The sequence below is a fragment of the Trichosurus vulpecula genome, chromosome 4 (assembly GCF_011100635.1).
Source record: "Trichosurus vulpecula isolate mTriVul1 chromosome 4, mTriVul1.pri, whole genome shotgun sequence".
NCBI classification, from domain to species: Eukaryota; Metazoa; Chordata; class Mammalia; order Diprotodontia; family Phalangeridae; genus Trichosurus; species Trichosurus vulpecula.
The window spans coordinates 268,386,322-268,674,679 of record NC_050576.1 but is presented as its reverse complement, the minus strand read 5'-3'; the positions used below and the strand labels follow the sequence as shown (position 1 = coordinate 268,674,679).

At 39.4% G+C, this 288,358-nt stretch overlaps 2 protein-coding genes and 1 pseudogene across 8 annotated transcripts; 2 read left to right on the top strand and 1 right to left on the bottom strand.

The window, feature by feature from the left end:
* The first annotated feature begins 20,313 nt into the window (after positions 1–20,313).
* LOC118848841 lies at positions 20,314–22,982 on the top strand (annotated as a pseudogene).
* Positions 22,983–35,661: 12,679 nt separating this feature from the next.
* Positions 35,662–65,903, top strand: ATP1B3 (ATPase Na+/K+ transporting subunit beta 3). Its single transcript, XM_036757872.1, has 7 exons — positions 35,662–36,182; positions 54,565–54,693; positions 56,281–56,388; positions 58,974–59,161; positions 60,429–60,479; positions 63,819–63,905; positions 64,651–65,903. Exons 1-7 carry the CDS (start codon positions 36,074–36,076, stop codon positions 64,813–64,815), a joined length of 837 nt encoding a protein of 278 aa, XP_036613767.1. The 5' UTR covers positions 35,662–36,073; the 3' UTR covers positions 64,816–65,903.
* Positions 65,904–101,127: 35,224 nt separating this feature from the next.
* TFDP2 (transcription factor Dp-2) lies at positions 101,128–273,915 on the bottom strand. Of its 7 annotated transcripts, none has more exons than XM_036754485.1 (13): positions 273,708–273,915; positions 237,759–237,852; positions 226,712–226,778; positions 161,163–161,266; positions 145,235–145,356; positions 142,512–142,559; positions 128,302–128,464; positions 119,840–119,983; positions 114,805–114,873; positions 111,100–111,251; positions 108,031–108,197; positions 101,587–101,692; positions 101,128–101,335 (listed from the first exon to the last, which is right to left on the bottom strand). In XM_036754485.1, exons 2-13 carry the CDS (start codon positions 237,771–237,773, stop codon positions 101,152–101,154), a joined length of 1,341 nt encoding a protein of 446 aa, XP_036610380.1. In that variant the 5' UTR covers positions 237,774–237,852; positions 273,708–273,915; the 3' UTR covers positions 101,128–101,151. The 7 variants fall into 7 exon arrangements, with proteins under 7 accessions (XP_036610380.1, XP_036610379.1, XP_036610381.1 ...); XM_036754484.1 differs by having other exon boundaries at positions 119,840–119,986; positions 273,708–273,876; XM_036754486.1 differs by lacking the exon at positions 142,512–142,559 and having other exon boundaries at positions 119,840–119,986; positions 273,708–273,876.
* Between the last annotated feature and the right edge of the window lie 14,443 nt (positions 273,916–288,358).

Below are 288,358 nucleotides of genomic sequence, written 5' to 3'. Positions count from 1 at the left end.
GTTTTTGAACAAATGGTCCCCCTCATCTGCAGTGCCACAGGCACCGCCTCTTACCCTGATCCTTTTAGTAATCAACACTGTCTCCTTGAAATTACTCTGAATTACTTTGTATTGATTTATTTATGGACGTGGTATATCCTCCCCACCCCCAACTACCACCACCCTAATAGGATGTAAGTTCATTGAGAGCCAGACCAGTTTTTCTTTACTCTGTATTATCAGGACCTTGAATTCATGTAGAATTTGATGGTTCAATGTTCCTTGAATTGCATTGCTTTTGTCATGGGAGACCTCGTTGACAAGGCAAGAATGAAGATTTCACTCGTGGGGAAACTAAGCAAAAGAGGCATAAACACCATTACTGGAAAATGAGGTAAGAGCACCCACCACCAGTAACAAGCCTAACTCAATGCTGAGCCAGGGAGCTCTTGACACTCCCTGTGCCCAAGCCCCAGGGCTAATCTAGGTCCCTGAGTCCAGGACGGAGCTGAGCCTTTAAGAAGTGGTTAAGTGAGAGTTAGGGGATATAGAGGCAGAGAAACAAGGAGCCCCTTACAAAGAACAAATTGACTCCCCCTTAACTCTGATAGACTAACCACAATAAGCCCCACTGACCCGATCAACATTATCACTCAAAACAGCTTCCATTTTGTATGCTGGCCTGCCTCTCCAAGTGTCTCAAGTCCCATTTGGATGGCTATCAGCTAGTTACTACTCCCCCATGACACATTCTTCAAAGGACAGAAAGTGCACTTCAAATACAGGTTAGGTTCAACCGATGTTTCCTTTGGTTCTTGTCTGTCTTTTCCCCAACACTTTATCTCAGTGATCCAAGGAGTCTTCTGGAGACTAGAAATGACTACCAAACATGGAAACTGAAATAGGAGATGCCTTCTCTGGTACTGGGCTTCAGGAGAGACCCCCTCCTACCTACTGGCTGGTGCAGCTGTTGCAGGCATGCCCCATGAAATATGGCCTGAGGAATTAAGCCAGGATGCCAAAATGGGATACAAAACATTGACTGGCTTCCCTCCATGTCAAAGGACATTTCACTTAAAAATAAGAGATCCCATTTCAATGGCACGCCATATTGCCAGATTTTATTCAGCCCTCCCTTAACTCCTATTCTGTATTCTGTATACCTCAAGGCTAAAGGGACCAGATTTCCTAAGGTGTGGTGTTTTATTTAAATAAAGACCACATAAATTTCTTTAACTTTTGTATAAAGTCCTGAAAAATTGTGGCCTGGTGGCATTCATTCGCTCAATTTGTTCATTAAATAAATATTTGCTCAAACCTACTATAAACAGAACTTTGAGAAGTGCAAAGGAAAAAAAACATGATCTCTGTTTTCATTAGAGCTTATAATCTATGGCAATGATTTTCCCTTTCTTCATTTTCATTTAATACTCATTCATTCATTCAATAAAAACTTATATTCATGTTTTTCTTTGTAATTTCTATTGATACCCATTGTTTTTACATCCCTTTCATTTCTAAATATATCCCTCTCCCTTCTACCACCCTCCCCTCAGTCCCCTTACAACAAAGAATAAAAAAGAAAGAAAAATGGAGCAGTTTAGAAAAAGTAACCAGCCTATAAACCGAGTCTGACAGCTTACGATGTTCTGCACCAATGGCTACCCACTTCTGCAAAGAAGGGAGTGCATTTTATCATCTCTTTTCCCCAGATAGGCTTATCAACAAAACATTATTAAACATTTTACCAACTTGACTTCCTTCTTGATTTCTCTCTACCTCAAAGGATTGTTGTGAGGGAGATATCTTGTAAATCTTAAAGTAATACAGAAATGTGAATTTTTTTTTAATTTATTTAGTATTTTATTTTTTCCTCCGTTACATGTAAAAACAATTTTTAACATTCGTTCTTAAAACTTTGAGTTCCAAATTCTCTCCCTTCTTCCCTCCCCAAACCCCCCACCCCCATTAGGAAGGCAAACAATTCAATATAGGTTATACATGTATAGTCATACAGAACATACTTCCACATTAGTCATGTTATGTTTGAAGATATAGACCCCCCAAAAAACCCCTCAAGAAAAAATAAAGTAAAAGAAATATACTTCAATCTGTATTCAGACACCTTCAGTTCTTTCTCTGGGGATGGATAGCATTTTTCAGAGTTGTCTTGAATCCTTGTATCACTGAGAAGAGCTAAGTCATTCCCAGCTGATCATCTTACAATATTGCTATTACTTTGGACACAGGGTATTTCACTTTGCATCAGCCCGAGCAAGTCTCTCCAGGCTTTTCCGAGAGCAGAAATGTGAATTAATATTATTATTATTAATAATATTATTATTTCTGACTCCACCCTCACTTTAGCTGTACAGCAAGGAAACATTAATGATGCCCCAAGTTAATACCTTAAGAGGAAGAGAGAGCATCCTGTAACTGTAAATTAGCTGAACTTCAGAGCATTTCTTTCTCCCTAGTAAGGGGAAACACATGAGATGAAAACCCAAGGATTTATTAAACTAAATAATTAATGTTGTTTTTAACATTGGGCCAAAGTCTTATCACGAGGGCCGTTCCATTCAGAATATGGTAATACTCGGCAACTTCAATCAAGCCTCTCAGATTGCATTGTAAGCAATGCTATCACACACACACACACAATACGGGCAAAAGCCTCTTGGTAGTTCTTTTCTCCTAAGTAAATTTTCTCAGTCAGGATATGTTCTTTCCAATGAAGCAGCCTAAGAATTCTGGGTCAAGGCCTTGAGGGTCTTCTCTTACTATTTGTTAGTCTGTCTACATAACCATCAGACCCATGAGCCAGCCTCTCTCCCCATCGAGTTCCAGACCCACAGCTCCCACTGCCTGTTAGACGTCTCTCTTATGGTACCCGCCACCACCCCCAATTCTACATCTAGAACAGAATTATTCATCTCTACTCCCAAATGACCCTCCCATTCTGCTAATGGTGCTACCACCCTCCCCAACTAGTACCAGACTCTGAATCCTGCCTCTGACCCTAGCTGTGTGACCACGGGCTTCACCTCTCTGAGGCTCAGTGTCCTCGTTTGCCAAATGAAGATGGTCATACCTGTAGCACTTACCTCACAGCCTTGTTGTGAGGTTCAAGTAGGATAATGCCCATGAAGTGCTTTGTAAACCTCAAAGGTCTATTTAAATACCGACTATTTTTATGGAGCTTCAAACAGGCTGAAGACCTCAGAATCCACTTTAACTCCTTCCTCTTCCTCATCCTCCTTGTCCAATCATTTGCAGAGTCCTGTGGATTCTACCTTCACAGAGGCTGTAACATCTGTCCCCTCCTCTCAACCGTCACCCAAACCATCCATGTTCGGTTCTTCATAGTTTCTCACTTAGACTATTGTAACAGCCTTCTAACTCATCTTCCTGCTTCCGGTCTCTCACCAGTCCATCCTTCTTACTACTGAGCAATCTTCCTCAAGCACTGTTCTTCTGGTGTCATCACTCCTTTACTTGAAAAATCCTGAATGACTTCCTATTGCCTATTGACAATGACTATGATCTTGGCATTCAAAGCCCTTCACTCCTAGTTACCTCTCCTTCCTTATTTCATACTACTCTTTTTCACTGTTAGTATATGATCTGGGCAAACTGACCCATTTCATACCCTTGGTTCTTGGGTTGCCATTTCCCATTTCTGTGACTTTGCTCAGACCACCATGTCTGAAATGGACACCACTCCACATACACCCAATCTCCAATTTATTGAAGTCTCTTCCCTTCTTCACTGGGCCAACTCAGGGGCCATCACTCCCCCATTGAGGGGGGGTGCCTATCGCCAAGACAAAAATGATCCTCAAACTTCTCATAATATTTTGCCCAGACCCCTCCCTTGCATGTATCTCCAAATGCCTCCAGGCTTCCGGACCTAACCTTAAATGCCTCTGCCTCCAACTCTAACCCTAACCCTAATCTTCCCTTTTCCTATATCACAACCATTTATGTATTTTATCTTCCCCCTGAACCTCAGACCATATGATGGTATTTGTTTTCGTCTCCTCCCCCATTAAAAAGCAATTTTAATAGCAACAACAATAATAAAATTAATATGCATTTATATAGTGCTTTAAGGTTCTCAAAGTCCTTTATAAATATCTCCATTTTATAGATGAGGAAACTGAGGCTCAGAATGAGGTTAAGTGACTTAACCAGGTCAAATAGTAAGCATCTGAGGAAGGATCTGAATTCAGGTAGTCAGGTGGCACAGCGGATAGAGTGCTGGGCCTGGAGTCAGGAGGACCTGAGTTCAAATGCTGCCTCAGACAGGATCACTAACCGTGTGACCCTAGGCATATAGTTAACCTCTCTGTGTCTTTCCTCAACTGAAATATGAGAATATGAGAAGAAGAATAACTGTACCTACTTCTCAAAGTTGTCAGAGAATTAAACAACCACTTATTATTGTTGGGGCTGTTCCTGCTTCATTCTCGCTAAGAGGACCAATGACATCGTGAAGATGATGTCTCAACTTGCTTGTGAAGTGGATTTAAGTGAGGCAGAGCTGGGCAAAGCCACCAGCCTCACTGTCTCCTCCAGGGTGCACTACCGTCCTTAAAATGGAGGTTCTGGGAGGAAGTGGCTAATCAGAGGAAGACCCCACAGGGGTGGAGGGTACTTCCAGCGAAGAGGTCACTGGGGCATGCTGGACAAAGTCCAGAGGATCAGGAGAGACTTAACTTCAAAGAGTGAAACACCTGGGACAGAGGGAGTAATGGATCATTCCCGGTATTTGTTGGAGAGCTCTCTGGAGGCTCCCCCAGGGATTTGCTTCTCCACAGACACCTTGCTCAGGTAGCAAGTTCCCAGGCAGCTTCTCTCCCGAGCCCAACCTCCTTATCTCACTTATGATGGTGCCAAGATCAAGGGAGGCTAAATTCTGAGAGGTAGAATTTAAATCTAATTTTCTGGGCTCCAGATTCCTCTCTGAACTTCCATTTTCAGAAAAGGCCCAGACCAGCCAAGATCACTCCTTCATTTCTCTCAAGGTTCTGCTCCTGACCTTCTAGGCTCTCTTATTCCCCCATGCCCAGCAGCTTCTCATCCTGGAAAATCCCACTAACCCTGTGGCACCTTCCTCTGCTGGGTCAATTCTTCCAAGCATCTACATTCTAAGGAAGGGCCCAGACCAACCTTCTCCGGGCTTCATTCCTGACTCTGGACTTTTTTCTGCAGGCCCTATGTAGGTACCATCCCCTCTTCTCCTACTGCTTTTCAACTTCCTTTTTTTTTTTGGTTGAGGCAATCGGGGTTAAGTGACTTATCCAAGGTCATACAGCTAGTAAGTGTCAAGTGTCTGAGGTCCTCCTGACTCCAGGGTACTCTATCTGCTGTGGCATCCAGCTGCCTCCTTTGGCTTTCTTTTGTGAGTTGTCTTATCTTGTTAGAATATAAGCTCCTTGAGGGCAGAGACTGTGTTTCTACTTGTACTTGTATCCCTAGCACTTAGCTCAGGACTTGGCACATACTCGGTGCTTAATAAATGCTTGTTGACTTGACTCCAAGTCCCAATACTCTGTCCACTACACTATGTCCTGACTCATCATTTTTAAACCAAAGGTGCTTCAAGAAAGATTTTCAACAGAAAGTTCCAAGCATAGTAAAGCAGACTATAATTTAGTTGGACAGGACATTGGAAGTTATCCAATCCAACCCCCTCATTTTACAGATCAGGAAAATGAGAATAGAATTGACCTGCTCAGAGTAATAGAAGCTAGCTTGGAACAGAGGATCAGGGCCTTGCCACCTCTGACAAAGGCCATATTACACAGATCCATTGTCACCATCTCTGTGCCCAAGACCTCAGAAAGCTCAGAGAATAGTCCAGCACATAAGACTCCTTAGGTGGGGCCACCCAAGACAGAAGCACCCAGAGTTACGCAGGTAAAGCTACCCAAGAACAGGACCCCCAAAGCCACCAGCTCCTGCAAGAAGTCTTCACTTGGCCACTGTCTCTACTTCCCACCATAGCAAATAACTCAGCAGCATCAGGAGAAAGAGCCAGCCTAATACACATCAACCCAGAGAGTATACTTCTCCCTGTTTTTAGCTCCAGAGCAAGAGAGAACTGCTGCCTTATTCTCGCTGCCATCTTCCCTAACGTGATAACATAGAACTAGACCTAGCTACACTTTCTCACCCTTCTCTGCTATCTGACAATTTAAACATCGAGCAAAATCTGTAATTTTGCCAGCGTGGGTACTTCCTCCATTAATTTAGTAGATGACCTTCATCTGCTGCTATGACTGTGTAATGCAAAGACTGGCCAATAGTGGCGCAATCCTTAAAGGATGCTCTGATCCACCCTCCCCAGTGGATCCTACAGAGTATTCACAAATATTGTCTGCCTCCTTCCAATCTATTTTTTCTTTTTCTTGTTTTTTGGAGGGGGGAAGGCAGGACAATTGGGATTAAGTGACTTGCCCAAGGTCACACAGCTAGTAAGCATCAAGTGTCTGAGGTCAGATTTGAACTCAGGTTCTCCTGACTCCAGGGCTGGTGCTCTACTCACTGAGGCCCTCCTTCCAATCTAATATATAGAACTGAAGATAGCCAAGGCTATGCTGTATGTTGGTGAAGGAACCAATGACTTTAGGAGGTGCTGAACTAGAACTGAGCTCACATACAAAAGGAACGACACTTACATAAGGAGAACTTCATGAGGATTCTAAAAAAGGAGAAAAGAAATCCCAGGATCAGGAGTCTTGTCATATCATTGAGTCCCCAAATATTCTCTACAGTACCTGACTAATTTTGTACTTTAAATCTGCGCCTACTGTCCCCAGGGAGCCTGAGTGTTCAAGGAGAGAGTGTACCTAAGTTTTTTTTCTCTTCCCCCACCCCATTTAATAGTATTTTATTTTTTCTAATTACGTGTAAAGATACTTTTCAGTATTCACTTTTATAAGATTTTGAATTCTAAATTTTTTTCTCCCTCCCTCCCTTTCCTTCCACCTCCCCAAGACAGCAAACAATCTGATATAGGCTATGCATGGCGTGTACCTAAGTTTAAGGAGATTGTTTTATATTAACCAATAGAATTCAAATGATTCTTATTGATCACAGAAAGGATATTGTTGGGGGCTCAGGGGCATCAGTGTTAGAAGCCACAACTCCTAAGGGTTGCCTGTAACCCTGCGGTGAGCAGTAATTCTCTACTCTCTAGGGACACAACTTGCCAATATGAGTGGGAGATACAGAAGTGGAAGAGTGGATGTGTCGTAGTTTTTAAAAACCTCATCCTCTTATAGTCAGCCTGGTAATGAGACTCAAAACTTTTTTAATAATAATACATCATGGTGTTTATTAAAATCACATGTTTATGTACAATCCTAGGCATTCAACAGAAGGTTCTAGAATTGTGTGACAGAGTTTGACAGAAGGTACTAGAACTGGATCAGGTTGAGCTACATCGTATTTCTGTTACATTAAAAAATGCATATCTTTACTCCTATTTGGTAGATAATCCCTTAATTCTGTCAAAACTTTTAAAAACTAAAGTATTGGTTTTAAAAATTCAGTGATTTAGTGGATAGCAGGAAGAAGGGGGAAGGGGATCCCTTTCTCCCTTATTAGAAAAAAAAATAGCCTGAAAGATAGAAGGAATGATTCACTAAAAATTTTGGAATCCCCTTAGAGATCAACATTCAAACACTTCCTGTCACCAATGCTCTCCGAGTGGAATGGGCAAAGGAAGAGTCTGGAACAGGGCTTCCCCAATTCTCAGTAGAGTTATCCTGAACTTCCCTTCCTGATCTCAATTGCCCTAAATTTCTCTGCAATATCCTTTTTCTTTTACTATCTAATTTATCCCATTCTCCTCCTCTCTGACTTCACTGTATCAATGAACCAATTGACCAATCAATAAGCATTTATTAAGTACACACTACGTGCTAGGCACCAGGGTTAGAAAGAAAAATCTGTGGCCACTCCATATGCCCTACTGTATTACTGATCTTAATAGATCACACCTCTAGGGGAAGTAAGGGAAGAAGCAGAAATATTACATGCAGAAACTCTATGCTTCTTTTGAGACATTTGTTCCAGTATTTTCCGTAAACCAGTTGGCTCCTGGAGACAATGCTAGCCTTAGGTAACCTTTATTATTATTTTTTCAATTAACAAGCATCTGTCTTCTCTCCACTCTCCCATCATAAAAAAAGAAAAGAAAAAAGAGAGAAAGAAAATCCACATAACAAATATACAGTCAAGCAACACAAAGCCCCGCATTGGCAAATATCCAAAAATGTATGCCTTGTTCTACATCTTGAGTCTGCCACCTCTCCTGCTTCATCATCAGTCCTCTGAAATTTTGATTTGTCACTACATTGATCATAGTTATTGAGCCTTTCAAAGTGGTTTATCTTTAAAATGTCATTGTTATAGTATAAATTGTTGTCCTGGTTCTGCTCGCTTCACTCTACGACAGTTTATAAAGCTCTTCCCAGGACTCTCTGAAACCATTCCTTTCATTGTTTCTTATGCCATAATAGTATTCCATTACATTAATGTAACGTGTTCAGTCATTCCCCAATTGATGGAACACAAAGAATTAGTATAAATTTTTTCCTATATGTAGGTCTTTTTCCTTGGGCAACCTTATAAATCAAATAATAAAGCAACCTTTTTTTCCTCTTTTTCTCTCTTTACTTTTTCCTTCCTTCTCTCCTACTTGATCTCCTTCTCCCTCTTTTCCTTTTTCCTCTATCTAATTCTGGACCTTCCAGGGGCACCCAAGGGCATTCAATTCAACGCGAGTCAATGAATTTTTTAGTATGATGTGTCAGGCATTATTTTAGGCACCTGTGTTACAAAACCAAAATATGAACAATTCCCTGCCTTCCAGGAACTTATATTCTACATTTCCTCTTAGCCCTACTGCAGATGCTTGGGGCCAGGGAAGTGATTGAACCTGAAGCTCTTTGACTTGTGGCACTGACACAAGTTTGCCGGCCATCCTTAAATAGTCTATCCCAACTTTATCATTGTTAGGTGAAGATGGCTTTGCTCGTGTTGACAGGTTTTCCGTGACTGGTCGCAGGAAGGTGTTGATGGTTTCCTGCCTTGTTTTGTTTCTTCATATATCAACTTGACTTTATTTTTTCAATCTCTTGCCGCCCTGTTGTTTCCCTTCTAAAAATGTATTTGGGAATGAAAGGAGGGGGGCACAAAAGAGTGATAGTTGTTTGTCTCCTTTTTCACAGAGCAAGGCTTTTTTAAAAGACTTAACAGGCCATTCACAGATTCCTTCCCAGTCTAGGTATGGACCTAGCCAGCAACTGAGCTCATTTATTGAGCACCTACCAAATGCAAGACCTTGCTGTAGAGCGTAGACCAGGGATGGGGAACCTGTAGCCTCGAGGCCATGTGTGGCCCTCTAGGTCCTCAAGTGTGGCCCCACAGAGTTTGGATTCAGACAAAGGGGCTGCACTTGAGGACCTAGAGGGCCACATGTGGCCTTGAGGCTGCAAGTTCCCCACCCCTGGTATAGATGATATGGGGAGGATACAAAAAGATATAAGAAACAATCCCTACCCTTGAGAAGCTTACATTTCAGAGATAAGCTATCTACACAAATAACTACAATCCTTTACTGTATGTGAGATAAATGCCATGAGAAAATGCCAGCCAATGTCTCAGGAAGATTCAAAGAAGACAGAGATCACATCTGACTGGTGGGGTGAGCAAAGGAACCTTCAAGGAGGAGGGGGTGTTTGAGCCTGAAGATGATTAGATTTTCAATAAGGTTTTATTAAATGCCTACTACGTGCTAGGTACTGTGCAGGAATACAATGACAAGAAGGAAATATTGCTTGCCTTCAAGAGGCTTAGGGGGGGAAGGGGAGAGACAAAGTCTGCTTACAAAGTCGTATACAAAATACATAGATATAAAGTGAAATACATAGATACAAGGTGATTTGGGTAGGAGGAGGAGAGCGGGAAAGGCATAATGTAAAAGGTGACATGAGGAGCTGAACTTAGAAAAAAACAGGGATTTCTAAGAGGTGGAGGTGAGGAAGAAGGGCATTCCAGGCATAAGAAACAGCCACTGGAAAGCACAGCTGAGGAAGAGCAGCAAAGCATAGACTCATGGAACGGTAGATCCCTGAAGGGACTCCTTCATTTACAGATAAAGAAACTGAGCTCCAGAGAGAAAATATGCTTCTGCAAAGTCATAGAACTAGTTACTGACAATCAGGGTGGTGAGATACAGTGGAAAGAGCATTGAATTGGGAAGGAGGGGACCTGGGTTCAATTTCTGGCTTTGTATGTTATTTAATTTCTCCGGGGCACTGTTTCCTCCCTCCTAGACAGATTTAGGAGAAAGACACCTTGGAGGTCATCAAGTTGAACCACCTCATTTTGCAAATGAGGAAACTGAGGTGCAGGGGTGAACTGACCTTGCCCAAAGTCATACAGGTAAGGGTCCTTTGACTACCAAATCTAGCACTCTTCCCACTGCACCGTGTGGCCACCCTCTCTAATCAGTTGCTAAGTGCTATAGGTTTTACCTTTATCACCTCTCTCTCACATGCCCTTTTCTCTTCCATGACATGCCACCATGCCTATATGATTGCAATAGCTTGCTTCTTGAGGGTCATGTCTCCCTCCCCTTTATTGTCCCTCCTCTACTCAGCTATCAAAGTGACCTTCCTAAAGCACAGACCTGGCTCCCTATTAGCTCCAGGATCAAATAGGAAATCCTATTTGACATTCAAAGCTCTTCATCACTTGGCCCCTTCCTACCTTTCTGGGGTTCTCACACCTTATGTCCCCAACTTCTTCAATCCAGGGACCCTCACTTCCTTGCTGTCCCTAGTACAAGACATTTCATTTCCCAACTCTGAAATTTTTCACTGTCTGCCTTTCATACTTGTCATTTTCTCCTATTTCATCTCTGTCTCCTGACTTCCCTGACCTCCTCAAAGTTGCCACGAAACTCCCCTCTGCTACAAGCCGTTCCCATCCCCCTAATTCTAGTGCCTTCCCTCATCGATTATCTCCCATTTATCCCACATATAATTTGTTTATAATTGTTCACCTGTTGTCTCCCTCATTCAATTGTAAGCTTCCCGAGGGCAGGAACTGTCTTTTGCCTTTCTTTTAACCCCCAGCCCACAGGGCTGGGCACTTAAATAACTGCTTATTGACTGACTAAGGTCCCTTCTGGCTCTCAATCCAGCCTGTGATGACTCCCTGATAATGCCCTGTTACCCCATGCTGATAATTGAGGAATAGCAGTTACTCATTTACTCATTGCATCCATTTAATAAGGCAGAGTTTGTGGAGTAGGAGAAGATAAGGGAGGACAGGGAGATTGGAGGTAGACTACAAAGGTCCTTGAATCAATGTATGAGGGACAATAGAGGTCTGGAACAGGGGGCTCTTGTTTTGGAGAAAAAGATGATGAGCTTGGCTTTGGAGAAGGAAGGTAAGGGGATAATAAGCACATCAAAGCACCTACTATGAGCCGGGCACTAGGCTAAGCATTTTTTACAAATATCAGCTCACTTGATCATCACAACAATCCTGCAAGGTAGGTACTATCATTATCCCCATTGTACAATCAAAGAAACTGAGGCAAACAGAAGTTAGGTGACTTGCCCAATATCACAGAGCTAATAAGTATCTGAAGCCAGATTTGAGCCTCCTGGCTCCAGGCACGGTGCCTCTATCCACTGTACCACCACCTGCCTCGATCTCTTCAATTCAAGGTGCCACCAGAATGCCTGTTGGATATGCAAAACTGAAACTCAGGAGGGTGGCTGGGATTTAATATAACTATATGCAAATACAGACATGTATGTATACATGTGTAACATGCAGCCATGTGTATACACTGTAACATGTATGTATGCATGTGTAAGCATGTGAAGCATCCTCACAGGTGTGATCTTTGGGGACACTGGAGCGGATGCTATCACTGCAGAAGAAGTGCAAAGAAAGGAAAGGGTTAACTGTAGAACCTTAGGAATGTCCATATTTAAAGGAAAGAAAGAGGAAGAAGAAAGATCAAAATAGGCTGGGAAGAAGTCAGAGAAATAAAAAAGTAAGCCAGAAGCAAGATGTGCCGAGTCTCCTTAATTTTCCCTCCCCAACATCTCTGACGCCTGTTCTGTTCTCTCTACTCACAAAGCCACTTGCCTAACTCAAGCCTACATGTTGGATATTATCCTCCCCATTGGTCTCCCTGGTTCAAATATTTCCCAGCTGTAATTCATCCTTCATGCAGCTGTCAAAGTCCCTCCCTTACTCAAAAAGCTCCAGCGTGTCTCCCACCATCTTAAGGATCAAGTACAAACTGCCTTGTTTGGCACTCGAAGCCTTTAGTCTGGATTCATTATACCTTGCCATGCTCGTTACAGATCTTTCTCCTCTGCACTCTATGCTCCAGCTAAGATGTTTCTTGCAATCAGCGTTCTTGTCCAGGTGATTTTGCATAGACTCTTTTCTAAGCCTGGAATTCTCTCCCTCCTCACCTCTGCCACTTAGAATTTGTAGACACTAGGAAGATACTACTACGACTCAGCTCAAGCTCCACTGCCTTTCACAACACCTTTCCTGCTCCCCACTGCCAGTTCTTCCATCAAAATTATTTCATATTTACTACATATATATGTACATATGTACACATATACACATAGTATTCATATATAATACTCTCTCTACACACATACACACAAAGGAGGGAACAAATATAAGCAAACAAGATTATCTATACTTGCAAGAAGCTTGCGTTCTAATGGGAGAAGACAACAGTTATAGGGGACTGGGAAAAGAAGGGGAATGGAAGAAAGGACAAATCAGAAGGCCTAGTAGAAGTAGTCCCTGGAGAATAAGTCCAGGCCTGAGTGAGGTGAAGCATAGCTGGGGCTTTTCCTAAAATGGTGGCCTGGGGGAAGAAGTCACCAATGAGGAGAGTGGGCACGAAAGCAGAAGAGTCTCTCTCTCTCTCTCTCTCTCTCTCTCTCTCTCTCTCTCTCTCTCTCTCTCTCCCCCTTTCTCTCCCTCCCCCCATATCTGCATGTATATATGTATATGTATGTATATGTAAATATATATGTACACACATATAGACACGACTAGAGAAAAACTATACATACATACATATTTACATATATACATACACACATATAATTGGATACAACTCTTCATGACCCCATTTGGAGTTTTCTTGGCAAAGATACTGGAGTGGTTGGCCATTTCCTTTTCCAGCTCATTTGTGAGAAAACTGAGGCAAACAGGGTTAAGTGACTTGCCCAGGTTCACACAGCTAGTATATCTGAGGCCATATTTGGACTCAAGAAGATGAGTCTTCCTGACTCCAGACTGGGCGCTCTCTCTCTCTCTCTCTCTCTCTCTCTGTCTCTCTCCCTCTCTCTGTTTCAGTCTCTGTCTGTCTATCTGTCTCTGTCTCTCAATATAGTTTCAGTAGTAAGAAGCAAGGCTCTGCTTCAAATGAAAGAAATAGCCCATTTTCCCTACCCAACAGCAACACCTCTTCTTCTTAGGATATAATCTAAGTCAACTCTTCCACATAGTTGGTGACTGCATAAAACACAAAATCATCATCTTAGGAAATGAACACAATTTTGTTCTGCTCTAAGGGAAGCATCTACTAAATGAATTTTTTTTTGTAATAAAATTTACCTTAAAGCTCAGAGTAAATTCACAAAATCATCAAGCTGGTTGGATTGAGGTTGTTTATTCTGTCCCTCAGCCTTTAAGACTTAATGTGCCATCTCACAGTGATCTGGAGGGTCACATGATAAAATGACCTGTGAAAACCCTTTGAAAAGTACAAAGCATTATGCAAATGTAAAATATCTGATTATTAATTATTAATGCTAGCAGCCTGATCCTTTGTATTAACTATTCTTTGGGAGTAAAAAATTCATCTTTGAGAACAGAATGATTCTTCTAAGGGTCTAAGAGGAATGTGCCCTGAAAACTCACCTAACCTAGATCAGACGCAGACAAAAACTGTTGCCTCCTTGATCTTCGGCAGAGATTCTGGACCTTTCTTTAGAGCTCATTTCAGTGTTTCACAACCTGCTTAAGAGAATTCTTGATTTTTACGCTGGAAATGTCTCATGCTTCAGTTTAAGCTGGTTTTCTCACTTGGTCCTCAAGCAATGGTATGGCATACAAGGCCAGAAGTCAAAATACTTGGGTTCTAGTCCAGCTCGGCCCCTTAACCATATAACTTCAAGTAGGTTGCTTAAATTCTCTGACCCTCGGTGCTCATCTGTGAAATGGGGATGATGATAAAAGTTCATAGTTTATATAGATTTATATTTATATAGTTTATAAAAATATTTATAGTTTGCAGAGTACTTTACATAAATTATCTCACTGAAGCTTCACACTCACCTGGGAGGTGGGGGCTATGTTTATTATCACCATTTCAAGTATCTCAGGGTCATGGCTCTAGAGCTGGAAGGAACTGCCACAGCCATCTAGTGCCCAGGGCCACATAGCTAGTGTCTGAGGTAAGATCTGAACTCGTCTTCCTGGCTCCGAATCCAGCACTCTATAGACTGTGCCACCCAGGTGTTCCTTGGTTTGCCTCGGTTTCCTTATCTGTAATATAAGGTTAATAATAGCACCTACTTCCTAGGTTTTCTGTGAAGATGAGTGCAATAACATATATACCATATTTTGCAAACCTTAAAGTGCTACATAAACGCTAGCTAGCATTTTATTTGGCTTGATTCTGTGGAGAGCCTATAAATAATAAATACCCCTTAGGAGTAAAGTACTCATTCTTGGAAATTAAATAACTTTTAAAGTAACTAAGATATATGATAGTGCCTTTAAAAAAAAAGAAGTATTTAGTGTCTTTCAGGGTCCTGAGATTTCTTTCTCTCTCACTCGCTTGCTCTTATTTTTAAAATAAATAATTTATTTGTTTTTAACTTTTTTTTTTAATTTTGAGTACCAAATTCTCTCCTTCCCTCCCATCCCTCCCTCCCTCACTGAAAAGGCTTGAGAACGTAATATGATATCAGTTACATATCTCTTAAATGCTAAGCCCAATGGTCTCTCCTTGGATCTCACCCTATTTCACTTTCCCAACTAGTGGATAAATTTCTCCTCCTCGGGCTACTCTGACACTGCTTTGCCTTGGTCTCCCACTCATCTTGCTGCTCATTCTCAGTCTGTTTTTTCTGGAAGCCTGCCCATAAATTATGGGTGTCCCCTGAGGCTTGATGCTGGTCTTTCTTCTCACTATATTCTCTAGCTTAATAGCATCAGCTCCCATGGGTAGAACTCTCATTTCTATGCAGACAATACCCAAATTTATTTATCCAGCACTAATCTTTATTGTGAACCACAGTCTAGCATTGGCATCTCAAACTCAACATATTTTAAACAGAATTCATTAGAACTTCTCCCAAACTCATCACTCCTCCCAGCCTCCCTATTTCTGTTGAAGGACTCCAGGTATGAAATCTTGGTGTCGTCTTTCACAGTGCTATCTCCCTTACCATCATAGTCAATCAGAGCCAAATCTCTGTTTTTCCTTCCACAATGTCACTTAAACTTGTTCCTGTCTCTCTAATTGCACAGCCAGTTCCCTAGTTCCAGACCTCGACATGTCCCCTCTAGACTACTATGATAGGTCCTAACTGTTCTCTTCACTGCTGGTCTCTTCCCTCTCCAATCCATCCACCACACACTTTTCAAAAGAATACTCATAAGATCCATCTCTGACCGTATCACTTTCCTACTCAAAAATTTTGCCTCTAGAATAAAATACAAACTCTCCACAATCTGGCTCCAGTTTGTCCTTCCATATTTCATACTCCTCCTTTCACACATTCTACTTTCTATTCAAACTGGCCTTCCAGCTAGTGCTTCCCTCATCTCAACCCTGCTGTCTCCCATCTCTGCCCAAAGTTTTGTCCAGATTGTCCTTCATGCCTGGAATGCACACCCTCCACACCTCCACCAATTGGAATCCTCAGCTGAGCTCAGTGGTCATTTCCTGGTGCAGTGTTTCCAGATGATATGTTCTCTTCTTCCCCAAAGGATTTGGTATTGACCTATCTTGTATCTCTGTATACAGGGTATCCCAAGAGTCTTAGTGCACTTTTAAGCTTTAATAACTTCAGAAGTATAACTATTATAAACTTACTCCAAAAATAGCATTTCAAAGGTTAATTATTTGACCTTTTAAATGTTGATGTTTCTTATTAAAATGCTCTAGTTGATTTTTGAATTTTATAAGAACTTTTGTCCACTGCTGCTCATTGGCTGAAAGGATTGCATTTGCAATCCTAGTCTTAAAATCATCCAAAGAAGGTGCCTATCTGACACTTTTGATGTGACCCCCCCCAAAAAATCTAATGGAGATAGATCTGAGGTGATCAAGCAAGATGACCTCCTCTACCAGTCCACTGGTCTGAGAAGTCCACTACCATCCGGAGACTGTCACAGAGGCAATCTGTAATGACAGAGTGCCCCATCTTGTTAAAATTGAAATTAAAAATTTATTGTTCAAAATTCACAAAATCAGTGTAAAAGAAATTTAAATAAACTTGCAAATGATGATTTTGCAAGTTTGTAGCATTTATATTTCTTGAGTTATTAAAACAAAACCAAACTAAGATTTTTGAGATACCTTGTACATTAAATTCCCCTTCCACATCCCTAAACCTCCCCACCAAGAGTATAGGGACAGTTTAAAGTTTTCCTTGCCCATAGGAGACCCTTTTAATGTTAGCCAAATCAAATTGAATGTTTCCTAATAAGTATTATTAGTTCCCTCTTGTAGATGGGAAACAAGTTATAAAAAATTAGATATTTTCCAAAGCATAGGAAGAAAACTTCTAGAGAAATCATTAACTCCCCAAACTACATTTGCTCACATTTGCTCAAGTTCAATCTAATTCAGCAAATGTTCATTAAACATCTCCTATATGCAACACACCATTTGAGACTTGCAGAGATTGATTTGATTTGATCTAGCCTTCTGAGGCTGGAGGACATACAAAAATTCAACAAAGCACAGTTTATACCCTCAAGAAAGGGAGATTTGATATGTTCAAAAATAATTTTAATGCATATTAGAACATAAATTCAAAGGAACTATCCAAACAAAGTGTTGTAAGTAAGGGGTGCTTATGTACAAAGAGCTCTTAAAATAGAGTATATAGGATTTTACAGATAGGGAGACTGAGGCCAGGATAGCTGAGGACCCAGTAACAGCAAAAGAATTAGAGCCCAGGAATATGAATATAAAACACCACACCTCTGGACATGTTTTTCCATTCTCTTAGGAAACCAAACTGCTGTGTTTCCCAATGTGACATTTAAGTTGCTCTTACTCATTCTGCTGTTAGCTTTATACTTCCTGATAGAAGGGAAGTCATAATATCACTTTGATATTTATCCTCCCTCCACCAAATAAAACTAAAGCTTGAAAAGAAAAGAGTATGGGGAAAATCTTTAGGTGGATCGAGGTTCCCGCCCCCCCCCCCACCAATTACAACACAGCCTGAGCCAATGACTCCCTGAGCATCATCTGGGGAGTTAGATTGAAACCCATGAGTCTCATGTCCTCTGAATAAAATGAAGCTATTCCTGGCTGCAAATCTGTTGGATGTCTCTGTTCAAATACTGATGAGAAATCACAAGCTTGGGTCTAGCTTGCATCCAGCCTTGGGATGTGTGAGCTAAGAGGCATAGTTCTTTTAGTAATGATCATTAACTTTGAGCAACAGCATGCTTTTTAAATTTCCAAGACACCCCACCCTCAGATACTCCCCCAGAGGAGAATCATTGTAATCCTAAATTTTCTAGCATCAACCACTGATGCTTTTGACGGTGGGTAGTTGAGTAAGGTGTTCATCAAAATACTTATGTCCTGTCCTGCCATTCCGAAATAGAGGCAGTGGGGATCATTAGGCCCTCATGATGAATATTTCTCAGCCAAGAAGTGTCGGGCTGCTGGCAGAATACTTCATTCCCCTGAAACAGACTGGATCTGAAAACCAAACTCTCCTAACTTGGCAAGGGTTTTTGAGGTTTATCGTGAGAGTGACTCAGATATCACTCTCCAGTCCAAACAAATTTTAAACCCTGATGGAAGAATGATATACTTAACAGGGGTAGGGAACCTGCAGCCTTGAGGCCACACGTGGCCCTCTAGGTCCTCAAGTGTGGCCCTTTGACTGAATCCAAATTTCACCATCCAGACATTTTTTCTGTGAAGTTTGGATTCAGTCAAAAGGCCTCACTTGAGGACCTAGAGGGCCACATGTGGCCTCGAGGCTGCAGGTTCCCCACCCCTGAGGAGACACCATCTCTTCTTTTATCCTCTAGGAGAACTTGGTTCTCCTATATTCTTACTGCTTAAGAAAAATGTAAGACTCTGGAAAGTTCAAAGAGACTATTTATTTTTTATGAACTCTCTATGTCACACTATTGTGGTATTGAGTTAGAGGTAAATTAACCAGTTACTTTTTAACTTGACATATCATTCTAGAGCAAACAAGGCAACACTGAAAATCAACACAGGCTAGCTGGTGCCTGGATAAGCCCATACAATTGAAGTGAGATACTTTTGTGTTTTCCATGTTCACTCTGCATTCAAGATTGATCGATTTGGATAAAACATTGGGTTTCCTTGGGACATTCATATTTCTGGGAAAGTTAGGTAGAAAACTAGAAGCTTTTCTAAATCTCTCCCTGTAAGAAGCCCACAGTTGTGGATTTAGTTTCATTGACAATTTTACTGTCAAACCTTGCAGAAGTGAGGTATAGCATCTATGGCTGCTTTTATCTAAATAGATAACAGGGATTTAAATGTCTCTGGGAAGAAAAAAAGTGTTTACAGACTGGAGGCCATGGGATCAGAGTCTGATTCTTCAACAACCAGAACTAGCAAGGGCCAATTAGAATAGGCCTCTACTTTCCCAACTACATGTTTTTAGTTGTTTTTTATAATTCTCTTAAAATGAGTCAAATGCCATCCTGGATCTTGTCATCATTTTCCTCAACAATGTAAACAGATCCCAGATACTAAAGCATTGACCTTAGGCTCAGATACTTAGAGTTAGAAGGGACCTTAGAGGCCAGCTGCTCCAAACTACCCATTTTACAGATGAGTGAAATGACCTGCCCATCGTCACATAGCTAGAAATATAGGAGACAAGACAAGAACCTCGGTTTTCCAGAATTACACTGACACAGGACAAGAACCTCGGTTTTCCAGAATTAAAGTCCAGTCCTCCAACACTGACACAGGACAAGAACCTTGGTTTTTCAGAATTAAAGTCCAGTCCTCTAACACTGATACAGGACAAGAACCTCAGTTTTCTAGAATTAAAGTCTAGTCCTCTAACACGGACACAGGACAAGAACCTCAATTTTCCAGAATTAAAGTCCAGTTCTCTAACACTGATACAGGACAAGAACCTCAGTTTTCTAGAATTAATGTCCAGTCCTCTAACACTGACACTAAGATGCCTTTTAGCAAAAGCACACAGAGATATTGGGACTCAAGCCCTTGGCCACACATATACAAAGCTCTTATTGCTTTCTTCTAGTTTTACGTGATTGCACATATATAAACCATATCAAATTGCTTTCTGTCTTAGGGAGGGGAGACAGAGAAAATTTGGAATTCAAAAAAATTTTAATGAATATTAAATTTAACGTAGTGACATTTATTAATGTTTAATAATTAATAAATATTCAGTATTTATTCTATATATGTATAACATATAAGGTCACACAGATATATATATATTATATATATAAATATATAATATTAGTACATAATTTAATTTAATACTAAACTTAAATGAATACAAGGATTTGAAAAAACTAAAACATTATTTTTAAAAAATGCTTTATTCTAACAACTTTTGACAAACTCCTTTTGTGGGCACTATTTCCATAGATGTAAATCAACCACCCCTATGTGAGTTATTTTGTTAAATAGCTTTCCAGGGCCCCGACAGGCTGTGATTTGCCCATAGTCAGGTGGCTAGAATGTGTCAGAGGAAGAAATCAAACTCCCAAAATGGAACTCTATTATATCATGCTATATATCTTATTACCTTTGAAAACACTAAACTTAAGTGCTGTTTGTCCAAATTGAGCATCTTAGTTTTTAAGGCCATGAGTTTTATGGCTAGCTCCTTTCTTGGATTTTGTCTTCTGCAATTCAATCACTAAGCATTTATTAAGCACCTACTGTGTGCCAGGCACATAGGTGCTGGGGAGGTATTTTTTTTAAAGTAAGAAACAGTCAGATGGTGGTCCATCTGATCAACTGACTTGCCCTGGCCCTGCTCTGGAATGAATTCAAGTACTTCCAGAAAATGACCACTACTCCTTCAGTAGAAGGTAAACAGATTGAAGAAATTAGAATAGGCAAAGAAGAAACTAAATTGTCACTTTTTGCAGATGATATGATGATTTACTTAGAGAATCCTAGAGATTCAAGTAAAAAACTACTTGAAATAATAAACAACTTTAGCAAAGTTGCAGGATATAAAATAAACCCACATAAATCCTCGGCATTCCTATATATTATTAACAAAGACCAACATCAAGAGATAGAAAGAGAAATTCCATTTAAAGTTACCGTAGACACTATAAAATATTTGGGAGTCTATCTGCCAAGAGAAACCCAGGAACTATATGAACACAATTACGAAACACTTCTCACACAAATAAAGTCAAATCTAAATAAATGGAATAACATCAGTTGATCGTGGTTAGGCCAAGCTACTATAATAAAAATGACAATTTTACCTAAATTAATTTACTTATTCAGTGCCATACCAATCAAACTACCAAAAATTATTTTACAGAGCTGGATAAAATAATAACAAAATTCATCTGGAAGAACAAAAAGTCCAGAATATCAAAGGAATTATTGAAAAGAAATGCTAGGGAAGGTGGCCTAGCCATACCACCTATCAAACTCTACTACAAAGCAGCAGTGATCAAAACTACCTGGTACTAGCTAAGAAATAGAGTCGTGGATCAGTAGAATAGGTTAGGTACACAAGATGCATAATTCAATGACTATAGCAATCTACTCTTTGATAAACCCAAAGAATCCAGCTTCTGGGCTACGAATTCACTATTCCACAAAAACTGCTGGCAAAATTGGAAAATGGTACGGCAAAAATTGGACATAGACCAATATCTTACACCATATACCAAAATAAAGTCAAAATGGGTTCATGATTTAGGAATAAAGGCTGATACTATAAGCAATTTGGGAGAGCAAGGAATAGTTTACCTATCAGATTTATGGAAAAGCAAAGAATTCATGACCCAACAAGAGATAGAGAGCATTACAAAATGCAAAATGGATTTTGATTATGTTAAACTGAAAAGTTTTTGTATAAACAAAGCCAATGAAACAAAGACTAGGAGGGAAGCAGAAAATTGGGAGAAAATCTTTACAACCAATGTCTCTGATAAAGGCCTCATCTCTAAAATATACAGGGAACTGAGCCAAATTTATAGGAATAGAAGCCATTCCCCAATTGAGAAATGGTCAAAGGATATGAACAGGCAGTTTTCAGAGGGAGAAATTAAAGATACCTATAGCCATATGAAAAAATGTTCTAAATCACTATTGATTAGAGAAATGCCAATCAAAACAACTCTTAGGTACCACATCTCTCCTATCAGATTGGCTAACATGACAAAACAGGAAAATGATAAATGCTGGAGAGGATGTGGGAAAATTAGAACATTAATACATTGTTGGTGGAGTTGTGAACAGATCCAGCCATTTTGGAGAGCAATTTGCAACTATGCCCAAAGGGCTACAAAAATGTGCATACCCTTTGACCAAGCAATACCACTTCTAGGTCTATATCCCAAAGAGATCACACAAGTGGAAAAGGGACCTGTATATACAAAAATATTTTTAGCAGCTCTTTTCGTGGTGGCAAAGAATTGGAAATCAAGGGGATGCCCATCAATTGGGGAATGACGAAACAAGTTGTGGTATATGAATGTAATGGACTACTCTTGTGCTATAAGAAATGGGGAAGAAACAGACTTCATAATAACCTGGAAAGACCTACATGATATGATGCTGCGTGAGAGGAGCAGAACTAGGAGAACATCGTACACAACCACAGACATATTCATTCTGTGACGACTAACTTTGATAGACTTGGCTCTCCTCAGCAATACAAGGCTCAAACACAGCTCCAAGGGATTCGTGATGGAAAAAGCTAGCCACATCCGGAGAAAGAGCTGTGGAGTCTGAATTCAGACTGAGGCAGACTACTTGCTCTCTCTTTTTTTCTCTTCTTTTTTGGTTTTGTTTCTTCTCTCTCATTATTCATTCCATTGGTCATAATTCTTCTTTGCAACTTGACTATTGTATAAATAAGTTTAATGTGAAGGTTTATGTAGAATCTATATAGGACTGCATGCTGTTTTGGAGGGGAAGTAGGAGGGGAGGGAAGGGAAGAAAATTTGAAACTCAAAAACATGTAAAACTAAGTGTTGTAAACTAAAAATAAAAAAATCTAATTATAATAATAATATAAAAAGAAGGTAAACAGAATCTCTTGATAATGGAAAAGAAGACCTAGTTCTCCATTCCTGAGAAGAAATTGACAGGATTGATTTAGTTCTCAGTGGAGAACTGAAGGAAACTCTTCCTGGAGCTCATTACCTTGTCAAAAGTTTGGATAATGCATTAGACCTTCTCAAACTTCCAGAACTAGCAAATAAGGTGGACATAATTTGGATAGTTGGAGGCAGCTCTGTTTTTAAGGAAGTAAGGAAGAAACCTGGTCATCAGTGACTGTGACAAGAATTTTGTAAGGATTTGAGAGTGACACAACTTTTTTCCAGAAATGGATCTAAAGAAATATAAACTTCTTCCTGAATATCCAGGTGTTCTTACTGAGGTCCAGGAAGAAAAAGGCATTCAGTATAAATTTGAAGTATATGAAAAACATGGTTAATACGAAAGGTTTGAAGGCTGTTGTTTCCAACTAATTTTTCCACTGAAAATTATTTTTGTATGATGTTAGTATAAAAACTATTATTAGAAATATTGTGTTTATTTTTACTTAATGTACCAATAAACATTTATTAAGTGCCTACTTTGTGCCAGGCACTGTGCTAAGCTCCGGGGATACAAAAAGAGGCAAAAGACAGTCTCTGCCCTCAGAGAGCTCATAGTCCAATAAGAGAGACCAGATGCAAGAAAATATGTACAAGCAAACTATAGACTGGATAAATAGGAAATAATTAACAGAGGGAAGGTACTAGAATTAAGGACTTGGAGAAGGCTTCCTGTAGAAGGTGGGCTTTTAGTTGGGACTTAAAGGAAACCAGGGAAGTCAGAAAGGATCGAGGAGGAGAGAGAGCATTTCATGCATGGGGGACAGCCAGAAAGAATGCCCAGAACCAAGAGATGGGGTGTCTTGCTTGTGGAACAGCCAGGAAGCCAGTGTCGCTGGATGGAAGAATATGTGTGTTGAGGACCAAGGTATAAGACTGGAAAGGTAGGAGGGAGTTAAGTTATGAAAGCTTTGAATGCCAAACAAAAGATTTTGAATTTGGTCCCGGAGATAATAGGGAGCCACTAAGTTAACTGAGTAAGGAGCAGTGGGGTGGGTGCAGTATGATATGGTCAGGGAAAATTAGTGACTGAGTGGAGGATAAATTGGAGTGGGGACAGACTTGAAGCAGGCAGACCCACCAGTAGGTGACTGCAATAATCCAGGAAAATTACACAGTTATAAAAATGTACATGAAAATAACAACCAAGCAAGTGAAACAATACTGGGAAATTATAATGACCAAGCTTAGCCCCAAAGAAGAGTGATAGAAAGGCACCTCCCCCCACTTTGCATGAGTGGGAGACTGCTGCTGAGGAATACTGCTGATAACACCAGATTTTTTCAACATGTTGGTTAGTTTCGCTGTACTGCTTTTTCACTCTCTTATTTTTTGTTAAAAGAGATGCTCTCTGGGAGGAAGAAAAGTGAAGTGTAGGTAAGATAAAAAACAAAAATTAACAGTAAAAAAAATTTTGTTTTTAACAAAACCAAACCAAAAAATACTATTTCTCTATAAGAAATGACAAATATAGAAATGCCCGTGATACATTTTCAAATCCATTAGTTGAAGTGTGGAAGGCATCACGATGCAGTGGAAAGGGGAGGGAGCCTGTGTGTAGAGGCAGAGGACCTCGGTTCACATCCCACCCCTGCACCTTGTTACCTGTGTGACCTTAGGTAGGTCATTTATTCTTTCTAGGCCTGTTTCCTCATCATAAAATTAAGGAGTTGGATGAGGTGGCCTCTAAGGTTTCTTCCTGCTCTCAATCTATGACCTTATGATTATCTTTTTTATTTTTTAAATTTAATTTAAAAAATTTAAATTTAAAAATATGCTGTTAGATGGTTAAATTGGAACTTGTTAGTTTTTCATTCAAATGTAAAAATGAGGTATCGCTTTGCAAATCAGTACTACAGGGTGTTCACTTATAGGGGAAAAAATATGTAAAAGCAAACCAGTACTCTAGTCGGTGCATTTATGGTGTGACTGATGTGGCTCCTCTCTCCAGCAGCACAGATCACAACCTGCCAACACTTTCTCATATGGCGCTGTTCTTGTCTGCAGTCTTCCAAAGACCTATCTCAATCTACCCAATGTCCTCCTTATGTTCCTTTGGATTCTATGGACAACAACTCTTTTAAGGTTTCCCCTGGGAGGTAGGTGGGATCAGTATCTCCATTTTGCAGGTGAAGAAACTGAGGTAGATGACTTGCCCAGGTTACAAAGCTAGTGATTATCTGAAGCAAGATTTGAACTCAGATCTTCCTGTTTCCAAATCCACCTAGCTGCCTCTTTCTTGCTAGATAACTTGTTCTACTCCCTTTTTCTATCATTAATTTCCTGGATGGTGTCCTTTATGCGACTTCTTGCATACATGTCATGATTGGTAATGGGCTGTACTTAGAACCACCATGTTTCTCTCAATTCTTTTTCCATTTGGTTTCCTGTATAGGTGGACAGAATAAACCTTTGAGTGGTGATAGCTCCCTGTTTTTATACTTTGACTGGTGTTTATCATTAGCCAATCATCGAACATGGTTGTTTCTGTTGTTACATCTCTAAGGAACCTTGAATGATCTTGATATTTGGATGGGAGACACTTCGTTGTAGAAGAGCCTATAAAATGGTCTTTTGTTCTTAAAAAAAAGTACAAAACAATCCTATGAACTTCTGAATATCTCAACTACTATTCTTCCTGCATTTCAGCTACTTCCCTGGTAGTTATACACAGAGAGTTTTCTCCTTCCCCTTTTCAGTTTAATATGTGCAAGGATATTTATAGCGGCTCTTTTTGTGGTAGCCAAGAATTGGAAATCAAAGGGATGCCCATCAATTGGGGAATGGCTGAACAAGCTGTGGTATATGAAGGTAATGGAATACTATTGTGCCATAAGAAATGGGGATGATACGGACTTCGTAACAACCTGGAAAAACCTACACGACATAATGCTGAGTGAGCGGAGCAGAGCCAGGAGAACATTGTACACAGCCACAGATATATGGACTCCGTGAGGACCAACCTTGACATACTTCACTCTTCTCAGCAACGTAAGGTGCAAGGACAACTCCAGGGGACTCACGATGGAGAATGCTATCTTCATCCAGAGAAAGAACTGTGAAGTTTGAATACAGATTGAGGCGCACTACATGCTCGCCTTTTTTGCTTCTCTTTTGTTTTTGTTTTTGGGTTTTTTTTTTGGTTCTGTTTCTTCTTTATCATGATTCATTCCATTGGTCATAATTCTTCTCCACAACTTGACTAGTGTATAAATTAATTCAATGTGAAGTTATACATGGTAGTTAAATGAGATTCCATGCCGTCTTGGGGAGGGAGGGGAGAAAATCTGGAACTCAAAATTATGTAGAACCGTGTGTGGTAAACTAAAAATAAATAAAAAAAGTGTTATGCTAAAAAAAAAAAATTAGCTTTGCAAGACACTAGATAAGCATATTCTTACCAGCCTTTGTAAAGTGCCCTCCATTCTCAACCAGGAGCCTGTCATTCCTATATTTTAGGCCACGGTCCGGAGATCCACATCCAGTTCTCAGACACAGCCTCCATAGACAAACAATCAACAGGCTTTTATTAAGCACCTACTGTTTGGTAAACACTATCCTAGGGGCCTGACTTACAACCATAAAAGTTGAGTAGTCTCCCATCTTCATGGAGTTTACATTCTAACAAGGGAGATGGTGTGCACATATATTGGTATATACAAACCACAGAGAAAATAGAAACTAGGAAATTTAGTAGGAATGGGAGGCATTAGCATCTGGAGGGACCTGGAAAGACCTCATTCAGAAAGTGGAACTGGAGTTGATACTCAAAGAAAACCAGGAATTCTGAGACGTAGGGGTGAGGACAGAGTGTATTCCAGGCATGGGGGTCAGGTTGGGGCTAGGGAAAGTGGGGTGAAGGGAAACAGCTAACACAAGGGCCCAGCAAGAGTCAGTTTGGCTGGACCATAGAGTGTGTGGAGAGAAGCAAAGTATAAAAAGGCCGTAAAGATTGGAAGGGACCAGGCCCTAAACAAAGGCATTTATTTTTGATCTTAGAGGCAAGAGGAAGTCACCGGAGTCTATTGAGTAGGGCACATGACATGGTCAGACCTGAGCTTCAGGGAAGTTGATTTGGCAGGTGTGTAGAGGGTAGATTGGAGAAGGGAGAGGGAGGCTCAATTAGGAGGCTATTATTTTAGTCCAAGAAAGAGGCGATGAGGGCCTGAACTAGGGTGGTGACTGTGAATAGAGAGTAGGGGACAAATGCAAGCATGGAGAGGTGGAAACGGCAGGCTTTGGCAACTTAATGAATGAATAAGAGTAAGGATTCTAGGATGAGCCTGAGGTTCTGATGCTGGTGATTGGGATGAACACAGGTACCCTCTACAAAGATAGGAATGTTTGGAAGAGAGGATGGCTTGGGGGAAAAATGTAATAAGCTCTGTTTTGGAGTTTAAGGGGTCGCCAGGACATCTAGTTTGACGCATCCAATAGGCAAATTGTGATGCAGGACTCAGGAAAGGGAATGGAAGGAAATCTATGTATGCAAGTCACCTCCATAGACATGATGGGAGCTGATGAGGTCACCATGAGTGAAGAGGGAGGAGGGGGCCAGTTAGAGGGGGTGATATGCATAACATACCAGCAAAGGAGACCAAAAAGGAACAGTCAGATGGGTAGGAGGATGGCCAAGGGGAAGGAGTATCAGAGGCAATAAGCATTTATTAAGCACTTAATGTTTGCCAGGCATTGTGGTAAGCACTGGGGGTACAAACACAAGCAAAAAGAAAGATCATTTCTGCCCTTGAGAAGTTTACATTCTAACAGGAGAAAACGACACACAAAAGTGAGCTGAATGTTGGAGAGCAGGTGGAAAGAACCTTCTTGGGGGGAGGGGAGTATATGGTAGCCAAAGTACAGAAAGTCAGAAACAGAGCTGGGAGGGAAATAAAGGTTGGCCAGCCTGAAACCCCACCCCTCAAATGGAGACCCCGGGAGGAACTCAACAGGAGAAGAGTGTTGTCGGCATAGTGGAGGGATATTTCAGGTTCGTGAGTCTGCAGAGGAAGATGGATGCTGCTGCTGCTGCTGCTGATGATGATCCTTCCTTATCAAAGAGGACCATGACATCAGGGAGGTGATGCCACGATGTGCAAGTGAATTGGATTTAAGTGAAAGTGGGCTGTGGATGAAAGAAAACTCAGAAAAGGAGGGAGTATCAAGGAGAAAAGAGCTTTATCCGTGCTAAATCCTTCATAGAAGTCAAGAACAATTAGGATTGAGAAAAGCCATTAGATGTGGTAGTTGGGTGATACATTAAAATCTTTGAACAGAACAGTTTTGGTTGAACAATGAGGTCAGAAGCCAGATTAGTGATGGTTTTGAAGAAAATGAGAAGAGAGGAAGTAGAGATTGGCTTTGAAAATTTAATTTGGCTTAGAAAAAGAGAATAGATGTAGGATGATAACCTGTGGAGATGGTAGCATGTAGCAAGGTGTTTTTATTTTTTCAGAATGGCGTTGTCAGGGACATGTTTGTAGGCAACAGGAAAGGAATTGGTAGAAAGTAGGAGTTTGAAGATGAAAGGAAGCTTTTCTTTTCTGTATCCCTTGCTTTTAAATGATTAAAAACATCCCTTATGCACCTTTGATCTCCAGTTGCTTGCCTAAGACTTCAAGATCTTCCTTAATCCTCTCTAAGTTCCTTCATTCCTGCCAATATAAATCACCAGAAGTGGAGAATAGCCATCCATTTTGATAAATTTTGGGAGATTCTCTGATATACCTTGGATTCATGCCCCAGGAAAGACAAGAGAATCTAACAGTTGCCTCAGTTCCCCTGGGTAGGGAGTTACCAATGGCCACTACCCATCTCCTCTTTCTCTGCCAGACATTTACTAAGTAAGACATCTCTCATTTTACAGCATTTGTGGATTTATCATGCTTTGGGAGGCAAACAGCTAGTTCTTTATCAGAACATCCAGATCCCTGCTTTTCAGGAAGAGCCCCAGATTTGTGTTTTTGCTTTATTTTTATTTTTGCTTTTTAAGGAAAACTTCAGTGTCCTTGAGACCCTTCGGTAGAATAGTCCACACTTACAGAAGTCCTTCACCGTGGCAGAAATACAAACACTGTATACTCAATGGAAGTCACTTAAAAATTCCCTCTGAAATTAATTCAACAATTCTATTCAACTAATATTTCTTAAATGCCTGTTACAGCCTGGACACTGTGTTAGGTTCTGAGAATACAAAGACAAACACTGAAAAAGTCCTTGCCCTGGAAAAACTTACCATCTACCCTGGGGAACAAGTACACAGACAAATAAATGCAAAGTAATTTCAGGAGAGGGAAGGAACTAGCTGCTAGTGAGATCAAGTAAGTCCAGAGATTGGGCTGAACTTGAAGGAAGCTAAAGCAGCTAAGAGGAGGAGGAAAGGAGGTAGCGCAGTCCAGGCATGCAGGATATGCAAAAGCATGGAGAAAATTGATGGAATGTGTATGAAGAACACCAAGTATACTAGCCTGGCTAAAATGGGGAGTGTGTAAAAAGAAGTGTTGTACAGTAAGCCTGGAAAGGTTAAGTTGGAGCCATATCATGAAGGGCAAACCCACGACGTTGGGTTTTTTTTTTTTATTTTCTATTCCAGAGGCAATAAGGAGCCACTGGAGTTTCTGGGGCAGGGGAGTTACTCAGTAAGATCTGTGCTTAAGGAATATCCATTTTGCAGCTGAATGGAGGTTGCACTGTACATGGAAGAGACTTAAGGTGGTGAGGTTGATTAGGAGGATATCGAAATAGGCCAGGTGAGAGGTGATGTGGATTTGAATTCGGATGGTAGCATTTTGAAAAAAGGGAGGGAAATGGAATGGATTCATGGAGATGTTCTGGAGATAGAATTGACAAGATTTGGCAACTGGTTGGGTATAGAGGGTGAGAGTGAAGAGTGGAGGATGACTCTGAGGTTGGGAAGTTGTTACTGCTGTTCGTCCTTTTTCAAAGATGACATTACAGGGTGGTGTCCTGACATCTGTGTGAACTGGATTTAAGTGAGGCAGAGTCGTGCAGTCATCAGCCTTACTCTGTCTTCCAGAGTCATTGAAGTTCAGCAGCAGGACAAAAGTCAAGATGACCGGTGACAGCCTGGGACATAGCAGATGACCGCTGGCATCTTTGATGTCTGACCAAGCTCTGAGCGCTCCACAGCACCTACTTCAGCTGCCTTCGGAGCCACTGAACAAGTTGTTCTCATCCAGCCATTCTGCTGGGGATGGGGGGAGACATCTTACCTGCTTGGGTTAGATACCCCCAATTCACCCAGCCTGTGGGTTACCCTCAACCTGGTTTAGCCCCATCAGCCCAGATGATTATACTAGGGTGTGGCTGCTGGGCATCTCACAGCTTCTTGGAGCCTGTTGAAGCCCTTGATAGAAACAGGAAGGAAGAAGAATAGCATATTATATAGCCCTTAAGGCATGCAAAGGCTTCATGTACATAATTTATTGTTTGAGTTTATGCTTGAGATCATCAGCTTAGGCTTTTACACAGTTTATGGTGCTCATAAGTGCTTTCTTATCGCTTTCTTAACAACTTTATACACTTTTATCACTACTTTCTAGCTTTATACCATTTTTATCACCTCTAAATGTGACAGCCACACCTACCTTCCTAACCTCTTCTTTTGTGTTACCAATTTGTTTTACTTTTCTTACTTACCCAGACTTGTATAACACACTTAACGAGCGGCCACCCTGGCTTTTACTTCAAGACCTCCAGTGACCAGAAGCCAATGACTTCCAGAGTCAGAGAATGACACTGGCTTCTGGATTCTAAATCAGAGCTGATCTTTCAAATGGAGCAAGGTGAAGAGTGACAGACAGACGACTTCCAGGGAGGGGTCTTATAATTCATTTTTTTCTGGCATACCAATTGTCTATTCCATTCTCAAATGCATCCATCGCATGGTCACAGTTGTATCAGCAGATAGAGTCTTCCTCTTCATCTGTATCCTGCTGGTTGTATTTTTGACTCTAGCTCCACATCTCAACCAGCTAGTCCTATTGGGCCACCTTTCCCATTTCTCCCAACCTGGGACAGTCAGTTAAAATGCATTAATAAAGCACCTACTACGTGCCAGACACTGTTGCAAGTTCCAGGAGAAAGGCAAAAAACAATCCCTGCTCTGAAGGAGCTCACAGTTTAATGGGAGTGGGGGTGGGGTCGCAAGGAAAGGAATATAACAGCTGGCATTTATATGGCACTTTAGATGCAAAGCACTTTACAAATATTATCACAAAAATCCTGTAAGTGCTGTTTTTATCCCCATTTTACAGATGAGGAAACAGATGAACGTAAATTAAGTGACTTGCGCAGTGTCACACAGCAAAAAAGTATCTGTGGCTGGATTTGAAGTTAGGTCTTCCTGATTCGAGACTCAATGTTCTATCCACTGTGCTACCTGGCTGCCCTTCTAGACTAGATGGCACCCTTCAGACTGGACCTCCAAAAAGCATGCCCCCAACCCAAGATGGGAAGAGCAAGTTTAGTGAAATGAAATAGGGAAGCTTCTGACTTCTCATCTTCTTCCATACTCCTTAATACGTGTGTTTCTTTTATATTCTTACTTTTATTCTTGAACTAGAATGTCAGCTCCATAAGGGCAGATGCTGTGTCACACAAATCTTTGCGTCTTCCCTAATACCAGGAGCTGTGTTCTGCATGTGTTAAGTACATAATAAGATTATGTCTCCCTGATAGAATATAATACTCTTGAGGGCAGGGACTGTTTCATTTTTGAATGTCCAAATGTCCCGTCTCCAGTATAATGCTTGGTACATTGTAGGGACTTAGTGAGTGTTGAGCTGAATGGGAATTGATAGATGTTTGTCTAGCTGTTGACTACACTTCTTGATACCTAACGACATTTGGAAAGAAGATGACACAGAAGTAATGGGGTCATACTCTCATACTGGCAAATCCCCACCCAATTGTAGACGATGTTGTTAAATGTGCTGTCTGTGTTCAACAGCTGTTTCCGAACAACTCCAAGCTATGGAAGGCAGGACTCTTCCCAAAGGGCTCAGTAATTGACCTAGCAAAGAGCTACCATGTTCAGAATATTCAAAGCTAAAAATAAGTGGGCATTTTTGGTGTTATAATATGTATAAGACTAACTCCTCCTTTAGTCTTTGAGAATCCAAACACTTTTCTGTGAATAAATGATTCCAAAAGCAATAGAAAAAAATTGAAGCTATTACAGCTTAAAATTTCATTAAGACTTTTGGAATGCCATTACATACACACATGTGTATGTACGCACATATACATACATATGTGTGTATATAAATATATACTATCCTTTTCATCTTTATGTGTCAGGAACTTGCCTTTAGAGCAAAGCATGAATCACTATGGCTTATATACTAGATTTTAAGCTTCTTGAGGGCAGTAACCATGCCCATTTATCTTTGAATCCCCACTACTACCAGCCTATTAAAGAATAGATGGCATTCATATTTCTTTTTTTGCTTCATTCAGCTTTGTCAGAATAACTCAGAACACTATTTTCTCTTTTTTTTTGGAGGGGGGGAAGGCAGGACAATTGGGGTTAAGTGACTTGCCCAAGGTCACACCGCTAGTAACTGTGTCAAGTGTCTGAGGCTGGCACTACTGTCTTTTACTAGAAGACACTTTGGCATGCCTCATTCGGGTGGCTAAGTAGCCTGCTCTCTGAAGAGAATTTTGAGTATAGTAATGAGCCATTAGGGAGTAGCAGCTTTGATTAAATACAATTTTATTACCTTATTAGACTTGGGTAAGCCAGTGTCCCCAAAGGCATTGTACATATATTTTCTCCTCTAGCCAAGGTTAGATGTCTAAGGGCTTCCTACAAGCTGAAAAAAAACCTGTTCCTGGATACCAGGCTATAAAGCTAGATAATACATAGTATACTATGGAATACTTTTGGAAACTATGGTTTTTTTAAAATGATTTTAACTTAAAAATCTGTAAGTTATTTGTATAACACCCGGGCACATGTCTGAAAAATCATAAAATGATTAGCTTTCTTGTTTCAGTCCTTTGTTTTTATTAGTTGCTGATTACATTTAGCACAGGATCTCAAAAGGACTTGGTTGATGGTATTTTCTCATCTCCCCCTGTGCTTTTGGCACTTGTTAAATATAGCAAAAATTTAATTGATCAATCAGTCAGCAAATGTGCAGGCACTGGGGATACAAAGGAGGTAAAAAAAATAGTCCTTGACTTCAAGTAACTTCCATTCTAATGGAGGAGCCAGCATACACACACACACACACACACACACACACACACACACACACACACGGACACACAGAGTATACTAGACTGTGAATTCCTTGAGGCCAAGGATTGGGGCTCATTTTTCCCTGCCTATTCCTTAATGCCTAACATAGCACATTGCACATTGTAGGTATATAGTAGTAGCATTTCTATATATGGCACCTACTATATGCCAGGTATTGTGCTAAGTGCTTTACAAATATTATCTCATTAGAACCTCACAACAGCCCTGGGAGGTAGGTGCTTTTTTTTTTTTTAACAGTTGAGTAACTGGAAACACAGAAAGGGGTGACCTGCCCAAATTCACACAGATAGTAAGTCCGGGATCAGATTTGAACTTATGTCTTCTTGACTAAGCCCTATGTCCACTGCACCACCCAGTTCTCTGTTTCTAGAATGGCTAAATGCAAGCTCCCCGTCTTCTCTTTTTTATTTAGAGTGAAATGTCAGTTACCAACCCAACTCAGCTCCTTAGGTATTCTCCCATGGGCAGTTAGATTTTTAAAAAAATAAAATCATGATGATAAACTTTTTGGATTGTGACCATCTTTTTCAGTATTGTTTTGCTTTTATTTAAACTCTAATAACACTGTTTTGTAAGCATTGCTAATAAGACTGCATCAGAGTTTGTGTTTGCCCAGGGCTAAGTTATGTCTAATTCTGACTGCAAGCCAAGATTTACAAAATGTTTTTGCAAGTCTCCTGGTGTTCTGGCTGTGTTGGTTTATGACACTGAAAATTGGCACCAAACCACCCCTCCCAAAAAAACCCCTCCAAACTCATGAGAAAATCAGTTATAATGACCACCATCATCAACTATTTACTTACTCCCTTTCTTGTGTGCAAAAAGTTCATGTAGTCACTCATCTTTCTCTAGTTCAAATTCAGGAAAGTTAATATGAAATGTCTTTGCTTGTGTTGTTAAGCTTAGGGCAAAGGGAAGAAGCTGGCATCGCTCCACAGTATCCCTCTCCATTCATTTTGCTCCAGCAGCTACAGGCTAAAGTCTTAACTTTTCAAGGTGGATTGTAATTTGACAGTGGCCACACAAAAGCGGTTTCCTGGTTTTGAATAACTTAAAATATTCCAGGGTTCGGGGAACTCTACCCCATCTCAGCTCACAGAGTATGCGTGTGTGTGAACTTTTCTGAATATTGTACTTTTTTTTTTAACATTAGAACGTTATACAGACGATTCTCCACTTCTCCCTTCAAAGTAAGTTTTCTCCAAATTTGTAACTCAACAGGCTTCTGGTTATAAAAACATTGCTGTTCTTCAGCCCCACCTTGCGGCAGGAAGGCAATCCAATGTAGTCCAATCACCTGCAACCTCTACCGAGCCCAGGAAGCACAAAAAAAAGTTCTTATAAAGTCGAAAATTGTGTGACATAATTTAAGTAATAATGCTCTATCTGGAGGGTTTGTTTTCTGTCAGATAAGATCTGGAGGGCCTGAGAAACAAGGCAGGATATTTTAGCTGTCAGGAAGTAGACGACAACAATACAACACGAATTTCATTTTATTGAAATAGATTCAACTTGTTCCATTCTGGGTCTTTCCTCACTAACTTTAAAACAATCATTTTACAGAGTGAATATTGTTGGAGCATCCTTTCAAGCCCTCACCCTAACTGCATTTGAGGTAAATTCTATCACAGCTACTTTATGAGAAATATAGGAACCCAGATTTAGAGTTCCAAGGGATCTTAGCAGCCTTGTAGTCCTCACTTTGCAGATGAGGAAAAAGCCTCATTGGATCACAGATTTAGAACTAGAAGGATCGATGGAGGCCAGCTAGTCCAACTCCATTTTACAGACGAGCAAGCTGGGAAATGCCTTGCCCGAAGAAAGGCAGGTGGGATAGTGCCAAGCATAGGGTAGTACATGCCCAACAGATTCCTGATGAATTGGACCGACAAAAGCCTAAAAAGGAATTTCCATTGAGAAAAGCTTGGAGAGTATACAGAACGTGGAAGTAACCGTGTTAAGGCCAGAGGGGGGGCACCTTTGCTTTCCTTGCCTACATGAAGCAGTTAGGGCAGATTTGGAGTCAATTTCCTTGGCATCCATTGGAGTCGATTCTTTGGCAGCCAAAGCAGTCAGTTTCCTTTACATCCTTCCGAGTCAATTTCCTCGGCATCTATGGGAGTCAATATACTTGATATCCGTGAGAGTCAATTGCCTTGGTTTCCAAAGGAGTCAATTTCCTTGATGTCCCAAAGATGTTAATTTCCTCGGCAAAAGGAGAGTTTGGATGGGCTGAAGGGCTATGTCTGCAACGACGGGGTTTTCCAGGGAGGAAGAATCAGTTCCAGCACTCTCCCACCCTCATTGGATAGAAGCCGCATCGTTTAGTCCTACTGCACAGAGAAACCTGAAAGATGCATGCTTGCAAACAGTCCCCAGGGCAGGCAACACTGACCTCCTGTTTACGATTAAAAGCCTAGTATTTCAGAAGCCTCCTCTGGGACTAGGCTGGAACCGTTCCCCTATACCGGACGGTTTATCTGGGTTCCCCGGAGCAGCTGGCAGACCTCGCGGTGGGAAAGGAGGGGGGGGGGGACGAAGGGAAGAGGGGGAGAGGCAGAGGGGCGGGGGAGGAGGGTTGTCCTGGGCGTGCGCGCGGGCTGAGGCACCCAGCCCCCGTAGTCGGGGCGAGCGCCAGCCCGCCTCCGGCAACGATGCGTCTCGAGGGCGGTAGGCGGCGGCGGCGGCGGTGGCGGCGCTCGCGCCCCAGCCTCCGCCTCCGATTGGCTGGCGCGGGCGCCGACGTCAGAGCCCGGCTGGCCGAGCGGTGGCCCCAGCTCGGGCTCCGGCTCAGTCGGCTCGAGTGCGCGTAGCAGCGAGGAAGTGCTGCGGCCTCAGTCCTCCCTCCCTCCCTCCCTCTCACTCTCTCCGGCTGTGTGAGCTCCCTCCCTGTCCCTCCCTCCCCGTCTCCCTCGCGGGCTCCTGCTGCGCCCGCCGCTGCTCGATCGTCCTCGCCGGCTCCCCCCACTCCTTCCTTTTCGTCCTCGTCCTCCTTCCTCCTCCCCCCGCCCCTTCCTCCTCCTCAGCTCCGACTCTCCCCCTTCCCCTCTCCCCCGCGACCGCACTACCCCGCACTCACACCCACCCGCACTCACAGCCACGCTCTGACACGGACCTCTCCCTTCGCCACGCGCGCCCATCATGACCAAGGACGAGAAGAAACCTTTCGAGCAGACTCTGGGCGAGTGGAAACGCTTCATCTACAACCCGGGAAACGGCGAGATCTTGGGGCGGACGGCGGAGAGCTGGGGTGAGTGCGACCGGGGGCCGAGCGGCGGTTTGGGCCGGGGGCGCGGCGTGGAGCCCCGGGCCCTCGGGGCGTCTGTGCCCGGCCAGGGCTGAGTGTGCGCCCGGCGCTCGCTCTCTTCTCTCCTTTCCTTCCTTTCTTGGTCCCGCCCGTCCCCCGCCGGACCCCCGCGCCGGGGCAGCTCCGGGACCCGCTACGTTCCCGGCTAAAAATAGCCGCTGACAGCGGGGAGGGCGCTGGGAGGAGGAGCCGACCCGGCCGCGGCTCCCATTCATTTGGCCGCGCTGGCGTGGAGGGGGTTCGGCGCGGGGCCGGGCCGGGCCGGGCAGACGGCCCATGTGCCGCTGTCCGTCTGCCGGGAGGGCCAGGCTTCCTAGGCCCGGGAAGTACCCTCCTCCCCGCGCCGCCCCCGCCGCGCCTGCCTTGCGCGACTGCGGCCGGGGCTCGCTCCCCTCTGTGGGCGAGGGGCCGCACGTGTTTCCGCGGGTCCCGGTGCCCTCCGTGGCCGGGAAGCCGGTGCCGGCCCGGCGTTCCAGCGGCTCCGCCCGAGGCGGGTCCCCCGGCGTCCGGGAGGGGCTCCGGTCGAGGCTCGAAGCCCCTCTCCCGGGCCGCGGCCGAGCCCCTGTTCGTGCCCGGGCAGCCGAGGAGGGCAGGGGGCTCGGGCCGAGCGGCCGCCTTTGTGCCAGCCTCTGCACAGAGGGCCCGGGCGCCGATGCCAAGCGCACTGGGAGCGATTCGAGGAAATCAGACCCTGCCCCACTGGGTGGGGGAGAGGAAATTTCCACTGCCGTCCGTGTCTTGTGACTTCTTCATCGGCACCCCGAGCCAGCGAGAAGTGTGTGTGTTTTAAGTGTGTGGGTAGAATGAATGCCGTGGTGAAACGACCACAGAAGCACATTGTATCCAAAGCAGGCTGGCTTTGCGGAGCTACAGGAAAACGTGCCTCCCCCTTAGGACCGCTGCTTGGTTCTCCGGAACTTTGTTTTAAGGAAAAATTCAGGATTCCTGGCGATTAAAAATCTTCCTTGGTCTTAGATTTAGGCTACCTTTTTAGCCTCTAATCAGATGAAATTCCAGTTTTCTGTTTAAACAAGGCTTCCCCCCACTGAGTCTCTGTAGAGTACTGATAGCGTTTTAACAGATTTAAACATTCAACAGCCTTTGTAGACGTGAGAGTTTATAGCTGAGTAAGAAGCAGTATCGTTGTGGTGGTTTGTTCTCAAAGAGGACCGTGACATCCAGAAGGTGATGCCATGACGTGCAAGTGAATTGGATTTAGTGAGGCAGGGCTGTGCACAGCCACCAGCCTCACTCTATCCTCCGGAGCCATCTCGGTCCAGTGGCCAGATACAAATCATAAGGGCTGGACATGGCCCCAAGAAGCAGCGAGTGCTTTCCTTGAGTACTAAAGATGGAAAGGGAGATGACCAGCCCAGACCTAAATAAGGATCCTCTCCACTGAAGGCCATTCCTAGCCTTTGCTGGAAAACCTCTTTTGAAGATGCAGAGATGGAAAGTCAGTTTCCTCCGAGGTGCGAAGGGATCTTACAGATCCGCTGTCCCACCCACCCGTGTTTTTATCAATGATGAAACAAGGCAAGATGACTTGGCCCAGCCAGTGACTGTCAGAGTCGGGATGCAAACCTAGACCCCCAACATCCACAGCCAGGGCTTTATCTCATTTTAGGTGTTTTGTACTTGCAAAGCTAACTTCCTAGAGTGTGGAACATTTGCCTGAAGTTTAAGAAAGGTTTGGAGATAGTAAATTAGTGTTGAGTCAGAAAAACCCTGTTTCAAGCCCCACCTTTCAAGGTTCTCTGTTAACCCTGCCCCCTCAAGCATTCAGCCTTGTATGAAGTAGGTCTTCAGAGAGAGAGAGAGAGACAGTGTATGTAGTGGAAGGAACATTAGATTTGAAGTCAAAAGACCTGGGTTCAAAGTCTCCGTTTATTAGCTGTGTGGTCACGGCCAAGTCACTCAGTCTCCGGGCCTCAGCTGCATTATAGAATGCTGTAGTTCCTGCCTGGAAATGGGCCCTTCTGAAAATAAAGGACTTATATTTGAACTGAAAAAGAACATTCATCAACTCCCTCATGGGCTCATCCGTGTATTAGATAGAAAAACTGAGCCCCAGAGAGGTTGTGGATTCCTAAAGCCATCTAGCCACTGGAGCCAGGCTCTCTGTGTCAGAGCACAGTCACCTGCCTCCCAGCTACTGCTGGGGAGCATAACTCTGAACCTCTTCATGTATATCGAGCATCAGTTCTTTATTATTCATTTTTGTTTTGACATCTCCAATATTGTATTGAGGTCCTGGCAGAGGAAACAGAAGCACAGTCAGGATAGAACATTGCCGCCATCTTGTCAGTTATCATCCTGGTCACCCCCAGCTTGTGGGCCTAACTTTTCTCAGGTATCCTTTAAAAAGCCCTGCCTTGGTTATTCATTGTGCTTTTTGGATTTCCTAAGCTCATTTGTCACTCAAGTTCTCCTGCTGATACTCTTCCAGTGACGTGCTTTTGTATTCACCTTCTGTTGCCTGTTCCATTGTCTGTACATATCTTTTAAAAATTAAAGTGTGCCAATGAGTTCTCTGTACGTCAGTGTCGGACTCTTCACACCGCTCCCCACTTTCCTCCTTTTCAAAATCGCTTCCCTCTGTATTCAGAATTTCATCCAATAGTGTTTCTGATCCCTTCCAGACTGACTTCCCTTGTAGAATTAAAATGCTGCATTCAGGGGGTTCTTAGGATCCTTCCTACCCTTCCTCCAAACTCATCCAGAGAAAGCTGCTCTTCCCCAAATCTGGACTTCATGTTCTTCCGAACTTTGGGCTCTTCTCTCCAGGGTTTTCATCATTTCTACCCCAGTAGTCAGTTCCTGGTAGTAAGAATCACAACTAGGATAGAATTTCCCTTTTCTGGTTCTACTTCTTGAAGGATGAAATTGTTAAGACAAGTTAAGAAGTTGATAGCTATTTTTTGATTTTGGCAGAGAAAAAGAGCTCACTACTCTGATCATGCGTCTATGCCAGGCTTGTGATGCTTCACAGATGTTTTGTTTATTTTCTCTCTCTGTCCAAGTGGTCTGTAGTGTATAGTCAGTTAGAGTCTAATTCTCCATTAGACTCTAAGTTCCTTGAGGGCAGGGACTATTTTTGCTTTTTCTTAATATCCCCAAGTGCTTAGCACACAGTAAGCACTTAATAAATACCATCCTGTTTTCCCTCCCTTAATGAGGGATTGCCCAAGTGCTCCCCACTGCTCCTAGCAGGACAAAGCCTGGTTTCTGGATTTCTTCACAGATGAACACGTACAAAGCTACCCAATCACTCCCACAGAAATCCTATTTTTTAAAAACTAGAAGATCACTTATTTTAGGTTTAATTTAATACCTTTCTCTTGGTACACTTTTGCAGCTACAGAGTATTTCATTTGGGGAAGCTTGCTAGCATCCATAAGATCTTTTTGTCATTTGTAGAAGCTGAGGCCCAACTGCCCAATTGGGGCAGTGTGGGATAAGAGGAGGAGCTGGGGCCTGTGTTTCAGAAAACCTGGATTCTTGTTGGGCTTTGCTGTTGATTAGCGCCATGGCCATGGGCAAGTCACAACCTTCCTTGGACTCGTTATGGATTCCCTTCCACAAGGTTGGACCTGGTGATCTCTTCCATTCACAGCTGTCCATGTCCTTGCAGACAGAGAACTAACCCACCCTGGAAACGGGAAGATGGCTGCTGTGAGGAGCACCTCTCCAGTTTTGTGGAATAGATGAGCCATAGTGGATGAAGGATTTGGGTCTTGGTTATTATAGAGTCGTCTGTCCCCTGTGTCCCATCTTACTTCTTTTGTCTAAGGTCGACTTATCCAGAGTCATATTCCAGTCGTGGTTCTCATTCCATTAAGTTTCAATATTGTATATCTATAAAGTCACATTTGCCTCTTTGCATTTGGACCTCTACGTGCTTATTGATTTATCAAACATGGATGTTTGAGGCCATGGGGTTTTACTACAGGATCCTTTCTTGCGTTTCTGCCTCCTATGAACTTCAGGCTGCCTTTCCTACAGTATAGCTACTCCTTTGGGATGGAGTTTGAGAGAGAAATTGAGATATAAATGTAGATGCCGTTTTCTCCCACCCTCCTTTGATTAGATTTGCAGCACCCTAGGTTAAGTGCATACTTATCAGCCTTTGTTAGGGCATCCTCAGCCGAGTCATTCTCTTATTCTTCCATTGTATTTCAGAAGTCCAAATCTCATTCTCAGATAGTCTCTTTCACCATATACTCACTTCTCCACTCAGAATTTCTCTTTGTCCCTTACCTCCAGTAGGCAGCAGTGATAGAAGCGCCACGTGGGCCCTGGTGAAGGACTTCAGTATGTTGCCCAAGACTTTATAATCTTTCCCAGTCTCTTCTAGGTTCCAGTGTTGTCATTTGTACACGGGAGTCACCGAAGCCAGTCTCAAGCAACAAATTGATAAGCATTTAGTAAGTGTCTGCTCTGTGCTGGTGACACAAAGACAGGCCACAGTCTAATGAGGGAGACAACTTGCAGACCACTCTGTGTAAGCAGGATCTACATGGGGATATACATGGAGAGAACCACAGAGGGAAGGCCTTCGCGCTTAGGGGAACTGGAAAAGACTCCTTTTTGGGAGAAGGTGGGATTTTAGCTGGGACTTGAAAGAAGCCAGCAGGCAGAGATGAGAAAGGAGGGAATTTCAGTCATGGGGGTCAAGCTGGTGGAAAGGGACAACATCAGGAGGTGGGGTATCTTGTGGGAGTAGTTCAGCGTCTCTGGGTTGTGTAGCATAAGGAATGGATCCAGGTGAAAGAACACTACAGACATGCACAGTGGATGTAGGAGGCAGGTTATGAAGAGTTTGGAATGCCAAATAGCATTTTATCTTTGATCCTGGAGGTGAGGGGGAGCCACTGGACTTTCTTGAAGGGGAGGGTGACATGGTTTGGTAAGAAATTTGACAGCTGAGTATAGGATGGGTTGTAAGGGGCAGAGACTTGACTCATGTGGCCATTATCCAAGCGTGAAGTGATAATGACCTGCACCGGGGTAGTGGTAAAAGCAGGGGGCCTAGATGAAAGATGTTGCAAAGGTGGCACCTCCAGGACTTGACAACAGATTGACTATGGCAGGTGAGAAGGAATAACACGTTGAGGATGGCACCTAAGTTGTGATCCTGGGTGACTGAGAGTAGGCTGATGTTATTAACAGGAAGAGGAGAGCTTGAAGGGGAAAGATGTTCAAGAGGCAATTGAGACGGAGCCTGGAGGTTAGAAATGGCTAAGTAGATTTGAGAATCATCATCATTGAGATGGTAATTGAATCCAGGGGAATTGATGAGACCACCGAGGGAAATAGTTTAGAGGGGGAAGAAGAAGAAGGCCCTAGACAGAGCCTTGGGCAACACCTAAAGTTGGGGTTGGGGGATGGTCTGGATAAAGATGTGCCACGGGGAAGGATCTGTCAGGCAGGAGAACCTGGAGAGAGTAGCAGAGGCTGCACAGAGATCAACAAGGTTGAGAATTGAGAAAAGGCCATTAGATTTGGCAACTAAGAGATGGTTGTAACTTTGCAGAGAGCTGTTTCAGTTGAATAATGAAGCCAGACTTCAGTGATTTTAGAATGAGAGGAAAGGGGGTGAAGACCCTGATTGTAGACCACCTTCTCAAGGCACTTAGCCAGGAAAGGGAGGAGAGATTCTAGGGAGATGACTGGCATGGTAGGGGTCCTCAAGGGAGGGGGGGGTTAGGACGAAAGAGACCTGGGTGTATGTTTGTAGGCACTAAGAAAGTACCCCATTTTGTGCTATTTGGGGATGCAAAGATAGCTCTCCCGGAGCTTATGCCAGCGGTAGGTTGTAGGCCTCCTTTCTGACAAGACTTAGGAGTTCTCTGTTACATCTCGGCTCCAAGCCCGCCCTGGGAAGATTACAGCCCTCTCCCTGTAGCCTGAGCATAGTCGCTGACCGCCACTACTCATCTCTTCTCTGAAATGAGGAATCACCTTCCTGGGTGGTTTCTTACCTGGTTACATTTAGGGATTTCAGCATTGGGAGGACAAGCAGCAGCTGCACTTTACTCATAACATCCAGCTAAGCATATTCTTACACTCCCTCCCTCTCACAGCTCTTCAGGAAGAGCTTCCAGTTAATCTTTGAGCTCCAAGTATATTGTGGCCCTCCACCCCTCACGCTGCCCCCCATCCCACTCTAAAAACTGGCCCCAAGGATCACTTTCTGACATTTCGGACACTTTTTGTTTATTTTTTTTTCTCCCAATATTGAAGTGTTTTTAGGGACACATCATTATACCTGACCATCTGTAGAGTGGACGGTTTCTTGAGCTCATTTGCTTATTCCAGGGGATGAGCTTTGGACAGGACAGTCACTTGGTTTCATTGACCGAGACAGACTGCCAAACACAAGCACAATGCCCTGCTTACCTACTCTTTGAAATCCTCAACCTAGTCTTTCGCTAGGATCCCTTTAAACTCAGGTTACCTTCTAATTTTACAGCCACACCCAACTTCCTTTCCCTGATCTCAACAAAAGCTCAACGATTCCACCCAGCCTCTCTTCTGTTCTCTCTCACTAACCTCTAATTTTTAAAAAAACTTTTAGTTTTGCTAATTTATATCACTTATCACACTTTGCCTTCTTCTCAAGACCAACCTTTCTTCTCAGTCCTTGTTCTTCCAAACTCAGCCTCTGGCTTTCCTTACAAATCCAAAACTCCAAATTACTTTCTGTAACAACAATGTTGCTAGCAGCTGCTGTGGAGGGGAAAGAGCCAACAAGACCAGCACACAGGAGGGCTGCCAGAACAGATTTGTTCATCTCCTGTTCTAAGGAAAGCAACTTTGAGGGGTTAAAAGTCTTACTTGAATTAAACATACATGTATCATTCACTTAGTTCAGGGGGAAAAAGACAGCACCCTGAACTTCAGAGCAAATACAGATAGAAATTGCAAACATACATTATATAAGCACAGCAAATAACACAAACCAGTCTATCCATAGCAATACCTAGTTACCAGGGAAGCACCAACATCTAGGTTTTGTCAAGGTGGTGGGGGGGGCTCCTAACAACGGCTGCCCAGAATCTCGTCTAGTCAAATCACATGACACTTTTCCTTTGAGTGAGAGCCTCAAACAAAATGCTAACCTCTGAGTTTATATACCTTTCTTAGGGTCAAAGGACGTCACAACTATGAGACTCAAAACCGTGTGACACTTCTTCAGGCATCACAGCCATGCAACTCAAACCTATGTGAACTAGGCTTTCCTTTGACGCAAGCAGGTCATCAAAGACTCCTGATTTAATCAAAGAAACAAAGGCCAGACTCATCAAAGGCACTTGATTACCTAAGTGCTCCAAAAGAGAAAACAGTAAAAAAGTCTCACCTTAATTACAATACACTTTCACAATTTCTTTTTCCATTCAGGCCTTCCTTGTGCTGAATAAAGAAACCCAACATCATTGAGCCTGTTTACTTATCTTTTGCTAACTAAGACTTTGGGGGTATGGTCTTCATTTTTTCTAAAAGAGTGCTGATTTTCCCTTTAATTTGAGGTGCTAGTCATCTCTGGCTTATCCCCAAGCACATTTAATTCAGCAAACTTAGTGACAACCTACTGTGTGCAAGACACTGTGTTAGGTACCCTAAATGACAGGCTGAGGAGTTTGAAAAGCAAGAGAGACTCACTGCAGTTTTGAAGTGGGATGATATGTTAAGAATTGAGTTCTCGGAAGATTAATTTAGCAGTAGTACAGAAGCTCCATGCCTGGGATTGTTTTGGCCCTTGGAATAGTCCAGGACAGAGTCTGAATTTAGGGGTGGTAGAGGAAGAGTAATGATGGGAATGGTCAGAGAGATATTGCAGAGATAAAATTGACTATCACCCCATTCATAACTGGGAGAAACATGGTGGTCCTGCCAGAGAGAAATTAGGAAGGGGGAGTGGGTTTGGTTTCAGACATGCTAAAGTTTGAAATCTCCATCCTTAGCAAAGTTCATCTTGCATTTCGAAATTGTATGAGATTGGAACAGAGAGAGACAACAGAGGGGGAACCTGGTTTGGAGACATTTTGCTTGAAATAGGGTCGTGAAACATTTCAGGACAAATTGGATTTGATGTCTGAAAAATTAATTGGTGAGAGGTCAGAAGACTTCAATTTCTTCATCTTTAAAATGGGGATAATAATTGTACCTGCCTCCTAGGGTTGCAAGGATAAAACGAGGTGACGGTTGTAAAGCATTTAGCAGACAGCGAAGAAGGCACTATCTAGATGCTAGCTATTACTGTTACTAGCCTAGTTGATTAGAAGAATAGTGGTGCTGTTCATAGAAGTAAGGAAGCTTGGAGGAGAAAAGGATTTGGGGAGAAGGAGAATGAGTTTGTTTTTGGATGTACTGAGCTTGAGGTGCTGATAGGGCAGTCAGGCGGAGATATCCAGGAGCCAGTTGGGAAGGTTGGTTGGTAACGAAGGGACAGAAATTCAGAGCTGGGAGTTCTCTGTATAAAAGTGGTCATTCAAAGCCATGGAAGAGGGTATAGAGAGCCATGTGAGGGACAGCCCCAATTTAAGGGGAGGGGGGAGAAACCAGGCAAGAAGGTATTGCTGGGTCTTGGAAATTAGGACATCATCAAGAAGACAGCAGGAGGGAGTCAGTAATATCATGCTAGAGAAATCAAGGAAGAGAAACACAACCACTGGATTTGGCCATCAGGAGGCTGGCTGTTGGTGAGGAATTTCTGTTGGACTAGAAGGAGTTGAATCAATGATTGATAGAGGTGGCCCTCACCAAGGCCAGCACTTCTATGTGTACCCTAGATCCCATCCTCTCCTGTCCTCCCAAGCTGTTTGCCCCAACTTTTATTCCTTCCTCCCTCAGTCATCCCTCTCTCCAGATCTGCTGGTTTCTTCCCCACTACCTGCACACACATCCACATCTCTCCCCATTCCCCTACATCCCTGCCAGCTGTTATCCTAGACCTTTCTTCCACTTTTCAGCCCCAGCCTTGAAAAGTGGCCTCCACTTGTGTTGTATTTTCATGACACTGTCATTATAGTTTCCCTACCTACCTGCCTTATCGCTCCTCAGTTTCCTTCAGTAATTAATCATCTGTCACTGCCACTAACTTTGTGTGAAGTCCACGTCTCTGTCCTCGGCTCCCTTGGGTTCATCGATCTCCACCGATGACTTCTCATATACACACACAGTTCCAGTGTCTCCTGAGCTGCCAGCCCCTCGTGATGAACTACCCTTGGCACTCCTGAATCAGATGTCCCACATGCCTCTTGCCGTATCCTAAACTAGAACTCACCGTTTCCCCCAGACCCATCCTCTTGCACACACTTGCCTTTTTCTGTTTAAGTTCCCATCCTCTGTCCATTCACCCAGCTTGGCAACCTTGCCGTCCCGTTCCCTCCCCAGCATGCTCAGGCTCCTCACCTCCCAGACGGACACCACCTCCCTGTTTGCAGCTTCCCCTTGCTCCATCCTTCATGCAGCTGCCAAAGCGCTGATCTGAACATGTCCTCCCTCTCTACCCCTTCATTCTGTAAGGTCCAGTGGCTCCTCCTTCCTTCTGGAATCAGAGAAACTCCTCTGGCTGGGATTTAGAGCCCTTCCCAGCCCGGCCTCTTCCACCTTTCTTACATACAGCCACCCTGGCCTGTACTTACTCTTCTGCGTCCGTACCTCCCTCCTTGCATCCTGGACTTCAAGATTCCAGGGCCACCTTCCAACTTCCCAAGGAAGCTCCCTTGTGTTCATTTTATACACATCATGGCTTTACTCATGTAAACACACACTCATACTCATATACAAACACAGACATTATCTTTGCCCTTGGAAAGTGAACTCTCTGAGGGTAGGAGTTAGATCCCTTTTATCTTTGTAACACAGGGTCTTTGTGTCATTCACATGGTAGGCTTATGTTTGATGACTGATAAGGAAGTAGAGGTACCGAGTTCCAGAAATTTGTCTTATCATCAGGCTGTTAGTTACAGTGGATAGTTACAGTGTTACAGTGGATAGAGTGCTGGGCTTGGAGTCAGGAAGACCTGAGTTCAAATCTGGCCTCAGACACTAGCTGTGTGACCCTGGGCAAGTCACTTAAACTGTGTATGCCTCAGTTTCCTCTACTGTAAAGTGGAGTTAATAATAGCATTTACTTGTGAGGATAAAATGAAATAATACTTACAAAGCACAGTGCCTGGCACACAGTAAGAGCTTAATAATGAATGTCTGTCTCCCCCACCCCCACTAATGATTTGACTTTCAAAAAGGACTTCAGTAGTAAGTGCGCGTGTGAAAGGGATAATTCTCGTCTACTGATGGACGAAGCTAAAGTGTAAAATGTGTATGTTGTAATTCTGTGTGTTTTGCCAATGACGATTTTACGGGGAGATCTTTACAATCACTTTTAAATGTCTCAGTTGAAACGATGACACTTTTTGGGGTGTGTTTTACAGTAAGTGATGTCAGACTCAAGAATGGGGCCCACTAAGTGGTATGTGTGTATTTATATTTAAATTCATTGATTTTAATATTAAAACTATCAAAATTATTAGAAACATTAAATATTTTCTATTATTAAAATAATATCTTTTTATAAATAAACATAAGATTCCTTGCAGGCTGCATGTGGATTTAGTTTTGAAGTAATATTAACTATGTTTTATTGTGTTTTTATTTATTTTTAAAATACTTTTCAATAACATTTTAATCTGGTTCAGCTTCACTTGGGACTGTTGGGAATCATGTGTAACACTTCTGTTTTACAGTATATTCATATTAATAATTGAGTCATAATGACAGAGTTTTTTGTATCTTTAGCTGTCAGGTTTTAATGTGGTTCCAGCACACAAGAAATCCAAACTCTTACTTTAAGGATGTTTGCCACCTGCTCAGTCTGTTGCTAAAAGTGGGGCTTCACCTTGCCCCCCCCCCCCAACCATTCCATTCTCTGTTGGGTCGGGTAAAAGTAGAAAGCAGATGCAGCAAAATGAGAGAGGAGTGGGGCTCCATTCCCAGGATCTCCCAAGGAATTGCCAGGCTGGCCTCACCAATAGGTAGTCATCACTTAATGGCTGGTAGTGCTAGCATTCTTTGGTCCATAGCAGTATCTCCAGTGCTTGCTCAGGGGACGCATGCCAGTGTTGGAAAGCTGAACTCACTACAGTTGTATGCTAAAACACCCCCATAACACAATCTACTTCTAAACCATATTGGCGACAAGTAGCATTTATTGGACGGTGTATGAAATAGAATCACACAGTTTGGAGGCTGGGCTTAGGGTCTAGTCCAGCTCCTAAGAATCCTAATTCTTATCTGCTAGACCTGGAAGGGATCTTAGCATCATCTTGTTTCACCCCTTTTGTGTAGGAGAGTATAGCAGAGCCCAGAATGGGTGGGATTCGCAGCTGGTTGGGGGAGATGTAACACGTCATCTCTTGACTTTTGTGGACCTGTGTTCTTTTGGCTCTCCGACAGTTGGCTGCGGTCACCTGGGTCAGTCACTGTCCACTTGTGCTTCAGACTTCCCTTTTCTTTTAATGCAGCTCTCTTGGGGTGTCTTTTCCTCTGAATCCACTGCTCTCATTCTGTGAGGTGATGACTCTGTCAGTGCTCTGCTTGGAGCATCCCACTCCACCTGCCCTGGCTGCAGGGCAGAAAGCAAGTCGGCTTCATTTCCCAGTATCACGTGGTTGTGAGGGGGCTTTCATGCTATCCTTTGCCCTGGGAAATGTAGCCTGCCGTAGAAACTTTGCAGGACGTGGGCACTGTTGGGAAAATAACAAGTCAGTGGTGGGTGTGGGCATGTCCATCATATCAGTAACGCCCCGTTGTTAGGGAACAGTTCATGTGTCATTTGAAGTTTAGTGTGTTCGTTGGTAACCTACTGGCAATGTGTTGGCGACAGAGGTCTTCAAGATCCTCTCATCAAACTTCCTAGGAGGCAGATAGATAAGAGTCTGGTGGAGAGAGCGCCGGGTCTGTTGGCTTAATTAATTAATGCTTGGGTTACTCTACAGCTAGCTCACAGCCTTGTGAGAAGAAAGTGCCTTGTAATATGGTAATGAGCGGAAGGGCCAGGAAGCACACTCCTTTACAGTGTCTGAAAAGACAGTCTTTTCCACATTTTAAATACAGACCTGGCCCACTGCAACGTTTATACTCCTGAGCACCTTGATTCTCAGCTTCATTGTCTTTTAATCAAACCTTTTGGATAGGAATGTGATGGGAACTTTAAAAAATACTAGCACATTTTTATATATGTTAAATGATTAAGAAATACACAAAATAACTCCAGTAAATAATGGCGGCAGCCCAGTCTCAGGCCCAGTTCCTACAGGGCCCAGGCTGGCAACATGGCGGCTTAAGGGGGAGAGGGCAACCTTACTGGTCTATAGCTCTGAGACCCTGGGACTGAGGGGGAGGAGGATCATGGGTCCAGACCAGCCCTCCTTTGCCCACAGCTTCTACTGCACCCCAGTAGATATACAATATCTACTGGTTCAAATCCTGCCTTGAACTTGGGCAGGTACAGTTAACCGGTCTGGGTTTTAGTTTCTTGATCTGTAAAAGGGATTGAGTTCCATGGTCTCTGAAGTCTTTTGTAGCTTTAAATATAAAAACCCATGATTCATTACTCCTTTTGTAACAGTCTGGATTATTTTAATTAAAATGCTAATATAGAGGCAGTGATTATTTGAAGTCATGGATTGACTAAATCCTTGCATTAGAATATCTTTATAAACTCCAGGGTGTAGAGGAAGTTTGAGATTTAAATAATTAGGCTCGGATGGATCAGATATTGAAAGGGCAGGGGAAATGAAGGGGGGCACTGCAGACTAAGCCCAGGAAGGGAAAGTGGAGCCATCTTGGGAAGGAAGTTTATATTGAAGTGATGAGGAATCACTGGATGTTCATGAGCCGGGAGAGTGACATGTGCGCTAAGAAAGGGTGTGAATGAGCATCGTGCGCTTGTGATTAAAGAGCAGTGTTGTGGAAGTAGAAGCAGCCAAACGTGGTGGATGGTTGGATGTGTGGGATGAGGGAGAGCTAGGACTCCTGAACAACCCTGAGGCATCAGTGGGGTCTCCTGGGTAGAAATGGGGAAGGGTTTGGGGAGAAAAATAACTGGGTCTGTTTTGGAATTCTTGAACTTATAAATTTAGAACCCAAGAAACAAGAAATAATAGAAGCATTTCTGGAAATAAAGTCATTGTACATGGAGCTAGAGATTTCTTAGGTAATAGATTTGCTACATAACTTTGTCCTTTCTGTTCTGATTATTTCATCTTCTGTCCTCTGCTTTTACAAAAATGTTTTGTTTGCCCTCAAAGGAGTGTCTTCTAGATGGATAACCAACCCACCTCCTCCAACTAAAAAAGAAAAAAATCCTTATTAAAAAATCTGTCTAGTTAAGTCAGACCAGTTCCTGCATTGGCAGTTTCAATATATGTGTCATCTTCTGCTCCTCAGGTCCTCACCTCTTTCCCCCAGGGTCCTCTGGAGTTGTGTGATTCATCATTGCCCTCATCAGTTTTAAGATTTCTTCCTTATGACGTTGGCATCACACTGTCCTGGTTCTGCTCACTTCACTTTGGACTCAGTGAATTTTAGATGCTTAAAGACATCTGTTGGGACACGTGTGGTCAGAAGATGAACATGAAAGAATGGAACTCAGGAGAGCTGGGAAGTTCCATCTGATAGTTATCATCTACATAGAGATCATTGATGAACCCTCGGGAACCCGCAAAGAATGGGAGAAGAGGACCTTGGACAAGACCTTAGAACCTTAGGATGTGCTGAGCTACAGAGCTCGACGTGGATGATCTAGAAAAGGAGAGGCAGGTGAGCAGTGCCAAGTGTGCTGAGAAGTCACGAGAAAAGGCCATAGGATCTGGTCAGTGTAGAGAGAGCACTTTGAGCCCAGTGAAGTTAGAAAGCTGGAATGTGAGAGGAAGGAGAGAAAGTAGAGGCAGAGTTTGACTTCCAAGAATGTGCTATGGCCTGGAAAGTGAAGAGACAGGATGATGGGATTCTGTAAAAGGTGATGATCAGGACCTGGTTGTGATTTTAAGCCCTAGGAAATGAACCAGTGGATAAGGAGATATGAATGGGAGAAAGGGATAAGGCTTTGCAAAGTGCCTACTATGTTCCTGCTATGCTAAGCACTTTGTAAATAGTATGTCAGACTTGAAAGGTAAGTGCTAGTGTCATCCCTATTTTACAGTTGAAGGAACTGAGGCAAACCTGCCCAGGGTCCCACAGCTAGTAACTTTCTGAGACTGGGTTTGACTCCAGACCAGCGCTCTGCTCTATTTCACCACCTGGCTGCCCCTAGATCCTGATGTAGGCTGATAGGAGAGAGCGGCATCAAAGAAGCAAGGGCAGGGCTTGGCTCGATCAGAAGGCTCACCCTTTCATCTGAGACTGGACGGAGGACGATGGCCAGGTTTGGAGATGGAGAGAAGGAAAGAAAGAGGAGCTCACTCACCCATCTCTACTTTCCCAGTCCCCTGCTGAGTAAGAGGAAGGGTGCTGTGCAAGGCTTAAAGAAGACCTTAGCTGTTGGGGGAGGGAAACAGACTTGATTAGAGAGTAGTAAAGAGGGTCCGGCTGATATCGGAGGACAGAAATCTGCCATAGAAGCAACCCGGGGCTGGAGTTTGGCGAGGCATGATGGCTTCTGTAGTGAGCGCTCGGTGGTTACCTCAAAAGCCCAGATTGGGGAAGGAAGAAAAGAGTCAGTGTGAGTTGTTGGGGTGGAAGTGGTCGCCAGGAGAACAGAGTTCGTGTTCATGTGTGTCCAGACCTCTTGGTTTGATTCTAGGACAAATTTGCAGATGTTTTAAGAGTAAGACAGTATTTGACATGCAGTAGTGAACATGTCTGGTTTTCATTTTCTTTTTCATCAAAACATTTGAGTATAATTAAAATTTACAAAATGTTGATCAATTGCTTATTAATATTCTAAACTCTCCCTCCTCCGAATGGCCCCCAGCAATGAAGACAGCCTTGGCTTTCCTCTGGGCCCCCTGGCCTTCTCTTCCTGTACTGTTCTCTCTGACTCCTGTGAGTCCAGCTGTCATCTTTATGCACATGCCTCATCCATTTCTTGAATGAGAGAGTCTTGTATCGTGATTGCCTTGTGGACATCCCCATCTGGACATCTGTGGAGATCCCAAGCCCAACGTGATCAAAACAGAACTCCTCTTTTCACCCACATCCTCCCTGCTTCTGAATTTACCATCTCTGGTCTCCTCATTCTTTTCCCTTCTCCAGCCTAGTCTCCACATAGCTGCCAGACTGATTCTTAAGGCCATAGATCTGACTCTGACCCTGTCCCGTCGGGCACCAGTGACCTTTAGGGTTTTCAGGCCCTTTGTGATCTCACTCTGTCTTTTCTTGCCAGCCTCTCTGTTCTCCACACACACGTCCTCTTCCCCTCCACACTCTTTCCCCACGCTTGGAATGCATCCCCTCCTTGCGTCCACCTCAGAATCCTCAGCTTTTAGGAGGCCTGTCCTGCTCTCCTATTTACTAATGGCCCCTCTCTTGGAATTGCTTTGTATCTACCATACACACAAATGGGATTGACTTTTCTATGAATATGTACTCAAATGCAGGCTCCTTGAGGGCCTGCCAAGCACAGTTAGTCTGTGTGTAATAGTCATTTAGTAAATGCTTACTGAATATGTGAATGAAGAAAACATTGGAGCAAAATACAGTCATTAAGAGGACTTCAGCTAGCAGTATTTTAACATAGCTAGTAATTTATTTACCTTCTTAAAATTGGAAACCTCTTGAGTACTGTTAATGATGGTCTGCTTTTGTCTTCTTCAGACCCTCCAGGTTATCTGTATTCCTTAAAGGTGCTCTGAGATATGTTTAGTATGCTGAATCCAAAGTGGATTGCCACATATTACAAATCACTTTTCACTGCCCTCAGGAGCGCTCTCGCCACATCAGCCTGAAGCCCCTAAATTGTTTCTGTGCAATTATGGAAAATTACCTACTGGTAAAAGTAGCAATTACAATTTAGTTGCTAGCTGTAATTATTAATTTTTAAACCAATAGGTTTTTTAAAAATGATTTACTGCTGTGGGGGATGGGAGAGTCATTATTCTTCCCTAGTGGAAGGCATAGAAATATTCTTTGATCAAGCTGTTGCTATTTTTTGATGGGTAGTTTTTCATGTTGGTGAGGAGTAAAAATAATTCGAATTGTAATTTTTTTTTTTTGGTCTTGTCAAGGGGACAAAACCTCTATTTGGAGAAAAGATATTCAGATTTGAGTCAAGGCTAGTTGACACATTTTATACTTGTATTATGAAAGCACATTGGACCGTTCACTAATACTACCTTAAAACATTTCAAATCTACGTGGATATTTTAAGAGCTTTTTAATATTTTCTTTATTTTCTTATATTTTCTCTAAGCTTGATTTGAAACAGAAAAAATTTTATCAATAAAGAAGTATTTGTTTTCTTTCCCTCCCTTCTTCCTTTCCCCCGTTGGAAAAAGAAGAAAAACACAGTGGCCATCTCCACCAGCGGGTGTCGCACATTTCATCTTGGTCCCTTATCTCTGCCAGGAGGGTGGGGATGGCAGCTTGCTTCATCACCAGTCCTCTGGAATTGTAGTTAGTTACTGCATTGATCCAAATTCTTGAGTCTTTCAAAGTTGTTTGTGTCTTTACGGCGTTGTTTTCTTTATTCTTTTCCTTGTTCTGCTCCTTTCACTCTGCATCAGTTCATACAGGTCCTTCTGGGTTTCTCAGAAACTGTTCCTTTCATAAATCTTTTGGCACAAGAATGTTCTGCAGTGCCTTTACAAAAAGAGTTGCTTAAATATAAATATATGAAAGTAATACCTAGAACAAATCTAAAATAACATAAAATATGTTTTTTTGATTGCACATGGGCAATTTTCTATTTTCTGATCTCTTTGGTATAAAGGTATGGTAGTGGTAGCTGGTTTAAAGGGTATCTGCACAGTTTAGTAACTTTGGGGGCATAATTCTACATCACTTTCCACAAGAGCTTGGAACAGTTCACAGCTCTACTAACAGTGTGATCTAATATTAGTGTGCTCTAAAAACAAAGAAAATAGAAAATGAATGTGGAAGGTGCGGGTCAGGGGATGGATTTATCTGTGGAGTTTAGATTCTAAATCCCAAGCTGTAATACTCATCTTGGAAGTTTACATCACTTCCTAGGAAATGGTATAATAAGACTTTTTATCAGAATTCAGGTGAGTTTTCCTGTCAAGTCTTAATTTTGTGCAAATTCGTAGACTTCAAAGTGCCATTTTTGTTGTCTTGCTTGATCACATGGATTGTGACCTCTCTGTCTCTGTCTGTCTCCCTCCCTCTGTCCCTCTCCCTCCCCCCTTCCTTTCCCCCCCTTCTTTCTCCCTCTCCCTCCTTCCCCCCTCCCTCTTTCCCCCCTCCCTCTCTCTCCCTCCTTCTCCTCTCTCCTCTCTCTCTCTGTCTCTCTCTCTCTCCCTCAGCCTTCTTTGAGTTTGGTTTTTCTTTTTTCTGTAACAGGGTCCTGATGTATGGTAGGGAAGTGATGCTGTCTGAAGGTGACCCTGCTGCCTTTCTTCTGTGCTATCCTCTCCCCTTATTTTAATTTTCTGGTAAAAACTTTACTCTGAATCAAGAAGACATTGCTTTAACCATTCCATCCTTTTTTGAAACAGAGTGCCTCAGGCATGCAAATACAAATGGTTAACTAGCCCAGCTTCAACCCTTCCGCTAGACTGATGATTAGGAGCTGGGACTGTGTCTGTACTGGGGGGAAAAAGGTTAATTCAAGTGATTCGGGATTTTATTTAAATAAAACACCAACCTGGTGGTTGGTTTTTAACTAAAAGTATTTAATAATTTATTCTATACCACCCACATCACAACAATGGCCATTTTTTGCCTTTAGAGCGTTGATTCTGTGGTTATTTGAGCCAAATTGCTTCAGGAGCCGGAAATGAATTCTTGACCTGGTATAGACCCACTCCCATGTTAAAAGAGATAAACAGACCAAGGATGTGGAAAGCTATGTCTCTTCTTGCATTGAAGGCAAGGAAGCTTTCCACCCATTCCAGGCCTTGGTCTTGCCTGCTGTGGTGAGTCCTGCCCTGACCTCATGGCCATTGTTCTCCAAGACTGGCTATCCCAGAAAATGGAAGAGCCGAGGAAGCAGAGGCCTTTGAGAAGCAGGACTGGGTGGGAATCTCTGCTGGCCGAAGATTGGCTGTTTTGCATGGCTGAGCTTGAATCCATGGCCTGGTCTCGTCTGCTAGGTCTGTGCCGCGGGGGGAGACTCACGGCTGTTTTGTCTTTTCAGGTTTGATCTTACTCTTCTACCTGGCCTTTTACGGCTTCCTTGCTGCACTCTTCACATTTACAATGTGGGTTATGCTTCAGACACTGAATGATGAAACTCCAAAATACCGGGACCAGATTTCTAGTCCAGGTAATTGTGGTGTCATTAGTAGGTTATTCGTATCCAGCTTTTCACTCAAAATTGGTATATTGTTATATGGCCATTAAAGTTTAAAAGGGCCTCTTTATAAGAATGTAGTTTTACAGTAGACAAAAAAAAGGTTTGTATCTTGGTACCAAGTAATTACTATCTGTGAACGAGGGTTTTGTGTGCGTATGGTGGGGAGGGCAGGGTGGAATGGGGAACTGGGAACTGACTCTGTTAGGCTTAGTTAGCATTGTGGATAGTGTGCTGGGCCTGGGGTCAAGAAGACCTGGGTTCGAATGTGACCTCAGACATTAGCTGTGTGACCTTGGACAAGTCACTGTTAACATCTGTCTGTTTTCAGTTTCCTCAACTGCAAAACAGGGTGATAGCCAACCTCCCAGAGTTGTGAGGGGGGAATATGAGATATTTATAAGCATCTGGCTCAGAGTAAGCTCTTAATGCTTGTTTCCTTCCTTTTTTCCTATTAAGCCACAGTGTTTACAGGCCAGTCTTTTTTCAACCTTTGAAGGAACTCCAAAGAAAAAATTAGTATGGCTTGGTATTGATTTCCAGGGTATTATGACAAAACACGTCCTGATTCCTCTACAAAATCAATTAGAAAATAATATTGACAGATCTGATTAAGTTGAAATGGCGGGGGGGGGGGGGGGGGGGGGGGAGATGGAGGTGGGAAGACATTCCTTTTTTTTTTATCTGAACTTTTTGGTGCCAACTCCCAGCTCCCCCCACTGTGGCTCAGTTAGTGATTAATTCTTTTGTAATGATCATCTCAGAGTTACCTGCCTGGGGTATTGAAGTGCTCTGGTTTGCACATGGTCCCACAAAGCTATCCTCCCTCACTGATGGCATGGTTGCCTCCTAGACTGAGCCAGGAGGTTCAGAAATTAACTCTGAACGTACAGGAAGGGGAAGCACTGAACACGTGTCATCTGAAAATGATCTGGGCACCATTATTGCCATCAGAAGTCAGACTGCCAGAGCAGCCAGTAGACTGGGCAGACGTAAGTCCTGGGCTGTGCTCCGGCTGTCTGGGCTTTCAGAGCTACAACCTGCTGACCTTGAAATCGGTGATCAAACTTTACTTCCAGATTCAGTTTATGGGAAATTATATTATTCGAGCAACTTTTGATTACCAGCTTTTAAAAATTACCAGAATTTTTCTTTACAATTTGAAGATTGTTTAAACAGGAAAAAGCCAAACCTTTCTACATGTTACCGAGATTGTAGTTTCATTGAGATTAATGTTTCAGCCTCACACCAGTCTACTGAGGTGTATTCTGTCATAGGTTAGTGAGGAATTTGTGGTATCCTTGTGGAGAACTAGTTGGTAAAAATCTCAGTATGGAGAGTACAGTGTGAACTTGTATCGATAAGTACCATGCTGATATTTGTATCAACAGTTTCAAGTGTCTTTTATGTGGAAAATCAAGGGATTCTAGTTAGTTGTAAGTTGATGAGGGTGGTAGGAGTCAGGGTGGGGGTGGCATATGTATAGGGCCTTTGAATTTTTCCAAATCGCTAATTAAAATTCTGAGGTGAAATTTGATTTTTAATCTTTTGACTTTGCAGGGCTTGCAATTGTCCCCAAACCACATGGTGCACTGGAGTTTTCTATCAATACCTCTAAACCGTCAACCTTTGAAAACCATATTGTCAGCATCACAAAATTTTTAAAAGGTGAGATTGTTTTCTTATAAAGTTCTTTTTTTTAAGTGTTTCAAATTTGATTTCTAACAGAGAGGAAAATGTGTATGGTACACTCCTATTTTACTTTAAGGAAATAGAGCAAGTAGCAAATGGTGCTTTACTAGTTATTCTGACTCCCCAGTGTACTGTAGGCAGGATACAGAATATGTACAGAGGCATAATTTTCATGAATAGTTCATTGGATTTTTCTGTGTTTTAGAGTAAATTATATTAATTGTTCTTGGCAGTTCTCTTTGGAAGAACATAGATGAGCTGGTCAATATGGTGAACACATATTAATTACAGTAGGGATTCTGATTACTTAAGAGTGCCATATAGGAACAAATAAAGTTTGGCTGGCTGACTTTGAAAAGAAGATTGCAAAGATTTTCTTTTGGGCTGTGGGACTATTTCTTGAAATTAAATACTTTTTTTTTCTGCTAATTAAGACCACTGTAGAGTATCAAGCCCAATTTTCTTAGTGCTTTCATCACGAACTTTACATAGTTCGAATCAGTATCTATGTGCTATCTTCTAGACCTATGTTTTTCAACTATTGTTTGCCTCATTCATAACTCTTTGCTTGTTATCCTGTCTTTGAATAAAAGATGGGTGGTGGGGATGGGAGTGATTATGTTTACAAAGCATTTTCAGTTGTCCTTCATTGCTACCTTGTGAAGAATGCTGTGACTTGCCCAAAGGTACCTGAAGAAGTGCGGATCTAGAATTGAGATCTTGATGGAATCAACCATTCAATCAATGAGCATTTATTAAGCACCTTCTGTGTTCTGGGGACAGTGCTAAGTATTGTAGATAAAAGCAAAATGAAGCAATCCCCATTCTCTAGGGGTGTACATTCTAAAGAGAGAAACAGAACCGTGTGTGTGTGTGTGTGTGTGTGTGTGTGTGTGTGTGTGTGTGTGCGTGTGTGTGTGCGCGCGCGCGCGCGTGCATATATGTATACGTACTTATAGAGAATAAATACAACATAGTTAATAGGGAATTCGGGAGGGGAAGGGTACTTGCTATTGCTAGATAAGCCTCATGTACGTGGTTCTTAATATAGAATTATGATCGTGGTAATTTGATGTTTAATGCCTTGAATTTTTTTTTAGATCATGAGTTCTTAACCTGGAGTGCCTGAGAAAACCACCAAAGTTATTGGTGGATTTCAGGAGGTCTGAACGTTTATGGCAAAAATTGCATGTTTATTTCAGTATAATTGGTTTCATTTATAATCTTGCGCATTTCATTTTATGCATTTAAAAACATTCTAAGAAGGGGTCTGTAGGCATCCGCAGACTATCAAAGGAGTGGGGGGTATGATACCAAAAAAAGATTGAAGAAGCCCGTCTTTTAGGTAGGGATAAGAACTAGTGATTAGAATAGCTTCCTTTCTTTAAAGATGGTGACTTGTAAAAATGACTTAATTTTCACCATCTATTTAAATATTTTATTTATTTTACCCTGATGGGGGAATAACTTTTCCTCGTATTACTCATCTTAAATATTCGTCTTCTTGTTTTTACCAATTTTATTTCTGTCTTCCTGTTTTTAAAATCGCATAGATTTTTTGGTGGGTTTGGGCTGAAAAGCAATTCATGTTAATGTCACTCATGTATCCACACAAAATAAATGTCCAACATAAATGTAATATACACCTAGGATGAAAAATTATCTTATTCATGTGTTAAATAAAGCTTTTTCATCTGGTGTCAGATTTCTGTTTTCTCCATGCCCATTAATATTTTTTGGAATTTGCTAAAACTCTTTTCAGAAGGTTTTATGGATGAAACCCCCTAGAAGTTAGGAGTTTTCATGGAAGCCAGACCTGAAATAAAGCAGTGCTTTTAATGAAACAACATGAGGAGGCCTCTTTGCTCTTCCAGACTTTGTTCACTAAAACCTAAATTTTTGGAGATTCAACAGTTGTTAGAGGAAAAATCAGTATTTCTCAGATGTTTCTGTGTGGGAAGAATGCTAAGTATTGGGCTGTCTGAAAGATACAAAGATGCACAGACTAACGTGCTATCTTCCCTCTGGATTTATCATGTTTGTTGGGCTGCCATTACGAACTTGGTAAATGTCTTGCTGCTCCTTCTCTTACCCAACAGAGGCCACTGGTAGCATTTCTGTGAAGAGCAGTCTAGAAAGGTTAAACTTAAGAAATGGATGTCTTAATTAATGAATTACTAATTCAGAGATTACCTGAGAAGAAAGTGAATCTGTGCGTAAATATACAGATTATAGTTGGCATGAACCTCATTTTCACTATTATGTGGCTGGGTGGAGAAATCTAGAGCTGATTCCAATGCCACCATTGATGATAAAGTCAGTTAACATGTCATGTCGTCACTGCACACCAATTTTAAAACGACTCCTTATTTGATCCCTGGAAGGAACAGTTTTTAAAAAAAGGTAAGATTAGTAGCAGCATGATAGAAGAATGAATTAGCATTGAGATTTGTCTTTTGAAATCTCTTCACTAAAATCATACATATAAAAATCTGTTTATCTTTGGACAGTTCAAGATCCATGTGCAAATAATAAAGGGTTATTTCTTTTTATCCCATAAGCATATGAAAGCGAAAGACAAGAATTTCACATACACTGTCGTAACGGAACGATTTTTGAACAGGATGACGTGTCTCCTAAAAAGGCTTGTAGATTTTCTCTTGAGGTCCTTGAAGACTGCTCTGGATTGAAAGATAACTCTTATGGCTACCCTGAAGGAAATCCTTGTATTTTTGTGAAAATGAATAGAGTGAGTACATGCTGGGACTTGGGGCTTCGGGCTTCAACAGTGAATAGGATTCTGTCCAGAAGTGAGTGAAATTCTGTTTGAGTTAGCTGATTTAGGGGTGGGAATGGGTGATTCTTAAATGAAATGATATACAGATAGAGGAAAACAGATGTTTTGCAAGTTAGTAATGTGGATTTCTATTAACATAGTTACTAGGTTATTTTGATTAAAATATTCTATAAACTAAACTCAGGTACGTTACTTTAATATTTTCATGAATTTTGCTTTATACTGGTCAAATTCATGTCAAATGATAAATTTCTTTGTTTAAATGACAACGTGAACATATTCGCATTTTTTGTACTATTTAATAACAAGATCCATGTATGATTCCGAGTGCGCCCCGGGCAGCGACTCATTGTGATCAGCGGGAGAAACATGGCTAACATTAAGGCTGTAGCCGCTGTGGCTGCCACAGGGTCACGTGATGTTTATTAGTGTTCTGTACAGTGACACTGTCGTGTTTGGTTTTATTGCTAACTACAGTAAATTGGGCATAACCCTCAAAAGCAGCAGTTTTGTTCGCTTGAAAACAGCGGCAACTCCGGAGCATAGCTACTGTATTGAGTCTCCTCTTTGAGGGCCATTGGAAATTGCTTGATATGAGCTAACCTTTTTTCAAAATGTTCAATTAGTGATTTGACGAATAAGTCATTTGGGAAATACTGGCAGGAGCACTTTGCTAATTTGATAATTGTTTACCAGGATTACCCAAGTGGCAAAGCTCCTTACCACTTGTGATTGACATAAACTGAATGTGCATAAAGAGCATGTTTGAGGGTTGCCATAGACAACAGTTGTGTCAAATTCAAGTAGAAACATCCTTGCCCCTTTATTAAAATGACCTTTCTCTGTTGTATTTTTATTTGTTTTGTTAAACATTTCCCTTTTGCATTTTAATCCGGTTCAGGCTGCACTCAGGAGTGTTGCGGGTTCCTGAGTTACCTGAATTTATTGGTGAAACAGATGTACCTAATTGGCAGACACTTAAGCTTTTCTAGGGGGTGGGAAAACAGCAAGCGGGAATGAAGAAAGAGGCCTGGACAAGAGTAAAAATTGTTTACAAATGATATCAAAATATGGTACGGTAGATCCCCCTCTTATCATGACTTACTGTCAGCTTGTCCCACAGCACCAGCATATAAAAGAGGTCCATTTTATTGGGGGAAAAGAGGTGAAATCGTTTTTATGTATGATATGAAAAATAATTATGCTTTCTTAACCGTAGATAATTGGATTAAGGCCTGAAGGACATCCCAGGATAGCATGTGAAGTTAAGGTTAGTATTGTATTGAAAACAAATGTTTAAATTTTTATAGAAATAGATCTCAAATCTGAAAAATGTCTGTCTTTTTGGTTTGCTGCTTAGAGAATAGTATGCCCCTAAGTCCCTTAGTGATGAGAAAGGCCCAGTGGACCAGTGGGAAGATCCTGGAATATGGAGCAAACCTCTGGCCAGACACTGGCTTAGCTCCTGGCCTGTGGGACCAGGTGGCTTCATGCCTCAGCCTCAGAACCTCATCTGTAAAATGAGGGATTCAGAGGTCCTTTTGAGCTCAAGCTACATGAGCCTGGGATTTCAGAGTTTTCTTTTTAAGGCTCATGCAGACATTGCCTTTAGTTGATTGTGTGCATCGCACTGGCTTACATAGTTGTTTTCCTTCCCTCGCAGACTTTTAGTTTTAGTAAAATTAATTATATAATTTTAATATCATAACCTGTTTTGTTTTGTTTTTTCTTCATGCTGCAAATCCAACTTAAACAAATATACAAATAATGGTAAGAGTTTCTTAGAGAAACTGGTTTAGTTGCAAAATTTTACCAAATCAGATTATCGACAAATGTTACCATCAGAAGGGCTGAGTGTCGGTTGACCTCTTAGTTCAGTTTTATTTATCTTGCTTTTGAACTTGCTTCTAGAAGGGTTTTGCATTTTGTTGTAACCCATAAGTGTCTAAAGTGGAAGATTTGAAAAAAAGAAGAAAAAAGCCAATTCCTGGTTTCTGAGTTGAACTCTCTTATACTTGTGTACAATGGACCATTACTTTTCCTCCGTATGCCTGTCAGCTCAGCAGGAAACTTGGATTAAAACACAAAGACCTCCCTGAAAACCAAGTACTCTTATCTGATCTGAAGGTATTATTGGTAACTAAATTATTTTTGAGCTCAAGACACATTGTGGCGACATTATTTGTCATTTGATAGATTCCATACATGTAGATTGTTAGGGGTTCCCCCCCAAGATACTCCTTTATTTTGAAGAATTACTTGTTCTTACATTAAATTCCATAGAAAATACAGAACTTTTGTTGAGTTATTTTATTTTGTTTTTACTAGCATAAATTGCATAAAGGAAGAACCAAATTAGTCCATAAGACTTAATTGTCTGGCCCTTTTACTTAAAGACATTTATAATTTTTAACGATAATTACTATTTCCTCAGTTTTCCTCAATTACTCAATTTGCTGAATCATTTTTGAGCATTTAGTGAATTTCCGAAAAATGATTTTCACTTTAAACCTTATATTTGATATTTAGGGTGTAGCTTGTATGTTCCTTAGCGGATGTTTTCTCATTTGCTTTTATTATAAGAACTTTGCAAAGACAAGAAGATTGCTGATAGGCTTGTGTTTGTTTTAAAAATAGTAATAGCCACAGCGTTTGTAGTTTGTAAATTTAATTTCAGAAAGTGCATGTCTCTGTTTTTTAAGCGTCTGTTTAACTTACTGACAGTTAATGATACACAGCTAAAAGAGACCTCCCTCTGTTCTTTGCTCTTCCTGCTCTGGGCAGTTTGCTGGGTTACTATTGGAGGAGGGAGCCAGACCAGATGTAGCCTCAAAGGCCCCTTTGGGCTAGAGCTCCATGTGCTTGGGATCTCAAAGAGTTTTCTTTTCCAGGTTCTTACAGATACTGCCTTTAGTTGATGTGTATATTATACACAGTTGTCTTCCTTCACAGACTTTGAGCTTTACTAAAACTCATTACATAGTTTTAATAGCATAACCTGTTTGCTATTTTTCTTCAGACTGCAAATCCAACTTAAGACAAATAAGTATCTAAAGGGTGGGAGGAGATTCTGCAACTTGCCCTCATTTCAAATCTAAATTCCTTTTCAATTTAAGCCCATTTCCTTTTGTATTTTGTTTTGTGGTGTTTTTTTTTTCCCCACTAATGGAGAAAGAGAATGCCTTTCCTGTATCTGGACAGTGCTATATAAAGTCTTAAGTGTCTGGTCCCATACATCCTTGAAAATTAACATTAGAAAAGTCTCTAGTGAATTGAATGTGGCTCAGGTCAATGCCTTTTCCCCCTCTAAGAAAGAGCTGGGTAAAAGTAGCAGAAATTGTACTGTGAGTTGTGGGATAGTGTAGAAAATTTATCAAGATTATCATGTTGAAAGGAAACCAGCCTGCAACAGCATTGGTATGTTTGAACCCTGGTTATATTGCAGAACAAAATACTGGTATTGTAAAACTTAAATCTGATTAATGGTAAAAATGTTTGAGGAAAATTGATTTGTTGAGAAAGGGGGCTCAGATGTAGCTGGTTTATGCAACAAAAAGTCATAGTCAGTGGCTTCCAACACTTCCATTGACTAGGTAAAGCTTTTGTCAGTATAGATCCTTGGTCTTGGTCATTAAAATTCTTTCATACGGGGTTTTCTAACTGATTATTTAGAGGTAGAGATGAAAGATTAATGTTGCTTTTCCCACTCCAATCGTCACCACACGTATGGTGCAGCCATCAAAAAGTTGGAATGCCAGTGGGTAAGGTTATTTTTTTTAAAGCAAGTCCGTAAGTGTCATTCTGTGGTGTGTGCTTTGATTAATCCAGGCATTTGGATTGGTGAGTAGTAGATCTGTCGGTGTTTATAAAACAATCATTGCATTCTAGATTCGTTCTCCATTTGGATAGTCACGAATATGGCGGCTCTTACATGTGGGATGTGGAGCATCTCCAGCTCACTCCCCTCATCCCGTACATAATCATTCTATACAAGTCACTCTATCCACAGTCATTAGGAGTAGGCCACATTAGAGAGAACAAAACAGATAATGGACGTGAGCAATAGGGAAGACACGACTGTTAGATTCTGAATGTTTATCTGATGCAGGATCCGTGGACTTGGTGTGGGTATGTGTGTGTGTGTCCATGTCTGTATCCATGTCCGTCCCTACCCATATAATAAGCATTCAACTCTTGTTTATCTCATCAAAGATGCAGTGTTTAACTTATTGTAGATATGCTTTAAGATAGCTAAGATTTTACTTAGAGCAAATTCCATTGTTCCAAGTTCTTTCTCTTGGTTTCATCTGTACATGTCAGCGATTCCCAAGCGGACCCCCAGCAGACCTGCTGCTTTCCGGTGCCATTGTGGCACTAGCAAATTATGAATACAGTCAGAATAGTTAATCTGTCCTGCAGCAACCACAGTTGTGATTTGTATGATGACCATTGTAAACCTTGACTTCATAATAGTAGGAAAAGTGGCAAGTCTTCTTTTCGTCAGCATTGACATTTCCCCGCATACCGTGAATAATTGAAATTTCTTTCATAGCATATACTTATAATTTCACTTGTTGAAAGTATTTTTTTTGTGTGTTTTAAATTTTAGGATGGAAAAGATATAAAGCTATTAACTTTCCCCAAAAATGGAAATCTTGACTTAATGTATTATCCATATTACGGGAAAAAGTTGCATGTAAGTATGCTTGGGTTTTTAGCTCTCATGGCCTTTATAACATGTTGAATACAGCTCTTCCTCAAAATTTATTAAAGTGGATTTTTGTAATGTAAGTTTTGTTCCGCCCTCTACTTTTATTATAAAACTCCAGCTATGGCTTCATGTTCCCATGAGGAAAGGTTAATGTTAGGCTCGAGGCCCAAGGGTAGATGTTTTATGATAGAACTTTCGGACCACTTTTCATTTTGGGAATCTCCTCTCTGTGGTTGCCCCCGTATACATCCTGCCCTTTGATAGAGCACCGCCATTTCCTTTTATCTCTGGGGTCCCAGACTCTCAGAATTCCTGCATCTTGGCTCTTGTTCTTTTCTCCAGGGGTCTACGATAAGTATAAAAGAGCCAGGGTAGAGCATCATAACTGACCAACAGGTTCTTCTCTGTAATGGCGTGTTTGTGGTCCCTGACGGGCTTTCCACAAGTACAGATGATGGGGGGAAGCATGTTCCTAGAATGAGGAAGGAAGGGGCTTTAAAGCTAGCTCTGTCACATAGTACTTCCGTGTCTGTCCTTGGTCAGGTCTCTTGGGGCCTCACTTCACTCCTGTCAAATGAGAGCGTTGAATCAACAGCCACTAAGGTCTCTTACAAATGATTGGCAGGCTCTAGCATGAACCTTTGGTTCTCCGTTCCATTTGCTTTCCTATCCTGTTGTCTTGTGTCCTTCTCCACTTGCCGATTGTAACCATATTGCCTTTATCTGCTAGGTGAACTATCTACAGCCGTTAGTTGCTGTCAAGGTCATGTTTCAGGACGTCAGCCAAGAAGTGTCAGTGGAATGCAAGATTGATGGGTCCCCCAATCTGAGAAACCAGGATGAACGTGACAAGTTCTTGGGACGAGTCGCCTTCAAAATCTCGATGACTCATTAGAATGAGTAGAACATCTCCACAAAGTAAACATGTTGTCTGTCTTCATGTTGTATCGGCTGGACCTGCCATTCTAGAATTTGAAACCACCTTGGAGCAATTTAGGGTGGTACATGACGTCTGGGGTAGCATAATGATGTGCTTCCAAATCGTAATGTTTAATGTTCTCAAAGTAACTGCCTTTTGCCTTTGCCTGCCCCATTGGACCAGTGTGCAGACATAGACGTGTCATATTAGGGACCTGTAAATAGCTGATTCAAAACGTGTAATAATGGTGGTCTTGTCCTGTTCTAATGTGGTTTTATCTCCCAAGTGTCTATAAAGCTTAATGTGCTGTGCTATGTAAATATTTTATTGATTTAACACTGGTTTAACTGTCATTATCTCAATGCCAACACACCTTTAGGGATCAAATGATAAAAAAAGGTACCTGACCAACCTAAAGTGATTTATAACTGCAAGAGTTGTGGTGTGTGGAGACACCTTAAGTTCTGTGTGTGAGGAGGAAGAGAAATAAAAGTGGATTTTAAAAGTGTCGGTGTGGAGTTTTTGCAGTTCTTTTAAAAGGCTGGATTGGTTTGGATCCTGAGCACGAGGGAAGGTTTTTGAGTTTTAAAAATGAGAGAAATACCGGCATGATAGAATTGAGCTTTACCGTTTGTAAGGTATAGAGCATAGAAGAGTTTTTCAAATTGCATCAACATGAGTGGTCCCTTTCGAATCAGCTTGGTTTAGGTGAGTTAATAAGTCAGTTTTTGAAATCCACTACTTTTAAAAATGTTAAATTATGAATTTACCTATTAACAATGACAACCAGATCAGCGTACAGAATGAGAAATGAAATGCTTAAAAGCACTTAAAGAGAACTTAAGAGACAACAAGTAAGTCAGCCAGTGAGCATTTAAGTGCCTGCAATGTGCAAGGCACTGTGCTAAGTGCTAGGGAAAGGCGAAAGACAGTCTGCCCCCAGGGACCTGCTCACGGTCTAATGAGCGAGTTCTGCCACCTTTGTTTCATTTTTTCCCTTCCTTTCATTAATATTTGTATTGGTCTTCCCAAATTACTTTGTATGCTTCCTGTTTCTCTTTTAAAATCTCCTTATGAACTCACCAGATATATCATTTCCTATTAATAAAAGGAGATAAGATAACTAGGCTCTCCCTTCACAGTGTTTTCTTTAAATTGTAGCTTCCTAAATTAAAATTAAGGAATAAAAGATGACCCACTGTCTGAAATCCCACTATCCCGATGAGTCGGTTATCCTTGGACATGAAGTTTTGCTTTCCTTTCTGCTACCCCTCAGCCCCAAAAGACGTTTTTAATGGCTGCCCACTCCAAGTCAAAGGTATGAATGACCCTTTGGCTAGGATCGCAGGGGTGTGTGTACATGGTGGTGTCGAGCAAGATAAACCCAAAATGCTTATTGATGGTGCTTTTTCTGAAAGGGCAGCAAACTCCAAAGCATTGGTCCATAAAGGGGAGCCCCAGACCCTTGCAGCCCCTCCGCTCACACGTGGTTGGTTCTTCTGATCCTATTAGTTCACTAGGACATTGGGGGAGAAAAGTGGAAATACACATTCCCAGCTTATGGTGCGCCCAGAACTAGGCCATATTCTACTGCCTTTGGAGGTAGGGCACACCAGGGCCCCAGCTGATGATCACTTGTTGGTGCTTGTGTTCACTTGGGGTCGGATGGGCAGTGAGGTTTTAAAGGTTTTTTTTCAGTAGTCTGTTCTGAACACCAAAAATTCCTCCAAAAAGGAACAGGAAAGGTACTCTAGGTTTTGGTACTCTTCTGTGTGTTTGAGACCATGCTAGATATTTGAATTAATATAATGTAAAAATGGCCCAAGAGCTTTTAAAAAACCATATACTGCGATGTCACTGGGATATCAAAAGATACTGTAGAGAGTAATTCACTTTTCAGTGAGTCCAGTTGGGCCCTGTCGGGGTCAAAGAGAAACAGATTGGACAGCCCATATTCGCCTGGTCAAGGGGTTGTATGAGATAGCCAGCCATTCTTTCTTCCTTTTTTAAATTTTCAGTTCCAAATGGGCTTTCTCCAGCCCCTCCCCTCATCAAGAAAACAAGCAATACAATACCCATTGTATGTGAGAAGTCAGGCAAAACAGTTCCACATTAGCCATGTTGCAAAAAAAGAAGAGCCAGAAAAAGAAAGTGGGAAAAAATAGGCTTCAATCTGCATCCAGAGTTTATCAGTTTCCTCTGTGGAGGTAGATAGCATTTTTTTATCCTGGAATTGTCTTGATAAGAGTAGCTAAGTCTTTCATCATTGATCAGTATTACTGTTACTGTGTACAGTGTTCTCCTGGTTCTGCTCACTTCACTGCATCAGTTCATGTAAGACTTCCCAAGTTTTTCTGAAACCATCCCCCTTATTTCCTTTAACACAATAGTATTCCATCACAATCATAGACCACAACTTATTCAGCCATTCCCCAGTTGATGGGCATCCCCTCAATATCCAATTCTTTGCTTTCTTTGGGGTATAGACCTGGTAGTGGTATTCCTGGATCAAGGCTATGCATGGTTTTATGGCCATTGGGGCATAGTTCCAAATTGCTAGCCAGGATCAGTTCACAACACCACAACATTGCATCAGTGTCTCCGTTTTCCCATTATGTTAGCCAATCTAATAGGTGTGAGGTGGTACTTCAGAGTTTTTGTAAATTTACATTTCCCTATTAGTGATTTAGAGCATTTTTTCATACAACCATTTATAGCTTTGATTTTTTCTTCTGAAAACTTTTCATCTCTTCTGACTGTTTCTTGGGGAATGACAGCCAGGCTTTCCTAAAACATTCCACAGTGGACTACATCTTTACCACCATACAGCTCACTGTAAGATACAGAGAATACAAGATCCCACTGGGTTTATAGTTTGCCGACTTTACAAAAGCTTAAAAGCTTTCTTCCCACAAGGCATTGGCCATGCACATCACAATTATACAAGATCCCTTGAGAGATTAGCAATAGAGAGAACCTTATTCTGTGACCTTACAATGAATAGCAAGCAAGACCCTCAACAAAGTTGTCTGTCACCATCGAGGAGGGTATTGGGACTCATCAATTGGGAGACCCTCCAGATGCTCCTTTTTCAGGCTAAATGCCAATTGAGTCACAAGGCCCAGAACCTCTCAGGTATGGTGATCCATAATAATTCAAGTTAGACCTAACTCAGGAAAAACCAAGTTGGTGAAGAGTGCCTGTCGTCTGTTGTAAGGTGGGTGATCTATAGAGCTCATGTACCTGGGACAGACACTGCAACTAAAAACATGAGCTGCACCCACCATTGAGCAGGCTGGATTGCTTTTGGGAATCGGCAGGCTCCTCTTCCCTGAGATAGATGTAATACTTCTACCTGACGGTGGGGGTGTGTTGTGCCATGTAGTGCTCCTGAGGACCTTGGAGAGGAGCATGTGAGGGACTTGGGCAGTTTGTAACACATTACCAGCCAGGAATTAGACTGGAGAAGCAATGTAAAGGAGGTCAGCAAAAGATGGGCCAGTAACCTGAAAATGAGAGAACTATGTACCCTGTCCCTATCCTCGTGATGTCCAGGAACAACCAATGGCGGTCTCCAGAACGTGGGGCGAATACCTGACATTTGGCCCCATGGCAAACATAGGGGAGGTTGGGCAGACCAGCAAGCATTTATTAACTTCTATGTTCCAGGCATTTCTGAGTGCTAAAGATAAGAATACAAGCCAAAAGACATCACAGCACCTGCCCTTAATGAGCTTACATTCTAATGGAGGAAGACCACACACACAAGAGAGAGCTGGAAGGTGGGAGCTACATGTGCAGAGGAAGGGGGAATGAGCCCACAGGGAGCCAGGAGGAAAATGAAATGTTTCTTCCCTTGGCTCCTTCCCAAAGTGGAAGGCCCGTGGGAGAAGGGGTCCACAGCTGAAACATGGTGGAAAAGTCAGCATAAGCAGAGCCAGGAGGGGAAAGTTTCACAGTTTGGTTTTACCATCTGCTTTGTTGAGGAAAACACCCACATCACAGCTCCATTTAAGTATGTGACCCAGATTTTAAAAAGACAACATAAAACAAAATCCCAGCATACTTTGGCCTCTAAAGAGCTTAGGTCTTTGCTCTCCAATTTTTTTTTCCAGTTTTGATTATTTATTTAAATCTTATTTAATATTTTATTTTTTCCCAATTACATATAAAAACAATTTAAACATTTTTTTTCAAATTTTGAGCTCCAAATTCTCTCCCTCTCCTCCCCCTTCACTGAGAAGGCAAGCAGTGTGACATAGATTATACATGTGTAGTCATGCAAAATACATTTCCATGTAAGTCATTTTGTGAAAGAAAACACACAATAAAAACCAAGAAAAATAAAGAAAAAGTATCTTTGATCTGCATTCAGGCTCTACCAGTTCTTTTTCTGGAGATGGACAGCACCTTTTATCGTTAAGTCCTTCAGAATTGTCTTGGATCATTGTATTGCTCAGAATAGCAAAAGCTAAGTTATTCAAAGTAGATCATCACACAATATTGCTGTGTACAGTGTTCTGGTTCTGCTCATTTCACTTTGCATCATGTAAGCTCATGTAAGTCTTTCCAGGTTTTTCTGAGAGCATCCTACTCATCACTTTTTTAAAAATTCTGCTCATTTCTTAAAACGCAATAGTATTCCATCACAATCATATACAACTTGTTCAGTCATTCCCCAAGTGATGGATATCCCCTCAGTTCCCAGTTCTTTGCCACCACTAAAAGAGCTTCCATAAATATTTTTGTACGCAAAGGTCCTTTTTCTTTTTGTTTTTATCTCTTTGGGATACAGACCTAGTATTGGTATTGCTTGGTCAAAAGATATGCCTTTGGGCATAGTTCCAGATTGCTCTCCAGAATGGTTAAATCAGTATACAACTTCACCAATAGTACATTAGTGTTTTAATTTTCCCACATCCCCTGCAACATTTGTCATTTGCCTTTTTTTTTCTGTCATATTAGCCGATCTTACAGGTGTGAGGTAGTAGCTCAGAGTTGTTTTAATTTGCATTTCTCTCATCAATAGTGATTTGGAACATTTTTTTTTCATATGACTATAGATAGCTTTGATTACTTGGTTTGAAAACTGCTTGTTCATATCCTTTGGCCATTTGTCAATTGAGGAATGGCTCTTATTTCTATAAATCTGACTATTTTCTATGTTTGAGAAATGTAGTCTATCTTTTTTTCCACAGTAATGATTATCAACTATGCATTTCCCTCCATCCTATTTCCCCGGTTTATCCTGCTCTCTCTCTCCTTTTAACTCTGTCCATTCTCAAAAGTGTTTTGCTTCTGACTTTTACCTCCCCCAAACTGCTCTCCCTTCTATCAGCTGCCCCCACTTTCTCTTATCCCTTTCCCTTCCTACTTTCCCATCTGGTAAGAAAGATTTCTACACCCAACTGAGTGTGTATGTTATTCCCTCTTTGAACCAATTCTGGTGAGAGTAAGGTTCATGTGCTCCCATCCCCACTTCCCCTATTTGACCCTCCACTGTAAAAATTTCTTTCAAGCCTCTTTTATGTCAGATAATTTATCCCATTCTACCTCTCCCTTTCCCTTCTCCCAGTATATTCTTTCTCATCCATTAATTTTATTTTTCAGATAATCATACCATCACATTTAACTCACACCTCTGCTTTTTATGTATACTCCTAGCTACCCTAATAAATTTTTAGGAGTTATAAATATCATTTTCCCATGTAGGAATACAAACAGTTTTATCTTACTGAATCCCTTATGATTTCTCCTTCCTGTTTACCTTTTTATGCTTCTTTTGAGTCTTGTATTTGAAAGTCAAATTTTCTATCCAGCTCTGGTCTTTTCATCAAGAATGCTTGAAAGCCTTCTATTTCATTGGATACCCATTTTTTTCCCCGAAGGATTACACTCAGTTTTTCTGGGTAGGTGATTCTTGGTGGTAATCCTAGCTTTTTTGCCCTCCAGGTTATCATATTCCAAATCCTCTGATCCTGTAAGGTAAAAGCTGCTAAATCTTCTGTTATCCTGACTGTGGCTCTCCAATGTTTGTATTTTTTCTTTTTGGCTGCTTGCAGTATTTTCTCCTTGATCGGGGGGAGGGGGGTCTGGAATTTGGCTATAATGTTACTGGGAGTTTTCATTTTGGGATCTCTTTCAGGAGGTAATTAGTGGATTCTTTCAATTCCTATTTAACCCTCTGGTTCTAGAATATCAAGGCTGTTTTCCTTGATAATTTCTTGAAAGATGATGTTTAGACTTTTTTTGATCATGATTTCCAGGTAGTCCAATAATTCGTAAATTATCTCCCCTGAATTTATTTTCCAGGGCAGTTGTTTTTCCAATGAGATGGTTCACATTCTCTCCAATTTTTTTCATTCTTTTGATTTTATTTGTTTCTTGATGAGTCAAAAAGTTATTAGCTTTCACTTGCCCAATTCTAACTTTTAAGGAGTTATTTTCTTCAGTGAACCTTTGTAGCTCCTTTTCCATTTGGCCAACTCTACTTTCTAAGGAGTTCTTTTCTTCAATGAATTTTTGTATATCTTTTTTCCATTTGGCCTATTCTGTTTTTTTTTTAATTTTTAAGGTGTTATTTTCCTCAGCATTTTTATGCCTCTTTTACCACGCTGTTGACTCTTTTATTTATGACTTTCTTGTGTCAGTCGCATTTCTCTTCCCAATTTTTCCTCTACCTCTCTTACTTGATTTTTAAAATGCTTTTTGAGCTCTGCCATGGTCATTTCATATCTTTGAGGCTTTGGACGCAGGAATTTTGGCTTTGTTTTCTTCTGTGTGTGTGTTTTTATCTTCCTTATCACCATAGTAACTTTCTGTGGTTGGAATTTTTTTTTTCTGTTGTTTATTCATTTTCTAGCCTATTTCTTGACTCTTAATTCTTTGTTAAAGTGGAGCTCTGCTTCCAGGCTGGTGGGGGCACTGTCTCAAGCTTCAGGGTTTTTTGTGCAGCTGTTTTCAGAGGTAATTCTGGGGACCTGTACATTTTTGGCTCTTCCAAGGTAGTGTGATCTAGGGAGAGGTGTGTTTACTACTCTTCTGTACTATGCACTGGTTTGTGAGTGACCACAAGCACCCTTTTCAATCCTGGAACTGTGACCAGGGTGCCTGCTCCCCTGAGGCTGCAAAGCTCTGCTGGGCTAGTCAGTGCTCTTTCTTACACTGGGACTAAGACCCAGAATGAAACCCACCTCCCTCCGAGTAAAAGCAATGTAACAGGATCCTGCTGCTGGTGCCAACAAAGGGACCCCTGTAAATCTCCTTCTGACTCATTGATCCCCGTACTGTCAGTGGGCTGGGAGGTCTGGAGACCGCCACTGCCATCTCTGATTTAGTCATCCCGATGCCTGTTCCGGATTTGCTGGGGCAAGGCCTACACTGGACTGTGCTGCTCTCACACCCTGTTACAACAGACCTTCTCTGCCCACCTCCTAAGTTGTCTCAGGCTGGAAAATTGTTTCACTCCATCTTTTTGTAGGTTCTGCTGCTCTAGAATTTGTTTAGAGTCATTACTTAAAGACATTTGGAGGGGCTTGGGGGAGAGCTCAAGCGAGTCCCTGCCTTTACTTCGCTCTGTTTTCCATGGAATCCACTCTGAAGGATTCTACAAGCAGAAATCTCTCCTACAGTGAAAAAAAAAGAAATAACCACCAAACTCTAGGGGTCTCCCCACTTTTCCCACCTGTGTTTCTTTTCGGCCTCTTTCCAGTGATTTCCATTATGTTCTGGGGAGAGGGCCTGAAGAGTGTCTTTTAAAGAGTAGAAAAATAAACAAGCACAAGCTGTTGTATGTCTGTGTCTAAAACATGGTTAAGGAGGGATGAGGTGAGGGTGTGGCTAGAAACTAAGCTTGCCCCAGGTGAGCAATTAAACACAATACAGTTCTGTTACAATATTCCTGCCTCATTTGACCTCTTCTCATAATGTTACATTGTAAAAGATTTATGGGTTTATCTAAGTGACGGGAAAGCTTAGTCATCTCTAAATAATTTTACCTGTGATCATTACTTCAGTTTACAGTGTCCATTAGGTCCCTGGAAGCTTCAAAATGCCTAATTTGTTGTTTACTTCACCATTAAATGAATGGGGGAGACACTCAGGTGGCTGGTTTACCTGTGTTTCAGTAATAACTCATCTTGGTGCCTGGGAAAAGGTGAACAGATGTAACCTGGGCCATGCTTTTCCACCCTGTCCCTATTTTTATATGGGATATTCCTCCAGTCTTCCCAAGCCCCACCATTGTGTGCTCCTGCCTTCTTTCCAAACCCTGCTCAGAACTTACCTGGAGCTCTTCCAGGTAAACTAGCCCCACCTAAAGGACTCCTCCTTTGCTACTCACCCTACTATTGAATCGTCTTCTACGTGAGTGTAACAGGTCTCCTTTTACTCTCGGTTTAGCAAAATACCTAGGGTAGTTTTAAAGGGAATTCAGGGGAATGTTGTCTGATAGCTGTGTTGATTTCCCACCCCCACCTCCCATTTACCCTCAGTTTCCTTAACTTTGACTTTCTCAGACTTTGTAATACTTGACATGACCATAAAACCAAAGCTGACCTCAGAGGCCATCTCATCCAACCAGCCCATTTTACAGATGTGGAAATGAATGCACCCAAGGCAGAAGTGATCTGAAGGAGGCCACAAAGCTAGTTAGGAGTAGGAAAGGTGGAGACTTGAATCCATTCAGGTGTCCTGATCCGAACCCAATCTCTTCTCCGCTCAACCTACTACCTTCCCAAGCTCTCTATCCTAGCAAATCAACACTGCATTTTCTAATCAGTCCTGTTTTCTGCCACTTAGAATCTCTTGGACAAGCCATTAACCTGGTTAAGCCCAGGTTTCCTCATCTGTAAAATGTGAGAGGTTTAATTGCTTGAGTGGAGTTGGACCACACTTCATCTCACACCCTAGTACTCAGTATCTTTTCTGCGTGGGCAGAGAGGAAGCTTATTCTTAATTTTCTGATTTTTGCCCTGGATAATGTAATCGCTGCAGTCAGCAACAACACAAGACACTGTTGGGGGGGGGGGGCGGGGAGGGAAGGAAGAGGAAAATGAGGCGGTCGAGGAGGGTCCAAATAGCCTGTTGTCGATGCTCATGTCAAATCATGGTTTTTCTCCTAGCGCAGCAGGTAAATACTTTGCCACCTGCTTTGAACCATTTGTGAGCCCCTCCCTCCAGCCCCCCAGCAGCACCCTTTTGGAGGGGGGCAGGGATAGAGAAAGGGCAAAAACCGTGTTTGGACAGGAGAGGGAATGAGTCTTCTCCCTAATCTTTCCCTTCTCCTCATTCTGTGGTATGAGGCATCAGGGAGGGGAGTCTGCGTATATTTAATAGGTCTAGTTTTTGCCTTCTATCCAGGAATGTCTGTTCTTCATGGAAGGCTAACTTTGCCTGTCCTATCTGCAAGGGGAGCATGATCCAATTGAATCCTGCCCATGCCATCCATCTTATTATTATGGCATGTAAACGAGGCTGCCAGTCCCTGAATTGGCGCACTCCTCTGGAACAAGCGTTCCTTGGGGCCAAAAGAAGGTCGGTGGTAGTCATAAATCTGTTTTACTAGACTGTTGTCTTCAGGATCCAAAAGAGTTGATTTACACCAATACAATTTCCCAAATAACACCAGATCCACCAGGCCAGCACACACTATATGCCCCACTATTTTGGAATGAGATATTTGTCTAGGTAGTTTTCTCTGCTTCTCTGCCCTACCAGTAACTGCCCGATGGATGAAAGTCCTTGGAACTCACATGCACTGGGGCTGTCGACTTGTGTGTGAATAGAGACTGACAGACAGGTGGGCAAGAAGGTTGAAGGGAACCTTAAGAGCTTTCTGTCCTCCCTAAGGGAGATTATAAATGTACTTCTTAGATCTCACTCTGTTCATTAGAACCTTTAACCAGATATCTTTAAGGAAATCATCATGTTGGAACACCCATTGCTCCATTCTCAGCTTAGTAAACATGCTGGAGGAAATGGTTCCTGTCCTCAAGAATCTTGCATTCTCCTTCTCAGGGATACAAAACATTTACAGATAAATAAATACAAATTAGGAGGGAAAAGATCCCCAGGGGAGAGGAGAGAGGGGAGAGCACCAACAATGGAGGTGGAGGAATCAGACAGGATTTCACCAAGGGGATAGTACCCGAGATTAGTTTTGGTTTTTTTTTGTTTTTGGAGGGGGGAAGGCAGGGCAATTGGGGTTAAGTGACTTGCCCAAGGTCACACAACTAGTAAGTGTGTCAAATGTCTGAGATCACATTTGAACTCGGGTCTTCCTGACTCCAGGGCCAGTGCTGTACTCACTGTGCCACCTAGCTTCGCCCCCTCCACTTTAGTTTTAAAGAGAACAATCAGTAAGGAGTGCATTCTAGGCTTAGGACCAACCTGTTCAAAATGCATCAAGATGGAAGTTGGAATGTTAACCTGAAGGGACACTAATAGGTCATTTTGTCTGGAACTTGGAGGGTGTGAAGTGAGGAGTATTAGGAAAAAAGCAGGAAAGGAAAGGTAGAGTGAAGCCATATGAAGAAGGCTTAGATGCCACAGAAGGAAGCAATGTGGAGGGGAAAGGTCTTTGAACAGGAGGGCCACATCAGCTATACTTTGTGAAGAATGGACTGAGGAGGGGAGAGGCTAGAGGCAAGGAGTCTTCAGGCAGAAGGAGCAGAAATTGGAATTCCTGGGTTCATTTGTCACTGTCCAAGCCATCCCATGAGTTAGGGCTGGGCCTCTTGCCGCAGTGAAGTTGCCCAGGTTTCCCCCAAGGGGTGCTGGGAGGACCGATGAGGCAATACACGTGAAAGGATTTGGAACTCCTGGGCAGAAAGGGGCAACCGACCAAGTTCTATTGATTTCTGCCACTCCATTCAGGCTCCTGAGACCCCAGAAGGTAAAAAACCTGCCCACGCTCACCAGACTCTCTGAGCAAGTCTTCTCTTGTCAAGATGCTGCCCACATTCAGGCACAGAAAATCCATTTGCTGCAAGTTAGAACCGGTGTGGTAATTGGGAGGGAGCAGTGAGTGACAGGCTGGTAAAGGATTGGGAGAGGGTGAATCCAACATATTGTTATTTAAAGTCAGAACATGAAGGTCTGTTACCAAAGACCAAAGGAGATGATATATATGAAGAGCTTTACAAATGCTGCTATCTCTATTGAGAGGCTCTCTGCCCGGGGAACCAGTCTTTGAGTCCAGAAGATCCTAGTTCAAGTATTGCCTCTGGCTGGGTCCTGGCTGGGTGACCTTCACCCAGTCACTTTACCTCTCAATGCCCCAGGGAACTGGCTGAGATTTGGAGGCGTTGAAGATTTGCATGTAGAGGAGGGGGCTTCTACTCTGGGAATTCCTTACTCAGGTGAAATCACAGGTGCACACCCCTTCAAAAATTATTAGACGTTAAGGGCATGGCAGCCTTGTTTTCATTGCTTAGCTTTCCTTCTGGACTAGAAGAAACCGGTCACTAATGAGAGTGGCTGATTCCCACCCCCTACTGATAGAAATAGGGACTGGCCCTGTGGAGTCATCGATAGAGGGAACTCCCCTCTGCCAGTGATCCAGTGTAGTCTTAGTTGCCAAGAGAAGGTAAGTGACTTGCCCAGGGTCACACGGCCTCGTCAGAAACAAGATGAGATCCCAGGTTTTTACAGATTTTACAGATAAGGAAACTGAAACACAGAACACACAGCTGGTAAGTGTCAGGCGCAAGATTTTCAAGGGCTTCCTTAATCCAAATTCAATGCTCTAACCACTGTACCACCTGACCGACTTTTTGTTGTTCAGTCGTTTCATCTGTGTCTGACTCTCCGTGACCCCGTTTGGAGTTTTCTTGGCAGAGACACTGGAGTGGTTTCCCATTTCCTTCTCCAGCTCATTTTACAAATGAAGAGACTGAGGCAAACTGGGTTAGGTGACTTGCCCAGGGTAACACAGCTAAGTCAGTGTCTGAGGCCAGATTTGAACTTAGGAAGATGAGTCTTCCTGACTCCAGGCCCTGCACTCTGTGCACTATGGTGCCACCTAGCGGACCACCTAGCTGCCTAGTATCTAATAAATGATTAACAAATCATTAGTCAAGGTTCCTTTTTCATCTTCTATGTCAACTTTAACATTGGTTCAGATCAAAGTCTTCTGCTTTCAAGTGGAAATGGAGTTGACTTCCAGTCAGGAGATCTTTTTGTTTGTTAAGGAAATCTATGGTGATTTTTAATATAGCAATTTGAGTCAAACGGTTGAGAAAGAAATCGGATTACAAGACACTAAAGAGACAGAATGATGAGGAACCAGAGATATTTAGCATATAAAGATGTTTTAAGAAGTTTGGCAATAAGTGGAAAATATATGCGGCATGATAATAGGACGGGTGTGAATTTGCATAACATAATAGAGGGGAGACTGATTTTTTGTTGTTTTTATCCTTCGTTCTCAAAGAGGACCTTGACGTGAGGAAGGAGATGCCATGACATGCAAGTGAATTGGATTTAAGTGAGGGAGGGCTGGGCAAAGTCACCAACCTCACTGTCTCCTCTGGCGCCATCTGGGTCCAGTGGCGAGATACAGATCAGGATGACTAGAGATGGCCCCCTGGTTTTTTAAACGTTGGACACTGGAGCACTTCACAGGCAGACTGGCGAACTTTGAGGAGCTAGGATTGAGGATGATTGCAAATTCATGAGAAATAGGACTGCTATAATAAGGTATTAGAATTAGCGCATGGAGAGGATCAAGGACACAGGGCAGGGATCATACCTACGTATATACATACATACATATATCTGGGATCAGAGATTTAGAATGGGAAGGATTCCTTCACTGTTTTCTGTTTCAACTCTCTCATTTTACAGATAAAGGAACTGAAGCCCAGGGAGCTAACGTGAATTCCCCAAAGGTCCTATAGGGAATGAGTAGCAGAGCTTAGTACTCAAACTTGGGTCACCTAATTTATATCTTTGATGTCAGCTTTAACAATTGGGTTGAATCCAAATCTGCTTTCATATAAAAATGGAATTGACTTCTGGTCAGGAGATCCATTTGTTTGTTAAGGGAGTGTATGATTTTTCTTAATACAGCAATAATTATAGCCTTAGTAAATTCATCTATACAGCTTTCATAAAGCATATGCTACCACTGGGAAGAGTACCATTTGAGTGATGATTCTGGGAATTTTAGAGAAGAAAAACATTACTGAACCATTTTTCTCAGCAAAATGCATATTACCTACTGTAAGAATGAAATTTAAGGAGGTATATGGGATATTAAGGAGGTAAAGGTGAAATTAGCCACTCCAGGAAATTTACAATTAAATTAATTTTCAGTAAGTGTGTGCTTGGACCAAAATCCTATGTTCCTTAAATTTGTAAGGCATTCATTACCCACAGCTGTTCTTCAATATGAATCCTATAATGCATATCCTCAAAAAAGACCTTCATAATTCACTACATTCATAGTTATTTCCTGAAAGAATCTATCGATGTTGAATAAGTGATTTATTATCTAGGAAAGCTACCATCAGTTTTCTGTCCAGTGAGAATTAGCCAATGTTTTATAAAAGGTTCTCCTTTTCCAGGGAAGGCATGACAACATTTACCATCTTTATATGGTTTTATTCCAGAATGAATTTTTATTGTTCACTGAGTCCTGTCTCCATCAGAAGGCCTTCTCACATTCATTACTTTACTTCTTCATTTTATTTAATAGTATTTTTCCCCAACTATATATAAAGACAATTTTCAACATTCAGTTTTTGAAAGATTTTAAGTTCCAAATTTTTCTCCCTCCCTCTCCTCCCCCCTCCCCAAGATGGCAGGCAATCTGGTATAGGTTACACAATTCATTACTTTTTTAAGGTTTCTCTCCAGTACAAATTCCCTGATTTTGAATAAGAGCAGAGCTCCACTTGGCAGCCTCCTCATATTAATTACATTCTAAAGTTTCTATTCTAGATGAATTTGCTGATGTTCAGTAAATCTTATTTTCTAGCTAGGCCTTCCCACATTCATTACATGTATGGCATTTCCTTCCAGCATGAACTCTCTGATGTTCAACACGGTACATTCTCAGGCAGAATGTCTGCCAACATTCATTATATTTATAAGGTTTCTCTTTAGTATGAATGATGTTTAACAAACTATGTTTTCTGGCAGAAGGTCTTCTCATGTTCATTATATTCAAAGAATTTCTCTCTGGTATGACTTCTCCATTGTTGAGTACAGTTTATCTTCCAGAGGAAGGCCTTCCCATATTCACTATGTTCATTGGGTTTTTTTCCTAGATAAGTTTTCTGATGTTCAACAAAGTGTATTTTCTGGACAAAGACCACAGTCATTACCTTCAATAGAGTTTTTCTCCTGTTCATATTATGTGATTTTTTAAAAAAAAATCTCAATCATAATTGAAGAATTCCAAATACGTGGTATGTTTAGAAGCCATTTTTGAACGTATTCCACCATGCTGACTGATCCTCTGTTGTAGGAAAACAAGTGGTTGTACACAGAAATCTCCATCATATTTGTCACTAGCAAGCCTTCTAATTTCACTGGGAGGTCTTCTTTTGATGATTTTTACCAGCTTTGAATTGTTCTGCTGCTTTTCGAACTTGGCACCACATTCCCAGGATTCTCCAGACTTAGAAACAGAAAGGCCACCCCACTCCCCGCATTCTTTTTTGAAGTAATTCTGACACAGAAGGACCTAGCTCGGCAGCTGACTGCTTTGTTTCAGCTCAAGTATCCCAAATGAGGTAGGTGCTTCTTAGGGCATCTATTCCTTCAATCCAAGAGGATTAATTCCCTTTGCTCCGACTGGCTTGGCAACTACAGTTCCTGACCCAGGCAGACCAGATTCCTCTGGTTCTCTAGCAGCATCTCCCTGTCCAGCTCTTTCTGAGAAGATGTAGGCACCCCTACTCCTGCTGGGTGAATTCCACACTCACATTCTTGAATGTCACAGTTTTCTGGACATTCCTGGTGGACCTGCATTCAGGGTCCTTTCCCTCCTCCTCAGTTCTCCTACCTGAGAGGGGAGATCAGATGACCACTAGGAAACATGGTTTTGAAAACAGTCTCTGAGAGTGATTGGCTGTGTGACCTTGGACCATGAATAACCTTTCCCCAGAGGCTCCTAGAGCTTCCTGCCCTCAGTTTCATTATCTATACTGTGGAGATAATAATAGTTGCTCTATCTTAAAGGATTAGGAGAGGCTCAGAGGAGAAATTGTATACACAGAGCTTTCTAAACCTTAGAGAGATGTGTAAATATCAACTGTTATTTTCTTACTCCTGACGTCATTGTAAGGAAAGCCTTTTGTGAGTCTAAAAGTGGACACCGGTAGTTAGCACTATGACTATTATGGTTGTTACTCTTGTGTCAGAGTCTCAAGGTTATCCCAACAATCTGAGAACCTGTCACCCATGTGTGTGTCACCACCAGGTCCCCTTGTAAGCACATGATTCACAAGGCTCAACAAGTGAGAGGGTTTATTTATAAGGCAAACAACAAAGTCCCTTGAGAACAGGGACTGTCTTTTCTTCTTTGTAGCTCCAGTACAGCATCTATCACTGTACCTTGTATGCATAGCTGCTTTGATAAATCCATGAATAACATTTCCCCAGAGGCTCATAGCGCTTCCTGTCTGGGGTAGGGCACCCAGCAGGTGCTGCTTCCTCTGGGCTCCTCCTTCACTGTTCTGCATGACTTTGAGGGTTCAGAACATCTTCCTTGTGGCATCCTTCCCCACTCTCCCAGCACATGGCACTTGCTGTCCTTTCCCACAAACTCCTTCAGCCCTACCTTCTGTTATATGCATCTCCCACTCAATCCCTTGCATAACATGTACCCTTCCTCAAGCTTGTGGCTGGATTTCCTATTAAAAGTCAGCAGAAAGGGTGAATCCCCTCAGCCCCCATGAAGTCCATCCTCCCAGGAGCTCCAATCAATGGGTTCCTGTTTGCAGAGGGGCCTGCCAAGTGGACTCTCTCCTCCAGGAGATACCCAGGGACATGCCCTATTTTTTAGAAGGAGAGACCACCACAAATCCCAAAGACTCATCGCCCAACAAACTTAGCAGACTGATCAGGCAGCTCGCTTGATCATCTCTTTATGCCCTCCCCTCAGTTAAATATTTTTGTTACCTGCAAATCGAGCCAGGATGCCTTCAGGTACATTGTTCCAGATCCCCAATTCTGGATAGTGCACTGGGAACCGGGGAAGGATAGTTTTCCTAATTGCCTTCTTCAGTACCTCGTTCTGTCCCTCTTCACCTACTATTCGGATAGTCCACATGGTGTCTGTGAAGCACGGTGCTTTCTCTCTCTTATTTTTTTAAAGGCAATCAGGGTCAAAAGACTTGCCCAGGGTCACACAGCTAGTGAGTGTCTGAGGTCAGATTTGAACTCTGACTCCTAGACTGGTGCTTTATCCACTGTGCTATCTAGCTGCCCCAGGGCACAGTTCTCAAACTCCCAAATTAACAATTCTATGTAAAGGTTCATACCTCCCATAGCTGGTCAACTATCTGAAATAATTGTACAAAGTCCCTCTAGGCTCATGCTGGCTTTGGAACTTGTAAAGGTCTGTTCCAACCCCTACCCCCAAAAAAAATTAGGAAAAGGGAAGGGAGAACAACTAAAATAGTAACAGAATTTTGGAGTGGTGCGTGGCAGAGGCACCCATGTGCTTGCCTATGGGTCTAGGACAGTGGGAGTTCCTGGACCCCAGCATTCTGGAGGGTTGTCTCTCTTTCAGCCCGAAGTGCATTTTACTTCTGGGGAATCCAAGATCTCAGAATGCTACCAAAAGCTGCAATGTCTGTCTGGGTCTCTTTGGGGTTAAAGAGAGAGAGAGAGGCTCACCAGAATTTCTGGCTGTTTCCTGTCTAACTGTTCCAGTTCTGTACTAGGAGTCAAGTTAGCCAAAGTGTGAATTAGAGAATACTGTCAAAGAAGTACTGTCCTGCTGCTTTCAACTGCACACAGTAACTCGCCAGGACCTGTTGAAACAAGAGGTGAAGCTTGTTTATAATGAGCTATTGTCTAATAAACGAAGGATGTTTGTCTGCTTGAAAACTTTGTTCACTGAGGTAGGTAAAACAGCATCCCCACATCCTGTCCTCCGACGCTAATCTGCTTAACAAAGTTCTTTTCCAGAGATGATGCCAAGAGGAAGGGCCGAATTGGCCCAGATTGGGGTTGAAAGAAATTGGAACAAAAAAAGTTTCATTGTTTTCCTATACCTAATTGTATGCAGATATAATTTAGGGAAATAGAAGTGAGGTGGCCCAGAGAATACAGTAGGGAGTACAGGGCCTGGAGTCAGAAAGACTCATCTTCTTAAGTTCAAATGTGGCCTTAGACACTGAGCTGTGTGACCCTGGACAAGTCACTTAACCTTGTTTGCCTCAGTTTCCTCATCCGTAAAATGATCTGGAGAAGGACATGGCAAACCACTCCAGGATCTTTGCCAAGAAAACCCCAAATGGGGCCACAAAGAATGAGACACAACTGAACAACAATTTAGAGGAATGTTCAGAGTTACCTCCTGCTTCTAAATCAGGTGGGTAAAACTAAAGTTCTTTGTTGGAAGAAAGATGGAGGGCAAAGAACACTTGAATTTTGGTCAAATGACCTCAAATTCCTGAAGCAGAATGTAGACTCTGGCTTTGCATCCCTGTGGCCAGCACATTTGCAGCTTAATGACTATTTGTTGGTGAATTGACTAGAGCATAGTCCCCTCTCTAGTACTTACTACCTGTGTGATCTCGAGCATGTCATGAGTCCTACTTGGTCCAATGAAGGGATCAGATGAGGGGTGGGGAACCTTCGGCCTCAAGACCACACGTGACCTTCTAGGTCCTCAGGTGCGGCCTTTTGACTGAGTCCAAGTTTGATAGAGCAAATACTTTTATGAAAGGGATTTGTTCTGTGGGGTTTGGATTCAGTCAAAGGACTGCACTTGAGGACCTAGAAAGCCACGTGTGACCTGGAAGCCACAGGTTCCTCACTCTTGGATTAGATATGTAGTTCTCAAGCTTCCCCCACCCCATTAGCATTACTCTCTGCCAGAGGAATGGAGACACACTAAGGGACAGTTGGGAAACTCAGGCGCTCCAACACCTGACCTCCCTGGCTTCCTGTAAGTCCCACCTTCAAGCCTTCCCCTGACTCAACTCCAGCGCCTTTCCTCTGTTAATTATTTCCTATTTCTCCTGCATGTGGCAGGCTTTGTTTGCATATAGCTTTGCTATTCATTCGCATATTGTCTCCTCCGTTAAACTAAGCTCCTTGGGGGCAGCTTTTGCCATTGCTTAGCACAGAGCCCGCACACCGTAGGTGCCTAATAAATGTTAGGCACACCGTAGGTGCCTAATAAATGTTTGTTGATTGACTGCAAATATAAACTCATAACGGTTCACAGACATACCTTAACAGAAACTTTGTGTCTCAGGTCATCCTTTGAAGATCTTTGGACTACGAGGTATTTTGCTTTCTTTTGGCTCTAAATTCTATAATCCTCATGCTGGTTAACTGGTAACATCATGCTTAACCAAGTAAGTGTTTGGAAATAATTATTATTAGGTTTACTATGCCCCACAAGTCAATGACATGTCTCAGAGGCCCCACCCCCAGAAGAGAAAACCAAAGCCCATACAAAGAGGCATTTCTCCTTGCTCGAACCCTTCTGTCTCATACAGCTTCCAGGTTGTTCTAGTCTCTTCATCACCATGTTCTATAGTCTCCCATATATTTCATTTATACAGGGTGTTCCTAAAGTCTCGACACATAGGCAAAAATGCATATTTTCAAGAAATGAAATGAATGAAATTTTCAACAACATTTTATTTAATTGGAATATTAGCAAATAACATCTTCAGTATGACTTCCACCATTTGTGATGCAAAGGTTGATGCGCTTTGCAAGATTCACGTGAGCTCAATGCAGTAACTCCACATTGTCGTCAGTTTTAGCATATTCACTCTTTATGCATTCAATCAAGTGTGTTTTTGCATCTGTGATTTTCATTGACTACACCTCCTCCTTTAGCATACCCCAGAAAAAGAAGTCAGGGGGGCTAAGGTCTGTTAATATTCCAAATATTTCAAAATATGCATTTTTGCCTATGTGTCCAGACTTTAGGGACACCCTGTATAGGGAACAATCAGGTAAGTTGCCCGATCAACTTGAAGAGCTTAGTGAGGTCCTTAGTGAGGTCAGGTGAGTCTGGCTTAGGACCTGGATGGCATGTCCCTAAGGAGGCTATGAATGTCTGCATTGTCCCTTGCAGCCACTGATGGCAGGCACACACATGGACTGGGAGGGGGGTTTCTGGATACCAAGTTTCAAGATCCTTCTGGAGAGAGCAAAGGTGGACATCTTCTCCTCAACAGGTTCTTGACCTCTTGGGGAGAAAAGGGTCGTGCATATTCCCTGCAGTTGGAGGATCAGAAAAGGACTGAGCCATGACACAGGAGAGCCAAAGAACTAGCTTTTGCTCTCTACTATTCTGTGTGTTATTTGAACAGTGCAGGTACAATAGGAAAGGAGTTGCCATTACAGAAAATTCTATAGAGGCTGTACAACTGTATGCATCCCTCTGAAGAAAGTGGGATGCAACGGAGTGTAAAAGGTGGCCACCTCTCTAGCAATCCCAAATTAATTTACCTTCTGAAGAGTCCAAACCACAGGGTATCATTATGAGGCTGGAGGACTGTAGACTGAGAAAGAAGCTGGGACTCACAAGACAGGAACGAGAATTACAGACATCTTCTAGAAACTACAAGTCTTTTATTTGTTCTCTCTCTGTCTCTGGCAGGGCAGAATTGAGATGAAGGTTGCCTAGACCTTATTTGAACTGATACGTGAGTGCTTGTATAGGAGCTGAGGACCCTTTTTACCTGAATACATGGAAACCTAAATGAATTTTTATTTGAGCTGTATTCTAAGGTTTCCCAGGGGGGTGCTACTTTGGGTGGGAACAAAATGAGCACCCAAAGTATAATTTTTGACTAAATCTAGCCAATGCCCCACATCATCAGACCCATTTCACCAAATTCTCCTGGAGATGGCATTTCCTCGGGCTCAGTGCAGCCAGAGGTATGGGTGCTGGGCATGCTCCTGAGTCATACAGTCAACTTTGCAACAAGCCATGACGAACTTTCTCAGGCCTGAAGGAGGGAGCATTTTGGCTGGAGCCATGGGACCGCTCTAGGCTACAGGGAGAGACTTCAGAAACAATCCAGAATATAGGGTGGGGACCACAGAGGGTGTGTTGGGGGAGGGGGAACAGCCCTTTTTTCCTCTGACATGCTCTGTTTTTCTTGCCAAACATGTCCTAACCATCTGGAGCTTTGCACGGACAGATTTGCAGGCCCATCCCAAATTGGGAGTTAAAAGCCATACCTGTCATAGTCAACACATGTCAGGGATGAATTTGTTTTAGAACATCTAGGGCCAACACTGTAATCAGTTAACAAGCATTTGCTGACTGCCTGAGAAGAGCACAGAACTTTTCATTCAAAGAATGTATTTTAGATAGACGTAGACCCTACGTGTATGGAACTTACGAGTCTGAAAGGGAGATATGACCCATTACACCCATATAATGGGGGACTGGCCAATGGAGGCCCAGTTCATCAGACACGCACAATATACTCTAGCTGGTCTTTTTGGAGGCTTGATGAGCCTCCGTTTAAAAATACGTAAGAGGTAACCTGTCCCTGAGTCAGAGCTTGTGCAGGTATTTTAATGACTGTTTTCCTGTTGACTTACTGCAGAGACAAAAAGTCTTTTAACCAGTTTCTGAGCCAGAACTGAGTGTGCTATTCCAACAAAAAAGTGGGAATAAATGACAGCTTTTGAGCAAGCTACCAGGTGGGGGAGCTGTTTCCTCACCTGGCCACCATGTGGCTATGAATTCATGGTGAGGCTGGTTTTTTGTATCTCTTATGGTTATACCTTCCTGATTTTAGAATGATTATCACAGATAAAACAGGTGAGATTATGATCTTCTGGGAAAATGTTAGAAGAACCACCAGAAATCCAGGCATTGGAGTCTATAGCAGACTCTGCTGTTAGCTGCAGCTATCAGCCAAACCCAGTGAGGAGGAACCTGCTTGATCCAGCCCAGCAGTCATGATTCACCTGCAAACAAGAAAGCTATGGTACATCCCAAAGGAAGCTTGGTGGTGCTGGTCAGGGACTATGGTGGTCCATTTTACATTTGAGCCTCCTCTCCCAGGACTAAGAAGCTGTGGAGAGGGCCAAACCCTCGTTTGCCCTGTTTTATGTGAACATTTTGCCAATTCTGTCCTTGCTATGTGTTCTCGGTAAATATCCCTGTTAAATGGTTGTTAATGGATGTTAAGAAGAGATAAGATAGTCAAAATGATATTGAGGTAATCAGATGATAATGGGGAAATATTAACTAGTGACTAATATTGAATGGAATCCACTAGATGGGGGCTCAAGAGCAGTATTATTAGAAAAGATACTTGTGACCCCTCAGGGTTAACCCAAAAAAACGTTAATGGGGAGAAGTAGTGGCTTCTCTCTGATGATTCTACCTGCTAGTCCAAGTGTGGATTGGGAGACTAAGCCCAGAGCCTATGTTACCAACAGGCTGTGTATGATACACAGCATTATATAAATAGATAAGAGGCAAAATCCTGTGAGGTCCAAGGGGCAAGGACATTAACCTCAGAGGTTAAGGAAATCTCCTAGGAGGAGGTGGCATTGAAATTGGGTTTTAACGAAAGGGTAGAAATTTAGCAGGTGAAGAGGGAGAAAGAGGGAATGCATTACAAGATTGGGGAACAGCCATGAAGGTAGGAGAACGTAGGGCATATTCTGGGAGGGGGTGGAAAATGAGATGAGGCTGGAAAAGTAGGCTGAAACCCAGGCACAGAGAACCTTGAACCTCTGGAAAAAGTCTGAAATGAATTAATATCACTATTCAGTCAACAAGCATTTAATAAGTGCCTAGTGTGTGCCAGGCACTACACTAAGCACTGAGGTATAAAGGCAAAAAACAGTCCCTGCTCTCACAGTCTAATGGGGGAGACAACATGCAAAGAAGTATGTACAAATCAGATACATACAGCATAAATTGGGGGTAGCTTCAGAGGGAGGGCACTAAGAATAAGAAGGACTGGAAAAGGTTTCTTGTAGGCATAAAGGAAGCCAGGAAAGCCAGGAGGCAGATGAGGAGGAAGGGAGTTCCAGGCATGGGGCACAGTGAAAACAGAAACTAGAGATGGATTTGTTTTGGAGAGAAACAAGGCCAGTATCACTGGACCATAGGGCGAGTAAGGGCAAGGGGAGGGAATAGGTCTAAGGAAGAGAAAGGTTATGAAGGCCTTTAAAATAAAAAAGAAGGCTTTATATTTGATCCTAGATATAACAAGGACTTTATTAAGTAGAGGAATGATACGGTGAGGCACAGCTGTACTTAAGAAGATTGCTTTGGCAACTTAGTGGAGGCTGGGAGGCCGATGACCAAGAGCCAATTATTGTATAGAGGAATGACTGGCCAGATCTACATCTAAGGAAGACGGAAGAAGCAAAAAGGATGGACATGAGAAGGAAGATGAGTTAGGAAGCTCTTACAGAAAGAATTAAGGGGTATAAAACAACCCCAAAAGGCTCATGAAGGAAAATGCCATCCACATCCAGAGGAAAATATGGAGTCTGAATGCGGAGCAAAGCAGACTATTTGCACTCTTTTTTTGTTTTGTTTTTTCTTTCTCATGGTCCCTCCCATTTGTTCTAATTCTTCTATACAACATGACTAACGTGAAAATATGTTTAATAAGAATGCACATGTAGAGCCTGTATCAGATTGCACACTGTCTTGGGGAGGGGGGAGGTGGAGAAAATTTAAAACTTACAGAAGTGAATGTTGAAAACTAAAAATAAATAAATTTTTTTAAAAAAGAGCAAAGGGTTAGTTACATAGTAATGACATCATGAAGAAAAATAACTGAGTGATTTAAGAATTCTAATCAATGGAACGATTAACTATGATTCCAGAGGATCAATGGTAAAGCATTCTACCTGCCTTACAGAAAAGGGGTGATCCAAAATACAGAAAAAGACACACACACACAATGTGGAAATATGCTTTACTTGATAATACATGTTTGTTATAAGGGTTTTGTTTTCTTTTTCAATGGAGGAAGAAGAGGAGTAAGGATAGGATGCCCCCTCCCCCCAAAAAAAGAAAAGTAAGGATAAAAGGGTCATGGAAGCATTAAAAAAATGCACAGAAGAGAACTGAAGGAAGTTCAGAAGGAAACACAGACAAGCAGGACAGCTTTGAAAGTAACATGCTGAAATTATTATATACTTTCAGAGGAAAGCAAGTTAGACCTAATAGACTTGTTTCATGTATAATCTTTTTTTTCTGTTTTACTATGCATATCAAAATGCTCATTTTATTTGGTGTTTTAAGTTCAGAATAAAAACCATACACTTTTTTAAAATATGAAAGAAATATGTTTTGAAGTCAAAGCCTTTTCCTAAACTTGGGTAAAACGACTTGGGCTTTGCTGCTGGGCATCGATGACAATTTGTAGTCTTTCAGTCTGGTAGAAATGACCAAGCTTAGCACCTCCCTAGCAAGAATAATTAGTTAAAACAGCTTTCAGATGGCAGGCTAGGGTGAGCGACTCCCCAGGTACCATTTGTTGTACCTGCTTTCCTAGTGACATTGACATTTATCCTGTTCAAGAGGGTGGGGATAATCTTTCAGTTGAATCAGAACATCATTCCTCTAGAGATAAGTATTTCAAACATATTATCTTGGGAAGAAGTCCAGAAGTTCCAGAATAAATGAAAGGCCACAGAGTGTCTGCATGTATGAGCACAACATCATCTCTAAATGGATTTAGGCTTTGGGAAATTACTGACCTTGGATTTGGCCCAAAGAAAAGAGAGCAGAACCCAAGAGTTCTAGGGCAACATAGGTCAAAGTGCTTTAGGAGAGGACAAAGGAGGTGGATGAAGTAACTGCCTAGGCACATCCCACAATGGGAACTGCTCTGGTAACTCGTACAGAACCCGCTGGATACCAGGTAGCAGATGCTGATGACTAATGCTACATTGTACTCAATGAGATTATTTTTATGAGACCGGATCACCCTAATCTTGTGATTGAGAATAACAGACACTTCATTATCCAAGAATTAGTCCTTTGATAAAGGAAGTGTATTTCAACAAGCATAAGAAAGATCTCTCACAAAGAACAAAGAAATTGAGAAGACCTTATTTCTTTCTTGAAGAAACAAGACTAAGGGAATCAACCTCATTCAGAAGGAAGATTGTACAGGCAGGTGGTGGGGATGCAGTGAATGAAACGACAGTACAAATGGATGACAAAGCAGAAATTCAAACTGGAAAGCCAAAGAAGGTGGAAGCCAGAGCAGCTTAAAAAGGCGAGTAAGAGGAATTGACCCTGAAAGGAGGGTACAATTAGAGTTGTATGGGACAGAATTTTTAAATAATAGGAGAGACATCTTTAAGAGAAACAAAGTAAATTTATTCTACAAACCCTGCAAGATTCGGGCATACCTCCATAATGGAGGAGGCAAGGTAAAACAGAACCTGCCTTAATTTATAGTCTTAATGAAAAAGATTCCCACCCACCTCTATCCCTTCTCACCATTGGCTGGGGGGTGGGCTTACAGTCTAGGCTTGAAAACTACACAGAGGACCAAGATTGATCCGGTTCCTTCAGGTTTTTCCCTATCAGAACTCAACTGCCAGGGTGGCGGCTGAAAGTCTAGGAGGAGAAATGGGATGGGGGAAGGAGAGACCCTTCCCAGAGCAGATAACAAATAGCTCACAGGAAGTTCATTATCTTCTAACATCTGAGAGAGAGAGGGGGAAGGGCATGCCTTCCCAAAATTACAAGGCCAAATCCCAAAACCTCTCCATTAGACATACCCTGTGAAGTCTTCACAATTATCCACCCCATACAGAGTGAAGGTCAGACACATGGCCAAGGGTGGGAAAGCAAGCCTCCACAAAGCTTCTGGCTGGGCCAGAGGCATGTACAGGAACGGCACCTTTTTAAATAAAAGCCCAGAATATGGAGAATTTTTTGTGGTTGATTTGAAGATGATATGAGGCTGGATAATCTAGAGTTTATGCTTGCTTTACCTCAAAGTGTCTTTCCATCAGAATGGCTATATTTCTGGCTTAAAGCCCTGAAGCTGGAATCTTCAAGCCAGCATTTGGAGAGGCAAGCTCCTTCCTCTCAGACTTTTATCTAGCCAGAAAATTAACCATTCTTCTGATGGAAAGTCGAAAAGAGTAGATTGTTCTCATTAGCTGCCATTCCCCATGAAACACAATTAGAAGGGCATGGAAGATAGAGGGTTGAATCTTATGAAGGAAGTCTTGGGTTCCAAACCAGCCCACGGGCACGTAGTAGTTATGTAACTCTGGTCAAGTCACTTAACTTTTCTGAGACTCAGTTAACTTGTAAAATTGGGGTAAAAATACCTCTAATACTTGTCAGAGCTGACACAAGGCTCATCTCAAGAAGGTAATATTTACAAAGTTCTTTGCAAACACTTCTCTAAAAAATGTCAACTACTATCTTCATTGTTGTTTTCCAGCTGGTGTGAAGCACAGAAATTTCCTGTTTTATTGGCTAATACCTTTTAAATGCGTAAAAATACACAAGGTGAAAAGCACATGAGAAACACCTACATGAGGAAATAGATGGAACCATTTCCTTTCTGCAGCTAGAGTAGAATTCTGGGTTAGTTACTAAACAGCAGATGGCCATTATAGTTTGAAAGCAGGATGACTGTTATGTTAAAAGCACTTGGATTTATTTACTGAAGAGAATGTGAGAGGTGGGGGGACTATCATGGTAGAACCTGGTATACCTTTTCAGATCTGGTCACTACCAGTTATTTTTGTTCCAGCAGGGGTCCAATTGTTACTGTGTTGCAAAAATAAAAGGAGGCTATGGATCTATTTTAAAGAGGAGTGTGTGGAATGTACTTCTTGATGGACACTATTAGGATTAAGCATAACTGCTAAAGAGAAAGACATAAAACTTCGATGTTTCAAAAACAGTGTATTTCACCAAGTAAAAAGAAGGTTGAAACAACATCCCAGAATGGACATTTTCACTTGGAATTAAGAGACCTTAGAGATGATCATAACCTTTTTTGTGGCATGGTATATGATACCACTGGAAATCTGGTGAAGCTTACAGATCCTGACAGAATATTCTTAAATGCATAAAATACATGGGATTACAAAGGAATCCAATTATCCTGAAATGTAGTTACTGGAATAGGTTACCAGAGGGTGGGGAACCTGTGGCCTGGAGGCCACACATGGTCTTCTAGGTCCTTGGGTGCAGCCTTTTGAGTGAGTCCAAGTTTTACAGAACAAATCCTTTTATTGAGGTTGTTCCGTGAGGTCTGGATTCAATCAAAGGGCTGCATTTGAGGACCTAGAGGGAAGGCCACATGTGGCCTTGAGGCCTCAGGTACCCCACCTCTGGGTTTGTTACACAAGACACAGTAGTCAATGACTAGTAATCTACTGTTTGAAAAACCCAGAATGTCCAGCTTCTGGGATAAGAACTCACTACTGACAAAAACTGCTAGGAAAACTGGAAAGCAGTATGGAAGAAACTAGGCATAGACCAATCAACGCCTTACACTGTATACCAAGAAAAGATAAAAATGGGTACATGATTTAGACATAAAGAATGAGAAGATAAGCAAATTAGAAGAGCAAAGAAGAGTTTACCTGTCAGCGCTATGGAAAAGGGAAGAATTTATGACCAAACAAGATATAGAGAACATTATGAAATGCAAAATGGATAATTTTGATTACATTAAGTTTTTGCACAAAGCCAATGCAACCAAGATTAGAAGGAAAGCAGAAAGCTGGGAAAATTTTTACTGCCAGTATTTCTGATAAAGGCCTCATTTCTAAAACGTATTGAAAACTGAGTCAAATGTATAAAAATACAAGTCATTCCCCAATTGATAAACGGTCAAAGGACATGAACAGGCAGTTCTCAGATGAAGAAATTAAAGCTGTCTATAGTTGTATGAAAAAATGCTCTAAATCACTATTGATTAGACTCACAGGGGTGGCAAACCTGCAGCCACGAGGCCACATGTGGCCTTCTAGGACTTTGGGTGCAGCCTTTTGATTGAGTCCAAGTTTTACAGAACAAATCATTTTATTAAGATTTGTTCTGTGAAGTTTGGATTCAGTCAAAGGACTGTGCTTCAGGACCTACAGGACCACATGTGGCCTCAAGGCTGCAGGTTCCCCACCCCTGGATTAGAGAAATGCAAATTAAAACAACTCCGAGGTACCACCTCATACCTATCTGATTGGCTAATATGACCAAAAAAAAAAAAAGGAAATGACAAATATTGGAGATGTGGGAAAATTGGAACACTGGGGCATTGTTGGAGTTGTGAACTGATCCAGTCATTCCAGAGAGCAAAACTATGCCCAAAGGGCAATAAAACTGTGCCTATCTGGGGCAGCTAGGTGGTGCAGTGAGTAGAGCACCGGCCCTGGAATCAGGAGGACCTGAGGTCAAATCCGGCCTCAGACATTTGACACATGTACTAGCTGTGTGACCTTGGGCAAGTCACTTAACCCCAATTGCACTGCCCCCCCCCCCCAAAAAAAACTGCGCATATCCTTTAATTCAGCAATACCATGTCTAGGTCTGTATCGCAAAGAGATCATAAAGAGGAAAAAGGACCCACATGTACAAAATTACTAATAGCAGCTCTTCTTGTGGTGGCAAAGAATTGGAAATTGAGGGCACGTCCATCGATTGGTGAATGGCTGAACAAGTTGTGGTATGTGAATGTAATGTTCTATAAGAAATGACTAGCAGGCAGATTTCAGAAAAACCTGGACAGACTTACATGAACTGATACTGAGTGAAGTGAGCAGAACCAGAACATTGTACAGAACATTGTAACAGCAATAGACTTAGCTCTTCTCGGCAATACAATGACCTAAGTCAGTTCCACAAGACCCATGATGGAAAATGCCATCCACGTCTAGGACTATGGAGTCTGAATGCAGATGGAAGCATACCATTTTCTTTTTTTTTTTTCTTGTGGTTTTTCCCTTTTGTTCTGATTCTTCTTTCACAACACGACTAATGTGGAAATATGTTTAACGTGATTGTACATGTATAGCCTACATCAAACTGCATGCTGTCTTGAGAAGGGGTGAGGGGAAGCAGAAAACAATTTAGAACTCAAAATCTTACAAAAGTGAATGTTGAAAACTGTATGTAATTGGAAAAAATAAAATGCTATTAAATGGGGAAAATGCGGTTATCAGAAAATGTATATAGCTACATATGCATACACATATATGCATATATATGTGTGTGTATATTTATGTTTGGTTTTTTTTTTTAAGTTTACACACCTCAGGTGTTATAAGCTCCTGCCCTTTACAGGTGAAAGGGAAAACCATTTCTTAGATAGAAGGGTTTTATTCTGAAAAAGACCTGCGATGCCCATAATCTTGCTTCCATCAGTTCTGTTTTGGTGGAAGAGAAAATTAGGAGTCTCCCCTACTAAGAAATGAGAATAAGCCATTATCACATCCAGTATTATTTTTAAGAAGATATCTTGAAACATATTCCTTACATCTCCTCTCAAATAATAATACAAAACCAAGTTGCTTAAAATCATTTATTTTCCTACAGTACATTTTTTTTTTCTTCAGGTCACAGAACAATCTGATGTAGCCCTTTCTCCATGGGAAGCACAACTTTCCATCACTGTAGAAACCATATCCCATTTTTGCACCAGTCAACAGACATTCATCAGCACCAACTCTGTGCAAGGCGCGGTCCTGTAGGACATGTCTGCTCTCCCCTTGCAGCGCTTTCAGAAAACATGGGGTTAGTTGCATGTACAGAAATAGCCTCTTCTATAAAATTTTCCATAAAAAAATAACGGGTATTTATTTACAAAGTCTGCAATACTACAAAGTAATATTTCATATTAGTTCAGATACCCTAATTGACACCCCATTAGGAAAGTAAAATTTGTTTATATTTTTACTCATGTTTAAAATGGTTTAAAGCAGATAGCGGCACCACCACGTACAATTTCTAATGGACCTGTCCTCTGTGATGGTAAATCTTAACATTACATGATTAGAAATTAAATGTCAAACAACAAGAAGTCCTCAGATACTATTGGTTTCTTAACAGCATTTTGGAAGGTGGGGACGGGGAACAAGAACGAACTGTTTTGTTGCAGCTAAAAACAAAATGCATGAAGGAATGCATAGCATTTCAAGTTTGCTGGAAGCCACTCCGACTTTCTCTGTGGCTGGCTAGAATAGTCAATGATTTTATTTTTTAGGGCCTGCAGAAGGGTTATACCTGTCAAGTACTAATTGGAAAACCTGAACTGGGAAGTCTCAAGACAGTATTTTGGCAGGCAACGATCCTGACCCTAAACAGCAGTTATGAGCAACAAAAACACCACTGAAACCTTGACCTCATTTGTGATGGAGTATAATGGAGCCATCTGCCACTGACGTCTGACATGTCCTGGTTGTCCTGGCACGATCCTTTTAGGGGGCTATGCATCCAGGACAATCTCAACAGGTAAATGCTACTGGCAAGTGGTGCATTTTTAAATTGACGTGTAGTCTGGGCAGAAAGGTGCTTTGCCACGGCAGTAAAAGGTAGCTATGCTGTTGCTAAGATGGTGGCAACAGAAACAAACTAACAGAAAACTCCCAAATTGTGCTGTGTAGAAAGAATGTGCAAGGTCTCTTAAACTCCCTGAAGACAAGGATCTGTTGAATTGCCCTTCCATGTAAAGAACAATTATGGGTGAGATCTCTGGAGGAACCCAGGTGCGAGGAATGCCTCCTTTCTAACCAGAAGTGCACAAAGGGCTGTCGGTGTCTGTGTGATGGGAGCACAGGAACATGTGGCATCTGCCAGCAAACTCCTAAGGGCCCTCAGGGTAACACAACAGAGCACCATCATGGTCCACAGGTGGTTCAGCAGACTTGTTAGTTCTTTCTAACTCCCACTGTATTTTGGCCGCTTTTCATCTCTTTATCAGCTCTCCAACCAGGGGGTGAAAAGTCTGTTAATCAGAAATGCACTAGTGGTATGAATTCTACAGGCCTCTTGGTATGAACTTGCATAAGAAATTATACTATGAATACATACAACAAATATCAAATAGTATTTCCCAGCAGTGGCAAATAGTTTTCTGACAAAGCACTCTTCATTTTTTGAAGGCCAAGGTGGGACAATGGTTGTTATTTGGGGGTCTGGCAGGGAAATATTAAGGAGAATCGGAAGACCTGGGTTTTAAGTCCTAGACTGGTCACTTACTAGCTGTGTGACTCTAGGCCAGTTCCTCTGAGTCTCAATTTTAGAGATAATATAGCTGTTCTGCCTACTTCACAAGGCTTGTGTGAGCAATATCATGATTAGAAATTGCAGAGGTCTGCAAGCAGAAGGCACCGTGCTATCTCATTCTCCCACCCCACCTCTTTCTTCTCAAACATGTGAGCAAAGGCATATATTAAGAAGGCTAAGTTGTGACTTTTGGAAAACTAATGTCGCTGTTTAGTTTCAATTAAAACTAAGCAGAAGGGCTTCCCACTTTGTGCCATCATTTTGGGGTTGGGTCTAAGCTTCCTGAGTTTCCCTGGAATTTTTATTGTATGTGTTGTTACTGTCATAACCCTGGCCACAAAAAAACCCCAAAAAACCAAACGGAGTTTCTTAAGGGCAAGGACCATGAGTTATTCATGGTTGTATCCTTAGAGCGGCTTATACTCAGTAGGTACAAGGTAAGCAAATGATAACTTATTTCTTTTCAGTACTTGCACTACAGGCTTTAGATAAAAGCTAATTAACCACATGGAGTTTTGATGGGATACCTCAGTACATTCAAAGAGTCCAATGTGGAACACTGCTTTAGATAACTTGTCTTTATGGTTTCCCCCCTTTCTGACAAAGCAAGTTCACATGCAAGTTAAAGTAGGTTGTCTTTGTGTCAAAGTACTACAACTGGACGACTGAAGGATGATACACTTCATGTAGAGAAACTCTTCATTTTTATGTCAACTCTCTATAGATCCATCAGGGAGAAAATAGATGATTACTGAGAAGTTTACTGAGTAAGACTTTTAAACATATTGAAGCATTTCTTGGTTTGTAGATGTTGCAGCTACCAGTCTGTTTTAAACAACCTTAGCTTTCCAGATACCTTGTTTTAAAATGGTTATGATAGAGCCTGAGAAATTATACACATATATACATACTATATTTCTACATATGTATATATGTGCCTGGTACGCATCATAATTTTAGAGTTCGAAGGGCCCTTTAGGTAGCAGATTTTATGGAACTATTTGGGGTTTGGGCCTTCAAAAGGATATAATTTCATGTTAATATGCGTTTACTATTATAAATTATTTCTAAGGTCTTTTCAAGATCATTTACTTGTTCACATGTGGGATTAGTGCTAGGGATAGACTAAATTATACTAGTCCACAATGCCAAAGTTTCTTTTTGGTGAGAACCACCTGAATAGGAAAGGTATAGATGTTAGTTTTCTTATATAAGAGAAGTGCTCATGAAGAGGTGGTCATAGACAGAATTCTGGTAACCCAAACTGCAGTTTAAGTTCAAAACAGACTTTGTAGGGAACTCTCTCCAAATTTATTTGGCACTTAATAGCTCTGAATTTCAGTTCACCCAGAGACTGCCTTTGGAGACAGTTCTGACCTCTAGACTTCTTTTTGAATGTGTAACATTCATCCTACTTAAACTCTCTCACACTTTTTGGAGTGTTAATGAAAAAAGAAAGTTTCAAGTCTAGCTATAGATGCTTCCTTAGAAGCAGATGCCACACCCATGCTAGCCACTACAGCTCTGGCCAGAATACTTCCCAGGATTGTGACTTGACAGCTCCAAGCCCCCAGGTCAAGTAATCAGATAATTCACCACTAGGGTCTTTGGCATCACCTCCACGGTTACATTGCCTGGGCAGTCACTGCTCTTGTCCGGGGTTATTTCCTACTTTGCTAAATGAGGGAATTGGACTGGAGAGTCTCTAAGGTCTTTTCCAGCTGATGTTTATTCATTAAGGAGTGGGATTAATGCCCAGATTATACTGGATTACGTCTACACTGGCAAAGTTGTTCCTTCATAAGAAAAACTTAAATGAGTCGTCTGTGAACACCGAGCTTATGACAAGCTATAGGAACAGACAGTGCACAACAGCATTTCCCCAGTGCCAACTGAGGTAGAGTCACTTGGTTTATTTCCTAGTAGGGTAAGCAAACCTCTTGTGACCAAAAAGTAAAAGGAAGCAGTGAACATGGGCATTAATTACTTACAGAATCGCCTAGGGAAAACATGCCTTCAAGAGCAGGGAAGAGGGAGGCCCATTTCTAACAGCACAGAGTGGGGCAAGGGCCTACGCTCAAGCTTTGTCTCTGCTACTGCCATGACCGCTTCTCTGAGCCAGCTTCTTCATGTAGCAAACAAAGCAACTGGGTAAGACCTTTAAGGCCCCTTCTGGCTCTATCTTATGACCTCAGAACAGTGTGCTAGAATTACCATTCCTAACTCCCACATGGCCTACCCAACCATGAAGACAAGGCCATTCACTCTGACGATTTCCGAAGCTGCTTGTGGTCACCAGGACACAAAAGGACTTTAAAGGGAGAGAGAGGGGAAAACAAGTAGAGGTAAATCTGGCCTCAGTGGCTGTGAGGGCCTATTTCAGGTCAATTTTTTTTTTTTGGAGGGCAGGGGTGGGGGGAGGTGGTGGTGAAAATTTGTGTTTTCTTTAGCAGTTCTATTTTGTGCAAATAGGTCTGCAGTTTTTTAAAGTCTCCTTCACAACAATTCAGGTAAGTGCACTGCAGGACCAGGAACTCTCTTGTCAGATCGAGAGCAGAGTACTCACAGAGGAAAAAGCCCTCGGTTGTGCTGTGCCTGAGAGGGCCACCTCAATGATCAATACGTAAAGTGACAAACTACAGGGAAGAGCACCTTTGGAGCCAAGGTACCTGGATACTGGGCATCTTCTGAAAGTGGCCTAGAGCTTCCCTTCACACAAAGAAGCCTAAATAGGAAGATGATCTCGCTTCCATATTGCTCTTCTTCCCCTAATCAGCTATGCTTAAGGGAGTTGGGAAAGAACAGTATTCTAACAAATAGCTCAACCTAGCCTCTTCCCAGACTGGCAACATGATTTAATAGAGAGACCCACATTCCAGTTCCAGCTGTGTGATCTTAGGGAAGCTCCTCCATCTCTGCCTCAGTTTTCTCATCAAGAAACACGAGAAGTTTGGTCGTGGCCTCTAAGGTCCCTTCCAATTCAAAAAGTCAAGAAAGTCTATGAATTTTTTGGGAGCCAGAGTTTGCTAGATCTCAAAGCTACCAGTTTCACATGGTGTTAAAAGGTGGGTGAAAGAATTATTGCTTCCATAAACACATGGATATTTGATATTTGACCTAGTTCCTTACTTTTCAAAGCCCTGATAATTGTGTAACAGGAATAGATGGTGGGGAGCTTTTAAGCACTGTTGAGGCAAACTGTGAACACGAGCTGCTTTTAAGCCCCTTCGGTGACAACTAAAGCAACCTTGTTCAAGCCGGGCCCGCTCTGCTCTGTATGCAGAGATGGAATGGATGAGGCAGCAGGTTCAATGGAGGTAATAGGAAACAAGAAAAAAGTCTGAAAATGGATGATCGTTAAAAGTCCTGTTTAGGTTCTGACAGTACCACTCTTCCCTCTTTTCTTCAGCGGTGCAGTGGGGTTGGGGTCTGTTTTCATGCAGTCTCAATATCTAGACACTGCTGTTTGAAGTAAGTGAAAGAGCTTATTCCATAACTCATAGTCAAACAGCTGTTTTCTCTCCCTGGGTTCCACTCCCCTATTCCCCCACTCCAAATTTCTTAGTCACAGAAACACGTAGTGCAGACACATCACATATTTGGTGTGGGGCTTGATGAAGCCTGTTAGCTTTATGGCCACTTCCTGTTATGCCTGACTGGTAAGTGTCTTCCCAAATCCATGCTAAGTTGAATTCTCTACTCAAGACACTAGAACTAACACATCATCATGTTACATCTTCTGACCCCTAAACTACCTAAAGCTTACAGTAATTACATGATCTTGACAGAGTATTCTCTCAAGTGGACCTCAGCTGATATCCTCTGTCCTTGTTTGTGGGGTTTCTGAGCCTTGATAAAGACTCGAGGCCATCTTAGGTATGCACTGCACTACAAAACATCCTTTCTTTTTCCAGACCCCTTATAACTTAAAAAAGGATTATCATCAAATATCCAATTCATCGCTAATGAGGTCAGCAATTGAGCTGGGCTACTGGAGTAAGTTATAAGGCCCCAGTCAAGGAAACACTCTGAAGCATTCATTCCTCTGCCTCCCACAAAATTAACATTTAAAAATTATTTCTCCCTTCATTGTTTGGCTTCTTCAAAATCGAGGTGCTATTGAATTTATAGCCTTCAAATCAATCTTCATGTTAGCACTTTATATTTTATTTGGAATAGTATAGGGTCTACTTCATTTTTAATATTTTGGATAGCCACATGGCATAAGGCAGTGTAGAGGCCTTGGTATTTCTCCAACTTAAAATGGTATCACATTGTGTCTATTAAATATCAGAATAAGAATTTTGTGGGTCATTTGATATGAGTTCTCCAAACTGCCAAAATACCAGTAAATTTGCTTTTCTAATGAACACACATTTTAAAATGGATATAGAAGTTACCACTCGGAGATTTTAAAGGGTTTACATTTTACTGTTTCCTGGACTTCAGATCTGACTTGAATGAGAGTAGAAAGTGGGCAGGGCAAAGGGGCTCTTCGGGACAAGGGTGGGATTTTGCCTTGATTCTGAGTCTCCTCCCTTTTCCCTATTCCCAGCTTTAATACCACAATGAGGAATCATTTACACTTGTGATTTAAGGATTCCCTCCCCATGCACTCTTCCTTTTAAACAGAAACAGAATTCAATAACGTAGTATTCCTAACAGCATCTTTGGCTATGAAACACTGTACCTACTATCGGTCCAATAGTTTGGAAGCACTTAACATATGATGACGTTTCCATGAAACCAAAATATGGGCCAGTTCATGAGAGATGCAACTTACTCATTAAAAGGATCAATGTGATTAAGAGGTCAATGGGATTAATGAAATTACTAAGTAATAAAAGTGCAGGAGGGCTTACCAATGAGTATCTTTAAGATATTTTCTTTTATGACAAAATTGAAGTCACCTGCTTCAGTTTCACAAACTGTACACATGTTGACATGACAATACTATCAAATGAAGTATAAGCAAGCACTTCACCATTTTGAGTTGATTGTTTTTCTATTGTTCTTGTTTTAAATTAAAAAAAAAAACTGGCTGAATTGCACTGGCTAATGGTTGGATTAAAGCTATTTCTACACTTTCCTTCCCTGTCAAATACCAATGTTGTAGGCACTGGCAAAAGGCAGTGCTGGCAAATATATACATGGAAATGCTATTAGAGATTCTTCTGCCTTCCATAAATAGCCCTAATAAATTCTTTTGTTTGCATTGGTTCTCTTAATTCCCATTTTTGAACATGACAAATTATATCTGAAGTGTCACTGACATAAAAGTATTGAGCTGGTCTTCCTACCTCCTTGACAAATGTCTAAAGTGGCTGGTAGGTGACACACATCATTAAACAGGCTTTCTGCTACTTCAAGAAATGTCAGCACTACCTTAAGACTTTGATTCTAGAGTCAAGTGAACAAACATTCTAGGTACCTCACCATGTGAAGCATAACTGTAAAGGTTCATCTTGGCATTTCACAACAGCACAGCCAAGAGAGAGGAGCACGAGAAGTATTTTTAGCTAAGGAATCTTCCTTGTCACATTCTCAGTTCTGAGCAGGATGATACGGGTGTGGGAGAAGACAACGGTCCCACATGTCAGAAGGTAGCTGGACCTCATTCACTCTGCCAGGTCTTCAGGGATTTCTTTACCTCAGTCATAGAAGAAAATACACTTTGTTTGCGCTGTGTCCTAGTGCTTTGTATGGCCAGAGTCTTCATTCATACTATGTTAACTTTCATCTTAATCATCTTAACTTTGATGTCTTTAGTTGTGTTTCATTTATTGTCACTGAATACACAGTGCAAACAAAGGCAAGAGCTGAAGCAATCACATCGAGAATAAGAGCTCACACTAAAAACACACACGAGCAGCATTTTGTAAAATGTAGCTTTTCTACTGTCTTTATTCTGGGGATGAGGGATCCTCATCATCTTCATCTTCATCCTCATCGTTGAAAGAGCAGGGGGTCTCGCCTCGGGACTCTGAATAGTGGGAGGTGGCGCTGCTGGACTGCTGACTGCTGGGGGCAAGGAAATGCCCAGTTGCTAAGGCCACTTCAGCATCCAAACAAAACCCTTGGTTTATACTATTAAATAATTAAAAAAATACACATCCATTAATTTCCAGGTAGAATATTTAAGTTTTGATAAATATACAAAAGAATAAATGTGAATTCGGATCAAGCAAGACCACAGACAGATCTAATAGTGAGATTCTCAATATACACTCTTCTAAAGTTATCATATAGACCTGTTGTGCTCTCTCCACAGAAGATTCAGCTCTTTCTGTTCTGTGCATATACCTTAGAGTTTATACATGAATATTCTGCAAGCTTACCTTGACTGTGATAAAGTGGTACCACTGGTCATATCTAAATTTGGAACTGGTTGGGTTGAATTCAGAAGTAGCCCCTGATTCAACCATGAAGGTCCTGTAGACATATCTAAAAAAAAACCACAAAGACAGGAAGTACGTATGGTGCAAATTTCATGGCTGATACTGTTACAGTCCTAAGAATGGTTGGAAAAGGAAGTGGATAAAGCTGATCTTAACTGCAGCTAAGAGGTTCCCTTAAATCTACCTGTCATTTCTCTGAGAAAGGCCCTCTAATTTTCTTTAGCACTTTTAAAAAATCTATAGGAGATGATTACTGGGGAAAAAAGAAAATATCTCCCATTCACTTATTCCTTTCACAGTAGAAGGAAAAAAATGCAACACTTGAGATAGGGTAGGAAAAAATACAAATTAAAACTCTAAATGTGAGGAAGCTGAGAAAGACTTCAAAAAGTTTCCTTGTAGCCAAACTTCCAGCAGAATTGCCTCGTTGCTTCCAAATCAGTCTGGGCTGCTGCCCTTGAAGTTATTACAAGTCCTACTGAATAACTGTTAGCCAATTCTATGACCACTGATGCGTTAGTAAGAAATACCTTATTCTCAGAGAACGCAAGTTTGATAACCAATAAAATATAATCAAGTTTCCATATTTGGTCCATTCCTATTTTTTTTCTCCCCGCAAAGACCTGAAAGAACTATGGTATCAATAGGCAAAGTCAGGAGTTGGTGAAGAGAAAAAAGTAAATGACAGTTATAAAACTTAAAGTAATAGAAGACAACCAAAATACTCTGAAGTTAAAAAAAAATTGGAGAGGCAGTGTGAGACAGTGGGGAGAAAGCCAGCCTTAGAGCAAATAAGACTAGAGTTCCAACTTCCCCTTTGTATTGGCAATCAAAATGGGTTTGAGTGACATGTTTGTGACATCAGAGGCTTTTAGACCACGTGGGTTTAAGTTGCATTTTCGTTACAATTTTAGGTCATGTGGGTGAGTCCCATGTGTGACTCACCTTTGACCCTGAAAGATATAAAACCAGAGTTTGGCTTTCTTTTTTCAGAGCTCTGAGCTGCAGCAGGAGCGATGCATGACTCTGAGACAGCCGCTGTCGAGCTCCCCGGCTGAACTCAGATGTCGGTAACTACAAATTGTATTTGGTCTGTTTGTAATTTGTTCTCTGAAGTTCAGGGTGCTGGCTTTTTCCCCTTAACTAAGTAAATGATATTTGTATGCTGGATTAAAGTAAGATTGTCACCCCTTAACGTTGCTTTCCTTAGTAAAGCAGATCAAAAAGACCTGGGCTTGCAACATTCTGTGAGCTGGTGGTTGTTGCTTTTACACCCCCACAGCAGCTGCTAGCCAGATTGTTGAAACACCCTTATAAAATGTAATGGGCACAAGACCACTCAGTGCCCTGGGCAACTCTAAGACAGTCAGTTGTAAAACAGCTATCATCACACTGGCAAGCATTCCTTGTACCAATGAAATCAGAGTTTCAGACTAAAAAGAAAAAGAAGTTAACTAAAATGATAGGAGACAGGGAACTACAGGGCTGAAAATTAATTTCTTTCTCATTCCTCCACAATATTATACATCTTCTAAAATATTTATTCAACAAAGTTTTGAAGCATTAAGTTCCTTCTATGTGCTAGGAATTGGGTACACAAAGACAAACATCAAATGGTCCCTGCCCTCAAAATACTTACAATCTACTGAAGGAATACAACAATAAATAAAAGGTAATTTGAGAGGAAGAAAGTACTTCTGATCAAATTCAAACGCCATTAAAATACTCATAATTATAAAGATGTAATCTTTTTCTGACAATAAATCATGCTATGTTAAAGTCACAAGCTAGAGGCAGCCCTGGAGTCAGGAGGACCTGAGTTCAAATGTGGCCTTGGACACTTGACACATGCACTAGCTGTGTGACTTTGGGCAAGTCACTTAACCCCAACTGCCCTGCCAAAAAAAAACCCAAAACAAACAATAAAGTCACAAGGGACCTTAGAGATAACCTAGTCCTGCTCTACCCCCCACTCCCATTTTGACAAGATAGAAATTGAGGCCCAAAGGGGCTGAGTACCTTATCCGAGTAGATACAACTAGTCAGTGTTAAAGGACTGTGGTCAGGGAATACAAAGAAATTCTGTGCAAGTGTGTTTTTATATAATGGACAAATACAAATATGAGGGGGAAAACAACCCTCACTTGAGCATTCCACAAAAATGTCAAAAAAAAAAAAAAGAGGGAAACAGGGACAAAGTCACTATTTGGGACCTAGTTTCAGATAACCTGAAGTCACTTTTCTACAGCAACTCAAGTACTCATGCTACTCCAATTAAGGGAGTGGCTAATTACACACAAGAAATTTAACTGGCCAAAGGTATAAATTCACAAATTCGTGTAACATTAAATTTTACTTAATACATGCAAAGAAATTTCCTCAATAAATTTTGGTATAATAACCCTCGACATTCATCTGGAAAACTCTCTTACTTGTGACATTAAATGTCCTCTGTATTTGGCAATGAAAAAGCTGAAAATACCAGTTTTATTTTCTTACTGAATATGAGCATTCCTGAAACAGCTGATTGCTTTGTCGAACAGGAATTGTTATCAAGTGGTTTTGTTCTCAGATATTTGGTTGTTGTGTTTGTCATGGACTACAGTTTTCTTCTGTACTAAATGTTGATGATCGATGTAATTTAGTAAATCTGCAAAGTCAAGCTTTGGGTATGAAAGGTTAAACTTTTCAAATTAAAGCAGAACTCTAATTTAGTACAAAGACAGATGCACACAAGGTAGCCTCTAGAATTTTTAAGCTATCCTCAAATCAGTAGGAATACTGCACTAAAGTGAATAATCCCTGATCATTCTAAGTCACTGTGAAGGTCATTTGGGCTCAGCAGATACTAGTAATGTTATTAACAAGTGTTTTTCTTTCCTACAGGTTACTGCTTTTAAAAAGTGGGAGATTTTTTAAGTGGGCAATTTGCTAGGGACCTGAAGGTTATTTTGCTTTCAGAAGCATCTTGCCATAATGGCATTTATAGTAATAGCATCTGCTTAAGGAATAGCTTGAATTTAAGGGGTAAACAGCTTTTTCTGGATCTGGTCTGGATTTAAAAAATAAACCATCAAGTCCAAATCAGTCTTTCTAGTTTGGAAAGTGAAAAGACACAAAGAGCACTTAAAGGGAGGCTGACCACCTGGACAGTTGGCCACAATATAACTTGTGCCTAAACATCTTACCAGAATACCAGAGAAGAGGCTGAAGGTACCTTTATCAATCTTGCTTACGAAAAGCAGTGTAGCAAAATATGAAAAATACTGGATGTGAAATCAAAAGCGGTGTTTTCAAACCCAACACATTCTGCATCCTTGGGAAATGCAACTTTTTAAAAAGTCACTACATCTCCAATCCAACCCTCATCTATATAATGACACCAATCTCATGGTTGCAAACAAAGAGTTTTGAAAACCATAAAGCACTACAGAAATGCAGATTATCAATGAGAAACTTTAACTACTGGTACTTGCTTTTCTTGCTGTGCCCTTCTAAAACAGGAATCCATCAACATGTACATGGGGGAGGGAGCCATTACACCAAAGCAGCTGGAGCTCACTGCTTCAAAAGTCTCATTTCTGATTGTACAATCACCTGGTCCTAGAGTGCCCCTCGGCAGTCCCTTCTAGAGACTTCTGGGTTTTTTGGAAGGGAGAAGGCAGGGCAATTGGGGTTAAGTGACTTGCCCAAGGTCACACAGCTAGTAAGCGTGTCAAGTGTCCGAGGCCACATTTGACCTTGGGTCCTCCTGACTCCAGGGCCAGTGCTCTACTCACTGTGCCACCTAGCTACACCTAGAGACTGCTCTTGACTACAGGAAGGGAAGTGAGGAAGATACGATTAAGATAAAATAAATAAGAGCTTTATAGTATATGATATCACTGGTAAAAGTGATAGCATTTTCTCCTTGCAGAAATGTTTCCCCTTCACCCGATTCAGAAAAGGGCATTCTCTGGTATAAGCTAAAAGACAGTTAAATACAAGGTTCTTTGGCATTGTCTGTCCCAGTGTCATCTCAATTATTACACAATGACAACTATTCCTGTGTATATAATTAGGATGCAAACATTTTGTACTGCTCCTGTTTGACCAAGTGGGTGTTTCTTCCATGTGGACAGGTAAACAAGATGACTACACTGATTTTAACCTCATTTTCTCATAAAATAAATCAAGGCAGCTGCATAAGACTTAGGTCTCAGAATAGCTGACTTTTGGTATGTTAAATAAAAACGAGTCTGAACAGGGCAGACAAACTGAAGCCAGGACTCCCAAGCCAATGCTGAGACTGATGGTAACTTTCAGTCAAAAGGCAAACTAGAAGCAGCCAGGTGGGATGACAGATAGTCCAAGGCTTGAAGTCAGGAAGAGGCGTGTTTGAATCCTGCCTCCAACACTTCCTGGGGAAGTCACCCAGCCTCACTGGGCCTCAGTCTCTCCCTCTGTACAATGAAGGGGTTGGATTCAATAGCTTTGGGGGCTGGAGGCCCCTTGCAGCTCCAAGTCTATGATCTTATGAGACTATGTAGATGTATGGCTAAATCTTCACTTCGCCTTTGTTTTGAAATATTAGCAATGCAATGAGTATATCATAAAGCTGAATGGCTTGTGCCAGCATTCAGTGTTGCGATGTTCCATGACAAATCTGTTCCTTTGCTCAGTGCTTTTAAAAATAAAAAGGAAGCATCTTTGTATAAGTAAACTGCAGAAGAATTATTCATGTCCCTTTACAACTGAAAAAGCACAAATAAAAAAATACTGGAACTAAAAAGACTACATCCCAGCCCCAGGCAGTAGGTGAGGTCAGGAACAAGTCCAAACAACAGGGCATGCCTGCCTGGATCTCCTTGAGGCCTATGACTGAGAACAAACTAGAGTGAATTTCTGGTGGTGTACTGAGAAAAGCCCTCTGTTCAGCCCACTGCTAAAGTGCCAGTGTGGCTGGGATGCCAGCTCAGGTTGTGGTTAGGAGGTGGAACAGCCCAACAATCCCATGGAGAGCTGAGAGGGAAGAGAATTTAGGCAAAAGGACTAAAAGCAAGCTAACTGAAGAGCTTCTGATGCTTGCCTGATACAGTTCCTCATATTTTAAAATAAAAACTAAACAAGTCTCACAGCACCAAGAGACATGCTTTTTCCTGATTAAAAATGCTATTAAAATAAAACCTTTATTTACATTTGCCACATCTCAGAAGACCAGAATGCCCTTCAGTGGCCAGGCCTGCTGTGACAAACCACTTTCACCATCCGGGCCTCAGTGGCCTCACATACAAAACATCTAGATGATCTGTAATATGTGTGTGATCATAAGGGCCGGGCCTAACACTCGGAGTCATGATATCAACAAAAGAAAGGGATCCCAAAACTTTAGTTCCTATCACATTGTGCAGCAAACCTTTAAGAGTGAGCAGAGGGAGTTCAGTTATGAACTATAGGACATTTAACATGTAAAGTGCTAAAATCTTAATGCTTTTATGTATAAACTGACACAGAGTCAGGCTACAAGGTGCTAGCACCACTCCTGATAATGAAGGGATTAATAAAATCACTGGTAATCAGCACACTGTAGGTCAAGGGGCACTGGCAGACTATGAAGGGGCAGCGAATCAGGAAGAGGAGCATTTGAATCCGGTCTCAGACCCGTCAGCTCTGCGACCCTGAGTAAGTCAGCCTTTGAGGACCGAATGAGAAAATATATGCAAACTGCTATGAAAACCTTAAAGTGTTAGTTATTATTATATTAAAAGCTTGTTCTCTTAAATAGATTACATCATCATTCTATAACACTACTTTCACCAGCACTCAGTTTATCAAACTGTTTACTACAGAAAGCCCAAGCCAAATTTGGACTCAGGCTGACGAATTATTACACATTCTGTCAAATCCTAAATTAAGGAGATTGTGAGAAAATAATTTCAGGAATAACTACTACTTTTTTGCTCCTAAAGCCATTCGCTTACTTCAAAGAAATTTGTTGGTTAGGAAAATTTTTACATGCTAAAACATCGTTCCTTTGACTCCTGTACCCCAAAATCTAAGTCTTTGTCAACTTATCATAAGCTTTAAAAGTGTGGACAACAAAGTGAATTGTATTTATCTTATTTCTATTTATCTTTTCCAATTTTATAAACTTTGATGCTAGCCTCCCTCAGGCATTCACCTATTCAGACTCAAGATTTTAAAAATTTGTCCTCAGGCAGAAATCCTACCACTTCTTTGTTCACAGAACCTTTTTTCTATTGTCTGTGTATCATTTATTAGGGAGTTCTTGTTATCTTTCATAAGCTGCTTAAATGACACCTGGAAATAACAGGACATTGAAAAGGCATAGGAAAGTTACTGAATTTTAGTCTTCTCAAGGAAAATTATTCTAAAAGATCTTACCGGTGATATAACCTTCTAAAGCCTTTGGCACCAATGATTTTGCAATTCTCAGGTCCTCGAGTGAACATTTGCCTGTTTCCAGGCCAAAAGACATTCCCATTCGCTTCAACACCTCTATATCATCATGGATCTCAAAAGTGTTGTCAAAATTAAAAAGATACTCAAACCTGCATCAGAGAAAAAGTTTACTTTAGATTTTTGTAGGTATGGGATCTGTTTTCATTGTGTATATTATACAAGGTATACCGCAGTGTAAATACAAAGTTTAAGAAGGGATAGAAACAATTTTGTTGAAATTCACAGTGGTAAGAGCCACTCAGCTGTGTTCATGAAAACCAGCATCTCTGCAGAATTCAAATGATCCAGTTTCCTAATTAAAACACCCTTCCTGTGAGTGAACATAGGAAAGCATAAACCTTTAGTCCTCATTAAGCTGGTTCAAACATATGGCAGAAATTTTGCTCTGGCAAGGACCTTTACTTATTCTAAACCCAATACGTATATTCCTTTGTAAAAGCTACACTATACTGCACAAAAAATAAAAATAGTGAGGACAGTGGCAATTATTTTCCCTTTCCCCTTTTCAATTTAATCCATTGTGAGCTGGTCTATTAAATGATGAAAACACATTTTAGTATTTTGTACCTTTTGTTTTTGAAAGCTAAGGGTGGTGGTTGTTCAGTTGTTTCAGTACTGTCCAACTCTTTGTGACCCTATTTGGGGTTTTCCTGGCAGAGATATTGGAGTGGTTTTGCCATTTCCTTCTCCAGTTCGTTTTACAGATGGGAAAACTGAGGCAAACAGGGTCAAATGACTCACCCAGGGTCACACAGCTAGTAAGTGTCTGTGGATGCATTTGAACTCAGAAAGATGAACCTTCCTGACTCCAGACCCAGCGCCCTGTGCACTGTGGCACCATCTAGCTACCCACTAAATAAACAATTTTTAGCTTGGCAATTATTTCTCCCTTTTGCGTCAATTTAATCTACTGTGAGTTGGCCTACTAACTAGTGAAAACACATTTTTTGTACTTTGAACTTTTTGTTTTCAAAAGCCAAGTGTTGACTGCTCCACAAATATGAACAGATGAAATACCTAATAAATGAATTCCTCTCTTTACTCATTCACTCCTTCACAAGCTACCTGGTTACCTAAACTCTACCTCAAGGTCAGTATTTTTCTTAGTTCTTGTAACTAGTATCACAGCATTATCAAGTGCACACACAGGCCATTTCTCTTTGGTTTCTCGCAGCATGGTTTTTGTAAAAGGGCTTGAATAAAGGTAGGGAATCATTTTAGCTCTTTATCTGTATGCAGAGACCACATTCTCAAAACATCACCACCACCAACAGAGATAATCTGGACCACCACATCCTTACCACAGAAAATCACCAGCAAAGATGAGTTCTGTGGGCATGATTGAAAGTCCAGAACACATTCTATTCTCAAAGGGCAATACTATGAACATTAACAGTGGTTGGCACATAGCAGGTGACCAAAAACCATTGATTGAACAAACATAAAAATTTATAATAGCACGATAACACACTTAGGTGAAATTTCCAAATGTAGGAGTCAAATAAATGCTGATTGGGAAAAATTAGCATAAACTGTTACGTTCAAATAATCTGAGGTATGCAGCTTGGAAGAAAGATGGAAAAAAGTCCAAAGAAAACAAAGTGGGAGTAGATAAGATATCAAAATTTAAAAGTGTATATTTTCTATATTTAATATTCACAGAAAATGCTTTCTTACTAATTTAGGGGAAAACACATATTGGGTAAAAAAAATCAGTCATTAATATAACTGAATGGAAAAGTTTTGGGGCCTGTGCTGGACTAACAAATTTCAATAGGTTCTAAGCTTTGTTCCAAACTCTGAAGAGCCATTCTTAAAAAGCCACTAATATGTATGAAAATCCTTCTAACTATAGAGAATGGAGAACAAGTCTACTATTTTCGTAGGTCCATAGTTCCTAAAGTTTCTACCATCTCCTTAACCCTCAAATACACTGTGAGAAGGAATCAAATAAAAACATTTTATAGGACCGTCCCTCTGTAGAATACCGACTGATATCTTCCAAAATATGATAATAGTTTTCTTGAAAGACTCTTCGTGAGACTGATTTCTAATAGATCGTTTTAATTTTTAAAAATTTTTTAAGTATCTGAAAGGTCATTTTAAAGAATGTGCACTTTAGGGCAGCATGTTGCAGTATATTGACTCTATAAGTCTCGACAACTTTAAGAAATCAACATATTTAGAACGAAAATCCTCAATATGAGTATGTGCTAGTATGAAACTTCTCAAACCATATCATATGTATAAAGGCGTGTGATAAACAAAAATGAGGTTAATTTAACTTGAGCAAAAACACTAGGGTGACTCACAAGAACTCAGCTTGGCGATTCAATGGAAAGACCCTAAGGGAAGCTTGCTGAGGATTTCAACATTGCCTCACAGCCACAGACAAGACTGCGTGACGTAATGATGCCATTTCTGAGAGGTTACTCTTAAACAATTCAGGTAGAAGGTTCTAGGTATGTGGTTTCTCCAAGGATTATATCTATGAATGTGATATAGAAGTAATGGATGTGTTCACATACAATATTTTTAGGAGTCCAAACACTACAGTATACACAGTAGTACCCAAATACTACCGAATGTACTGCAGCATATTCTCAGGCATTTTGTCACGTCAACATTTTGTTATTGCTGCCCCTAAGGTCATCACTTCTCTTTTTGAAAATTCTGTTCCCTCTCATTAGCTGACCCAGGTGACCGACACTAAGAATAAGAACACAGCAGGGGTAAAGGAGATCTAAAGAGTAAAGTAAAATCACAGGAAAAGAAAGGACGACAAGGTCCACGGGGATTTCTGATAAATACGGATAACTAGAGGAGGCTGTAATGGGAGCAGAACGCAGCATGCCATCACTGCCACATGCTGCTGGCTGTCCCAAGTCATCAGATCAGAGTTCATGTGCTGGCATGAAGTCTCTTTGATATGAATTTGAAGATGCATTTGCTTCCCAAAATGAAACCTCATCCCACCTTATTTGCACTTACTTGTCACTTGAGATGCTGCAGTCTATGACAGTTCTTTTGCTTGTGTTGACGATTATAAAAGGCAGTTGTATTGTGGAGTTCAAAGCTGGTGGTCCCTGGTTCTGCTGTTCATTCTGCCGATTCCTTTGTACCAGATTTTTAAAAGCTATTTGCTATATAAAGTAAGAATAATAGTAAAGGAATGGGATCACTGGATGTGATTAAGTAATTCTAACTTCATGTGATTTAGAACCAGACGGTTGGTTCTTTAAGTCTGTCGGTTCTTTAACGTACCTACACTGATGTTCTGTAACAAGAGAAGCCTACAAGAAGAGGCTACCAGAGAAAACCTGACTCATGTTTCCAAGAGGAAAAATGAATCTAAAAAAATCATTTTACATTGTAATTTCAAAAGGAGATTGCATCATCTAAATTTTTTTTAAGAAACAATAACATTCAGTTAGTCAGTCATTAAACACCTATTTAGCACCTATTATATACCAGGCACTGTGCTAAGCTAAGCGACATGGAAGATAGAGCACTGGGCCTGGAGTCAGGAAGACCCGAGTTCAAATCTAGCCTCAGATACTTCCTGGCTATATGACCCTGGACAAGTACTTTACCTCTGTCTGGCTCAGTTTCCTCAACTATGAAACAGGGATAATAACAGCACTTACCTTTCAGGGTTATTAAGAGAACCAAATGAGATAATATTTGTAAAGTGTTTATCACAGTGCTGGTGTATGGTAGGCACTTAACAAATGCTTGTTTCTTTCCCTCTCCCTAAATGCTATAGTATAAAGAAAGGTAAAGACATCCCTGCTCCCAAGGAGCTCTCAAGTCTAGATAGGAAGACAACATGCAAATAACTATGTACAAAGAAGCTATGAGATTATGTAATATGTTCAACCATTTATCAATATGTATTAGCTGGTGTTGCTCTGCATAAAAAGTTTTGGTTCACTAGTCCCACTGTTAGATACTTTGCTAGCTGTATGGCATTATAGACATACCCTAAAAAACCCATGTGTTATGTTGTAATATGTATTACGTGTATCATTTGGAACATGCATGCATATATTCACAAGGAAAAGCAGCCATACATAGTATGGCAGGGAAACAGGAGTCTGGGGGATAAAAAAAATACCACGGGATCGGCTGCACTTCTTGGTATGACCATGAGGTTAGTTAAGATCACCCTACCTTTGTAGTGAGGACAGAAGCTGCTCCCCACACCTCTGATGGCCTTAATCAGAACAAACGTTCAGTAAGCATACTTAGCTCTGCCTGCTCGTGGCCACAGGTGCCAGACTTGCACCCTCTTCCTCCCACTCAACCTCAGTGGGACAATTGGTACACATATTTTGTGGGGATAAGCTACCTAAATCAGGGACTGTTGTTAGAAAAATGCTTTGTAAACTGTAAGGTGCCAAATAAATTAGGCTGCTATGTCGCTACTAGTCTATTGGTTGTGGTATAAATGAAAAATAAGGAAAAACGACAATGGGAACTTTCTTCAATCTGATCCTTCCGGCTGGACATCTAATAGACAGGTTACACAGGACAGAGACCTTTCCTAAGACCAGCTGCCATCCTTTCCATTTAGCATAAATCATCATGGCTGCCCACAGCCAGGTCTCTAAGACAGCACCTTTGGGGCACGCTGTGAGGTTAGAAGTAGTCAGTTTTAACAGTTCTGAGTGTTAGAATTCGAAACGACAAGCTTGGCTTTTAAGATTTTGAGTCGATTCCAGTAAGACAATCTTTACCATATGCAATCCTTGGTGTCCTATGGAAGGCCCCTGGGGACAATGGAAAGGTGAAGGAAAACTATAAATAATTATGTTGACATACGAATGGCTACAAGACATAGGGATCAACAGGAATTGAAATGAAATGAAGAAAAATGAAAAATGAGAAGTGGGAAAGATGGCAGCTTAGGAACTCTTGGCAAATCATCTGTACCAAGAGAAAGGAGAGACAAGTTAGAGGCAGGAATATGTCCGTCTCTTGCCAGGGGATAGATATTGAAGTGAATTAAGTAAACAGTCAAATGAGTTGTCTACCAAGACCTCAGAATAACAATTATCTAAAGTAGTCAAAAGGCTAGTTTAACTCACAAACTCTTTTATCCTGTGTTCCCCAAATCTTCGCCAAGGTTTTTATTATCATAACACATGAACCATTTAGTAACACGTTGTTTCCTCAACTCTGTTTTCTATCTTTATCTTTTTCTCTCTTTTGCTTTTTCTCTTTTTTCCTGTGTTCTCTCCTCAGACATAAGACCAAGAAGATAAAAGGAATAAGAATAAATATTTGGAATATTAATGAAATGCCTATAGAATTAATTGACCTATGGGGCAGCCAGGTGGTGCAATGAGTAGAGCACCAGCCTACTGGTGTCAGGAGGACCTGAGTTCAAATTCGACCTCAGATACTTGACACTTATTAGCTGTGTGACCTTGGGCAAGTCACTTAACCCCAACTGCCCTGCCTCCCCCCTCAAAAAAATTTTTTTAATTAAAAAAAAAAAAAGAATTAATTGACCTATGCCATACATATTAGATAAAAAAATTAAAGCATAAAAAACCAAAAAGCTGCTTTTAGTAAGATTACTTCTTTCATTTGTGAGGATGAAAGTGGGTGTGGTGGAAAGGGAGCCAGATCTGGAGTCTGGAGACCTGAGTCCAAGTCCTGTATGACAATGGGCCAGTCATTTAATATATTTGTGAATCTTTTCTCGTGTTAAAAAACGTGCAATAATATTTGCTCTTCTCTATCTCACAGATTTGTGAGGAAAGCATTTTATAAAATTTAAAGCACTATAGTAGGTATTATTATTACTATGAAAAATTCACTAACTTCTAAGGGGAATCAATCAAACAAGAGTATTTTTTTAATCATACAGAAAATAATTGATTACCTAAACAGTCCAAAAATCAGTAATTTAAGGCTGAATTACGTGTTTACATATATTTAAAAATTTTTGCAACCAATAATAATGGCTAAGACTTTCCGCTGAGAAAGACAAAAGTCTCAAAGCCCTTTTTGGCTCTATTTGAAGTTTATCTGATTGTAGAGAAAATGACACTATTGTATTGTTCAAAGTGCATCTTTACACCAATTATAATAATCAAAGGCAACCACCCTGTGGCTCTTTAACTCACATGATTTTATACAAAGATTCCATTATGTTCAAAAAGCATCCAAACCCCTAGTTGTGATCCAAACAATTAGAAATACAGGGATCCTTATTTAAATGCTACATTTCTTCTTCTTAAACAGAAATGTACTTCAAGCTCTGATACTTCTATGCCGTAGTCAGAGGAGGCTCCTATGACTGTACAGAGTCTTAAATTGTAACTAGTATCAAGGAGCCTTAACAACATTGGTTTAAATCCAGAATGAAAGCAGATGGTAGGGTTAAAACATGTACATCTCTCAACATAAGTCCTTCATGGGGTGAACAGACTTCTGTAAGAAAAAGGCAAGCATACATTGCAAGAAGCTGAATTGTTTCCAAAGGCCAAGAGGCAGAAGGTGGCTGAGGCTAGAGTTGGTATTGAGATGCCCCTGGACAGAAAGGCTACTGCTGCTCACCACAACTCCATTCCCTAAGTATCTGCTAGTCAACAATTAAGAGCATTCTATGGAGGAAGTTGAGGCAATGGAGGCAGTACAGACACACAGACACAGACACACACACGACAAGCAACACCCACATACCTGTAGTAGCAGCTCCTGCAGTTGAGCCCTCTTCTGCTTTATCCGCTCTATTCGCCTTTGCTTCTCTATCTTTAAAAAATGAATTATAAATAACATCAATATGAGACTAAAGAGTAAGTATGTGCCTCAGCTTCCTTACTCATCTCTTTACTGTGATAACAAGAACTTTCATCTAATAAACAGCTCATTTTAATAATAGCCTATCACTTTATTTCTTGATAGAATGTGAGTAGGCAGGATAGTGTAGCACTTGTCATCAATAGCTAAATCCACCTATATTTTAAAGCTACTGCTAAAATTTTAGTAGCTAGTAGAACATAGTGTGTCCAATAGCGTGACAGCTGAATAAAATGACATAAAAGTTAGCTACATTAGCAAAACTGTTAATGAAGATGACATCACCTGTCTCCATCATTTAATCTAAGAACCAACACTATACGACAAATCTCCCATTGGCAGACAACAGTCTCTTCCCTTAATCTCACAGTTTCCCCACAAAGAACAGAAAAGTTATTTACTTGGGCCTGACTCTCCTTCTATGTCCTTGCTTGCCCAAACATCTTTCTCTTTCAGGGCTCCACCGAGTATCGTTTTATGCACTTCAGTCTAAGTTTGTTTTTTGCTCTCGTTAACCATCAGAACACTTGATCTTTCATTTTCCCAATCTTTGATATAAAACAATTTTATAAAATAATTTTTTGTTTAGGAGTTCTGATCAACTAACTCTTTGAGTATATCTATGGCAGTCTATTTAAAGAAGTCAGTTAAAGGTCTCTAGCTGTCATTTTTGGTACCTAGCTCATCATAGAAGCAGCCAAGGAAGATGTTCATGAAAGAGCTGTTTTTGTTTTTTAAAGAAACATATGCTGTCAAATCAAGAAAAACTTAGAGAAAAATTCCCCTTATTTTAACTTTCACATGTCACAATTCTGTGTTTCTGTATACAGACAGGTTGAATACACATTATTTCAGACTTGCTGGGGAAAATGATTTGAGAGAAACATAAAATCAACCTTAATTACCTCAACAGCTATATAATCAGCTCGAGTCATCTATATTTATGGCCATTAGAGTAAAATTATCCCCAAACCAATTTTAAAAACAACATGCCATGACAAAGTTTAATTCAGGAAGGATTTTCTTAAACGTCTACTTTAATGAGAGGGCATAGCTAGAATGAATAGATGTTTTACATTTTAATCGTATACAGGATAATTTCAGCTTTTTATGGTTACCGATTTCAAAAAATTCAGAGAAGACATATGTGATCCCATAAGACTAAAAGGGAAGCAGGTTCAAGAAAAATGCAAGGCTCAAGCAAAAAATCATTATGGCCCCATCACAAATGATTCTGATAAGGAAGAAAAGGGAAAGCATCTAAAGAGACCAAGTCAAATCTATGATGAATTCAGTTTTGAAGATGGTAGGTAAGAAAACCTGTAGAAAGCTGACAAAGATTAAGAGTCAGTCCTAAAAAAAGTGATCAATGGATTAGAAAAGTTTCAAAAAAAGAAAACTGAACTGTGACTGACCACCTGAAAAACTATTCAGAATCACTAAAAATCATGGAAACAACAAATTTAAACTACTCTAAACTGCTTTTCAAATTAGAAAAGATGATAAAAGGATGTGGAGGGTCTGTGGAAAGACACACTAACCTACTTGTATTGATGCTATGAATTCAATAAAACTATTTGAAATTGTTCAAGACCCAAACAATGCCACAGTCAAGTTTATATAACTCAAAGATGTAACAGCAAGAAGACATATGTGTGTGTGTGTGTGTGTGTGTGTGTGTGTGTGCGCGCGTATATACAAAAACACTCATACTAACCTTATTTATAATAACAAAAATAAGTCTTAGGATCAAGGAAAAGCTGAATAAACTGTAGTACAGATACGCATATATATGGTACAGTACTGCAACATAAGAAATGAAAAAAAAAAGTGCAAATTTCAGAGAAATATATATAGTACATGCAGAATGAGGAAAACAAAGCAAAAAGAACTAATTATATAATGACTACCACAAAATAAAGACAGATAACAGAAAAAGGCAGTAAAACTGGTTAGTTTTGCCTAATGGAACTGAAAATTGACAGACAATCCAGGTACCAGATGATTAGATTAAAATTAAAGCATACATTCTTCCTTTTGCTAATAATCTGTGAACTATAAAAATGGAAAGTGATGTGTATTAACAAGCTATTATTTCCTTGATATTTTTCTTATTCAGTAAATGTATTTTATGAGGTTTGAATATTTGAGGGTAGTGTTTAGTGCATCAAAATAAAATATCAGTAAAATAATTTTTAAAAATAGATCAGGTTGGGGGCAAGGACAAGAAGCAAGATTATAATCAAAGGTACGTGAGAGTGTTTTAATGTTACTATTATTAAGAATGAACTGAGACTTATGAAAAATGCTAAGGACAACACAAAAAGGATTTTGCATGTCTGCGTTAAGTGGTAGCTAAGGTGGTGTCATGGACAGATCACAGGACCAGGATTCAGGAAGACCTGAGTTCAAATCCAGTCTCAGATAGTTCCTAGCTGTGTGAATCTGCGCAAGTCATTGAAACTTTTGATGCTTGCTTCATCACATATAAGATGGGGTAATAAAAGCATCTACCTCCCAGGGTTACTGTATGAATAAAATGAGACAATATTTGTAAAGTGCTTTGCAAACTTTAAAACACTACATAAATGCTAATTGGTATTATTACTGTTGCTATTATAATTATTATTTCAATGAGTCATCTGGTAAAGTTTCTCAAAACAACATGGTGAGAGAATGGAGATCTGAAAATAAAATCTAGTTAATTTTAAGTGTGAAAAACATGGAGAAATGGAGGCTAGATAATAGTATGATTAGATAGATTTAAAACTGACTGAATGACTGGACTCCAGTGTTGATTAACGGATACTGAGCTGCTGTGGTGGGGAGAAGGCAAGATCTTTGCTAAAATGCCACATGGACCTGTTTTTAGCCTCGTTCAGTTTAACATTTCTACCACTGATCTCAACGAAGGCAAGGATGGAAAGTTCGTTAAATTTGAGGATGATGCAAAGTTGTGAAGTATGGCTTATAGGCTGGATAACTAAAGTCAGATATCTAAAAAGATCCCCACTGGCTGGGATGATTGGCAGGGTTGAAGAAGCAAATATAACAGGAAGTTATCAGAAAGTACTAAAATTGGGTTAAAAAATAAACTACAAAATACAAGATGGAACTATGTGAGTGAAAAGTGAAAAGTTTTAGTGGTCTGCAACGTCATTATGAGGTCAACAGTGTGATGTGCAATTTGGAGCTATGGCCAAAGTCACTAAACTGTGTATTCCCCAAAGAGATCAAAGAAAGAAAGGATCCATACATTAAAAAATAATATTCATAGCAGATATTTTTGTTGTATCCAAGATCTGGAAACTGAGGGGATGGTCATCAAATAGGGAATGGCCAAATAGCCTACTGTAATATGAATGCCATAATCTTGGGCTAAAAGAAACGATGAAAGGGATGGTTTCAGAGAAACCCAGTAAGGCTTTTATGAAATGCCCCAGAGTAAGGTAAACAGAACCAGGAGAAAAATCTAGATGTTAAAAACAAGTGAAGAAAAAAACAACTTTGAAAGAATTCTAATCAATGCAATGACTAGTCATGACCCTATAGGACTGATGACGAAGCATGTTACCTCCAGTGACAGAAGTAATGAACCCAAGATGCAGAATAAGAAATTTTGGACACTGTAAATGTGTAGATGTTTGACTTGATTATGCATATTTATTAAAGGATTCTTTTTCTTTTTTTCCATTTGGGGTAGAAATTCGAAAGGGAATGGGGGGGAGGGGGCAGCAATAGTTTTGCCAAAAAAAAGAAAACAAAAGAGGGCCAACAGAAGCATTTTTTAAAATGCACAGAAGAGAAAGAAGTTCAGAAGGAAACACAGATAAGTAGAGCAGTTTTGAAAGTAACACTGAGTTTATTATATACTTTTAAAAAGCAAGTTATACATTATAGATTCACAATTTTACACAGGACACATTTACATTTGTTTTCTATTTTACATATGGAAATGTTCATTCTTTTGGATATTCACTAAACTTAGAATTTTAAAAATACTGCTAAAAAGAAACAGGAAACACTTTGAAGTATTCTCAAAATTACTAATTATGAGATCATTTTGCAATTATTTTTGAATATTCTTACTATTTTAAATTTCTTTCCTCCCTGCTCATCATGGTCTTAGAGAATCCCCTCTCTTTTTTCAAGATTCAGTTCAAGTACTACCTTCTACATGAACCTCAAGTGCTATGGCCCTACTTCTTAAACTACCTTGTATTTAACTACTTTGTATTCATTTGCATTTCTTTTCTTTATAGTTTCCATATATGTTTATATGTCTGTTTTCTTCCCTATTAGAATCATAATAGCCTTGTGAGTAGGAGATTGTTTCCACTTATTGTATTTTTATCTCTAGCACCTAATATGGTGACTGAAATATAGGAGGTGCTTAATAAATGTCAATGACTGATTTCTAAATGTTGATTATTTTACCAAAAATTATGGTAGTAAACTGATTAATAATAATAATGACAGTAATAGCTAGCATGTGGTGCTTTAAGGTTTGCAAAGCTCTTTACAAATATGATCTCATTTTATCCTCACAAAAATCCTGGGACGGAGGTGCTATTTTCTCCAATTTGCAGATGAAAAATATTTATTCAACAAGTTATAATTAATTTTCTCTAGTATCTATAGAAAAAAAGTGGTGAAAATAAATCAATTGGCAATTATTTATTGCCTAATATATGCCAACTATACTTTAAATTACAGTTATCTATTGGTATTTCTTACATAGATTTAAAAATTCAACCTAAACAATTTCTAAATAACTGTGAAAATAATATAAAGTATAAAGAAAATATAGATAATAATGAAAATATATTTTAATATTAGATTAAAATTATTCTTTAACAAATGAAATAAAAGAGAATATAAAATTATATGATTCAAAAACAAATAATCTTGTTCTTACCTCTAGGTTTTGACATTCTTGAGCTGAATTTGTAGGAAGCCCAATCCATTTTATTTCTTTTTTTTCCTTTGAAATTATGTTCATTGCCATTAGCACATTGAGGGCATCATAAACTCTTCGTCTGATATTCTTCTGATCATAAGCCTGCTAAAAAAGGTTTCATTGAGCCAGGAAGTTTAAATGAAGGCAGAAACTGGAAATAGGAAATACAAAGTTTGAAAAATAATGGCATAAAAGGGAAAATTGTCAAACTGACACACACCATTCATAGCAGCATTTTTTGTGGTAGCAACGAATTGGAAACTAAGTTGGTACCAATCAACTGGGAACCAGCTGAAGAAATCGGGATACATATATGCAATGAAATACTGTTACGCTGTAAGACATATATGAAGAATTCACAGAAGCATAGAAGATTTATATGATCTGATACAGAATGAAGCAAGCAGAACAAGGAAAAAATATTACATTCAATGACTATAACCATGTAAATAGAACAGAAGACCTGAAAGCGGGCACTGTGGAATTAAAACAGCTAAGTTTGTTGTCAGAGACACCTCTCTCCCGTCTTTGAAAAGGTGGGTGTGGAATATGACATATTGTCAGATATGCCTGATATGCCGGTTGATTTTATCTAACTACTTTTTTTCCTCTTTCCTTTTTTAATCTTTGTTACAAAAGATGGCTCATTGAGTAGGAGAAATGGGAGGAATATATTCAGAAATAAAGGAGCTACATAAACCAAAAGGTATTTATAGTTTTTTCAAAGAAAGGTCCGATTGAGGATTAGAAGGAAATAAACTACTAATTTTTTGGAAGTACCATTAATTCTCTCAAGATGAGATTACTACTTAGTGCATGGGAAAAATCAGTTTATTGAATGGACTTCACAAGGTATCTGGTTAATGAGAAATCTACTCCTTTCACACTTGTAGAATAAGGCCCAGTAACTAAAGTGTTTACTCCTGCTACTGTATGAATGCCAAATAATTTCTCCACACATCCCCTTAAAACAAAATGCTAGTGATGGCAGAAGGCAAACTTTAGGGACAAAGGCTAGTAGTCTCATCTCTGGCTTCAGGTAAAGTATTGGATAATAACATTATTCTCTTCAACTAGCATACATGGAGTTAGAAAAAGGAAAAGATCATGGGGTGGGTAGCAGCAATGAAGAAACTTACTAGGGCCTTGCTAAAAAAAACAAACAACTATTTCCTAGAGAGTGGAATCAGATTATTTTTAGTGATAAATAAGACAAGCAGTTTATTAATGTTAAGTATAAGACTAGGCACATAAACATTCATAATTATATCACCATAAATTCAATATATACTAATGGAAAGCAGTAGATTTGAACCTGTTTAATCAAAAATGTTTGGTGACTCACCACTCAGACAAAAATACTTTCAAACTCTCCTTTTCTATAGTGCTAGAAAGACACACTTGCGATAAGATTAAACAAGAGCTCCCAGAAAACTTGGCTTTATGCATACGCACAAATGTATACATACACATGCTATTCTAATTTGTTCCTGGTCATACCTTTAAATATACATAACCATAAAGGTAACATTTTATTAGAAGAGGAACCTGTAGGTCAAGAATTTGTAACATCTGAGCTCCTGAAGAAGCTCATTGCATTTTATATCACCAGGGTGCTTACTGGCCATGAAACTGCTGAGGATTTATTATTAATAATTGTTAATTATTCCAAAGCATTTGTAAGAGATACTTCATATTACCAAAGGAAGATAAGTCCATCTAAATCATTTTAAGGGTGTATGGGAGAGAATCATGAGGCAATAAGAAGTACGCAGGCCTTAGCAAGTATTCTGGGCAATCTAGCATGGCAGGACAAGCTAAATGCCAAGACAAAAAGAGCCAATCAAGCCCTTTTTTTCAATACTCAAGACCCCCACCTACCACAGGCTAGCTAAAAAGGCCCCTGAATTCTGATTTTGCATCACCTGTGCTCAGCCCAACTGTGACCACTTAAACCCACTGTGATTCAGCATTTATAGAATACTGTGGGCTCTGCAAAGGGCTTCAGATTTGTTCTCATCTGAGGTAAAGACAAGGACGCTGACTGCTACATCAGTCATGACATAATATTATTTGATTTAGAGTAAAATTTGGCAAAGAATGGGCTCATCTTAGACTCCATTCAAAGAGATTTCATTAGTTAAGTTGCAGAGGACCTTGTTTTACCTATAAGAAGATCCTATGGCATGGGTCTGAGAATATAGATTCCCATGTATGATTCTCATTATTCCTTTGTTATATATACAGTTGTTCTTCTGCTTTATTAATGAATATAGACAGTATATAATTCTATAATTATCAAACCTATAATCAATTATCAATCCATAATCAAGCCTAAAACCTGAAAACAGTGAGAATTATAATTTTTATGGCATGGTATGGTGACATTTAATACTACAAAAATTATGCCCTTTTTATTCCCACCAAAAGACAGATCCTGATGTGAAATTTTAGCTAGAAAATATGGAGAGTATTTTAAAAATAATTATAACAGCAAAGATTCTATTTATAAGGAAAGAACTCAAATAAACCTAATCATTTGGGAGGATTACAACGTATATATTTTGTTAAGTAAAGGCAAGGTATTACAAACTCAACATTAAAATTGGATCGACTATTATAAATTTATAGTTAATATTTTTAAAAAGGTTTATGGGGAATTGAGTGTTTTTCCATACCCGCCAAGAGCACTATAACAGGTGTGAGGAACCTTTGTCCTCCAGGCCACACGTGGCCCTCTAGGTCCTCAAGTGTGGCCCTTTGACTGAATCCAAACTTCACAGAACAAATCCCCTCAATTAAAGGATTTGTTCGGTAAAACTTGGGACTCAGTCGAAAGGCTGCATTCAAGGACCTAGAAGGCCACATGTGGGCTGGAGGCCACAAGTTCCCCACCCCCTGAACTATTATAATGTCTTCTACTATAATCAATAACTTCAAATACTAATGACAGAAAGTTTTTCTTTCATCCTGCAAGTCATTTTAAGGCATTAGTTGACACTTGATTGTACAACACACTGACCGACAAAAACACACAACATCCATAAGTAAATTAGGTAAGCGCTGCCAGGAAGTAGTCTAAATACTATAGCTTGAAGCAGATACTGCTGCCATTAAATAACTTAACACCAAACCATCCTCGAAATATGACTCAGGGTTGGAAACTTTTGACCACAGATGACTGTCAATCACAGCTAGAATGCCTATGCTTTTCAGCATCCACACCTGGGTGAATACCAGTAAGATGACTATATTTATACACTGTCAAGTTCATTGTGAGATTGAAACCCAAATTTTAGCATTCAGGAATAGCAAAGATTTCTGTATGTTCCTGGACGATAGTAGGACCATAAATAAATTAATGTATTTTAATGAAACGGTATAGTTCTTTAATTACTAACAAATAAAAACATCTACACATGAGGGGAAATGCAGTTATTTCACTCTGATCAATTTTTGACAAATTTGAGATTATAAAGTATGCGATGCAAGTACATACACACATGTAAGTATTCACACACATGCACACATATGACATCCATGCAGGTGTATATACACATATTTGAAGTGTTCTATCTAGTAACATACATGAGTGCAATGTAGACACAAATACATACAACACTATTTTACTCAGCCTTGTAGATATGGGCTGACACTTTTAAGCATATCATGGTTACAAAGAATGCTATATGTACTGGCAGTAGTATGCATTCATCTAAAAAATTAGAAGTACAGTATATATGTTAATATATACTAAAATTCTCATACAAGACCCTGTTCTTTTAATCAGAGACTAATTCTCTTCATCTTAGGAGTCATAATACTACACAGAACTGCCATCACCACATGTGGACAGTTAATGGATGTAATAAATGCGAAGTATGGGCTAGGCATCAGCTCTTTGTGCACTCAGAGGACAAATAAGTTAGAAGACAATGAATATCATACTTCTAAGGATAATTCAAGGTAGTGATATGGTTGATCAAACCTAATGGGCTCAGGTTCAGACTATGTTAGAACATTCCTTTCCATACTCATGTGACCAATATGATTAGGTGGCACTTCTGTGAATGCTCACTAAATCTGTGCCAGGTTATCCATCAAACCAATGCCAAAACTTCAAATAAAACCTGGTTTTCAGTTTATGCTAACATCTTAATTTATAACAAATCTAACCTGAGTAGCTTTTTCCTTTGTACATCACTTGGTATTACTACAAGTTAACTGTTACTAGACTACCTTTCAGATTACCTTTGATGATGCTGTGTCCCAAACACATATCCTAGCATTGTTGCTCATAATATTACTATAAATATATTCAACACTCTGAGAAGACAAATGATAAATTCCAAAATCCTGCTTAAAAATTCATTTCAGATATGTAAAATCAAAAGACTGAAAACAAAATAAGCGTTCCTGAAATTATGCACATGCATACACTCCACCCCAGTTAGGGCTGTGGAATTAAAAAGTTGTTATTACATAAATTTTGTAGCTCTTAAAAAGATCTCAGAGATTTCAAAATTCTGTTGTTAAAGGCAAGTTCTTGTGGTAGGCAAAGAAATATTTAAAACCTATGTTTAATTATTTTTAATTTATGCTTACTTAGAATTTATTCATGATTGTTAGGCTAAGACATACCCTGGCTCTAATTTTTTGTATAATTAAAAAAATTCTAATCTAAAAACCAAGAATATTTAAAATCCTCACAGAGGAACTTATCTACTTCTGCCAAACTATATTTGCTGTTACCAGAATCCAAGATAAATTTTAAAAAGCTACCCTACATTAGAGTATCTGGGAGCAGGGAGGAGAGCAAAGTATTTCTCTGTAAAATTAGTATTTAACTGCTCGATACCCATAACTCACTGATCTGCATGTTTAGATGGATGCCAGCATGCATATATGTGTTTCTTCAATTTTTGTTTTTACTGATTCTTCACATTTTATTATTTAATATTTTTAGTTTTCAACATTGATTTCCACCAGATTTTGAGCAACAAATTTTCTCCCCATTTCTACCCTGTCCCCCACTCCAAGATGGCATATGTTTTGATTGCCCCGTTCCCCAGTCAGTCCTCCCTTCTGTCACCCCACTCCCCCCCAATCCCCTTTCCCCTTACTTTCTTGTAGGGAAAGATAGATTTCTGTACCCATTGCCTGTATATCTTATTTCTCAGTTGCATGCAATAACAACTTTTTTTTTTTGAGCATCTGATTGGAACTTTAGGTTCTAAATTCTCTCCCCTCTTCCCTCTCCACCCACCCTCCCTAAGAAGGCAAGCAATTCAACACAGGCCACACATGTATCAATATGCAAAACACTCTCATAAATAGTAATGTTGTGAAAGACTAAGTATATTTCCCTCTATCCTATCCTGTCCCCCTTTATTCAATTTTCTCCCTTGACCCTGTCCCTTTTCAAAAGTGTTTGCTTTTGATTACCTTCTCCCCCATCTTCTATCATCCCCCCTGTTTTATCCCCTTCCCCCTACTTTCCTATGGGGTAAGATTCCCAATTGAATGTGTATGTTATTCCCTCCTCAAGTCAAATCTGATGAGAGCAAGATTCACTCATTCCCCCTCAGCTGCCCCCTCTTCCCTTCCAACAGAACTTCTTTTTCTTGCCACTTTTATGTGAGATAATTTACTCCATTCTCTCTCTCCCTTTCTCCCTCTCTCAACATATTCCTCTAATTTTTTAGATATCATCCCTTCATATTCAACTCATCCTGTGCCCTCTGTCTATATATATATGTATATTCCCTTCAGCTACCCTAATACTGAGAAAGGTCTCATGAATTACAAATGTTATCTTTCCTTGCAGGAATGTAAACAAGTCCCCTATGATTTCTCTTTCTTGTTTAACTTTTCATGCTTCTCTGGATTCTTGTATTTGAAAGTTGAATTTTCTATTCAGCACTGGTCTTTTCATTGAGAAAGCTTGGAAGTCCTCTGTTTCATTGAAAATCCATATGTTGCCTTGGATACTCAGTTTTTCTGGGTAGGTGATTATTGGTTTTAATCCTAGCTCCACGGACCTCTGGAATATCATATTCCAAGCCCTTCAATCTCTTAATGTAGAAGCTGCTAGATCTTGTGTTGTGTTATCCTGATTGTGTTTCCACAATACTCACATTGTTTCTTTCTGGCTGCTTGCAGTATTTTCTCCTTGATCTGGGAACTCTGGAATTTGGCAACAATATTCCTAGGAGTTTTCTTTTTGGGATCTTTGTCAAGAGGTGATCAGTGGATTCTTTCCATTTCTATTTTACCCTCTGGTTCTAGAATATCAGGGCAGTCTTCCTTGATAATTTCTTGAAAGATGATGTCTAGGCTCTTTTTTTGATCATGGCTTTCAGGTAGTCCAATAATTTTTAAATTCTCTCTCCTGGATCTATTCTCCAGGTCAGTGGTTTTTCCAATGAGACATTTCACATTGTCTTCCATTTTTTCATTCCTTTGGTTCTGTTTTATAATTTCTTGATTTCTCATAAAGTCACTAGCTTCCACTTGCTCCAATCTAATTTTTAAGGTAGTATTTTCTTCAGTGGTCTTTTGGACCTCCTTTTCCATTTGGCTAATTCTGCCTTTTAAGGCATTTTCATCCTCCTCGGCTTTTTGGAGCTCTTTTGCCATTTGGTTAGTCTATTTTTTAAGGTGTTATTTTCTTCAGCATTTTTTTTGGGGTCTCCTTTAGCAAGTCATTGACTTGTTTTTCATGGTTTTCTTGCATCACTCTCATTTCTCTTCCCAATTTTTCCTCTGTTTCTCTTACTTGCTTTACCAAATCCTTTTTAAGCTCTTCCATGGCCTGAGACCAATTCATATTTTTCTTGGAGGCTTTTGGTGTAGGCTCTATGACTTGGTTGACTTCTTCTGGCTGTATGTTTTGATCTTCCTTTTCACCCAAAAACGATTCTATAGTCTTAGTCTGAATATGAGTCCGTTTTTGCTGCCTGGTCATGTTCCCAGCCAACTCCTTAACCTTTGAGCTTTCTGTCAGGGTATGACTGCTTGTAGAGAGTACTTTGTCCCAAGCTCTAGGGGCTGCGCTGCTGTTTTTAGAGCTATTTCTACTCCACCACCACTGCAAGCTCTGCCACAGCAGCGCTCCACCTCCCCCAAGAACTGCCAACCAGGACCTCGACCCAGATCCAAGCAGGGCAAAGCAAGAGAACCTTGCCTCTGTGCCAGCAAAGTGTTCCCTGCACTCCTGCTCTTATCTGCCACTTGATTCCTCCCACCATGTGGGCCAAGGGACTCCGGAAGCAGCTGACGCTGGAGCTCTGGAAGTAATGGCAGGAGCTCCCTGTTGCTGCTGCAGCTGCCACTGCCTCGCCACCTCTACTGCCTCCAGGGCTGAGGCCAGACCGCTCTCACCCTGATCCAGCAGTTTTCCCACTAACCTGTTCCACGGTCTTTGGTGTTTGTGAGTTGAGAATTTTGATAACTGCTACAGCTCAGTGATTCATGGCCCTAAGGCCTGCTCCAGCCGACTCCTGTTCTGGTCTGTCCTGGTGCAGCCCACATTGGGCAAGTTCCACTTCCAGCAAAGTGCAATAGAGCCTTCCCAGCAACCATCCAGGCTGCCCTGGGCTGGAGACCTGCTTCCCTCTGCTATTTCGTGGGTTCTGCAGCTCTAGAATTTGTTCAGAGCCATTTTTACAAGTGTTTGGAGGGATTTGGGGGAGAGCTTAAGCAAGTCCCTACTTTCCAGGTGCCATCTTGGCTCCACCCCCACCATCACCCCCAGTTCTTCAGTTCTGAAGTCAAATGAATAGATAAAGTATGAGAACTTCTATCATCTCTTTAAAGTTAAAGAACAGAAGAAATTCATAATAGTAATACTTTTCTCAGTTCAGTTAGAACTTCTATGGTGGCACCAAGATCTCCATGCTCATGAGTCTTTTGAGATCCTACTGCTGTCACTTCCCCTAAGATGTTCCCCTGTTGCCATAAATGTCACTGAAGTATGCCTCACCCCGATCCAGCAGTTTTCCCACTAACCTGCTCTGTGGTCTTTGGTGTTTGTGGGTTGAGAAGAAGAGAAAGACTCTACACATCAGTGGGTTGTGCCAGGAATTACTATACCCAGAATATCAGGTTTGTGATCAAGGTCCACTGTTGACAGCCAGAACTTTCATAATGAGCATCTCAGGGTGGCTTTTTTATACATTTCTCCTAATACTTTTTTTTAGCTTTCTAAATATATGATGGAGAAGTGATAGATACGTTGATTTCAAAAGGAAAACTAAATTTTATAAGATTTTTAAAATTTTATCTATAACACTGAAATTAAGGAGAATAAAGCAGGACATTTCTCAAATATTTTCAACCCTTCCAAATTTAAGACTTTAGAGAAAGTAATATTGTTGCTGCAATAAATATGTTCAATGTCAAGTTTATGATCTACTTACTGAATCTGCTGCCAAATGATTATTTGAATTGGTAAACTCTGATACCAGCTCATCAGCCACTTCATTATACGAAGTTGTTCCTTTGCGTTGAACTTTTTCACATACTTTCATTGAAAAATGTCTCAAGCCTTTTCCATTTTTATCTCCTTTTTTGCTTCTTTTGCTATAAAGAAAAAAATAATTTTAAAGAAATTCCTCATGTTAGGCAAAAATGAAATGATTTCATTTTGAAGAAATCTATTCAGTTGTATTATTATATAATCATCTTATTGATCTCTCTCTGATATCTACAATAGAGTAACAGACAAATGTACCTTTTAAATCCAAGTTATATACTTCCAGAAACTTTTTTTCTTTAAGTGTAGTCATTACTTTAGTGTCTTTCAAAATAAAAAGATTTTTGTTTTGTGTGTGGAAATCAAAAGTAATACTATTATGAATTTCTTGTGTTCTTTAACTTTAAAGAGATGACAGAAGTTCTCATGTTTTATCTATTGTTTCATTTGATTTAAATTCTGTAGTTACCTGGTGCTAAGCTTTGATCAAAGATACTTTCATCTTCAAAACTTCTTGTACATAGCTCAATAAAAACTTGTTTCAATAATTTTCCCAATTTTGAAATAAAATTAACAAATATAAAGAAAATTCTGTTTTTCATGAATTACATGTATTATATATAGAAAAGTTATAAACAAACTTATGACATCAGAAATTAGAATTGACCTATTTGTCTAGTGATTCTTATTCTCTTGGGGTTACTTTTTTTTGGGGGGGGGGGACTGTGATGCAACAGGGTAGCTGCATTGCCTCATTCTGGTTTTATCTTTTGAACGTACCTGAGCAGTAATAATTGTGACTTTATCAATAATCAATGACTGGTCTGCCCATCACTAGCCAGTCATTCAAAGGCAAGCATTTCAATTGACCAAAGCATTTATAAAATCCTGTTATGTTTCAGTAATATTTATTTTAATTAATGACAGCTAACATGATATTGTGCTTTAAAGTTTACAAAATGCTATCTACATAAATACGTAATATATGTAAAATCTCATTTGATTAAAGGTAGAAAGCAAAAATTGCTTCAAATAAGAATGGCTATATTTTGTTGTACATTTAAGAGGTGTTACATGTAGGTAACTATACTCTTAAAACATACACGACAGTAAGATATCACTGATTGTTTTCCTGGATTAGTACAATCCTACAAAATGATAATAACTCTGAAGAAAAATGTATAAGACTAAATCAAAATCAGAAAAAACACCACCAAAACACAGAAAGACTTTCACTACAAAAGTAAACTTGAAAGTTAGTACTTGAATATGCTCTTTGTTAATAAATAGCCCGAAGAAACACAGACTAAATTTTAAAGAATCTAGCATGTGTTCTGAAGACACGAACACAGTACCAGAGTAAAATACTATCAGCTTCCACACAAAACTGGTGTTTTACAGGGCAGTAATAGTGTCTAACCTGCAGTGCAGAGATTTCAGACTGATTCCACATGTAGCTACCTGAGCTGTTTAATCAACAAGCATCACAAAGCTAGACTTAACATGAAAAGGCTAATGGGAACCACCAAGAATGACAAAATGACATGTAACTGAGCGCAGTGTTTTGCACAAGAGAGGGTCTTAATGAATGCTTATTGAATTAAATTTATTCAACTTAGAAATTCAGTTGATATAGTAGAAAAGATACTGGCAGAGGAGAACAATTTAAATACCCCTAGATTTTCAACTTCATCACACAACTTTGTCATTTAAACTCTTTGCCTACCCTAGTTGTCTTGGTAAAATATGGACAATATCAACTTAGCTACTTGAAGGCAAGAAGGTGAGCCAGAACCTTGGGTTCCTTCCACTTCATATTGAGCCTGGCTTCCTTACAGCTGGCATTGGTAAGACAGCAAGCAGCACACGGTAGCAAGTTAGGAACCTAAGCCTCCTCTCCACATACTGCCGCTCTGCTACTACAACTCCTCTGTAAAACATCAGTGCAGTACACCATCTGATGCCCCTCTGGGGCCCTTCTTCACCTTCTAAGATTCCACTAGCAAGTTTTGTCAGTCAGTTGTGTTAAGGGGTGCCCTGACTTGTCTTTTTGAATTGCCATATTTTCCAGAAACACTGGACCCAGAGCATGCAGGAGTCTCTGAATATGTCAAGGATGAAGCTCACCCTGAGCTAACATAATTTGTTGCACCCCAAGATGGACTCCTTGTGTGTCCTTGGAAAGCAAGATAGGCACCAGCCAGTCTGTGCCAGGCTGGGATAATGCTTGTGTAGCTGGGGTCCTTTGAAGATAAGCAGACCCTACTCTCTTCATAGTCCAGCAGTTTCAAAGGAAAAAGAATGAGGCTTTTGCCATCACCTTGCTCTTCCCTGTGGGAGTGGTCTTGTCTTTCTTCCCACCTTCACAGAACCATTCCCCCTCCCATGTCATACCCCTTCCTGGTATCCCCTCCTCCCTATTATAAAAATGTAAGCTTCTGTAAAAACTGGGAAATCTTTGGGTTCCACATGCATGTTCATAAGCCTGTTGAGAGCTGATACGTAGGAAAATGCTACTAGAGGCCCCAATAAGGAAAAGAAAGCTATCTTTACACAGTCACTTTCTCCTTTGTCCCTTACTATCCTATCATGAGGACAGGGAAGCATAGTTGTGAACATCTGTAGAGTCTTAAGACTGTACTCATGAATACATACATATACACACATTTGCAATCTATCAACCAGCATTTATTAAGTGCCCATTACGCGCCAACCACTGTACTAGATGCTAGAGACATAAACAAAGGGGCAGCTATGTGGTGCAATGGATAGCATGGGGCCTGGAGTCAGGAAGAGTCATGTTCCTGAATTCAAAACCAGCCTCAGACAGTGACTAGTTGTGTGACCCTGGGCAAGTCACTTCACCCTGTTTGCTTCAGATTCCTCATCTGAAAGATGAGCTAGAGAAGGCAATGGTAAACCATTCCAGTATCTTTGCCAAGAAAACCCCAAAAAGGGTCATGAAGAGTCAGACATGACCGCAAAATGACCAAACAACAACAACATATAAAGACAATGAATGAAATGATATCTACTTATGCAAGATAAAAAGCTTTGCAAAGTACTCTTGTATTGTGGTTTATCCTGTAACAGACATTCTCTACTCTTCGAGGACTGTGCTGTGATTCTAATGTAGCTATCTTGCCACTATTAACAACTCTCCCAAAGAGGCTGGCAGGAGAAGGGAATAGAAATGAACTGTATGGGGTCCACTTTATTACTAAATAATTCTGTTAAAATATTTCAGGGATTTTCCCAACTGTTCCCTAAAACGAAATTCTTGAATTACTTGATTTCATTTATCTATAGTTACTATGGATAATTAGGTATACTAGTCTCAAAATGCAACAACATTTAGTGCCCTGGCACATAGAAAGGCTATGCTTAAACTGAAATTATTGCTGTGCTATTCAAATATTTTCTATTTTATAGTCTTTAAAATCAATTGCACATTTTGATACATATTCTACCAGAATTAGACATGAATATTGCAGTAGTTGCCAAGTGACCAACTAAAACAACTCAGGTATTACAATAATTCAGTTTCCTGCTGCTGAGTAAAAATGGCACTAGGAAGCTGAATATTATTTAAAATATACAAGGTAGACTTTAAATCCTTGGAAAATGCTTTTCTGAAAGGTGCATTTTTAAGAAAGCAATTTTGCTATGAAATGCTAACTCACTTCCCCTTACCATAAAATATAATAAAAAAGCTGTGTGTTCCACAAAGAAAGTCTTTATCTAGAGAGAATACTATAGAATGATGCAAAACATCTATAAAATCTGCCTCAGTGATGAAAAATAAATGTAAAGACAAAATCAAAGTTTGATTGGAAAATATTGAGGTTTGATTTGGAAAAAAATCATTTTCACAATGTATAACTAACTGAAAAGGAATGGTTATCACTTGTGTGGCTATTTATATTATAATCTATCCTATCCCTTATTCTAGCAGAGCACTTATTAGCACTGTACTATGTGGTATGGGAACGTACAACTCTAAACAAGAATCTCTGCCCACAATGAGGGACGTTAAGTTTAGGTGGGGAATTTTATGCCCAGGAAACTTTAAATAATAACATCAGATGAGACTTCTTGGGTTTGGTAGCAAAGTAAATGGTCTTGATCTCCAAGGTCTATTCAAGTTCTAAATCCCAGCCTGTGAAACAACAAATATTATAAAGACTTCACATGGAATAAAATCAATGAAGGTTCAAATGGGCAGGCTTCAGAAGAGTTCAGATTTTTAAGTCATGAGGTATTCAAGCAACAGACTGACATAATGATACAATGTTTTAGGAAGATTAAGTTGGTGGTAATACATGGGATGGAAGAGAGGGAAGACGATTAGAGAAGGAGAAGCCAGAGACTTTAGACTGGAACCGCGACAGTGGGAATAAAGAAGCAGCCACACTGGAGACATATTGAAACGTTTAGGATTTGGTGATTAACTGAATAAGGTTTAGGAGATAAAATAAAGCAGTCAAAAATCACTCTTAAGTTTTAAGTTGGGTGAGTAATGGTAGTACCACTGACAGTGGGAAACAGGTTACGAGGAAAGATGATTACCGTAGTAGTTTTTAGATATATTGAGTTTAAACTGTCAGCAGAGTATTTAAATTAAAACACTATGCCACTGAAGACACACAACTTGGGCTCAGGTGGGAGGTAAGATAAATTTAAGTATCCCCCAAAGTCAATCATCTCATTATTAAGATAGAAAGGACCACCTGATAGGAAGTGCAGACAAAGGATATAGTTATTTTAGCCACACCTAACAAATTTCCATGTACCTCACAGAGAGATCTCTAGAAGTATGCAATCTTGAACTTCCAAGTAAACACCTGAGTGACAAGATGGGAAGGAACATGGGGCAAATTTTAGCCATTATTCAGCTTGACAGAAGGATTTCTAGTTGCTGGGAGGAGCTTCAAGCTATATTCTCCTTCCCAGGAAAGCATCTCTGCTTTATTTCAAAATTCCCTGGAAACCCACCAAGAATCATAAGCCCACTGAAGCAGCAGTGGAATTCAGGGCTCTTTTGTCTGCAAGGTCTCTCCTACTCAATCACATGATTAGAGGGAATATAGTCATGTTCTTTGCTCATAAAAATCAGAAACATCAGACTAACAGAATGTTAAAGCTGAAAAAGACCTAGGAAATTGTTCAACCTAACCCATTTTACAGAAAAGGAAAGCTAAGACCAGAGAGATCAAGAGACTTGCCAAAAAATACACCACTAGGTTTTTGATGGGTTTGTTTGTGCTTAAGGGCATTGTGGTGTAGTGGAAAGCGTGTTGGACTGAGTGAAGAGGCTTCGGTTCCAAGTCATCAACTACATATCTGTTTCTTAGCAGCAACACTGAAATATGTTTTTCTCCTCAACTTGGTCCCAAATATGGTAAGACTGTTAAGAATTACCCAAGTACTAAAGCTGTGTTTATATGCGTAAGTCAGTCTGTCTCTTCACTGATAGTCAAATCAGTGAGAAAAAAAAGAAAACAAAGACAGAACAAGCTAGCAATCACAACCGCAAAAAGAAGTTTCTTCATTTTGAAATATTAGATGTAACTCTGAGATCTTGTGCATTCTAATTTGTATAGGGAACTAAAAGTGAACACAGATTTACTGCAGTGAATTGTAAGTTTAAATTTATTCACTATGCTCATGCTGCATAAGAAATATAAAATCATAATATCATTTAGACAGCTTCAGAACAAATGGCAATAACATTAAATAAAATGCAAAGAACACGTTCTGCAGTCGCTTTTTACACAATTCACTATCTGGTCCTCTCTGTAAAGTAGCTACAGCTCCTGTTGCTATACTGAACTGATCAGAACTGAGGAGATCACTAATGAAAGCTCATGGAGCTTAGAGGCTACCACAGACCTAAATGTCTTATCAAAATCAAGATTTCTGGAAAACACAGGTGATTAGTTGTAATATAATTCTTTAAGAACTTCTTGTACTGAAGAAATGAACCATCATGGCATTTCCCCTAAATAACAATGATTTAAAGACTGATCACTACCCTCAAAAGTAAAAGTTGGAAGAAAATTGGGAACAGAAAACTCTCTAGGTACTTTGTGACTCTATAAACTGCTGAAATATCATGTATACTACAAAAGATAATCCAAATAGTAACACAGAGATGTAAAGAAACAGTAAACGTAAGACAAGAGCTATCCAAGTTCATTCACTCATTCAGTAAACATTTATTACTTACTTTATGCAGAGTGCTGTGCAATGTGATAAAGGCAGTACAATATTTAGATAAGATATAGCTGCTGCCCTCATGGAGCTTTAGTAGTGTAAGAGAGGAAGAAACAAATACATGTATCCCTCATGTAGAGTATTAAAGTATGAAAAGCAACGCTCAACAAAGTCCCAGTGAAGGAGGTAATGAGTGAAATGGGCTTCAAAGGATGTGTCTCAAGTCCAAGTAACAGGGTGAGCAAAGACACTGAGGTGGGAAAGTGTAAGGTGAGTCCCTGGGGTGGGGCACAGTCTATGCTCTGCTATAGTATATGGTACAGCCAAACTCTAACTGAGCAGGTGGAGCCCATAGATTGAGATAAGGCTGGAATGAGAGAGGTGTTGAAAATTAAATTCCTTAGATTCAAGGAATTTAAATTCCAGGCCTGATTAAATCCTAGGCAAATCTGAAAATCCTCCATAAGCATTAAGCTGTTTTAACAGACATTATTGTAATTAATTTTTGGCATATGACTTATAATCACATAACACTGAGTCAAAAGGGATCTTAGAGACAGATAATCTAATCTAACTACTTCATTAGACAAAATAGGAAATTAAGGGACAAGGAGGTTACCACACAGTTGGTAACTGAAAACCTGCGTCTTCTCATCTGTCCAATGTTATTTCCATTATACAATGATACTTTTGCCAATACACAATTTCGCCCCTATTTTATTTCCATTTCTCAGCTGATACATTAAAATTCTTTGTTAATACAATGAACTCAATTAGATGAAAATTTTCATAGAAAAGATGCCTTGATAAATTCAATTTAATTTTAAAAAATTTATTGTTTACTATGTTCAATGTGTTTATTAGGTGCTGGAGAATATGCAAAAGATAAATGAGACAAAATCTTCTCCCCTAAGATACTTACAATATAATTTAGAAAGGGGATACGACATGTATACAAATAATTACAATACAAAATTTTTAGGAAAAGTAGGCAGAAGTTGTTATATGCAGTGTGTAAAGACGAAATGATCATTCTGACTAGATTAATTGGAGAGGAAAGATCAATAATCAGTTAGCATATTATGAAAATGGTAATATAATAACTTATATGTGTATATAAATCTGTGTCACCCAAATAACAATGTTTTTTCATAGTAAAGTCTATAATAAATGAGAAGCAATCCTTTGCACAAAGTGGTATAGTCATTAGCTACTAGTCAAAAATATTTATTATTAAACACCTACTATGTGCTGGGCAAGGAGCTCACGTCTAATGGGAGAGACAATATGCAAATAACTGTACAAACAAGCTATGTGGTAAATAAACTGAAAATAATCAACAGAGGAAAGGCTCTAGAATTAAGCATTCAGATATATTCCCATTTATAAACATGCTTTTGTGCAATTTTATAATTTACTAGACCTTTTTTTTTTAAACTACCTTTTGCTTAACATGTTTCCAAGAATGCTAGTTTTAGAGTCAGAAGATCTGAGTTTAAATCTTGATTTTGTCACTTCCCAGCTAGTTCTGTGATCTTGGTTCAAAAGAATCAGGTGAATTAATTTAACTTTGACTTAAACTACTAGTCTGTGTTTCCTCCTATAAAATGAAGGAACTGGACTAAATGAGGTCAAAGGGTCCGTCCAGTTCTGATTCCACACTAAGTGGAAAATATCTATTTTAACCCCATTATTCAAATGAGGAAAGTGATGCTTAAAAAGCTTAAATGACTTGCGCCCAAGGTCACTGAATGAGTAAATGGCAGGGGCACATTTGTGTCTCAAGCCCAGCTCTTCTGACCCCCACTCCAGTACTCTTTCCCTTGCCCTGCTGCTTCTTTTTTTTTTTCCTCTGAGGCTTTTTAAAAAATTTATTTAATATATTTAGTTTCCAGCATTGATTTTCACAAAAGTTTGAATTACAAATTTTTTCCCCATTTCTCCCCTCCCCCCACTCCAAGATGGCGTATATTCTGGTTGCCCCGTTCCCCAATCAGCCCTCCCATCTGTCACTCCACTCCCCTCCCATCGCCCTTTCCCTTCTTCTCTTGTAGGGCAAGATAAATTTCTATGTGCCATTGCCTGTGTATCTTATTTCCTAGTTGCATGCAAAAACTTATTTTTGTTGTTGTTGTTTTTGAACGTCTGTTTTTAAAACTTTGAGTTCCAAATTCTCTCCCCTCTTCCCTACCCACCCACCCTCCCTAAGAAGGCAAGCAATTCAACATAGGCCACATGTGTATCGTTACGTAAAACCCTTCCACAATACTCATGTTGTGAAAGATTAACTATGTTTTGCTCCTTCCTAACCTCTCCCCCTTTATTGAATTTTCTCTCTTGACCCTGTCCCTTTTCGAAAGTGTTTGTTTTTGATTACCTCTTCCCCCCGTCTGCCCTCCCTTCTATCATCCCCCCTTTTTTATCTTCTTCCTCCTCCTTTCCTGTGGGGTAAGATACCCAATTGAGTGTGTATGGTATTCCCTCCTCAGGTCAAATCCAATGAGAGCAAGATTTACTCACTCCCCCTCTTCCCTTCCTACAGAACCACTTTTTCTTGCTACTTTTATGCGAGATAATTTACCCCATTCTATCTTTCCCTTTCTCCCTCTCTCAATATATTCTTCTCTTATCCTTTAAATTGATTTAATTTTTTTAGATATCATCCCTTCATATTCAACTCACCCTGTGCCCTTTGTGTATGTATATATATACCTACATAAATACATAGACACAAACATATGTATATATATGTATACACACACACATATATATGCATATTCCTTTCAGCTACTCTGATACTGAGGTCTCATGAATTACACACATCATCTTTCCATGTAGGAATGTAAACAAAACAGTTCAACTTCAGTAAGTCCCTTATGATTTCTCTTTCTTGTTTACCTTTACATGCTTCTCTTGATTGTTGTCTTTGAAAGTCAAATTTTCTATTCAGCTCTGGTCTTTTCACTCAGAAAGCTCAAAAGTCCTCTATTTTATTCAAAGTCCATATTTTGCCTTGGATTGCCCTGCTGCTTCTAAAGATGGACTTGTGATGTATGATGGATGATTTTTAATTATCTACATAATGTTACAGATTCTTAGCAAATAATTACGTGTTTCTCAAAGTATTTTGTGGGTTTAGATTTGGATGGGGGGGGGGGTAGGAGAACGAGAGAAGCTTATATCTGTTCTCTTTTAGTAAACTGTACTGTCTTTGGTAAGCAGAGGTGTTGATGGCTTTAAAGTCCTATTCATAAACTCAATCCCAATAGAATCTATGGGTGTGTGTGCCTGTGTGTGCTCCTGCGGAATTAAAGGAGATGAGTGGGAAAGAAGGGAAGGTGCAGGGAAGACAGTAGAGGCATAGCTATATTTATGGCCTTGGGTACCACTGAGAGACTTCATAAGCCAGCTCCTCTGTATAATCCCACCATCTAATGTGTCACTTTTAAAAAACAAGAGTGTACATATAATATACATACTGCACGTAAAAATGGGAAAAATCTAAAAACAAACAAACCCATGAAGACTCTGGATTGTATTTCTATAGCATTTTAAGACAGTAATTTTCAGGTTGTTAAAATTGGATCTTATCTGTTATAAAATTACAACTTGGGGCTAAACCAGAAATATTTATCATAACAACATCTGACTGAACTACCTTTCCTAGAGATGGCTGTAATTAAACAGAGGAGTTTGAAACCTTTGAGACCTATTTACCAAGGTTAAGTGCAATGTGGAATGAGCATGTTAGAGAAGACTGATGTGGAAATGCAGGAGTAATAAAGAAAAGTTACAATGCCTTCAATTCAACAACCTCATTTAAAGAAGTAAAATGGGCAGTGACTAGAAAAGCAATGCAATATGGCACAAGGGTCAGGAAACTTTTGAGTCTAGGCTCTATTATTAACTTGCTTTGAGACGTTAGGCAAGTAACTCATCTTTTCTGGGTTCTCAGTTTCTTTTATCAGCAAAATTAGGATAATTATATCTTTCCTACATTTTTCATTGAGATATGGAAAGGTTCAAATAAATGATATGAAAGCAGTTTACATGAAAGGCTACATAAATGGAAGGGACTGTTATTATTTTATGTTTATAATTCCAACTGAGATTTCAGGATATGTGCAATTTATAGATGGAACAGGACTCTGAATTTTTTTCTTTAACATATCAGACAAATTTGATATCACTCATTAATCATCTTACAACAAATAATTAATTGTACTATCTTCATGGTACCTATATTTGTATATTCATAAACATATGTGTACCTATAGATATGTGTCTTCATAAGTGTATATATATATGCCTTGACCAATATAATTTTTAAATACTGTGAGAGGTCATAAGAAGCTAAAAGGCTATCTGTTCTTTACTTTCATTACTATTACTGAGAGTAACTCGAATACATATTTTTATAAAAGCTTTACTACAGTATCATACATTAACAAAAGATGCACTCCCTGTATTCTTACTGAAATAACAGATATTAAGGTAAGGTTAATATTCATAAGTGTTAAATGGTATTGCTCTAAATTGTGGCTGATTCAGATATGGAATACAGGAAGTGATAGTAACTTTTAGAAAGATGTAAAGTTACAGAAAAGTTAAATTTAAAATTACTTCAACATTAGAGAATGATAAAAACCAAAGAGAAAGATGAACTGAGATGAATTTATTGCTACTTGATAGGAATCTCCTACGAAGCAAGATAAAACTATTTTATTTCCTTATTAAGCTATCTTCTGTGTAAACATGCCATCTATTCAAATTAATTAATAATTTCAAGACTTGATTTGACCTCTGCTAAATACATGTGCCTCCATTTCCTCTCCTCTCACTCTCTTCTAAACTCGCTGCAGTCTGGCTTCCAGCCTCATCACCCAACTAAAATCGCCTTCTCCAAAGTTACCAATGGTTTCTTAATTGCACAATGTGACAGCCTTTCTGCAGCCTGTGACACTAGTGAGGCCCTTTTCTCTAGGTTTTCCTCCTCCAAGTCTAACTGCTCCTTGGATCTTGGCTGCCTTCGCTGGATTTTCATTCAGGTTGCACCTGCTAACTGTGGCCATTCCCCAAGGCTCTGTCCTGGGCTCTCTTCTCCCTCTCTGCTACTTCACTCGGTGATCTCATCAGCTCCCAAGAATAAGATCGTTTTCAGATCTATTTGTCCAGCCCTAGCCTCTCTCCTGACATCTGGTTCACATCACCAAATGTCCATCAGACAGACTGAAATGGAAGTCTCATAAACATCTTCAATTTACTATGTCCAAAAGGGAACCATTTCTCCCCCAAAGCCTTCCGTTACTGCCCAGGGCACCAGCAACCTCCCAGTCCTCTGGGCTCAAACCTCAGTGTTATCCTAGATTCCTCACTCTGCCTTTATCCACCCCCCTCTCCCCACCTAGTCTAGTCACAATGGACTTTGGAAGTATAGTTGCCAAGCATTCTCTAACATGCCCCCTTTCTTCTCTGACACTGTCATCACTGCCCCCCCCACCCCACCCCTGGCCCAGCTCCCTCTCCCCACCCGCAGTTCTTCATCATCTGGCACACCTGGACTATTTCTGGAGCCCGCAGGTGGGACTGCTTGTCTCATGTCTCTCCCTGTACCAGTCCATCCTCCACTCAGATAGCAAACTGATCTCCTTAAAGTGCAAGTCTGACCATGAAACCCCCTACCCCACTACTCAAGAACCTGTAATGGCTCTCTGTTACCTCTAGGATCAAATATAAAAAAGCCTTTGTTTGGCTTTTAAAGCCCTTCATAACCCAGCCCTTTTCTACCTTTCTGTCTTTCAGGCAGCTTGGCAGCTTAGTGCAATGAACACTGGACCTAAAGCCAAGAAGACAACCTGAGTTCAAATCTTGCCCCAGAAGCTGTGGTCCTGGCCAAGTCACTTAAGCTCCACTTTATCCAGTTTCCTCATTTGTAAACTGCAGATGATAGTAGCGCCTGTCTCCCAGGGTTGTTGTGAGGACCAAGTGAGCTATCTGTAAAGTACATTCAAACTTTAAAGCATTATATCAATGTCAGCCATTGGCTTACTAACAGTCTTCTCACACCTTACCCCTTATTCCTGATTGATCCTGGCCTCCCTGCCACTCCTTGCACCGGGTATGCCGGCTCTGGACTCAGCGCATTTCCCCCGGCTCTCCCGCAAGGTGGGGGGGGGGGGGGGGGGGCGCCATCTCGTCTTCTTCATCACACCTTCTGCCTTTCCCAGCTTCCCTTGAATCTCAGTTAAGTCCCGCCTTCTGTAAGAAGCCCCACCCAGTGCTCCTTCCTTCAGCTTATACTGTCTGCTTCTGGTGGGTGAGCTGGGAGCTTCTAGAGAACACCAACTGCTTACTGCCTTGGTGTTCCCATCGCTTAGCAAAGGGCCTGGCATACAGGAGATGCCCAGTAAACGACTGCTGACTTATATTTAGAGAAACGCTCCTTCCTCTTTTTATAAGGCTAGAGTGTTAGAAAGTACAGTCTGAATTGTACAAGGGTGTCCATGTTAGAGGCAAACATCATTTAACCAAGTGCATTAGCTTCTTTCTTATCCAACTTCCAAATCACACCTAAGGAACAATAAAGAAGAAAAAAAAAAAAGGCCACTGAACACCAAAATAGAAGCCTCTGCACTAAAGTTCTTACAATTTACTTAATAGGAAATCCTCTGACTTTTAATAATTTACTCTTTATTCTAGACACAAATGCACAATAAGGACATTTTTCTGATATCTCAGACAATGGAAGCTTGGGTGCCACAATGGGAAATGGGGCAAGGACTTCCTACACTGACAGCAGGAAGAAGTCACAGCTGACAGCCAGGAAGGACCACCTCTACCCCGTAAAAAACACCAAAAACTAAAACCCTAAAGAAAGTAGCCATAAAAACTCAAAAAACATATCATCAGATAGGATTTAGAGTATGAACCAACTACCCTAGACATTCCAATAGCCTCAGACTACTAAAGAACAATACAATAAAGATGAAGTGCCCAGCACCATACCACGCCTTAGATACAGTAGGTGATACTCATGGAATCCATGTGTATAATAATAATCCTAAGAAATCAAGAAAAGATCAGATCATGTTTCATACGCTTTTTAAAAAGAATTATAATGGAGGTAGCTAGGTGGCTCAGTGAACAAAGCACTGGACCTGGAGTCAGGAAGACCTCAGTTCAAATCTGGTCTCAGACACCTACTACCTATGTGACTCTGGGCAAGTCATTTAACCTCTATTTGCCTTAATCCACTGTGGAAGGAAATGGCAAACACTGCACTATCTCTGCCAAGAAAACCCCACAAATAGTATGGTCCACGGGGTCAGGAAGAATTGGACAAAACCGAATGACTGAGTAACAACAACCACCACAACAAGTATAATGGAATTTGGAAAGTTTCAAATATTTTAAAAATGTACATATGGAATACCAAAAGGGGAATTATTATACTTATTCTGTGTATCACTAATAGTCAGCTTTCTCAGATTTAGAAGAACACATCTACTGCTAATGGTTCTCTGTGAAAGAAACGACACTAGCTCACATCCACATGGCAATTTGTGGCTTAGGAAGTGCTTTCTTCACAACTGTGCGAGGCAAGCGGAGGAAGTATTCTTAACCTCAGTTTAGAGGTAAGGAAGGTAACTCTCAGGAGGATTCAGCGGCTCTTCCAAGACGACACAGCCAGCCCCGGACAGAACCAGGGTCTGAGCCAAGATGTGGCTGAGCTCTGAGCCAAATGACAGTTCTGCTGCCCTGTGGAGTGCCTGGATTCAGAGAGGAAGGCAGGCCATTTAATACGAAAGTGGAAACAAGAGGAGCTAAGGAGGAGGAGCTCAGCTCTCTGCCCTTAGTTTGCGCCTCTGGATTCTGGACTGGGGTCCATCCTGGGCTCCCAACTCTCTACACTAAGTATTCCACTACACTTTTACTCACCTTTCTGAAAAACCAGTGTCTATAAACTCTCTAGCACGTTTTCGATCCCTAAGGGAAAAAAGAGATAATATTTTAAAAGAATAAAAAAAAACACCTGATTCTTTTGAACTAAAATAAACATATGTATAGCTATAACTGACCTAAGTTTGGTAGAGGATTTATTTTGTCCTTGTATCATTTCGGATTTCATTTAAACAGGTAAAGCAAATAAACACTAGGACAAATGAAATAAATCAAGGCACAAAAAAGAACTGAAAGGAAAAGTGTTTGAATGACTGCGTTTCATTCAAAATTTAGTACGTTAGAGTACTATACAGAAAAAATTTTAACTGTGGTATGTGAATACCATGTTATACGAATCAAGAAATTTCTAATTAATGAGATCACAGCTTGAAACAGGCTTGGTAAATCTTTGGGAAGGAAAATACCATAGAGGTTTATGAAGAGAAAGAGTAAGGGAAAACTTTCACTAAGTTCTGATCTTCTGACTCAGCCAGGGGTGGGGAACCTGCAGCCTCTAGGCCACATGTGGCCCTCTAGGTCCTCAAGTGCAGCCCTTTGACTGAATCCAAACTTCACAAACAAATCCTCTTAATAAAAGGATTTGTTCTGTAAAACTTGGACTCAATCAAAAGGCTGCTCCCAAGCACCTAGAAGGCCACATGTGGCCCCAAGGCCATAGGTTCCCCACTCTTGATCAACTCATTACAGAAGAGTACTGGGTGAATCTCAAGGAAATCACTCTTATGTGGCAGATGATGGAGAATCCCCTTCCAGGGCATGAGTAAGATGAGTGGTATATCTACTGTTCTCCCAAGTTTGATACTTACACTTTAGTACGAAATTAAAACTACCTAGTAAGTATTTAATCAGGGAACTGGAAAGCAAAACTTTTCTAGGACCCTGAAATTATACTAATAATTGTGAATGTAGTTTTCAGCAGACATGAAAATTAGCATTTGGCTATTTTAATAATAAAAACTTTAAGCTCCAAATCCAAACTATCAAACGTTTCCCCTAATTAATGTAAGAGAAATGGTTTCAATTGTCTAATCTACTGATCATACATCTAAAGTTCATCATAAAGGAATCTTTTTTGCCATTAAAAAAACATATATTGATGCCTTAAAACAAACACATGTGCTTCTCTCACAGCATGCCCATCCACCTGGAATCCGCCATTGTAAGAAGGAGAAACAATTCAGAAAAACCAAGCCACCAAGAAACGTCGTCTGGCAGGGCATTAAGTAGTGAATACCTATACTTGCAAGTCCATTCCGCAACCCCCCCATCATCTCTCCTCTGAAACCAAGACTGGTTTAACCAACTCAGAACTCATCTGTTAAAGAGAACTTTTAAAAAGGAAGCTTAGGGGCAGTTAGATGGCGAAGTAGATAAAGCACTGACCCTGGAGACAGGGGGAACTGAGTTCAAATATGGCCTCAGACACTTGACACTTACTAGCTATGTGACTCTAACTAAGCAAGCCACTTAATCCTGACTGCCTACCCCCCCCCCAAAAGCTATATTTAAAAAAATACTTCAGTATAAGATAAAAAAAAGAAAACTCACATTTATAACTATCTCCAAGAGGTCTTCAGCATTATTATTAGTATTATTTCAGTAATACAAAATAAATGTCTGAAGCAAATACTTTATTCAAATAATGTAGAGTCACCCAAGGTAAACAGATAGAACTAGAAGTGGAATTATCCACTAGGGATTGACAAGAACTGAATTCTGTTCCATTTCTTTATCTTTTTGAATTTTGAAGAGAGGAGAATAAGTGTGGGCATGTTATGAAAGATTCTGCCTTTTTAAACATACGAGAAAACATAGCAGACTTTTTGTTTCATTTGGGGTTCATATGATAAATATTGACAGATGCCTAGGTCTTAAAAAAACACTCAATAACCAGGGCAGCCTTCTTGAGAAGTTTACTTTCATCTACCTGTCTTTCTAATTCCTTTCTCAGTTGCTCTGACTTGCACAAAGCACAGTGTTCAGAGCACTAGACTGGAGTCCAGAGGCCAATGCCCAAACCCTAGCTCTGGAACAGATTGCTCACCTCATCCATACGATGAGAAGGCAAGGTCTTCCCGAGTTCTAAATCTAAGATCCAACGATACTACTAAGAGTAGAAAATGGATACGGCCATGGAAGGAAACAGCAATTCCATCAATTGGCTTTTCATCAATAAAAATGTATAACTTCTTTTTAACAACTAAATTCGATGAGTTAAAAGCGTGTTTTGCATTTCTAAGATGACTAATGATTTCATTCTTTCCTTGGTAACTGTTCACTTTCGGTTACTAGTATGACACTCTGGGTAGTTCTCTATTTACTAATCAGGAAATAGGAGGATGAAGTACAACAGGCTCTTATACTAACACAAACATGCTCACGCCCCTTTGTCTTTGGCTGTAAAGGAAGGGAAGGGAGAGAGTCTCAGAAGCCCACATATAAAGGAAATTCTGAGCAAAATCACTCAGGTATGTTGTGGCATGTTTTGCTTAAAAGATTTCCAAGGAGTGATGATTCCAAATGGAATATGATTCTTGGCTTTGTAGATACTAATGAGCCATAGAGCAATACTGGAAGATAAGAATGCAAAAGGAAAAGTCAGACCTGTACTTTCAACAAAAAACTAAAAAAATTAAACAAACTGATAAGCAACCCCTCCCCCTCCCCACCAAAAAAAAAAAAAAAAAGAAAGACCTTACCCTGGAACCCAGCCAGTGGCTTCTGTTACATGTGTCTGAGTGACCATTGCTGGTGCAGGGCTATAAGGATTCCCGATCAGAACACTCCCAGAACTGGCTAGTCTTTGTGGTGTGCTTATAATCTGTAAATATTAAAGAACAAGGAAAAATTCTTAAATATGGAAACTAGGGTAAATAAAACCATGTCACTATGATGCATTAATATTAAAACACATAATAAAGGCAACACAGACCCTGAGTCACATTCACATAAACAGAACACCTAACCTGCGTTAAAATGCAAGTTTAAACAAGTCAGCTACAATTTTGGAAGAGGATACATGTTATAAAAATCAGAAATATGAAAACCTTTCATTTGGTAATTATGAAATCTGATTTTGCAGAAGCTGATTTACCAAAGCTAGTTTATATAATATTAGAACTTCACATATATAATGTTTGGTGCTTTTAAAAAAAATTTCAACATGAAAGTTAGAAGAGTTTTGTAAAAACTGGCCAGATCCAAGTGATAAGAGATGAAGAAAATTAACATAGAAATAAAATTTAAAACAGTGTAAAATTAGTAAAATTGAAATGAGAAAGAAATTCTGAAATTTCAAATTAATTCTTAATCATGAGGAAGTAGTAGCTGATGTCTAGGTACCTGAGTTCTACATGAACCCTACTCCTAAGTCCTCAAAGGCCAAATCTTCCCTATTTAGCTATTTTATTTTCTATAATAGCCTGAATTTCCTTCTTTTGGCTTTCTTTCACCCATTAGTATTCCTCTACTGGCTTTTTTAATCCTCATCACTTTTATTCCATCTGCTTTAGCAAATCAAATCTGTTTATTATCTCTTATGGTTTTTTGTTTTCCATAAAAGGATAATTTCTCAGTTCTTTTCACCTCAGTTTTCACAAATCTTGTAATTATTCATCCAAATTTTGCTCACAATCAATGTCTTCATCAAGATTTCCTACATTACTATCTCCTTATGCAAATAATCTAAACTTAGAGGCAGCATGATATATTGTTAGAAAGAAAAGTGATAGGAATTAGGAATCCTGGGTTTGAGCTCTCATTCTCACAATTCTACTAACAGGGTGACTTTGGATGGATCACTTAATCTTTTTGGGCTGCTTCCTCATTTTAAAATAAGGATAACGATGAGTGCACTGCCAGTATACCTCTCAGTGGTGGTCTACGCAAGTGCTTTGTAAATCACAAAGTGGCATAAAAATTTCAGCTATAACTGTTAACACGAGCTACCTTGCTTCCTTTAACCATTCAAACACTTTTTAAAACACTGAAAGTTTAGGTCTCAAGCCCTGGGGGTAAGAAATGGATGAAGGGATATTTCTTGGAGAGGTATTACTGTGGTGCAGTAGAAAGAACACTGCATTAGGATCAGAAAACATGGGGTCAAGCAAGGTCAACTTTTCCAATTTTGAGCCCCATGAATTTAGAGCAAGTCACAATCTCTTTGTGCCTCATTCTCTCCCTCTGCAAAGTGAGGTTAACATCACTTGTCCCAACCATCTCATGCAGCTGTTGTGAGGACCAAGTAAGATAAAGATGCTATCTCATGGATACAGTACTCAGACTCTCTCTCTCTCTCTCTCTCTCTCTCTCTCTCTCTCTCACACACACACACACACACACACTGGGAGAAATTACAGATATGTTGATTTCAAAGGGAAAAGTGAATTTGGTAAGTTTTTTTTTAAATCTCTAGAACAACGAGAGGAGGGAAAGCAGTCAGATTCATTGATTAAAGGAGGCAATGTTGCTGCTGTTGTAGTAACTACATTCAATGGTAAATTCACTATTTACTCATGGAATCTGTTGCTACATAACTATTGGGACTACTGGTGCTCACCTGCTGGCCACTTCAATATATAAAATTAAAGCAGACTCACTAAAGCAATAATAATTATGACAGCTCACATTTATAAGGTGTATTTTGTGTTTTAGTTTTGATTGGGTCTTCACAACAATCCTGTGAGATAAGTGCTAATCTTGGTGCCACTGGGTGGAGCAGAACAGAGGGGCCAGACCTAGAAACAGGAAAACCCGAGTTCAAATGCAGCCTCAGACCTGAGCTGAGTGTTCTGATCGGGAATCAGCAACGGTCGCTCAGACATGCAACAGAAGCCACTGGCTGGGTTCCAGGGTAAGGCCTTTATTTTTTTTTTGGTGGGGAGGGAGAAGGGTTACTTATCAGTTTGGACAAGTCACTTAACCCTGTTTGCCTCAGTTTCCTCATCTGTAGAATGAGCTGGAGAAGGAAATGGCAAACTGCTCCAGTATCTCTGGCAAGGAAACCCCAAACGGGATCACAGACAGTCAAATACTACTGGACAAAAACAAAAACGCTAGTGTTATCCCCATTTTACAAAGAAACTGAAGCTGACTTTCCCAGGTCATAAAACTAGTAAATATTTGAGGCAGAATTCAAGCTTAGATCTTCCAAACTCCAAACCCAACACTTCATTTATGCTACATGGATAATATAGGGGATGCAGGGGTGGGACTTGGAAGTCAGGAAAACCTAGTTCAAATCTGGCCTCAGATTTTTATATTCTGGGCTAGTAGCTTATCTGTCTCAGTTTCCTCACTTATAAAATTAGTATAACAACAGCACCTACCTCACAGAATTGTTGCTAGCATCAAATGAGCTAGCATACATGAAGCGTTTGCAAACCTTAAAGCCCTCTGTAAATGCTAGCCATTATTATCATAGAGATATAAAGTATTACTATTACAACTGTTGCTTAATTTAACAATCATTTAGCCTTCCTAATTATTCTCTTCCACTGACCTTCGTCATTCCCCATAAACAAAACTATCAGCAACCCAGAACAATGGAAGTATTCAAAGAGTTAACTCAATAGAAGAGGGCTGGAGACAAAGTGCACGGGCGCCCTGCTGCGGGCCAGGCTTGTGTGCACTAATGCCCATTGTAACTGTCCTAGGGTGGGAGAGAACCCAGAGGAGGAAAGGCGGTATAGAAAGGGCAGGCCGGAAGACAAACTTCACGGACATTTCATCATCTTTCATAAGCCTTTTCTCTGTTGTCAGCTCCTCAAGTGGTTTCCTGCACTGGCGTCCCCTTTCACTTCAAACAGCAGGTGGATAAGCAGTAGCCTCTAAGGCCTGGTATATTATGTGGATACCGAAGTGGTAAGTCATTGATTCCAAGTTCTATAATGCCCCGCCCCCCCTCCTAGGGGAGTGTGAAAGCTGTTAGGCATCTGTCATGACACTGGAGGGTACTGAGCTCAGACTCTTCCAATAAGAGAAGTACTAATGTGGAAAAAAAAGCCTCCCCCTCTTTTTGTGGGGTCTCTGGGAGAATCTCTTAGCAAGTGAGCTTTTGTAGACACATTTTACCTAAAACAGCCTTTGAATAAAATACAAAAGCCTAATCCTGACTCTGGAAGTTCTTCTTCATCCAGCTCCCACCTGTAGCTTTCCAAAGCTATTCCATCTAATTCCTTTTCCACCACATCACTTTCCAGACAAACTGGAACACTTGCTGTCCTACTCCAGTAACTCTGCACAAGGTGTTCTTCCTGCTTGCACTGTGTTTATTCCTCTTCCCTGCCTCTTAAGACACCAAATCTTCTTTCAGGGCTTGACTCAGGGGCCTTCTCCACTTGGAAGCCCTCCTTGGCTGCTCTAGCTGCTACTGACTTCTTTCTCCTCAACCATCTTCTGTTTGTCTGTCTGTATCTCCCAGTAAAATGTGAACTCTCTGAAGAAGGGCTTTTCTGATTCCTGCTTTTGTGTTCCCTATCGGAGTGACAACACTTTCATTCACTGTAAATGAAAGTTGCTATGCATGTATATACAGGCATTGTCAAGGCCTCAAACAAGATCACATGTGCACACACAGTTTTAACAGAAATATGTAATGGAACAAGATATATATTTAAAAAACCCATATGGAATACAGAAGCCTGTCAGAGGAGTTATTTATGACAACTCTTACAAAAGGGAAGGAAGGAGGAAAAGAGGAGAAAGGGAGGGAAAGAGGGAGGAGAGGAGGGAGAGAGGTAAGAAGGAAGGAGAGATAAAGAAAAGGAAGGAGGAAGAGAAGGAGCCAGGCACTATTAAGCATTTTGCAAATATTATCTCATTTGATGCTTAGCACAAATATTTTGGGAAGTAGGTATGTTCCCTATTTTACACCTGAAGTAACTGAGGCAAGTAACTTGCCCAGGGTCACACAGCTATGAAGTATCTGAGGCCACATTTGAACAGGGTCTTCCTGACTCCAGGTCTCGAACTCTACCTGCTGTGCCGGCGAGTTGATTTAGACACTTACCATGATAACTCATAAAATGAAAAATGATGATAAATGATTTTCCTAAGTGATCTCTGCCTGTTTTGTAACTATATCCTGTTACTTTGAAAGCTCTTTAGCAGAATCATAAGTGGCCACACCCACAAGCATTTTGGAGTTGTTCAGTCAATAACTAAGGATATTATTCTATTCCACACTATTCATCCAATGAACATTTAAAAGTCAATTAGTCAATAAACAAGTGGCAGAGAATCGATCCATACTCTCATGCATCTCAGCCTCAGAGGCTGCACTGAGTGCCCAATCATCTGCAAACAAAAGGCTGAGCACCAACTCTCCCTCCAGTTTAGTCTTGGCTTGTAGCCTGTTCAAGTTAATTTACCATTCAGTGTGTAGCTGTATGCCATTTTCATCCTCAGTGAAGGTGTCCCACAACATCACTGAAAACATCATGCTAAAACATGGGAGCAAGCACACAGCCCTGCTTCACTCCAATGGTGAGTGGGAAAGCATGAGAACACTGTCTATTATCTAGGACCCGGGGCAAGCATACCAACATAAAATGACATACAATACTGAGGAACTTCTACAGGCAATCAAATTTTATCACAATCTTCCACAAGCCCTCACAACTGCCAGTGTCAAAGGCCTTGGTCAGTCTGATAAATGTTCTGTACAGACTTCTATTCTGCTTGTGCATTTCTCCTGGAGTTGCAAACACTATGTTGACTGTTCCTCAGCTCTTTCTGAAGCTTCACTGGCTCTCATGTAGATGACATCTTCCAGGTAAAGGATTAGACTATTAATAGGAGAAGTCTGGCAAGAATCTTGCCAGCAATGACTAGGAGAGAGACCCCCTTGTGACTGTCACAAGACAATCTCTTCCCTTTTTCTTTATAGAGACGGAGGCATCTTTGAACTCCAGTAGGGGTAGGGAACCTGCACCCTCGAGGTCCTCAAGCTTGGCCCTGTGACTGAATCTAAATCTCACAGAACAAATCCCTTTAAGTAAAAGGATTTGCTCTGCAAAACTTGGACTCAGTCAAAAGGCCACAGCCAAGGGCCTAGAAGGCTACACATGGCCTCGAGGCCACAGGCTCCCCACCCCTGTTAGGGAATAACCTCCTCTTGCCATATAACCTGGAATATTTCAGTCAGCCTTTGTATGAGTAGTGGATCCCCGACCTTATAAATCTCAGCTGGAATAGAATCAGCACCAGATGCTTTGCTACATGAGAGGAGCCTAATGCCATTCAAAACCTTTTCTTCAGTTGGACATTCAGCTTCAACACCAAGAAAACAGAAGTCCTCTACCAGCCAGCACTGTACCTTCCATACGTGAAGCCATTAGTCACAGTAAACAGAGAAATTTTGAATGCTATGGATAAACTCATTTACCTTGACAGTATACTTTCCAGGGATGGCCACACAGATGAGGAGGTTGAAGAAACATTGCCAGAGCTAGCTCAGCATTTGGGAGGCTCCGAAAGAAAGTGTGGGAGAGGATGGGTAAGTGTGGGAGAGGATGGGTAAGAAAGGCTTCACAGAAGGTGGGGCTTGAGTTGAGTCTCCAAGTAAACTGGGATGCTAAGAGGTAGGCTGAGAAGAGAGAACATTCTAGGAACCAAGGGCAACAAGTGCCAAGTATCATGAGGTAAGAGATGGAGTTTCCTATATGAAGACAAGTAAGAATGCCATTTGGCTGAACTATGGTATTTGTGAAGGGAAGTGTGCACAACAATGCTGAGAAGTATGTTAGGATCAGCTTGTGAATGGCTTGAAATGTCGTGTAGGGGAGGCATAAGATGAGACCTGTGCATTAGGAAAATCACTTTGGCAGCTAGGAGCAGGATGGATTAGCATGGGGGAGAGACTTGAGGCAAGGAGAACAATTAGGAAACCAGAAGTGAAATGATGAGGGCCTGCACTAGGGGTGGTATTTTTTTTCTTTGCCTGAGGGGAATTACTAAAGTACCAGAGAGCCCAGAGAAGGTAGGGTGGCAGCAGTAAGTTCACAATTGGATCAGCAAAATTACCAAAGACTACATTTTGTATATGTTTAAAAAAACCAATTTATTTAGCTAAAATAATTTCCTCTTCATTTTTATACATATGTATTTTTACAAACACATTTATGCGCTCACTTTGTCATTCATTTAAATGTAAAAACATTAACTCTAGGAATCTATCAATCTATGAAATGTTCCTTTTTTCTTTCAGATTAGATTCTATCACACTACTCCTGGAAGTTCAAATTTCAGCATAACGGACTCTACCAGGAAGATGTTAATTACATTATTATTATTTATTTAATATTTTTAGTTTTCAGCATTGATTTTCACAAGATTTTAAATTTTCTCCCCATTTCTACCCTTCCCCCAACTCCAAGATGGCATATATTCTGATTGCCCTGTTCCCCAGTCAGCCCTCCATTCTGTTACCCCACTCCCCCCCATCCCCTTTTCCCTTACTTTCTTGTAGGGCAAGATAGATTTCTATGCCCCATTCCCTATATATCTTATTTCCCAGTTGCATGCAAAAACAGCTTTTTTTTTTTGAACATCTGCTTTTAAAACTTTGAGTTCCAAATTCTCTCCCCTCTTCGCTCCCCACCCGCCCTCCCTAAGAAGGCAAGAAATTCAACAAAGGCCACATGCAGATCATTATGTGAAACCCTTCTACAATACTCATGTTGCGAAAGACTAAGTATATTTCCCTCCATCCTATCCTGTCCCCCTTTATTCAATTTTCTCCCTTGACCCTATATCTTTTCAAAAGTGTTTGCTTTTGATTACCTCCTCCCCCTATCTACCCTCCCTTCTATCATCCCCCCTTTTTTATCCCCTTCCTCCTTCTTTCCTGTGGGGTAAGATACTCAAGTGCATATGTTATTCCCTCCTCAAGTCAAATCTGATGAGAGTAAGATTCACTTATTCCCCCTCACTTGCCCCCTCTTCCCTTCCAACAGAACTGATTTTTCTTGCCACTTTTATGTAAGGTAATTTACCCCATTCTATCTCTCCCTTTCTCCCTCTCTCAATATATTCCTCTCTCATCCCTTAATTTGATTTTATTTTTTTAGATATCATCCCTTCATATTCAACTCACCCTGTGCCCTCTGTCTATATATATATATATGTATATTCCCTTTAGCTACCCTAATACTGAGGTCTCATGAATTACACACATCAGAAGATGTTAATTATAAAAGAAAAAAATATTAAAATATTTTAATTTAATTTAATTTTTAATTTAATTTAATTTTAAAAATATTTTATATCCGCAGTGCTTAGCACAGTGCCTGACACATAGACTCTTAATAAAATTTTTTTATTGATTAAAAAAAAGAAAAAGAAGAAGAAAAAAAACCAGGAAAACCCATTCTAAGCATGTTTGAGATTCACTTCACAGTTAATTTACATGGACACAGCTCTAGTTTTCAAAGTAGATGACAGTTGACAGGTCAAGCAAAATGAGCAGACTTTACCTCAAATCTCAGAACATATATAACATAAAAGATGGTTGTTGTCCTTTGTTCTTTAAGAAGACCAAAATGACATCACTATGCTAGAGTTAAGTTTCAATGTGTCCGGCTGTGGCTGATCAGACCAAGAGGAGCTTGGAATGCCCTACCACCAGTTGGGCACCAATAGTCTGTGTGAACATTTGGGGTGGATACTTTAAATTTATGCATCCTATGTTTCCTTTGAGCTGTTTCAATTCTGCTTTGCTTATAAAGCACAGCCCCTCCTCTGATGTGGGCATGCAATTCTGAGTGGTCCTGTGCTAGTGTCTCCCATGTCACACAATCAATTCCAAAGTTCTTAAGAGAGGTCTTGAGACTGTCCTTATATTGCTTCTTCTGACGACCATGTAAATGCTTGTCTTCTGTGAGTTCTCCATAAAACAGTCTTTTTGGCAAGTGTACATTTTGCATTTGAACAACGCAGCCAGCCCATCAGAGTTGTGCTCTCTGAAGCAGAGTTTGAACGCTTGGCAGTTTAGCTGAGTAAGGACCTCAGTGTCTGGTACCTTGTCCTGCCAAGTGATCTTCAGAATCTTCCTAAGACAATTCAAATGGAAGTGAATCAGTTTCCTGGCATGGAGCTGGAAGACTGTCCAGGTTTCACAAGCATATCACAATGAGGTCAGCACCACAGCTCTGCAGACCTTCAGTTTGGTAGTCAGTCTAATACTTCTTCTCTCCCATACTTTTCTTTGGAGCCTTCCAAACACAGAGTTAGCTCTGGCGATGTGTGCTTCAACCTCATTATCAACGTGTACATCCCTGGAAAGTACTACTACCAAGGTAAGTGAACTTAGCCACAGCATTTCACATATGGATGGTGTGGTGGTGGCTGATGGAGCACCTCTGTTTTCTTGGTGTTAATTGTTAGGCCAAAATTAGCACAAGCAGCAGAGAACTGATCCATACTTTGCTGCATCTCAGCTTCAGAGGCTGCGCTGAGTGCACAATCATCTGCAAACAGAAAATCATGCACCAACACTCCCTCCACATTGATCTTGGCCTGTAGCCTTTTCAAACTGAAGAATTTACCTTCAGTGTAGTAGCTGACCTTGATGTTGTGTTTATCCTCATTGAAGGCATTTGACAACATGGCTGAAAACATCATGCTAAAAAGCATGGGAGCAAACACACAACCTTGCTTCACTCCACGGGTGACTGGGAAGGCAGGAGAACCATTGTCCATTATCTAGAAGCCGGGCAAGCATGCCGTCATGAAACTGACATACAATGCTGATGAACTTCTCCCAGCAACCAAATTTTGACATAATTTTCCATAAGCCCTTATAACTAACAGTATCAAAGACCTCGGTCAGATCTACAAACATTGTGTACAGAAACATAAAAGACAAACTTAAACAAAATACAATAATTTGAATGCTGGGACAAGAGAATGATCGAATGAAAAAGTATTTAATAAGTATTTCCTTTACGTGCCAAGCACTTTTGTTAAGTGTTGGACTGGATGAGTTTCAGCTCCCTGACTCTTAGGCACTACTGCCATCTATAGTAAGAAAGGCGGAACTTTGCTTTCAGGAAAAAAAAAAAAAACACCTATTATGCAAGGACTGTAAGATGCTTCTATTTGATTTATACCTGAAACCTCTCCTACTACTGTCTCCACCAATCAGAAAGTGAGCTCAAGTCATCAAGTGTTTATTAAGTACCTATTGCGTACCAGCCACAGTGCTAAGTGCTAGGAAAGCAAAGAAAGGAAGAAACAGTTCCTGCTCTCTAGAAGCTCATGCTCTATTGGTGGGGTGGGGGGTGAAGCTATGTAAAAACAAGAAACATAAAGGCTAAACTGGAGGTAATCTCCAGGGGAAGGCACCAGCATTAAAGAGAGATGGGATTTTAGCTGAGACTTGAAGGAAGACAGGGAAGGCAGGATACAAAGATGGGAACAGAAATAATTCCATGAATGGGGGAAAGACAATCCATGTAAATGTTTCAGATGATGGAGTTTTATGGTAGTGTCACTGAATCAAAGAGTATTTGGAAGGGAGTAAGATATAAAAGTACTGCAAAGATAGAAAGGAACGAGGCTATGAAGGGCTTTAAAAAACAAACAGGATTTTCTATATGATTCTAGAGGTAATAGGGAATGAAGTTGATACGGTTAGTCCTACACTTTAGGAAGGTCATTTTGATAGTATAGTGGCCGATGGACTGGAGTGGGGAGAAATGTGAGACTGGGAGACCAACCAGAAGGCCATGGCAACAGTCCAAGTATGAGGTCAAAGGAGAAAATGAGGAATATATGAGATGCTTGGGGCAGGAGTTGTCTTGCTTTTCAATTTCATATCCTCAGCACTTAAGCACAGAGCTTTGTACATAGCAAGCAATTAATAAATTCTTTTTCACTAATTCATTCATCATCTAGGACTTTATCTCAAGTAAAATTTATATTGTCATCATAACAACTGGGAGCATAGCTGATCCGATTAACTGATGAGCTTATAAACTCCTAGCTACACTATAAATGACATATAGGAAAGGCATTAAGGGTACAGAAGAACAAGTGGACTTCAGACCTCCTGAACTGAGATAACATTCTAAGTCTGTCCTTTGATGCTTTGAGGCTGAAAGTTTCTGCTACTCAAATGTTTGTGACATCCAGGTTTTCTTACCATGTACAAAACAAGAAACTGTTAAAGGAGAGTTAGGGAATTCAACCAGTCACTGGACAGTCCCCATCTTTCTTTTTTGTGGTTGGACCTTCAGAAGATAAAGAATAAACAAACAGATGAATAGTCTGGTAGTACTTATAGAGTACCTCCTGGCTCTGCCCATTTCCTATGCCCAAAGTTTCGGGTCTAGGTAGACTATAAGGTAGTACAAGAACCTGCAAAGGCATTCATATATTTAACAAACATTAAGCATTATATAGGCACTTCACTGTACCATGGAGAATACGAAGTTCTAAGCCTTTTATTAGTAAACCTTCCATTTCCTTTACAGTTGCTCTATCAATGTTAACATTACATAGACAGTGTTTAGTTACTTTAAAGTTCACTATTCTTGACAAAGGGCTGAGAGAAATAAGTAGAAGCTTGAAAATGAGGACTCTCAGGCTCAGGAGATATTGGTAATTTAAGTACGTAAGTTTCTACAGCCATTAAAAAAAAACCTCTGGATTTTCCTAAGTGTCACCGGCTGAACTCCCTAAGAACTCATTACAAAACACTATTGCCCACTATATCAGAGACTTTAGAGATCTTTGTTGAGGGAGAGAGGAAGGAAATTGCCGTTGATAAATAAATAACATGGGGGAAAAGTCAAGTTGTCTAGAAAAGAAAGGGTCTAGGGAGAGCCACATCAAGGAGCCAAGGGTTCTGAGCAGGGTTCAAGAAGGGAAGACTTTGACTGATTTTGGAGCTACAACTGCCTCCTAAGGCAAGAGAGCCTTTAGCCTAGCTTGAGAAAAACCCTCCACATTTTGCTGTTTCTCTTAATTTTCCTTGCTGATTCTGTTTTGTGGACTATATATCTTTCTATGTATGTATCTTGATGAAAGAAAGAAGAAAACAAGCATTTATTAAGTGTCTACAATGTACCACACATTTCACTAAGGATTTTATGAAAATTATCTCATATGATCCTCACAAGAGCCCTGTGAGGATAGGAGCTATTATTATCCCCATTTTACACTGAGGAAACTGAGGCAGATATCAGTTAAATGACTTCCTCAGAATCACACAGCTATAAAGTGTCTCAGGTCTTCCTGACTTCAAGCCAATGCTCTATCCACTGTACTGCCTAGCAGATACAGCAGAGCAATAACAGCAATCCAAAATTATAGCTCCTTCAGTAGCCTGAAGAGCAATTTTTCTGGACCAGAAATTACTAACCTGGAGTCTGTGAACTTTTTAAAAAATATTTTGATAACAGTATTTCAATCTAATTGGTTCCCACTGCAATCTTATGTATTTTGTATTATGCATTTAAAAACATTCTGATGTAATGGGGAGTCTGGTGCACGTGCAGAGCATTTTGGATGGCACCCCTCCACATGGAAACACAAAGGAGTCTGCCTCTGGGAGGAGCATGGTGTTGATCAAAGAAAGTGCTTTGGAAAGACTCTGAAACCCATGTAGACATTCTGTAACTCATTCTGGGTGGCTAACTGCATGGTGAGGAGAGGCGTTCTGATTGTGTTGCAGAGGCATTCAAAAAGGTCTGACAGCATCAACCCCATCCTGTTTGCTTCATTCACTCTTGGGGAACCTAGGATTCAGGATGCATTCAGGATGTTCAGTGGAAGACCATGCTGTAAGGGGAAAAATATTGGGGCTTTCTTCATCTGAAGCCACCGTGGACAAACCCCTACATGTAGAGAGTATGTTCTGCCCACTCTCCCATAGCCAGGCTGGCTGAGTCACCCCATCAGCTTGCTAGGGCACTCTGAGGAGAGGCTATATTCTTCTCCATGGTTAAGGAGATAGTGACTAGTGTCCTGGTTCCATTTAACCACTTAGTATCAACTGGCTGTCACGAAGGGATGTGTATTTCAAAAATCTAGCAATAAATAGTATATATTTTCCCCAACAGCTTGAGGCATACTCTCCTCTATACCACCTTGGTCCTTCACAGGAACTAGGCTAATAACTGAGTTCAGATCCTTTATAATGTTGGTTCCACCAAGTTTATGTCCAGATACAGCATGACTGCTAGATGTAGGGATGTCTCAGTAGCCACTGGCCTAGATCTCAAATGTCATTTCTGAAGGTCACTCTTTACTCTTTGGAGTATCAATGCTAGCAGAAAACCTGTGAACTCTGGAATGCCAGAAGGCCAAGGGATGCTCTGGACCTAGTTGCTTCCTGACGTTCTCTACACCTTACCACTTGTCCTGCCTCTAAGGCCTGTAGACCCCTAGTACTGTCATCTGACTTACTGACCCAAAGATCCTGAGACCTTGACATCTGCCGCACTGCTGCATCCTCACTACTGTACTAATTAGAATGGGAGCTCCTTGAGAGCAGGGACTGTCTTGCTTTTTCTGTTTGTATCCCTACTACTTCATGCATACATAGTAAACACTGAGTAAATGCTTTTTCTTTCATCTTTTACTCATTCATCCAAAAATATAAAAAACCCAACAGCATCATTATCTAGTACTTAAATCAGAGTAGAAAAGAATGGGGAGATGAGGTTATCATCTCTGCCAGTGAATGGGTGACTCTGACTCCATCACATGTAGATATCACTCACCTCTGCTTCCTTCTAATACTTATGCTTTCTCCTACACATTTACTTACCTAAACTCACATTTAAATACTTTTATAACTGTTAAGTAGTAAAACTTATACCACCTCCCAAACAGGGTTGTTTTAAGGATCAAATGAAAGGTATGCAAAGCATTCTGTAAACATTAAAGCACTATGGCTGCCATTTTTATTATCTCACCTTTTACATATGCTCATATATATTTATCCTTATCTACACACATAATCAATATGGTCAAGAGTAGGAAAGTGATTAACAATGTCTTTTCAAAGTTCAGTCTCAGAGTAATCTTCCACGGGCCTGCAGACAGCCTAATTTACTAATGTTTTCATACAATTTACTTTGTTTCTCAGTAGCAGCCCCCCCTTCCTGCTAATAAGGTAGGAAGAGAATAATAAATCCTATTTGTTGTACCCTTTAAAATGCAGAGCTAAAAAGTTTGATATGCTAAATGCAAAATTATTAAGAACAAAATACAATTGCTTTTTCCTTGAGTTTTTAAAAATTGCTGAAGTGTACAAATTATTTTGAAGTTAAAAACTATACACTTAAACTGGGCTCTAAAAGAAATTTTACTAAGCTGAACAAGGTTAATGATCTGTAGAATTTTAGCTAAAGTACCAATGAGATTTACTGGAAATACGTGAAAAATTTAGTCTGGCTCTCGACCATACAATTTGTTGAGTACAGACAAGTGTCCCAATTTTAATGGAACTTGGGGTACCATTAAATTGTTATTTACCTTTTCCTTCATCCAAGAGTTGCTAACTTCTTTTTTGTAACAATTTCTAACTTTCATGAAGACTTGTGATCACTAGGGTGTGAGGAAAGGAGTGGGAGAGAGGAAGAAGAGAAAGGACATAACAAAAAAGTGTCAGATGTGTATGCAGGGGAAGGGACAAGGGGAAGGTGGCACCACTGATAGCTGTACTTTGTTTCATCCTCCCTCTCTCCACTCCCTCCACCCCTGGCCCAAACCCTGGAATTCCAGCAAATCACAGAGAATGAGTTATGGTGGTGGAAAGCTGTTTGGAAAACTACCAGGTAAGGCTTTGAAATCTCTACATCAATTCCCAAACTACTGGCCGAGGATTAAAAACTTAGTCAAGGGCTTCTCTAACTCCAATGATGTCTTCACTCAAACTCAAACATTAATAAATGAAATTTACACACTGATTTGAGATTTACAATGTTTTATATACAGTAGTTGATTTGAGCCCCATGAGATAGGTACTGTATTAACAGCCCCATTTCACAGAGAAGAGGACTGAGGCTCTAAGAGTTTAAATCATTTGCCCAGGGTCATACAGAGCTAGAGCTAGGGCTGAGCACATCTTCTTGACCAGACTCCATCTGTGCTGTACCCAATGCCTCATAAAAGTCACTCGATCCCCCATCCAGGGGGAAAAAATTTAAGGACAGCTTACCGATATGACATCCTCAGGGGAAGATATGAAACAAAATCAGTCTACTGGGCTTAAAATTAAACAATGAGAAAAGCATAATCAAGACTGCCAGAAATGAGTGCTGAGACACAGCCGGGGCCTTCTGAAAGATTATGGATCATGGGAGAGGTTTCATTCCAGAGCCGATGGGGAGGGAAAGTTATCGTGATTTTCAAAAGAAGCAAGAGTCTATAAACTATAGGTCAGTGAATCTGACTTCATTTCCTTACAAAATTTTTGAATTTACAATTAAAAGGATGGTTAAAGAACACCTGGAAAGAAAGCAGTGATCCTAAGGATGTAATATGGTTTCAAAAACAGTTGAAGCCAGACTAAATTGATTTGATTTTTTAACTATATATAATAATGCTTCAAAGTAAATTGCACTCATTGCTCCAATGCTGGAGGCCGGTGACACATTTCCCTCCATTATGGCCTACCTAGTGTTCTGTCCCCTGCATCTCTCTCTTCCTGCTTACTCATCTTTCCCTTCATTTTGCACTAGTTTTCCATTAACCTTCCCCAACCTTAACTAAGCAATGACAACTAAGCTGACAACTGAGTAGAGAAGAGTAATAGGAGAACGACAGGAAGATGGGGGTTCTTTCTCTTTGTACTTCCTTCTCCCTCATCTTTCATGCCCAACCCTTTCTGCTACTGAAAATCCTATTATGTGCCAGGTTATAAAGCAAGGTGAGAGGCAAAGCACTAGGGAAGGGTAGGAAATAGGGGAATGTTGGGCAGTAAGGTGGCTTGCAGAGATAGGGTCTGCAAGAGATAAAAAAAAGATGGAGAGGTAAGTTCCCAGTGACAGTGGGAAGGGATCTATCATAGCTTTGTAGGTTGTATAGGGCATATATGTATACACACATATATGTGTATGTGTGTATGTACACATGCACACACACATATACACCAGGCATTTGTAAGTCAAACTTTCTAGCATTCATAGAAATTAATACAGATTTCTGCAGATCACAGTAATATTACATTACATACCTGTGCCTCAGTTTCCTTATCTATACAGTAAGGGGATTGGACCAGACAATTTTTAAAGCCTATATGGCATTATCAAAATTCTATAAACTAAAAATTGCATTTTAAATTATCTTGTAAGGCATTGGTATTTAACGTGAGCTTAATATGGCTTAGAGAAACAGGGGTGGAGGGGGGAAGCAGTGTTTAAATATATTTTTTTTTTACAATCTAAGCAAGAGAAGACATTTTAAAATATCTTTTAAAATAGCTAAGAATAAAGGCTACACTTCCCTATCACTAGCATTCTTTGAATGTGCCCTATTTCATGTTCTGATATGTTTACTACTTACTGTCTTTGGAGAAGCACACATATACAAATAAAAGTTAACAAATTTTTACAAAATTTAAAAAAAATTTAATCAAGCATCATGTTAAGTTCTAAGAATCCATGATCTGCTTACCATTTGGGGTCCAACATTCACATTAATTGGTCCTAAGGTTTTTGGTAAAATCTTTGTTGTTGAATTGGCGCTGGAAACTGGAAACGCAACAAGTGAAATGTTACCTAAAAAAAAAAAAGCATAAACTCATTAGTTTTCTGAAATTTCAAGGCACTCTGAATACCAAGATTGCTAGTTCCCACTCCTTTTCTGTGACAAACGGAAAGTATTTGTAATTTTTTGAAGAGATGTAACGTTCTATAAAATTATCAAAATAAGCTAACATAAATATATTTTAATTTTTTAAAAGTATGTGCTGTGTAAGGAAACAACAGTTAGTTGTTACTGACAAAAGACAATCCCAGCTCCCCACAAAAAGTAATTCAAGTAGCACCTCTAAACAGGAATAGTGAGTTTTCTGAGTAAAAACCAGTCAGTCAACCAGTAGCAAAAGAATATGTCATCCACCAAATAAATGTCATCCACCAAATAAAAGTTAGCTTTTCCAAAACTAATCAGAAAAGAATGAAATAAATCAGGTCCTTTTTGAGTATCTACTTGCTAACTAATGTTGAACATCTAATTTTAACATACTTTTGTTTTGTGGACTGTTCTGATGCTGCCCCTACAATGTTTAACCACTCTCCACCATTTTAAAGTCCCTTTACCTCTCTGACGAAGCAATATTTTGGTTATCTTCTATTTTTGACCACTTTCTCTTAGCTCTTTATTAGCTTCCTCGTGGCTTAACCAAGACTTGATGCTGTGCTTCTCTTCACAATGTTTCTTAGAAAATTGATTCCTTTATAACAGATTGGGCTTTTATTTTTATGCTGACAATATCCAAAAGCAACAACTCCAGATCAATCATCTATCATAATAACAGCCAGCACTGATGTAGCACTTTAAGGTTTGCAAAGTGCTTTACAATAACCCCAAGAGGTAAGTGCCATTATTATCACCATTTGACAGACAAGGAAACTGAGGAAAGAAGAAGTTAAGTGACTTGCCCAGGGTCACACAGCTAGGCGGTATCTGAGGCTAGATTTGAACTCAGGTCTTCTTGACTCCAAGCCCAGAGCTCTACCCAGCACCACTTAGCTGCCTCACAAAGACTCAAGTCTTTTATTTCCAACTATCTTTTGGGAAGCAAGGTAGCTCAGTGGATAGAGTGCCATGCTTGGAGTCAGGAAGACTCTGGTTCCTGAATTCAAATATAGCCTCAGACACTTACTAGCTCTATGACCCTAGCAAGTCACTTAACTCTCTTTACCTCAGTTTCCTCCTTTGTAAAATGAGCTAGAGAAAGAAATGACAAAGGACTCTAGTATCCTTGCCAAGAGAACCCCAAAAGGGGTCCCAAAGAATATACAACTCAAAGAGAATACAACTGAAAAAATGACCAAACAATAACAGTAGGTAATTCCATGTGACGGTCTATCAATCACTTCAAAGTCAGTATGACCCAATTCAATTCATTCTTCTATTCCTAAATCACCTCCCTCTCTGGATTTCCCTATTACCATCCTGTCAACGAAGACTAAGAATAAGAGATATACTAGGAAGCTAGAGATAAGTAAATGTTCAAATTTAAGGAAAGATATAATTTATGAAAGGAAGAAAATAGAAAGCAGTGAACTTGACATTGATTCTTAGAAAAATTCTAGAACAGATTAGTAAGACAAGTGGTTTAATGGAAGTTGGACAAGATCATCTCTGAAATAACTTTCCACAGCTAAAATTCTATAATTCTGTGAAATCTACCATTTTCTTTCCTACTTTGCCTCATTTGAAAAAATATCTCTCAGAAGTCAGGACCTTTACTGATGTTTGTTTGAAATTACTCACCATGACAGAGCCTTTATTCAAAAGGGCATTCAAAGCATAATTTCTTTCCCATTAATATGATCATAAAGCGGTATAGTGGAAAGAATGGTGAACTTGGACCCAAGAGTACTCTGGGTTTAAAATCTCCTTCGGTAGACCCAAAAAAATATTGAAGAAAATAACACCTTAAATTAAGAATAGACTAACCCAAATGGCGAAAGAGCTCCAAAAAGCCAATGAGGAGAAGAATGCCTTGAAAGGCAGAATTAGCCAAATAGAAAAGGAGGTACAAAAGACCACTGAAGAAAATATTACCTTAAAAATTAGATTAGACCAAGTGGAAGCTAGTGACTTTATGAGAAATCAAGATATTATAAAACAGAACCAAAGGAATTAAAAAATGGAAGACCGTGTGAAATATCTCATTAGAAAAACCACTGACCTGGAGAATAGATCCAGGAGAGATAATTTAAAAATTATTGGACTGCCTGAAAGCCATGATCAAAAAAAGAGCCTAGACATCATCTTTCAAGAAATTATCAAGAAAAATTGCCATGATATTCTAGAGCCAGAGGGTAAAATAGAAATGGAAAGAATATACCAATCGCCTCCTGATAAAAATTCCAAAAAGAAAACTCCTAGGAATACTGTCGCCAAATTCCAGAGCTCCCAGATCAAAGAAAAAATACTGCCAGCAGCCAGAAAGAAACAATTTGAGTATTGTGGAAACACAATCAGGATAACACAAGATCTAGCAGCTTCTACATTAAGGGATTGAAGGGCTTGGAATATGATATTCCAGAGGTCAAAGAAGCTAGGATTAAAACCAAGAATCACCTACCCAGCAAAACTGAGTATAATGCTCCAAGGCAACATATGGATGTTCAATAAAATAGAGGACTTTCAAGCTTTCTCAGTGAAAAGGCCAGAACTGAATAGAAAATCTGACTTTCAAACACAAGAATCAAGGGAAACATGAAAAGGTAAACAAGAAAGAGAAATCATAAGGGACTTACTAAAGTGGAACTGTTTTATTTACATTCCTCCATGGAAAGATGATGTTTGTAATTCATGAGACCTTTCTCAGTATTAGGGTAGTTGAAGGGAATATACATAAATATAGACAGAGGGCACAGGGTGAGTTGAATATGAAGGGATGATATCTAAAAAAATAAAATCAAATTAAGGGATGAGAGAGGAATATATCGAGAGAGGGAGAAAGGGAGAGATAGAATGGGGTAAATTATCTTACATAAAAGTGGCAAGAAAAAGCAGTTCTGTTGGAAGGGAAGAGGGGGCAGGTGAGAGGGAATGAGTGAATCTTGCTCTCATCAGATTTGACCTGAGGAGGAGATAACATACACACTCAAATGGGTACCTTACTCCACAGGAAAGAAGGGGGAGGGGTAAAAAGGGGGGGAAGATAGAAGGGAGGGCAGATGGGGGAGGAGTTAATCAAAAGGAAACACTTTTGAAAAGGGACGGGGTCAAGGGAGAAAACTGAATAAATGGGGACAGGATAGGATAGAGGGAAATATACTTAGTCTTTCACAACATGAGTATTGTGGAAGGGTTTTACATAATGATACATGTGTGGCCTAAGTTGAATTGCTTGCTTTCTTAGGGAGGGTGGGTAGGAAGGGAAGAGGGGAGGGAATTTGGAACTCAAAGTTTTAAAATCAGATGCTCAAAAGAAAAAGTTGTTTTTGCATGCAACTGGGAAATAAGATATATAGGGAATGGGGCATAGAAATCTATCCTGCCCTACAAGGAAGTAAGGCAAAAGGGGATGGGAGGTGGATTGGGGTGACAGAAGGGAGGGCTGACTGGGGAATGGGGCAATCAGAATATATGCCATCTTGGATTGGGGGGGAGGGTAGAAATAGGGAGAAAATTTGTAACTCAAAATCTTGTGGAAATCAATGTTGAAAAGTAAAATATTAAATAAATAATAAAATTTAAAAAAAAAAAGTCTTCTTTGGCACTTACTAGCTGTGAGACCAGAATGTCAGCACCTCAAAAGAAAGGACTGTTTCTTTGTTGTTGTCTTTGTATCCTCAGTGCTTGGCAGTCCCTTGACATATAATAGGTGCCTAATATATGCTTGCTGACTGATCAAGGGCAAGTGACTCAACCTTTTTGAGTCTCAGCTTCCTTACCTCTAAAATGGGGATACTAACATCCACAGTGCCTTATTCATGTTGTTGCTCAGTCATGTCTGACTCTTTGTGATCCCTTTTGGGGTTTTCTTGGCAAAGATACTGGAAAGTTTTGCCATTTCCTTTTCCAGTCCATTTTACAGATGAGGAAACCGGGGCAATGAGGGTTAAGTGACTTGCCCAGGGTCACATAGTAAGTGTCCTGAACTCAGGAAGATGAATCTTCCTGGCTCCAGGCCCTATACTTTACCCACTGTGCCGCCTTAACTGCCCTGAGAGTTGTTAAAAGATCAAATAAATAAGATACTACATATTAAGACTTGGAAATCATAAAGATATATATATACACACACACGTGTGTGTATGTGTGTGTGTGTATGAATTTACAAGTCCTGGTCTACTTAACAAGTTACATTACTTAATGAAAGAAGTTTTGCTACAGTATTTAGAGGCAGTTTCCATAAGTACAGTGAGATGATCATTTTTCTTTTTCTGTATATAATTCTGTTATGAATATAGCCCAAAATCACACTAGCTTTTTCATTACCACATGATACTGTTGACTTACACTGATCTTATAGACCAAGAAAATTTCTATTACTTTAACAAAGAGTATTATCTAAAATGTCTCCATTTTTGTACTTTTATATGGCTAATTTTATGAATCCAAGTGTAAGATTTACATTTACTCTGTCTCATCACCAATGATGCGGATCACAACCATCTACATTTGCCCATTCTGTGCATCTCTTTTCCATGTACTCCCATAAGTTGGCCACCAGAGGGTTCACCCAAGTAGGGAAAGACTGTACAGAAAGTATTCTTCATGGACTCATCACATTGCAGAGATGGATACCAATGAAATATGAGCTGCCCACTGGTTATCCCTTCTGTGATGTGATGCTCCTTTTCCCATTCCTATACTTATTTGAAAGCATTATTTATATCACTTCTGCTGTATAATTTCTTATTTGTAATATGCTACAGCCAACCTGTCATAATAGCTAACATCTGATATAGTACTTTAAAGCTTGCAAAGTGCATTTGATCCACACAAAATCATCATCTCCATTTCACAAATGAGGAACTTGAGGCTGAGAAAAATTAAGCAGCTTGCCCAGAGTCACAGTTAGTAAGTGTTTGAAGCAGAATTTGAACTCAGCTTTTCCCGACTCCAAATACAGCCATCTATTTACTACACCAGACATGTCAAACTCAAGGCCTCCAGGAATGCGGTCTGAAATGTTTAACAAAATAAATAAAAATACGATAGAAAATCATAACATTAATTTGTGGTTTGTTTTCTAAGTCAATATGAGGCAGGGATTCATTTCTATTTGAGCTTGAAACCACTGTACTAAACCTAGGTGCCCCTGAATATGTTATATCTCTTCATTATATTCTGGGTCATATTCCACTTCAATTCTTTAAAGACTACAATATTCCTTGGCTTGTAACCATACAGCCTTCCCAGAAGAATATCAGTATTAGAAAGACAGACCTTTGTTTTAGGGAGAAGCTTGGCAGCATTAAAAGAATTGTGCTATCTCCTGAAGTCAATCAACCCACTATTTTCCTCTCATTCAATTCTAGACCCATATCATTTTCCATTTATAACATTGTCTATAAAAGACAGATGGACTGATGTATGAAATCCATAGTTCAATCATTCAGCTATATCATAGTTTGCACAAAGGACATGCTGTTACACACTTGGTTTTTTCCCTATGTTAACAGGATAATCTTTTGAGTGATTATAAATCTTATTTCAGAGGCTGTGAAGTCTTTAAATACATGAAATAAACGCAATCTCACCCAGGAACATTTGGAAGACTCATATCTATAAGGAATCCCTCCTTCCATTTGGACTCTGCACTGACCACCCTCCATGGGAGAGGCATATGCCTTTGTCATATATATGCCTCCTTATTTCATGCCTTGTTTTATATTAATAATCATATATCTGAACCAAGTTATTTCTGTTACAACTTTCAAAGAATATATTAATAATCATACACCTGAACCAAGTTATTTCTGCTTTAACTTTCAAAGCATCTTGTATTATTTTGAAATATGCACAGGAGACAACTGGAAAAGAGTCTTTAAAGCATTTTCCTTTTTCAAATAAAAATACTTTGTTACAGCCAATAATTAATAAGCACTGGAAGGGGATACTGTATTCTTCACATCTTTCTGTAAGTTGTATGATGGTAAAGATGTGGTCTCCTTTGGAATATCACTTGTAAAAGCCTGTATGTTCTCTTCTAATCACTTCATTAAGGATGTCTTTGATGCATGTGTAGATTTTCCTCATAAAAATTTTGTACAGATGAGAAAGTAAGCATATTAGTTGGTAGTTAATATTTTCTAAGTCAACTTTTTTGTTAATAAAGTCCAAAATTTTTTTTCGTACCTTTGGAATGATTTCTAAAAATCTTTCTTTTCACATACTTTGAGAAATGATGTCTCCATACCCTCCCAAACCATATCACTTCAAAGCATGGCCTTCTTTTATGAATTCTAGGGCTCATCTAGATGCTTTTACCATATTTGTTTTCTTCAGTAACAATACCATGCCATCCAATGTCATTCAGTGCCACTGCCAATGTTAAGCCATCCAGTAATCTGGACCTGTGAAGTTGAGGCCAGATCTCAAACTGTATCACCAAGTGGTAATCATCAAAACAAGCTAGCACTGGGTAAGAAATACGGTGCTGGATCAGTGGAATAGACTGGGTACACAATACATACTAGGTCATGACCATAGTAATCTAGAATTTGATAAACCCAAAGATTCAAGCTTTTGGGACAAGAATATCCTATCTGACAAAAACTGCTGGAAAAATTAGAAAGCAGTTTGGCAGAAACTAGGTATAGACCAACATCTCATACACCTACCAAAATAAGATCAAGATGGGAAAATGTTTTAGACATAAAGGGTGATATCATAAGCAAACTGGAAGAGTATAGAATAGTTTACCTGTCAGATCTATGGATAAGGGAATAACTTATTACCACGAGAGAGAGAGAGAGCGCGCAAGAGAGAATGCGAGCATTACGGGATATAAAATGGATAATTTTTATTACGTTAAATTAAAAAGGTACTGTACAAACAAAACCAATGTATCAAGATTAAAAGGAAAACCAGAAAACTGAGGAGAAAAAATTAACAGCAAGTTTGTCCTATAAAGGCCTCATTTCTCAAATATAATGGTGTTGAACTTACAAGAATATGATTCATTCCCCATTTAATAGATGGTCAAAGAATATGAACAGGCAGTTTTCAGATGAAATCAAAGCTATCTATAGTTATATAAAATGCTCTGTTATCACTGTTGATTACAGAAATGTAAATTAAAACAACTCTGAGGTACTATTTTACACCTATCACATTGGCTACATTTACAGAAAAGGAAAATGACAAATATTCCAGGGGATATGGGAAAACTGGTAGAGTTGTAAACTGATGCAACTATTCTAGAGAGCAATTTGGAACTAGGCCCAGAGGGCTATAAAACTGTGCATACCCGCTGACCCAGCAATACCACTACAAAGTTTGTATCCCAAAGAGAACAAAAAGAAAGGAAAAGGACCTATATGTACAATAATATGTATAGAAGTTCTTTTTGTGGTGGCAAAGAATTAGAAATTGAGGCGATGCCCATCAAATGGGGAACGGCTGAACAAGTTGTGGTGTACAATTGTGATGGAATACTGTTGTACTATAAGAAATGATAAGCAATTTTTGCTGGATTGCTTTCTAGTTTCCCCAACAATTTTTACCAAATAATGAATTCTTATCCTTAAAACTTAAGTCTTTATACTTGTCAAATACAAGGTTACTATATTTATTTGCTGCTGTAAATTGTATGTCTACTCTGTTCCATCGATCTAGCTTTCTATTTCTTAGCCAGTACTAGATAGTTTTGATAATTACAACTTTATGATACAGTTTAAGATCTGGTACTACTAAGTCTCCTTCTTTTACATTTTTCACTACTTCCTTTGGTACTTTTTGTTCTTCCAAACGAATTTTGTTATTTTTTTTCTAATTCAGTAAAATAATTTTGTGGTAATTTAATTAGAATGTTTTTTTTCCACCAAATTGAATTACTTCATTAACATGGTAGTTGTCTTTCCTGCTTTCTTTTTTTTTTTTTTTTGGATTATTTATTTATTTAATATCTTTAGTTTTCAGCACTGATTTTCACAGGATTTTGAGTTACAAATTTTCTCCCCATTTCTACCCTCCCCCCCACTCCAAGATGGCATATATTCTGATTGCCCCGTTCCCCAGTCAGCCCTCCCTTCTGTTACCCCACTCCCCCCCAACCCCTTTTCTCTTACTTTCTTGTACGGCAAGATAGATTTCTATGCCCCATTCCCTATATATCTTATTTCCCAGTTGTATGCAAAAACTTTTTTTTGAACATCTGCTTTTAACACTTTGAGTTCCAAATTCTCTCCCCTCTTCGCTCCCCACCCGCCCTCCCTAAGAAGGCAAGAAATTCAACCTAGGCCACATGTGTATCATTACGTAAAACCCTTCCACAACACTCATGTCGTGAAAGATTAACTATATTTTGCTCCTTCCTATCCTGTCCCCATTTGTTCAGTTTTCTCCCTTGACCCTGTCCCTTTTCAAATGTGTTTGTTTTTCATTACCTCTTCCCCAACATGCCCTCCCTTCTATCATCCCCCCTTTTTTACCCCCTTCCTCCTTCTTTCCTGTGGGGTAAGATACCCAATTGAGTGTGTATGGTATTCCCTCTTCAAATCAAATCTGATGAGAGCAAGATTCACTCATTCCCCCTCACCTGCCCCCTCTTCCCTCCCAACAAAACTGATTTTTCTTGCCACTTTTACGTGAGATAATTTACCCCATTCTATCTCTCCTTTCTCCCTCTCTCAATATATTCTTAATTTGATTTTTTTTTTTAGATATCATCCTTTCATATTCAACTCACCCTGTGCCCTCTGTCTCTCTCTCTATATATATTCCCTTCTGCTACCCTAATACCGAGAAAGGTCTCATGAATTATACACTTCATCTTTCCATGTAGCAATGTAAAGAAAAACAGTTCCACTTTAGTAAGTCCCTTATGATTTCTCTTTCTTGTTTACCTTTTCATGTTTCCCTTGATTCTTGTGTTTGAAAGTCAAATTTTCTATTCAGTTCTGGCCTTTTCACTGAGAAAGCTTGAAAGTCCTCTATTTTATTGAACATCCATATGTTGCTTTGGAGCATTATACTCAGATCTGATGGGTAGGTGATTCTTGGTTTTAATCCTAGCTCCATTGACCTCTGTAATATCATATTCCAAGCCCTTCGATCCCTTAATGTAGAAGCTGCTAGATCTTGTGTTATCCTGATTATGTTTCCACAATACTCCAATTGTTTCTTTCTGGCTGCTTGCTGTATTTTCTCCTTGATCTGGGAGCTCTGGAATTTGGTGACAATATTCCTAGGAGTTTTCTTTTTGGGATCTTTGTCAGGAGGTGATCGGTGGGTTCTTTCAATTTCTATTTTACCCTCTGGCTCTAGAACATCAGGGCAGTTCTCCTTGATAATTTCTTGAAAGATGATGTCCAGGCTCTTTTTTTTGATCATGGCTTTCAGGCAGTCCAATAATTTTTAAATTATCTCTCCTGGATCTATTCTCCATGTCAGTTTTTTTTTTCCAGTGAGATATTTCACACTGTCTTCCATTTTTTAATTCCTTTGGTTCTGTTTTATAATATCATGATTTCTCATAAAGTCACTAGCTTCCACTTGCTCCAATCTAATTTTTAAGGTAATATTTTCTTCAGTGGTCTTTTGTACCTCCTTTTCTATTTGGCTAATTCTGCCTTTCAAGGCATTCTTCTCCTCATTGCCTTTTTAGGGCTCTTTTGCCATTTGAATTAGTCTATTTTTCAAGGTGTTATTTTCTTCAGTACTTTTTTGGGTCTCCTTTAGCTAGTCATTGACTTGTATTTCATGGTTTTCTCATATCACTCTCATTTCTCTTACCAATTTTTCCTCTACTTCTCTAACTTGCTTTTCCAAATACTTTTTGAGCTCTTCCATGGCCTGAGACCAGTTCATGTTTTTCTTGGAGGTTTTTGATGTAGGTTCTTTGACTCTGTTGACTTCTTCTGGCTGTATGTCTTGGTCTTCTTTGTCACCAAAGAAAGATTCCAAAGTGTGAGTCTGAATCTGAGTCCATTTTCGCTGCCTGGCCACGTTCCCAGCCAACTTACTTGACCCTTGAGCTTTTTGTCGGGGTATGACTGCTTGTAGAGTATAGAGTACTTTGTCCCAAGCTTGAGGGGCTGCACTGTTGTTTTCAGAGTTATTTCTACACAGCCAGCTCTGCCACACCTGTGCTACTTCTCCCCCAAGAACCGCCAACTGGACAGGACTCAGATCTAAGCTGGCTCTGCACTCCTGCTCTGATCCGCCACTTAATTCCTCCCACCAGGTGGGCCTGGGACCGGAAGCAACTGCAGTTGTAGCTCTGTAAGCAGCCTTGGAGCTTCATCACCTCTGATGCCCACCGTGGTGGCCCAACCGAAAACTCCTTTCACTCTGTCCCAGAGGCTTTTCCCACTAACCTTCTCTGTTGTCTTTGGTGTTTGTGGGTTGAGAAGTCTGGTAACTGCCACAGCTCACTGATTCAGGGTGCTAGGGCCTGTTCTACCCAGCTCCTGGTCTGGTTGGTCTGGGCGTGGTTCACTCAGGGCTCTGCTCTGCTTGGCTCCCAGTTCCGAGCGACAGACCTTACCCAGTGACCATCGAGGCTGTCTTGGGCTGGAGCCCTGCTTTCCTCTGCTATTTCGTGGGTTCTGCACTTCTAGAATTTGTTCAGGGCCATTTTTTTATAGGTATTTGGAGGGACCTGGGGGGGAGCTCATGCAAGTCCCTGCTTTCCAGCCACCATCTTGGCTCTGCCCTGGTAGTTGTCTAACATGTGCACACACACTTGCACATTCTGAATGATCTTTCTGGAAAAAAGATGTTTAAATATGCCTAAGAGAAAAATTTTAAAGCAAAAAATTTCTTTAGGTTTTTATTACTATAGGTGATTATGTTCATATCACTTATAAAGTATTGCCAAATCTGTCCAAGGAAGCAGAATCTGGGAGGAGAAAAAGCCTTTTAAAATGTTTTTATTTCTTAAGTTCAGAATAAAATAAAGTTAAAAAAAAAGATATGATGCGGGCGGAGATAAGATGGTGGCGGGTAAGCAGGGACTAGAGTGAGCTCCGTACCGAGTCCCTCCAAAAACCTATAAAAAATGGCTCTGAACAAATTCTAGAACGGCAGAACCCACAGAACAGCAGAGGGAAGCAGGGCTCCAGCCCAGGACAGCCTGGACGGTCTCTGGGTGAGGTCTATTCCACACGGAGCTGGGAGCTGGAAATGGAGTGGAACAGAGCCCAGCCTGAGCGGCGTGGAACAACCAAACTTGGAGTCGGGCAGATGGGGCCCCTAGCGCCCTGAATATGTGAGCTGCGGCAGTTGCCAGACTCCTGGACCCACAAACACCAAAGACTGCGGAGAAGGTTAGTGGGAAAAGCTGCAAGAGTGGAAGGAGTTCGCGGTTCTGCTTCCAGCCCCGGGGGCAGCGGAGGTGGGGCAGCTACAGTTGCTGCTGCTTCTGGCCCCAGGCCCACCTGGTGGGAGGAATTAAGTGGCGGATCAGAGCAGGAGTTCACAGCCTGCCGAAGATCTAAGCCCTGCCCGGGCTGGGGGTTCTTGGAGAAGGAGTAGTGCTGGTGTGACAGAGCTGGCACCTCCCCCCCAAACATGGAACATAGAATTCGTTAGTCTACAAGCAGTCATACCCCACTGAAAAACTCAAGGGTCAAGATAGTTGGTTGGGAATATGGCCAGGCAGCGAAAACGCATCCAGATTCAGTCTCAGACTTTGGATTCTTTCTTTGGTGACAAAGAAGACCAAAACATACAGCCTAAAGAAGACAACAAAGTCATAGAGCCTACAACAAAAGCCTCCAAGAAAAACATGAACTGGCCCCAGGCCATAGAAGAACTCAAAAAAGATTTGGAAAAGCAAGTTAGAGAAGTAGAGGAAAAATTGGGAAGAGAAATGAGAAGGATGCGAGAAAACCATGAAAAACAAGTCAATGACTTGCTAAAGGAGACCCAAAAAAATACCGAAAAATACACTGAAGAAAACAACACCTTAAAAAACAGACTAACTCAAATGGCAAAAGAGCTCCAAAAAGCCAATGAGGAGAAGAATGCCTTGAAAGGCAGAATTAGCCAAATGGAAAAGGAGGTACAAAAGACCACTGAAGAAAACACTACTTTAAAAATTAGATTGGAGCAAGTGGAAGCTAGTGACTTTATGAGAAATCACGATATTATAAAACAGAACCAAAGGAATGAAAAAATGGAAGACAATGTGAAATATCTCCTTGGAAAAACCACTGACCTGGAAAATAGATCCAGGAGAGATAATTTAAAAATTACTGGACTACCTGAAAGCCATGATCAAAAAAAGAGCCTAGATACCATCTTTCAAGAAATTATCAAGGAGAACTGCCCTGATATTCTAGAGCCACAGGGCAAAATAGCAATTGAAAGAATCCATCGATCGCCTCCTCAAATAGATTCCAAAAAGAAATCTCCTAGGAATATTGTCACCAAATTCCAGAGCTCCCAGATCAAGGAGAAAATACTGCAAGCTGCCAGAAAGAAACAATTTGAGTACTGTGGAAACCCAATCAGAATAACCCAAGATCTGGCAGCTTCTACATTAAGAGATCGAAGGGCTTGGAACGTGATATTCCGGAGGTCAATGGAACTAGGATTAAAACCTAGAATCACCTACCCAGCAAAACTGAGTATCATGTTCCAAGGCAAAATATTGACTTTCAATAAAATAGAGGACTTTCAAGCTTTCTCAGTGAAAAGACCAGAACTGAATAGAAAATTTGACTTTCAAACACAAGAATCAAGAGAAGCATGAAAAGGTAATCAAGAAACAGAAATTGCAAGGGACTTACTAAAGTTGAACTCTTTTGTTTACATTCCTACATGGAAAGATGATGTGTATGATTCATGAGACCTCAGTATTAGGTTAGTTGAAGGGAATATGCATACACACACACACACATATGTAAAAGAGAGAGAGCAGACACAGGGTGAGTTGAAGATGAAGGGAAGATATCTAAAAGAAATACAATGAAATTAAGGGATGAGAGAGCAACATACTGAGAGAGGGAGATAGGGAGAGACAGAATGGGGTGGATTATCTCGCATAAAGGTGGCAAGAGGAAGCAGTTCTGTGGGAGGAGGGGAGAGGGCAGGTGAGGGGGGAATGAGTGAATCTTGCTCTCATCAGATTTGGCCTGAGGAGGGAATACCATACATACTCAGTTGGGTATCTTACCCCACAGGAAAGAAGAGGGAGGAAGATTAAAAAAAATAAAATAAAAGTGGGGGGGGATGATGGAGGGGAGGGCAGATGGGGGTGGAGGTAATCAAAACAAACACTTTGGAAAGGGGACAGGGTCAAGGGAGAAAATTCAATAAAGCGGGATGGGTTGGGAAGGAGCAAAATGTAGTTAGCCTTTCACAACATGAGTATTGTGGAAGGGTTATACATAATGATACACGTATGGCCTAGGTTGAATTGCTCGACTTCTTAGGGAGGGTGGGTGGGAAGGGAACAGGGGAGAAAATTTGGAACTCAAAGTTTTAAAAAGATGTTCAAAAACAAAAAAAAAAGTTTTTGCATGCAACTAAAAAATAAGATACACAGGCAATGGGGCGTAGAAATTTATCTTGCCCTACAAGAAAGGAAGGGAAAAGGGGACGAGAGGGGAGGGGGGTGATACAGGGGAGGGCTGACTGGGGAACAGGGCAACCAGAATATATGCCATCTTGGAGTGGGGGGGAGGGTTGAAATGGGGAGAAAATTTGTAATTCAAACTGTTGTGAAAATCAATGCTGAAAACCAAATATGTTAAATAAATAAATTTAAATTAAAATGGAAAAAAAAAAGATATGATGAGCAGTATGCTTTCAGAAAAACCTGGAAAGCGGAACCAGGATAATTTTTTTTTTAAAAGGAAGGTCAGTTTTTTCTAACTTTATGCTAGCATGTATCAATCAAATCTGACCATATATGTAATAGTCAACATCTTGCATAGCTGAATGATTCTTAATTTTTTTCCCCTTGATCTGTTTTGCAGGTAAGTTGTTTTTTGCTATGAGATGCTTTACATTTCCTTCTACTTTTTTTTTTTTTAACAGCCTTTTGACTCTGTTTCAATATAACTTGTTGCCTCATGGATTTGATGGCTTCTATTTGGTCCATTCAAATTTTCAGGAAGTTTTTTGCTTCGACACGATTTTGTACCTATTGTGCCAAGCTGTTAATTCCCTTTCCAATTTTTCTTGATAGCTATCATTTCTTTTCTGATTTTCCCCTCAAGAATACTCCTTCCATTTATAAAAACATTTTTAAACTCTCACTTCCTCTGTTCCAGGAATTCTAGTTGAATTTGTGCTCAAGTTCTCTTTTCCTCTGAGGCATTGCTTGTAGATGTTTTGGAGTCATTCTCTTCTGTTTATACAGCATCCCTGCCATAATAATAGCTCATTATAGTGGGAGTATTTTTCTGCCCATTCTTCCAGAGACTTAATATTAGGGTTAGGTCTGCAGCACTTCTGCAGGAAGTAGTGGGCTGGTACTGATATGCTGTTTCCTTGAGGGTATTAAATGTTATTCCAGGATTTCGGGTACCTACAAGCTTTTTGGGGACCTACAAGCTTTCAGTACTCCCAAAATGGTCTGATATAGGGCAAAGTCTGATTGATGCTCCCCTTGATTTGCCAAATGGGTCTTCCTACTTTCCACTGCAATATATCGATGCAGGCTGCAAAAATTTAGCATCTACAAGATATCTAAAAAGACATAATCAAGATGGCTAAAGTTATACACTAATTAGGTAGTGTAGAGCACCAGGCCTGGAGCTAGGAAGACCTGAGTTCAAATCTAGTCTCAGACATTTACTAGCTACATGACCTTGGGTGAGTCACTTAACACTGTTTGCCTCCGTTCCTCACCTATAAAATGAGCTAGAGAAGCAAATGGCAAACTACTCCAGTATCTTTGCCAAGAAATTCCCAAAAGGGGTCACTCAGAGTTGGATACAACTGAAAAATAACCAAACAACAAAAACGGAAACTTGCTATCCTTTAGAAACAGATGGCAAACACTCACACTACAAATATACAACCTTTCCCCAAACATCTTTAAGAATAAACAGTCTGTAGTGGAACTGGAGCACAATAACAGACAGAACCATAACTAACTGAACATAACACTGATTCATACAAATTTAGGACAAATGTTTTTAATAATGTCACACCAAACTTAAAATTCACAATTTCCAAACTACATGAAACAAAAAAACCTTAAAATATTAAACCCCAAAGAGGAAAGCAAAGCCATTAGTGAATAGGACAAAGTACATGTCATCTCTATCATCCTGACTATTGGAGCTGTCCCAAAGATGCTTTCAATGAGTCTATGGAAGATGAGCTGACATTTTGATACTCTTATTTGATCATAAAAAACCAGTCATTTTATCTACTGGAGAACTAGTCCTCCAAACTTCAAATATAAAAGAATAACAGCAGGAGAATCACTTGTCTTTGGGTCGTGTCTATCTGAACTCCATCAAAAAAGAAGAGAACAAGATAAAAATAAGCACCACAATAACAACACTATTGTTATAGGGCTGTTATTCTTGTATTTATTTTTGGTTATTTGCTTTTGCTTCTATCTTTAATATTTATCCTTTTCAAATCTACACATATCTTAGATCTCCCTACACTGCCACTGTTCTCTTTAGATATCTTTTCCTTTCAATCTCTGTGAGATTCATTAATGATTATTTCATCAGAATTTCCTACTTCAGAGTCTTTCATAGCTTTCTGAAAATAGGTATTTATTATTAATAAAATTTTACATGTTTTTCAAAATGTTGAGTTACAGTTATGTTACAAGAAAAGATTTATGTGTAAGAAAACAACTTGGGAATAGCACACTATAAAACTGTGTATTTACAGATAAATATAAAAGGAGTTCAGAGAAGGATTTACGGGCTGGAGACTTATGGGTTACCACAAAATGACAAAATTTCGGACAAAAAAAACCTGCAGTTCAAATCTCACTGACCTATTCCAGATAACAAAATTCAAGTAGAATTTGAGCTTGGGTAGCTTGAGATAGATGGGGAGAGGGAAAAAGAGCATTCCAGATAGGAACAAAAATATATTTTCCCTTCCTGCTACTTCCATCTCTGCTTCCTACAAACATGAGTAGGACCCTTAGCCTTTTAAATGCTTTCATCTGACCCTACTATGCCCTCACTGTCAAGAGCCTCAAAAGATCTGACTCTACTCTTGATGTGTCTGCTTCCTCATTGCCCACTTATTTCTCAGCCTCTTACAATCAGGCTTTTGACTATACCACTTCACCGAGACTGCTGTCTCTATGACTATTTATTTCTCAATTACTTATCAAATAGACTTTTCTCAGTCCTCATCCTCCTTAACTCCTCTACATCTTTTAATACTATCGACCCATTCCTTCCTTCTATGTAGTTCTCTCCCTCCAATGGCTTCTATAATAATCTCTCCTGATTTTCACCTTACCTATCTGACCACTCCTTTTTGTTTCCATTGGTAATTCAACACATCTCCCAGGCATATGTGGGTGTCACTCAAGTCTATGTCCTGGGACCTCTTCTTTTCTTTCTCTACACCTTTTGTTAAATGCACCTCCATTCAAAAGACCAACAAAACCACAAATCTATCCCTAAACTCTCTCCTAAACTCCAATCCTATACCACCAATTGCCTGCAAGGCATCTTTACCTGGACATCCAACTGGCAACTTGAACTCAACATGTACAACACAGACTTCATTATCTACACTTGTCCTTCTTGATTTTTCTATCTCTGTTGAAGTGACCATATTCCCTATCATCCAAGTTAATAAACTCAGAGAGATATCCTTCACTCACCCCCACATGCCATATTCAATTAGCTTCTAATTCATATGATTCTATCAATCGATCATCAAGTATTTAAGTGCCTACTATGGGCCAAGCACTGTTTTAGGCACTGAGGTTAAAAGTACAAAGAATGAAATTATTGCTTCTTGATATGAGCTTATATTCTAATGGGGAAATAGCAAGTATATATGAAATATATATGGCATAAATATAGTTAATATGTACATATCAACAAAATAGTAAAATATAAAGTACTATGGAAGGAAAGGCACCACAAATTGGGGGAGATCAGACTTTATGCTAAAGATAGCACCTGAGTTGCATCTTAAAGGAAAAGCAGATCTCAGTGAGGCAGAATTAAGGAAGAAATGCATTCTACCTTCATAACATTTCTTAAATCCATTACCTTCAATCAATCATTTATCAAATGCCTAACATGTTTTAAGCACTAAAGATACAAAGAAAAAAGTGAAACACATCTACCCTCCAGAAACTAACAACCTACCTGAGGGAAACAACACGTGTACATACATACATACACACACACATACACACGCACACACACACAAATGTGTATTTTTATGGTATATAAAATACATATTTTTATTTTTTATTGAACTTTTGCTTTTACATAGTCTGTATTTCCAAATGTAGTCCTTCCCATTCCCCATTCCAGAAAGCCACTCTTATTTTAAAAAAAAAAAGGATTAAAATGGAGGCATGGCATATGAACAGACCCCATCAATTTCTTAAAATGGCATCCACATGGAGGATTCTAGAGAGTGGCTTCTGGGAAAGTCATGCAGACTGAAGCACATGCGGGTATACTATAACTCGTTCTGTTGTCCTATCACATGGTTGTGCAGCGGTTTTTTCCATTGGCTGTGGAGCCTGAACAGCAGGCATTTTCAAAAGGATTTAGTACCAGCCATACCTTGGCTACATTCATTTCTGAAGTGAGGTAATTCCTTCATTAATGAATTCTGATGAGAGAACCACACTATAAAAGTAAGGGCAGTGGGGCCTCCCATCCTCACTCCCTGAGAAAATATCGTTGTTCCCCCCCCCCCCCCCATGGTGCTGGACCCTTGGCCTTTTTCTTTGTTCTGTTCTAGGTACACAAAATGGAATTTTTACTCTGGACTGGGAGCATGAGCCAAGAGGATCCCTGTTAAGAGTTAGTGAGAATGTGAGCTCTTTGAGGCAGGGATTGATTTTGTTTTTACATCTCCAGCACCTACCACCATGTCTGTGCATGGCAGGCATGCATTTAATGAATTTTTGCTGAAATGAATTGAGGAGATATTCCAGAGATAAGAACTACAAAAGGAATAAACAGAGGCAAAATAGTTCAGGGTCTATTACTTCTATTAACAGTCTAATGATTTTTTCAAGAAAGTCTTATATTAGGTATTTCTATCATCTCATTCTACTTCTGCCATCTAGTCCTTACTCAGATTTTCTTGTGAATTAGCAATTAAATTAAATTTGTATTTTTAAAATTAAGTTTCCTTGTTATACTCAGTCTGTTGTTCCAGTTTATCAAGAACCTTTTGTAGCTTGATTCTGTAAGCTAATATATTAGCTAACCTTCCTGGCAAATCTGTTAAGCATTATCTTCTTAAAACGACTGCAGAACTTGAAGGCATGCCAGAAAAATATCCCTCCAGATTGATTCCGCTTCAACTGAATAAATTTATTAAGTAGTCACAATGTATAAGATATTGTGCTAGATGCTGGGTATACAAATACAAAAAAAGAAACAAACCCTGCCCTCAAGAAATTTACATTCTTCTGATAGGAAGTCTAAGGGGGACAACACATAAAAAAAAGTGAATAATAAGGCAGAAAAGAGAACTAACAACGGGGGGAAATCAATAAAAACGTGGTGTAGGTAACAGTATCTAAGCTGAACCTTAAAGGTCCATTCTATGCATGGGAGACAGTTTGTAAAGGCATGGGGATATAAGATGGAATGCAGAATTCAAGGAGTTTCTCTGTAGCAAGAGAGTAAGGCTGGGAATGATAAAGTAAGGCTGGGATGACAAGGACCTAGAGAACTTGGACCACAACCAATTAAGGGAAGTGAAGCCCTCAGGATTGAATGTAGGTGTGGTAAACACAATTACTCACTCACTTGCTGGTGAAAAGCTTGGAGCCAAGGATCACAGACTGATGGAAATGGGACCACAGAGTCCAGAATTTCCCAAACTAATAAATTAGCCTCAGAATACTACTCTGGGCTTTGAAATAAACTGCAAGAACCCCAAAATACTTATCCAAAGGGTGGGTGTGATGGAAATGAGCATGACATACACCTATGAGAATAAAGGGGGGGTGGGGAACAGACATCAGGAAAATCATGGAATCAAATAAATGAAATTAAGCCTCTTTACAAAAACAAATAAAACTGGTTGGCCAATTTGGCTGGAAGGCAGACTGGGTGAATGTGAGTAACATGAAATGTCTAGAAAGGGAAGTGGGATCCAAATTGTGGTGGGCTTTAAATACTAGCCTAAAGGTTTTCTACAGGGACAGCCACAAGAGAGTTTTGGTAAGACTAGTGTTTTAGAAATAATCTTTTAGCTGTGTGGATTAATTTGGAAGATGGATAGAGAAGGAACTAGAAGCCAACAGTCCAATTAAGAGGTGATAAGGGCATGATTTAGGATAGTGGCTCTGTGACATGTGATTGATATTTCAGAGACAGAGTTGACAAGATTTGGTAAATGAAATGGAGACAGTAGTGAAGCAGTGAGAAAAGCCATTATAACTTTGAAGTTGTGAACTTGGGGAAATGGAAGGAAATAATGCTCTTAACAAAAAAAATTGGAAGTTTGGTTGAAAAATGGGAAAACATAAGTTTGTGGACATGTTGCGATTGAAGCACTGAAAAAATATTCCAAGAAAACTGAACATTCCACGTTCAATGCAGATACTGAACCCATGAAAGCTGATAAGATAGCAAGATAACCAACAGTGAAAGTTTAGAGAAAGAAGAGGCCCAGGATTAGAGGAGACATATACACTTAGGATACGAGATGATCTAGCAAAGGATCTACTACTTTGGGTATGGTAATTCAAGAATACATGAACAGATCTAACTATAGACCATTCTATAACAGGGAGAAAGGGAAAGCTATATAACCCAATAGGATATATGTTATAAGTTCTGCTGAACAGAGTATGAAAGCACCAAAATGTTAGCCATACAAGAAGCCACAACCTTAGTCTTGATGACATTTTCGGGGTGTTGGTTTTTTTTAATATTTATTCCTGTTACTCAATTTATGAGTTAAGGCCCTCCTTGCTATATAAATGGCAAGAGTCAAAAACTTAATGGTAAGTAACAAGATAACCAATAACAGGGTACAAAATCACTTGGACTTTAGTCCCTACAAAGCATTAATAGTAATCCTAGAGTGTAAGATTCTATGACAAGAGTAAAAAGTCCATAACATAATCCATATTTTTAGAAAATTGCCAACTATAGCTCCTGAACTTTAAATAAACATTGAAATCTCAGGCATTTGGGTTTTTTTATTAGCAATAATAACTAAAGAGGCTGTAAAACCAACTGAAAAGGTTCCACTGGATTTCCCTAAGTGTAAACACATCCAGAAACAAAGAGGGCAAAGTGAAACATTCAATATCATCAGTGTAACCTGGACTCTACTGTTTGGACTACTGCCCTTTCTATTATACTCAAAAGATGGTTATGAACAGACTTTAAAAATTCAATCACCTAAAATTTTGGTCAGATTAATAGAACTGAACCCCAACTTGGGCACTCTTCCCTAAAAAGCTGGCCCTGGCTAACAGCCCCTTCAATAGCATGATCTTGGCAATATCCAGAAACCACACCCAGGCATTCTTCTGGTATCTTTGGACTTTTGCTCTTAGGTAATTCCCTGAGCTTTCTTTGAAGTGGCCTGTGTACTTGAAGAAAAATGGCCACAACACTGAAGAACTGGCAGCTGTTCTATTCACTAGCCTCAAACTTTTGGCGAAAACTCTAACATCAATTGTATTTCAATTTTCTGAGCACCTGATACAAAAGACCTTTTTGTGTTCTATCATATGGACAACTTGAATTTTAGAATTTATTGCATGAAAAATTCAAACTATGTCTAAACACTACCAATTTGATCAACTGAAAAGAGATTCATTCAAACAATTGTGGTTTGCTTACAGAAGAATGGAAATTAATTTGATCATGGCATATTTTGGGCCCTGAAATATACTGATGGGCTGTAAAATGTTTGACTTGTAGGAATGTGAGGTGGGGATAGCATACTGCTAAGATAAAGGAAACTTTGGACCAAAATAGAAGAAACTATGCTTACTTTCAAAATGGAAAATTACTACGTGTAAAAAATATTCTTGATACATAAATAATTTAATCTGTGGAAGGCCTGTGAGAAAACATGGACAAAAATTACACAGTACAAAAAAACACAGACAGGTTATCTGTAGCCACTGGGAAAGTTGCCTCATTGATAAGATAATGGTTTTGCTGAAATAGGAAAGTATAACTACATGGTATCATTGAAATTTCTCACAAACTTGATTCACATGGAGTGAAACACAAGGATACTACAGAAAACATTTTGGGAAATGCTGGTCTGCACAATGATAATCAATTTGATTCACTGAAATGACTTGCTGAGTTTTAAAGAATCAGCTCACAGCTAGTGTTTACATAGTAGTTTTAAGATTTGCAAAGTGCTTTACAAATACTATCTCATTCGATCCTCATGACAACTCTGGGAGGTAAGACTCCTATTATTAACCTTGTTTTACAGATGAGGAAACAGAGGCAAACAGAAGTTAAGCAATTTGCCCTGGGTCACATAGCTAGTAAGTGTCTGAGGCCAAATTTTTGAGGTCTTCTTGACTCCAGGCCCAGAGCTCTATCTTCTAAAAACCACCTCGCTGTAATATTGTGATTTTAGTCTTAGTAAGATGTTAAGAAAAAAGGCCTACTTAGTATCTTAATTTTTTCCACTCCCTTCCTCAATGAGGCTGGGGCAGGACGGTCAGTGAAGAGTGCTTAATTTACATTGAGTGACCTAGGATCAAATCCCAGTGGTTTCTGGATCCTTCATCACTCTGACCACCTTACTCTAGATTATGGAAAAATACAGTTCCCATGCTGCTGGTGGTAGAGGGAGAGCCTTCCACCCACAATCCTGTGGTCCTAAATAGCCCATGAGACAACTTGTCAATCTTCCTTTCATAATGTGGTTCCCATGACTAAACACAATACTATATGCAGTCACACCAGCACATGATACACTTTTATTAATGCAGGCTAAGATGGGAGGTGGGAGGGGTGGGGGATTAAAGGAGCCAGCCCCAAGTCAGGAAAAACTGTGTTCAAGTCCTATCTCCAACATATTGTTAGAGGAAGTTTTCTCCCAGGGAGTTAGTTCTCTGTGCCAGTAAAAAGACTACGAGTTCTCTTTGTATCCATGTCACATTACTAACTCATAACCTTAAGTCAACTAAAATTGCCAGGTTTAAAAAAAAAACAAATCGCTGTAAACCATATCCATTTCAACCTATACCCATGTAGCTGATCTTTTGAACCTAAGAGTAAAACTACACATTTATTTCAATGTGATTTTTAAAAGATATGTTGGGATCCTTTGAATTCTGTTTTCTAACAAATTAGTAATTCCTCTCAATTTTGTGTCTGGCAAATTTGAATGGCATGCTTTCTGTTTCTTCATCCAAGTCACAGACTAAAATTGTTAGGGAGTCAACTTGGAATATGTAGTAGAAAGTGAAAGAGACTAAAAAGTGAGGAGACTTGGGTCACCATCCCAACTCTTCTAGAATTTGCTATCTGACCTTAGACAAAGATATTCAACCTTCCTGGGACTTAGTTTCCTCATCAATAAAATCATGGGGTGGTGTTACATGATACCTGTGAGCTCTAACAATCTATGAATCCATGCTGGATGGGAGAAGGTCACATACAGTTTCAGATCATGCCAATAAGAGATATCTTTCAAAAATGGCTCAGATCCATTAACACAGACTATTTAAATAGTTCTTCAACCATTTAAGCCAACTTACCTATAACTATTATCCAGCTCATGTTCCTTTCTTCCTTCCTTTCACAATTGTGGTTAAATGACTTGCCCAGAGTCACGCAGCTAGGTGAATCTCTGAGCCTGGATTTGAGCTCAACTCCTCCTGACTCCAGGGCTGGTGCTCTATCCACTGTGCCACTTAGCTGCCCCTCTAGCTCACATTTGTTAAACTTTGGATCAGGACATCTTGATAAAGTTAGTCAAATGTAATGATGAACTCAGATACATGATTTCTATAGTAGTCTCAATTTACTAGACAATTAATTCTAACAAAACATAAAATGAAGTCAATTGGCCTGAGTTACTTATTATGTGCAATCTTGGGCAAATCACTTCACCTTTCTGGGCCTCAGTTTTTCATTTATAAAATGAGAAGTCTGGAACATGTTTCCTCTCCTATGATTCTTTGGCCCCAACAAGACTCATTCCTAAAAATCATTATTTTCCTTTTCTACATGGTTACAAACCTTCTGTTTAATAATCCATTCTGGAACTTTGCCAGGGATCAATGTCAAGGTCAGCAGTTTAATTTCTAGAATTCATCCTTTCCCAAATTTTGAATATCTATACAACATTCACCCACCCCCAGTCTTTTGGCACTTCCTCCAGTGTTCATGATTCCTAAATGATTTCTGATAATGGTTCCACAATCATATCTGCCAGTCCTTTCGGTTTCCTGGCATGTAATTCACCTGAGCTTGGAGAATCTCTTAAGGCAGCTAGGTGCTCTCTTACTATATCCTCACCTATCTTGAGCTTCAACTTCTTCTTAATCATGTCTGTTCTATCTTTCCAGTCTGCAGATCATTATCCTTAATATAGAAGACAGAAGCAAAATGGGAGTTAAGCAGCTTTGCTTTCTCTGTCATCTGCTAACATCATACCACCTGCCCCACACCATACGCCTATCCCATCCTTGCTTGCTTTGCTTCTTCAAAGCCTTGTTCTTAAAGCCCCTTTAATTGTCCTTGGAATTTTTGGTAAGCCTCTATGTGTTCTGGATCTAGCCTTCCACAGTCTCTTCTCATAGGCTTGTGCCATGTTTAAATCGGTCCTATGTGATGTGTCCTTTCACAAAAGTCATTTTGTGAAAATTCTTTCCATATCTGAGTTCATCAAAGAATGTTCTGGGCAGCCACATAGGATTCATTAGATTCCTTCCCCTCTGTTTTCTCTTTGGGTTCTTTTGTGATTATATTCTCTCTTATTTGGGAACCTCTCATCTCTTTTGGGACACATTCCCCTGCTATAGCTGCCACCACTGGGATCAAATTTATCTTTTCTCTGCAAAATCTGAAACCCAATTTCCTGAAGTCTAGGCTAGATTTGAAATTATATGAACTGTATTCAAATCGTGTCTGTGCCAAATAATACCACCTGTGTCACCTTAGACAAGTAACTTCATGTATACGGCTTTAACTTCCTTCTCTGTAAAATAAAGGGGTTGAACTTCTAAGGACTTTTTCCATTCCAAATTTATAACCCCATGTATGATCCATTAAAGTCCCTCTCAACTCCAAATATATAATTCTAAGATCATTTTACTGTGCCCCAAATTCTCTTAATGGCTTCATACATTAGGTGACACAGCCACTATTTCCCAAGGTTTTTAAAATTAGGTCTAAAGTATATTTTCCCTTATGAATTCCTAATTTTTATTTTTTTGGTAAAACAAAACTGTCAGCTAGGAAAGTCAAGACTGTATTATAGAAGCTGTTTTTAGTAGAATGAGATGTCCAGCAATTTCGGGGATAACTGAAGTCTCCTTTTACTAAATTTTTTTTGTACAAGTTTTGCATTAGAAAAGTATCGTCAATACCCTCCATGTAAATGTTAAAGTCAAGGGAGCAATACAGGTCACATCCACAAAAATGTCCCTTCGGTTTCTCTCTATTCTCACCTAAAGAGTCACAACTAGGCTTCCACCCTCAGGTTAGGAGATTTCCACACAGGTCTTCTTGATAGTCAGTTTATATATCCATCTCTATGTTATATATGTTCCTTCTGACCAAAGTACATTCTTTCATTGTTCCTCATTAATTTTATAGACACACACACACATCTCCACACTACATATTAATACAGGGCAGCTAGGTGGCGCAATAGATGAAGAGCTGGGCCTGGAGTCAGGAAGACTCATCTTCTTGAGTTCAAATATGACCTCAGACACTTCCTAGCTATGGGCTAGGAAGTCATTGGGCAAGTCACTTAACCCTGTTTGCCTCAGTTTCTTCATCTATAAAATGAGCTGGAGAAGGAAATGGCAAATCACTCCAATATCTCTCCCCTCCTCAAAAAAACCCCAAATGGTATCATAAAGAGTTAGACAAGACCAAAACAAGTTAACAACAATAAATGTATTAAATATACGGCCCTCTAAGCATCAGTCTCAATTCTCTTTCATGTTATTTTCTCCTGCGAATTAAACCAGCTATCTCCTTTACTACTACTTTTTCTGTCATACCTGTTGCCCTCTGATACTATCTAAGTTTTTTCTTAATAATTTTTCCTGCCTCCCTCCCAAAGTTTTAGTTAAAGGTCTTTTGATAAGATCAATGAGTCTTCTGTCAAACATGCTTTTCCCAGTTCTCATTAAATGGACTCCAGCCCTTGTCAGGAACCTATCATTCTGGCAGCATAAACTATAGTCCCGAAAACCAAACTCTGTTCTTCAACACTAACTAGGTAACCAGCCATTCATTTCCTGAGAGAGCAAAGAAGCAAAACAACTTTTCAAAAGTTTTGACCCCAGGGGGTGGAGCCAAGATGGTGGCTGGAAAGCAGGGACTTGCGGCAGCTCCCCACCACATCCCTCCAAAAAAACAATAAAAAATAGCTCTGAACAAATTCTAGAACTGCAGAACCCACAAAATAGCAGAGGGAAGCAGGGATCCAGCCCAGAACAGCCTGGATGGCCACTGGATGAGGTCTATTGTGCACAGAGTGGAGGGGAGCAGAGCTCAGCGTGGGAGGCAGCAGGACCAGCCAGACCAGGAGCCGGGCAGAACAGGCCCTAGCACCCTGAATCCGTGAGCTGTGGCAGTTACCAGACTTCTCAACCCACAAACACCAAAGACAACAGAGAAGGTTAGTGGGAAAAGCTGCGGGGGACAGAGTTCGGGTTCAGCCACCACCCCAGGGGCAGTGGGGGAGGTGCAGCTACAGAACTACAGCGGCAGTTACTTCCGGCCCCAGGCCCACGTGGTGGGAGGAATTAAGTGGCAGATCAGAGGAGGAGTGCAGAGCCTGATAAAGATTTGTGTCAGGTCCCGGTTGGTGGTTCTTGAGGAAGGAGGAGTGCTAGGGTGGCAGAGCTGGCCATATAGAAATAGCTCTGAAATCAACGGCTCATCCCCTCAAGCTTGGAACAAAGTACTCTTTGCTCTACAAGCAGTCATACCCCAACGAGAAACTTAAGGGTCAAGTAAGTTGGCTGGGAACATGGCCAGGCAGCGAGAACACACTCAGCTTCAGTCTCAGACTTTGGAATCTTTCTATGGTGACAAAGAAGACCTAAACATACAGTCTGAAGAAGTCAACAAAGTCAGGCGAGGGGGAATGAGTGAATCTTGCTCTCATCAGATTTGACCTGGAGGGAATACCATACACACTCCATTGGGTATCTTACCCCACAGGAAAGAAGGAGGAAGAAGATAAAAAAGGGGGGACGATAGAAGGGAGGGCAGGCGGGAGGAGGAGGTAATCAAAAACAAACACTTTCGAAAAGGGACAAAGTCAAGGGAGAAAATTCAATAAAGGGGAATAGGTTAGGAAGGAGCAAAACATAGTTAATCTTTCACAATATGAGTATTGTGGAAGGGTTTTACATAATGATACGCATGTGGCCTATATTGAATTGCTTGCCTTCTTAGGGAGGATGGGTGGGGAGGAAAGAGGGGAGAGAATTTGGAACTCAAAAATTTAAAAACAGATGTTCAAAAACAACAACAACAACAAAAAAGTTTTTGCATGCAACCAGGAAATAAGATACACAGACAATGGGGCATAGAAATTTATCCTGCCCTACAAGAGAAGAAGGGAAAGGGGGATGGGAGGGGATTGGGATGACAGATGGGAGGGCTGACTAGGGAACGGGGCAACCAGAATATATGCCATCTTGGAGTGGGGGGAGGGTAGAAATGGGGAAAAAATTTGTAATTCAAACTTTTGTGAAAATCAATGCTGAAAACTAAATATATTAAATAAATTTTAAAAATAAAAAAAAATTATTCCTGGGGGGGGGAAGTTTTGACCCCTTCTTTTTATTTCAACATATTAAGATTTCTTCCATTCTAAAAAGTAAACAATCAAAAATTTATTCAATTTTTACAAGCTACTTATTCCTACCCTACAAATTTCATCTAATTATATACAATCACTCAGCTCTCTCCAGCTGTTTTTTTTCTTTAAATGTTCAACCGAATTAATTCTCAGGCTCTTATCTAGCCTGATCTGTTACAAGAACAAGTACATTCTAATGCAAGCTTATTCTGGAGAGCATAGCCTAGATTTGGGGAGGAAGATTTATCTTAGATATCTTGCTTATGAAAAGGCTTATTTTTAGCTCTTTCAAAAGTTGTAACAGCCCCAAGAGCAATGGGAAGGATCCTAAGTAAAGGATAGCCTCTGAAGTCTCTGCTTATGGTTTAAGGCTTAGGAAGTCCCTGGTGAGCTCCTTTATGGAATTCAAGTCTGTGAGAATTCCAGAGTGTAAAAAAAAGGGGTCAAGAGGATAGTAAGACAGGTTTCTGTATAAGACAGGTATGGAAGCACAATCCTGATCATCTATTGCCTTCAAGTACACCTGGGATCAGCACAGATTGATTTTGGAGTGATAAAACTCCTATCCTGGTCAATGGATCTTATGCTATTTTCCCTACGTTACACTTCCATGGACTATATCATCTGTTCCTATGGTTTTGGTTAGAATATTTATTTCTTCAGGATGCCCTTTGTAGCTTCTGCTTCAAAGGTTTCATTTTTAGCAAGATGCCAAAATTAACATTGTACAACAACTAGACCTAAGAATGGCAAATACCCAGAATATTTTTTAATCTGAAATCCTTTGCACCCGATTTTCCAAACATGATTAAAAAGCATTTCCAAAAACATGTCAATGAATCGTTTAAAAATATATGGAAGAGAATAGAAGAAAATTCAGAAGGAGATACAGATAACTAGACAATAATGGGTACTATCGCATTAAATTTAATATATATTTTAAAAATAAGCAATATGTAATGATTCACAATTTCATATATAACCCCCACTTTCTGGACTTTTTTATATGTGGAAATGTTCATGTTTGCTTATGATGTTTTCTAGTTTGTACTCACGTAAAATCATTGTATTTCCTAAAATGTCTTATTCTTCTTATAAACCAAGATAATTATAGACAATTTCTTTGTCTACAGACTTAAGATTTCACACTAAAGCACTCTGCAACCTCGGACAAATCCCTTTGCTTCTCTAGTCTGAGTTTGGAGGAACTGGAAGGATTTCTAAAGTCCTCTCCGGCTCCTCAAGATCATACATGGATTATTATAATCTTTTTAATTTAGGTCTTCTCATTTCCAGGTTCTCATCCCCTTCCATCTGTCCAAAGTGGTCTTGCCAAAATCTGTCAACCGCATTTACTCCTTTGACATTCTGCCCTAAATACTAATTATTAGCTTTGCTTTTAACGTCATCATCAGATCAAGTCTGACTTTATGCCATTTTAAAATTTCTTTACTTTCTTACAAAAAATATTTCATTTCTCTTCTTTCTCATTCCCATTTCCATCTGTCTTCATTCAAGCTTTCTCACTTCAGTACAATGTATCTCATACATTCATAATTACTGAATGAATTTTCTTTATACTAAAATAATCTGACACTTGGAATCCTGAGTCTAAGCTATTGCCTCCTCCTGATCACCTTTGTCCAAATATTCACACCTCCTTTAGGAACCCTATTCAAATTAGGAGAATAAAAGGGTGTTCATTCACAGAACAGTCCAGTTACACACTGCTGAACTTCACTCTACTTTGGAGATTTTATTTAGAAAAGTGCTAGAACTGTATATGTTCTTATTTTTCTTTGAGCCTCTCATAATAAACCCATGCTCTATAGCCCTGAATATTCTGTTTCATGCCTAGCATATTGTGAGCAATTAATAAACAACAGCAAGAGGCATGTTTGCCAAATGGAACACATGCAATTGCCTAGGCACAGAAAAAAGGCTGCTAAGCAGAAAACAGAATATGTTATCTCCTACCTACAGTCTGCATGGTAAGAGTAGATCAAGGGAGGTGGGTGCAACTAGAGATATCAGAATTTAGTATTATCAACAGACACAGGGTACTTAGCTTTAGAAATCACTCACATAAAAATACCACAGTTCCTCTTGCCTTTAACTATGTTACAGATAGGAAGGAACTAGTTTATACATAGGTATTATATTTTTCAAATACTTATATAAAAATACTCAAGCTGATGAATGGTGTAGATGAAAAGAGAAAAGGAATTTCTAAAGTGAATTTAAACGTTAAAACACTCAAGATAAGGGAGATGAAGAATTCCAGAGAGGAATTAAAGCTACAGAATGGCCTTTTTGTCCTGGAACTAATAACAAAGCCATCACCATAAACCATTACAATTCCATATGAATTGCAACTAAGAATGTGAATGGTATAAAATCTCAGTCATACCTTAATACTGACCAAAAAAACCCTTAGTGCCAAAACAGAATTCATTCAAATATCTTAAAGTTTCATAAACATAGTTCATTTTACCATCAGGAAAATAACCAAGAGAAAGCTTCCTATCACAAATGGATGGAAGTGTCAAGAACAATATTTAGTATATGCATACCTCAATTTACCAATCAGTTTAGAGGATCATAAACTTAGAGCTGGAAGGGACCCTAGAAATCATATAATCCATTTCATTAACAAACAGAAGAAATCAAGGCCCAAAGAGATTAAAAAACTTGTTTAGGCTCACACAGTTAAGTGGTAGAACCAGAATCTGAAGCTAAGCCCTTGGAGTACAAGTCAAGGACTCCTTCTACTGTACCACTCTTTAAAATCTACTGTTAAACTATATTATCATGAATAACTTTTGGTTCCCTAAGTTAGCTCACAAATCTATTTTATAGCACTTGAAGTGAAGTATAATTCATACTTATCCAATTAAACCTAACCAACATTTATATAACATTACTTCTATGGAAAAGCTCATTATGAACTACAAATTACAATGCCAAGAAGTAATCTACCCTGAAGACAATGGAGTTGATACTACCTGGCACCAATAACACTTCTTGTTAACTCTATACAGTTACATAAGAGAAGGCACCTTTCTAGATCTGTATTTCCCAGGATATTCTGAATGGGGAAACAAACAATGAGCAATTGTTCCCTAGGAAGATGTGCAGGTCCAAGTGTTTTCACAAGCCAGGACTTCTAATGCTTGAGGGTCAATATCTAACCCACTAGACTTCATTCATTCTCTCAGTACATGTTGATGAAAAAAAGATAAAAGTCAGCTGAACTTGGGAAGTTCCCAGTAGGCTTAATTATTTCTGGATCTGAAAGCACTTGAAAAACCATCTTGCTTAAGATAGTGTAAGTCAAGTCAACTAACATTTATTAAGGGCCTACTATGTGCCAGGAAGGGTCAGTTATGTGGTGCAGTGGATAAAGCGCTGGGCCTGGAGTCAGGAAAACCAATCTTCCTGAGTTTAAAATCTGGCTTCAGATACTTACTAGCTGGGTGACCCTGGTGGTCAAGTCACTTAAGGAAATGGCCAACCATTCCAATATCTCTGCCAAGAAAACCCCAAATGGAGTCACAAAAAGCTCGACACAAATGAAAAACAACAACAAACATGCCAGGACTTTGCTAAGTGCTGAGGACATTAAAAAAAAGGTAAAAACCAGTCCTTGTTCCCCAAAAGTTCAAAGTTTAAAGGAGGAGACTTCATGCAAACAATTACATACAAGCAAGATTAGATGATAAGCAGACAGATGTGTATAGATATGTATCTATAACATATTTTATATATATATATATATATATATATATACACACGCAGTAAATTGGAGATAATATAAAAGGGAAGGTACTGGTATTAAGGAGAAACAGGAAAGGTTTCTCAAGGAAGATAGGACTTTAGCTGAAACTTGAAGGAAGTCTGGAAAGTCAGGAGACAGAGATGGGGAAAAAGTTAGTTTTAGGCATGGGGACAGTCAGTGAAAATGTTCATGTGAGAGGAAACAGCAAGATGACCAGTGTCAATGGATCACAGAATACATGCAGGGGAGTAAGGTGCAAGAAGACTGAAAAGGTAGGCAGAGAACAGATTATTAACGGCTTTAATAGCCCAAAAGAAGATTTTCTATTTGATCATGGAGGTAACAGGGAGTCAGTGGAGTTTACTGAATAACAGGGAGATGTTATGGTCAGACCTGAGCTTTAGGGAGACTTCATTTTGACAGTCCAATGGAACATAGACTGGAATGGGGAGATACTAATTTAGAGATACAATGATACTCTATCTAAATGTGAGGAATATAAGACAGGACTATTTTTGTACGTTCCCTGAGGGCAGAAACTGTATCTTTTTTATCTCTATCCCTGACACCAAGCACAGGGTCTTCTTGCACAAAGCAGATACTTAATGTTTTTTGAATTTAATAAAAATGCTCAATCAATCAATCGACATGTATTGAGTATATAAAATGTACTAGGTGCTAGAAAGGAAAAAAAAAAAAAGAAACAGTCCCTTTCAAGGAGCTTCCAGTCTATAAGGAAAGACAGCACGAACACATAAGTAAATGTAAAAACCAGATCACAATGTGATGTTCCAGTGCATTGAGAACTAACAATATTTGTCTGTATGGCTCTGTATTGCCACAAGCCTCATCCCAAGAGGGTTAGCCACCAGGTGGTGAATGTTTTTTGGCCAGGGCAATTCATCAAAACCATCTATTGTGTGAAGAGGCTGCTATCCCACCTCAGTGATAGGAATAGCCATGGCAATGAAATTGTGTTTTTTGGGGAGGAATAAAATTTACAAAAACACTGTTTGAGATATAATCGTTATAAAAATCCTCTTCTAAAGAGTGAAGAATTATTTTAGCAACTGCCATAATAATTTGATTGCTAAACTGAACATTAAATAATCTCAGATATTTTTGTTATTATTGCTGGAAGTGTTTCCCACTATTATAATGCCCATACTTATGACCATAAATGACAGAAATACACGCAAAATGGCAAAAGTGTAAATTACTGGGGCTAAGTCAAAAGAAGGGGCTGGAAATATGTTTCAAAATTGTAACTGTGCTAGATCATGTTGGGGGCATAATACAAATTATTTTAAGTTAACACTTTTGGAAATGAAATAATTGTGCATCATTTAGGACCACCAAAGTGCTAAAATTAAGAAAAAAAATTGAAAGTGCAACAAAATCTACCAAAGAATCTTCAGTTATGAGAACCATAATATAAAATTTTGAAGTTGAATTAGAACATTTCTAAGGTCCCTGGTACAGATCTAACATTCTGAGTTTTAATTTTGACAATGAAAAATATCTCTCAGCCAAAAAAAAAAAAAAAAAAGGAAAAGCTTTACTTACCCTATTTTTTAAAGTCTTCTGTTCTACTCTAAAGAGTATATTCTTTTGACAAAATTTGTTATAATCATAGTTGTTGAAAATATAGCAATATATTTTAGGATACATTAAGCTAAATGTCCCGTGTTATTGTTGTCATATTTTCCCCAAGAAGTCATCATAATGTTACTTTAAGTTAAAACTTAGAAATATCATACACCTGAATTTTAGTTAAAACAGTGATCAAAGCAAAGAAATGACTAAAAATTCTCAAATACTGTAAGTTGAAAAACTATCTCCTGGAAATGGAGCCCTTGACTTTTTCTGCCCCTTCCCCATCAATCTTTGATCTGAGCATATTAAAAATCCACATGAACTTTGCAGTATATAAAGCACATGAATAAAAGTTGAACACAAATACTGAACCATAAATTCTCAAATACTCCAAGTTGGAAAACTATGTCCTGGAAATGGAGCCCTTGACTTTTTCTGCCCCTACCCCATCAATCTTTGATCTGAGCATATTAAAATCCATACAAACTTTGCAGTATATAAAGCACATGAATAACTGTTGAACACAAATCATGAATCATGATATAGGAAATTTCTAGGTTTTCTACTGCTAAGTAAAATGCTACTAACTTTGAAGTATGATGCTTAATAATCAATAATATAGTAAATATTAAATATTTAGTATATTACTATCATAACATTGCTTCAACAACAAACCTATAAAAATTAAAAATTTAGGATGTTTTGTAATAGCATAATATTCTCTTTATTTTACTATAATGGAATTTTAACATTTTCTTTAATCACTAATCCTAATAATATTCTTATTTTAGTTGCTTTCAACATGAGTTGCCTCTAAGATCTTCCTTCCTTTTGATCCTATATCTCCCAATTCTCTCCATCATATTAGCATCCAACTATCTCAGTGACTCCCTTTCCAGAGGCAAGCTATACAGCAAATCATCTCTACTAAAACTAAAATATGTTGGTTCAAAAGATCTCACTATGCCTCACTTCATCCTTAATTTTAGTTAAGTAAAATTCAACCAAAAAGCTATGATTTTTATTAAAGTAATTATTATTCTAGAAAGAAAAATCCATGTGTAAGCTAAGTTGATTAAGGTTTGTCTAACAAAATTTAAAATTTTAATAACTGAAATAATTTTTAAGTGGTTCTGTTAACCTTAAGTAGAAACTCATTAAGTCAGATTTATTATCCACCCTCATTCTCCACATGGGATGCTGTGAGTTTTGAATGAAACAGCCCCAATTGTAACAGAAGAAACATCTGTTGCTTTTTCCCCATCAGGACTTTTCTAACTGAAAGAAGGGCTTTTCTCCCCTTACCTCAGTGACTACATTCCTTAAAACAGCTACTTTTTAAAAAATGTACTATATAGTTAAAATTTTACTATACTGATTAAAGAAGTACTGATTTCTCGATAAATATTCACCTAAAAAGTTCAGTTGGCCAACAAGCCATATATTATATTCAAGAACAAGTGATGTGGCTGACAGAATACTATTTGCCCCTAAAGAAATGGACTTTAAAAGTATTCTTCAAATGGTCAATTCAATTAAGTTGTCACACATTCAGAGATCATGTCTTTAAAAATATTCAGTGTTAATATTTTTGTTCACAGGATCCAGATCTACACAGGACCTTGTTTGCTATATTTTCTTTGCCAATCCAAAACTAACATAATGGCAGTCACTGGCCCAAGAGGCAGACACCAAATGGTGCCACCCACACTCTCACACTGTGCCTCATAATAAACCATAAAGCTGTGGAATGCACCAGCCCCTTTATGAGCAAACAATGCCTGAGCTTCATTAGAATACAGCTGACATTTTCAAAGCACAAATACTTTTAAGAAAATTGTACTAGAAAATGGTAATGAAACATCTATAAAAGCTGAAATACTTTTAAAGTATCAAATTTATTTCCAGTGACCACCAAAACACATTTTATTTTTTGCAATTAAAAAGTTTAAGCAGAAACGTGCCCCCTGTTAGGGGCAAAGTTCATTTTATTAACTATTGGAAAGAAATGAAAGTAAAAACTGTATGATATAACAATTTGGACTGCTTTCCCAACCAGTAATCACATGAAATACTTCTCAAAAAATTATTTCATTACCCAATTGTCTGTCATATATTTGGGATAAGAAATATTTCTAGGATTATTTTTGCATTTTTATTAATTTATCAAGTATGAGAGTAACAAACTAAAGCTAAATCTACCCCCCTCCCCTCCCCCAACAACCAATACACAGTAGTTTCCCTGACTGCAACATTCAGGAATGTCTTGAATTCAGTATGCTACTGCCTATTCACCAATTTAAAGCTGCTGTTTATTAAAGAATGTCTAATACACCATATCAAAAACTTAGCCAGTCAGATGAAACAAAATGATCTCTCTTACCTGTTCTAAGGAAGCATGCCTCTCACTGCAGTACCAACAACACTCTACAGTCTTTGTTACCATTCAGTGGAAACTTGAGACTATGTCAGACTTAAGCAATCGAGTTCAGAATAGATCCATTTAAAATACTTCACAAGAATACCAAAAAGATACTGAGGGGAAATATTAGCTATATTTCACAAGAATCTGTAAACGCTTTCCAACAATGATAAAACTCCTATCTGTGATAATATGAACACAATGGTCTCCTAAGAATAGGCAGTATAATACCTTGGGCCCCCAATTTTAGCTGTTTCCATTTAGACTCACTCTAGTGAACTGTGAATAAAATGCTTAGTTATATTAAAAATACAATCAAAGATATACCTAAAACCTGGCAATTTTTTTAAAAAATTACTTGAATATCAACAGCAGAGCATTAAAATCTATAGATCAAACTTACTCATGAAGCCTGTTATTTTTCATACCAGGATAGTCATTGGTTCAGAAGCAAAGTCAAAGCAGGAAACCTTGATGCATCTTGAAAGCAAAGGTATCCTGAATTACTGAATGAAACTTAAAGAAACTATGAAAAACTGCTGCTAAACCCGGCACTTTATGAGCCTGAAATAACTGTCTAGCTTTCTTGCCTTAAAGAAATTTTTTGGATTCTGCCCCTCTGAGATAGTGCGCATTGCTTCCATGCCAAAATGACTGGCATGTTCATCTCTGATATCAACTATGAACAGCTTAGTTATGCTCATTTTTTCCCTTTTCCACTGGGCTCAAATTCTTCAGTTTATTAATCTGCCTCAATTTCCACTAGGTTCTCAAAGGCAATGCCAGCAGAGCACAAGCTCTGTCTTGTCCTACCAAGCTCAAATGACTCCCAGAAGAGACTACTTGTCTTGTCCAAGGACTAGCCTAAGTTCTAGGTTATCACCAAAAGATTGGCAACCAGATGATTAATATTTTTGGCCATAGCAAGTTACAAAAATTGTCCACTAAGGAGGAGAGAAGAATATAATCTGTCAGAGGGGAGAATAATGACACCAATTAATATTTCCTGCATCTGTGATCTTATATTTCTCTACGTCCAGTAAGTGCTGAATTATAAGTATACAACTACCAATCTTAGTTTTTGGATTGAGGTTGAACAAAAGTTGATCTCTTGAGGTCCTTTATGTGATTTATTCTTTTCAAAATCAAGGAACCCTATTATGAAATTGGTAATATTTATAAGGCCTCCCTGTCACTTAGTTATATAAACACAGGAAGAGATGGCAGGCATACAAAAAGTAAAAGAGTAAAGAAATATTAAATATAACTTTTTGACGATAATATTGAATTACATAATTAGGATATTACTAACTGAAAACTTTATGTGAACACACAATTATAAGTTCAAAAATTTTATAGTTCAAAGAGATCTTACCAGTTCATAAATTTCAATGTCTGACCCTTGCAAGTTTCTAGCAAGTAACACCACTTTGATAGTACATGGATATTTTCCTTTCTTGACTAAAGATTATATAGATCTGAAACATGCCCTCTGAAAAACAGCTTAGCACTGGCCATGGTGAGCAGCCCAAAGGAACTTCTCTCTGGCTCATCTTTTTCCTATTTACCACTAATATGGTTTTTATTCATCCTATGTAGCTTAAAATATACTAGAGTAAGAGGAGCAAGGCAAATAGAGTCCAGTTGATTCTGCTCCCACAATATTCCTACTTTGCATCTTTATTCATGTTGCCCTAACCATTTTCCTTTGAGATCTCAGGGCTCAATCACCCTACACAATCCCTACCCAAAATAAGAGTCTTGTATACATCCTTAACAAGTCACCCAAGCCTTGACACCACTAGTGATTAGGCACTCAACACACCACACATATACACAGAGCTGCCTGAGGCCAATCCCCTTCACTTTTGGTCATCAGTAAAAAGAAGTTTTTATTGAGTTGAAAACAGTAATTTCTAGCAATTTAAATTTTTTGCTCTTTATATTCAACTCTAATCCTTCCTCAAAACAATCCTTCAAATAAAGACCAGCAAGATATAATGGGGTTAAAGTGCTGGACTTGGAGGCCAAAAGACCAGAGTTCAGACCTTAATGCTGACAACTACCAGCTATAATCTATATACCAGCTATATGACCATGGGCAAGTCACAAAACCTCTCAGAGTCACAGCTTCCTGAACTGTAAAATAAGAGGATTTCCAATATGGCCTCTGAGGTTGTGGCCAGAGTGGCCTTTGTTTTCTTTGAGTGACTCAGTTTATCTCATTGAGCCTTGCTGGGTGCTGGGCCTGCTGCTCCTCTTCCGGGGCAGGAAGCCCAGAGACCCATGCCTGGGAGCAGAGAACTTCCTGTGTGATGATTCATGGGGCTGGCTGAGGGGAGGGGCCAACTCAAGAACCAACTGGCCCTGGTCATTCAGGCAGCGCTTGATGATGTCAAAAACTCTATAAGAGGGGAGAAGACAGCTTGAAGATTCCTTTTCCTCTTTTCAGTTGGAATGGCAGGGGTGGCGAGTGTGACTCTGGGCCAGCCCAAGCTCTCGGGCTGAACCTAGATGTTGGTAACTATGAATTGTATTGAGTCTGTCTGTTGATATTCATAATTTGTTTGTATTTGTTCTGAAGTTCAGGGTGCTAGCTTTTTCCCCTGAACTAAATGAATGTTCTGAACTTCAGGGTGCTGGATTTTTCCCCTGAAGTAAGTGAATGAATCCGTATTTGGTCTGTCTGTTGATGCTTGTCTGTATGCTCCCCTGAACTAACTGAATGCTGGATTAAAGTAAGCTGGTCAACCCCTTCACCATGCTTTCCTTGTTTAAGCAGATAAAAAGAACCTGTACTTTCCCAGCGTACCGGCAGCCCCACAGAAGCTGCTAGCCAGATTGTTAAAACAGAGGTCCCTTCCAGTTTTAAATCTATGATTCTAAAAGCTATGTGAAATCAGCTGTCATAGTTCTCTTAAGTTACCTCTCCCCCAGCTAACTATCCCTTTCCCATGTTACAGAGACCTGAACTGCTCTCTCCTCAGTGCTCAATGTCTCAGTCAAACAGCCTGCCTTAACTGTTCCTGTCCCTACCATCCTTAACAACTGTGACTCTACACAGATACAAGGAGAAAAGTATTTAAGAGTTTTTTTGGCTGACTTCTCCCAGAATCTCTTCTAAGCTTGTTTTTCCTTTGCTCATACCACTAAGAAGATGCCCTTAAAGCAAAAGACTACTAACATTCATACTGACCATTTTGTATTTGCTCCTGGAGGCAATAGAGTTTATTGAGGAGAGGGGGTAACATGTTTAGAATCGTATTTTGGGAAAATCACTTCAGTGGATAAATAGAAGATAGACTTGAGTGAGGAGAAACTTGAGGCATGTAGACCTGCCATCAGGCTATTGCAATAGTCCAGGCATAAGGACCTTCACCAAAGTGTTGCTGGTGTCAGAGGAGAGAAGAGGGTATAATTCAAGAGATATTGCAAAGATGAAACTGACAGGTTTTGACAACAGCCTAGTGATGGAGAGTCAGAAATAGTGAAGAATCCAAGGTGACTCCTAGGATTTGAGCTTGAGGGATTAGGAGGATGGTGTTGCCCTCAAAAGTAAATGGGAAGGTAGGAAGGAGCAGGAGGTTGGGAGGAGGGAGTAATAACAATTTCCATTTTGAACATACTGAGTTTAAAATGCCTAATGGACATACAGTTCAAGATGTCTAAAAGGCATTTGGATATATGAGATTGGAGGTCAGTAGACAGACTGAGGCAAGAGAGGTAGATTTGAGAGTCTTCAGCAGAGAGAGTAATTAATCCATGGAAGATGATGAAATCACCAAGGGAAAAAGTATATAGGGAGAAGAGAAAAGGACTCATGACAGAACCTTTTGGGACACCTTCAGTTAGGGGGAATGAGCTGGGGGAGGATCCAGCAAAGGAGAAAGAGGAGCAGTCACAGAGGTAGGAGGGAAACCAGGAGAGTGGTATCTGTCCCAAACCTAGAGAGAAGAGAATATAAAAGAGAAAGCAAACATCAGAATCAAAGGCTATAGAGAAGTCAAGGAGAATGAAGACTGAGAAAAAGCCATTGGGTTTGGCAATTTAAGAGATCATTACTAACTGGAGAGAGCTATTTTGGTGGAATGATAAGGTAGAAAGCCAGATTATAAGGGGTTAGGAAAAGCCTGAGGGGAGAAAAACTGGAGGCACTGCCTGTAGAAGGCCTTTACAAGGAGTTTAGCTACAAAGCGGGGAAGAGAAATGGGATGAGAGATAGCAGGTATGGAAGGCATCAAGTGAGGTTTTTTTTCAGGATAGAGGAAACACGGGCAGGATTGTAGACAGTCCTCATCTGTACAATAGGAGATAATGGCATCTATCTCCCACAGTTATCGTGAGGTTAAATGAGACAATATTTTAAAGTACTATGAAACCTTCATCCTATTTATTATTATTCTTAGAGCAAAAGTCAAAATCTACATCAAATCAGAAGGTTAAAGATGAAAAAAGGTCACTTCATGCAATTACAATATTGTTGTTTGACCCAATCAAAGAAGCTTTTGACTTCAAAAATGGCAAAAGGATAAAGACAAAAATATTGACCTTGATTGTCCCCATTTCTTGTAGATGTTTAACTGATATAAAGCAGTCACCACAACAAGGAGATCAAAAGGGTTCAGAAACAACTTCAGACAACAAATGCCTGATCTCTCCGCCAGTTAGAGAAACAACTCTGGGACACACACACATTTACTCACTCTCTCTCTCTCTCTCTCTCTCTCTCTCTCTCTCTCTCTCTCTCTCTCTCTCTCAATTCAGTGTACTGCCTATTCTATAGTACGTGATAGTTTGGGCAACAGGCATTCTCCATCAATTTGTTTTTTCTTATGTGACCACTTGGAAAATGGCTGTGGATCTCATTAATGCACTCAGCATCAAACAAAAACACCTGAATGGGCTCATTCTTATGGAATCCTATATCTCTCCTCTATGTCATTACTCAACTTTTAAAATTTAAATTTATTTTTAACATTCTTTTTTTGAAATTTTAAATTCCAAATTCTCTCCTTCCTCCAGCCCTTACCTTACCCATTGGAAGGCAAGAAATATGATATCAATTATACATGTGAAGTCTATAAATCCAGCCCCAGTCTTTAAATCAGAGCTTCTGTCCATAGCACTGATTGCCTTTTGGACATTTCAAACTGCATATCCCAGAGATATCTCAAATTTGATACATCCAAAACAGAATTTACTATCTTTTCCCAACAAAATAAATCTTCCAAATTTTCCTGTTTCTGTTGGAAGTACTTCCATTCTTCCTGTCCCTCGGGTCTGTAAACTTGGTGTCAGCCTTGTCTCTTCATTTTCCTTCATTCCACATAGCCAATCATTTGCCAAATCTTGTTTCTACTTCCACAACATCTCATGCAGCCAATCTCTTCTCTACATTCATACAGTCACCACTTTAATTGAGGTCCTCCTTATCCCTTACTCAGATTACTGCAATGGTCCTTCTAGTTGGTCTTCCTACCTCTAGCCACTCCTCACTCCAGTCTTCTCCTCTGTGTAGCTGACAAATTGATTTTCTTTAAGCACAAATTTTGACCATGTCACTCCCTAGTCAATAAACTCTGGTGGCTCCTTGTTGTTTCTAGGATGAAATATATGTGTGTGTATGTGTATGTATACGCACACATATAACATATATATAAATGTATAAAACACACACACACACACACACACACACACGCACGCACGCTTTTGTTTAGCTTTTAAAGCCATCCACGACTTGGCCCCAAGCTGTGTTTTCAGGCATATTGTACATTATTACTTCTCTAATACTTTGCATTGCAGTCAAAATGTAATTCTCTCTGTTCTTCACAAATGGCACTCCATCCTCTGTCACTATCCTACATATTAGTTGTCCTCCATGACTGGAATTCACTCCCTTCTCGCCTCTGGTTCACAGAATTCCTCTTTTCTTTCAGGACACAGCTCAAGCACTACCTTCTCTATTCCGAAGCCTTTTTAGCCTCCTCGATTTCTCATGCTCTCCTTCCCTAACTACCTTGTATTTAACTACCTCATAAAGGCATATTTATTATATGTATTATTTGCATATTTGTTCAGTATATACTTGGTATTTCCTTATTTGAACGTAAGCATTTTATGAGCAGGGATTGTTTCATTCTTTGTAATTGTATCCCCAGCACCTAGCACAGTACTTAGGGCATAGTAGGCACCCAAATGCTGATTGATTGACTGATAAATAGGAAGTGCTCAAATACAAAAGATACAAGGAGAAAAAATTCTGAGAAGCTGGAAGAAGCGTAGGTATCTAAAGAAAACAAAGTAGACCACAACAAACCAACTTAGATATTTTAAAATAACACATATAGAGATGGAAGCAAAGGCAGATAACAAAGGATAAATACAAATGCATAGCATGGTATTGTAAAAACAGTATTAGAAATACTAAAGCATTAGGATAATAAAGAAAGCTAAGTACTAAAAGAGGGGAGGGGGGGCTATTGTTTTTATTTTCAGCCACCTTGCAGAGAAGGGGAGGATTAGAAAAAGGGAAGTTAATAGGATGATGATGATGATGATGGATGAATGTCCGTCAATTAACTACATGCCAGGCTCCATGTTAAGTACTGGGATGTAATTTTTAAAAAGTCAGACCTGCTCAAGTCTTTTGTTTTCCTTCCTCTGTTTTCTCTACCAAACAGAATAATCTTTGGACTGGAAAGGACTAAACAAAAACAGCTAAGATGTCCAAATATATATCTACGTCAAGAAAGCATCTGTCTGCTTTTTTTTTTACCAGTTTAAGTCATCAACTACATTCTACAATATAGACAAAACTACTAGGTATGATTGCTGAATCACTCCCAGTGAATCTTTAAAAGCCCATGGTGGATGCGAAAGTTTGTAGTGCTATCAGAGGACACATGCCTAACTTTCAAAAATATGAAATAAAATGGAGTTTGCAAACTGTAAGCCACCAAGTTTAACTTGAAATCTTGAAAAAAATCTTAGAATACATTATTAAAGGAATGGTTAGTAATTTTTTTCATAGATTACAAAAAACAGAAAAAGATCAGAAAAAGATCTCCCTTTTAGGATAGATTTACTAAATGGGCAGATCAGGAAAACCCTATAGATTTCCAGAATTTAAGAAAGTTTTTGATAAAGTTTCTCATGATAATTTTATGGAGAAAAAAAGGACAGACACGGGGTAGACAACTGTGCCATTAGACAGAACTGACTATGGTTGAACCTCTGGAAGGCAATTTCCAGTGGAGTACCCCAGGGATTTTGTGCTTTGTCTTTTGGTGTTTAACATTTTTAATAATGACCTGGATAAAGTCATAGATGGCATACTTATCAAATGTGCATATGGCATAAAGGTAAGAGATAAAGCTAACATATTTGATGTGACGATCAGGATTTTAACAGTTATTATTGTTAGACCATTGGGCCAATCTAACAAAATGACATTTTATAGGGATGAATGTAAAGTTTTTATTGAGGTTAAAAAATCAATCTCACAAATACAAGGTAAGGAAGGCCAAACTAAAGAAAAATTCATCTGAAAAACTGCAACATGTGATATGGCAGCCAAAAAAGCTACATTATGGAAGGCCTAATACCCAGGTTTAGGAAGCAGATAATTCCATTAGACTCTGCCCTGGTCAGATCGCATCTGAAAAATCATGTCTAGTTCTAGGTATAATGTTTTAGGAAAGATATTAAAAAGCTGGAAAACTTCTAGAGGAGATCAGCGGGGATAGTGAAGACCCTTGAATTCATGTTATCTGAAGGAGGCATTTAGCCTAGAAAAGAGAAGAATTGAGAGGGCCATGAAAACTCTTTGAGTTTTTGAAAGGCTGTGAATGTAAAGGGAGAATAAACTTGCTCAACCTGGCACTAGAGGGAAGAATTAAAAGAAATAGGTAGAAGATCCAAAGAAGCAATTGAAGGTTCAAGGTTAAGAAAAGGTTCCTGACAATCATAGCTATTCCAAAGTGGAATGGACTGCAACAGGAGGTTTGCTCACTGAAGGTTGGTTAGTCTACATGACTTCTGAGATCCCTTCCAACTCTGAAATTATGTTTCTCTCTACCTAGCCACTTTTTACTCATCCTTCAAGACTCAATTCAAGTCCTATATCCTCCATGCCTAGAATGATTGTTGCTAACCCTGAACTATACAAAACTTACAATATTTTAAAACCAAGGTTATATTCTCTTTAAAAAAATATCTTATATCTGTACATGCTGTACATGTACATCTGTACATGCTTCTCCAACAGAATACAAGATCTTTGAGGCCAGGGATTTTTTCACTTTTGTCTTTGTGTCCTCGGCATCTAGCCCAGCGATTGGCACATAGTAGGTATTTAATAAATGTTTACTGATTGATTGAGGTTGTGTATTCTAAGCAAATTTTAACTCCTATCTGACTTAATACAATTACTTATTTGACTGAGAGATGATGTGATATAGTAAATAAGGTGTTGGACTTGGAGTCAAGAACTGGATTCAAACTCTGACTCTGATCCTTATTAGCTTTGGGACTATAAATAAATTTCTCTGAGCTTCAACAATACCCTAAAATCATAAGTTATATATAAATGGCTCCTTTATGATTCAGCTTAGAGGCTTCCCACACTAAAGAAATCAGAGGTCTTAAACTATTTAGAAGTACCAAGAGAAGAACCCTAGAGGCTACTTAACTCAAACTCTTCATTTTATCTATGAGGAAGCTGAAGCTCAGGTAGTTTAAGTGACTTGTCCAAACTCACAAAGGCAGACAGTAACAAAAGTGGGATGTTAACCCCTGGCCAAAAAATGTAAGGGGTTTGGTCATGAGATGATTTTATATACATACATACATACATACACACACACACACATATATACATATACACACATATATATACACATACAGAGAGAGAGAGAGAGAGAGAGAGATTATATAATGAAAGCCAACTAATCTGCCAAAATTAAATTCAGCCCTCTGAAATTAGCTTGATGGAGTACAACACAATACACATTTATTAAGTTCCGGGCACTATGCTAAGCACTAGGGATACAAACAAGGAAAGACAGAAAGAAGCTAAAAAGTGAAGGATATGGGGCAGTCAGAGGGAGAAGGTGGGGAGGAGGTCCTTGGCATTATGATGATGATGGAGTGGAATAAAGAGTTTTAAAGCAGAGAGGAAATGAAAATTTCACTGGGCCCCTCTATAGCAAATCTTTCTAAATGCTGTATCACAAATTCATCTGTCAATCAAGCAATCAAAAAACATTTATCAAATACTTAACACATGGCACTTTCTACTTAATCATGAATCTGTAAGGGAAAAGGTAACAAAGAAAAATTAAAATATGGTAGGTTGCTTTCTTTTCGCTATCTATAAACTTTTCCCTGTTTACTGATCACATTTTAATTTTTGTCACCTTTTCCCTTAATAAGTTTATGGCAAAGGGGAAAATGGCACAACAAAGGTATGCTTTTGGTGACTGATAAAAGACTGCCTAACATAACTGTTACTAAATACCTTAGAGAATGCTATCTATAGAAACTAAACAAAAACCTGGACAAGAGAGGAAGTCAAAGGGTGTAAATAAATCCTCCATAAAAAGGAATCTTTACATAGGAAAAAAATATGCATATTCTAATCCTGGGTGATAAATATTTTTCTAAGGTCTTCGACAGCATAAAGAAACTGTAATAGGTTTCAAATGCTGGCTTCTCCAGTGATCTTTTCTCTGGTAAATAATCAACCTGGAGAGTTATTGTGGAAGCTCTCTGCTCCCAAAGTGACTCCTCAAATAGTTTTGATATACAATTGACAGCACTATATCATTGGTTATAAAATGACAAGTAAACTATCAGATAAAATACCCATAAGAGATTTTTCTTCATATAGAATCACTGATAGGAAAGTCTTCTATGAAAGTGTCAACTGAAAACAACAAGAATCATTCCATGGTGTTTTTATATTTCTTACTAAAGAAGGTCCAACATATAGTAAGTAAAGAAAGTTCTTATTTCACAAACATCTTCCTAACTACTGCTCTGTAGGGAAAAACAAATCTACAGAACTCTGAGCATCAAGTGTGCTCTCTGATCATAACTTTGAAATTAAACCTAACATTAAATCTTACAGAAATGGAAGTAAAAAATTTTATAATGTGTCAACTTACACTTGATTCAACAATTCACTTCACTTATTAATGCAGCATGTTCCCATCTACCATTTCATTAATCCCCACAAAAAACCAAAGCACTACCACTAATTTACAAATAAAGAAACAGGATAAGAAACTTTAAGTGAGTTGTTGAAAGTTACATAGTAAGTCATTGGCAGAGGCTACCAACATGTAGATCTCCTCACCCCTACATTACATTTCCCCTATGCCAGACTACCTTGTACCAACCTTACTGTGCCCTTGTCATTTGTACCAATTTTAGGATTTAAAGGAGGCTTTCACAAAAGAGTCAAACGAGCCAGTAAGAATGAAGTAAGGAGACACCTTTCATAAATATGGATAAGGAAGGAGATCTTGGGCAAACAAAGGACAGCAACTATCACAGGAGACAAAATGGGCAATTTTAATTACATAAAACTAACAAGGTTTTGCACAAACAAAATCAATGCACTTAAGATTAGAGGGTAACACGTTAACCTGGGGGGAAAAAATCTTTACAGCAAACTTCTTTGATAAAAGTCTGCTACTTAAGATACACAGGGAACTGATTCAAATATAGAATAAAAGCTATATCTCTTTTGTTGTTTTTAAAAATGATATGAAGAGATTGTTCTCAAAGAAGGAAATGAAAGTTATCAACAGCAATATGAAAAAAAGTCACAGTCACCAATAAGAGAAATTCAAAATAAAACTCTAAAGCTCCATCTTGTACCTAATGTGTTGACAAACTGGACAATTATGGATAACAAAAAGGCAAAATTACATTTGTTGGAGAGGCTGTGGGAAAACAGACAGTGTTGGGGGTTCTGTGAATTGGTCCAACCATTACAGAAAAAAAATTGGAACTATACCCCAAAAGTCACTAAACTCTGCAATACTCTGATCCAATGATATGATTACATAGTTTATATACACTGTAGAAATCAAAGAAGGAAAGTATCCATAGGTACAAAAACATTTATATTATCACTGTTTTGTTACACCAAAAACATAGAAACAAAAGAGGTAACCAGCAACTGGGGAAAAGTGAGGCAAATTATCATATATGAATATAATGGGATAGTATTGCACTTCAAGAAATCACAAAAGGGATGTATTCAGAGAAGGCTAGGATAAATTTTATGAAGTTTTCCCAATTAACTGAGAAAAAATCTTTGCAGCAAACTTCTGTGATAAAAGTTTTCTAACCAATATGGAGGGCAGCTAGATAGAGCAGTAGATAGAGCATGAGGCCTGTATTCAGGAATTTGGCCTTAGACACTGAGCTGTGTGACCCTGGGCAAGTCACTTCACCTGTTTGCCTCAGTTTCCCATTTGTAAAATGAGCTGGAGAAGGAAATGGCAAATTCCAGTATCTTTCCCAAGAAAACCTCAAATGGGGTTAGATATGGCTGAACAAATCCAATATGGAAGACAACTGTTTCAAATATATAGAAGTCATCCAGAATTGCAATTTAGGGGCCATCTTTGGCTCCCTTCTCTCACCCTACCCCCATATCAATCACTTTCCAAGTGATGACATTTCTGTCTTTATGACACTCCCTTCTCTCCTCTAATGTTGCCACCACCCTGGTACAGGCCTTCACCACCTCAGGTCAGGTTGGTCTCCTTGCCTCAAGTTCCTTTCTACTCCACTTCACATCCTCCACTTAGCTGTCAAATTGATCTTCCTGAAACTCAGGTCATAACATAATAATCCCATCATTCCATTCAATAAATTCAAGTAACCCTATTATCTCCAAATGTTCTTGTTAGATTTTAAAGCCCTTCATCACATGGTCCCTTTCCTACCTTTCCAATTTTCTTACACCTTACTCCCTTCTCCTCTCCATTTGCTCTATGACCCAGTGCCAGACGTCATGAATTTTCAATGGCTATCTCCCCTGCCTAGAACTTTCTTCCATATCTCTACTTCTGCCTTTCTTCAAGTCTTACATAAAGTAGCACCTTCTGCAAGAAACATTTCCCAATCCCCCTTAATGCTAGTGCTTTCCCTCTGTTGATTATCACAACTTATCCCAACATAGTTTATTTTAACATAGTTGTTTGCATATTGTCTCCTCCCATTAGACTGTGAGTTCCTTAAGAGTAGGGATTGTTAGTTTTTCTTTCTTAGTATCCCCAGCGTTTAGCACAGTGCCTGGCACACAGTAGGTACTTAATAAATGCTTGTTGCGTTGCGGATGACTTAAGTTAAAAAATGTGCTCATCAAAATAAATGTACTAATCATAAAATTTTGCATTGTCTCATTCAGGGCTAAAGTTGACCTGGTACAAAAGGGGAAAGGTAAATAATGAGGTATGGTCCCAAACACATATAATATCAAAGAACCTGCTGACAATGCTATTTCAGTGTACAAAAAGAGATAAAGAGAACCACAATTTCTCTGAAGTTTCAGAGACACTATATATGTATGTATGTGTGTATACATACATACACACGTGTGGTGTGTATATATACGTATACACACATATACACATACATATACATACACACACATACACATATATCCCAGCTGGGATAGTTTTTTCTATTTAGTTAACAAAAATAATCTCTGCCCTCCATTTTTGGGTACCCATGGAAATTAAAAATCTCGAAAATTAGGAAGACTAGTTATAAATAGATTTAAATATTTTTGTGTACATAAATACATATTCAATTCTCCACTAAAATGATATCCTGCTTTGATGCCTCTTTTTGCCTTACAGGTGTCTTTGGCTTACCAAAGGCCACGTTAGTGGAGCATAGAGTCTAGCAGGTCTTAACAGGACGAAACAGTTAATAGATGGACTGTGTGTCTTGCCATCCAGAGACCAGCCTAACTTAATAAAGAGTGGATCACGACCAAAAGGTGGCCTAAGAGGTGATGGGAGAGATGGGGGCAGGGGAAGTCCACAGGGGTCAGTATACCATGAAGCTCATGAGCTGTACAAAAATGGGCAACAGTATGGATCTGACCTGCAGGCCATAATTTGCATGAAGGGATTAGGATCTACATTGGTGGGGAGAGTATTCACATCAATGAAATAATGGATTTTTAAAGTATTAAATTAAGTGTATATTAATCATCAGCAAAAAAGTTAAGTAACAAAAATAGTTTGGTGAAGTAAAAGGGTAAATCATTTCAAAGGAATAAATATTCAATACAGTCCTGACCTCTCCTAATACAACTGCTCTATAATAAGAACTAATGGAGGGAGTACTGACATTGATAAAACAGCAGATGCACTGATGACTTAAAAAGCAATAGGAAATACTTTTGGCAATTCTTGGCAAGATAGGATGAAGCTTGGAGATATAGCAAACACACTGGAAGACAGAATCGATAGAGTGGTGGCGTCTCTCCTCCCTTCCTTGGCCAAACTCCATGAAAAAGTTATTTATGTTTGCTGCCTCTACTTCTCCTCATTCCTTAATCCTCTGCAATCCAGCTACTGATTTCATCAGTCAACTGAAACTGCTCTCTCCAAAGTTACCAATGATCTTCTAACTGCCAAACCTGAGGATTTTTTCTATCCTGATCCTTCTCAATCTATCTGGGGCATTTAATAGTGCTGACCCCCCTCTCCTGGATACTGTCTCCTCTCTGAGTTTTCATGAGAATACCCTCCTGGTTCACCTCCTACCTGTCTAACCACATTTTCTGTTTTCTTTGCTGGTGCATCATCCATATCAGATCCCCTAAATGTGGGTGGTCGCTAAGGTTCTGCCCTAATCATTCTCTTCCTCCTTTACACTCTGCTGGTAACCTCAGCAGCTTCCATGGATATAACTACCATTTTTACATAGATGATTCTCAGTTACAGAGATCCAGCCCCAGTTTCTCCACTGAGTTCAGTCATATATCACTGATTACCTGTTAAACATTTTGAACTAAATGTCCCAGAGACATCTTAAATTCAGTATGAACTCATCACCTGTCTCCCTAAACCCTCCCCTTCCAAACTCTCTTACTTCTGTTGAAGATACACCATCCCTCCTTTCTTCCATGTTTGTAACCTCAGCATTATCCTTTATTCCTCACGCTTCCTCACCCCACATAACTGATTAGTTTCCTGATCTTTCCATTTGTGCTGTCACAACATATTTCACATCCTTACACCAAGCCATTATCACTTCTTGCCTAGATCACTACTAGGGTATCCCTGCCTAAAGTCTTTCCCCACTCCAAACCATCCAACACATTGCTACCAAAGTAATTTTCCTTAAAAACAAACCTGACCATGTGACTTCCCTATTCAATTCAAATTCCAGCAGATTCCAATTGCCTCTAGGATAAAATAGAAATCTGTTTAGCTTTAAAAAAAAAAAAAGCTTTATATAACCCTGCATCACCATATCTCTTCCAGACTCATTAGACATTACTTCTCATCTTCCACATGAAGTTTTCGCATCCCCCCAATTTCTAGTGCTCTTCATTCAAAACTACTTTCTGTTTAAGTACTTAGAATACTTTCACATATTTCTATTTATGCTGCATACATTTTTACATGTACTTGTCACCCCATCAGAATAGAAGCTCCTTGCATAAGGATTGTTTAATTCTTTGTACTTGTATCCCCAGGACCCAGCACAATGCCAGGCATATAGTAGGCATAAATACTTGTTCACTGAAAAAATGGGCTTTTGCAGCAGACCACAGCTTGCAATCACTGAAAGGAATTTACTATGAGATCTATTTCAGGGTCTTATGAATTCTGGGTACAGATCATTGTCCAGCTGCAGTGCCTAAGATGCACATACTAAAAGTCCACTTAAATGAGATACCAAAGTTTAAAACTGCACTAGGATTTTTGAGCTGCCCTCTACACTCTATGCCTAAAATGGATCTGTGTTTTCATTGGCATAAGTATGATTTCCTTAAATGAGGCAGGTGGCAAAAACTCTTCCAAATCTATTCTTTGTGATTTTATGTCACTTGGCAATCCACCTAATTGAATTCTTACTATACCGACTGTATTATCGAATTAGTAAGAACTAAGAGGGCTCCAAGTACTTTAGATAAAATGAAGTGAGCAGAGCACCTGGGGAATGAGGGATCAGGGCAGGGAAACAGCGCTGCCATTCTTCTCATTCTCATATCAAGTTTGTTCCTTAATCAATGCTCCTTTTTGTTCTAAAGAGTAATCATTTAATTTCCAGTTCCTTTTCTCTCCAGTAGAACGGTAAGAATAGTTTTGCAAACAACAATGTGATAATGGGAGGAAACAAGCGTTTATTAAGTATCTTCTACGTGCCTGGCGCTGCGCTAAGTGCTTAACAAATATGACCTCATTTGAGACGATAAAAGGCAGAGTAAAACATCTCTCAAACTATTTTTGTCACCATAACATTTGGCATTTGGGGGAAAGGTGATAATGAGGACTTTGTCAACCTATCCTCTACTCCAATGACTTTAAATATAATGGATAGATGTTTGCAATGTCAGTGGTGATTTTTTCCCTACCAAGTGACTAGATATGCCTTCCTTGAAGCCTGAGAACATACCAGCTCCTAGCTATGAGGACAAACATGTTGTCTTTAATTATTATTCTCATAAATAAGAATGTCTCAGACTTCTGGGTTACTCCTAGCAACACAGCCCTTATGATTTGTATACAGAATAACTTTTAAAAAGCTAACCTAACATGCTGCATGGATATTTTCTATGACATCTATCACTATAGAGAGAAGCTCTAAAATCAGGGCAATACTGAAGACCAGGGAATAAATTTGAAGTATTTTCTCTTAGTGTGGACATATGATCTGTTTAGCCTGCAGATCAACAAGAGGAATGGCTTGTATAGAGGCCTAAATCGGTAGCATTGTTAGGGACAGATTAAGTTGCCCCAATTTTAACTTTTTCCTTATGTACTTGAATCATCTGAAATCTCCATAAACCTTAAATTACCTCAAATCTTTATTAAAAAAAGACATTTTCTTCCAACAAACTGTTAGGAACAGAGTCCAAGAAGTCCTTTGTGAAATTTATCTTATACCTGATTGTAAGGAGCTAAAAAAGATAAAAACAATTTTCCAGGAATATAAAACAGAATATAGAATATAGGCTTTGGTCAACCCCCATCAATCTGGTTAGAAGAAGAAAGAGGAGATATGGCAGTAGTGAAGGACAAATTTAACTATGTGGAAGCAGGAAAATAAGGTCAAAAAAAAAACAAACAAAAAACAAAGGGGGACTCTAAAGGCATAAAACAGCAAGACACAAAGCTCCGAGCTTGTTTTAATGACTACATTTTGACAACTCCCTCACTGTTATCTTGGCACCCAGCAGTTCAGCAGAATAAAAACAGTCTCCAGGAGATGGCCATTGCTTCCTTGACCATGCAGAATCCTCACTTCTTCAAGCTGCTGTCAGGAGAATATCTTGGGCACACCTCCATGAGCAATATAAAGTTAATGTATCGTTGAATGCCTATGCCTATATTCTTTTAAAGTATCAACAAAAGGGTATATATTAGTAGATTGTTTTCTAAGGACTCATGCTCCCTGATTCCAACACCTAAGGGGCCCTACAAGCTTACCTCAAACAGTACATGGCTTTCCATTCATAATATCATGAAAATTAATAGTGTAGGAAAATTAAAAAATTCTACTTGATACTATAATTCCACCAGTAAGGATGTTATAACTAGACTTAATATAACATATCTTGGTCATATTTTCTGGAGCAGACCACAGCTTGTAATCAAAGCAATTTGCTATAACAACATTTATCCCCAGCCTTTTACCTAATTCTGAGCACAGAAGATGAATGCATGTTTTTGTTGTTCAGTCATTTTCAATCGTGTCCAACTCCCTGTGATCCATTTGGGGTTTTCTTGGCAAAGATACTGGAGTGGTTTGCCATTTCATTTTCCAACTTATTTTACAGCTGAGGAAACTGAGGCAAACAGTTAAGTGACTTGCCCAGAATCACATAGCTAATAAGTGTCTGAGGCTAGATTTGAACCCAAGCCTGCAATTCTATCTACTGTGCCACCTAGTCATCCAAAGATGTATGTACTGAAGGTCTAACAGTTAGACTCCAACTCAATGGGCTTTCAATGCAACCTTAACCCTAATTTTGAGGGAAAATGCTGTACATACTAAAAAGATTCCAATTCTATTTCCTCTGGTTACGTGGTGTGAGAGTCTGAACGAGACACTTAAATTCTCAGTTTTCTCGTTTGTAAAATAACAAGTTTGGAGTAAATGGTCTCTATGATCTCTTTCTAGCTCTATTGTGGTCCAGTCATTTCAGGCCCGTTGGACTCTTTGTGACTCCATTTAGGGTCTTCTTGGAAAAGATATTGGAGAGGTCTGTCATTTCCTTCTCCAGCTCATTTTATAGCTGAGGAAAATGAGGCACACAGGGTTAAGTGACTTGCCCAAGGTCACATAGCTAGTAAATGTCTGAGGCTAGATTCGAACTCATGTCTTCCTGACTCCAGGACTTGCTTGTTATCCACTATACCACCTTACTGCCCTTTCCAGCTCTAAATTTCTCTAAATCCTGATCCTTAATTCTCATATGCTTTTTCACTGATACGCATGAAATGTTTCTGGAAGGACTAACTAGGCTTATGTACATGATATAACTTTAATCATTATTTTTAACTGATCAATCAATATGTATTTGTTAAGTCCCCTACTACGGGTTAGGCATTGAGTTCACAAAGAAAAAAGTGAGAGTCCTCAGCCTCAAATACCTTACAATCTAGCCAATGAACACGACAGGTTGTATATATGTGTGTAGGTATATTTACATAGTTACATACAAAAGAGATGGGGGAGAAAAGCACTAGAATCTGGGAAGATCAGGAAAGGATTAACATAGAAAAGTGGTACTTGGGAGTTTAAGAGGCAAAACTAGGTAGAGAGTACATCCCAGGCTTGGGTGACATTCAGCACAAAGGTATGGACATAGCAGATGGAGCATCAAGGACGAGGAAGAGCAAGAAAGGCAACTGGAGTGGACCACAGTGTATGTGAAGCAGAATAACACGGAGTAATTAAGGAAAGGCAGGTTGGGGCCAGGCTATAACAGGCTCTAAATGCCAAACAGAGACATATGTATTTTATCCTGTAGGCAACAGGGGATAACAGAATTTACCGAGTAGAGGAATAATTGGGTCAGACTTGTCCTTTAGGAAAATTTAGTTTCTCTTACTAGTGATTTTTAAACTGAAACTTCTATCACTTATCAAATAGCTCCTCTCTGATTAGCAAGATTTGTTTTTATACCCTCTAAATGACAGAGAAAAAACTGCCAGGGTCAAATGTCTGAACAGTACAAATTGGTGAATTTATTATATACTGAACAATAAATATGTTGACTAATTTTTAAAATTGTTAGCAATCTAAACACTACTGAAAATAGATATGAAACAAGCATCTATTCAATGTTTTTTAGAAATCTTCATGCTGCCTATACAGCCAGGCTACTTTAACTGATTTTTGCCGTTGTTCAGTCAATTAATTCTGTGCAACACTTGGTGACCCCATTTGGGATTTTCATGGCAAAGATACTGGAATGGTTTACCATTTCCTTCTCCAACTTTAACTGATACAGTTGAATAAACAAAGAATTCCTGAACTGAATTATCATTATACTTGGAAATTCAGATGTTCTAACACATGCTGCACTACTAACAAAGTCAATTTTAACTTAATGGTTTACAGTTTTGTTTCCTAAATATCTTTCAGAAGCTATAATACAAATAATTTTAGAGTCAAGGCAACAAGTATTTATTAAGTACCTATTTATGTGCTTGGCATAGTGCTAGGCACTAGGTATACAAAGAAAGGAAAAAACAAAAAGAAACCCCACAAAAAACAGTCTCTGTTCCCAAGGAGTTCACAGTCTGAAGGGAAAGACAACATGCAAACAACTGTTGCTGTTGTTAGTCCTTTTTTCAAAGAAATCCAAAGACATTCTTAATGGGTGATGTCTTGACTTGCCTGTGAATCGAATTTAAGTGAGACAGTTGCATGAAGTCATCAGCCTCACTCCTTCCCAGAGTCATGGAGGTCTAGTATCAAGACAAAAGTCAGGATGACTGGCCATGGCCAGAAATTCAGTGGATAACCTCGGTATCTTTGATGTCTAATTGATCTCTAAGTGCTCTGCAGCACCTGCTTCAGCTACCTTCACGGCTATTGGAACAAATTGTTCTCATCCACCCGTTCCACTGAGGCAAGTCTTTACATGCTTGGGGTAGGCATTCTGCTAACCCACCAGCATGTTTAAAGCCTGTTGGCTGCCCTCAACCTGGTTTTAGCCCAGGCTGCTGCAGAGTTGAGTGACTGGTGGACACCAAAGGGGAATGACCAACCCTGAAAAGGGCACAGAAGGCCCCCCTCACCAGAGGTGGTAGTTCTCCTTAAATACTCATACTTAAAATAAACCAGAAATAGTCTTAGAGGGAAAGCTCTAGCATTAAGGAGGACTAAGAAAGGTTTCTTGCAGAATATAGGATTTTATCTGAGACCTTAAGGAAATCAGCAAAGGCAGGAAACAGACATGAGGAGGGAGAGAATTCAAGCCTGGGGGATAGCCAGTGAAAATGCACAGGGTCAAGACATGGAGCATCATATGCAAGGAATAATAAGGAAGAAACAGTCTCTGGATCACAGGGTAAATGGAGAGCAACAAGGATTAAGAAAAATGAAAAGGTAGGAAGGAGTTTAATTTAGATTAAAGGAAAATCATGAACATTTATTTGATGTTTTTAGATTAACCTGGGATTTAGAGGCCAGAAGAGATGTAGTGATTCATCTAGTCCAACTCCCTTATTTAACAGATAAGAAAACTGAGGCATCAAGAGAAGTCACTTTCCCAAAGTCATATAGCTAAGTAGATGACAGGGTCAGGATTCAAGTATGGCACTTGTATCTCTAAAATCAGTGTCTTTTTCACTATACAACAGAACATAATCATGAATCATATTGGGGTTACAGGCATGTCTTATGATCACTGTACTCAGAATCACAGATTTAGAACTGTAAGAGATTTTAGAGGTCCACATAGTCTAACACTGATTTCACAGATTAGGAAACTGAGTCCCAGACAGGTTAAATAATTTGCTCCAGGTCACACAAGTAATAAGTAGCAGAACCAGGAATCTAACCAGGCCCTCAGATGCCAAACCAACAATTTTTCCCTCATGCTTTATCTTCCTTTTAATCACAGAATGATAGATCCTCAGAACTGAAAGTAACATGGATTATCTAACCAAAATTTTACCATAAGTAGGAAGGCCTTCTATAACATTGCCTTCTATCTGCAAAAAACAAAAAAATAAAAATTTAAAAATTTTGACCACTCATCTTCCACTTGAAGACTTCCAGTGAAAGGCAATTCCATTTAATTTAAAGGCGATCCATTCCATCACTTTCATAATGTATAAGTCCTAACATTTATCAAAACCACATCTAATATCACATAGGCTCCCATGATATCAGCTACAATAACACCAAGTTTGAAATGTGAACAAATTATCAAGTTTATTTTCTTTGAAGACCTGTAGAAGGAACTGACGATGTTTAGCCTAGAAAAAATTCCTGGGTGATGCTTGTCTGTAAGTACTAATAAGTCTGTAATGTAGAAAAGAGATTACATCTATTCTATTTGGCCTCAGAGGGTTGAGGTAGAAACAGGTTGCAAAGAGGTCAGTTTGAGGTCTGGACAAACTTCTAAACCAAGTTATCCTTAAATGGAACAAGCCGACTTAGGAGGTAGTGGCTTCCTGCTCAATGGAATTTTCAATTAAAAGACTAGATGACCACTTGTCAAGCATATTGTAGTGAGGCTTCCTTTGGAGGGTATGGGCTGAACATGATGGTCATTGAGATCCCTTCCAACTCTGAAATTTCAAAATTCTAGGACCTAACATATTAAGGAATCATATCTTCCAACAGCATCAATTTTTTATTAAACTAGACGAACATATATACTCTTCTGTGTTCCTCTAGCAACACTGTGTAATATGATCCCATACAGGAATTTTGGGGGTTTGGGACAGGGAATATGGTGTAATGGAATGTACCAGGAGTCAGCAGAACTGAATTCTGGGCAAAACTAGCTAAGTAATCTTGGTTAAGTCATTCAACTTATTTGGGCTTCAGGTGTGGACCATGATTGTGGATAAAGCTGAACAATAAGGCAATAAGAAGCTGGAAAAAAAGACTCCTAAATAAATTCCATTCTTAAAACAACAAGAAGTTACATAAGAAATTTTATTTCAACAGTCCTAATCTTTCTAAAGGCTTATAACCTGACTTACCAAATATGGATGTTGAAATAACACAAGACTGTGTGTACCATTTCCTCTAAGAGGAGATTCAGTTTATGGCATTTTCACAAGTAGGGGAGTGGCTCACTTCAAGATCTCTAAAAACAACAGGTATGATTACCTCTAGGTCTAGAAATCAATGAACTCATCAACAAGCATTTATTTATTATTTGAAGCACTGGAGATAAACAATAACGAAACAGCACCTGCTCTCAAGGAGCTTACATTCTATCAGAAGGGAAAACGTACATAAATAAGTATATACTAAATAAACACAAAGTAAATTTTGTTTGGGAGAAGGGCCCAATGGAGGGAGGTATACCAAGAAAGACTTCATTTAGAAGATGTTGCTTAAGCACAGTATTGCAGGAAATAAGAAATTCTAAGAGGCTCATTCCTCTCTAGGCTACACTGTGGACTTCCTCTACCATGCCCCAGCTCTTCATCCTGAAATTTCACTCCAGCTCTACAATCCACACCTTAGAGTATCCTCTATGCCTGCAGCCTTCTCAATGGTTTCTCCCAGAAATTCCATTTCAAGAGGGCACTGTGGTTTCATCACTCTCCATGCTGCACTCTGGATTTCCTCTACCATGTCCCAGTGCCTGGAACTCCCGCCTCCCCTTCAACTTCTTTTTATGTGTTGTCTTACCCCTTTACAAGGTAAGCTCCTTGAAGCCAGGAGAAGCCTTTCTTTCTAGTTCAATTTGTATTCACGGTACTTGGCACACATAATAAACGGCAGAGGTAAAGTAAAAGAGCATTTCAGGCATGGGGATCAGACAGCACAAAGGCACAGAGAGATGATCCTCCTGTTGAGAGCCAGAAAGAGGTCAAAGTTGTATGGCTAGTAAAGTATGAGAGGGAGCAACATATAACAAGGTTGGACAGGCAGAACAGGGTCACGTTGGGAAGAGCTCTAAAAGCTAAAGAGAAGAATTTATATTTGATCCTAGAGGCAACGCTGAACTCTTGGAATTTAGATGATCAGAGTTACACTTTAGGAAAATCACTTGAAAATGAAGCAATTTAACAATAGCCATCATACTGGAGAATATAAAACAGTGGTATATTTAAGAAGAAAAAACCTACTTGCTTCATTTATAACAACTGTACAGCATCATCAAAGCTTTTCTAAGTCCCAAACCTGAAGTGAAAGTGACATAAAGATTTCTGAGAGCATGGATATTTTGTAATTCTACTAAACCACAATCCAAATTGCAAAAACAGCTAACAGGAAGATTAAAAGATGGGGTAACCAAGATCTTATTTGGAAATGTTCTTTTTAAATTAAAGGGACTCCTAAAATTTCAATACTTAAAAGATAACAAGCAAGAAAAGGTCTTAATCTTAATCATTTCTGCCTAATTCCAACAAATGTCCTCATTTGAAATCTGAAGTAGCAGGGAAGATGCAGTGAAGATGTAATTTCAGAAAAGAAACTATGAACCCATATTCTTAAGAAAAAATAATATATATTTATGAATATCTAATGATAAAATTAATTATGGAATTAATAGGTCTTTTTTTCAGGAGAGAAATTGATTTTGAAATATCTTAAAACTAAACCCAGATTAAGGGATGAAAGCCTAATGATGTTTGATAAATATAAAAAAACAGATTAGAGACTAACAAAAAAAAAATTTAAAAAGGTGGATAGGTCAAAAACATAAACTCATATTCAGAATCAAATCAAGTGGTATCCACAATAAATAGATTTGGACTAACAAATATTACTCTTTAAATAGAATCTTCCATTTATTTCACAGAGTGAACAAAAAACTTTGTACTTAGTTGTGGGCTCAGATCTACTATAGCATAAAATTCAAAGGCACTCTGCAGGACATCAAACTTTTAGAAAGTATTCATTAGATTATCCTAAGACAAAAGCTGAAATCTTATTTAAATAAATGCAGAACTCTGACAGTACTTTGAAAGATTAAGACTAATAGTCATGGATATTGTAGAGAATAGATTCATGTAACCAAGAGGGGGTTGGCCTACATAACTTTCTAAAGTCCTTTCCAAATACAGTTGGCAAAGTGTTTTCTTCACAATTACCCTGTGAAATAGGCAGTATAATTATTATGCTATTTTAAAGACAATAAAACTTCAACTCTGAGAAGCTGAGTTACTCATGATTACACATAGATTAAGTTCTAGAAATGTGACGTTTGCAATATTTTTTCTTTGCTGTGGAAGCTTTGGACCTTGGTTATAACATTCCTAAGACTTTCCCTTTAGGGGTTTCTTTCAGAAAGTAATCAGTAGATCAGTTCTATCCTCATTCTGCCCCCTGGTTCTAATAGTTTTCATTGATGATTTCTTAAAACATAGTGTCTAATTTTTTTAAAGTGGATTTAAGGGAGTTTAATCAAATTATCTTACCTTGACCTGTTCTCCAAGTCAGTTGTTTTTTATATCCAGTATCTAGGCAGTACAGTAGATAGCGTGCTGGGCCTGGAGTCAGAAAGACCTGAGTTCAAATTCAGCCTCAGGCACTTACTAGCTGTGTGACCCTGGGCAAGTTCCTTAATCTCTATTTGCTTCAGTTTCCTCATTTATAAAATGGGGATAATAATAGCACCTACCTCCCAAGGCTGCTGTGAGATCAAAGGAGACAGTCATGAAGTACTTTGAACAGTGCCTAGCACATAGCAAGCACTATATAAATGTTACCTATTATCACGATTGCTATTATTTTTTCACATATTTTTTCAATATGTTGATTTTATTCTATTATTCCTTGCTGACTCATGGAGTCACTGATGTCTATTTGGTCTATTCTAACTTTCAGAAAGTCCATCATTTGGGCAAAGTTTACCAGTTTGTCTTCAAAACTATTTATTTTTCTTTCAATTCTAGAGGTCTGGCAATGAAGCATGCTACTGACCTCCTGAGATGGGATGGAGTCAAGATGCAGAGTAAGATGCTGACATCTTCAAGAAGGGCATTTGTTTTGCTTGACTTCTTTTTCAACTAGGGCAGGAGAAAAAGAGAAGGAAAAGGGAGACAGCAATAGGGTTGTGGGAAAAAAAAAAAGGAAAATCATTGAAGTATTCTTCCATGCACAGAAAACAACAAGAGGAAGGGGAGAAAGAAAAGGACAAACAGAGCAGATTTGAAATTTACATGTTGAATTTATCATATGCTTACAAGGAAAAGCAAGCTATACATGAGAGTCACAGTTCCATCTCTAATCCTTCTTTTATGTTCACCATGGTATATGGGAATGCTCACTCTATTTGGTGTTTAAAATAAAGTTGTTTTCAAAAAAAAGATAATGTAATGAGACTGAGAAGTGGATCACAACCTGTCCATACCTGTTCATCTGGTGAGATTCCTCCCCAAAGTGAGAAAGGATAGATATCTTACCAGTCAGGCCCATCTGCTACCATCACCACATGATCAGGGGAAAGGGAGACTCTACTGTGGGGGTGCCCATGAGAAAAAGTCATTTTCCCAACTACCCTTGTACAGCTGCCAAGAGCACTTAGGTGGTGGGTTAGGCTTGACTGTGGACAAAAAAGGAAGCTGGGATCTTCAGAGGGAGAGTTCAGAATAAATTATCAAGGCTTAAGAGTAAATGTGTTAGAGACAAGGCCCAAAATCGGCTACTGCAGTGGAGGAGTTTGCAACTTATTTTCCCCCTCTCCAATTGTTTGATGTAGAGTCAGACCCTGACCCCTACTTTAGAAACCAATGCTACAGACAATGAGAAGCCACTTCAGGCCCCCAATGAGGCACACTAAAGGATGATAATATATTACAATAATTATGATACATGATAATAACAGAAAAACGTAAGGAGGCAACCTCTTATAGAATAAAGAATATTAGGCTCAAGATCAGGAAAGATTTAGACACTTAGCAGATATAAGACCTTCATAAGCAAGTCCCTTAACTTCTCTGATTTTGATTTTCTTCAGCTGAAAAATGGAGGTAATAATTCTTGTAGTACTCACTTTACAGAGTTACAGTAAAAATCAAATGAGATGATGACTATAAGCACTTTGTAAACCTCAAAGCCCTGCTTAAATGCCAGCTGATAGTATAACAATATTTTAGAAAGACTAATCTGCTAGGGGTGGGATAAGGTAAGTATGTAGGAATTAGGATAATCTCAATTTGGAAAATAGTATACTATCCTAGGTGTGATAAGCAGTTAGAACTGGGTAATGATGGTGGTAACTGAATGGAAGAAATGAGAGAAGAATAGATAAAACTTATAGTGACTGGCTGGATATGAGCTGGGAAGGCAGAAATGAGGATGACTACAAAGGTTCAAGCCTCACTGACTAGAAGAACTGATGGTATCATTAACAGCAACAGCCAAATGGAGGCAGGGGAAGGATAGAGAACACTTCAGAGAAAAAGTTCTAAGTTCCCTTTTAGACATGCTGAATTTTACATGCTTAGCAGCATATTTTGGTGGAAATATGTTAAGTAGGCAGTGGGGTGAGAAGTATGGTGTATTGCTGCAGATTTAGAATCACTGTCAAAGGAGTGGTAAGAATGAATCTGAAAGAGACAATAGGACAAAAAGAGTAGAGGACCAAAGATTAAGCTCTGAGAAGAAAAAACCTGTGAACGCAAGTGAGAAGAAACAGAACAAGAAGTAGGAGAGCCAAGGTAATGTCGTATCATGGAAGGGATGATCAAAAGTGTTCAATGTTACAGTGAGATCAGGAATGAAGACCAAGAAAAGGTGGCTGGTAACTTTGGGGACAACAGTGTTAGTAGAGTTCACAAACCACAATGCTAGTGATTAAGGAGTAAGTGGTAAGAAAAAAAAATAGAGGCAGCGTATAAAGACTGTTCAAAGATTTCTAGTATCATATAGTTAATGTTTTCATGTTCCATGAAGCAGACTGGCATAGCAGATTTGGGAGTCTGGTAGACTTGAGCTCAAATTCACACATTCACTAGGTGAATGCCATTTAATTTCACTAAGCCTCAATTACCTCATCTGAAAAGTGAGAATGATAACAATAACAACAGTACCTACTCGACAGTGTTGATATGTAGCTACGATGACAGGAGGGGTATGGTGTGCTTTAGAAGCAGACTGTTACACTTCAGGACAATTCTGATTGCCATGTTTGTAATTTCTTCTTCTTGTTCAGTCTTTAGAGTGGTGTCTGTTTCTTCATGACCCCATTTGGGGATTTCTTGGCAAAAATATCAGAGTGGTTTGCCATTTCCTTCTCCAGCTCATTTTACAGATGAGGACACTGAGGCATAGTTCAGTGACTTACCCAGGGACACACGGCTAGTTAGTGTCTGCGGTTGAATTTGAACTCAGGTCCTCTTGACCCTAGGGAAGGCACCTATCCTCTCAGGTTTTTCTGACTCCAGGCCCAGTATTACATCTACTGTGCCAACTAGCTACCCCTGTAACTTCCTTACTCTGGGCTTTCCAACTTCTACCTACTGTTCTTAGTTCTGCCTTTGGAGACCAAGCAGAGTGGGGCAGCCCTTCCAAGATTTAAGGGCATATAAGCAGGGCTTTAAGACAGCTACCATGCCCCGCTCTAAGTCTGTTCTTCCCCTAACCAAACATTCCTAACTTCTTCAGCAGAGCCTTGCAGGGTTGGGCCTTGAGACACCTCACCAACCTACTTACCCTCCTCTGGATCTACTCATCCGTTATTGCCATTCTTGAAATCTGACCATCATAAACCCCAAAGAACGGAATACCAAAGGAAAAGATAGAAGCATCATTTCCCTAATCCTGGACACTATACCCCCATTAAGGTAGCCTGAGATCATTCCATTCCACTACTGTAGGATGGCTGTTTAGTTATTCATGGAAGTGACCATGAGCAGAGTCTGGGTTACAGAAAGGACTGCTATATACCTCCCGAGATCCCTTCCAACCGGAAGTATCTATGGTTCTGTTTAGCTCAATATTGGACTACATGTGCTCTGAGGTTTTTTAGCAGTGACATTCTGTGGTTCTGTGTTATTCCAGATCTTCCTAGCAGTTAGAATGTCCATCTTCATTGCAAGGAAAAAATTCCCAACAATCAAAGCTAACCAAAAACAGGCTGGAAATGCCTTGAAAGATGGTGAGTTTCCAGTCAGTGCAGCGGTATTCAAGAAGAAGCCAGATGACCTATTCTCAGGACTGCTGATTCCTTCTCAGCCCAGGTCGGGAGGCTGACCCAGAGGATTTTGGGGGTACTTTCCTGTTCATATTGTAAGAGTCTCTGATTCAGAGAAATGCAGCAAACAAATCAGCAAAGTCTTGATTAAGCAGCAACTCCTTGCAGGACACAGTGTAATACCAGGGATGTGAGAAAAATTTTAAGTCACAGTCCCTGCTTTTGGTGTCAACTGCAAGTCATGTCATCACTTCCCTGATGTAATGGTCCTCTTCGAAAACGAAGGACAAACACAACCTGTGAGTAGATGGAGCTGCCTAATAAAAGGGGACCCAGCTAGTCGGGTACTCAGCTCATCCTCTCCCTCTCCCTGTCCTTCTCCTCTCCAAAGAAAGGTAAATTTTGATGGCCAGAAGCTGCCCACTTAACTTGGAGTTTACTGGCTAGATACCTTCCTTGGTTCCTTCCTTCCTTCCCTCCTTGATTCCTTTCTCCCTCCTCTCCCTTCCCTCCTTCCCTTCCTTCCTTCTCTCCCTCCTTTCCTTCCTCCCTCCCATTGCAGTTCACGCTGAAACTCAGAGATTGGACCACAGTAGGTCCCTGCACAAGCTCCACTTAATGGCTGTATTTTGGGCCCTCCAGACTTAGAGTGAATGTCACAGTAACAGTTTCTCTTTGGAACAGCAACCCTGAGGGTCTATCCCTCCCAGCTTGATTTTTTTTTCTTTTTTTCTCATTAAAGGGGCCATCCCTTGACTCACTTCTTAAAGAGGCCTATTCACTGAATGGGAGTTATACCCCACTCTAAGTGAGTACATGAATAGGCTTGAGCCTAAAAGGGCCTCCCACTGCATCCTGGGTCATCTCCAGTCATCCTGATGACTATCTGGTCACTGGATCGAGATGGCTCTGGAGGAGAAAGTGAGGCTGGTGACCTTGCACAACCCTCCCTCACTCAAATCCAAGTCAACTAACTGAAAGTCATCATTTCCCTGATGCCATGATCCTCTTCGAAAACGAAGGACCAACAAATACAACAATGGTGTACTTCCCAAATTTTAAAAAGCTCTAACAAATTCCAGCTATTTTACTATTTTAAGGAAACAAGAAGGAATTATGATATAAAACAATATGTAGCTAAGAATCAGCAGTATCATTTGTTGTTCTTCAATCAGTTTAGTACCACTTGTCTTCATTCTCCCTCAGTCCTACAGATCAGACTTGGCCATCTTTGAACAGTCATGATAAAATAAATCCCTATCTTTTTCTCCTCTTGCCTTTTCTTTTGCTTTTTTTCCTGCCCTTCCTTGTACCTTTATTGTTTAGTCTTCCCCATCTTTAATCATCTTCATCATCCTACTTTCTGGACATCACCCACTTATACCTCTGGATTATACAACTAGATTCCCAGTTTCCATGACAATAATGCTGTGGTCTAGCTATTACATTTATTTTCAATACCTCCACAGCACAGCAATATTTATTTACATTTTTAAAGTACCTTGTCTAAATTTCTATTATATTTTTAAAAATATTTGACACCTATTTGTATGGCAATATCATTTTAGTGCTCCATCTGAGGTGCTTTATCCAAACATCAACATTACTCCTCTTGGGAAAGTACAGTACTCCTCCACAGGCCATAATGACATGCTCCTTTTTAGGAGTGCCTTGCTTTGGGGGTTTGTTGATTAGTATCTGCTTTAAGTTGTTACACCAATCACTCATATTCCTTCCATATTCTTTGCTGAATAAGCAAATCTATCCTTCTCTTCAGTGGAGCAAAAAATTGAGAGAATAAATTCCCTAATTTATGACTAATACAAAAGTCGGTTTCCCTTAGAGATAGCATATTTACATAAAAGTTAAATCTAAGTCCTAAAATAGAAATGGGGTTTTTAACAGAAACACTTGAGTTCAGTGAGGACATAATAAATTTGAAATGGAATTTTAAAGAAATCAACATTTCTACCAAGGCAAATATGTGTAACCCATATTAACAGATTTACAGAAAATATAACAGTTTATGTGGATGAATAGGTCTTCAGGTACCAGACTACCACAGTTATTCTAACAAAAATTGGGTGTTTAATAATAAAATCCCAAAGCAGAACAGAAAAATCTTCAAAGTGTCCAATGTTTATATTCCTCTGAGTCATTTCAATTAGTAAGGGACTGTGCAAGACAACACAGTTAAGTGGAAAGAACACATTATTTGCTGTCAAAGGACCTGAGTTCAAATTTTTCCTGTTAACTAATTCCTAAACGATCTTGGGGCAAGTCACTGCACCACATCTGGTTGCCTCAGTTTCTTTGTCTAGAAAATAAGAATAATAATAGCACCTACCTCACAGGGTTGTCATAAGGATCAAATCAGATAATATATGTAATGTGTCTAGCACAGTGCTTGGTACAAAGTACGTACTACATAAATGCTTACCTCCCTCCCTTCCCCTTCTTCTGATTCAATGATGCCAGTGAGTTATTCAAAGGGAAGTTTATAGTCCTACTTTGTCAAAGAGAAGTGATGGGAAATAAATTTTAACTTCCTTGGATCAGGTGCATTATTTATATTTGAGAAAAAATCTGCTAGCAATGAATGGCAGTGAATCAAAGAATTCTAAGAAACTGGTAATATCTGATTCTGACAAGACAGTATGTAGGTTATTTGCTATAAGCAAACTTATGTTTGTTGTAATACATAATAAATCATGTATAAAGGCATTCAAATTAATGATACATCTCATAAATTATATAGATATGAACTAGCTCTTTTCATAAAAATCAGAATATTTTGTTTTGTATATGCTTACCTTTTGTTGGACTCAGGTTCTGATCTATAAACCCTTTGAGTTCTCCATTTGTAGAAGTCAGACCAACCTAAATAAAATATTTTTAAAAGAAAACTCTGTTAAAAAAAAAAGGTAAGCGATAGTACCCAAGTACTTTAAAAACTGCTTTATATGTTCCATCAGATTGACGCACACCACTACAAACTATTAATACCCACATTATTGAGAAAAAGATAAATGATATCAAGTGTGGGCATAGGATGACTATTTACAAACATGAGAAATAATGGTTTCCATTTATGTATAATTGTGCAGACTGTGGAAGAAAATGTTAACATAATGTTTTGAACTCTGCTATCAATCAATACAAATTGCTGATAGTTCCTTCAATGAGAACCTTGTAAAATCTAGGGGAGACAATGCTGCCTACAAGCATTGAAACTTTGCCATCATGAATTCACCTGATTTTTGCTTTTCTTTCTTTATTATGGAAAAAAATTCCTTTCAGATGATCAGCATGTTATGATACCATAAGCCAAATGGAGCAGATAAACTTTACAATGCTTAAGGGCAAGATATCTCCTATCCATAGTCACCTTTGGGGAATCTTTTTAACATTTAAAGGGATATCCAAAGGACACATCCTACATCACAGAGCTAAATATGGAGAGAACAGTCAACAAAAGTGAACATAATTTATTAAAGGGCAAAAGAAGAAAATTCTGTATTTATAACAATGAATGGTGATAGCTTTACTAAAGCTGTACAACTATAACAAAGTTTATGAATATTAATTGGGCATATTTACATTAGATTCAACTCTAATGATTTTTCAGTTAACTCTTTTATCTATACTAGTGAAAGGAACTATATTGCAGCTGATTTAAAATACAAGATAACAGAAGCATACATACATACATATATACACATATTTGGAATATGTTCTGGAATATATATTTAAATACACTTGTCATATTTTGGAAATTCATAATAAATCAAATAAAAGTAATGAAGCCCCCATGTAAAGATATAACTAGGAAGAATGGAGACTGTTTCTCTATTCTACCCCGTACTCCATTACTGTTTCCAGACCCCTATTGCTGGGCTTGGAGAGCATTATATCTCAGTCTGATGCAAATCATTAGAGTTAGCTGATTTTTATAATTGTGGGTTCACATATTCCTGGAACAGAGAGGTAAGTAGTTAAAATCTTTGTTTCAAAAGAGCTTACTCCAACTACTTGAAAGCTCAAGCAAACAATGCCAAAGTGAACAATGGAGTTGTGAGGACAAAGGCTTTAAAGGACATCTAGGAAAGGAAAATGATAAATGTTGGGGAGGAAGTGAGAAAATTGAGCCACTCATGCACTGCTGGTGGAGTTCTAAACTGATCCAGTCATTCTGGAGAGCAAATTGGAACCATGCCCAAAGGGCAAACAAATTGTGCATATGCTTTGATCGAGCAACAGCACTCCTAGGTCCATATCCCAAAAAGATCATAAAAAAGGGAAAAGCACCTACATGTACAAAAATATTTATAGCAGCTCTTTTTGTAGTGGCAAAAAAATCAGAAACTGAAGGGATGCTCATCAATTGGGGAATGGCTGAACAAGCTGTGGTATATGAATGTAACAGAATACTAATGTTCTATGAGAAATGATGAGCAGGAGGATTTCAGAGAAACCTGCAAAGACATGTACAAAATGATACAAAGTGAAATGAGCAGAACCAGGAAAATGTTGTACACAGTTTGATCAACACTGTGATGATTGACTACGAATGACTGAGCTCTTCTCAGAAATGCAATGACCCAAGACAATTGCAAAGAACTCAAAATAGAAAATGTTATCCACATCCAGAGAAAGAACTGATGGACTCTGAATGCAGATCAAAGCACACTATTTTCATTTTCTTTATTTTTTGGTGTTTTTTTCCTTTTGATCTATTTCCTCTTTCACAACTATGACTAATATGGAAATATGTTTTACATGATTACACACATATAACCTATATCAAATTGCTTACCATTTTACAAAGAGGAGAAGGAAGGGAGAAAACTCAAAATTTTGTAAAAATGAATGCTAAAAATTATCTTTACATATAATTGGAAAAATACTATTAAGAAAAAGGACATCTGGGGGGAACTATCAGTAAATGGTTGTATTATTTTGTGCAAATTACTTCCTCCTCTTTGGGTTTCCTTTTCCTCATTTGCAAATCAAGATTTAAAATCCTGCAAAATAAACTTCTATGCTGATCTATCACAGATGGATTAGAATTTAAGAAAACCTTGCAGGACCAAGTTGTACCAACTGAAAAAGTATATTTGCATATGCCAGAGAGAGTAAGATAAACATTTTAATTTCAAAGTAAAATTATAAGATTTGTTTGTAATTATTTGTATTTAGAGTGCATTTGCACAGATAGGAGAAATTGTAGTAAAATTATTTTTTAGAAGATTTGTGTTAATTGACACAGTTGATGTTCCTTATCCTTCTAATGCATCATAGGATATTTTTTTCCAAGTAAATACTGAGGTTATTTAAAAATATTATCACACTAAAAGGGCTAAAATGCTTTCTATACGCAATTAAATTTAACATAAATTTATAAAGTATCTACTATGTGCAAGGCGAGAGGCAGCATAACATAATGGAAAAAAAGCTGCTCTCTGACTTGGGAAGATGTGGGTTTAATCCCTACATCTGACACATACTGGCTGGATAACTCTGGGCAAGTAGCTGAACCTCCCAGAATCCCAAGCAACTTTCTGAGACTATGAGATTCAGAGTAGTTGTGCTTTTGCATTAGTAAAGCAATTTCTTCCCAGGGAGTTTTCTATATTAATGGAATCACAAGTCTATCTCTTCCCCTCTCTCCCACAAAACAACAAAAGGGCAGAGCACTGTCCTCCCACTGAAGATACAAAGGAGAAAAATGACATTGCTTGGCCCTCAAACAGTTTACTTCATATTAAAGGGAATATGACTTATATTCAGATAAGTATAATAGAGGTTAGGGTATGAGAGGGGCAAAAGAGCAATTCAAATAAAAGGTTGTAGGAAAATCTGAGGAAAGAGAGAATTCATTCAGCTGGGAAAGATCAAGGAAGGCTGAAAGGAGGAAGTGGCACCACAGCTCAGCCCTAAAGAAAGAGAAGGATTCTGATACGAAGGGCTGAGGAAGGAATGTGTTCCAAGCACAGGCCTGGATGGCTTGAGTGAATATGTTAACGTGGGAGAAAGAATGCCGAGTTCAGAGAATAATTGATAGTCTAATTTCACAAGACTGTGTGCTGGGGAGTAATGTGAAATAAACCTGGAAAGGGAAGTGGAGTCAAACCCTGAAGGCCACTGTCAGGCTGAGGAGTTCGTACTTTATTCTGCAGATAACAGGAAGCCACCAATGATTTTTATGCAGGAGAATGCCATTGTCAGACGTGGACTTTAGGAAAATTATTCTGGTGGCTGGGTGGAGAATGAACTAGAGGAAGAGAATGAAGACATGGACACTACTAAGAAGCCATTACAATTCTTTAGGCAATAGATAATGAAGGTCTGGACTTGGTGGTGATAGTATTAGGACAGTAGAATTAACAAGACTTGGCAATTAATTCCATACGAGAAGGTAAAGGAAAGGGAAGAGTCCAAGCACACTCTGAAGTTACAAGCCTGGATGAACAGGAGCCTGGTGGCACCAGCAACAAAACAGGGAAATGAGGAGAGGCAGTTCTGGAAGGTAGATAAAATTAGTTCAGTTTTTTAACATTTTGAGTTTGTGGCACCGGCAGGAAACTGAGGTAGTGATGTCAAATTAGAGATCTGAGACCACAGCAATGGAAGCTTGAGAGTTTTGTTGTATGTGCCATATCTATTTACTCCTCTACCACTTTTAAATTATTTTCTTCATCAAGATTAAAGCATATAACATACATATTCAAGATCTCTGCAAAAAAGCCTTCCATTCATTCTTCTGATTAGTGCCATATGTATAAATTCAAACATCCCACATTATTCAAATAACTCTATAACCCTAACAAAAACTTTCTCCAGAATTTAAGAATATCACTTTGTGTTGGGACAGGACAGAGATAACCAGGTAGAAAGCAACTTATTAGAAATCTGTATACAATAATGCAGAGGCTCAACCACGCCTGACATTTTGAACAGTTTGTTACAAAGTGAACTCCAAAGAAATTGTCTAAGCTTCCCATCCTCTTTATGTGTTCACTCTTACAAGATAGCTAAGAAGGAAAGGAAAATGTCATCTCTCTATTCCTCCAGAGTAGAAGCAGAAAGATAAAGACAAAGACTATCCCTTGAATATAGGCCCATACAAAGTGAACACTTAGTAAATCATGATATTCTAAACTGAAAAGTATCAGCCTATACCTTTTATTTATACAAAATGATCAACTGTAAAACCTCAACTAAAACCACAGATTTAAAACAGTTTACAGTTGTATAGTTACTGTTATATCTAAACATCTGCTCTACTGAATGCCTGACTTCTGCAGTTAAGAAACATATGAATCTGAAAAAAATTCAGTTGTACACCTGCATCATTAAATAACCACTGAATTATATCGTAAGAGAAATGAAATAAAGACAATCATTAGGATAACAGCACCTACCCTCCAGGCTGTTGTGAGGATCAAGAGAGATAATATTTGTAAAGTTCTTAGCACACAAGTTGTGCTTATTAAATGCTTGTTTCCTTGCTTCTTTCCTAAATTAAAATGGCAATATAGATTGCATATATATAATACATACACACACATATATACATACACACACATATAGATTTCCTATATATTCTATACATAAATGTTTCTATTATATGTATTTTGATATGTTGCATATTATATGTATATATTGTATATACATATATGTATATATATAACCATATATTATATACACACATATATAACCTACACATGTGTATACTTATATGCATGTATATATACACACATATGTTCATGTGTATTCATATACATACATACACACATATAGTGGCAGCATACTATGATGAAATATAGAATTACAACTAATTTCAAGTCATACCTCTGATTCTTACTGGCTATGTGACTTTGGGCAAATCACTTAACTGCTATGAACCTCAGTTTTTTCATTAGTAAAATGGGAATAATTATTACACCAGCCCCACCAAACACACAAAGTTGCTGTGTAGATGTGACAGTGCAGAACTGAAATGGATGACTATCTGGACTGAGATTTGGAGGAGGAAGAAAGAGATGTTAGAACAAGGGCAATGGCCCGAAAGAAGTAACAAAGTCATGATTAGGGTTAAGAATGGGTCCTCCTCCCTCCTCCATCACTCAGTAACCTCTCTTGCACTTAAGTTCACGCTTTTCAATATCTACCATCCAATCAAAATCCTGGTAGCCATTGTCTACAGACAACCAAGACACTCCCCCTTCCTTCCTCAATGAGTCTGATACTTGGCTTACAATTTCTCTCTTCCACAACTCCTGCCCTTGTACTGGAGGATTTCAACAGGCATATTGATTTTCTCTCAAATACCCTGACCATTCAGTTCTTCAACCTACTCACTTCCCATTATCTAATTCTCCACCCCACTTGCGCTGCATACAAAGATGGTCATATGTTTGATTTTACCACCTCCATGTTCAAGAATTCAGAAATGCCCTTATCTGATCACCATATTGCTCTTGGCTTTTCACCTCTCCCTTCCTCTGCCTTCTTGTGACCCCTTGATTCTTTCCCAGGCCATTTCCCCTGCACTAGCCTTTCTCTCCTCTTCTCCCCATCTTGACTCCTTGGTGAACCAATTCGACCTTACACTGTCCTCTACTCTTGAATCTGTGGTCCCCTTATCATAACACTGATTACTCCCAGCCAAGCCTCAGCCTTACATGACTCCTACTTTTCAACTCCTTTGCTACTACACACATGCTACTGAACAAAGAAGAAGAAAATTACACAACCACTTTGACTGGGTCTACCACAAACTTATGTTACATAATTTCAAATGGGTCCTCATTGCTGCTAGGCAATCTTTCTATACCTCCGTTATCAACCCACCACCCCATTCTCAACAGCACCTCTTCCAAACCTTTTCAGCCCTCCTCAAACCTCCCATGGTTCTCCTTACCCCCCATTCTCTCAGGTAAGAACCTTGCCTGATATTTTACAGAAAAAATTGAGGCCATTCACTGTGAACTCCTTCTCTCCTCTTCCACATCTCCTATCACTCAGATGCCTTCTAACTCCTTCTCCTCCTTCATCCTTTTTATGCATGATAAAGTGGTCTTCTTCCTTGCAAAGGCTAACCCCTCTACCTGTTCAAATGATCCCAATTCCATCCCATCTCTTCCAACAGATTGTTCCCTCTGTCATCCCTACTCTATCACTTATTTCCATTCTCTCTCTGTCTACTGGCTCCTTCCCTACTGCCTACAAACATGCCCACATCTCCCCCATCCTGAAAAAACCCTCACTTGATCCTTCCATCACCTATATCATCCTATATCGCTTCTTTTATAGCTAAACTCCTTGAAGAAGCCATCTACAATAGGTGCCTCCCATTTTCTCTCTTTTCCTCGCCCCATCTGGCTCCTGATCTTATCATCCCACCAAAATAGCTCTCTCCAAAGTTACTAATGATCTCTTAGTTACCAAATCCAGTGGCCTTTTCTCAATCCTTCTCTTTAACCTCTCTGCAGCCTTTGAACTGTTGATATCAGTGTCTTCTCCTTGATACGCTCTCCTTTCTAGGTTTAAAGGACACCACTCTCTCCTGGTTTTCCTCCTACCTATATGACTATTACTCTCTTTCCTTAGCTGGATCCTCTCAGACCCTTTAACTTCAGGGTTTTTTTCCTCTATACTTCCTTCACTTGGTGATCTCATCAGCTCCCATGGATTTCCCATCTCTTTGCTGATGATTCTCAAATCTACCTTTCCTTTCCCAATCTCTCTGATGACCTCCAATCTCACATCTCCAGTTGCTTTTCAGACATCTCAAATTGCATGTCCAGTAGACACCTCAAACTCATTATGTTCAAAACAGAACTTGTTATATTTCCCCCTAAACCCTCCCCTATCTTACCTTCCCTATTACTGTAGAGGGCAATATCATCCTCTCAGTCCCTCAGGCTTACAAGCTAGAAATAATCTTGGATTCCTCACTATCTCTTCTACCACCCCCCCATATCCAAGCTGTTGCAAAGGCTTGTTGATTTCCCCTTTGCATTATCTCTCGAACATGCCCCTTCTCTCCTCTAACATTGCCAACACTCTAATGCAGGCCCTCATCACCTCATGCCTAGACCACTGCAATTACCTGTCGATGGGTCTGCTGCCTCAAGTCTCTCTCCACTCTAAACCATCCTCCATTCAGGCACTGAAGTGATTTTCCTAAAATGTAGGTCTGATCGTGTCACTCCCCACTCTACTTAATAAACTCCAGTGGCTTTCTATTACCACCAGGATCAAATACAAAATGCTGTTTGGTATAAAAAGCCCTTCGTATTCTAGGCTCCTTTCCCCCTCCCCACACCCCCGCCTTTTCAGTCTTCTTACACCTTACTACCCAATACATATTCTTCCATCCACTGACATTGGCCTTGCCTGACCCACAAACAAGACAGTCCATCTCTCAGTTCTGAGCATTTTCTCTGGGTGTCCCCCTTGCCTGAAATGCTTTCCATCCTCAGTTTGACTACTGACCCCGCCGACTTCCTTTAAGCTCCAACTAAAATCTCACCTTTTCCAGGAAGCCTTTCTCCAACTCCTTCCAGGGTTTTCCCTCTGTTAATTGCTTCCTACTTATCCTGTACATAACTTGCTTTAAATATATTTGTTTGCATATTGTCTCCCCATTAGACTATGAGGTCCTTGAGAGCAGGGGCTGTCTTTTTCCCCTTTTTGTATCCCCAGTGCTTAAGCACAGTGCCTGGCACATGTTAGGCACTTAATATTTACTGAATGATCTATTGATAGAATGATAACAAAGTTATGATCAGATAAGGAAATGCCTAAGTTTTTAATTAAAGAAGCGGAACACTTGTGGATAATGGTGAGATATAGTGTGACCATCCTTCTGTACAGCTAAAATGGAATGAAGGAGTAGCCCAAGGGATTTAAGAAGGTTAAGGGACATGAGGCCTCCTAATCCAGTGGTGTCAGTCTTCAAATAGAAAGGGATTACTGAAGGTGGCATGCTGACTTAGAAAACCACAAATCAACATTATCGATGTTATAATGTGTTTTAATTATTTGTTTAAACTTTCCCGATTACATTTTAATCTAGTTTAGACCCCATTGGGGATTTTTTGGGATCTGCACTCCTGGCAAGTTTGATACCTCTGACCTAATCTAAGGGCAGAGGATACAGAGAAAAGTGACAAGCCAAACAATAAACTGCTTGAGAAAGAAGGGAGAATTACCCACCCTCTTTTCCTGCATACTCTCTTCTCAGTTTTCTAGACACGGCTCTATCCTAGTTTTCTTTCTCCTTGTATCATCATGCATGTCTCTTCTGTCTCTTCTGCTCATCAGCATTGTCACTCACCCTGTGCTTGGTTCTCTTCTCTCTCTCAGTGATCTCATCCTCTCCAATGGCTTTAACTATGCAGGTGACTCCCAGACAGACATAGTCAAAGTAACTCCTCTGAGATTTGGTTCTGTATCACCAAATGACTTTTGGACATTTCCTCCTCGATGACCCACAGACCTCCCAAACTCAAGATACTCAAAACTGAACTCTTTGTCGCCAAACCTTCCCCTATTCCAAACTTCCAGTCTCCCAGGTTCATAACTTCATCACTCGCCCTTATTTTGCCTTTTCTACCTCTACAACATCTCTTACACACAGTTCCATCTTTGCTCAAACAGACGCCATATCAGTTCAGGCTTTATCATCTCTTGCCTAGATTATGGTGACAGCCTCTTACTTGATCTCCTTGGTTCAAGTTTTTCCTCACTCTAGTCTATCTTAAACATAGCTGCCAAAGTAATTTTCCTTACGTCCAGATCTGAAAAGCTAGTCCCCTACTCATGAAATTTTACCAGTAGATTCTGATTGCCACTAAAATAGTTTCTGTTTCTGTTTAGTTTCTATAACCCTTCATGACCAGGCACCAATGACTATCATAGCCACCTCCACGCCCCAACCCTCTGTGATCTGGCTGAACTGTTCCTCTCCCAAGATAATCCATCCCCTATCTTTGTGTACTTGCCCTGGCTGACCCCCATGCCTGGTAAGCACTTCCTCTTTATTTCTGCCTCACACAATCCTTCTCTTCCTCAAAGATGTGGGTCAGGCACCATATTCTGCATTTAGCCTTTTCTGATCCTCTCAACTAATAGTATCCTTGCTCCCTATGTTGTACTTAAATACTTAGTGCATTTATGTATGTGTGTATATCTATCTATATCTATCTATATATATGTTCAATTATATTTATGCTGTATATATTTCTATACATGTTTGTCTCGCCCATTAGAATGTAAATTCCTTTTGAATTCCTGCCTCACTTTTTGTACTTGTATCCCAAGGGCCTAGCACAGGGCCTATAACATAGCAGGCACTTAATAAATGCTTGTTGATGGACTGAATGAATGAAACAATTACTTCAGCAAATAGTGTGCATTATACAGGGAGAGTGAGAAGTTGAGCATAACACAAATGTCACGAATTTAGAAGAATTCTAAATTAAAATGTTACTGCTTTCAACAGAAATAAATAGGTTTGGAAGAAGGGTGGGTTTTGGGGAAAACATAATAAATTCTATTTTGGACATTATGAGTTTGAGGTATCTCTGGGTCATCCCAGTTTAAAAAGCAGTTTTTGATGTAGGACTGAAGCTCATAGGAGATAGATCTGGGAATCATCTGCATAAATATGATAATTAAACCTACGGAAGCTGATTAGGTCATCAAGAGAGTGAAAATATGAGGAGCAAAGGGAAGAGGACCCAGGAATACCTCATAATAAGGTGATGAGTTATGGATGATAAGCTAGCAAAGAGGACTGAGAAAGAATGGTTAAGACAAGTAAAAGGAGAACTAGGAGAGAATAGTAGCATGAAAATCCACAGAGACGAGAATATCCAAGGGGAAAAGGTGATTAATAAGTGTCAAATGCAGCAGCTAGGTCCAGAAGGGCCTTAGGAAAAATTCCAGATTTATCAAATAAAACATCTTTACTAACTTCAAAGAGAGCAGTTTAAGTTGAGTGAGGAAGTTGGAAGTAAAACTGTAAAAGGCTGAGGAGCAAACGAGAAGACAGAAAGTAAAGGTACCAAGAACAGACAACTTTTTCAAGGAGTTTGGTGGAGAAAGGGAGGAGAAATATAGGATGATAACTTGAGAGGATGCAATACCATGTTTGAATAAATGAAGGAAAAAACCAGTAGATAGGGAAAGGTTGAAGAGTAGTGGTAGGCAAAAGGGTGGCAATCTACTAGAGAAGGAAGAAAGGGATAGGATCAAGGGCACATATCAAAGGGGATTTTTCAAGGTCTATGTCATTATCACAGACTGGAGGAAAAGGGCAAAGAGTAACAGATGATATCAGAGGTTCTGAGATGAAGAGAAGGGGAAAAAAGGATCTTCTGGAAGGCAGAGGATGGCACTGCTTTTTTGAAGAAAGATAATCAGTGCCCTTCTGATACAGTCCAGACATATTCTTCATTAAGAGAAAACAGAACCAAGAAAACATTGGGTTTTTTTTGAGGCAATCAGGGTTAAGTAACTTGCCCAGGGTTATACAGCTAGTAAATATCTGAGGCCACATTTGAACTCAGGCCCTCCTGACTCTGGGGCTCTATCCACTATGCCACCTAGCTGCCCCAAGAAAGCATTTTTAAAATAAGTCCTCCAGTGAAATTGATGTATTCAACTGATATAGAAGGAATTCTTCAACAATAGCAAGAACACCTTAAACCAGTAAAAGGTCTTTCTATCTAGCATCAGCAATCTGTATCTTTCTGCAAGGTGACAATTTGACAGTAATTTACCAGAAGTGAGCTGCCAGGGGGAGGGGAGGGAGTACAACCCTCAAAGAAATTGTTTAACACTTACATTTTCTGTCGTCATGTCAGACTGGAGTCTTTTTTAGTTTCTCTAAAAGCATAAAAAAACTCTTCATCTTCAAAAATACTTCAAAAGAAACATCCTGTTAAATAAAAAAGAGGTACAGAAATATAAGATCTTGAGAATATTCTTGAAACACTTTTTTGCTGTCCAAATGAAGCTAGAAAGAGTAAGAAAAATAAGGTGTGTTTTGGTAAATCTAGTTGGGTCTATCCCTTTTTCTTATACCTAAGTTCATCTAAACTAATGTAAAGGGGATGAGGATACAGAAGATACAGAGCTGTTAGAAGCTCTCTTTGATATGGCTCTTTGTAATCAAATTAATGTAATGTAAACTAGACATCAGCAAAAAACCATAATTCCTTAAAAGGTAGGCTGAAGTGGAATTTCTATTTATACTTGAAACCGCTTCAGTTGCTTTCATGGCCATTGGAACAAATTGTTCTCATCTGCCCATTCCACCAGGGGAAGTTTTCACGTGTTTAGGGTAGACACTCCCCAACTTACCAATGGGTTTTAGACCTCAACCTGGTTCAGCCCCGTCAGCAGAGATGGTTTACCCAGGTGTGGCCACTGCGCATGCCACAGCCTCTTGGAGCCACAGGTAAGAGCTGGGTGGAACAGGTAGACACCAAAGCGTAAGCAGAATGGCCTTTGTTTTCTTTGAGTGACTCAGTTTATCTCACTGAGCCTTGCTGGGTGCTGGCCCCCAGGCCCAGAGCCCTGTTAGGTGTGGAACCCTGGTAGGGCCCAAGGTAGGGCTAACTCCAGGGAGGGCCTAGTTTACATGTCTGGGACAGCAGAGGCTTTTAGACCACGTGGGTTTAAGTCCGCCTCTTTGTGACGATTCATGGAGCTGGCTAAGGGGAGGTGTTAACTCCAGAGCCCCTATTGAGTGTTAACCTAATCTACGTGGATGTGAACCTCCCAGAGTTCTAAGGGGAGGGGCCAACTCAAGAACCAATCGGTTCTGGCCATTCAGGCGACGCTTGATGATGTCAAAAACTCTATAAGAGGAGAGAAGACAGCTTGAAGACCCCTTTTCCGTTGGAGCAGCAGCGGTGGCGAGCATGACTCTGGGTCAGCCCTTGTTCCAAGCTCTCGGGCTGAACCTAGATGTTGGTAACTATGAATTGTATTGGGTCTGTCTGTTGATATTTGTAATTTGTTTGTATTTTGTTCTGAAGTTCAGGGTACTGGTTTTTTCCCCTGAACTAAATGAATGCTCTGAAGTTCAGGGTGCTGGCTTTTTCCCCTGAACTAACTGAATGCTGTCTGTATGCTCCCCTGAACTAACTGAATGCTGTCTATATGCTGGATTAAAGTAAGCTTGTCAACCCCTTCACCTTGCTTTCCTTGGTTAAGCAGATCAAAAGAACCTGTGCTTTCCCAGCGTGCCAGCAGCTTGCTAGGTGCTGGCTGTGGGTGGATTTTACACCCCCACAGAAGCTGCTAGCCGGATTGTTAAAACACAAAGTTAGAAAGCAGCTCTGAAAACGGCTCGGCAGCCACCACACCTGAGGTACCAGTCCTCCCTGAATACACCCCGGTATCCCTACATGAAACTAAGATTGGCTTAGAGAAAAAAATCATATGGTTTTACTTTCTAATAAAATACTTTTATCTTGTTATGTTTTTATGCTTCAGAAAGTGGATCATGTAAAAGAGATCCAAGGATATCATAAACTATTCCCCAATTTGGGATTTCTCTATTCTGAGATCCAAATGTTCCAAATATCTATTTCTAAAAAAGAAACCTCACAAAATAACGCTAATAAGTGCTATTAATAACTCTTTACTGCATATTTGCAATGCCCACAATAATAAACATGAATAATGTCTATCCTAGAATTCAATATTCCTAGGACTTAGGACTGAGCAGTATAGCTGCTGGTGTTTTCAACATTAACACTAAAACTCTGAATTTTGGCATAAATTTATTAATAAAGTAATTTATAAAGTCATAAAAATGTCAAATATGATATCCAGCTACTTCTTAAAAACAATCTTATCTACAGAGGCAAGTAAATTGAAATTAGACTTCATATTTTTAAGGCATCATTTAAAAATACAGAATTTTCTAAACATTATATTCTTAGGCAATTTACTCCTAGTATAGAATTTCAGAATTGGATAGATCATCTAGTTCAACTCACATGTTTCAAGAATAAGAAAAGGGAGGTCTAGAAAAGTTGTGACTTGCCCAAGTTCACAATATTAACTTGACACTAGAATCCCAATTATATTACTATCAGTCTAGGGTTCTTTTTATTAACTGTTTCCATTTTATCTATAAAATGAGGCTAATACCTGTATTATGATCAACAGGGCTGTGGTGAGCATCAAATGTAAAAATATATATGAAAGTACCTTTAAGTCATTAAAACACTACATAAATATAAGTTATAATAAATTTATAGTTTTGTGAAACTCAGCAGTTATTTTGACTTAATTAGAGGTTTATTTGAAAACAAAAACAAAAATCTAACATCTCAATTAAGCTAAAAGCAAGTTTAAGTAGTAATACAGGCAAGTCACTTAACCCTAAATGTCCTGTCTTCCCCCCTCCAAAAAAAAAAAATCAATACAGTGAAGAACTGGTATTGTTCGAATGTCTCAAAAAAAAAAAAAAAAACCCAGACCTTCTAGTAGACAAGAACTAATCATCTTTCTTTTTCCCTAAAAGTAAAGTTGAATTACTATGCTTCTATCTGGTCACAGTTCCTATAAAAAGGAAAACAAAAAGGCATCCAAGTTTCCCCATATTAAAAATATTTTAACGATTCGGACACAACAATCATAACTCCCTTATGAAGAATTTTCTCACATAACACTACTATTCCTAAGATTACTAACTTCAGAAAATTTTATCTCTAAACACGACCTTCCTTCTATCTCCCCTCTGAAAATAACCTTAATGAACTGCAATTCATTAATGACTTCTCATTCTCTCAGTCTGTATCTCACCGTCTTGTGGGCTCCACTTGTTCTCAAAAGTCAACTGCAAGTCATGTCATCATTTACCTGATGTCATGGTCCTCTTCAAAAACAAAAGACAAATGCAACCTGGGAGCAGACCAAGCTGCCTGAAAGGGGACCAGTTAGTTGCTCGTCCTTGCTCTCTACTTCTCCTTCTTCTCTCCAAAGGAAGGCAGAAATTTTTTTTGGAAGGGGGAAGGCAGGGCAATTGGGGTATAGTGACTTGCCCAAGATCACACAGCTAGTAAATGAGTCAAATGTCTGAGGCCACATTTGAACTCAGGACTTGGGGTTTACTGGCTGGATTTTTTTTCTCTCCTTCCTTCCTTCCCTCCTTCCTGTCCACTCTCAACCTCATAGACTGGACCACAACAGGTCCCTGCACAAGCTCCACTTAATGGCTGTATTTTGGGCCCTCTTGGCTTGGAGTGAATGTCAATGGTAACCATTTCTCTTTGGAACAGCAACCCTGAGGGTCTTCCCCTCCCAGCTTGATTTCTTTTTCTTTTTTTCTCATTAAAGTGGCCATCCCTTGACTCACTTCTTAAAGAGGCATTACCTCACTCTAAGTGAGTACATGAAAAGGCCTGAGCCCAAAAACGGCCAGGGTCTCCCACTGCACCCTGGGTCATCTCCAGTCATCCTGATGACTATCTAGTCACTGAATCCACATATCCACATGGCTCTGGAGGGGAAAGTGAGGCTGGTGACCTTCCAAAACCCTCCCTCACTCAAATCCAAGTCATTTCCCTGATGTCATGGTCCTCTTCGAAAACAAAGGACAAACAAAACAACAACAACCGGTTCCTGACCCTTTCATCCAGAATCTTCCACTTTAAATGATTCACTACCAACCTCTGTGTAAGAAATGGGAGGAGGAGTTTTGTTTCCACAGAACTGAAGTTGTACTTTCCCCCCTCCCCCACCCCAGCTTTAGCAGAAACCAGGCCTCAGGTAGGTCAGGTGAAAGGTCAGAGGCTTGTACAGCAGGCTTAAACGAGAAAATCAAATTAATTCAAGAAATCATTCATAAGAAAGTAAGAAATTAATACCTGTAGCATAAACCTACTTTCATTTAGATGGAATAAAGTCCCTCTACCATTCCCCAGTGTGTTCCAAACTTCCCCTTCCTCAAGCCCCCAAGTGAAGCTCTGCCCTATCACCCAAATTTTACATTGTGGCAAAGGACTGAGCATTATATTTTATTGAGAATAAGGCTTCCTTCATCTTCCCTTCTCCACTCCTCAAAATCTTCCACTGACATCATCCATTTTTCCTATCTCAGAAGATGAGGTACTGTGGTGCTGTCAACAACTGGATTTGTAGTGAGGGAACTTGAATTCTAATGCTCAAGTAATAACGTTTCTAAGCTTTCTTTCTTCAACTATAAAACAGAAATAACCAAGTCCTTTCTCACTGGAGAGTAGAGATTTAAACAGGATAACACTTAGCATCCAAGGCTCCCCTGACCCACAGTCCCCCAGCAAATTCAAGGTATTCAAAATGATGAGGGCACAGTCTCTGGAAACCCCCTTGAATCTGGAATACAGTCTCTTGGAGCCTCCTTGAACTCTCCTTGAATCTTCCAACTAGATCAAGCCTTCCCCTAAGGCCATAAGCCTTACATTATCATTAGGCCCAAATCTCCATCTAGCCTAGCCCACCCTTAATCCTGATCAAAATATCTATACCCTAGCCCAGTTACCCTAGCTCTCTTATTGTCTGTCATCTCCAGGTAGCCTTCAGCTATTTCCTCACCCTGGAGTCTGACCTCATCCCATTCCCTGAAGTCTGACCTCATCTCGGTCAGCCTTAGACTTCTCCTCAAGACCCTCCCTAAACCCCTCCTCTAGTCACCCCAGACCACCCCTCAATCCCTCCCACAGTCTTTGTGTATATAAGTTTCATCTTGCCTCCATGAAGGCAAAGCATCACAGAGGGTGGGATTCTTTAAGACAACCCAATATGGTGAATCCTTAATAAACTTTGTCTTTTTCCTTGGCTGAGAAGTCTTGAGTTGTATTTTTTTGGCAGGACCCAGCGTGTTGGTATTTTGGTGTCTTGAGCACCCCTAGAAACATGGTTTCCTACCATCTTCATTTTTTCTTTAACCTCTTCAAATGGATCCAAAGTTTTCCTAAACCATAGCCAACACACCTCTACCTGTGTACTTACTTCTACCACTCCGCCAGAGGACCTATTTGGTTCAAAGCATGGGCCCTTGATAAAACAAACAAAATAATATAGTGATGAACAAAACATTCTTCCCATAAACTTTGAGCTCATTGTTTTCCAGTCCCATCTGATTCTTCATGACCCATTTTGGGGTTTTCTTGGCAAAGCCACTGGAATAGTTTGCTATTTCCTTCCCCAAGTCAATTTACAGATGAGGAACTGAGCAAATAGGGTTAAGTGACTTGCTCAGGGTCATACAAGTAGTAAATATCTGAGGCTGCATTTGCATCCAAGTCCTCCTGATTCCAGAGCTGACACACTATCCACTGTGCCACTTAGTTGCCCCAAAAACTTTGAGTTCATTTTCCCACAAATACATACCAAATATCCTCGGTGAGAAGAGTAAGCACACAGAGGATTCACGTGTAGGTATAACAACGATGTTGGTAACAGCTCCTGTGGCTGTGTAAGACCAGTAACACCAGCACACAGAAGGGCTGCCAACACAGCTTCTCTGATGTGCTTTTCTAAGGAAAGCAACTTTAAAGGGTTAACAATCTCTCAAACCTTTAATTAAATGTACATACATCATCCACTTAGTTTCAGCCCCCTGAGCTTCAGGGCAAACACAAACAGAAATTACAAGCACACATTATAAACAGAGCAAATAACACAAACCAGTCCATCCATAGCAATACATAGTTACCAGAGAAGCCCCAACATCCGGGTTATCAAGGGGGGGGGGGCTGTTTCAACAGCTTGCCCTGAGTCTCCTCACTCTTTTAATTTACTGCCAGAGGCAAAACATCAACCTCAGAGCTCTTATACCTGATTCAGGACCCTGAGGTCTGGGGCCAACTTGGCTTCTAGGGTGTGGGAAAGTTCTTTAATCAGGAGCACCATATCATATACATAGTTTCAAATCAGTGACTCCTGATTGTCTTTGTGCAGAAAAACATTCCAAATCAAAACGATCCCACTGGACCTGCCCCATTCAAACAAAGGCCAGACTCACTAAAGGCACTTGATAGCCTTAGCATTCCAAAAGGGAAAACAATAAAGTCCCCCCCAATTAACATATGGGCATTACACCTATTGGCCACAACAGCCATAATAATGGTTCACACCCAGGAAAACATGGTATTATGTAGCGGTTCTCAAAGAGTGGTCAGGGAACCTTGGGGACTCCCAACACTCATTATGAGGATCTACAATGTCAAAACTATGTTCATGATACTAAGAAGTTTTAATTTCTAATATAGTAAATACTGATAAATATAACCCACATAAACAAAAGGTCTTGGGGGGGGAGGATTTTTAAGAATATAAAGGGGCCCTAAGAACAAAAAGTTTGAGAACTACTGGTGAAGCAAATAGGGTCCTGGACTTGGCATTGGGAAGACCTAATTCATGTTCATACCTAGTTATGGGATCCTTACAAACCTAGTCATATGATCCCTGGACAAGTCACTGAACTGCTTTGTGCCTTAGTTTTCACATCTGCAAAATGAGAGGGTTAGACTCTATTTTGTCTAGCATCTCATGATCACAGCCCTGCTGCCAAGCTGCTCATGTCTTCTGGTGCTGTCATGCCCTGGTCTATGCTCCCCATAAAGCATGGCCCTCTGCTGCTTCCCGCTAGGTATTACATCTCTGCACTATCCAGCTATGCCTCTACATCTTCCACGGATGTGATGGTTAGTAAGCTTTTGTCCTGTTGGCAGGGCTACAGACTCTCACTGACAGTCTTCAGTTAAGGTACTGTCTTCAGGGCCATAGGTTACTGTGTTCCATATCATGAAGCTCTTCCCATTAGCCAAACTGCTCATATCCACTGTTCATTTTTTATCCTCTGTAGCATTTGACCCTGCCAGATACTCTCTCCTTCTTTGACTTTTCAGGCTGGTCTTCCTTTGGATTTCCCTCAGCTATCTAACAGCACTTTGTTTTTTCTCTTTCAGTAGTTCCTTTGTTAGCCCTTACTATGGGTTTTTATCAATGTTCTGTCCTTGATCTGTTCTCTTTACGTTATCTGTGAGGACTCTCATTCACTTTTGGGCTTCAACCTTAAATTTCCACTTCTGGGAAAATGACTGTAAAATCTTCATATCCATTCCCTGACCTCTTCACCAAGCTAGAGACTCAACACTTTTAACCAACTACATGACATGGCCTATTGGTACCTTCTTCCCAAAATGTTAGAACTTAGGATTTTCTGCCCAAATCTACTTCTTATTCTAATTTCCCCATTTTAGTCAGTGGGACCATCATTAGTCCAAGCTCCAAAATTCAAAACCTCAGCATTATCTTTCGCAATTTTCATATCCACTTAACTGTCAAGTCTAGGCAAATCTGTGTAAAGTCAATCAGTAAGTGAAAGGTATTTCCTGCCCACTGAATAGGCCTATGGCAAGGCCAACAAAGGGAGGCCTGATCAGAGACAGGCACACACCCTTTCACTAACTCGATGTGAGGTCCCAGGTTTATACCCTTTTGCCAGTTAGCAAACTCCTCTGACAAAAATATGGCCTGGATACCTAAACCAGGAAGAGTCAAAAGAGAGAAAGAAAACTATAGACCAATTTCCTTAATGAATATTGATAAAAATTTTGAAATCAAGTATTAGCAAGAAGGCTACAGCAATATAATCACCAAGATTACCCACACAATCAAGCTAGAAATAGACCAAGAATGCAGGGCTGGTTCAATATTAGGAAAATTATAACTATCTAATAACAAAAATCTTATCATTATTTAAACAGATGAAGAAAATTCTTTTGACAAAATATATTCTTGGGTTTTTTTAAGCACTAGAAAACATAAGAATAAACAGAACTTTCCTTAAAATGATAAGTAATATCTATACAAAACTAAGAACAAGCATTAACTGTAACGGGGATAAGCTAGAAGCTTTTCCAATGAGATGAGGGGTGAAGCAAGGATATTGATTAACACCATCACTACTGAATATTGTAATAGAAATGCTATTTATAGCATTAAGACAAGAAATAAGTATAGGCAAAGAGTAAGGAAAACTATCACTTTATGTAGATGACATAATTTAGAGAACCCTAGGGTCAACCAAAAAACTAATTGAAAAAATTAACAACTTCAGCAAAGTTACAGGATATAAATGAGCCCATACATATCACCCACATTTCTGTATAATGCCAACAAAATCCAGAAGGAAGAGATGGAAAGAGAAATCTAATTTAAAATAACTACAGACAGTATAAAATACTTGGAAGTCTACCTGTCAAGACACGTATAGGAACCATATGAACAAAATTCCAAAACAATTCACACAAATAAAGACAGATCTAAATAGCTAGAGAAATATTAATTGCTTATGGGTAGGACGAGCCAATATAATAAAAATAATAATATTACAAAATCAATTTATTTGTTCAGTGTCATAGCAATCAAACTACCAAAGAATTACTTTATAGAGCTAGAAAAAAATTATCAAAATTTGTCTGAAGGAAAAAAAGGTCAAGAATATCACAGAAATCAGTGAAAAAAAGCGGGGTACAGAACATGTTTAGCAGTACCAGATCTCAAATTATACTACAAAGTTATAATTATCAAAACAATTGTGTATTTTTATTTTTGCTTCATCATACTACAAAGTTGCACATGCTTAGCAGTACCAGTTCTCAAATTATATTACAAAGTTGTAATTATCAAAACAATTTACGTATTTTTGTTTATGCTTCATCTTGGATTCACCTGATGCATAGTAAATTCTGTTCTGTATTCTCATGTTTATTCTGTCTGTATCTTTCTTTTTAGATATGTTTCTTGTGAGCAACAGATTGCAAGGGTTTTTTTTTTTCATCATCCAATCTGTCATTCTTTGTTGTTTTATCAGACTGTCTGATACATTCATATTTAAAGTTATGAAAGTCAAGCTTATTATTTCCTTCATTTTTGTTCATCTTTTTCTTTAAAGGCAGTACTTTATCTCTTCAGTTCTTTTTGTTTAATCTATCTGAAGACAACCCTCTCTTCTTCATCCTTAAGCCCCTCTTCTGTTTGTGTAGCCTTCCCCTAGTTTCAGAATTTTATTTAATAACATGGAGTACTTCACGAATCTGTATTCTTGTACATAATAGGCATTTAATAAATACTTGGTCAACTGAATCGACTATAAAGGTCAGTTACTGTTATTCATCTTATTCTAAGTCATGCAAGATTTGGGTTTTTGTATTAATTGTTACAATCACATGTCTATATTCCAATGGTGTTCTTGTTCCTACAGAAACTTTATTAAAAATGTAAATAATTTTAAAAACATTAAATTTTATGGACTACGACTGCATTCAAATATAATCACAATAAAGAAAACAGAAGAATTTACCATCTAGAGGGCTAACAAATATATCCCTACAACATTCCCCATTATTCCTCAAATCCTTCAAAATTGCAACTTTCAGCATCTGATTTTTAAAAAAAAATCAGTAACATAGTACCTCTTCAGAACATGGGAGCAATTAACTGCCATTTAAAATAAAGCTTACCAATTTTTATGTCCTATCACATTCACTAAAATTAAATTCTACCTAAATTATTTATCTCTCTCTTACAGCAATTAGGACAGTATCCTCTGTACAAAATGAGAGCTTAGTCAGTGTTGACTAACACAGATTAATTAGGAGAGACTAAGAAAATTTTAATATGTAACCTCTAACTCCACAACATAAAATGCAGGAGGATTTTTAGTTGGCACTTTCTTTACTTTCCTAGCAGAACAAATTTTTCTTCTAAATAAAAACTGTTAAAGAAATACAACCTACTGGGTTCTTTTTCAGCAACTGCTTATATTATCTTGAATTATTATATTATTTAAAGTACCAACATAACTAGAATATGTGATTAAGTGTAAAACAAAACTTCAAAACTAGTAGAGGTTTATATTTTTTTACAGTGTCTTTGGAGACAAAATTTATATGGCCTTAAACCTTTTAAAATGCTGGACAGTGAAGGTATACAGGAAATCAAATGTTTAAGAGGTCACCATTTTGAGTGGCACTAGTAATTTCTGAAAGATGTAACAAAGTCATGTGCACTGATGCATAATGCTTTGTCAAGGCTCAAATCCAGCTCACCAAGCTTTAACACCAGTAAAAACAGTTGGGTTTCTTCTTCCAGCTTCATGAACACTTTTGTCCAGCTCAAAAAGCCAGACTTCATGACTTCACCATCTGCCATGACCTCTTGTCAGTTTCAAACAAAGCACCTCACACAGATGGTCTCAAAATGTAGACCCTTTTCTATTCCCAGTCACTACTTGGCAGCTTGCATCACACTGCTTTCAAGATGGTACAACTTTAATCAAAAACTAGGATAGAGAAGAAACATTAAAATGAACAAGAAGGGCTTGTTATAAAAAAAAAAATCTTGGGAAAGTAAACCATCTGGCTTCACCTACATGAGATTCAGACTTTAAAATGCTATTGTAAAATTCACCAGTGGAAACCAAAATCAAGCAAAGTTACCATATCCAAAAGGCAAACTTTTAATAATATTTCTACATCATTTTCACAGGGGAAAAGGAGTTTCCAAATAGAATTTAAATTCTTAAAAAACAAAAAAAAAACAAACAAAAAAAATTCTTAAAAAAAATTTCATCTCAATTTAAACTTCTATTAAGAATTGATTTTTTGCAGACTGTCTTGATTTAGTACAACAGATTAATATTCTTCTAAATAAAAGTATAATAAAAGAGACATTCAAACGTTGATCCTATTTATGGCACTCTATAACCTATGGGGCTTGGTAAGAGCCTTATACTTCTTTAACTTTCACTGAACTCTTTGGAATTGCAAAAAAATTTATCTGGTTTACAGACTAGATAAGCAAGAACCTGAAGCAATTAAGAACCCCAGCAATTAAGTGTCAGATTAAAAACAAGAACATAAATTACTGTAGGGGAAAGATTCCCTGTATAACAAAATGCCTGAAAAACTGAAAAGCAGATTTCACAGAAATTAGGCGAACAGCAACTTAAATCATGTCACAATAAGCTCCAAACGGAAAAAAATTTAGAAGAAAAAAAAAAGCCAGGGGCAGTAGGTGGCACAGTGGATAGAGCACCAGCCCTTGAGTCAGGAAAACCTGAGTTCAAATGTGGCCCCAGACACTTGACACTTACTAGCTGTGTGACGCTGGGTAAGTCATTTAACCCCAAATCCCTGGAAAAAAAAGTAAGCAAGAATTATGTAAAGTGGGAACGCATTCAGTTTTAGACAACACTAAATAAACTACTGGTGGAGCTATGAATTTTGTCCAATCATTTTGGATATCAACTTGGAATTGTACATTAAAAGCAATTAAGTCAAAGTAAGTTAATTTCAGATATATAGCAAAATCAGAAATGACACAAATTCTACCCATAACTACTTGTATGTGCCAAAAGCTAGTTAATCTGACAAGGTATTAAGCAGAACTTTTATTAATAAAAGATATCTAATATATATCTAATATACAATGATAAATGTTATTTCCTCAGTACCATAAAGATCATCAAGGTCACTTTGAACCATCAAAGAAAGATCAAATTATTTTCAGTGCTAAGATTTTATAGTATTTTAATTATTTGAAAATTAGCAAAAGATATATAGTATATATAGTAACTCAGTTAACCAGAATGTCTACTACCTGATCGTAACAGATAATTAAGAGTTTAAAATACACAAGAATGCTCCATATTCTGCAATGTGGACAACTTCAACCCTCTAGGATAGCAGTTCTCAAAGTGAGGTCTGGTGAACCCTGAGGTCTCCAAGACCCTTTCAGGGTATCTATGAGGTCAAAACTATTTTCATAATAACTCTTAAGATGTTCTACTTTCAAATATATTAAGTATCAATAGATACACCCATGTAAACAAAGGTTCTTTGGGGGTCCTCAATAACTTTTAAGAGTATAGAGGGGTCCTGACACCAAAAAGTTCAGCAAATGCTGCTCTAGAACACAGCCTTAAATACAGGAGGAAAGGAGGTTTGTGTTCCCTAAAGTAGCAGTCACAGAACATCTACACCAAAAACATGAACTTGGGCCTTCCTTCTCCTAACTGATACTTAACATACAATTTTTTAGAAATTTGGTTATTGAGTTACCAGCTTGGAGAAAGTGGAAATAAAATGAAATTGGGGAAAAGGACTTGTTAGAGGCAGATAGCAGGATAAGTTAAAGTTGACATCCTGAAAATACAGAATTGAGCAGTACCATAATAAATATTCATAATCCTGACATTAGGTTATCAAGAGAAGATTAAATTGGGGGCAGCTAGATGGCAAAGTGAGTAGAGCACCAGCCCTGGAGTCAGGAGGACCTGAGTTCAAATCCGGCCTCAGGCACTTGACACGCTCACTAGCTGTGTGACCTTGGGCAGGTCACTTAACTCCAATTGCCCTGCCTTCCTCTCTCAAAAAAACAAAAAAAGAGAAGATTAAATTATGTACAGTATCATTTGTTTAAGAAAACAAGGGAAGTATGTAATGTATTTTACAAATATTTCCATTAAAATTATTTAATTTTTAAATGTTAAAATGGATAAACTTGAGTTACCTGAAAAAGTCATCAATTTGAAATATGTTAACTTATAATACAACCTAAATTAAGCATGACTATAAAACGTGTTGTTTCCCACTCCATCTTCCCCTCTCAAAAAAAATTACTTTTATTTCTAACTCATTTCTTCTAAATAATTTTAAGACATTAGAATGTTTTGGAAAACTGTAATAATTTAATTAACTATGCATTACATTAAAGGAGTAACATATCTGTCTAAAAGGTAAAATATCTGCTCTTGTCAGGAAGAAAAAACACTGGAGATCAACCTAGTTTAGAACAAAATGAGTTTTTTATAACCTTACCAAGAACATAACAAAAAGATTCTTTTATTAACCAGTGCAAACCAAATTTTAAACCTCTAATTTATGCTCAGGGCCTAAATGGATTAGACCACCTGTTGCACATATGCTACTTAACAGGGTCAAAATTTCTAGGCCAGTACAGCTCTTGGATTAATTATCCAAATGTTTGTCAAGACATAGCCCTCCCTACTCCATCACAACAGGAAACACATTCTTACATTTTATAAGTACATCAATCTTTTTAAAAGTTTAAATGATTGTGCAAAAACACTGAACATGTGAAATTTCCAAACTACATAACAAATGTAAACATGGGGAAAGGGAGAAGATAAGGAAGAAAGTGAGGAGAATACTACAGTTTCTAGTCATCTTTTACTGCCATTCTCCAAAAGGCTGATCACTTACTTTTTATTCAACTAGGAAAGAAATAAAATATAAAAACAAAACACTGACAATGCATTTCTAAAAACAGAAATGCCATAAGGCATATAGATATTTTTGCAAAAGCTTACTCAAATCAACAGAGGATGCAGTATCTACATAAAGAATATTTCATTTGAACATAATTCTAATACATTATATACACATACCTCAGACTCCCATTAAAATCACTGCTGGAATTATCATTTGTAGACTTCTGTTTGATTTCCTTCTAATCATAAACTTGCAAAGCAATTTCATTTTGTGCTATTTATGATTTTACAATTTCTAACATTAAAAAGGACTTAGAAATAATCTTAACCAAACTCCTAAATTTACACATGCATTTTTCTTCATATTGTTATGACATCTTAAAAGTGAATCACATTTTTTCTTTTAATTTTTATTTAACAATTGAAGACATGTAATAGAAAATGTGGCTAGAAAATCACATTTTTTTTCCCTCTCACTTAAAAATATTTAAATAACAGAAATAATCCTAAACCTACCATAAGGGAGGTAGGATATTATAATGAGATGAGCACTGGCTTTGGGGTCAGGACAGACCTGGTTTGAATTTCAACTGTCACTTAACTAGCTGTGTGATCCTTAGTAAGTCACCTAACTTTACATAGCCTCAGTTTCCTCATCTGCAAAATTACAATTTGTAACATTACACTATTACTTGTATTACCTTTACCTCTCAGGAATAGTGTAAGGAAAGTACTCTGTAAACCTTAAAGTGGCATATAATTCTGAGGTACCACCACTTGAATACTCAAGACTACCCAAAAGACAACACATCCAATTTTGAACACTTTCCAATTGCTACAAAGTTGTTCTTTATCCTGCAATGAAGTCTACGCTCTGGCAACTACTACCTACCTACTGGTCATCCATTATAAAGCCACATACAAAGTCACTTAACCTCAGCTTCAATTTCCTCACCTATAAAATGGAGATCAAAGGATTAAACACCTTACTGGGTTGTTTTGTGAAGATCAAATGAGATGTCACATAAAGCATTTTTTTTCAAATCTCAAAGTGCTACATAATTTTTTTTAAAAAGCTAAGAGAAGAAAATTGATTATTTTAAGCAATATATAACATGATGCAAACTGCAATGGTAATATCTGAGAAATTTTTCATTTGCTACCTGGATGAGTAACAGACCAATGCAAAGACAAAAACACAATGATGTGATAAGACCAAACTAACAAAGTTTCTCTCTTGCCCAACCCCCACCCCCCAACATGGGTTGAAGTGTGTTTTTTTTCCCTAAAAGGCAACATAGGTATCATCCAGACTTGACTAATGCCTTACAACCTAGGTAGGGCTCAGGCTATGTCTGCCTAGAAACAGCTTCTTGGAAACCTCTAGCCATATTGAAGCGGCTTCCTGGTCACCAAGGGGTATGAGACAGCCCATGCACAAAGCCCTAGCACTTAGACTCTGGGCCCTTCAGATATGGTAGCTGTCCCTAGACTATAAGTCACCAACCCTGTTCTGCTGACCAGACACATTTCCACACTAAGCATAGGGGTCCCTGTCTACGAAATCTAAGTGCTGGATTATATTTGTTGAATATTCTTTCTATGCCAAATCTAACCGAATCTCCTTTTAAAAATCTATCTGACTCATCTATGAGCTGATGAGCAAAATGACTGATCATGTTGCTCCAACACCCAATGTGAACAGTACCAGTCTGAGGGAGGCCCGTCTCTAACAAATTCAAGTGTTAAACACTAGGCGTCGAGACACTGTATTCAACAGTATTTTGTAACTTTCACAACAGGAGTATAAATGACTTAAAATGAGGTAACAGGAATAGCAGGCAGGAATATAAAACAGGGAATCCTCTCCTACAAAGTTATCTGAAGAAATAAAAATTAAATGGAAGCAATAATCATAAAACTCTAGTAAAAAAGAGCCTATAAATTCAAACACAGTAAGGTAATTTCAACCAATCTCAGTGCCTGGCTCATAGAATACATTTAATAGATGCTTATCGACTTGAATTGATTTTTCAGAATAATATTGACAATACAGGCTTGGCATATAGTATCATTTTAAGAAGGTCAGTAAAAATAGAAAATTGACATTAAATCAAAGAAACAGTCATTTGAATTGAAAGGACACAAGGAAACGAAACACACCAGATGCAATCACTACAATAGTCCCTGAGCACATGTGCCTACTGCTCTTTTGAACTAGCAGACTTGCAATGCTAACCACCCTAGGTAGCTCTCCTTTTTCTCTTTTTCCTTTTGGTTGTGTCCCTGTCATTGCCAATTCTAGGCTGCAAGCTCCCTAAGGATAGCAACTCCTCATCAGATTTGTCTGGTATGATCCTCAGACCTAACACAAAGTTTTGAACATAATGAATAGCACCAACAATCCCTCGAAGACTGAAGATTTTGAAACAAGAAAGTGGAAGTCTACTTACAGTGAATTATCAGTTCTCAGAACTCAAAATTATCTAGTCCATCTCACCTATTAACTCAGGAATCTCCTCCAGAATATCCAGACTCTTCTTTGTGCCCTTCTATAGAATCCTGGAATTAGAGGGTTGGACAGGCCTTCAGAGGTCAATCAGTCCAAACCCTATACAAAGAAGGAACCCCATCTGTAACCTCTACTTGAAAAGCTCCAGTGTGGAGGTACAACTTCCCTGGGGGCCTTTTTTCCCCAATTCTGGATACCACTGTTAGGAAATCTTTTCTTATATTGAGCCTACATCTGTCCCACCCACCACGTAACTTTCACCTAAGAGTTTTAGTTTTGCTCTCCAAAGGCAAAGTGAACAAGTCTAATAACTTTTCTATTTAAAAAAAAACAACAAAACCTCCAAATATGTGACATCAATCTTTCCTACTGAAGTCTTTCCTTCTCCGACTAAAAAATCCTTAGTTACTTTAACCAATCCATTTTCATTTTTTTGGTTTGGTTTGGTTTTTTGGTTCTCCTCAGCATCCTAGGTCACCATGTTCTGGACATGCTCCAGTTTGCTAATGTCCTCTCCAAAAAAGTTGCCCTGGATCCTGAAAAACTAAGTGAAAATGACTTGCCCATTGTCACCTAGCTAGTATGTATGATAGAGGAAAAACCTGAACCCCTGTCTTCCAGACACCAAGGCCATCTCCCTACTCATTCATTATTCCTTGCTGCCAAGTCTTCTGGGCATGATGCCTCTCAAAGCAGTCTGAGAGCTCATAAAACCTTTTTGACTGCCACGTCACACTGCAAAATCATACTGAGATTATAGGCCACTAAAAGTCCTCCATCTTTTTCAAATGAATTGCTTTCAAGGCAATTCTCCCCCATCCTGAACATGCACAGTTAATTTTATTAACCCAAATTATATCTTATAAAATCTAGCCTATCATCCTGGCCTGTGAAAATCTTTCTGAATTGTTTTCATTTGCTATATTAGCTATGCCTTCCAGTTTCCTGTCATTCAAAACATCATCCAAACAACTCATTAAAATACTGAACAGAATAGGGCCAAGGTTAGCTCCTTCCCACAATTCATTAGGGACCTTTCTTTAGGCTTACACTGATCAATTAATTGCCATTCCTAGCATCTAGTTGTTCAACCAGTTTCAACACCAACTAATTGTACTATCTTTTAATATATTTCACTCCATTTTGCCTTCCTCCAAATGAAAGACTTAGTCAAGTGTCATACTGAAATCTAGTTATACTCTTGTCTACAGCAGTCACTTAATCTATCAGTTTAGTAATCCTGCTAAAACAGGAAATTAGTCTGTCATAACCTGCTCTTAATGAACCCACAATGGCCTATCATGTACACTTCCCTGTCAAGTGGTTAGCAACCATTCCTTTAGTAATCTGCTATAGAAGTTTGTTACATGTTAAAGTAATCATCTACAGCCTATTTTTTAAAAAGTGGATCTGTAATTTCATCAGGAGCTCCAAAGTGAGGAACTTCCACCACCAATGTAGATCTGTACCTTCTCCACAACTTAAAATCTTAGCGAATTGCCTGGGCCAATGAAAAGTGAAATGACTTAAGCAGAGTCAAGGTCACTGTTCCATAGGCTGAAACCAACTCTGCCTCTCCTCCAGCAGATGACATCCTAGCTTTCCTTATGCTTTAGGATGCCTAACTCTGTTCTTTGTCCTCCCCAAGATCTCCATTCCCTCCACTCCTCTACTCCTTCACATGCCATCACTCCTTTGTTGGCTGCACGACACTCTCCTCCCTTCACTATGTCAACCCTCTAGTGAGCCAGTTCCACACTCCATTATCAAACCTACTCTCAAATCCCTTACCACTTATCCTAGCACCAATTATACCTTGCCAAACCCCAACTGTGAGCTACTCCCACCAGCCAACTTCTCTGCTCCTATTCATGCACTAAAGAATGGAGCTATAGGAAATCACGGAACCATGCTGGCTGCATCTGCTACAAATTTATTTTACATAATCTCAGCTAGGCCCACACTACAGTAAAGCAAATATTCTATTTACCGCTCCACCCTACCCACTGATTGAAATTATCCCATTCTCCTCAGCAACTGTTCAAAACCTTCTCATCTGTCCTCAAACCTCCCACTGCACCCTTCCCCTGCCCCCTCAGTTAAGGATTTCTCTTCTTCCTTCACAAAAAAAAAAAAAAACCTCAGCCCATTCTCAGGACCTTCTGCTTTTCCCCTCCTCCTCATCTCACATAATTCAGACATCTCTGCCACCCTTCCCCATCATTTCTTCCTTCACTCCAGTCTCTAAAGAAGAGGTAGCTCATCTCTTGCCATGGCAAATCTCTGACCCCACCCTCTCCCATTTTCTCTCACAGACTGTCGCTTGCTATTATCTCTATTCTCTTTAAACTTCAATCTCTCCATATTTACTGGCTCCTTCCCTGCTGACTACAACCACGTTCACATCTCCTCCACACTTAACAACTTTCACCAGGTCCAACCATTACCACTAGTTAGTCATGGTCCATTGGTTTCCCTTCCCCTTCACTAAATTCCTTAAGAAAACTGTCTACACTAGGCACCTCCAGTTCCTCTCCTCGAACTTGCTTCTAAACTATCTGAAGTCTGGCTTCTGATCTTATCGTTCAATTAAAAGTCCCCTCTCCAAAGTACTTAAGATCCCTTAATTGCCAGATCTAATATTGTTAGTTATAAAGAAGGCATTCCAGAAAACACTGGAAGTTAGCAAATCTGGAATGGGTCACCGATGCAGGTGACAGGATTGAAAGGAATGGGAATGAGGGAAAAGGCACTGAGAATGGGAAACAGGGTTTGTACATTGGCAGCTGGAGGTTCACAAATGCTGGGAATGGGAGTAAACCAACCATGGAGGCATGAATCCAAGCAGAGTAAATCCACTGAAGGAGGAGGTGATTAGTCTGTTTGTGTTCCTTTAAGGTCTAACTCAATGACAGGTTATGATGTATCCTGCCAGGCCCCAGGAGTTCTGTCTCACCTTCTTGCAGAAGCAGCAGGCATAAGTAACATTCTGGAGAGTCCAAGAGGGAGGCAAGAGGTGACAATGTGAGGTGGGGTGACTTGGGGTAAGAATAGAAGCCAGTTAGCAGGCAGACAACATCTGGTCCTGGGGATGTCTGTCAAAAGTGCTGGAGAAGGTAGAGGGGTGGCCCTGTCTGGTCTCATGGATGGCCACTATAACCCTGGAGAATGTCCTGCGGTGGCCAGGGCTAGTACAAGAGATGCTCCTTCTAGAGCACTGGAGAACACTCTGGGGTGAAGACAGAAACCAGAAGGTAGATGGCTAGGTCTGGTCCCCCAAATATCCTGAAGAATGCTCTGTGATTCTTGTACTCTTGGAAGCACCAAAGCAAACAGGATATGCTTTAGTATGTTAGCCAACTACATTTAAATTCTTTACTATGCCAGTGTTGCTCATGGAATCTCTGAAATCTCAGCGCATTTTGTGCCTACATCATACATTGATCAAATTCTACCTCAAATTATAGTTGTTTTACCAACCTTAATAAATTAATTTATAAGCCCCTTACATCTAGAGGCCATGTTCTATTCCTCTTTATACCTCCTTTAATACCCAACAAAGTGTCTTGCTGGTAAGAAGAGAAACAGCAAAGTACAACGGAAAGAACCACTTAGGTTCCTTAGATTAGCTTTACCAATAATTAGCTGTGTGAGTCAATAATTAGCAAGTCACCAAACTTCTCTGGTCCTCAGTTTCATCATCTACAAAACAAAAGGACTGTGTTAGAGGACCTCTAAGGTCCCTTTAATGGGCAACTAGATGGCACAGTGGATAGAGTGCTGGGCCTGGAGTCAGGAAGACTCATCCTCCTGAGTTCAAACCTAGCCTCAGACAAACACCAGCTGCAGAACTCTAGGCAAGTCACCTGACCCTGCTTGCCTCAATTTCCTCAGCTGTAAAATGAGTTGGATAAGGAAATGGCAAATCACTCCAGTATTGTTTGCTAAGAAAACTTCACAGGGTCACAAAGAGTCGGACCCAACTGAACAACAACATGGTCCCTTCAAATTCTGCAACAATATAAAAATTAATAGATTTCCCCCTGGTATTTACTGGGTTAGAACAAAATCCTCTGTGTGGCATTTAAAGCCCTATGTGACCTGCCTCAAACTCCCTCAAAGTCTTATGACTCCCTGTTTCCCCATGTACTTCTGTGATCCACTGACTCTGGCCTCCTTGCTGTTCCTCCCACTTAGACACTCCATGTCTTGACTCTAGGCATTTTCACTTGCTGTGCCCATGCCTGGAACTTTCTTTCTCTTTATCTTCTAACTTCCCTGGATTCCTTCGAGTCTCAACCAAAGTTATAACTTCTTTGAGAAGTCCTTCCTGATCCCCCTTGATGCTAATGCCTTCCCTCTATTGATTTTTTCCAATTTAACCTGTATCTCTCTTCTCTGTCCATAGATGTTTGCATGTTGTCTCCTCCATAAGATTATGAGCTCTTAAGAACTGTCTTTTACCTTTTTTTGTTTCCCTAGCAATTAGTACAGTGCCTGGCACATAGCAGGCACTTAAAAAAAATGCTTGACTGACTGGCTTTGAAGTTACCTTCTTTTGCCACCAGAGTGCATTCCTGAGTCATTATGACAAAATGCTGGCTGAGTTTACTAGAAATGGAAAAACAGCAGTTTGGTGAAACTGTATCACAAGATGATGAATTTAGAGTTAGAAGAGCCCTTGGAAGTCACTTGATTACAATCTCTTCATTTTAAAAAAAGAGAAATGGAGGCCTTTTTCTGAATACCCTACCTGTTAGCATTCTCTGTCTCCTCAAATTATCTTATACAGTATTTGCTTACCTGTATAATTATTGTATCCCCAATAAAATAGAAGTTCCCCGAGGGCAGTACCTAGTTGTAATACACCTTTAATAAAAACTTGATGAACAAAAACTATACACAAATTTTTTTAGGATTTGGCAAGGAATTAGTAATTCATTTGATTCTACCTGGCTAAATGATAGATGCATTTTATATATATGTATGTATATACATACACACATAAGTCTTATTCTTTATTTTGAAAATTTATGTTTTGTTGAAATTATTAAGTTTATAATATTTTAAAAAAAAGAAATAATGGAAGACTTACTAGAGAAGATAAAATGACAAAGCTGTGGCCACCTGAGGATGTTGGGAAACTGTGAAGTATTTCAAGTTACTTTATAAAATTATCCTATCTAAACAGCTGATAGATTTAGAGTAGTTCACAGTGCTTGTTACTTCAGACACTTGCTATTCTGTAAGATCTGTTCTCTCCACAAAGCAATGAATAGACCTTCCATTTACCAAGTGAGCTAACCTATCTATTATTAGCCTCATCAGCTCCCACAATCCCACCAAATATGTCTCATAGCCCTTTATATCAGAGAAACTTAATCTGTAAAACCCCAAAGCAATACCAATGCAGTAACCTGAAAAACATTAAATTTTATTTAAAAAAGTGTAACTATAAAATTCAAACACAGCATATAGGATCAAATTCAATAATCTATGTAAAGTGTTTTTCAAATCTCAGTGCTACATAAATATTAACTGCTATCATTATTATTATTTTAACGATGATGACAATGATGAAGATGACAATGAAGATTCCCTAAAAATAAGGGACCAAAAATGCAAATCAACGATAATAAAAATTTTGACATATTCAAAGAATGTTCTGAGACTTACAAACAAAACACTTTTCTGTGAAAGACAGGGCCAAGAACACTGAGCCTAAGAAGTTAAGCAAATTGCTTATGGCCACAATTTCTTGTATGTGAGGGCTGGACTAAACTCTTGGCTCCAAGTCAAGCGCTCTTCCCACTACACCAGACTGCTCTTCGGAAACTTTTCCTAAAGCCTAATTTCCAAGAATCAACTGGCCCAATTTCACTCCTTTCCACCACATCTTTTCTTGTTTCTTCAGATATCTCCAAAAAAACCCCAAAAAACAGTGCTAAGCAAAGAGATAAAAGAGTAATGGAGAAGAGGGAAAGGATGGACACAAAGCACAGGAGCAATATTGGGCTACAGGGTCAGAATGATAAGCACACAAGGAGGCAGTATTAGAGGGAAGACTAATGGTCATCTATTTCTGAGGTTGATAAAACTAAAATTCAAATACCAAAACCATTAAAAGCCCTGAACCATAAATGCTTCCTATGCAAAATATAAAATAATTTTCAAAAAGACAATGAATAAAACTCATTAACTAATTCATAGACAATGACTGATGAACACCTATTATATGAAATTGATCTTTCAAAACAAATATATTCAAATGAGCATTTCAGTGTTCTTAAAACAAGAGCCAATACATGAAAATAGCCTTGATAAAATATTGGTAAATAACCAGAATTTGGAGTAGGGATTAGTCTCTTCTTGGGGTGAGCTGATAAACATCAAAGGAGTTTACAGAAATTAGTAGTTAAGTTTAATGTAGTAATCTGAAATTATTCATCTCTTTTCATAGAATGTTTGACTCAAAAGGTTTCTTTCCAAGCTACGAATTATAAAAATAATTTTTACACAAACAGGAAGTGATTGTATATAGGTCTGTGAAATTTTGGACTACACACACACACACTTGAGAGATTTTGGACTGTGTGTGTATATGTGCGTTTGTTCTTAGCAGTTCATTAAAATAGCACAATACGTACAGAGAGAAATAAAAAAGCTGTCTTTTTAAAATGACTCTTATCACAGTTTCCTCCAACATCACTCCCCCTCCCAGAAAGCCATCTCATATAACAAATAGTATTTTTATTAAAGACAAAAAAAAGAGAAAAAGGAAAATCACCACAACTGATTGATAAATTGAAAAAGACTGAAAATATGTGCAGCGTACAACATTGATGGACCTCCACTTCTGCAAAGGAGTGAGGTAAGGGAGGCTTCTCATATTTTTTTTCCATGCCATGTTTGTTCTTTAGAATTCTGAAACATTCACTTTGGGGGGGGTGCGGGGGTGCTCTTTCCATTTACATTGTCATAGACACTGTGCATATTAGGTTTTTTGGCTTTGTTCCCTTCATTCTGCATCAGTTCATGTATATCTTTCTTGCTTATTTGTAATGTCAGACAATAAATATTTATTAAGTGCCTATTATGTGTCAGGCAGCGTGCTAAAGATACAAAGAAAGGCAAAAGACAATCCTTGCTTTCAAGGAGCTCATAATCTAATGGGGGAAGACAACTTGCAAACCACTATGCACAAACAAGATAGATATATGTATAAACATATATATGTGTGTGTGTGTATGTATATATATATATACACACACACACATATATATATATACACATATATATACACACATATATATATACACACACATATACACACACACACACACACACACACACACACACACACACACACACATATATATAAAATAAGAAACAATCAACATAGGGAAGGCTCTAGAATTAAGGATTGGGAAAGGCTTCCTCTAGAATATGTGTTAGTTGTTTACTATTTTGGATAACAAACTCTTTTCATAGAAATTTGGTGGAAAGATTTTTTTACCATTCAATTGCTTCTCTTCCTAGGTACATTAATCTTGCCTGTGAAAAAGCTTTTCAGTTTATTATAATCAGTTATCTTTTTATCTTTTGTAATTGCCTCTATCCTTTGTCTGGCTCAGAATACATCTATTATCCATAGCGATGAGAGATATATGATCTGTTCTCTTCTAATTTTTCAATAGAATAATCTTTAACACTAAGGTTATCCATTTAGACGGTATTGTAGAATATGGCATAAAGGTTTAATGTAAGCCTAATTTATATCAGACTGCTTTATAGTTTTCCCAGCAGTTTTTTTTTAAACAAATAGGGAATTCTTAATTAAGTAATTTATGTTTTCTGGTTTACCGAAAACTATAAGTTGTTTCATTGTTTTTGTTTCTCCCTTGTCTATTCTGTTCTACTGATCTACTTTCTGTTTTCTAAGCAATATCAGATGGTTTTAATAACTACTACTTTAAAATAGTTTGAATTCTACAAGTACAATTGTCCCCTCTGTCCCTATCTTTTTTCATCACTTCCAGTGACATTCTAAGTTTTGTTTTTCAAATTAATTATTTTTTCAAGTTCTATGAAGCATCTCTTCGATAATTTGCTTATAAGTATAAATTAACTTTGGTAGTATTGTCATTTTTATTATACTGGCATGGACTAGTTATGGACACTGTATTATTTTTCCTCCACCTATTAAAGTTGTTATCTCTTTAAGGACCATTTCGTAATTGCTAAAGAATCTTTTATGTGCTTTAGGAGGATTGATCCTCAGATACTTTAAGCATTTTTGTAGTTACATAAAATGGAGTTTTCCTTTCTATTATTGCTTCTTGGATTTTGCTATTATTTCACAGAAAAGAAGTTGATTTTTGAGGATTTAATTTTTAGTATGCAACTTTGTTGAAGGTATTATTAATTCTTTGTTAAATACCTAAGATTTTCTAACTATCATCAAAAAGTGATAGTTTTTATCTCCTACATATCTTCATACTTTCATTTTTTTCTCGTCCTACTGCTATGGCTAGTATTTTCAGAACCATATGGAATAATAGTGGGGAGAGTGGGCATCCTTACTTTATTCCTACATTTATTGGAAAAGGTTCTAGTATATTCCCACTGCAAACAATACTTTTTGGCTTTAAAAACTAGATGTGTGTGTGTGTGTGTGTGTATAATACATATATATATTATATAACCATATATATACACATATATACATATGTATATATTATATATACATATGTATGTATGTGTGTGTGTATATATAATATATATAAAAAAGGGGTGTGTGTGTGTGTGTGTGTGTGTAAAAGGTCCCTATATTCCTGTACTTCTAGGGTTATTTAAGTAAATAAATGCTATATTTTGCCAAAGGCTTTTTTTTCCACGTTTTGAGATAATCATGTAGTTGGGATGTTTTTGTTTTTTCAGTATATCAATTACGTTGATTGTTTTCCTAATGTTGAACCATCTTTGCATCTCTTGTATAAATCCAACTTGATCATAATGAATGATTTATTGGGCAAATAACTGTAGTCTATTTGACAGGACTTTACTTAAAAGTTTTTATTCATTAATGACATTGGCCTATACTTCTCCTGTGTTTTATCCTTCTCTAATTTAGGCATTAGGATTGTATTTGCCCTCATTAAAAGGAATCTGGTAGAGTGTTTTCTTTCTCAATTTCTGAGAACAATTTCTATGACATGGGTATTAATTATTCTTTAAAATTGTGATAGCATTTTCCTGTGAATCCAACAGGATCTGGAGTTTTTTTCTTTGGCACTTTTCTTTACAGTTATTTCTATTTCCTTGTCTGAAGATGGTTTAAGATCTCCATTTGGTCTTGTATTAAATGGGTATTTTTTACTTTTGAAGGTATTTGTGTATCTATTTCTTTTGTGTTCTCAGTTTTATTAGCATATAACTGAGTATAATACATTCTAGATTATTTTTTTCTAGTTTTGTTGTGATTTCACCTTGCTCATTTGCTGTTTTGATGATTTTCTGCCCTCTTCTTTTTAATCAGATTGGCTAAAAGTTTATCATTTGCATTAGCCTCTTCAAAGAACCAGCTTTTAGTTTTATCATTTCTATATGGTTTTTTGTTTTGTTTATTTCTCCTCTCACTTTTAATATTTCCTCTTTTGTCTTCTCCTTATTAAATGCATATTTAGTTAATATCCTTTTTCTATGTTGCTTATGTTTGTAGGTTTATGATTTTTCACATAAGGACTACTTTTGCGGCATCTCAGTAATCTTGGGATACTGTTTCATCATTAACATTTTCTTTCACAAAATTACCATTGTTTCTATAATTTGTTCTTTGACAAACTCATTATTTAAGATTTCATGGCTAAGTTTCCACTTGGGTTTGTATATTCTGTTTGTGCTCTTAAAACTGATTACGATTTTTGCTGTATTACTATTTCTGCCTCTTGGCATTGTTTGCAATTGTTCTATGTCCCAATACATGGCCAATTTTTGTAAAAGTTCTACTTAGTTCTGAGAGATACATATATTCTTTAGCAGTTCCATTCAGAAGATGTTATAAATCTTTTAGCTCTAGCTTCTCTAGCAATGTGTTTAGTTTTATATTTACTATTTTTTTAAATCTTTATCTAAGACTTCTCTAAAACCTAGACAGATTTTAGATAAGTAACTCTACTCTGTTACTATGTCTTTTTGTAGCTCAGCTAATGTTATCTTTTTGAACTTAGATGTTTAAAGCATTTGGAGCATGTAAATTATATACCGATATTGGTTTGTCTATGGCTCCCTTCAGCGTAATGTAATTTTACTTATTTATTTATGTTTTAGTGTCTGTTTTTGCATTTTCTGAAAGCATTGTGATGCCTGTCTTTTTGGATTCACTTGATGCATAGTAAACTTTTCTCCTAATTCCTTATTTTTATTCTGTGTATATCTTTGTTTTTAAAATGTGTTTCTTGTAAGAAATAGGCTGTGGGGTTTTCTTTTCTTAAACAATCAGTCACTATTTTTCACGTTATTTAACCCCATTGCTTAACACATTTACACATAAAGTTATGAGAGTTAGGTTTTTCTTTCCTTCATTTGTCCCTAATATTGGAATTTTTTCCCCAAAATGAAGATTCTTCCCTCTTTCTATGTCTCTTCAGTTATCTTAATTTATTTTAAGGCAATCCAAAGGCTCTCTTCCCTTCACCCTGAGGCACCCCACCCTCCTGTTTGTTTCCCCTTTCCTTAGTTTTAGAATTTTATTAGTTCCTTTTTTATTATTTTGCTTTTATCTAGTTAATTCTTTCAATCTCTTTTTCCTCTCAAGTATTCAAGAAGAATCCTCTCCCTGCCTCTCTTCCCTTTCAATTTGTTTTGTTCATTAGTTTTCTTATTTTGTTTTCTGTGCATTTTCCTAAAAAGAATTTATTTCTTTCCCTCATTCTCTTACTGTCTATTCTGGACTGTTTTTTTTATTCATAACCTTTAATCTTTTATTTTCTGTATTCCTCATGGAATTAAAACTTAGAAGTATCTATTCTGGGTTCCCTGTTATAAGCAGGTTGGGTTTTTTTTAATTGCCTTGTAGATCCTCACCCCACCTCCCTTTCTTTTTTGTGCTTCACTCTTAGAAATATCAGTTCCTGAAGTTGACAGGTTGCTGCCCTATGAGATAAACCTTCCCCTGCTCCTGATTATGCAGTCCATTACTGACCTTCATCCTCCTCTTGGTCAATTTTTTACACATCTGCCTCAAAATCTCTTTCCTGGGTCCATGCCCTACCACTCTTCTGGGCATCAGCTGCCCCTCGGAGCACTGACTCTCATGAGGTAGGCATAAGTACCAAATCCTTGCAGATGATATTCATTATAAAGTTCTCTTATCTCTCTATAGAATATTTCTCTTCTCCCACAGGGACATTCATCAGTAGTACTCCTTCCCACCATTAAACAAGGTTTCTCCCTTTGTTTCCCCCTTTCAATCCCTCCCTTTGCTTCCTCACCCATTCTCCTGTAGGTTCTTTTCTGCTTGAGAAGCTATAGTAGTTATTTTCCCTTCATCATTAGTCTTTGACTTGGGTAGGGTACATCACATATTTCCTTCTCTCTTCTTCCTCTTCTCTCCTCTTTCATAAGCTCCCATATTCTATGTTATACCACAAAAAGCAATGAATCACCTGTAGTTGGAGTGTGGTGAGGCTTAGTCCATGATGTTTCAGGCTTGCTTCCCCACCATTACTTCTCTCTGACTTCAGCTTTCATCCTTGTGTCCTCATGCACATTTAGAAAGAAATCTCTTAATGGTCTATCTTGTTGTTTTGTTGCTGTTGCTGTGTTTGTTTACCCTATTTGAGAAGCAAGTAATTTCTTAAGATCTGGTTTTCTTCCTAGGAATTTTTGAACACCTTTTTCCTATGGAACATGTATCTTTTATTTATGGTTGGGCTCAAATTTGCAGGGTAGATTATTTTGGTCTGCATCTTGAGCTCTTTTGCTCTTCAGAGCATTTTATTCCATTTTCTCCTACAGTTTCTGGTTAGCTCAGAATAGTCTCATGTTATTCATTTTCTTTCCTTTATATCTAAAGCTCTTTCTCCTGGTCACCTGCAGAATTTGTTGTCAGAGGAGCTTTAAAAATTTACCACTAGAAATTTTCCAGTTCTCAACATAGTGTTGTTGCTTTTTTTCTGGAAGTAATTTGTAGATTCTTGATTGGCACTTTGTCTTCTGTGTTCAGAAGTTGTGGGCAGTTTTCTTATGTTATTTCTGGCATTATAATGTTCTGTGTATTTATTTTGTCTTCAAGATCAATATATTTTACTCGTATGGAGATCATTCTTTTAATGTTATTGTTTTTTGTTTGTCTTCTTCCAGATTGTCCTTCACTTCCATGCACTTTCACTTCCAATCAGTTGTCCTCTTTTGTTTCTTTGATGAAGCTTTGATGACTTTCCATTGTGCAAATTATCTATGCTATGCAGACTATAAATTCTGCTCGTGCAGTGAAAAGAGAGCAGTGGGTCTGGAGTCAAAGAGACCCAGGAGTACAAATCCAATCTCAGACACTTGATAGCTGGTCAGCCTTGGACAAGTCACTTAACCTGTCTGCCCTAGTTTCCTCAACTGTAAAATGGAAATAATAATACCTAGCTCCCAGGGTTGTTGTGAGGATCAAATGAGATAATATTTATAAAATGCTTAGCACAGTGTCTGTCACAGAGTAGTGCTTGTTCCCTTTCTTCCTTCCTAAGTTCTCGGACTGAGCTCTGAGGCATCACAGACCACTACAGCTGATGTCTTGATCCTTACCACTGTCAGACTGTACAAATTTCTCCTATTTGGGTCTCTTCAACCCTGGAGTGGGGAGATTGGAGGAGTTAGCTTATGAGTGGTGGGTAAGAGGGTGGTGAATGGGTAGGTTGGAGGTTAAGTATTAGCCTTCTCTGCTCTTAGCTTATTAAGCTTTTACTTTGTTCAGGTTCCTGGTGTCCTAGACTATGGAGACAGATGAAACTGCTTTGCCTCTGGCACATAATTTCAATTTTGGAAAGGTTTGAGAGGTGGAAAGGACCCAAGAAAATATCTAGTCCTGTATCTTGTTGGTCACCTCATTCCAAGTCCTATTTCTACTCTATTTCCTACAGTGAGATGATACAGACTACTACTGCTTATCTTAATTTGTTGTTGACGTTTCTACCTGTCAGGCCTGCTGACATAGATAAAATCACTATCAGCAACAGCGTCTTCGCCTCTTGTGTCCAATGGGTCAAACAGGGTCTAGCAGTCCTATTTTTTTTCCTCCACTTTATTCTTCCATATTTTCTTAACCAGTTTCAGCTGATCTCTTTTCATCCCAGTTTCAGATTTGACAAAGGTTTTATTATACACATTTTCCCTTTAACCTAGCTAGGTTATTGAGTCAAAATAACAGTACAGCACAAAATATCCTCTATACACACAATATAAGTGAATCTCTAGTTTTGCTCTAAATTCAGCTTGAGTGGTACCCCTCATGAGGCCTTTTCTGATGATCCCAAACTATTGAGTCACTTCTAAAATTACCTAATATTTATTTTGCATATATGTATATGTGCATATGTTGTTTCTGATAAAATATAAGCTCTTTGAGGGCAAAAACTATTTCATTTCTGTCTCTGTATTCCCAGCATTTAATACAATGGCTGCTACATAGTAGTTGTTTGCTGATAGGCTGAGGTAACTGGTGTCTAATACTCCCAATACTATTAGTCTGAGTAGCCTAAGAGTAGCCTGTATTTGTCACCTATTCAATTTAATTCATTGTCCATATAGTATAGCCATATAGCACATTAAGTTATGACTCAACCAATATACTAAAATATAGCTAAACCTGAAATATACCTTAATAAAAACAATAGTTGACGTTTATATGGCAGTTTAGCTTTTACAAAGTGCTTTACATCCTCTCAATTGATCTTAATAACAAGTCTAAGAAATAAGTTACTATCATCATGTCCATTTTTACTAAGAAAACTAAGGCTTAGAATGGTTAAGGGTCAAAGACCCAATCAGTGTCAGAGATGGAATTTGAACTCATGTCTTCCTGACTCTCAGTTGAGCGCACTATCTGCTATACTAGGATACCTAAGACATGGACACATGCAAGGTCAATGCCTTTTAAAGAAACATCTGAATGATTACTGCTATTGATACAGGCACATAGTATCATTTTACTGGATAATCCAGGGCCTAGGTGGCAGAGTGGAGAGAGTGCAGGGCCTGGAGTTAGGAAAACCTGTGTTCAGACACTTCCTTGCTATGTGACTCTGGGCAAGTCACTTAACCCTGTTTGCTTCAGTTTCCTCATCTGTAAAATGAGCTGAAGAAGGAAATGGCGAACCCCTTCAGTATCTTTGTGAAGAACACCCCAAATGAGGTCACGAAAAGTGAGAAACAACTGAACAACGAAACTGGATAATTCAGAAATTATTTATATTTTGCATTTTAATACAGATAGCTGACAAAATCACAAAGTAAGAAAAGACCACAAGAACAGCTATACTGACGACATAACCAATAACGATGTTAAATGATGTTTAGCCCTTTTAACCGGTTTTTGTGAGGCTCTATCTTGGGTTTTTCTTCTCTCTCTACCTTCTTCCCTGATGATCTCTTTAGCTATCATAGGTTCATCTATTATCTCTATGCTCTCAAATCTCTATATCAAGCCCTCATCTCCACCCAGCTATTCCGATGGCATCTCCAATTCAGCATTTTCAAAACAGAATTCATCTTTCCCCCTTTCACCCACCTCCTGAATAAGCTCTCTTCTGTAAAGGGACTACTGTTCTTCCAATTACGCTGGTTGGAATTCTCAGTTATCTTTGACCCTTCAGTCGCCTTTGCCACCACCCCATATCCAATAAGTTTCCAAGTCCTCTCAATTCCACACCTAAATCTCTTACAAATTCATCCCCTTCTCTATTCATACCACAACTATCTTTACCCCTTCTCAACTCCTCTGACGGGTCAAGCTGTGTCTAGCTGTCCTTCACAATCTATTTCCAACCTACCCTTCTCCAAACTGACTACCCTCAACATACACACCACATTCTAGCCAAATTGCCTATTTGCTGCTCCCCAAACACAAGATTCCATCTCAGATCTCCTGGTCTTTGTTGTCTGACATGCCTATGATGCTCTACAACAGGGCTGTCCAAAACACGGCCCACAGGGAGCATATGCAGATTTATGTAGCCGGGCTACAAGCATAAAAATTTACATAAATGCTTTAGTAAACAAAGCAGGGCTACAGCAGAGCTCTCACTAAAATGGCAAATCAAAATATATTGTCTATTGTTTCAATAAAAACCTAAGATTGGACAGCCCTGCTCTACATCTCTACCTCAACCTCTTCTAAGCCCCCTAGCTCCCTTCAAATGCCACCTCCAAGAGGAGGCCTTTACGGATTCCCCCAGTTGGAGTTCCTTCTGGAAAAAAAAAAATTATTTTGTATTTGCTTATCCTTTACTTATCTGTGTACATGTTGTTCCTCTACTAAAAAAAGTTTCTTCCTAGAACCATGCACAGTGCCCTAGCACAAAGGGATCCTTAATAAATACTTGTTGAATGCAATGACCAACCAGAATTCCAGAGGGCCAATGATGAAGCATTCAATCCATCTCCTGAAAGATAGATGATGGAGTCAAAAAGCAGAATGAGACATATTTTTAAACATGGCCAATGTGGGAATTTGTTTTGTTGATGCATATTTATTCCATGAGCTTTATTTTTATTTCAGTTGAGGAAAGGGGATTGAGAAGGGGGAAAACAGAGGTGGAGGGCAAGAAACGTATTAAAGGAAAAGTGAGTCACTGAAGCATTTAAAAATGCACAGACAAGAACAGAAGGACAGAAGATGGCTGGAAGGAAACAGAGACAATGACAGCTTTGAAAGTTACATGTTGCAATTAGTACATATATACTTAAAAGGAAAAACAAGTTGTATGTAATAATTCCCTTATTCTATTCTACTTTGAATACAGAAATACTAATTTTATTTTGATGTCTATTAAAAACTCAAAATACTTGCAGAACTAAATTTCTCTGCTTAATTTCTTATTAGTCAATCCTAAATACTGCCAGCATCATCTAAGCACAAAATACAAGAATAGGCAAAGAAACCCTTTTCCTAAGTTTGTTGTCTGACACACACACATTTTCCCAGGAATTGAGAAGGCAATGCTTTGGTTTCAGAAGAATGACTCTGAAAACTCTATCCCTACTTCTCCTAAACTTCAGGCTAAAATAAGTTTTAAAAAATATAGTATCAAAGATGGGTTAAATAGAGGTGATAATGTCCCAAAGAAATTGAAAGTAGTATTTGTTGATGTAGATGATTCAGCCATGAACAACCCCATGAATAATCTGGAATTGATCTACATTCTTCAAATCTCTTAAAAAAGTTACATACATATAGCCTCAAAAAAAAATGGACTTAAGTCAGTTTTCAAAAATATCAAACACATATTCTAGGATCCAAGTATTTAAAATGACACTCAAAAGGATTTAAGATAACTCCCCAAGTATTTAAGATGATACCCAAATCAGAAATTAGTGGACATGTCTAACTTAAATTTTGCTTGGAACCCACACTTCCAAAACTTGGTATTAATTCTTACTGCTTTTGCTCCTCACAAAATTGGACTGATATAATCAGACAGCGTTCTACAGGACCAACACCAACCAAGGACATGCATTTTTATGAGGGAAAAAAACTTCAAATGCATGTTATAAAATTCATATTCATGAAAGAACCTTTTGAATTTTCTCTTTCTAAAATTTTTAAATTTTAATTTATTTTATTATTTAATATTTTTAGTTTTCAACATTGATTTCCACAAGATTTTGAGTTACAAATATTCTCCCATTTCTACCCTCCCATCCACCCCAAGATGGCATATATTCTGATTGCCCCGTTACCCAGTCTGCCCTCCCTTCTATCACCCCCACTTCCCTCCCCCATCTCCTTTCCCCTTACTTTCTTGTAGGGCAAGATAGAGTTCTATACCCCATTGCCTTTATATCTTATTTCCCAGTTGCATGTAAAAACAACTTTTTTTTGAGCATTTGTTTTTAGAACTTTGAGTTTCAAAATTTTCTCCCTTCTTACCTCCCCACCAACCCTCTTTGAGAAGGCAAGCAATTCAACATAGGCCACACATGTATCATTATGCAAAACACTTCCATAATAATCATGTTGTGAAAGACCAACTATATTTCCCTCCATCCTATCCCCTTTATACATTTTTCTCTTTTGACCCTGTCCCTTTTCAAAAGTGTTTGCTTTTGACTACCTCCTCCCCAAATCTGCCCTCCCTTCTATCATCCCCCCCTTATCCTCTTCACCCCTACTTTCCTGTAGGGTAAGATACCCAGTTGATTGTGTATGTTATTCTCTCCTAAAGACAAATCCGATGAAAGCAAGATTCACTAATTCTCTTTCACCTACCCCCTCTTCCCTTCCATTATAACTGCTTTTTCTTGCCACTTTTATGTGAGATAATTTACTTGAATTTTCGAAGGTACAAAATGTAAATGCTTCCTACTAATATAAATTATATCACTATTATCAGTCCTATTTATTATAGTTTTGATAATAAGCAACCATTTTCCATTTATTAAAGCAGCACAGATTTTATCTATCTCACTTTTTGATTTTTTTTAAAGTTCATATCTGAGGGCTTTAAGAATTCTGGCTGCAAAGGAAAAATCTACAGATGTCCAGAGTCATGTTAAAAATTAGACACAAATTACATGGCTACAATAATATATCTGTGTGATACTGACTAAGCAATTATAACCTATTTGGGCCAGCTTCCTCATCTGTAAAATGAGGAGCTCGGTCTAGATAATTTCCTTCTAACAAATTTGTTTGTTCCTAACATTAACTGAGAAAATAAAGGAAGAACTTACTGAGTTTTTGAGACTTAAGGGACTTATTTTTAAATAGAAGCAGTAGTCCTAATCCAGAGAAATGGTTGCTGTGTATGTAAAAACATTAAGACCAAAATCTGACTCCAGACATACCATATAATAAATGGCAAAAACTTAACAATTTTGGCTGCAACTGAATCTACAAGCCTAAAGTTTCATTCGCAAATGTCAAAAAACTTTCAATGTCCACTATTTCATAATCATGAAATACAAGATACATATCCACAAAACATGTATTATACATGTCTCTTTTAAAACAGCACAAAGTTTGCTAATAAATCACATACCAGCTTCTAAGAAAATTTAGGACAAATAACAGAAACAATCTGCATTTTGCTTTCCTAACAACATTAGGCATTTGCTTTGCTATTTGGGAACACCACTGATTCCTATCTTATAGTATTCTGACACTGATAGATAACACTAAATTCATTTTCCATGGGAGTGAGAAGATAAACTAGATGATCTCCAAGGTCCCTTTCAAGCTATAAATTCTATGATTAATTCTACTCTTTTCTTTAGCTAACAAAGGATTTAGACACAACACATAACAGCAGAAAGTACATTGGATTTAAAAGAATCAAAGACTCTAGATCCAAATCCCAGCTTTGTCATTTTCTTCCTGTGTGACCTTGGGCAATTCACTGGACCTTACTGGCCCTAAGTTTTCTTATCTGTACAATGAGGGGGCTGGAATGGATGACCTCTAAGGTTCTTTTCACCTTTAAAATTATGACATGATGTATTATTTCCAGATTACAGGCAGCCTGATAAGAAGAAAAGAGTACTAGATTTGAAATCAGAAGAGGGAAGATCCTAGAAGTAATAGAAGCCACGTGACCTTGAGCAAGCAGGTTGTTTCATCTCCCAAGGCAACAATTTCCTAATCTGTAAAAGGGGATGGATCTGAAGATGAAGATCATCCTTCATCTCGAAACTTTTATCAGTCTGTAACTGAGAGACCAGTAAAAATGATAAGTGGTACAGGAAATGATTTGAAAAGAGATCAGATTGTGACTATAATAATAAAGTTATATACAGAGGGGGGGGGGGGGGGGGAAACCAAGAAACTAAGCTGTTAACTTTTTCAGGGAGAATAAGAGCACAAGATTGAAGTACTTGGAAGGTTCAGTGATATTCTGGGATGGCTTAGCAAAGGAAAGGAAATTCAGCTTTAGAGAGTCTTAATATTGATAACATCTGATTCATTTTCCATGGGGAAGGGGGTAGATTAGATAGATGACCTCTGAGGTCCCTTTCAAGCTCTGCATCCTCTGATAAAGCTCCATGCAAAAGAAGATGACCCACTCTATTCTTCAGAAAAAGGCAGAGTAAAACAGTTCTAATTGTGGAATTATAGGTGTTGAGAAAGGGTTGAACACAGGAATTAAGAATAGGAAAGGACGGATGGGAACAAACCGAAAGGCTTCAGTTTGGATAAATGCATCTAACTGGTGGTCTTAACAAAAAGGGGGCCATACAGGGCGCCCCTAGGAGGGTGGCTCAGAGATTCACTGGTGGAGGAAGTGCCTTTGAAGGAAGCTGATGGAGGGAGGGGAAGAGGAAGAGAAGTGCAAAAGGAGCTAGAGGGTCTTCGAGCTGGAGTCCTTCACCCCAGAAGGCATCGCTGCTTTTGTTATGGGAGAAATGCCAGCAAAATCGCCCTCCCCTGCCACGGGGTCCCCCCACAAATGGGGAAGGAGTGTCCCACTCCGGCTCTCAGCCCCCGTGTACTCGCGAATACGCAGGTTCCTGCGTCCCACTGCGGGAATGGAAGGAAGGGACAGCGCGCGTGGAAATAAGAGGATGAGGCTCGCGAGAAGGGCACGCGGGGGCTCCCGAGCCACGAGGGCCGAGATTCACAGCCGCCCCCTCCTCAACCGCTAGAGGGAGGGACGAGAGGAGCCAGGGACTGGCTTCCTCGGTCCCCCGCCCCCCCACCCACCCACGGCGACCCCACAGGGCTGCTGCAGCCGCGCGAGAACCGAGCGCCGAGGAGTAAGGGAGACGTTACCTGCTGGCGTAGCCGTGGAGAAGGCGGCCTGAGAAGCACGCGTCCGGCCCGCGATAGGAAGAGAGCGAGGAAGCGATCCGGCGCCGCTGCTGCAGCAGGTTGTCCGCTGGACTAGGGCCGCCGGCGGTCTGCGGACTCATCCCCCGGGGGCTGGGGGCTAAGGCGCCGGGGCTGGAGAGCCCGCGAGACCGGCTGGCCGTGCGCACGCAGCCTCCAGGAGCCTCGTGCCCGCCCGCGCGCGCGTGCGCCCCGCCGCCCGTGCGCGGCCCTGCTCCCGCTCCCGCCCCAGGCTCTCCTCGTCCCCCTAGCCGAGCGTCGGGAACAGCTGCTGCGGCCCGAGCCCGGCTCAGGCCCACCTGCTCCTCTCACTTCGCCGGCGATCGGCCCAGGGCCCCGGCTCGGCTCTCCTCTCTCTTCCCCCGCGCGAGCTTTGGCGGGGGCTGGGCACGGCGCGCTCCGGTTGGACACCTAGTCGCGTGACGTCAGGCGCCGCTGCCCGCCGATTGGTCTGACTGGCGATGCGTGCAGGGTGTAAACAAACCCCGCCCCCTGGCTTGCCAATAAGGGCGGGGGCAAGGCGGAGTGGGCAGGGGGGTGGGGTCGAATGTCCCGCCCGAGCCCAAACCGAGAAGTGACAGCGGGAGGGGGCGGAGCCTGGAGTGGGAGGGGGAAGAGCGCTGGGGGGTGGGGCCTGGATCAAGCCCCACCCGTGGGGAGTGGCCGAAAGGAGCGTGGCCCGTGGCTTGCCCGGCCTCCTAATTTCCCTCAGGAAATTCCAACCCCTTCCAAGAAAATGGAAGGAGGCACCCTATGCTAGGTGGCGGCGCAACAGATGGCTCTCTGGGCCTGGAGTCAGAAAGACTAATTCAATCCCGCATATGTAGCACTCTGAGGTCTGCAAAGTGCGTTACAAATGGTATTTCATTTGATCCCCACAACAATCCAGAGAAGGATGCTATTTTTATCCCAAATAGACAGATGAAGAAACAGAGGCAGACAGACGTTTAAGTGACTTGCCCAAGGACACCCAAACAGGAAATTCTGAGGTGCGATTTAAAAGCAGGACTTCCTGACTCCAGTTCTAGCAGAGTCTATCCGCCACTGAACCCCGTAACTACCAGAAAGCATTTAAATGCTTATGTGTCAGGAACTGTGTGGTAAGTGCTGGGGATGCGAAGAAAGGTGGAAAGCATGGTCCCTGCCCTATAGAAGCTCACTTTCTGATGGGAGGGTGAATATGCAAAAAATTATACATTCAAGATTTAGTCTTCCATTCACTGCACCAAACTTCCCTATCTTAGCAAGTAAAACCTTGTTGTCTGTCCTTCCTTCTCCAAGAGGACCGTGACATCAGGACAGTGAATTGGGTCTAAGTGAGAGGGCTGTGCAGAGTCACCAGCCTCACTTTCTCCTGTGGAGCCATCTGGGTCCAGTGACCAAATATAGATCAGGATGACTGGAGATGGCCCCAGGTGCAGTGGGAGACTTTGGCTTGTTTCTAACTCATCTCAGGCCATACCAAACCATTCATACCCCTGGGAGCCCGGAATGCAGCACCTACACAAAACCAATTCAAATAAGGAATCTCAGGAACAGGATTCAGTTGTTGTTGGAAGGAAATAAGTAAATCAGACTGGGTGGAGCAGGGATAGATGAACTTTGGATTTTTCCTCATACCAAGAAAGGGCATGAGGACAATATCCAGAATAACTGAATCAGACTTTTAACTATGGCCAAGACCTCAGAAGCCATGCAGACCAAATTCCCACCCATGAATCCCCTCTTCCCTCTATAACATTCCTCATGAGAGGTCCTCTAGTCTCCAGTAATGGGTAACTCAGTCACTGCAAGAGAGCCTATTCCATTTTCTTCAGCTCTAAGCATCAGCTCTAACAAACTTCTTCCTTCTACTGAGCTGAAATCAACCTCTCCGTAGATTCCTAGGTCTGCCCTCCAGGGCAAGTTAATTCCTGGTTCTCAAACTTTCAGATGCTTGAAAACTGATCACATCTCTTATGTTTTCTTTTCTTCAGACTAAATACCACCTTCAACAAATCTTCAGTTTGTTGTTTTTGTTTTGTTTTTGTAAGGCTTGTTTTTGTGTTTCCCTCACTATCCTGGTAATCCTCTCTGGACAGCTCTAGCTTTTCAATATGTCTCTTAAAACACAGTTCCCAGAACTAAACATTCTTTCAGAAGTAAAATAAACAGGTAAAGTCAAAGGAGTTGAAAGCTAAATAATGTCAAATTAATGCCACCTTGAGTAATTTTGAAATAGACAAATCCTGAGGCAATCATTGCTTCAATTTCATTAACAAAAGACTGAACTTCTATAAGGCAATTCTATACAACAAGGATTTTTAACATCCCTACGTGAAAGACACTGTGCAAAATGATGGAGATGCAGAATATCTGCCCCCCTCTACTGAGAGCATACTGTTGTATCCTCTGCTGGAGAATACAAGTACACAAGTAATTCAAGGAGGAAGAGACCCCTAACCACTGGGAGGATGAGGAAAGGCTCACTTCACAGAGAAGATGGCAAGAAAATAAGACTTCTGAGAGGGTATGGATGAGGAGTGAATTCCAAATATGAGGGGCAGCTTCTGTGGATGCATGGAGACAGAGGATAGAATGTTGCATCTGAGGAACAGCTAATAGCCTAGTTCAGCTGGATCCTGGACTGCATAAAACAGGAAGGAGAATAATGTGAAATAAGGTTGTAGAAGGGGACTGGAACCAGATTGTTGAGAGCCTTAAATGCAGGCAGAGAAGTTTGCATTTTGTACCAAAGGTCATAGGGAGCCACTGAAAGATTTCGAGCCCAGGAATGACATGGCCTAAGGAAGATAATTTTGGCATCCTTGTGAATGGTGGATAGAAGATGGGAGATATTGGAAGCAGAGAAACTAATTATGAGGCTAACAATCATGTAGGTGAGTTACGACAAAAGTTTGACGGAGAATAATGAGACTTTGGAGAAAAAAGAATAGAAGGAAGAGATGTGGAAGTCAGATCCACAGGATATGATGAGGAATTAGAAATGAGGACTGATGACTGAGATTACAACCCAAATAATTGGGAGGAGGATGGTATCTTCAACAGAAAAGGAGAAAGGAGGGCAGGAGAAGAGAAGGCAGGCTTAGAGAAGATAATTATTACTCAGTTTAAGATTGTGCCTCGATTTCATTCAAAATCTGCTAAACCCAATATTCTTTTGAGCAAAATTACTTGGGGGAGAAAACCAATCCTCAGACAAAACAAAATAAAAGGAACAGTGAAATGTAACAAAATTTCCATCTACTGTGTATCAGTGGTATGATCTGGCTGTGAATTTCCATGACCTAACAGAGTAAACCATAAAAACCTGTAAATGCTAGTTCCACAGAAAGCCAATTTATTCCAGGATTAAGGACAACTTACTAAAGTCATTTTCACAAAAAAAAAAAAAAGACCCTGAAAACCCTCCAGGAAAAAAGTAACTTGTGGAAGTTTTTCTGGGAGGAAGAGAGGAAAATTAACATTTAAAAATTCCTAAATAGGGTACCTTGTGCCAATTTTGACCAGTGATGGTCAAATTAATTTCACAATTGACAAAAAAAGGATTTTTTCCCTTTTGCCTTAACAGTCGCCTTTCTCATTTCCTCCTCAATCAATAATTGTATTTTGAGACAAGGAATGAGAGATTTTTTTATGTCTTCATCACTCAGATTTACATAGCACAATATAGTTTACTTATTGCCTTCTTCACAAGCTATTAAGGCAAGTAGTACAAGTATTTTCATTTACAGATGCGGAATCTGAGGCTGAGAGCAAATGACTAACTCAAATTCACATAGCCATTAATAAAAATTCATGCTTTCTCAGACCAAATTCAATATTTTGTCCATTCCACTGTAATCCTAGAGATAAGAGCTTCCGTGTTTATATTATCCGTGCCTAACCAAATCTACTTAAAATTGATCAAATAGGTATCATTTTCAGTTGTATCCAACTCTCTGTGACCCCATTTGGGGATTTTCTTAGGAGAGAGTGGTTTGCAATTCCTTCTCCAGCTCATTTTACAGATGAGGAAACTGAGGCAAACAGGGTGAAGTGACTTGCCCAAGGTCACCTGGCCACATGTCTGAGGCCAGATTTGAACTCAGGAAGATGAGTCAGCCTGACTCCAGGTCTGGTGCTCTATGCACAATGGCGCCACCTAGCTGCATCCATAATGTCTGTTCTTAATAAAGTAGACCTGTATACTGTTTTCTACTCATCAGCCCATGTGTGTCCTGGCCCAGTGCTTTTTTATGAGAATTAAAATGTTTCTTCCCTTCCTCTTTGTTTCTTAAGTTCCAGACCCACATTCCCAACTGATCACTGGACATTTCAAGCAGTTTGTTTCATGGGCATCTCAAACTTAACACATTCCAAGGAGAATTCTGCTGAGAGTCACCTTCATAGTTCACTACCTCTCATAATCATTGGTTGATGATTCAGTCAGCACTTTCTCCATAAAGCGTTTCCCGACCCCCACAGGTGCTCAGGCATTCCCTCACAAAACTGCCTTATACTTCAGTGTTTGATGTGTTATGTATATGCTTAGAAACCACCATGTTGTGTATAGAATTCAAGTGCTTTCAGGGTGGAACAGTTCAAGTATGCCTTTGTATCCCCAGCACTTAACACGGCACCTGGTACACAGTATATATCCCTATACATATAGGTCCTTTTTCCTTTTGTTTTTTATCTCTTTTTGGATACAGACCTAGTAGTGGCACTGCTAGGTCAAAAGGTATGCATGGTTTTATAGCCTTTTGGGCATAGTTCTAAATTGCCCTACAGAATGGTCGAATCAGTTCACAACCCCACCAAGAGTTCATTAATGTCTCATTTTTCCCAAATCTCCAACATTTGTCTTTCTCCTTTTCCTTCCAATTAGCCAGTCTAATGGGTATGAGGTAGTACCTCAGAATTGTTTCAATTTGCATTCCTCTATAGCAATTTAGAGCACCTTCTCAAATGGCTATAGATAGCTTTGATTACTTCATCTGAAAATTGTTCATCTCTCTTGATCATTTATCAATTGGGGAATGGATCCTGTTTTTATAAATTTGATTCAGTTCTTTATATATTTGAGAAATTAGACCTTTATTAGAGAAACTTGCTTCAAAATTTTTTTTTCAGTTTTGATTGCTAAATATATTTCCCTCTGTCCTATTTTCCCTGTTTATTCTATTCTCGCTCTCTCCTTTTACCTTGTCCCTCCTCAAAATGTTTTGCTTCTGACTAGCACCTCCCCAAATCTGCCCACCCTTCTATCACCACCACCACCCCTTTATTCCTTTCCCCTCCTACTTTCCAGTAAGGTAAGATAGATTTCTATACCTAATTGAATATGTATGTTATTCCCTCTTTGAGCCAATTCTGATGAGAGTAAGGTTCACTCACTCTCCCTACTTTCCCCATCTTCCCCTCCATTGTAAAAGCTTTTCCTTGCCTCTTTTATATGAGATAATTTACCCCATTCTACATTCCTTTTTCTCACCTGTTAATTTTATTTTTTTAGAGATCATCCCTTCATATTCAATTCACACCTGTGTCCTCTGTCTATATATACACCTAACTGCCCTAATAATGAGAAAGTTTTTATGAGCTACAGGTATCATCTTCCCATCAAGGAAGATAAATACTTTAACCTAAGTCTCTTATGATTTTCCTTTCCTGTTTCCCTTTTTATGCTTCTCTTTAGTCTTGTATTTGAAAGTCAAATTTCTTATTCAGCTCTGGTCTTTTTAACAAGAAGGTTTGAAAATCCTATATTTCATTGAATGTCTATTTTCCCCCTGAAGGATTATACTCAGTTTTGCTGGTGGGTGATTCTTGGTTGTAATCCTAACTCCTTTGCCTCTGTAATATCATATTCTAAGACCTCCAATCCTTTAATGTAGAAGCTGCTAAATCTTGTGTTATCCTGACTGTGGTTCCATGATATTTGAATTGTTTCTTTCCTGGCTGAATTTGACTATAATATTCCTGGGAGTTTACATTTTGGGATCTCTTTCAGGAGGTGATTGGTGGATTCTTTCAATTTCTATTTTACCCTCTGGTAATAGAATATCAGGGTAGTTTTCCTTGACAAATTCTCGAAAGACAATGTCTAGGCTCTTTTTTTGATCATGGCTTTCTGGTAATCCAGTAATTTTAAAATTCTCTCTCCTGTATTGGTTTTCCGGGTCAGTTGTTTTTCCAGTGAAATAGTTCACATTTTATTAAATTTACCTTTGATATAAGCACACTGTTGTATGCATGAAAGATGCTAGTTAAATATTTGTTGAGTGAGTCAGCAAATATTTATTTTAAGTAAGTTTTTATTGATATATTTTGGGGGTGAGTGCATCCCCAAAATTTCTTCCAGTATCCCTCTCCCTTCTCTGCCCAGAGAGCTACTCCACATAACAAATCGTATTTTTAAAGACATGAAGAGAAAAAGTCAACATAATTGATTAATAGATTGAAAACATCTGAGAATATATGTGCATTGTACAACACTAGCGGACCTCCTACCTCTGCAAAAAGATAAGGTGAAAGTTTATTCTCATATCTCTTCTTTCATGCCATACTTGTTCTTTATAATTTTGCAACATTTATTTTTGGATTTTTTTTGTAATTCTTTTTATTTAAGTTGTTGTCATCATTACATATATTGTTTTTCTGGTCTTGCTTTCTTCACTCTGCATCAATTCATATAGTTCTTTCCATGCTTCTCTGCATTTGTCATATTCATAATTTTTTACATTTCAGTAATATTCTATTACATTCAAGCATAATTTGTTTAGCAATTCCCCAGTCGATGGGTATTTACTTTGATCTCCAATTCCTTGTTATCACAAAGAGTGGTGCTATAAGCATTTTGGTATATATGAGACTTTCTTATTATCAATGGTGTCCTTGGGATATAAGCCTAGTTGTATAATCTCTGAGTCAAAGAGTATGAAAATTTTAGCTACTTTGTTTGCATAATTGCAAATTGATTTCTAAAATGGTAATACTAATTCACAGCTCCAGAAATACACTAGAGTGCCTATCTTCCAACAACCACTCAATTCTCTCCTCCAAATACATCTTCAACTCAGCTGTCAAAATGATATTCCTAAATCACAGGTACTGAACACATTACCTCTTTATTCAGTAAACTCCAGGGGCTCCCTATCACTTTCAGGATCAAATATTGCTCTTCACAACTTGAAAACCTCTGCCTACCTTTCTAGTCTTTTATACTTTATGTCCTCCCCCACCTTCTTTGATCTACTAACACTGGCCTCTTTGTTGTTCCTCCAACAAGACACATCATTCCTTGGTTCTGACTATTTTCACTGGCTGTCTCTCCATTCCTGGGATGCCCCACTCTCCTCATCTTTACCTCCTGGCTTCCTACAAGTCTCAATTAATATCCTACCTTCTACAGAAGACCTTTCCTTTAGTGTTCTCCTTCTGTTGATTTTTTCAGTTTATTCTATATAACCCAAGTCCCAAAGCCCGTTGGTATGGGATGATCTCCTTGGTGGAGGTCAATGCCCTGGCCTGCATGAGAGGCAAGTTGATTAAAAAAAAAAAAGGGAATAGGAGTTCCAGACTCTCTGGGTCTTTTCAGGTCTCTTCAGGGTTCTTCTCTCCTCTCCAGGTTTTTCTGGGTCAAGTGTCACTTTTTGGCTTCCAGCATCTAGAGAGAAGATAGATGATGCCAAAGCCCACTTCAGGTTACTAAAAGGAATTGACCCTGGGAAGAAGCTGACATGAGAAGAGCTGGCAAGTCTGCACCATGTCCCTATGCCCAGCTTCCTGGAACAGAGACTTCAGGGAACTTCCCCCTAGGCAAGATCTTGGACACTCTCTCTGTCTCTGTCTCTCTCCCTCTTCCTTTCTTTCCTAGCTCTCTCCCTCTCTCCTCTCTCTCATCTCTCTCTGTCTCTCTGTCTCTCTCTCTCGAGCTGAGTTTTTGATTTCTGCTTTTGCTATCAACTCAGATCAATGGGTTTCTTGTAAACTGCTATGTGTGCTCATTGTGGAATTGGTATTTGGTGGGAAGGAAATCAAGCCTTGAATGTAAAGTCCTCCTTTCCCCCTTAAAGAAACAGTGATCAGAAATTTTGCTTGAACCTGAAAACCACATCCTCTAGATTAACAATTTTTAAGGGAGCATATACATATAATTCTAGCCTTAAACTCCCCGTCTCTGAGGAGAGCAGAATGATTAGCTTCTGGCCTCAATCTTCTGCTTCCCCTTCTAATGGGAAATCAAGTTTCCCTTGGAGGACTGTGGAAGAAGAGGCTAGACTACCTCCCTTAAAGCCACACTATAATACCCCCTTGCTATTTGTAGGGGACAGCCCTTGCTACACTACATATAGCTTATTTGTATGTAGTTTGGTTTTTTCTCTTGTTAGATTTTGATCTCCTCAAGAGCAGGCACTGACTTTTACTTTTTTTGTATCCCCAGAATTTAGCACTGTGCCTGGCACCTAATAGCCACTTAACAAATGTTTATTGACATACCGATTAAACCAGTCAACAGAGAAAGAGTTGTCCACTGAGAGGGCAAACTGGAAAGAAAGGACCCAACCCACTTGGCACTGATTGGGCTATAGGAAGTGGAGGAACACATAAAATAGTTAAATAGCAGCCCTTGCAAAGAAAGCATTTGCAAATGTTCCAAGGGCCTGGAATATTGGATCAATTGTAATCATTCTATGACTCTTTACTGCCCATCATTCCCTTTGTTGTGTGGGAATAAAATTATGTGTTTCATCCTAGATATGTTTATCCTTTGGGTACCTTTTGTACTTCTCTCTTCCTTGCTGGGGAGGACCCTCTCAGCTTAGAACCTAAAACAGAATTGTTCCTCAAGAAACTGAGGTGGGGGTGGAATTGGGGGTCTAGGCGTGCATTTCCCCTATTGAGGAGCCACACCACCTCAGAGTAATGTCCTCAAACCCTGAGGACAGGCAAAGGTTACCAGTCCCTGTGGCTTCAGCTTAGCTAACTCGCCCTTCACCTCAATCTTTTGCATTTATGAGGACCCATCAAAAAGATATTCTACTTGGCACTTTCCTTATTGGGTCACCCAGGTTTTAGGATCTCCTGGTTGGGGGGAATAGCATTTTTAGACTTCAATTAGTGTATTTTTTGGTTTGTTTCCTTCCAAATCAGACCAAGTTAAGTTTCTTTGTAATAATTTTTGCTTGTTTATATATTTCTGTACCAATAGGTCTTATTACTGCAACCAGTATGAAAATTACAGCTGAGAAGTATGGATTTTGCATCCCTAAATCCTGGTGCCTAGCTTATAATGCTTTTTTTTTTCTTTTAAACAGAACTAGGCTGCCTTACTGAAAGATCTTCATGTACTGTAGGTCCATAGGATAAAGTTTGCCTCCTGGCCTTAAAATCCCAAATAATCAACACCAAATGCTTAATCTCATTTGAGAGTCTACCACATATTCAGGGATTACCTGACTCTGTTTTCTTTCATTCTGAACTGAGCCCAATCGTACTATTATTAAGTAAATTTGGAATTTGGGTTGTCTTTGCAGTGGCAGGGAAATTTTGTGTGTCTTTTGGCATAAGAACTCAGAGAAAATTTTCGTAGATCATGAAGGGGACATATTTGGGAGCAATTTCTTCCTGCATATGTAGGTTTTAATAAGATCTATGCCATAGTGAGTGCTTTGAGACCCTTTCTAGTGTGGCACTAGGGAAGCAAGTGAAACAACAGATAATACTTAGGTCTTCCAGGGACTGAAAGAATAGCTTTTGATAGAATGGGGACCTGGACAGTAAATTCAAAACACACCTCAGCAGAGTTGCTGAGAGCAAATTTTTAATAGGGGTGGGGTAAGGTGGGGGAGAAAGAATGTACTGGGGTTCAGTTCTTAGCATGTTAAGACTTGCTCTCCCTTGTAGGTTATACAGAACATGTGCATTTTCTTTGCCTGCTAACAATTCAACAGTGGAACTTTGGGGAGCCACTTTCTGGCCATGACTGATAGATGGTGTAATGATGAAAAAATGCGTGGTTGGCTAAGGAGCTTCAAGGACTAATGTGACTTAGTAGACTGACCTGGCACTGTGTGCACACAAAATGATCCAAAGCATAGATTGTCTCTTGCCTTCTTCCACAGTAGTGAGCAAGGCAAGAACCAGTGTGGGTTAGTTACTGGGGGAATGCCTCTCCCACCTGACCACCACCTGTCTGTGAATGCATGCAGCCTGCCTGCTTCTTTTGTGCTTATTCTTATCCCAAGATTGGAAAATACAAGTGGTGAGTGAGAACTAGAGATCCATCAAAGCCACCTGAGGTCCTAGCAACTAAAGTCCTAGAGCCAGCGACAGCAGGAGCCAAGCCTAGTAAGGACCTCACCCAGCAGCAGATTGACATGACAAGTCATCTTGTCAAGACATCTCATTCTTGCACCTTCATGTCTCAGATAGAAAAAGTGTGGGACTAGAACCCTGATAATCAGGTTCAAGATCCTATTCCCCAACTCCTCCCCACAAATCACAGAGATACAGCTCTTGTCATACATTAGGAAACAGATCAACCCTTCACCATTGCAACTCCTTAATAATTTTTATTTTTTTTCTTAAGTACAATTTTTAGAGATGATGATTTTAAAAAACTAAGCTGGTACCATCATTATTATTTGCAAAATGTCATCCAGTTATTTGTTTTTCTAAATATTTAAAAATAAAATACATTCATTTTCCCATAAATTATATTCACATTTTTTCACAATGAACTTTCTTCTGTAGTAAGTTCCCTTATGCAAAGATGTAGAATATAGATTAAGGCTGAACAGGTCTGAAAGTGATCATCTAGTGGCTAGCCTGTGACTTTGCCTCTTGTCAAGGTTATTCTTTTCTGGGCTCAGTTAATAATAGAGTTTTTGCTAAGTTTTCCATCATACATCCCAGCCCATTTAGTCATTTTCACAGTTCTCTTTTTAAGGTCATGTATACTGGGAGTAGCTTGATGTGCAAAAACCAGGCTGAAGTTTCAAAGTTTAGGAAGGATCTCAAAAAATGAATGAACTTAGAGAGTGGGTCGATAGGAGCAGAACCTGGAAAAGGCCATCTGTTTGCCTGGGCCCATGTTCCCCAGAGAGTTTTAGCCTTAACTCTAATGATTATAATTGGCTTATCACAAAATATGAAGCCACAGGGGAAGGATTTTTCTGGAATATAAAATGCTTACTTGCCTTTCTTACCCCTAAGCTGGCCCTTAGGGGAATAGGAAGTGAATGGGAACCCATATGAAATCTAAGAAAAAATTTCCACCAAGACACTTATGCCTCTTAGATTTAATGTACAGATGTTAATGTACAGCTATTTATGAAGCTCTCAATGACAATTTATTATTAATGAGGCTGCTGAACTTTTGAAAGAAGAGTAACAGAATGATATAGAACAGGCTCATATATCCCAATTGAAATCTATATTATACCACCTTGCATAAATATGAAATTTTCAAATAAATTTTCTACTAAATCACTTTGAATCATAGCAAGTCATATTATTTCAAAACAAAAGTTTTTAGAAATATTAAAATAGCTGTGTAAAAAACTCTATACAGTACTTAAAACATTTTTTAACAATGATATTGTTACATGGCTAATCATAGATCAACACGATGCTAATGAATACAGATCAGTCTGGAGGCCCCTTTCCGCCTCTCCCTTGAAGATATCAGTACGCGCTTGGAAGATAACCTAATGCTATCCTGATCAGTAACATTATTTCAAACCCCTAATGGAATGACCTCTTCAGAGTCATAAAACAGAAAAGGTAAAAATTAAAAGAAACGGCTGAGTACTTGTCATTTCTCTCCCCCAAAGTCACAGTGCTAGACTCAGCACACCAACTGTGTAATTAAGGAGGGAGAGATTATGGCATGGGGAAATCTGAGGTTTTTACTGAGTTTCCCATTTCTGTTCTTTGCAATTGCTTCCAAGAACACTTCTGCCACACTTGCTCATGACAATGGGCTATGCTGATGTGCTGCCCATACCCCTCAAAATGAGGGCCATTCTGAAGACCTCCTCTACAACCCTATGGGCACGTGACTGGGGAGGTATGTGCTTGGGCTATTCCTGGGGTCCATTCTGGGATCAAGCTGGTACTGAAGGCTCAGGAATGGATCCTGTAGATTTTCATTCTTTTTGAGGATGTCAATGAAAATTCCCAAAGGGGCTCAGAATCCATTGTTGTTCCTGACTAGTGAGTGAATTTGGACCCAGAGTAGACCCAGGTCTCCTCTGCACAGTCTGAGATGTTTTAAAAATCATTATAATGTCTAAAGGCCCTGAGGTACCTCCTTTTTCTTCTTCATGATACCAAAAATATTGAAATTCTTGAGGGGAGGGGTACCTTACCACTTGTTGCTTTTACTTAAATAAGATTGATATTGAGACATGTAGGGAACCTTTTCTTAGAGCTCCTTTCCCAAAGCACAAGTTATGTTTGACATTCCTAGGATCCCTTTATTTAGTATTGGTCTGTAATAAATATAAAACTTGGGGGAAAACTGTTGTCTTTCCTTAGAAACATCCCCCAAAACTATCTAAATATGGGCCTGCAAATATATACTAACATGAAAGATTTTGTTGTTTAAAAAGATAAAACTTTGAATAAACCACTTTTCCTCATAAAAAGTGAGATTTTCAGATAGGACTTTAAGGAAAAAATATGGGGATTCCAGATGCTTATGCTCGTTAAGACTATTTACAACTGTCTCAATCCAATGTATTTACCATAACCAACATCACTTGCTATCTACTAGCAGTTTTATGTACAGAAAGAGAAGCATACATGTTGCAAGTCCAATGGAGAAATAGAATTTCACTCCTTCAACCAACATTAGCTTGGCACCTACAATGTGCAAGGCACTGGGGGTGATAAAGAGAGGAAAAGGCCATAATCTCTGTCCTCAAGGAGCTTACAACATAGGAGGCTGTATGGAGGACAAACAGAGAAGAGTTATCAAATGTGGTCTTTGCTCAGAGACAGGAAGGCATCTTTAAATCTTTAGTAAATGAGTGTAGATGAGACAAGTTTCAAAAATACAAATCCTAGCAAAGCAATGATTCAGATGATATATTTTGGTCCTGTCCTAACAGTGCCAAGCATATTCCAGATCTGAATCAAAACTGTGGTTTTTCTATATAAAGAAAAGGAATCACAATAGCTGGTCGATCGGATTCTAATACAAGGTTCTCTTCTTTACGTTAAAAGTAGGCCTGTTTTCCTCGAATGACGAGGACCCTTCTTATTAACATTTCCCAAGTGATAATGGCCTATGAGAAAGATTCAAAATTTTTCTACTATAACCTTCAAGAACAAACATAGTAGCTTTTCTGATTTCAGCAAAATCTGACCACCTGTCTAGCAAGCTGTCGCTTCAAGAACCAAAAGAACAAAAATAAAACTTGTTTCTAGACTTGAAGAGGAAAAAATATAAGCCACTATTACTTGGGCAGGTCCCCAATTCCCATGAAATTCAGTTATACATAATAAATAATGTTTATCCTTTAATTTGTGGCAATACAGTAGGAGAGAGAGAGAGACAGAGAGGAATTAATAGACAAGGATGAAGTAAAACTGAAATTTTAGGCATTAGTGACATTGCAGTTCAGTACTTGGTGTGCAAAGACAAAAGTATTACTGACTAAAGCACACCCACCAAATGTCGAGTCTCTGAGAAATGATAACAGGGGCCTCTCTGGGATCAATTTAGTCCTGTTTGGTCGCAAACGGTTCAGATCCCACAGAAAGTTATCTTCAGTGTAAGACTACCAGAAACAAGAGAAGAAAGGAAGAATTAGAGAAGCCAGGGAGACTATTACACCAAAAAACGTCCATATAACAAGACTTGAAAGCCTCAGTACACGGCCCAAGTATTTGAGACAACAAAATTCTAACAAGACAAAATCTAGAACTGTTGTTGAAGTTTAATGTAGGGGAATTTGGGGAGTAAGAATGATGTGCATGTTTTGCTTTTTTGTTCTTAGAAAGTATTCTCCAAAGACATGAGTTGTCCATTTTTGGAGGAGATGCGAAACTAAAATACCTTGATACTTTGATTACCTTCCTTAAATCACATTATTATTTGACAGTTTATCCTTTAAATCAAAGTGCTATAGTTTGAAAGAAGAAACAAACTCACAACTAGCAAAAAAAGCAAAAGCCAATATTAAACAGGCGAGTCCTGGCAAAGGGGAAATGAGGGTGATGGTGATGATGATGAGGGCCAAACATCAGTCATAGCATATAACTCATTATTCTATATTGTGACAGCTAAAATGGTGCTCAAATGATTGGGAATTGGGGCAGCCAAGGTTCTACCTCTACCTCTCCAAAATCTTCACCAAGCAGAAGATCAAAATAAAAAAAAGCTTTCTCTGCTCTTCTCCTAGAAGAAGATGGGACTGAGAGGGGTATCCAGGGCACTTGCTACTCAGTGGGTTCACTCTTGCTATCCTCTGTGTCAGACAGGTAGGTTATCAGAAGGCACACATGCAAGAATGAAATTCTATAAAGGAAGTCTGAGAGATCTAACGTAACTACCAGAACAGGTCAAAAAAAAGGAGAGATGTCATCACCTTGATCCT

Excerpts from the sequence above, each read along its gene's own strand:
- ATP1B3 (XM_036757872.1), top strand. The coding sequence starts at position 36,074 with ATGACCAAGGACGAGAAGAAACCTTTCGAGCAGACTCTGGGCGAGTGG. Across the intron at positions 54,694-56,280 it reads GGACCAGATTTCTAGTCCAG|GGCTTGCAATTGTCCCCAAA; the intron begins GTAATTGTGGTG and ends TTGACTTTGCAG. Across the intron at positions 63,906-64,650 it reads ATTACGGGAAAAAGTTGCAT|GTGAACTATCTACAGCCGTT; the intron begins GTAAGTATGCTT and ends TTTATCTGCTAG.
- TFDP2 (XM_036754484.1), bottom strand. Across the intron at positions 108,198-111,099 it reads TGCAGCATCTCAAGTGACAA|GTTTGAGTATCTTTTTAATT; the intron begins GTAAGTGCAAAT and ends TCTCTGATGCAG. Across the intron at positions 101,336-101,586 it reads ACCACTTTATCACAGTCAAG|TATAAACCAAGGGTTTTGTT; the intron begins GTAAGCTTGCAG and ends ATTATTTAATAG.